This window comes from Periplaneta americana, chromosome 1, assembly GCF_040183065.1.
Source record: "Periplaneta americana isolate PAMFEO1 chromosome 1, P.americana_PAMFEO1_priV1, whole genome shotgun sequence".
Classification (NCBI taxonomy): Eukaryota; Metazoa; Arthropoda; class Insecta; order Blattodea; family Blattidae; genus Periplaneta; species Periplaneta americana.
This window is the reverse complement of record NC_091117.1, coordinates 163,397,418-163,685,775: the sequence shown is the minus strand read 5'-3', so window position 1 is coordinate 163,685,775 and position 288,358 is coordinate 163,397,418. Positions and strand designations below refer to the sequence as shown.

General features: G+C 35.1%; 4 protein-coding genes across 12 annotated transcripts in view; 1 reads left to right on the top strand and 3 right to left on the bottom strand.

Annotated features, from left to right (window-relative positions):
• jus (julius seizure) overlaps positions 1-95,519 on the top strand; it is a 469,463-nt gene extending 373,944 nt beyond the window's left edge. Inside the window, exons 3-6 of one of the 2 annotated variants that reach the window (XM_069830648.1) lie at positions 75,480-75,620; positions 89,555-89,669; positions 91,432-91,616; positions 94,562-95,519. In XM_069830648.1, the coding sequence (XP_069686749.1) occupies positions 75,480-75,620; positions 89,555-89,669; positions 91,432-91,616; positions 94,562-94,713 (593 nt within the window). In that variant the 3' untranslated portion in view covers positions 94,714-95,519. Of the gene's footprint in view, positions 1-75,479; positions 75,621-89,554; positions 89,670-91,431; positions 91,617-94,530 lie in introns of both variants that reach the window. The other variant, XM_069830658.1, reaches the window with a different exon arrangement.
• A 12,449-nt stretch (positions 95,520-107,968) lies between these two features.
• LOC138703072 (zinc finger protein 830) lies at positions 107,969-116,513 on the bottom strand. Its single transcript, XM_069830634.1, has 5 exons — positions 116,334-116,513; positions 114,984-115,210; positions 111,886-112,127; positions 110,559-110,728; positions 107,969-108,268 (listed from the first exon to the last, which is right to left on the bottom strand). The coding sequence occupies exons 1-5, from the start codon at positions 116,453-116,455 to the stop codon at positions 108,118-108,120; spliced, it is 912 nt and encodes a 303-aa protein (XP_069686735.1). The 5' UTR covers positions 116,456-116,513; the 3' UTR covers positions 107,969-108,117.
• A 7,751-nt stretch (positions 116,514-124,264) lies between these two features.
• On the bottom strand, positions 124,265-195,632 carry Cyfip (Cytoplasmic FMR1-interacting protein Sra-1). Of its 3 annotated transcripts, XM_069830611.1 has the most exons (24): positions 195,496-195,611; positions 193,916-194,025; positions 191,273-191,497; positions 186,464-186,643; positions 186,167-186,348; positions 183,822-184,152; positions 179,905-180,108; positions 177,781-177,972; positions 173,197-173,411; positions 171,722-171,852; positions 168,755-168,925; positions 164,880-164,962; positions 163,193-163,261; positions 149,409-149,482; positions 146,737-146,910; positions 142,248-142,479; positions 141,457-141,656; positions 138,756-138,889; positions 135,966-136,157; positions 133,830-134,033; positions 131,565-131,659; positions 129,742-129,980; positions 126,581-126,728; positions 124,265-125,659 (listed from the first exon to the last, which is right to left on the bottom strand). In XM_069830611.1, exons 3-24 carry the CDS (start codon positions 191,480-191,482, stop codon positions 125,444-125,446), a joined length of 3,876 nt encoding a protein of 1,291 aa, XP_069686712.1. In that variant the 5' UTR covers positions 191,483-191,497; positions 193,916-194,025; positions 195,496-195,611; the 3' UTR covers positions 124,265-125,443. The 3 variants fall into 3 exon arrangements, with proteins under 3 accessions (XP_069686712.1, XP_069686706.1, XP_069686722.1); XM_069830605.1 differs by lacking the exon at positions 193,916-194,025 and having other exon boundaries at positions 195,496-195,632; XM_069830621.1 differs by lacking the exons at positions 163,193-163,261; positions 193,916-194,025 and having other exon boundaries at positions 195,496-195,632.
• A 17,116-nt stretch (positions 195,633-212,748) lies between these two features.
• On the bottom strand, positions 212,749-287,834 carry Cpsf6 (cleavage and polyadenylation specificity factor subunit 6). 6 transcript variants are annotated; one of them, XM_069830554.1, is made up of 15 exons: positions 287,700-287,834; positions 271,548-271,784; positions 269,341-269,568; positions 268,979-269,243; positions 258,111-258,146; positions 251,749-251,822; positions 247,467-247,538; positions 239,768-239,885; positions 238,642-238,761; positions 238,225-238,418; positions 237,711-237,852; positions 234,816-234,971; positions 234,502-234,718; positions 229,953-230,051; positions 212,749-228,448 (listed from the first exon to the last, which is right to left on the bottom strand). In XM_069830554.1, the coding sequence occupies exons 1-15, from the start codon at positions 287,757-287,759 to the stop codon at positions 228,298-228,300; spliced, it is 2,169 nt and encodes a 722-aa protein (XP_069686655.1). In that variant the 5' UTR covers positions 287,760-287,834; the 3' UTR covers positions 212,749-228,297. The 6 variants fall into 6 exon arrangements, with proteins under 6 accessions (XP_069686655.1, XP_069686671.1, XP_069686661.1 ...); XM_069830570.1 differs by having other exon boundaries at positions 229,953-230,033; XM_069830560.1 differs by having other exon boundaries at positions 237,711-237,846.
• Positions 287,835-288,358: the final 524 nt, after the last annotated feature.

Here is a 288,358-nt window from a genome sequence, read left to right as displayed (position 1 = left end):
TTCACATCCATTATCTGATTTCAAATTTAAATAAAAGTTGTGATGAATTGGAGGTATGAACTTTAATATGGACGATATGTCAGGACGCTAAGCAGCTTTGATGGGCATTCCATTGGGGTTCTTTGGTTCCATAACTGTGCCTGCTATACAGGGTGTTAAAAATATCCAATATTTTAGGAGGTGCTAGTATGCATCAAAAGAAGTAAATAATGTCTAATAAATATGGGTCCTACAACACATAGCCTACTTTCAGAGATCTGAACACTTCTTCATAGGAGGTGCTTAATCTGACATCCATTCATGGCAATGCATTCCTCTGCCCTTTGGCGTAAGGAATCACACACTCTTGAAATTGACCTGGTTCCCTCATGTGTCCCCATAACCAAAAGTCCAGGGGATTTAGGTTTGGGGAACGAGCAGGCCAAAGTGTGGGGCTTCCCCGACCATTGCAGTGGTCCTGAAATGTCAATGTCAGGTGTTCACACACATTGCGGAGAAAATGTGCTGGTGCGCCATCGTGTATGAACCACATCTGTGTCCCCATAACCAAAAGTCTAGGGGATTTAGGTTTGGGGAACGAGCAGGCCAAGGTGTGGGGCTTCCCCGACCATTGCAGTGGTCCTGAAATGTCAACGTCAGGTGTTCACGCACATTGCGGAGAAAATGTGCTGGTGCGCCATCATATATGAACCACATCTGTGTACCCATAACCAAAAGTCTAGGGGATTTAGGTTTGGGGAACGAGTAGGCCAAAGTGTGGGGCTTCCCCGACCATTGCAGTGGTCCTGAAATGTCAACGTCAGGTGTTCACGCACATTGTGGAGAAAATGTGTTGGTGCGCCATCGTGTATGAACCACATCTGTAGTCCTGCTGACATGACACATTCTCCAGCAAGGCTGGCAATAAGTTAATAAGAAAGTCCTAAAAGTCTCTGTGGTAGCACGTATGGCCCTATTAATCTTTCACCAAGAACGCCTGCCCATACTTTGATTGTAAATCGGTGCTGATGCCTCGTTTCTTCAACTGCGTGGGGATTTTCATCAGCCCACACATGCTGATTGCAAAAATGCACAACAGCATCTCTGCTGAACCCCGCTCATATCCGCAACCAGACTTTTGTTTTCAGTATTCCTTGCGACATATCATTATTCCGTGCCAAAGGTGTCAACTACGGTGTGATTTTCTGGTAGTCTGCTGTATTGTAGGACAGAGAAATGCATTGCCATGAATGGACGTCACATTGAGCACATATTATGAACAAGTGTTCAGATCTCAGAACGTATGTGTTGTAGGACCCATGTTTAGACATTATTTTCTTATTTTGATGCATACTATCACCTCCTAAAATATTAGACACTTTTTAACACCCTGTATTTGGTGGTTTTTCTTTCCCTGTTGTATGTTAGTGAATACTTTAGCAGACATTACTTTGTTTGTGCGTGTAATATATTCTTGTCCATTGTTTCGCGCCTTCTTTCTGCTGTTGTCTTTCCATTTTTTGGATTTCTTTTCCTCTTTTTGCTATTATTTGTCTTATTTTCACTATTTCGTCACTTACAAAAGCATTAGTACGGTCAACATCCGCCATGCTGCTTGGAAACTTATTGTATCAAAGCAGTTCTCCCATTGGTCAGTTAGGTAAACAGCTTGCCATTCAGAACCAAGGTTTCAAAGAACTGTGGGATACCTCCTTATTCCATTCAGAATTCTGATACAACTTACAAAGCCCTTTCATATGTTCATATTTATTTTAAAATGGGGCTTTCCCTTACTTAAATAGCACACTAAACTAACAGTAGATGAACTCAGCTTTCATAATATGGATTTAGTTCATTTTTTACCAAACTGTGGGATACCCCCTTATTCCACTAACCCCTTCAATTCTCACCAGCGCCGGGACTCTAACCCGGGTTTTCAGCTCTACGTGCTGACGCTTTATCCACTAAGCCACACCGGATTCTAGTTCTGATGCCGGATTGAATCCTTCTCAGTTTAATATAATATAATGTATTAATATTAATATATACCATGTTTAACAACCCTATTTTAAACAGTTCCTATAAGTTCATGTGTGTCAAAATCCTTCTGGTGTTGAAGATCTAAGTGCCGTCTGATATAATATTTTATATAAATCGCAACTGAACAATTGAGGCATTGAACTTAATTTTATTCATAATAACAAAATAGTTTTGTTCCCATGTTCCTTGGAAAGTAAAACGAAACCTACGCCATACTCCACCAATTTGCACACCACTGATTAGAACTCTATTTTATCGAATTCAACCTCTGCTTACTGTACGTACACATAGACAGGTAGAATATTTTTGGAGGCAGAAATGAAGTGCCTGCGGGGGAACTTATTGCCAATGCCTGGTCTAACGATTAGCCCCTTCATATTTCATTTTAATCTCGCACGTCAGCTGTGACGTAATATAAGATAATTGATAGGAAATATGTGAATGCAATTTCTTCAACTGCTTCTGTAGCTCCGTGGTTGGGGGCTTTTCGGATTTTAAGCAATGTCGCTGGTTCAAATCCTACCACTTCCAATGGTAAGTAGGTTTACAACGTAATAATAAAATTGTGTGTGATACTGGATGTACAGCTGAGATGCATAACATAAGACAGGAGACACACGAGAGACAAGAAAAAAGAGAACAATCTTTTAATCAAGCATCAAATATTTTGTCTTGTACCCGTATATAGTACGTCGCTGTATTCGCCCAACAACTGCTCAGATGGGCGAATCCAGAAATTCATATAGAGTGTTAGTTGGGAGGCCGGAGAGAAAAAGACCTTTGGGGAGGCCGAGACGTAGATGGGAGGATAATATTAAAATGGATTTGAGGGAGGTGGGGTATGATAATAGAGTGTGGATTAATCTTGTACAGGATAGGGACCGATGGTGGGCTTATGTGAGGGCGGCAATGAACCTGTGGGTTCCTTAAAAACCATTTGTAAGTAAGTACTGCTCAAGTCGAGTTCTACATATTCTAGATTTTTACTCTCACACATAGTGAGTACTGGTATTCACACGAAAAGGTCCCATGCAAGAAAGACTCATGATATGCCTGTGTAAAGGAAAGGATGGCCGAATTACCTACTTTAACAACAGTTTAGGTTTTTTATATTACTTTTTCCTAAAATGTTCTTTCAGAACGTCATTAGTAGGCTGTAGTCTGAGTTTTTCATTTGTTTGACAATAATAAAATAAACATATTTCCCGTCCAAGGCGAGTGAGGGCCCGGCGGTTCTACGAACTAAACTGTTTATCTGCTTCAGCTGTGAGTACACTGACGTTCAAAGGTATCTGACCCTATTAATCGATTGTGATCGATAATTTGTTGGTGTAATTGTGGTTTCTTGAGTTATTACCAGTGGCGTAGCGTCAATGTAAGCTAAAAAGCTTAGCTTCCCCAGTTAATAATAATTTCATAATAAACCGGCAGTTTATGGAGAAAATTATTTATTAATTTTAATAGCATTTTTATTTACGCGTTAAATATTGTGATGCGGCAGCTCAGGATGATTTGTGATGCAGCAGTAAACAAGAAGTCTGCACACACCAGCTTCCAAGCAAACTGGTTTCTTCTGTGTAATGCACCCCGCAGATTTTTCATCCCTTTCTAACTAAACTACCCTAGTCGCAAGGCAACAAGAAGCTAGCTTTAACATTTAAAATAAGTAGTTTCCGAGTTATCCCTTTTCGTGTTCAGTTGAAGTGTTAGTGTGCATTGTGGCTGATGTAATAAATAATGAGCGAAATAACAGTTCCTGACACTAATTTACTTGAATTTTTTTAGGACAATTTTATTATCAAGACTGACTTACGAACAAAAGTGTGATTTAAAAAACAAATGACCGACTCCCTTGCTGTCAATGAAGGACACAACCAAAAGACAGACGCATACTTACGTAATGATACTAATATTGTGATTTCTCTAAGTATGACAGGGAGTGAGCTAATGGTATACGTATACGTGTCTAATTGTTAAGAGATATGTGTAAACCGTGAAATCATATTTTACTACGTATCATTTGAGATCATGCCTTATTGGTGTTACTTACGATGTTCCAACCAATCTTCGACTGCTGGCTTGAAATTGACTACTATTTATTTTAAGACTGTATTTTTGTAATACGTTTTCTCATATTGCATGAAAGACAACTTGAGTTAGCTTCCCCTGCTCAAAATTTCATGCTACGCCACTGGTTATTACTTCCCTGAATAGATGGCGAAAATAATAGTCCGTGTTACCAATCGTACATAAATATACCCACATTATAGAATCATTTTCTTCATCCCACTCTACTGATTGAAAAACAACACTGGGTTTAGCTGGAAACCGATGATGTTGTCTATGAGAATAATTTATGCTTACACTTTTCCCGACATATTTTTAACCGCCTCAATAATGGTGCCACCTTTTGAGAAATAGCGGAACTCTTCCAGAGTTTATCAGATTTTTATATATCTTTGGTTCTGACTTATCCCATGGTTGGAAAGTTCGTTTACACGATCATAAAATCGTAGGTCAGATATCTTGTAATGTCAGTGTACATTCGCGTGTAGCTAAGTATATCACCACAGTCTACTATATACAGTCACGAAGCTTGAGTTTTGAGGGTGCTAGAAACAATAGACTGTGACGGTACTATTTTGCATTGCCTGTAATGAGGCGATATTAGCGATCCTAGTGGTGAGCAACTACCTAATGTTTGCATATTTACTATGTATTGAGCTTCGCGACTGTATATACTAGACTGTGATATCACTATAGCCGCGACGCTGTTATTCCCGGCATGATTCCTCCTCTTTGCTTACGTCCCTAGATCATATATACCCCAGATAGATCGGCCTTATAGGCTCCGACGTTAACAACTTTTGTCAGGTTTACTACGCTGCCATTTAGTTGTTACATAAGGAGTCACGTCATAATTCCCATTTGAATTGCATTAGCGACTATACTGCCATCTCGTGTTCGTTTACAGCAGACGGTTGGCGATCCTGGCGGTTGTTCTCTTCAAATTGCAAACGATTTTAACATAGCGATGACCTCTTACGTCTTAGGAAGTGAAGGCTCTATAAAGTCTAGGTAGGTAGTATCGTTCGCTATTTTTGTTCTTTTGTTGCCGAGCTACCAGACGAGGAATCTATTTGCCACACCGTTAAACATTATCATGTCGTAGCTCATATAATAATAAATCAAACGCACTGTAATTCAGCAAATAATTGAGCTGCAAATAACGTACTCGTGTGCTTTCTGCGAACGCCAACGAAAGAGCCAAAATGGCGGGCGATTATATTAAGTATTTATCCAGCCTTAGGAAATGCATAACGTCTTCATCAGCTAATCACAAGACGCACACGTTTAAATGTAGCCGACCTGCAACGTGATTGGCTGCCAGAAATTAGAGCGACGGGACTATAATAATTATTAACCTTCAAATTTTATTTAGGCTATTAATATAATGATACAAGATATTTTTCTTATGCCCAAATTAAATATGATGCCATGAAATCTAGATAAATACGTTGCGATGTCGCATCATATGACGTTGCATTAGTATCTGGTGCTTCAGTTGCCTCCACTGTCTGACTGTATCGACTGCAGTATAATGATAATAATAATAATAATAATAATATTAATAATAATAAAAATAATAATCATCATAATCATAATAATAATAATAATAATAATGTTTTATTTTCGCTGGCAGAGTTAATAAATACAATACATATTTAAATTACGAATATTTACACTACACTTAAAAGGTTCTCCAGCAATAGTCTTCAGTTAAGTTTTAACGACTGGTAGACTACATATTTATTTAAATTTAGATAAACCTATAAGGTAAAGTAGTAACTTAATTTGAGCTAATTTCATTCAATCAATTATAATTAATTTGAGTTTTGAGATAGCTAGTAAAATGATGAAAATTAATTTAATATAAGCTTACTAGAACTATGTTACAGGGAGAAAAAAATATATGAATCTAAAATATATTTCTATAATGAGAATATTAATGTAATTGCCGTTAGAGGTTTTGTAAATCTATTTAGAGAAATTAATGATAAATAAGAATGGACAGATGTTAGTTTCATTATAAGTAATAAATATTAATCAGCAATTAATTTGTTAAGTAAGAATTTATGTAATTTTGACCTAAAATGAAGTTATTGTCCAACAACCCCTTACATCACTCGGTAGCGAGTTCCAATTTCTAGCAACTGAAACTGTATAAGATGATGAATATAAAGATGTCTTGTGGTAAGGTATAATGAGTAAATTGTTATGATGAGATCTTGTACTTAGCTGATGATATGCGGATAAATTTTGAAAACGAGAAGCCAAATAGATTGGGGTAGCGGTGCGCAGAATTTGAAATAAGAGAACAAGAGAATGCAGGGCTCGTCGATCGCTTAGCCTTAACCAAGACAGAGTTTGGAAAGACTGGGAAACATGATCATACTTACGAATATTACAAATATTTCGGACGCACGCATTATGAACACGTTGTAGCCTGCTGCTCAAATTTGCATTTAGGTTACTTAATATAATATCGCAGTAGTCGAAGTGTGGCATCACGAGTGTTTGTACAAGGATTAATTTTAATTTGTCAGGAAGAAAGTGCTTCAGTCGCTTTAATGAGTGAATAATAGAAACTATTTTTTAGAAGTGTGATTCACTTGTATATTCCATTCCAGGTGACAATCCATATAAATGCCAAGGTTCTTCACAGTCGAGCTGTATGGAATAGTAGTATTATTTACAATTATCGGTGGCAAATTTTGTTTGTCACACTTCGATCTTCGATGTTCTATTAAGATTGCCTGCGATTTACTTGCATTTAAATTAAGTCCGTGCGTTTTCGACCATATGGATATTGAATTCAAGTCATCATTAACTTTAGTTATAGCGTCATTTATGTAGTTAGGTCGGTTATGCAGATAGATTTGTATGTCGTCAGCATAAATATGGTGTCGGCAGCATGTTAGATTAGAAGAAATAATATGGTTAGTTCGTAAACAGAACAAGTGGCGCTCTCATCTGCCAGGCTCTCACTCGCCTTGGACGGGTAATACATAAGAAAAACAATAGCACAAAATGCATTTCCACTCGGATTATACATATTTTTGTGTTTCAGACAGAGAATTGACAACTTCCGTGTCCCGTGCAAGCAACCTTTCTTTATACGGCGTCCACTTGTCTCAGAATGTTGTCACATTAATTACTACAATTGCGACTCATGTCACCGTCCAGCGTCACTTGCCCTGTGATATCCGTTCACCGCCTGCGTCATTCGTTCTGCTGCTTTAAAATATTTACTAAGCCTGACGGACATACACAAATACTTTCATCACGCAATTATTCCCTTCAGCAGAACTTTTCCACTACGATCGCTACCGTGAGATTATGCAACAAAAACATATACTACGTACGATGAATTCTGTGCCTAATGACATTAGTTTTTCAACTTTACCGTTTAGTTATCTTCTGGGTTCAGCAACGAAATTGTCTGTTGGAATAACTCATTTATATCTGAAAAAGTTGCTGCATCAGAAAAAGTATGGAAGTTTAACACTGTAAGTGTTTAGTCTTTCCAATGTCGACGGCATTTGAACGTAAAAACAGATTTACAATGTACTAATAGCCTATATTTCTACAGGGACATTATTTTATTTTTACTTCAATTTTTATTGTACCCGAGTTTTTTAATGTACTTCACTCCCACCCCTTCTACCAATGAAGTTCAACCGTCCTCCACACAGATCGAAGACCGCATATACAGTCATAGTAACCTTACGGTCATAGTAAACAGTACGTTCCAAAAATATGTTCGTGTTTTCCAGTGACGAAACTGCTTTCAATATTCAATCATTTTCGCACAGGTACTGTCGTCCATTTGCCTACGTCGCATCCCGGTTTCCCCCACCTGCTTCTATTCCCCTCTCTGAAAAGGCTAGTGGCTGGGCTGTCTTAGCTCTTTTCTGAGAACATTAATTTCTGTTAGGAATTGGACGTCTACGTAATATTATACAACTGTTTAAAATAACTGAAATAAAAGGGCCTCGTTAAGTAAGTAACTGTCACTTGATTTCCTCCCTTTCTACGAACCTGCGACATAACCACTTGGACGGACAGTAGATAGCATGTGTGAGTAATTTTATCTTTTCGGATCGGGCAGAAGTGAAGATTGAATTTATAGAGTAGGTACAGAATTATTTCAACATGAGTTACTGATACGAAGTACGAACCTGGTAATTGGAATTAGGTACAATAATCTATAGTGCGATAATATGCACATTAGAACTGAAGCCTGTATCGAATGAATGGCTACCATTTTAAAAAATGTGTTTAAATATCCATATTATGATCATTTTTCAATTTAACTTCATTTTCTATAGTGTACGCTAATGTGCTGTAGACAGTACAATATACACTGCATAATGAATACGTCCGCATGGATAACTCAGTTAGTGAGTAAAAACACTAATAATGTACTGTATTTTGATTAAACAAACTTACTTACTTACTTACAAATGGCTTTTAAGGAACCCGAAGGTTCACTGCCGCCCTCACATAAGCCCGCCATTGGTCCCGATCCTGTGCAAGATTAATCCAGTCTCTATCATCATATCCCAACCTCCCTCAAATCCATTTTAATATTATCCTCCCATCTACGTCTCGGCCTCCCCAAAGGTCTTTTTCCCTCCGGTCTCCCAACTAACACTCTATATGCATTTCTGGATTCGCCCATAGGTGCTACATGCCCTGCCCATCGCAAATGTCTGGATTTAATGTTCCTAATTATATCAGGTGAAGAATACAATGCGTGCAGTTCTGTGTTGTGTAACTTTCTCCATTTAAACATCTAATGAAAATTATCAAACTCAAAATCGTGATATTTCGTAGTTTACGTAAATGGATGAACTACTTCTCTGCCCTCCTATACCTAGTAAAGTGATCTATTTGTATATTACGTCAGTATCATCGAACTCCAGTCGTGGAAGGGGGTAGCAAACGGTGTTTCCGGTTCTTAATCGTTAATCCAAAGGTTCAGCCAGGTTAATATTGGAAATGTTAGTAAAAATAAAATGATGTCCCTGTATAAAATAGGTAAATACTATAATTAATGCTATATACATTTATGAAATAGAAATAGTTTATCATCAGTTATTTTAGTATCGCAAAGAAATAAAAACAAATCTAGGATAGAGAACTTATAGGCGCTATCTGATACATGTTTATGAGAACCAAATACAGTACGTACGAACATAATATGGGATGGGCAAAATAAAACTAGCCCGCGGTAAATATATATGAAATACATGAATTTATATTTATAAGACTGACGCGGAAATGATCCTGACAATGCAGGAAACCGTGATTTCGATGGAACAATGGGTTGCTGTCACATGTCCGCGCATGCATATCTCCCGCATGCTCTGTCCCGAGCTTTTTTTTTTTATTATTATTTTCAAGAAATTGCTTACAACCCGTGTTTTTCGCTGTGTCATTACGTTTGAGTGTGTGAGTGAGAGGAGCAGACGTGTTTAGTGGCCAGTTGAATGCAACACAAAATGGTGCTCACGATAAAACAACGCGTGTTCATTGTCGAGTGTTAAGCGAAGCACAATTCATGGAAAAGGTGTGCGGAACTGTTTGTGCAAGAGTTTCAGACTGGACGTGTTTTGGCAAAACCTCCAGCAAAAGTTGCAATGCAAAGCTTAGTGGCAAAATGGCATGAAACGGGCTCTGTAGCGAATAAAAACCGTAACTATCCGAAAAGAGTCGTACACCAAAAAAAGATTGCTCGGGCCAGTTTTATTTTGCCCATTCTTATATCTTGAAAGCTTCTGAACGCTGAACGCTAGTGACCTGTTTGGTAACAGCGGAAGTGCGCGACCCAAGGAAAGAGTAGAAGGTACAATCAAGAAAACAAACATATAACACAAAATGAGAGAATTGAGATTCTCATGGAATGGTGATAGGATTTGCTGACAGGAGAGGTATGCACACTTTTTAAAGAAACTCGTTCAAATGGGCCACCTATTTCTCAGTCAACGTGTAGAAAGAAGTGAAATTCAGAGACCATGGACATATTTGATACATACAGTAGACTTTCCACTGACAACTTATGGTCACAGAGAAACCACATTCTGCTCTCCGTGAAGCATTAGATATCTCGGAAGCAACTGCCTGGAGAATATAATGCTAGATACTGTATATTCATTCGCGAAAAGCACATATACATACTACACTGATTTAGTCAAGAACGTTTTATTCGGGCTACATGAGGGTCACTGAACATCATGTTTTGGGAATCGTGTTTACGTAACATTGAATTGTGTTCACTGCGCGGCAAAGGGAAAAAACCATTTAGGAAACAGGTCGTTGCTTACGTTTATTGTAAATCAGTTTGTGGTTAAATTACACAACTACCAACTTTCATGCATAATGCGCGAGTCACTTGCAATTAACTCACGCAATTAACTTCCTCTACCGCATTGACACGGCAATCTCCGGGATTTACAGTAGAGATGTTCGAATACCGGTAACCTTCGTGTTTAATGTTATTTTTCCGTATAATAATAATATTATTATTATTATTATTATTATTATTATTATTATTATTATTACTGTATCTGTTATTTTACTCGTATTATTAAAATGAATATCCCCAACTAAATTCCTATCTCCGGCATTTCATCTCTCGTGGGTTGGCAAGTCTGGCATTACATGCAATGAGATGGTCAAAAATGACTTGTTTAGTTCCGTATTTCGCGAATATGGCTAAACGCTTGATTGCACTGTAACAGGGCAGCACAGCTGACGAACTTCCATAAAGTTCTGGAATTCGTATTCCGCAATATTAAATAGGAAAGCACATACGAATAATATCGATCTACAAATTCACTTGGGTAATAGCACTTTGTATATTCTATATATTAATAATTAAAATGCGTTTAAGGTACGTACACGTTGGAGAGACGATAAACGATAAAAGAAGCAGCGATGCTATATCAGAGAGAATTGAAGCATGCATTGTCATTGAGGTGTGCATATTGGAGTAACGATAAAAGCGACGAAAAAGAAAAATTCCATTTTCTTCGCTCTTGTCGTTCATATGATCTCTGAATAAGGTAATATTAATCTGTATAATGACCGGTGGTTATCAATATATCCGAATATTAATCTATTTATTATTATTTCGGCATATTAAATTAATTATCATAGATATTGACAAATTGATCAGTTGTGTATTTATTCGTGATACGTTATGTGATCACAAGAACCAATCACAACACAATGAATTTATACTATCTTTGGGATGAGAAACGGGTTCAATTTTGTACGTATTTAAGTTATATTAACCTTGAACTTAACAGCTGATATTTCCTATATATCTTCTTTCATTAAGTGGATGTATAGAATATCTTCTACTGATAAATCAAAATGTTCGCTTCCCGCGTCCTCGTTGCTCCGATATGAACACTCGATTCTTTAGTAATACCAAAGCATCTTTTATCGTTTATCGTTGCTCCAACGTATATGCACCCTTGGACAGGTTTACAAATGAGATTATCTCCCTGACTTTGGGAATGATTTTCACATACCTGATATATAACGATCTTATATCCCCTGGCAGTTAAGTTCCACAACTTTGATGCTATGATGTTGGGTTCAAATTCCGTCTAAGCGTAGATCAGGGGTCGTGATGAACCGACGTCTTCGAAATTCCACCGTATGTGTATTTGTCTAGTTAGTCTAGCGTGTTAGGTTACCAAAAGTCCTAAAATAGGCAGTGTCCACACTTGGCTGTCGAGCTGATGATACAATTTGATTGATACATGATTGTATAAGCTTAATCGGTTGACATTACCTACTCGTGTTAGGCTACAGATACTGATATACGACGTCCAACACATCTTCACTTAATAAACAGTATGTAGCCTATTTAACTTAAAATGTAATGGATCGCTCAAAATGTTAGTTCCTGCAATACAACACTTCGCACTGATTCACAGCACAAACGTATTCATTTGACGAGCATTCAAGAACCTCGGCACTGTCTCCGGCCCCCCACTGAGTTGTACTGTAGCAAAGTTTCGAAATGGACGAATGAATGTAACGATAGCATTACAAGACGATCTTAAAGATATGTTACTCGTCCGATCAACTAGCAAAGCACGTATTGCTTCAACTGTTCTAATAGTTATATATTTTTGTTAACTCATCCTTTCTTTATGGTAGCACTTCATATGCCTGTTTATATAAATTCCAGGTTTCTTATGCAGCCTTGCCTTTCGCAGTTGTAATAAAATACGTAATATATACTGTACGTATTATTAAAATGAGAGTGACATTTATCATCTTCCTTTGTTCTTCATCAGTTGAAGTTAGGTGAACTGTCTCATCTTTCTGTAGATTAATATGTTGTTTTTCATTAGACTATCGATAGATGGAGTAAAGGTAGCTAAACCATCGTTTCCCAAACTGTCGCAGAATTTTTACCTTTAATCAGTACTACCTTGGGTTAACGATAGTGTTGAAGTAAATAAATTAAATACCGATATATTAATATTGCAATATATTGCACACCTAATTTCAATAAACGATATATCTATGGCTGAGAACCAGACTGTTCTAAGTCCAAGTTTTTATAAGAAAGAAATCTGTGTTTCATTGTGTTCCAATTCTTCTCTGCATATATGAATCGAACAAAATTATAAATATTGCTCTCCATAAGGTTGTTATGAAGCTATTCCAAATTGTTTCACGAAGCTTTGAACGTCAGGAGCTTAAAATAGCTCTTCTGAAAAAAAAATTGTAAAATGGACTTGGAACAGTCTGGTTCTGGGCCATCGATATATCACAGAAAACATATCGATATATCGAACAATTATCGATATATCGCTATTCCGTAAGCAAATTTCATTTTCAGGCGTACATTTACTGTATTACAATAATATTACTTAAATTTTAATATTCCTTTTTACCATTGAAATTAACATCATAACAGTCAAAAGCATAAATAATGTAAAATTGTAACAATAAACAATACATGTTCAATATCATATGATGTAGGTCCTAATCTAAAACAAAATTATGGTGGAGGCAAGGGAGCTTAAATGATATAGTGGGAAAGAGTTAAGTGAACTCTACATGGTTGAGTATTTGATATTGGAACACGATTCAATTATTCTAATGTTATATAGGATTCAATCCAGGACACAGATATAATGCTCTTTTCTACCTAACAACGTAATTATTTTTAAATGTAAGTAAACAGAACTTGTAATTATTTTTAAATGGACGTAAAAAGTACTTACAGTGTTGCAATTTTTAACAAACTTCACAGTTATAGTCCCGTCGCTCTAATTTTCGGCAGCCAATCGCGTTGCAGATAGGCTACATTTAAACGTGTGCGTCTTGTGATTCGCTTATGAAGACGTTATTCATTTCTTAAGGCTCGATAAATACTTAATATAATCGCCCGCCATTTTGGCTCTTTCGTTGGCGTTCGCAGAAAGCACACGAAGACGTTATTTGCCGCTCAATTATTTGCTCAATTACAGTGCGTTTGATTTATTATCATAGGAGCTACGACATGATAATGTTTAACGATGTGGCAAATAGATTCCTCGTATGGTAGCTCGGGAACGAAAGAAAAAAAATGGCGAACGATACTACCTACCTAGACTTTATAGAACCTTCACTTCCTAAGACGTAAGCAAAGAGGCGGAGTCACGCCGGGAATAACAGCGTCGCGACTATAATTTGATACAATCCTTCTATAGTAAGTTCCCATTGCAAATCATTGTTACAATCCAACATTCCAAACGACAATGGTGATGATTATAGGGATAGAATTTTTATGCACTAAAAGATGTAATAAGAAAACAATGTCAGCACTAGGTTGTGCATAGATATCATAGACGTAAACAAATGTCACATCGGTAATAAATTCTTGTTTCTCTTTCCACTCAGAATATAGAAATAAAAGTTTTGATACCCGTTTTGAAGTTAGACGGTTCCCTTTCAGGGTGGGAGTTGCTCTCCTGCCTTGAAGAACATTAATAACAATATTAAAACAGTCGTAGATAAACCTCCTGTCTGTCTCACGTTCGCGCACGCTGCATTTTGAATTTAGTGCTGCATATTAAACAGTTTGAATTCGAATTCCAGTCCAGCCAATTAGAACAAGGTATTGAGTGAGGTTTCACAATTATGTAACTGTCCACCTTCAGTAGCGCCATCTCTTGAGAATTATCGGAGTTGTCTAGTATGGATTTTGTTATTGTTGATATGGTAATAATTCAACAAAAAATCGATAAAATTAAGAGAAAACAGATATATTATACGATATATTGAATCAAAATTTCGATATCGATATATCGCTATATCGAAACGAAAATATCGATATTTCGTAAAAACCGATATATCGTTCCCATCTCTAGTTAACGATGACCGTTACACTATCTTCGACCAATCTTCGATTTCGCCCCACACCAAACATGGGACTGACGTCTGATTTAAGTTTCATTATGGGTTAGATAGTTTAAATGAAGGTATAGCTAAATGACATTAAGCCGAGGTATGTGACAAGGTTAGTGGGTTAATTGAGAGGATTATTATTTAAGTGTTATGAGGCCGAGGGTCTGTGTAGTTTGGGGAGATACCGAAGTTTCACTCTATCTTCTTCTAGACAATTAATTCAACTGTACAGGAACCAGTTTTTAAATATACGGGCTGCCATTTCCTCATATAAATCGAAAGTTACATTGGACGTCAGTTTCTAAATTTCCATTACATTGTGATGGAAAGTCTATTTTTGCATATTCTGAGAAAGAATAACGATAACGTTATTCCATTCGCTCATACTGCATATTTTATTATACACATACGTGTTCTGCCCCAGGGTAAGTCTTTCACTGCAAACCCAGCTTTCTCCAATCTTTCCTATTTTCTGCTTCCCTCTTAGTCTCCGCATATGATTCATGTATCTTAATGTCGTCTATCATCTGATATATTCTTCTTCTCCCGTTCACCATTCCTTCCCGTGCATCCTTCAGTAGGCAGTTTCTTCTCAGCCAGTGACCCAGCCTCTTCCTGATCAGTTTCAGTATCATTCTTTCTTCACCCACTCTTTCCAAAACAGCTTCATTTCTTATTCTATCTCTCCATTTCACACGCTTCAGTCTTCTTGATATCCACATTTCAAATGCTTCTAGTCGCTTCTCTTCACTTCGTCGTAACGTCCAAGTTTCTGCTCCCATACAATGCCACACTCCACACAAAGTACTTCACTACTCGAGGACAATATATTAGTTAACTGTAGAATTTTTCTGAATATAATAATAATGTAGTTAATCTAAATATTAATGTAGTTAAATTAAATTTTTCTTTGACCTTACGATGGCAAGGTCGTATTGGTGGTAGTTAAGGTCAACATTCCTTAGGCTTTTACTTGGAATTCTCCTGTTTCCTTCTACCATTCCATCACACTATCTCAATATTTATATAATTTCAATAACATTCATCCAACCTCTGATTGAGGTTCTGATGATATGTATATCTATTAAAGGTCGTAGCTACATCTCACTTGACGATATGTGTCAGAGGAAGAAGAATTGCTTATATAATCTCAAGTCTGATTAGTGTAATAGCCTATGTTACTAGACACCGATGTATGCAATGGAGGAGGAAAGGTACAGGCTACGCTACCATTATCTCCTGGTTTAGTTGTCTCATGAGTAATATCGTATTGGTGTCACTTATGAGGTTCAAACCTGTCTTATGAGGCTAGGTTTCGAGACTTCGGACCCAATAGAGTAGTTCAGTGGGAAATCCGCATAACGGCGTACTGAGTATAGTGGTAAAGCGTACAGTAGATGGGGGTACTGTAGGATGAATGCCAACAAATACGCAAAGGAAAACGCCCTGGATTTGAAGGTTCTGACGAATAATTTGATTTTCATACAAACCTATTTTCAAACTGTGTCCGAAACTATTACACAGTTAGAAAAGTCAGAGCAAGAGATACCGGAAGCCCTCAAATTAATTCAGGAAATGACACAGAGAATTAGTGAGACACCAGGTACACCGGTTACTGAACGTGTAAAACGGAAGTGAAAATCAATTTTATGTAAAAACAACGGATATGGAGCATTGTGTAATATAAACAGCAAATTAGTGGACATAGAGTTATCCGAGAATGAAGGACTTCTCTTAGAGACTGCAATGATGTTAGGTTTTTCCGTTTTGATCCTATTACGTCATGCTTTTCCTTTTCACAGTACAAACTGTATTTGGCAGATAACCGAAAAAGATTTACTTTTGAGACATTGAGAATGTATATTGTAGTACATTGCAATTCGGTACTGTAACTGCATTTCCTAAAGACGACCAAAAGTATAAATGAAGAATTTAAAATTGCTACATGTTTATTTCCACCATTAACACCATGTATAATTAAACACAAATGCTTATAAAAGACAGGAGAATTGTCATTGTGTAATGTATATTTTTACTTTCAGAATGTACCTATGTGTGTGTTTCCCCATACTACCGCACTCTACTCTAAATAGCAACGTTGTTACCTCAACACATCTCTACCTTTCACTACCTGCAGCGAGTCAACAACCTATAGTACATGCACAGTAAAGTTATTGTATCGGGTCCCAAGTCTCGAAGTCTACATGACAGTTGACTAAACAACAACAACATTATTCGTTCAAAATGGTGCGGGATGATGTAATATTGTGACTGACATACAGTGAGGAGTAGTATTACGCTTTCGGGGGAGGAGAGGATGAAGAAAACTCTAATGATACTTAATCGGAATCTTAAGAGCTGCAGGCTGCATCGAAGATTTTAAATCTTAATACACAGCTGAAAATCTTAACTTCTTCTCCAGAAGCCGATCACAGCGAAAAAAATAATCCTTATATCAATAGTAATCTCACTAGAGGTTTTGATTTATCTAGAGAAAATCAAAACTCGAGTGGGATTTAATTGACTATTACACGATTAGAAGAAAGTATATGAAGATTAGAAGTAACGAAGTACTCCAATACAATAAAATATTAATTGACTTACGAAAATACAACTATCTTCAAATGTATTATTGTATCATCTCTAAATTACAAATATTACGCTAGATGGCAGTAGTGTGTTATGTTTAGCTGTTTTCTTGTTATCAGTTGTGCCAACTATGAAATCTTCATTGAACTCTGTGGACGGTTACTAGTCAAGAAGGCTTTGTTGATTCAGTTTAATTTTTATTAAAACAGTTATTATTATCCGGATCCCAGTAATCAACGTCACTTGACAGATGATTTTCAATAAATCTTAGTATTAAACAATCTCTGATACGTGACTATTCATAATATCATATAGCAGAAGCTATAACATAACCTATTATAAACAAGTGTTACAAAAGTTTTAATTAGGGATGATGAAATAAACCAGAAAAGTTTTAATTAACGATGTTGAAATAAAAAATAAACATTAATAATTTTAAAAGGAACAATTATTGAAAGTACAATTTTCAAATTTGAATATTTTATTGCTTGGTGATTCAGTTCATGTTATATTAGACGTGTGCGTAAAAGAAGTGGAACTCGTTGATGCACATGGTGTATTCCTCAACTTATTCAGGATTTCCGAATGGTGCTCTTCATTTATTTCTAAATAGGGTTTCAGGGAAGATGCATAGCTATGACCAGTGATCTTTATTAATTCTTGTTCTTGAATGCCAATGCGAATCATATTTGAAACTGCTGTGTATCGACTGGAGTGGTTTGTAATTTTCTGTTTTTTTATTTTTTTTTTTTTGACGTCCATACCAGTGCAGTTTGAAATGTTGGCAAACAAAGAAACAAATGCTAGGGTAGTGTTAAAAATAAACAAATTCTAGGGACGTGATAAAATTAAACAAATGCTAGGGACGCGATAAAATTATGCGATAAGCAGCCATGATTGGTTGAAAGACGTCCTTTCGTACCGTTTTATTGGTCGAAAGTAGTATGACGTAGTAAAAGTGTAATAGTCCCAATAAAATATTTCTAAGCAACTTCTTTCACAACAGATCAAACCCAGTTTTCCCAGCATATTAAGTCCTCCGACTAAACTGTCTGGAACCTACATTATTAGCTGCGAGTGACTACTTCCTTTGGCCACTTAATTGCTATGTCGACGAATTTAAGAATAGAACTTCTGTTCGAAAACATTTTCGGTTGGAACCCAGACGTAATGTCACATTGTTCGCTAGGCGCTTTCCATGCCAGCTATTACAGAGATCAATAATTCATGCTGTGCCTATTCCTTGACGTGACGTCACGCAATGGCCACGCAGTCAACCAGGACAGACGACAGCTTCTTTGGGGGCGAGAACAAACGCACCTCGGGCCAGGTGCCCTGTCTTGCTTGTGGAACTAAAAGGTTTAAAGCTAAGTGACGCTGTGAGAACGAAGTAGATATCAACTTATGCGGCTGTTATAATGGTGCAGGGCACAGACTTTCTCTTTGTTCGATCCAAGGAGAAGCTTTAAAGTGAGGAAGTTAAATTCTTCAACACGTTTTTCTGAAACAAGGAATTTTCTACATTACGTTATTTAATTTTTCACTGTTTTACTTAATTCCTTAGCACTTATTTATTTACCACATTATGAACTTACATTCTTTGTCTTATTTTACCGCCGCATTTCTTTACTACCACCATTTCGATTGTCTTTTTTTTTTTTTCACACGGCTCAGTACGGCCCGATGACTAATGGCCAGCATAGTCGGCGTTGCTCTACCGTGCGCATTATCCAGTTGTTCCATATACACAGTAAACCTTAAATTGTATTGGTTCGGATCAAATTTCTGCATATTTAAAGGACAAAACTAAAATTCTTTCAGCCATTTATTATCATAATACAATCCTCTCTTAAATTGACTGAGCATACTGGGAATTAAATCAATGACCTTCTGAACAAAAAATGTCATATAAACATGTGTCCTAATCTCAATATCTTCAAAGTTACACTAACTTGAAGTTGTTAATAAAATACCTTTTTTTTCTTTAGTTTTAAGGGTAAAAGAATAGGCCTATTACAAATAGAGAATGAACTATTAATAAGTACCATTTATTTAATGGGCTAATGTTCTGAAACTAAAAGGTGTTGTTAATTGTTTTGTACAGATTTTTTTTTTCAATTTTTAACTAAAAACTACATTATTTTTACGCACTTATCACAACAATTGTTACAAATCATACGACTTTAGGAACTTGATTCTTTACAATTTAATTATACATCCTAATGCACAGTCTTAAATAATTTACAAGAGTGGCATAAATAATAATTGCGATAAATGCGTAAGAAAAATGTATTTTGTAGTTAAAAATAGAAAAAATGTACGCAACAACTATGAAATTTACAATGCATTTCTAGCTTCAGAATACTAGCTAATTAAAGAAATGATATTCCTTAATATTTCATTCTTTATCTGTAATATTCTTTTTCCCTTAAAACTAAAGAATAATGGTATTTACAAACAACTTCAAATTAGTGTAACTCTGAAAATATTGAGATTAGGACACATGTTTATATGACATCTTTTGTTCAAAATATCTTTGGAAATAAGTGACGGTAAATCCTCGTGAATCAGGGTGGAAGTGAAATAGCCTTGAATATTTTCAGAGCGAATAGCTCATATTGTATATAATAAAAACTATAATATGGAAAATTCAGTTTTTTTTTTCAAATGTTTAACAACCTCTTATTCGGTAATTATTGCGAGTAGGATCGTGATTTTTGCCCATATCGATAGGAAAACTAATAAATTCTTGTTTTTTTTTTCTGAACCGACGCACGTCCGCACAAATCTGGACAACACGAGAGATATATAGTGAATGGTTTCTGTAACTGCGAGAAGCGAGGTCTGCGCACCTCGCAACTATAGAAACCACTCACTATCTCTCGTGTAGTCCGGATTTGTGGGAGGCGGGCCTCGCATCTCGCACATCTCTTGCGTCGGTTCCGAAAAACCAAGGCTTTACATCTGTATCACGAGAATTATTAATAAGATTATTACTTGGTATTTAAATCCCACTACTGATAATTTTAAAATCGTATTACTACACTTTACACACAGCGAGTTGTTATAAAAGAGAGTAAAACGCACAAACAAAACACAATGATCTTATTATCTTATTCATTTATTCCAATTGGAAGGAAATCAATCCCAATAATGTGACAAAGAAACACGAAAACACGGACCCCTCCTCCAAAATAAATCAGTTCTGAATCAGTCACGTCTCTGGTAGACACGACAAATCTATTAGGGACTATTGCGTTATTATGCAACAGCCCTGCAGACGTACGTAACCCTCTCTCTTCTCCACCGCTACATCAAAGGAATGTCAACTGAAGTTTGTCATGCACGGAATCGATCAAACACTATAATGCGACTCGCTGTGAAACTGTGCAGACAGGCGGCTTTGTTCTGTCTGAGAGCACTGACTCACTGCATCTCTGGATGACTTTGTAACACTCATAGTACGTTCAGATTATTTCTCTTGTGATACCAGTGGTTACGGTTATCCATATAAGATGCAAACTATGCGGAGGGCAATGAACTTTCGTGCGTCGATTTTCGTTGCATCCTTCTGGCTGTCGTCGAGGTGGAGAGAGGGCAAACTGGATGACGGACAAGAGGGGCCGAAGCTTTATGTAATGTGATATAAAGGGAAAACTTTTATGAGGTAATAATTAGTTTATTAATAACAAGAAAATAGTGTACATATTTTTCCCTGGGTCTCGGGCAGTCATGTCAACTGATGCCCATATGGGCAAGCGCGCGCTTTAGAGCTCAGGAGAGCCTGAGTGCTTTACAGCGGAAAAGAAAGAGACAGACGGGAGAGTTAGTATATACCGCTTGATCGAACTATATATTTATTTTTTTTTATTTTAGTAGGTTATTTTACGACGCTTTATCAACAGCTTAGGTTATTTAGCGTCTGAATGAGATGAAGGTGATAATGCCGGTGAAATGAGTCCGGGGTCCAACACCGAAAGTTACCCAACATTTGCTCATATTGGGTTGAGGGAACACCCCAGAAAAAACCTCAACCAAGTAACTTGCCCCGACCGGGAATCAAACCCGGGCCACCTGGTTTCGCGGCTAGACGTGCTAACCGTTACTCCACAGGTGTGGACTCGAGCTGTATACAGGGATGGCCACACTGATTCAATGGATAAAAGGAAGAGAACTCATTAAAACTACGTATATCCATGTTAATTTTTAGATTTGTCTGAGAAGTATAAGTGTATTATAAGAATTTAAGTTTCAATTTTAATGCTCATTTTCCACGAGTTTCCATTTTATTCAAAAACAGTATTTTCTCACGTTTTTCAGAATGTTGAAATTTTCAGATATGTTTATTTAGTAGCCTTACAGGTACTGAAACAATGTTTTCGTAAATCTAATATATTGTAAATATGTATTACTGAAGATACTGTACGTGTTGAAAATTTTGAAAATAATCGCATGAAAAATGATTGTAAGAAAATGAATTAAAAAAGCAACTACTGTTACATCATAAACAAAGATATGTGCCCATGTGTTGTAAAAACGTCAGTTCTATAGCTTCAACAGATTTCGAGAAAATAATTTAATATTTTGATGATAGGAAGCTGCGCACCATTATCACTTTAAAAGCATAATGCGATAAGGGTTTTGTTACGTAATATTAGTTACAGTTGAAACATATACCTAGGTAACTTTGCTTTGTACTGTAATATTGTTTTGATTAGTTTATTGATTACTTTTATAAGGTTAAAGATACCATCAATATCAATTCCAACTTACCATGTCATAGTCTACTTAATCTCTTTCTTTGGGATATCACTTTCTTTATAAATGATGTTTCAGTCACTTAATATAATATAGTTTTACTACTATGAAATTTATGTAAATATCACTTCTTAACTCTTTATTGTGTTATTAACTGCAATATTAAGAAACTGGTGTTAGTACTTTATTTTACAGACAATATAGATAATATCAAACAGCAAATAGCCATATAAAATAACGACATAAAATGTCATGTTCTGTTTGATGTTTGTACACCACTGTTTTCTTAATCCAACAGGCTCCTTATTCATACACATAATCCTTGCTCCATACCTAGCGCTTGATGCCCGCGCACGACGTCAAGGTCAGAAAAATGTGCTTGCTTTGACATCACTGATTTATGTAATGTGATATAAAGGAAAGACTTTTATGAGGTAATAATTGGTTTATTAATAACAAGAAAATAGTGTAGATATTTTCCCTGGGTCTCGGTGCAGAGGTAGGAGAATAGGATTGCCAGGTAGAAACTAGTCAATTGTCATTGTTACCATAACAGATCAATTCTGTAAGACTAAAAATTAATCTTTATGTAGATTCTTTGCCCAACAGTGCATAATACTGTGGACCGAGTCACTCAATTGGGTGCGCTCCTTGTATAATGGCAGTTGACTTAATATATGTCAACATATATGTCGAACATGGAGTAAGGTCACAAAGGGAAAAATACTAGAGGAGGGGGATTCGATCCGGTGCTGTGGATTGAACTTTGGCGCAGCTCAGTGATTAGAGCGCTTGGTACGTAGAACCAAGGACCCGGGCTCGATCCCCGGCGCCGGAGCGAATTTTTCTCCTCTAATAACCATTAGTTCCGGTGTTGTGTTTATTTGAGGGGGGATTACGAACACCAAATTCTCTCTGATATGCCCTTTGAGTAGCTGTAATTGAATTCGTAATGTGCACTGCATTTTCAGTGACTAAAACAAAATGTCGAAAACAGCTGCCAACAATAAGGAATAAAGAATAATCATCTGCGCATCTCGTGACAGGGAATCAAACCTCTTACTTAATTTGACGTTAAAAACTGGTCATTAAGTTAATTTCCAGCCGAATAAATAAAGCATTTTCAACATTTGCTAGTATAGAGGTTAGTAATCTCCCAAAGATACTCTACATTTGAGGTATAAGAAATTGTGGCTAGCATCATTCGTTTTGAAATAAAGAAAGAAATGTGTTAGTTCTATTTAAATTACTGTGTATAATAAAGAAAGTTCAAAATTTTTTCGACTGCTTGTTCATCCACAATATTGAAATATTCCTTAACTGTGGCATCTTCCCCCGACTTACCTTAATATATAACTACTGACATTAATTTCACGTTGCATACATGTAAACTAGGCAATAAAGGATGGTAATAATGAACATTATCTATTTTTACCGATTAAATGAGCCATAACAACTTCTGGTTACAGTCTATGGCAAGTGGAGGGCTCTCGAATGATTATTTAGTAAATGGGACAATTTTACAAAAATTCTAAAAATTCAAGGCCATTGCGCTTTGACAAGAAATGTTTTTATAAAAATGAAATTTTTTGTGCTTAAATACTGGGACGTATTACAACTTTTCTTCTCTAAGAAGTTTTAATTAAAAAAAATGTTTAGCCCATTTTCTATCCACCCTACTCTGATAAATTTTTGCTTATAATTTACAGTAAGATCCTAAAGAAAATGGCTACTAACGGTAAAAAGTAGCTGAAATCTAACATTTCAAGGATAAGAATGATGATGATGATGATGATGATGATGATGATGATGATGATGATCTATTACATACTGTATTGTCTCCTGTATGTCATGTCTGTCGTCTAACCTCTTACCTTTAATCTACATTTTGCCTTATCTATTATCTACCTCTTGCAATATTTCTTGAATTCCATCTAACCTCCTTTCACCGTTTAACCTCATATCTCTGATCTGACCTCTCATTATTCTTCCTGCATAAACGCATTCTCCTCATCATATCTCATCTTTCTCCACATGTTACCTTATCTCATCGCTTACTGAACTCTTGCCTTATTACATTATCTCTAATTTCCACTCTTATCACTACTTATCTTAGGTCTATCATCTTCCAGAACTGAATGGGGTGGCTTGACTAATCTGAATACGAGGTGGAAAACCTTGAAAATGTTAAATGTAACAACAATACATGCCGTTCCTTCCAACCGGGATTGTACTGTACAATGAGAGTATTTCAAACTGTTGGATTTTCTGGTTGTTGCCCACATTTCACTTCATCCGATATAAACAAATGAAACGAGTGCACTCGCGTGAAACTGATAGAGAAACAAAACAAAATCGTGGCTTGCTGCTGACGTTTACAAAGAGATCGATAGTTCAGATTTTATCAGAATATGGATATGTTCATAATCGTTAACGAGTACAGTTGGAGCATTTAATCCCAGAGGAAGTGAAGAAAAATAACACCATCAACTGAAACGTCAGAACGCTGGCAGCTGGGAAATAGCTTGCAGCGTGGTGTTGCTGACTTCTGTACTAAATTATCTTTGTTGTAGAGACTCTTTTAAATTGCTGGTTAAGCTATATTCAACCTCCATTAGAGTCACCGCGCAATGAACGTGCAAAAATATACCCACACTCCGCGCGATGTGAGTTGGAACAATGGTCCGCAATTACGGCGACACCAGGGGGCTGGAAACGCGGCGAATAAAATCTAATGCATGAAATGTTACATGGCCAGCCTATGACGCACACACTTACGCCTAAATAGTTAAGGCACTAAATTCGTACCGGCACTGTGAAGTAAACTTCGTAGAAAATATTATTACAACTTTTAAATTTCACCCATAGACGAACCACATATTCCGATAAGTAGACAGTGGATGTGGGATGACTTATCGTTGAATATAGGTGCACATTTACTATACTGGGTGTTCATTTCAAAGTGTGTCATGACGTCACTGTTGTGAGTCAGCGATTTGAAGCGAGTGTCAGCTTTTATGTCAGAGAAGTTGCCTATTAATCAAGGCGTTCAATCCGAACTTGAGAACGTGTACGGTATAACTTGAACGTCGTAGCAACAGATGGCGGTCTGTACGGTCTGTGTGCTACCATAACCTCTTTCGAACTGTGTTTTGCGCGGCCAAGTCGTACGCAGGGTACTTGTTATCGGTTGCGTGTGGCAACATTCCACAACACAAATCAAATGCTCCGTGTCCATGTTGACCATCCATGTTAATGTCAACAAATACGTAAGAAATCGTCTTAACCCTCTCCCCATATCCTGACAGTAAGAAAAAAAAACCCCACCTCAGTACATGTTTTCAAACAGTTCACATTTCTGCCACTACCGGCGTTGCCGTACATATCAGTAAGTACTCTTCAGAATGAACGCCGTACTCGCTATGCAACTTCTCTGACTCATAGATAATACACCTCTGCGGAAGTGTAGGAAGATTGAATTCTCTAGGCTCATCGACTAGCCATATGACGGCATACAGCGAACCATGACACACTTTGAACTGAACACCCAGTATGTTACATTTTTTTTATTCAAACCATTCGCTGAACAGGTTTTAAACGTAAACAGACGACGTCAACATGCTACTATATCTCCGTACAGTCAGAAGGAAAAGAAAAATGACATACTGTAGCACATACCTTGCAAGGTTCAGTCCTCGTCATCATTGAAGGAATTACCAGCGTTGCAGTAAACGACGATATATTCTCGTAAGTTGTCGAAGCTGAATCGTCTTCGCCTATAGTTTAAACAGTTTTTGTAACGACAGAATTTCTGAAGAAAGCCTCTAAAATGAGGATCACTCAATTTCTTTAGAGGAATATTTGCACTGAGCATCATATTGCACATGTCTTTGCAAAACGTTTCCCGCACAACTGAATGATGATGATGATGATGATGATGATGATGATGATGATGATGATGATGATGATGATGATGGTTCCTCAGATTTTATTTCAACGCATTTCCTCTGCGATGTACTGTTGCAATGTTTCTCTATAGCCTGAGTTGTTCTGGTTTTTATTTCAATTTTACATACATTACACAGGGACATAATTTTATTTTTACTTGCATTTTTATTGTACCTGCATTTCTGAATGTACTTCACTCTCACCCCTTCACTAATATCCTTGCTCCCGTCAGACGCACAAACTTACGGCAGCTGTTGCATTCGAAGTCTTCAAGCAGTGAAGTAAACACTGCAGTGTATAGTGTGTTTCATAAATATGATTGCGTTTTCTGTAGAAGAAAGAACCTATATTAATAATATCGTACTAAAAATTATATTCAAGAAACGATAAATTCAGAGAATATGCTTCAAAATGTTTTTAATAATATGCGTAAAGAATTGAAGCCTGCATTGTAATGAACGGCAACCATTTTCAGCAACTTGTTTAAAAATTCAGATTAGCTTATTTTGAATTGACGTGGCTATAAGCAAAGGAATGCTAGTGACATTTGTAATAACATGAGTTAAGTGCATCCAGTGTAAGCTAAAGTATCTAAAATTTTAGTGGCAAAGGGATATTTTAATCGCATCACACATTAAAATTTTAATAAAAATTTCACCGGTTTTACGAAAGCTTAAATATGTAAACCCCATTTTCTCAAAAGTAACTTAAGTGCACTTACAGCCCTTTACTTATGAGCCCCTCAATTTAAATGCACTCTCTATATTGTATGTTAACATCAATAATTAATATGCTAAATAAAGTAGACATTACATAACGAACATAGCCGCCTAAAAAGTTGAGTTTTTGAAAAAAAATGTTACTACTCTACTGTATTTTGATAAATTCCGTAAAAGTGATGATCAAACTGAAAATCGTAATATCGTATTTCCCTACAACATAAATGGATACACTACTTTTCTCTCCTCCTATAGGCTACCTAGTAAAATGATTTGTTTACATATTGCACTAGTAACATCAAACTCCTGTAATGGAAGGGGGCAACAGTGTTTCCGAGTATAGCCAGGTTAATGTTAAAAATGTTGGTAAAAATAAAGTGATGTCCCTGTACATGATATTGTCTTCGTTAATATAAAATGTCACTCCCATACTTCTTAATTGCACTTCGTATCTCTGACCGAATTGAACGTTTTGCCTTCGACATTATGAATGGATCAGCACAACACTATTTAACGCGTACTAAATACTTGAGCAGGATAACACAACTGCACACATTGCGTTGCAATATGACTATGAACGGACCGGGGTTCCTTCGTTCTGTACGTTTCTGTACTCGCCAGGTACACAAAAGACGAACGACGCGGCACGTGCCATATACTCTGATACGAAACAACTTCACTTTTCCTTAAGTCATCCCGCATACACTGTCTGCCGATAACACAGCAAATGCTTCTTTCTTGGCTTCGCTTTCCTGTATATCTGATTTCTGATTCCGTATCCTACCGATATGACAACTCATGCAGTTTTTTTTCCTATTCTCTTTACATGTGATTTTCAGTTACAGCTGGTTAATTTAAAAATGTAATTATATATTCCAAAATGATATGGTGTTGTTAGCAGAAGAGGAGATGATAGTAAGGAATATGCTACTGGAGCTAAATGACAGCTGTGTGCAGTATGGAATGAAGATAAATGCAAACAAGACCATGATTGTCGCAAGAAAAATAAAGAATTCTAAATGAGGCAGTAGAGTAAGTGAACAGCTTGTCCACCGTTGTGGCTGAGGTGTTAACTCAGCGAGTCTAACTAACAACACTGTCGTCCGTGCGTTCTGAACTTCATGCGTTTCTGTGCCCAGAAGCGAAGTCTGCTAATAAGTAGACCTACTTGGTACTCAATTTGACAGGAGTCTGAGTGGACACCGTGGTCGTTCTGGAAGATTTGTTAACGAGACAAAATCCTGTCACCATTCGGGATTATACCCGGTACCTTCCAGTCCATAGCCAGTTACCCTATCAACTGAGCTATACGGTCACTCAAACAGTCCATATGGAAGCCATAAATATATACATATCGCGAGTGGCGAGTCTAACTCCGAACCCAGCGGTCCCGGGTTCGGTTCCCGGTCAGGACGAGTTGCCTGGGTGAGGTTTTTCGGGGTTTTCCCCTCACTCCTATAGATAAATATCAGATAACTTTATCAGGCGATTGGAACTTCCTTTCGCCACTTCCTTTCCTCCCCCATCATCCTTGCCTCATCATCCCGTTTCTGGTTTTTCAGATTACTCTACAGGCGGCCTCCCAAAGCTGCTGGTTCTCTCGACCGGCCTCCGTGGAATGTAGTTAAGCGACGTTGGATGACTTCCGTAACGAGGCGGACTTACTCGGGGGAGGAGTTTCGCCTCGGACTGACAGGGGGCCTTGGGGAAAGTTGCCGAAGCAGGAATGGTATATGGAAATTCTGTTGGTTGTAGGGACCGGTCGTTAAGGGAGTCATGTGGTTAGGGCGGTGCGCGTAGGGGATCTGAGGCACGCAACTCATTTCATATCGAGGGTTAGCGCAATAGATCTCAACAACAGTTCGCAGTGCTGGACCATCCGTGCCCCCCTCAGTTAAATTCCATTCCAAGTGGACAGCTTCAAATATTTGGGGTATACTATAAGCATTAACATGAGCTACGGCCAGGAAGTCAAAAGGAGGATAGCAATGGCCAAGGAAACTTTTAATGGAAAAATGAGCATCTTCTGCGGACCTCTGAAAAAAGAACTAAGGAAGAGACTAAATGAAGTGATTTGTGTGGAGTGTGGCATTGTATGGAGCAGAAACATGGGCATTACGACGAAGTGAAGAGAAGCGAATAGAAGCATTTGAAATGTGGATATGGAGAAGAATGGAATTTGTGAAGTGGAAAGACAGAATAAGAAATGAAGCTGTATTGGAAAGAGTGGATGAAGAAAGAATGATGCTAAAACTGAACAGGAAGAGGAAAAGGAATTGGCTTGGTCACTGGCTGAGAAGAAACTGCCTGCTGAAGGATGCACTGGAAGGAATGGTGAACGGGAGAAGAGTTCGGGGTAGAAGAAAATACCAGATGACACACGACATTAAGATATACATGGATCATATGAGGAGATACAGAGGAAGGCAGAAAATAGGAAAGATTGGAGAAATCTGGATTTGCAGTGAAAAATCTGCCCTTGGGCAGAACACTAAACGAAATGAATGGATCTAAGTAAAAGAGCACCCATCTCAGTATTTTTACGAGGAAGATTAAAACAAGGTAAGACCAGAAAGATGTGTAAGAAATTGAATTCCGTCACGTTGTTACAATCCAAAATAAGGCGCAGTGAATCATTACATTACACTTGTATTAAGTTTTCATCTGCCAAAAGTTTTACTCGAGCTTTTTCTGAGGTTAATGATACATTACGGTCCCCTCTCACCCTCTGTTCACATTTTCAAAGTTTTTATGACGCATTTGACATAGTTTAATGGAGATGCCAGGCATTAACAGCAACGGCTGCGACTCCTAGGCAGATGACACAGTTTACCCGAGCTCTGGGATACGATTATCCTCGGGTCGTGAAATTAATGACGTGTAACTGCAGTGGAATTGGCATTACAAAAACCGTATCATAGCATCATGATCGATTTTTCACTTAAGAGCAGTTTATTTAAAATATAAATGCTTTCAGCTAGATAACATACGTATTTATCTGACGTTTCATCAGATCAGGAAGCCGACATCGTAAAGAAAAAAAACCGTCGCCTGCGAAACTCAACTTCCTTATTACGAAAATATGTTCGTGCTTATGGATGCTTTCAATGTGTGGATAGATAAGAATTGAATACTATTGAAATAAAAAATAGCACAGCTTAGGAACCTCGTTACTTCAGCTTATAGAAAAAGATTGCAAGAAAGAGCTTACGATCTCAGATAAAGATGTAGGTTCTTCGTCATAGAAACCAAACCAACTTCGGGTTACTATGAGAATTTGGGTCCGGAAACAAAAGAGCCAAGCGTAATACTGAACACTTTCTCTTACTATACTTACCGCAATGAAAGTATAGAATGGAATGGAATTTACGGAAGGAAGGCACTATGGCCCAGCACTGCGATCTGTTACGATCTATTGTGCTAGCCCTCAAACTAGGCACATTCCCAAACCCACACGGCTGACTACACAAAGGTTTTTCCACCGTTGTGGCTGAGGGGTTAACGAGTCCCGGGTCCCGGGTTCGATTCCGTCAGGACGAGTTGCCTGGGTAAGGTTTTTTCGGGGTTTTTCCCTCACTCCTATGGATGAATATCAGGTAACTTTATCAGGCGATTGGAACCTCACTCATCTTCGCCACTTCCTTCCCTCCCCCCATCATCCTTTCCTCATCATCCCGTTTCTGGTTTTTCAGATCATTCTACAGGCGGCCTCCCGGGACTACTGGCTCTCTCGATCGGCCTCTGTGGAATGTAGCTAAATGACGTTGGATGGCTTCTGCAACAAGCACCCGAGGCGGACCTACTCGGAGGAGGAGTTTCGCCTCGAACCGAAAGAGGGGTCTTGGGGGAAGTTACCGAAGCAGGAATGCTATATGGATTTCTGTTGGCTGGAGGGACGGGTCGTTAGGGAGTCATATGGTTGGGTTGGTGCGCGTAGGGGATCTATGACACGCAACTCATTCCATATCGAGGGTTAGCGCAATAGATCTCAACAGGTCGCAGTGCAGGGCCATTCGTGCCCCCCTAACTTAAATTCCATTCCATTCCACACCAAGGTTTGCTACGTACCCAGGTTTCGAGCAGGCAACACCCCCTCGGCCCTTGACTAGCCCTCTCGACGATCGGGGAACGCTTTGGAATGATGACGAAATGTATTTTTTTTATTTTAGTAGGTTATTTTACGACGCTTTATCAATATCTAAGGATATTTAGCGTCTGAATGAGATGAAGGTGATAATGCCGGTGAAATGAGTCCGGGGTCCAGCACCGAAATTTACCCAGCATTTTCTTATATTGGGTTGAGGGAAAATCCCGGAAAAAACCTCAACCAGGTAACTTGCCCCTACCGGGAATCGAACCCGGGCCACCTGGCTTCGCGGCCAGACGCACTAACCGTTACGCCACAGATGTGGACTAAATATACTATTTAATAACGAATTTTCTATCATATAACTATTCAATTTATGTTGGCTTAACTTGCACTTACGTCTAGTTTTAGTGCAAGTTTTAACCAATCGCGTTTATTTTAAACATTAAAACTTATTTACTTGCTAAATTTGAAATTCTGTTTTTAACTCTACAATAAACAAGTGTATATTATTCGTCCATGCTATTACAATAGACATATTTATATTTAATTTTAGGTCCTCTTTTACATAATAATTATTTAATATAATAAATATCGCATTGAGGTTAGCAGATGTTGACATTAAGTCAACAAACTGAATAGCTGAATCGGTACATTCTATATGTAGGATAGTGTCTACTAGGTGGAGTTTAAGATGATGCATCAGTAGAAGTGGGGGAGAAGAAGTAACGAGAAAATAAGTGAAGGAAGACAAGAAGAAAATACAAACACTTACAATTCTTCGTTTTAACCTTAAATATTATTATTATTATTATTATTATTATTATTATTATTATTATTACTATTTATTTATTTATTCATTTATTCATTCATTCATTCATTTATTTATTTATTTATTTATTTATTTATTTATTTATTTATTTATTTATTTATTTATTTATTTATTTAGTTAGTTATTTAATCTGGCGAAGTTAAGACCATCAGGCCTTCTCTACCACACTGCCAGAATATGAGATGTCTTTAAACAAATATTGAACATACTTGAATTATTTCGTTCAATTAACTGGAGAATTGGAAAGATCTGACACATACTCAGTAGGCCTATTGCATTAATTGCCGTAATGGGTTCTGTTAAAGCTGATAAATCGCCTAAAATTGGGTTTTGTTTTCAATTGGACCTTCTTCGTAGCGTTGTCGTCCGGACTTACTTCCTCATTTACGAGAGTCACCTGTCAGGTTAAATGTGTGAGTCTGCCTGCAACGCCCACATCCAGAGGCACGTAACTCGATTTTCGCCGAGAAGTGTTTCTCTCGCCCGCTGAAATGTTTTCCCTCAGCTGTAATTCCCCCGAGAAGTAACAAAACTTTGTTGGAACGTGTAATTCAAATCCCCACATTAATCCCTCGGCCTTCATGCCGTATTTTATAGCCAGTTCTCCACAACAGAAGTCTTTATCTCTCTGTGTTTACATTTTAGCCCATAAAGATGCTATGTAACCGATTTTAAAAGGTTTCCACCTGTAAAAGCAGCGTGGGTTAAATTTTCTAATGATTTTTTAGACAAAAATAGCATAATATATACATTTTAAACAGAATATAAATGACATTTTTACGGGTTTGAAGAAGCATAATTTACTGAAGAATTTAAAAATACAAAAATGTTTCAAAATATTGTCCTGAGAATTATCAAAAACAAAATGAGTAAAATAATATTACATAGCAAATCTATACATTACGGCAGAAAGAAAGACACTAGAAATGAGTATTTGATAAGGTCTAAACAGATTTATTAAGCCCAAATCGTAATTAATGATGATAGTAACTTCGCTCTAGAATATTCCATTAGGAAAGTTCAGGATAACAGACAGGGTTTGGAATTGAACGGGTTACATCAGCTGCTTGTCTATGCGGATGACGTGAATATGTTAGGAGAAAATCCACAAACGATTAGGGAAAACACAGAAATTTTACTTGAAGCAAGTAAAGCGATAAGTTTGAAAGTAAATTCCGAAAAGACAAAGTACATGATTATGTCTCGTGACCAGAATATTGTACGAAATAGAAACATAAAAATTGGAGATTTATCTTTCGAAGAGATGGATAAATTCAAATATCTTGGAGCAACAGTAACAAATATAAATGACACTCGGGAGGAAATTAAACACAGAATAAATATGGGAAATGCCTGTTAGTATTCGGTTGAGAAGCTTCTGTCATCTAGTCTGCTGTCAAAAAATTTGAAAGCTAGAATTTATAAAACAGTTAGTTATATTACCGGTTGTTCTCTATGGTTGTGAAACTTGGACTCTCACTTTGAGAGCGGAACAGAGATTAAGGGTGTTTGAGAATAAGTTTCTTAGGAAAATATTTGGGGCTAAGAGGGATGAAGTTACAGGAGAATGGAGAACGTTACACAACGCAGAACTGCACGCATTGTATTCTTCACCAGACATAATTAGGAACATTAAATCCAGACGTTTGAGATGGGCAGGGCATGTAGCACGTATGGGCGAACCCAAAAATGCATATAGAGTGTTAGTTGGGAGGCCGGAAGGAAAAAGACCTTTAGGGAAGCTGAGACGTAGATGGGAGGATAATATTAAAATGGATTTGAGGAAGGTGGGATATGATGGTAGAGATTGGATTAATCTTGCACAGGATAGGGACCGATGGCGGGCGTATGTGAGGGCAGCAATGAACCTGAGGGTTCCTTAAAAGCCATTTGTAAGTAAGTTGTAAGTAAGTAATGGTAGTGGTGGTGTTGGTAGTGGGGGGAGGCGGCAGCGGCAGCGGCGGCGGTAGTGGTAACGTCTGTCTGTTCGGAAATGTGAAATAAATTGAGCAAGAAAACTTAACAATAAGTAAATTTAGTATTTAATAAGAAAACGGAATTTATGTATTATGTTCCAGCATGATTTTAAATTGAGTCAGACGACATAATTTGTTATACTCATGTCACATTTATTTTAAATTAATTATCCTAGCCACCAGCGTAGCTCAGGCGAAAAGACGTTTGTCCACTGTTCCGGAGTTGCGCTCAAGCAAAGGTTCGATTCCCGCTTGGGTTCATTATCTTTTTCGAGATTTTCCCCAAACTGTAAGCGAATATCATATAATCTTATGTGAATCCTTGGCCTCATCTCGCCAAATACCATCTCGCTATCACCAATTCCATTGACGCTAAATAACCTAGTTATTTATACAGCGTCGTTAAATAACCAACTAAAAATTATCCTGACACTGACGACAAATAGGTGGGCCTACATTCTTTTCTTCCCTGACCGGTTGACGTAAAATTGTGTAACTCACATCGGTAAATAATTTCACTTATGACAATGAAATGTCCATATCTCTCCATAACAGCAACATTTGCATTTTTAATCAGGTACAATATCTATCTGAAGAACAAAATTCGACATTCTACGTCTGTGGCTGAAACGGTAGCGCACTGAACTGAAGACAATAGGTGATAATCTAGGCGATCCGGATTCCAGTCCCTGCCAGGTCGTGATGAAAATTGTAGACATATCAGACATTGCTGAGGGTTGTTTCTCAGAGTACTCCCGTTTTCGTCTGTAATTCCGCCAATATTCTCCATCTTTCCCTTACTTCATCTATCATCTGCAATAGTTAAAAATAGGCTGGGATGAATGTTTGAAATAGTACGTCTTTCTTATAACGATATAGAAAGGGCTTGGGCTAATCGGGCTACTCGTCTAAGAATGGGCCCTAACTCTATTATGGCTGAGGCAGAATGGCCTACCTGTCAGCATCGGATTCACGAATGGCACCCGGGTCACCTCTAGGACTTGAGACAATGATCGCATTTATATGTCTTCTTCTTCTTCCCTTCAAGTATTAGGCCAAATGGCCTGTTACGATCTCACAGTTGAATTTTCAATCCAGCGCTTTTTTGGACGACCGAGAGATCTCTTCCCGTTTGGACGATAGTGGAGCATGACTTTTGGGATTCTATCTCTATGCATGCGATGCCGATGATTTATCCAGTTGTTCTTATAATGTTTTACGTGATTAATTACAGGTTCTAGTTGTAATTCTTCCATTACATCTTCATTGCGTTTGTGATCCCATTTCGTATATCCCGCTGAATATCTCATAAATTTCATTTCATTAGCTGTTATTCTGCTTTCGTCTTTCTTCCTCAATGTCCATGCCTCACTGCCTTAACAAAGTACAGGTCTCGCCAAGGTCTTGTAAAGGTGAATTCGAGTATGCCTTTGTACTAGGGAAGGTTTCATAATGGTGTTAATTATTCCCATTGTTTTGGTGTATTTAGAAATTTTCTGTGAAATGTCTACTTCATCGAAAAAAGATAATGTGTATCCGAAATATGTAAAATAATTTATCCTTTCTAGTATTTTTGAATCTAAACATATTTTGCTGGGCACAGGGTATTTTCCGCAGAAGGTCATAATTTTAGTTTTTCCTTTATTGATTTTCATATCATATTTAATTCCAATTTTGTTAAAATTAAAATTGAACGTTGTAATTCATCTTCTGAGGATGCCACCAGAGCTAAATCGTCTGCAAAAAGTAATGAATCTAGTTGTAAATGTCTATTGAGTTGTATCTATCCTTGAGGCAATTGTTTCCATTCTCTAATTATTACTTGATTCATAACTGAGATATGTAAGTAAGCTTAATGAAAACAGTTGAATGATTGTGCAACAGGATTGAACGGAACCTGAGGAATTTATTTCAAGATTTTCAGCCAAGCGTTACAATTTTCTCAAATTTGGGAAAGTAAAGAACACTAAGCATTAAAAGTAAAGAAATATTCCAATCAATTTCTATGTTTACTCGGGAAATCTATACATCTATCAATAGAATCTTAGAATTGTAGTGTGCCTGTGTAAGAAGTGTAACTGGTATTGGAAATTCTTTACTGCAATAACATGACCATTGTCATATAAGAAGCAGAAGAAGTGAAATGTGTAGCCTAAATAACAGGCATTAGGTAAGACAATGAGAACTAATGAAAGAAAACAATATACGAAGCAGTAGGATGAGAAGAAAGTACAGTTATAGGAGGAGGAAGTAAAAATAATAAATTTGCAGAAAGCGGAAGTAGGAAATAAGAGGAAAAATAACAATTACGAAAGAGAAGGAAGAATAAGAATGCATACATCTTGTAGGAATAGATTAAGGGTGCAGAAGAGATGAGCATAAGTACAAAGAAAAATGTAATGAGGAGAAGGAGTGCTGAAATATGAAAAGAACAGGGAAGACAAAAGAAGGAGGAACTTAAAAAGAACAGAAAGAGGAAAAGAGTGACTAGAATTAAAAATAAAATATACGAGTAAATGTACCTGTATAAAATTGAAACTGTATGCAGAAATAGTTTATGGGTAAAGCAAGGAAGTGGAAAGATGAAACGGAACTGGGTCAAGAAGAAAACGAAGTGAGATATGAACAACAGAACAGAAGATGGGCACGAGACAAATAACAGAAAAGAGAAACTTCGAGAAAAGTTGAAAAAATGGGAAATAATATAAAGATGTAGAAACAAAAGGAAAGGAGAGAAAAGTGAGAGGGAAAGCATGATGTGAGTGTAATAAGAATGTAGGAATGATTAAGAGAAAACAGGGCAAAGGGAATAAGGTGTGACGTAACAGTATTAAAAACTGTCTGAAAGGCGCCAAAGATATTTTGATTCATGAGTAAAGCGTAATGGTATCACCTGTGAAGGCATGCTACTTCGACACTGTCCCAGGTATTCGCACGAGCAAGTCGTACCAGTTCGGCTGCTACAGATGAGCATCGGAACTTTGTCCGGAATTGATTTCTAGCTTTGTTTTGGTGGTAGGGCGACCTCCAGTACTTCGCTTCTAGGACAGACGGCGCCACTTGCAAAGGTCAGTGGCCTCAAAAACATGGCGTTCGTACACACTAGATGGAATACAAAAAGAATATCCACAAACTTTTCTCATTGCTAGTTCTTAATTTAGCGTAGCTTTTAAAGTAAATTCATTATTTAGGAAAAATAAGATATCCATAACGATGTAGTGTATCTCTAATCGGGTTTCTGACTGATATGTACATCTATTATCAGGCAGTACATCTCACTTGGGAATATGTGTCAGAGAAAGAATAATAAAATTGTTCGTACACAAGTCAAGTTTGATCTGATTAATGTTATACACTATGTAGCTAGTCAGTTATTTATAGAATGGAGGGGGGGAAGGAACAGGCAATCCTACCCCATTATCTCCTGGCCTAGTTGCCTCATGAGTCATGCCTTATGGTGTCAATTTTGAGGTTGAGATCTGTCTTCGGACAGCTGACTAAACAACAGTGGCGGCTCGTGATATTTTTTGTATGTAGGATATGAGTTTGATGACTGATGACCAAGACAGAAAATAATAATAATAATAATAATAATAATAATAATAATACTTACTTACAAATGGCTTTTAAGGAACCCGAAGTTTCATTGCCGCCCTCACATAAGCCCGCCAGCGGTCCCTATCCTGTGCAAGATTAATCCAGTCTCTATCATCATATCCCACCTCCCTCAAATCCATTTTAGTATTATCCTCCCATCTACGTCTCGGCCTCCCTAAAGGTCTTTTTCCCTCCGGTCTCCCAACTAACACTCTATATGCATTTCTGGATTCACCCATACGTGCTACATGCCCTGCCCATCTCAAACGTCTGGATTTAATGTTCCTAATTATGTCAGGTGAAGAATACAATGCGTGCAGTTCTGTGTTGTGTAACTTTCTCCATTCTCCTGTAACTTCATCCCGCTTAGCCCCAAATATTTTCCTTAGCACCTTATTCTCAAACACCCTGAACCTATGTTCCTCTCTCAGAGTGAGAGTCCAAGTTTCACAACCATACAGAAGAACCGGTAATATAACTGTTTTATAAATTCTAACTTTCAGATTTTTCGACAGCAGACTGGATGATAAGAGCTTCTCAACCGAATAATAACAGGCATTTCCCATATTTATTCTGCGTTTAATTTCCTCCCGAGTGTCATTTATATTTGTTACTGTTGCTCCAAGATATTTGAATTTTTCCACCTCTTCGAAGGATAAATCTCCAATTTTTATATTTCCATTTCGTACAATATTCTGGTCACGAGACATAATCATATACTTTGTCTTTTCGGGATTTACTTCCAAACCGATCGCTCTACTTGCTTCAAGTAAAATTTCCGTGTTTTCCCTAATCGTTTGTGTATTTTCTCCTAACATATTCACGTCATCCGCATAGACAAGAAGCTGATGTAACCCGTTCAATTCCAAACCCTGCCTGTTATCCTGAACTTTCCTAATGGCATATTCTAGCGCGAAGTTAAAAAGTAAAGGTGATAGTGCATCTCCCTGCTTTAGCCCGCAGTGAATTGGAAAAGCATCAGATAGAAACTGACCTATACGGACTCTGCTGTATGTTTCACTGAGAAACAAATAATAATAATAATAATAATAATAATAATAATAATAATAATAATAATAATAATAATAATAATAATAACAATAATAATAATAATAGAGTATACGCAATTAATTTCTTGCTACAATTAAATTCTACCAAATGATCAAATACAACTTCAGATATTCTTTCGGCAGTCCTGTCATCTGAAAGTCTTGTTAATTCTTTTGTTTTATTATAGCTTATTTTATTTATTTTCATGTAATTTTGGTTTTTATTCACTTTATTTTTTATATTATATCACTTTAAATTATTTATTATTTCATTTATTCTCATCTTTCAAAATTACAAATGAACTGCATTTAAGGAGGCTGCAAGGGCACTTGAAAATTCTTATTGTAGTCTTTGACAATGTGTCCACCACTCAGGAAGAAGGGTCGTAGTATTAGGATACGCGGTCACATCCTCAAACGCGGTTAAAGTTAAGCCATACTCTGCCCTCCGCACCTTCCCCTGTCCATAACTTCACTGCTAGAAAAAAACCGTTTGCTGTAAGATATTTGGATGTTCTTCGGAGAGTATTTCTAAGGTCTGAGATGTGCAGTGGCGACAACTCACGACAGAAAGTGGAAGTTTGAAGGAAATTATTAAGTCGGGACGCATTAAAAATCAAAATCTGTAATTAAAATGTTTTCTATCCTGAGAGACACGAAATTAAACTGTAGGATCATCCTCATATCCTTCATGGAGGAATCGCCTCTGCTAAACAATACGGTGCAGCGCTGAAAGAGAAGGCTGTGGAAACCGAAGTGTTTACAGAAAACCAATCTCATAATCGTTTCCTTCATAATATTTCTTCATCCGGACTTCAACTCCGATCTCCTATGGTGTGAAGTCTTCTGATATGGTTAAGTCTATTGTACGTTTCTAACTGAAATGTTGATCATATCTGATATTATAGCTAATATGATACGATACAAACGATATTTATGATATGACATCATTATGTATGCCATAATGTATTACTATTATGAGTCATCAGCGTGGCTCAGAGGGTAGCGCGTTTGCCTGCTGTTTCGGAGCTGCTCTTGGGCGTGGTTTCGGTTTCCGCTTGGGCTGATTATCTGGTTAGGTTTTCCCCTACTGTAAGGAGAATGTCAGGTAACCTTAAAGTTGCCAACCCTCCCGTATTTCCCGGGATCACCCTATTTGCCCCTAATTTTTTACAGTCTCCCTGCTCCCGCATTATTCTTCTCTTGGAGTATTTTTCTCTTATTTTTGCATAAGGTAAAAATTTTTATTCTATACATGTGATTTTGCCGTGAATGATGATTGATTATATGGGAATTTTGTTGTTCAAGAAATGCGTCAAAAGTGCTGCCTTTATAGAAAGTATTGCTTGCCAGAAATGGGGCTTTAGTGCTCACCCGTAAATAAAAAATCAAACCGTGTTAATGTTATAAATTTGGAAAAACTGGCTAGTTTTGTTCTAAGCATGCCAAGTGTAATGCTCATACAATGAGGATGTTTCATCTCATGAACAATAATTGGACAGATGTTCGAAACATAACCACGACATATTTCATCAAATCAGAGCTGAAAACTGCATTCGACTTCAACTATTACGCGAGACAAAATCTATCTCAAAATACCCTTAATTTAAGACTAGCTGCCGAAACGTAGAATAAAGTTGTTCTTTAACGACTGAACCGAATAATTTGTCTATTTTCTATGTAAAATTTTGTCGATTCCTTATTCTCTCGTCCTTTCTTCAAAACAAAGTTGGCAACCCTAGATCCTATGGCGAATTCTTGACTTCATCTCGCCAAATACCATCTCGCAATCACCAATTCCATCGACGTTAAAATATGATTTAGTAGCTGATATAGTGTCGTTAAATAATCGACTTAAAATTATGTAGGGTAAAGTTGCCTAATTCCGTGATACATTTTTTTCACTGAATGTCACAGGGTTGGGTATCTCGCTAGGAAGTTCACCGATGTCTCAAAAGTAGACGAAAGATACAATCTTTCGAGAAAGATGCCTGGCGCTATGCTCGAGTGGCAAAGCTTTGATTGACATACGATTTAAAAAAGTATCAAGGGTTAGGGGTATCACGGAAATAGGCAACTTTACCCTATGAATTTAACATGATTATATAAATTATGCATGCCATGGCATCATGAGATAAAATATGATATGATGCAGTGAGAAGTGGAGGCAAAACCTACTCGTAAGCATTAATTACTCTAAAAAGGGAAGTCTATCTGCGACTCTTTGTGCACAACAAACCGTGACCTTGGTTTGACAAGGTTCTAACTGCTTTTTCCATACTTTTGAGATACAATGCTTCAAAGTTTCAATTTATTGTAACATGAACATTTAGTTTCTCATACTTATGAAATGTTAAATATGGCATCTTAAAGCACTGAACTTATAATTACATACTTTCATAGCCTAATTAGACCACTTTATTCATTTCATTTACAATATAATTTTGCAGTTAGAACTATGTCCTTCCATAATGAATTATCAGGGAGAGACAAGGTTCTAAGTGATAATAGAACTTTGACGAACTATATTTCTATTCATTACTTAAAACATTATTATTCGTTACATAAAACATTTAAACTTTGAAAAAATTGTTCTCTTTTAATTTATAATTGGATAACAATTGACATTAAATAAATTAAAATTGTGAAAACAATCAGATCTCTGTTATATTACTCTTTATGAAGGCCAATCTCACTTAACATTACATGTGGAGGATGTCTATTTCGAATATTGCATTTCCATGACTGCGGATTAAACACTACTTTCCGTACCTTCTTTTTTCGTGTATTTTCTTGATTATTTCTGAAATTAATAGTTACATATGTATTTTTTGTTTTTAGTAGGCCTATTATAATTTAAATGTCGCTTGCATTATTTAAACGTATTTTATTTGTTTATATTATATTATATTTTTAATTTAAAAAACAATTACACAATTAAAAATATTGGTTTCAGAAAAGTAGTCATCAAATTTATTATTGCCGAATAAAAAATGTATATGTTAAGTAATGGGGATGTGTAAATGGTATGAACACGTGAAAAAAAATGGCTAAGTGGAAAACGAAGGGAATGAACATAAAAATCATCTTACGTAATGTTTGGCTGTCCTATATACTCAAAACGTTCTTCATTGTGTAAATCTTTGTCTATCGAAATGCTATTGTTGGCATTAAAACTATGTGAAACAGTACGTCACCTAATTCTTGAGGTTTCTTCATAATCTTCATTATCAGATGAAGTATGAGGAATCTAATCATCAGGTAGTCATCACGGAATATATCGTCAGAACTTTGATATCTCACTTTCAATATGCTGATTGCTGTTTCTTATGGGGAAAAAAGTACCGTTATACTGATACTTGTTTTCAATTAATTATCAATAATCTGAACACATTACTCATATATTTATCAATACGTCATGAAAATTATAAGTAAAATATGATATCATGCTTAGCTGTGCATAATACAAATTAAATTCCTGTATCTTTGCGAGAGAATAGTAGCAGCTTGCAGTTACAACTTTGTCAAAATAAATATTTTCAAAATTGTTCATTTTTCAACAAATGGTGCTGAAATGTATTTATATGCTAGACAGTATTATGAAGAGTGATTACAAATGAAAAACACATTTTTGCCAATTTTGTTAGTTAGAACCTTGTCAAACCAAGGCAAGGCCACGAAATCTCAAAGGCTACTTCACTGCAGACCGAACTTCGTTCCTTTGTTGAGAAACTAAGAAAAGAGCTACGGATCTAATTCAGGCGCCTCGCCACGCTTTTGAATGAGAGTGTTATTGTCCCACCAAATTGGGGAAGAAATATCTCATTTATTTTATAATCACGGGATTATTTTTCACAATAGAAAGCTGACTCAAGAATTCAATTTATATGTAAATAAGTCACACACTTCACTCAATTGCAACACATCCATTCAGACAAACAAGAAGAAACCACAGAAAATAATAGTGGCGAGTATTCTGTCGGGAATAAACATTGTCTGAGGTACTGGGCCAATGAAAGATCAAGATTATTCCACAACCAGATCTAAATCCTCGACTTTGGAATTCCCTACCGAGTAATGTCAGGGACTGTCAGACTTCAAACCAATTTAAGAACAGACTAAGGAAATATTTTTCAAACAATTCTTGTTAACAATAATAGCTGCTTCAAGTTTCTCAATGTTTAATAGTTATATATATATCACAGAATAAATATTTAAATTATCTCATTATTATTACTATTATTATTATTATTATTATTATTATTATTATTATTATTATTATTATTATTATTTCTATTTATATAAATGAAATTATTTTAAAATGGAACCAAATCTACACATCAGGAATCAAAATAACCAGTGCTCTAATATTAAATACCTTACTCTATGCCGATGATCAAGTCATAATTTCCAATTCAGAGGATAATTTACAAAGAGGATTATAGACATTAAATAAAATACACTCAGGGACAAAAAAACCGGACACTTCTATATTTGCTTGTATTTTGTTGCCAATTATTTCAAAATGAAACAAAACCCATTTAAACAAAATAATGTTTCATTTAGCACCTTATACGACAACATTTGAAAAAAAAAATCTCTGATGAGAAAATTTACAAAAAAATTACAAAGGGCGTATAACTATGGCATCGTTTGGTGTAACTGTTTTTTTTCATTTTATGGTACCTTAAACATTAAAAACTCTTTTTAGTAACGGGTATTACCCTCTCTGGCTTGAATAACTGCATCCATACGTCTTGGCATGCTCTCAATTTGGTTAGCAATGTCTTCTTGAGGAATAAGTTCCCATTCTTCGCCAAGTGCTCGCCTCAACTCTTGTAACGATTCTGGTATCGGTCGTCTATTCTTAACACGCTGTCCCAGCATGTCCCACACGTGTTCAATTGGATTCATGTCTGGACTCCTTGCTGGCCATGGAAGAACATGGATTCCCACTTCTTGGAAATAATCTCTGACCGCACAGGCAATATGCGGCCGTGCATTATCATGCATTAAAACAAAATTATCGCCTACAAATTGGCCAAATGGCACAACATGATCAGCCAAACATTCATTTATATACCTATCAGCTGTTAGTCTTCCATTTTCAACAAAAACCAACTCTGTACGAGCATCCGTACACACTCCTGCCCAAACCATCACTCCACCACCTCCATACGGCACATTTTCGGAAATGCAACACTGTGAAAATCGTTCTCCCCTCCTTCTCCAAACTCTTTCACGTCCATCAGGTGAGCACAGATTGAAACGGGACTCATCGGTGAACAGAACATAGCTCCACTGTCCATTTCTCCAATCCCTGTGATCATTTGCAAAACGCAGTCGTTCAACTCGATGCATCCTGAGAAGTCTGGGACCAGTTGCAGGTCTGCTTGATATCAGTCCACTTGCTTTCAACCTCCTTCTAACTGTTTTGGCCGAAATTGGGCGTCCATGCATGTTAACAAATTGCTGGGCTACACTAGTAGCTGGCAGGTTGCGCTCCCTAAGAACTCTCAACACCATATACCTGTCTTCATTTGGATTTGTAGCTCTTGGACGACCCGAACCTGGTCTTCTGGTATATTCTAGGGTCTCTCTATACCGTTTTATGGCATCATGGGTTGTGCTTCTAGCCATATTCATAACATTTGCAATGTAACGTACATTGCGTCCATCATCGTAAAGGGCTACAGCTCGAGCCACATCTTCAGGTCGCATCTTGTTTTAAGACAAATGTTACAACCCCACTTAAACTCAGAAAATGTAAAAATAAAGAAATAACGAATGATAACGATAATGAAGCACAAAATGATTGAGACAAAATTGTTATAGCTGAGACTCCGAAAGCAAATTGGAATATTTGGTTGTAATGGCTTGTTTATAAAACAAAAAACAATCAACAATGTATACACGTCTCCATAACAACAGATGGCTACCATAATATTGTATGAGAAGATAATGCTTTGCAAAATACCAGCAAATATTAAAGTGTCCGGGTTTTTTTTGTCCCTGAGTGTATTAAAAGATTTTGGGATGGAAATTTCATAAAAATCAAAGGTAATGGCATTTTTAGGACAAGACCCAGTCAGAAGTAAGATAATACACAATAACCAATGCCTCGAACAAGTACAAAATTTCAATTATCTGGGTTGTGAAATATCTTATCAAAATGAAAAAGATGTGAACAAGAAAATTACCTAATTTACACAAATTCTAGGAATAATAAACAATACATTAAAAGTTAAATTAGTACAAAAATCTACAAGAATACACTAGCATTACCCTCCCTTTTATACGGAAGCGAGATTTGGACATTAAAGAAAAAAGACATGAACAGAATCAAAGCAACGGAAATGAAATTTTTAAGGAGGACAGCAGGATATACTCTTTTAGACCGAAAAAGGAATGAAGAAATTTTAGAACAATTTAGTAGAGTCAGTAGAAGAAAAAAATCAACAGATACAAATTAAATTGGCTAGATCATGTAAGATGAATGGAAAATTCAAGAATCTCAAAATTTATGATGCAGTATAAACCTAGAGGACATCGTCGACCAGGAAGACCTTTTAGAAGACTGCTAGATGGGGCCGAAAGAGGTCTACAGAGGCCTAATTCGTGAAGGATGATGATGATGATTATTATTATTCCTTAACAATGATTATTATTATTATTATTATCTCACTAACATTACTTATTCAACTTTCATTATTTACTTTCATGTTATTTTATGGTCTAGATATTAATGTAATAACTATTGTAAGCCAACTGTATTCAATTAGAATTAGAGTCTGGCTGGGCGGAAGAGAAGGCCTACTGGCCTTAGCTCTGCCAGATTAAATAAATAAATTATTAAATCAGCAAGTAAAAAGTATTCGCTATGGCAAAATGTAATATTAAATTATTCAAGAAAGTTGTGACAAAATAATGTTCACACATTTTCCACTACTAACAACTCTTAGCATTATTCTGAATAGAGACCACAGAGTGAAAAACAATATTACAGTATTTATATATAGGAAACTTCTAAGTAAACTCAAAAGAATTTTCAGTATTTCACTAAAATGTAATATCATCCCACTACGGAACGAGCATACAAAATAAATTAACTCATTTTGAAAGGAAATTTATACGAGTGTAATTTACAGTTTTGCCACGGAATGTAACATAAACAAAACTTTCTGAAATAAATAAGGTAGCATTATAGAAATGTTTTAGATAGTACGCAGATAGTGACAAACAAATACGTTTAAATATCACGCTGGGTTAATCTTTACATACTCGTATTTTAAATCTTACTAAATTGGTTTCGGATTTTAATGTTGAATATATAGCCTTCATTCTTTTTGGCTGAGTATGCCAGTATTTTATTTATAAGTATATTATTTTGTGCTATTTTTTGGGTAGTGATATTAATCTGTACTTTTTTATTCTAAACTTCCTTTTATTTCATTAATATATGTATACATAAAATAATTACTAGTACATAATTACATTTTACATATAAAAAAGAAGCATTTTACCAGATTCTGTCAATTTCAAACGAGTAAAAGCTTTCGTAAAGTTTAAAACGTGCAACTGGCACTTACCAAATTGTAACAAATTAAAAAACACAATACAATTTTCATAAAAGATTCTCCAAATAACTATTCACAAACAAAGTCCTAATAGTTGACAAAAAATTTATATAATACAAGATAAATATTGTAAACGAGTTTTACAACTTCCCAACAGCAATGTTGGATTATGGTAGATGTAGCAGTAGGGGAGAAATTATGGTAAGAACAGCAACATTTTGCATTAAATTTAAAAAATGGAAGAAAATGACATTTCGAAGATTTCTTACAGATATGTGGTAATAAATGGCAATAAAATAAATTGGACTAGCACTTTAAAAAATAACTTTACAAGATTGGTCTGCGGCAACTGTGGAGAGAAAATCATGAAAGTGAAAATAATGTTTTGAAAATATTATAAGACAAAGGTGTAACGATGTAGAAAAATAACAATGTTTAGTTATACGAATGACAAAACATCATTACAAAATTACAGGAAAGATAAAACTGTATGGAGTCAAGAACCATATATAACGATATGTGACAGAAATTCTAGAATTGATTTTGCATGGATTAGGTTGGGAGTGTGAAAATTGAAAGGTTTTAAGGGTAATATAGAAAATGACAGATGTATATTATGTGGCGAAATAGAAACTATAAAGCATATATTCCCAAGATCTGTCAAGACAGATTAGAGTGAACGCAGTTTTATGAAAAGGGAATGGCTAAATTTTAGTAATGAAATTGTTTTAGCCAAAACATCAAGAATTACAAATGAACATAATATGTTATATTATATTATAATAAAATCCTTAGAAACATATTTTTGGAAAGCAAGAGAAAAACGAATGAGGGAAATAAATAAGTTAAAAGACATGTAAAATAAATTTTAAAATGTATGCATGGCGGGCTTTTGTGAGGGTGGCAATGAACCTCCGGGTTCCTTAAAAGCCATAAAGAAGTAAGTAAGTATGTGTGCATATTATAATGTAAGAAAGTCTACCTATGTACATACATATGGACTATTCCATATGAAATCGATCAGTAAAAAACCTCGCATTTTTTTAATACTCTAATTTTTCCCTATTTATACAAGGTGCAAAGGACAGTGCATTTTCAAAAATATACTGTCGAAAGTCAAACGGTTTTCGTACTATTGAGCGACAAATTTAGCGTATATTATAAAAACAAGCCTATTTTAGCGCGCAGAACTCTGAAACCATTTACTGCAGAACATTGAACGGGAGCTCATTTTAAAACTGACAATTGGTAGGTTATGTTAAGAAGTAAGCCTTATTTTTTTTGTATACAGAGAGACAGATAATCTGATTTTACTTACTTTTAGGCTTTTTGCCAATTTGTAAAAATGTAAAAAATATTGAGAAAAAACCTTGCATTATTAAGAGGGATTCGGCATTGTTTGCTTAGTGGCTCGGCAATAAGTTTCGAGGGTATTAAATAAATTATTTTCACACGCCTAGACTTGAACGGCGCAGTACCGCACGCACTGGCCGAGCGCTGAAGATAAGCGAGCGTTGGGCGTCATTTTACTCCTGTGTTTATGAAAACTTGTGATAAAGCTAGCCCAGCTATGCGCTACTAGACGAAACATCACGTGTTTGTCTCCTGGCCTTGCTTGTCTCGGCTAGCTCCCACCTCACAGTCAGCTGGTTACTTCATGCGCGTACTATTTATTTTCTTTATTTGATATTTTCAACACTGTCTTATTAACGGTGCACCAGTAAAAATATGTGTTTATTTGTACTTTCAATGCGAAATCTAACCATATATTTTAAAAATATTTTTTCGTGGTCAAAGGCGTCTTAATGAAGAAAAATTTAAATTTCTCCATTTCCATAAAAATAAGAAAAACTGTTTACATGTCAATATAAAGTTTAATTTCTCAGCATCAAAATAAACCATCATTTTGATCATTGTGTGAAAGGCTTTCGGAGCCACAACAGTTTAAAGTTGCTAATTTTATGAAAATACGATACATTTAAATATTTTTAATTTAAACACTATGAAGTTCTGATGCCTCAAATTTTGCACAAAGCATTGTATCACAGTTGTCAACGGACAGAAAAAGTTTCATTGTATTTAAAAATTGCAAGTTCAATTTTCTCTTTAATTCGGTCGATTTGAGATGGAATAACCCATATACAAATTGTATGTTGATAAGTGATAAGCTATATGACCGTCATTCAACATTGTAACGCACTGCAGCCACATAAACAAATATAAAACGAAACAAAGTTCTAGTTTGTCATGAAATTGTTCATTGTCCTTGTCACGATCACAGGATTTCTCTGTTGCTTCTTATCTCTCATTATTACCTGCAGACCTTTAACATTTTCATTCGCTTATCTCAATACGTCTGGACTTCAAGTGGTCCAGTGGAATAAATTTAGAGGATTAAGGTCAAGTAATCTTGCCGGCCACTGAATGTGTTTCTTTCTTCCGATCCATTTACCAGGGAACATTTCGTTCAGGAAATCCGTTACTTCTCCCCAAAATGCGCAATATCACCATCTTGCTGAAAGTAGATGTTCTCCTGAAGGATACCGGGTGGGAAATAACTTACTGTCTGCAAGCTGATGTAACACATTCATACGAAAGTTGTACATATTTATCAGAATTTAAATTTTATATCATGAAAAATGGACCAACTTTGCTGTTTCAGCTAAACCAGTGTATAGGTAACTAAGTATGGGCACTTCGCGTCGGTACCTTTGATGTAGCCGGACTGATTTCAATGACCTTCAAGCCAGCTAGAGCGTGAGATTCTGCTTTCTCCCTAGAGATGGCGCTGACATCACACCAGATAGCAGTCGACACAGCGGGAATATAACACATATAATTAATATGTCTAGGTACATTATGTACTCAAAATAAATTGGATCCATAAAATAATAAATCCGTCACTAACTGTAATGTCTAGACTCTAGAGTTCCTTTATAATGAGAGTTGAGACGTTGACCCCCATCAACAATTAAAATATGTAATGATTTGATAGCACTGAAAATGGAAAAACAAAACTCTTACGAGAAGTAAAACCATATACCTATATTATATTATATACAAATATTTAACGGATTCGATACCTAATTTTATAATGTATTATATTATTCTATAATATAATTTATTATATCTGAAATATAAAAAAATATTATTACAACTATTTGCCACTGAGAAATAAGGAAAAGCTGTTAACTTGAATTTATTTGAAGCAAAGCGTTACTGGATTATGCAATAAGGTAGGCGATGTTTGGATCCTGTGTCTCAACTCTATACTTAATTATTATCTCAGCGTATGCTCCATTACACTAACCTCTAGCGCTTGAAAGTGGAACTAAACGGCGGCGCACAGAGAAACAAAACACAGGAAATTTCGCTCAGTTTCCATTCTTTATAATCCCTATTCGCTGGCTAAACCTTCCCACCCACACATTGACTTTTTGACGATGATGTTATGTGTGAGCTTGTGCGATGTACAGTCCAATTAGAATTATCATTCGGATTTTATCGACAATTTTGACGATTGACGCTGTTACGTCATTTGAAAATGCGATATCCCTCGCAAGATCTGGAATTTAATTTATTGTCTCAATCAAAGTTCCGCTGAACTCATTCCTTCAGTCGCAATTTTCTACGGCTGCTTACTATTTCTCATTTCAACAACTTCCATACTAATCCAGGAGTGACGTTGTATTCAAGTACCATTTGTCTTGTAGATAACCTAAATGTACGGTGCCACAACTGTAGCTCTTAATCACAGTAGCAACTCCGGTCCAAGACTCTATAACAAGATGGCATCTACTGTATATGACTAAACATTTAATTTGCTAATGCTCCTTGTTAAAAAAAATCAATTAAAATTAATGTTTAAGGAGGCAACATAAAGTTTCAAATACTGTAATATCTGTGTTTTTCTTTTTCTCCTTTTACTTTTTATTTTTGTTAATTAATTAAATAGTTGTTTCAAAATGTTGTGGAATATCCCCTAAGGACGACTATGTACTCTTTCTGGAAATGCTTTACCGATTTTTATACAGGGACATCATTTTATTTTTACTAACATTTTTAATATTAACCTGTCTATACCTTTAGAGAACCGGAAACACCGCTTGCTTCCCCCTCCAAGACTGGAGTTTGATGATACTGGCGTAAAACACAAATCACTCTACTAGGTATAGGAAGGAAGAAAAGTAGTTCATCCATTTACGTAAACTAGGAAATATCGCGATTTTGAGTTTGATAATTTTCATTAGGTTTTTCTTTAATCAAAGTACAGTACTGTATTAAGAATAAGTGTTTTTACTCACGAAGTGAGTTATCCATGCGAACGTATTCATTATGCAGTGTATATTACACTGTCTACAGCACATTAGCGTACAATATAGAGAAAGAAGTTAAATTGAAAAATAATCATAATATGAATATTTAAACACAATTTTGAAAATGGTGGCTGTTCGTTTCGATACAGGCTTCAGTTCTTTTGTGCATATTATCGCACTATAGACTATTGCATCTAATTCCAATTGCCAGTTTCGTCCTTCATACTAGTAACTCATGTTGAAATAATTCTGTACCTACTCTACGTACTGTAAATTCAATCTTCACTTCTGCCCGACCCGAAAATATAAAATTACTCGGACATGCTATCTACTGTCCGTCCAAGTGGTTATGCCGCAGGATTGTAGAAAGGGAGGAAATTACGTGACAGTTAATTACTTAACGAGGCCCTTTCATTTAAGTTAAATTAAACAGCTGTATAATATTACGTAAACGTCCAATTTCTAAGAGAAATTAATGTTTTCAGAAAAGAGCTAAGACAGCCCAGTTTTTACAGAGGGGCGAGCAGAAGCAGGTGGGGGAAATCGGGATGCGACGTAGGCAAACGGACAGTACCTGTGCGAAAATATGATTCAATATTGAAAGCTCTTTCGTCACTGGAAAACGCGAACATATTTCTGGAACGTACTATACTCAGTAACTCAGTACTGCTTACTATCTGTGGTCTTGGTTCTGTGTGGAGTTGGAACTTCCTTAGTAGAAGGGGTGGGAGTGAAGTACATTCAAAAACTCAGGTACAATAAAAATTGAAGTAAAAATAAAATGATGTCCCTCTATAAGTATAAAAACAATATGTATCTTTATTCTAGAAATAAATAATAATAATTATTATTATCATCAATCAATCAAATCAAACTCCTGTATCTCCTCATGAGGAGCATAGGACATTCACAAAGTGTCTCCATCGGACTCTATTTGTAGCCAACTTCTTCACTTCGCTCCATGTTTTCCCCTCCCTAGCAATTTCCTCCAAAACTGTTCTCTCCCATGTCTCTTTTGGCCTTCCTCTTGTTCTACTACCCTGGGGGTTCCAATCCAAAGCCATTCTTTCTATCGCTCCATCTTCTTTCCTGACTATGCGCCCTATCCAATTCCACTTTCGTCTTTTGATTTCTATTGTGATTTCTTTCTGATTTGTTATCTTCCATAGTTCTGAGTTTGTGATTATATCTGGTCATCTAATTTTTAAGATTCTTCGTAAACATCTATTAACAAATGTTTGCAGTTTATTTTGTATAATTTTACTTGTTTTCCATATCTCACAGCCATATAATAAGACTGACTTCACATTACTGTTAAAGATTTTAATTTTTGTAGATCTAGATATAATATAAGATTTCCATATTGGGTACAACTGGACAAATGCACTATTTGCATTTTTCATTCGGTTCTTTACATCCTCAAAGGCTCCACCATCCTTGTCAATTATACTACCCAAATATTTAAATTCTTGAACAGTATCAATGTTATTATTATTTATTAGGTCTATAACTTTATCTGTCTTTTTACTATTTAATCTCGCTTCTTTAGTTTTCTTTACGTTTATTTTCATATGAGCCCCTTTTATTACTTCTAATAAAGTATTAACTTTATTCTGCATATCACCAAAAATATGGGAGAGCAAACAGATATCATCAGCGAAATCCAGATCTTCCAAGGTATCGTTTAATCCCCATCTTATACCTCTTCTAACATGCCAACAGACCTTTCCATAATATCATTCATAATTATCAGAAATATGATCGGAGAGAGAATACAACCCTGTTTCACTCCGCATGTAGTTGTTATATTTTCTGACAGCAGACCTTTATGTATGACATTACATTATTATCATCATGTTATTATTATTATTATTATTATTATTATTATTATTATTATTCTAGAAATAAATAGTAATTATTATTATATTATTATGTTGTTATTGTTATTATTATTATTATTATTATTATTATTATTATTATTATTATTATTATTCGGCTTCTAGTCGTCATGAAGAGCAGTCGACTTTTTGTGTAGCTCCGCTGTTTTCACAGTGTTCACAGTTATTACAACATTCGTCTGTGTACTCATTTAACGTGCTTATAGTTAACGCCGTAAAATGCCGGCTAGCAAAGATACATGTTCAAAATGTAACGCTGCTTTCTTCGGCATACAAAAGTTCTTGAAGTGTGCAGGGCCTTGTGGCCTAAGATTTCATTTTGACTGTTTGAACTTGAGTGAAGTGGAATATGATTTTTTCATGGAAGGAGACATTTCTTCCTTTAAGTGTGCAAAGTGTGTCAGTGCTGCGAAGGCGGTTCATGGTGATAACTAAGGAGCGGATTCCTATGTAATTAAATATTCTTTTTGCGTGTGATAAAACACAATTAACAAAGTTAAAAATTTCGAACATGAATTTTCAAGTTTAAAAACCCGAATTTTATTTCACATAAAAACACATATTTTCACAAAAAAAAATATGTAAATAGGACTACATATTTTCAGGAAATCTATTATAAACACATAAATCTTGGAGTTTTTTTACTTAAATTATTTTACAATAACTTTTAAATATTTTAAAACTAAATCAATTTTATCACTCAGAAGTACGTTATCTTTTTTAAGAATTCTTGGTTGCTTCGTGTTCCTAAGCGCTGTGTGATGTATCCGTGATCCATATTTTTTGTAATAGTATCGCCTCAAGTTCTGAGAACTGCTAGGCAGCATATCAGTGTTATTATTAGAGAATAAATTAACGTGGACAAGGAGGAGAGATCTTGCAACACATAATTAGGAATGTTTATTGTTGCTGAGGATGATTTCATTCCACGCTTTGTTTGTGAAACACAACAGATAAGAGCTCGGGTATGAACATTATTTAATTTAAACAAATCTCTCGCCTCTCGCTCATGTCTATCAAGTAAGGCAATACGTCTTGTTGTGATTCCCTGCTATCGGGCTTCGTCAATCGATATCCTTCAAGATATACTGAAAGATAGTTATTTGAAAAACGATTTGGCTTTCCTATTAGCAAATCTAAGCTTTTCGTGTGACACCATAAAAAAAACTCGAAACATCCAAAAATCTGTTGTCTGAAACAGGGAGGTGCGTGCCGTGGAAATTAAACTAGACTCGCTACCAGGTTCAGAAGAACAATTACCAAGGGACAAATTCCAGAATGAGTTTGGGAAAAACAGTGGATATAAAAAAATGTGTAAAGTTGATCAAGTATTGGAGGGTGTGCCTGTAGGTGAAATTGACGGTGTTTATGTTTGTGACATTCCTCTCTTTAAATATGCACGTCTGACGTCCTGTGATGTGTAAAGATCGTTTTCACAGTATAAGTCGTTGTTCAGACTTAATCGGCATGCATTTGTGATGGAGAATTTGGAGATGACCTTTGTTGTTCACTACAATTCCCGGCCAACTACTAGCACTCAAGTGTGGTTGGTGAGTACCTAGTAACATTTTTTTTTTTCAAGCTAAGTAAGGTATTTTTGTCATATTTTAAATATATATATATATATATATTTTTTTTTTATTTTTAGCAAATATTTTCGTACTTTTAGCACATAAAAAAAAATATATATATATATTTAAAATTTTTAGCACATAAAAATCCGCTCCCTAATGATAACACTCCTGTGAAACCCAACAATAAGGCTGATAAGAAGATCATTTCGTCACTAGACAACTTGATCTACCTAATCTACAATGTGCGGAGTCTCTTTCTGTTCAAGTGAGGCTGAACAGTGTGACTATTCTAGATACTTTTACTGTTATTCTCGAAAAAAACCTGGAAAAAGAAATGGGTGAGTGAGAATACTGCCCTCGAAATTCAAATCGCTGAAATTATGGTCAAAAAATCCTGTCCCTCTAAGCCTGATCATAGTGTCTCTAAATTGGGTCAACAGTCGACTGTTAACCCTGTTACTAAATCTTACAGTAGTGTTTTGTCTGACAATGTAAAATCTCGCAATCATGCCAAGTCAGCACCAAGTAGGCTACTTCATTTCCTCTTACTCAACATAACAGTAACGAAGTAATCTCTGCTGTCGTGCGCTCAGATGATATCACTGTTGCATTATCAAATAACGTTGACTCTGATGGTTTTCAAACTGTAACTCTTAAAAAATTTAAGAAACGTGATCCTAAAGTTGGCACTCTATCTACTAGCAAATTAGAAATGGCTCCAGAGAGAATCAGAACCAAATCCCTTTCTGTTTCTAGATTTAGTCCTAATGTCAACACGAATAATATTAAGGATTCACTCTTTAATCAACTTAAATTAAGGTTTCTTGAAATAACGAAATTGAAAACCAAATAGTATTCCTCTTTTCACATATCAGTTGATGAGAGAGATTTCGAGTTAATTAATAATTCTGATGTTTGGCCTGCTGGATGCCTCATTGCATTAAATCTGAGCAGCATTTTGCTCCACCAGGTACTTCTGTTGATGCCTCTTAATATTATTCTCTAACTCTCAATGCACAGTTCTAGTAATCAACTTGAGATATTTTACCAAAATGTTCGTGGTCTTAATACAAAAATAATTGATGATTTTTTCAACATGTAGCAAGTAATAATGATATCATTATCTGCCTTACTAAAACATGGTTATCTGAATCAGTATTAAATACAAATTTATTCCCTAACAATTATACTGTGTTTCGTGCGGACAGAACCTATGAGGACACCAATAAAAAAAGAGATGGGGGTGTCCTAACAGCGATTAACAACCAGTTACCTTTTACGTGTCGGCGATATGATTTAGAGATTATTAACGAATGTGTTTGGATAGAAATTAAAATGGCTGATGGTATTAATTTGTTAATTGGAAATCATTACTTCCCACCTGATTTAGGACATAATCACCTAAAATATTGCCTTAATTGTCTTGAAAAAAAATATATCTAAAAGCTACCTAAAATCTAAATGCAGATTTGAAAATTTTTCGTTTACTTCCGTATTTCACTCGCAATATGCATAGATTCACTCTTGAACTGTTGGCGTGGCAAGGGCTTGAAAATGTGAAATGAGGGAAATTGTTGCATGTTTCCAGTAGTTCTGTAACGATGTGTAGAATATTCATTATGGAATAAATTAAATTACTGTACATATAAAAGTGTCTTTATTTACTCAATTACTTATAGGTTTATATTGTCAATGTGCCGCTGAACTAAATCACGTTTATTCTAACAAGAATTTGTAAATAAACATACGGCGAGACCGGTATGGCATAGTTGCGCCCCGCGGTCAATCGGGAGGCCTAGGCATGGCATAGTTGCGCCCCGAAGAAATCAGGTAGTAGAATGGACATGGAATAGTTGCGCCCCGAAGAAATCAGGTAGCGCCCCGATGGACATAGTACACAGAATAAATAAATTACTTGAAAATATTATAATGGTAGCTGCATTGAAATCAGGTAGGCCTAGCATGTGATCAATTATGCTATTTAAAATAACACATTTTTTTATCGCTCACACAATAAATGAACTGCATTTTTTGTTTGTACACCGATATCTTAACCCTACGGTACAGGGTTTCGAAAATTGAAACTTGAAATAATTGTGTATTGTTAACTCTTTACCCTTGTAACTAAACTTAACATTCATTTTAAATTAACTTCACTATACACTATACACCACAGATGGTGTGAAAATCACTAATAAAATGTCAAGACTGCTAAGGCCCCATATTCCAACGGCTCACTCATTTGAATATGTCAGTTAGTAAAGTACTGCCAACTTCATGGTGTTCATTTTTACGGTAGGCTATCGATAATCACTGCATGAACCACAGTCTAATACTTATAGTCGCGCAACTCATACGTATAAAATATGCCAACATTTGACAGCTCGCGCGACAGTAGCGCTCTAGCGGCAGGCAAGTTAAAAGTGTGCACACGACATATGATAACACATCAGAAAACGGGTTTTGTGTAATTTATTTTGTATTTTTATGCTATACAGTAAGTGTATATGGTCCTTATTAATTTTACTTTAGAATCCTAAAAGAATTTCACACGCAATTAATCTACAAGTTTCAGAAGCTAGGAATAAATGTAATTCTTTCTGCTCCTTAGAACTGAATCATAGCCCTGATTACGTATCATGGTTTGAAATAATATAATTGTTCGTACGTGGACGGTTAATTCATTTCATTCCTAAATATATTTATGAATCATTGGAACTCTATATTATTTTCCTGTGAGAAGAGTCAAAATTAGTAGCTTCAAAATTGTAGGGCATATCCCGTAGGGTACATCGCGTTGTGAACTCCTCTCCCTATTTCCTGAGAAATTAACTATTTTCCATACCGAAAATTGGGGTAAACTCGGGCGCTGAGGTAAACTTGAAAATAAAAAAGGGTAGGATTTAAACCTTAATATGATAGACATTGATTTATGAAGTTCATTATTTTTCCATTTTTTTAAGAACCGGTATTTCCTTTAGTATTTGAGTCACAAATAGTACTGATATTATGGTTTAAATTTTTATGGCAAGTTTACCACATTTTACATTACATTTCCAGTTTTCACACATAAGCTTAATTTTAACTTATCCTACCTATATAATACGTAATTTACATGCACTTACTGTTAATATGACGTAGGTGAGAACAAATAAATGAACACACAATTTTGTTGAAAAAATTGTAACTTCAATTAACTCAGAAAATGTAGGCCTAATTTTATTTTCCGAGCAGAAGTGGTGTAAGTTAAAAATGGGTAATGAAGGTTAAAGTAAACATTCTGTAAAATACAGCGCAAAGTAGCAGTTAATATTAAATTTATTTAAACTATTAGTAGTCAGTGAATAGCAAGAAGGATATATTAATTGCTATTTTGTGCTGTATTTTACAGAATTTTTACTTTAAACCTCATTACCTAATTTTGACTTACACCACTTCTGCTATGAGCGGCTCAAATAATCACTGGGAATGTAAAATCAACACCAATAACAGCCATGCAAATTATTATAGAAAATATTGCTTTTTATATTAAATTTTAAAAGGGTCTTTTACTTCTTGAGAACTTAATACGTCTACCACATGAATCCACACCAACACATCAGAAATTTATCGACACAGTCTGGATTTATTCAAGAAGTGAATATTTTGCAAAATGATTACAATACTCCATGAATTACTGAAAAATTAACACCATGATCCCTATTTCAATGCAATATAACATTCAACTTTTGAAAAATACAAAGAAAAAAACACGAATACAAAAATTATGGAATTATTTGCATTAAAAACTGTAGATACATTATCCAAAATCGGAATGGTTACACATTTATACATATGATCTCTGCAAAAAATAATATACTGTAATAGGTATTTACTTTGTTTTTATTTAAACTCTCCTTCCTGACATACAAATAGGTACCTGATAATTATAAATGTTTTATAGAACACAATACGTAGGATACCTACAACGTGGATTATTGGTTATGACTGAGTTATGCTTTTCTCTTGGTCTTTAGGGAATCTGAAGAACGACAAATTCGGAGATTTAAACTTATTGTTACTGCAATTTTCGTCATTGCATGCATTGCCTTTATTCCGACGCATGATTAAAACGTTTATAACATCTCCATCCCTTTAAAGCACGTGCTGGCTGAACGAGACTGTATCAACCCTATGACCAGTGCCTTGCCTGCCGCTTGGGCGCTAGTGTCGCGAATGTTGGCAAAAAAAGTGTTGAAGTTGCGCGACTGTAAGTATTAGACTGTGGCATGAACAGTAGAAAAACAGTTAATAAAGTACTGCCAACTTCATGATGTTCATGTTTACGGTAGGCTATCGATAATCACTGCATGAACAGTAGAAAAACAGTTAATAAAGTACTGCCAAACTCATGATGTTCATTTTTACGATAGGCTATCGATAATCACTGCATGAACAGTAGAAAAACAGTTAATAAAGTACTGCCAACTTCATGATGTTCATTTTTACGGTAGGCTATCGATATTCACTGCATGAACAGTAGAAAAACAGTTAATAAAGTACTGCCAACTTCATGATGTTCATTTTTACGGTAGGCTATAGATAATCACTGCATGAACAGTAGAAAAACAGTTAATAAAGTACTGCCAAACTCATGATGTTCATTTTTACGGTAGGCTATCGATAGTCGTGCATAAACAGTAGAAAAACAGTTAATAAAGTACTGCCAACTTCATGGTGTTCATTTTAATAAATATTAAATCAAATAAGAAATCAATAAGGTTGGTTGATTACGAGGCTCGAGTTTCCGTAGTGTCTTTTTCTCTACCTATTTCATCGGGGCGCAACTATGCCCACAAAACAGGGACCCTTTTTTATCTGCTGCATCTTACCTGACCGTGGGGCGCAACTATGCCCTATGCGAGACAATGTTGAATTGAAATGTTTTCAAAATGTGAAGAATTTTCAATGTCCACTAATCTAAAACACGATTACTACAGTATATAAAGGATCCGTACATTTGAATATAAATGAAGACTTTGCTATAGTGAAGGATTCTGGATTGAAAAGTCTGCCCTGCCACGGATTTCCAGTGTGTTACAGGATTACTCTAACAAAGGATTCATAAACGTAAATGAACAATTCTCTATAACGAAGCAATGCTGAGCGGGAAAGTCGCCCTAACGTTACATTTTGTGCCGTGTCGCTTATTAGGTGAAAAGAGGTCCAAGCGGTCGATAAGAGCTTCAAAATCATGCGACTTGTGGGGCCTGCAGTAGCATTTACAGTTCGGAGTCTTGCATAGTCGGGTCGGGCGTCGACAGCGATCACGCGACGCCGTTGCCATCGTCACATAACCTCACTCAGAACTAAAACCATTCAAGTCCATTAGCTGCCCCCAGCTGCGACTATAAAACACACAGGAGAAGTTGCTGTGAGTGGATTTCCACCGACAGCGGGCGGCCTTACTGTAATACGAACAACACCGTGAACTACATTACGCGCTTTTAACACGCGTTCTAAGCCACAGGCGAGGGGTCGATCCTCGGCTAGGTTGTGGTGGAATTTATTATGTACAAAGCAGACGTTTCAGAGGGTTTTTCTCGGGATACTCCCGTTTCCCTCTATCATTCCACCAACACTCTCCACCTACATACACGAACTTTATTGAATAAATAATAAGAAATAATCGTACATTAAGGCTTCAGCTTTATAAAAATAACACAAAATAAGAATTTTTAGCCCATAAGCCCGTACATTTTTATGGATATATACTGGGGAAACAAAACAATATTTGTTTTAAATTTCTAATAAGAAAAATAAAAGATGTATTAAAAAAATAATATCTGAAACTATGCTACAGATGAAAACTCCTCTACTATAGTGTCAAATATTCTTATTCATGTTCACTGACTTCACTTTCAGCACTAGTTCAGAACTCAAAATATTTTGAAGAGGACATCCTTTTCTGGTTTTAAGAATTCCAATAATGAAATAATGATGAGTGGAAAAGAAGGCCTTACGGTCTTAACTCTGCCAGCTAAAATGTATTATTATTATTATTATTATTATTATTATTATTATTATTATTATTATTATTATTATTACGTGTTACTAATATTGAAAGTATCGACTAAGCTAGCGTACAATCAGAGAAATTGAAATAATAGGAAGAGAGGAAGTATTTCAATGTAAGTTTACAAATGAAGGTTGAGTTGACTTACAAAAATAGTGCCAAACGGAAAATTTATCGGGGTAAAAGTGAACAAATAAACATGTGATTCAGTGACTAATGGAGAAATAGGGGATAAGAGTGATGATAGAAGTGAGGAGAGATAGAAGTGATTGTAAATTAGAGATGAAAGTGAATGATTATGACTAAGTAGGTTTAGTAAAAGCTAGTTTAAAATTAGGGAAATTTTATATGATATGAAGTACTTCAATGTAAGTAAACCATAGAAGTGGTGAGGTGATCACTAGATAGAAGGGAAAATTTTAAGGTGAGCGGTTAGAGAGGAAATTAAGGGTATGTATTATAGTGATAGGGGTAGCAAAGGTAAAATAAGATGACTGCACACGTCATGAAAGTTTTTATATGTTATTGTAATTAGAAGGCGATGGGGAGCACGAATACACAGAGATGTGGTGGCGACCCATTACTAAATAAGATATGTAGAAATAACTAAATCATATCATATCATATATTATTATTATTATTATTATTATTATTATTATTATTATTATTAACATAATTTTTCTTTGACTATTACACTTTTACTACGTCACACTACTTTCGACCAATAAAATGATACGAAAGGACGTCTTTCAACCAATCATGGCCGCTTATCGCACAATTTTATCGCGTCCCTAGCATTTGTTTAATTTTATCGCGTCCCTAGCATTTATTTATTTTTATCACTACCCTAGCATTTGTTACTTTGTTTGCCAACATTTCAAACTGCACTGGTCTGGCCGTCAAAAAACAGAAAATTACAAACCACTCCAGTCGACGCACATCACTTTCAAATATGACTCGCATTTTGGCATTCAAGAACAAGAATTAATAAAGATCACTGGTCATATATGAAGAGCACCATTCGGAAATCCTGAATGAGTTGAGGGATACACCATTGTACACCAACGAGTTCACTTCTTTTACGCACACGTCCAAAATAACATCAACTGAACCACCAAAACATTCTAATTTGAAAATTGTACTTTCAATAATTGTTTCTTTTAAAATTATCCATGTTTATTTTTTATTTCATCATCGTTAATTAAAACGTTTCTTTTTTATTTCATCATCCCTAATTGAAACTTTTCTAACACTTGTTTATATTATTTAGGTTATGTTTGTTATAGCTTCTGCTATATATTATGGATAGTCACGTAACAGAGATTGTTTAATACTAAGATTTATTGAAAATCATCTGTCAAGTGACGTTGATTACTGGGATCCGGATGATTGAAATGGAATGCAAATGTTTTAATAAAAATGAAACTGAATCAACAAAGCCTTCTTGACTAGTAACAGTCCATAGAGTTCAATGATGATTCCATAGTTGGCACAACTGATACCGGTAACAAGAAAACATCATCATAAAACACTACTGCCATCTAGCGTAATGTTGAGATGGTACAATAATACATTTGAAGACAGTTGTATTTTCGTAAGCCAATTAATATTTTATTGTACACTTTGTTACTTCTAATCTTTATATAGCCTACTTTCTTCTAATCGTGTAATAGTCAATTAAATCCCACTCGAGTTTTGATTTTCTCTAGATAAATCTGCTCGTGTTCCACTCGCAGATTTATCGATAAAATCAAAACCTCTAGTGAGATTACTGTTGATAATTTTAAGCGAGGATGAGGGGACTTTTTATATTAAGCTCTTCCTTTGGTGGTATATTATGTCCTGAAAACTGAATGGCCGAAAAACGATATTGTAAGTACATGATACTGCTATAAAGACTCTGATGTATAAAACATGAGTGCAACATATTTTTGTATTGCGAATTTTGAAGCTTTTGAGTTAGCACTGCAATTCACATAATGAACTCCCCTGCCATTTAGGGCCAATGAAATGAAATATAACTTTTACAGTCGATAGAGAAGACATGTAAGATTATGAAAATGCCATCGTCAGCATAACGACTTAAGTAGATTTAAGCTGTTATTGCACCCAGAGCCTCAATTACAAACTGTGCTGACTGGATCTATACTTATTATATCCAACAAAAAGGCCTATAATAAATGTAGTAATCCTGCAGAATGCTTATTTTTAATTGGTTAGTACGTAAATAAGTTAATGAATTTTGACGTTACTTACAACTGTTGACTAATAACAAATAACGTATTGGAGGGCAATTTACGAGACATATCATTTCATGAAACAAAAATACAATTCCATTCTTTACAAGATCTTTTATTTGTAAGTTGAGAATTATTGCTCATAAGATACGACTGGCTGAGAAAACCCAAAGCCTTAAAGGGCATAAGAGAAAGTTAAAGAAAAAGAATAATTCAATACTTTTGTGCAATAAGCCCCAGAGAGATAGACATTTACTCTGAAATTTAACATGGAACGCTTACTTTATATTATTTATATTTATTGTAAATTGCATGAAATAGTTTATTGCGATACAAGTGAGGTAAATGAGATTCAAGGAAACGAGGAGAAGTTTGAAAAGACGAGATGAAGTCCAGTCTTTTCAATATCCGAGTTTCTGTAATACTCGTACACTCAACACACAAGTATTGCACACTATTTTTGGCCGATCTTAATAAAAAATTAATTATTATTAATAATTTTAATTTTAATAAATAGTTTGTTTTCACATATATAATCGCCGTTTATTTGTCGATAGGTGTCATTCATTTGTACTGGGGTTCTGTAAGAAGGGAGAGCTACTGCGTAACAACAGACACCATCGTGCCCGTACAGCAATTGCCAACCTGCTAAGAAACAGAGGATGGGAAGTACATGAGGAAATCCATTGTGTATCTGAAGATGATTCTCATAGACGGGTGGATATAATTGCCATCAATAGAAGAACCCAGAAAGCGATGGTCTTAGACCCTACGATTTGCTTTGAACGAACAACGAATCAGGCACTGCAGATAAATGATGACAAGCGAGCTAAATATGTACCGTAATTTCCCATAACTATGGTCCAGGCACCCAACTATGGTCCAAAGCGCATTATGTACTACTTAGTCCCCCAAGAGTTCGGTGTTTGCCATTTAAGACGCCACTGTGATGGAATTATGTTCCCCATAGATGCTTCTATCTACCATTACACGTGGCAATGATATGGATGCTTAACGTCAGTGTGCATCGTTCTATTGAATGTGTGAAGACACGAAATCATTCAGTTTGTGTTTGTCTGTTTCATTAAGCTCTCCTCTGTAGAACTGGTAAATTATAGATATATGATTGTTTGTACAATTAAACCTGGCTATATAGTGTTTACTTTCACGTAATAATTAGACTGGCAGAGGTTAAGGACTCTGCGTGAAAAATGTTCAACCTCAAGGCTAGAAGTCAGTCCTCAACTATGTACCACAGTTTTTCGTGGACCATAGTTGTATTTCATTTTGAAATATTTGTTTTAATGAAATGTGAACAATTTGATTATTTACTTCTGCAAATACGGTATCTCAGTATATTCTAAAACACCATTTAACATTATAGTCCAGTAAATAAAGAATCAGGCTATTCCAGCATCAATGGTACTAGCACGAATAATGGTCCGGTAAAACGAAAACTTCAGGGTAGAAGGGTCACAACCGTCCCTGTAAGTGACTATGAGAGCTATGAAATTGAATTGGATACAGATTATGATGTTTCCGGTGTACTCTCCATATTTACAGACAGTGAGTCAGATGTGGAAAAGAAGACGAAATCTGTTAAAATAATGCTAAAGGCACAGAGTTATATGGTAGTTACCTATGAGGAGGAATTGTGGCCAGGGAAAGTTTTGGAAGTGAAGAACAATGGAGCTGTTGTTTCATGTACTGTATAGTAAGAAGCGGCAATTACTGAAGTGGCGCGAAATGGAAGACATTTTATTCCTTAGAAAGGAAAACATAATAAAACAAATTGAAGACCCCATATGCGTCTCAAAAAAGAGAGATCTATTTTCAATTTCCGAATTACAAGAGAAGTGGAGATTCAAAGGATAGAAATAAGCGGTAGTGAATATAGTTCTCAGTATGGTAAATAAACATTATGAGTGAATTTATTTGCATAATATTTTGCTAAGAATGTGTTAGTTTATTTTGATACCGTACTTTTGTTCTTTAATATACACTCACCGGCAAAGAAACCGGGCCAACTACATTTTATTTAAAATTTCTGAAAGTTGTAGAATTTTTTTCATAATTTTAGGTGTGCTGAGGTTCATATAGTTATTCATTTATTTTGTGATACGAAACAATGTAATACTGAATACGTAATAGCCAACAATGATCTGAAAAGGAGATTCGTTCTTCTTGCAAATCCACTCCTGTGGAGTAACGGTTAGCACGTCTAGCCGCGAAACCAGGTGGCCCGGGTTCGATTCCCGGTTGGGACAAGTTACCTGGTTGAGGTTTTTTCCGGGGTTTTCCCTCAACCCAATATGAGCAAATGCTGGGTAACTTATGGTGTTGGACCCTGGACTCATTTCACTGGCATTATCACCTTCATCTCATTCAGACGCTAAATAACCAAAGCTGTTGATAAAGCGTCGTAAAATAACCTACTGAAATAAATAAAAAAAAATCTTCTTGCAATATTGTGTCTAAACTTCTTGGACTCATTTCAAGCTATGCTGAAGAAGTCTACAGACTGGTAAGCTCTCTTGAGTTAGCATTGGAGTACTTCATTGTATACAAATGTCCTAAGTCCTACCGATTCAGCAAAATGGTTGCATTGATAGAAGATGGGAATAGTCAGCGTTATGTGGCTGCAGTTCTTGAGACCAGAAGAGCCTTCCAGGAAATAAGACAAGTTAACGTGAGTGAGAGAACTGTAAGCAGACGTCTGGATGAATGTGGGCTGAATTCCAGAAGATCAGCTAAAGGCCCAGAATTGCTCCAGCAACATCGTGTTGAACGATTACGTTTTGCTCACAATCATGCTAATTGGAACCTGGGGCTGTGGCGACGAGTGCGCTTCACAGATGAATCGAGATTTAGTTTACAGATGGACGTGAAAGAGTGTGGAGAAGAGAAGGAGAACGTTTTTCTTCATGTACCTTCAGTTCACGTGTGAGTTTCCAAGCTGGATCAGTAATGGTATGGGATGGCATTTCGTATGAAGCTCACACGAACTTGTTTTCATTAATGGAGGTGCTTTGACTGCTCCAAGATACATCGAAGAAGGTCTAATTTATCATGTGGTACCATATGCCCCACTTATTGGTGGAAAGTTCCTGTCAATGCATGACAATGCTTGCCTTCATGCTACAAGAATCGTGGATGAGTTCCTTCACGACGTTGGATTGAATAGGATGACATGGCCAGGAAGAAGTCCTGATATAAACCCTATTGAACATGTGTGGGTCTTTCACGACGTTGGATGAATAGGATGGTATGGCCAGCAAGAAGTCCTGATATAAACCCTATTGAACATGTGTGAGAAATGCTAGGGAAGCGAGTTAACTAACTCCTCACAGTAACTTACAGCAGCTCCGAAATGTTCTAAGTAAACAATGGAATAGTACCGACCAGATTGACATCCAGAATCTGATCGAAAGGTTGAATCGGCGAATGGTAACAGTCATACAGTCACGGGGAGACAATATCCGCTATTAATAACATCTGGGTGGCCACAAAAACAGTTGAACATTTGGAAGAAAATTGAAACAATTTGCAAGTTTTTACACCTTTTAATTATATCCATTGTTTGGCGTTGAAAATAATAGCGCAAGTGATAATAAAAAAGAATTGTTTTTTTCTGGGAAGCAATGTTTTCTTCATTTCATAATGGACTTTCTGATTCTCACTTCATAAAAAAATTGAGAAACTTTAGGTGGCTCGGTATTTTTGACGGTGAGTGTAGTTGTTCATTATTGCAGGAAAATGACTTTCAGATTTCACTTGTTTATTGTGTGTTTATGCAATGTGTACTAATAAAAAGAATCCATGAAGTTTTCATTTATTTTTAATATTTCTGTGCTAGATTATGTTTCCACCCTTAAATTAGAAACTCAATTTATTGATTTACGAATAATTACAGATCCAGCTATAGCCAATTCATGCTTTCAGGCATGAATATATGAGTGGACCATAGTTGGGCAACTCAGAATACGACTATGTACCAATTCTTATTATTTTTTCAACACTTGTAATTAAATAATTTCAAACACATATGTCAATATTTATTTAATATACTTACAAGAGTCCGAAGCCAAAATTTCACTTAATCTTGATTAATAGTATTGAATATACAAAGAAAAATGTGACAAATTTGGACCATAGTTAGGGGAAACTACGGTACCTTGTCTTCCATACCTCAGTGAAAAATACGGCATTTCGCTTTACAACTGGGATGTTACAGGCTTACTATTTGAAGCGAGGGGTTGTTTACCAAAATGTATATGTAATATCCTTAAATCCTTTAAAATTCCCTTTTATGAGGTTCAGAAGATTGTGATGGAAATTCTGAAGGCCTCTCTTCAAATTCTACACTATCATCTATATGTTAATACGTAAATTTTTGTTTTAATGTACAAATCGAATCATTATTTTGCTCGTTTCATTTCCCTTTATCTTTTATGTCTGTGAATTCCGGATCCCAGTGGTCAACCTCACTTGAGGACGGATGATTTTAAATAAATCTTAGCAGTTTGTATTTGTCGATAGGTGTTATTCATTTGTTATTTATTTATCGCACATGTATTGTAAGTTTAACTTACAAGGCCTACCAAGAAGTCGGTAAAGTTGTTAAAAAAACACGATCGGCCAAAAAATATATTTAGGCCTACATTTTCCTTCAATTAATATAGGTGTGTTTGCACAGGTTTAAAAAATGCTGGACGCACTTTTCAACTTCGTCATATCCGCCTGTGCATGATATGAAACAAATCAGCTACCACTGCACAGATTTTTACTAAACTCGATGTTTATTAGATTCGTAACAATACATTTACACAATCATTCGTATACGTGACAATGTAATTCATATTAAATTAACCACTTTTGATTACAATGGGAGAATGTAATAAAATGGGGTTCCTGCCTTACGTAATGCCAGGTAAATAATGACTACAACATATTGAAATAAATAGACATATGGATGTAAAAATGTCCTTTCATGATTGATATAGTAGTGCAGTGATGGTTGTTGGATTAATGAAGCTGTGAGAGTGCCTATCCCAGGACAATCTGATGGCTGAAATGTTGTATCATTAGGCAACCCTCACTTTCATCCAATCCCCGTGATTTACTGTCCAGCCGATGAATTGCCACCACAAGGGGATCGACATGATTAGTATGTTGCGTCCGGGTTTGTCACGGCAACGGTTCATTTCCTCTGCAAGTCTGCTTACTCCCGTGTCAGTCTGATTCCGGCACGTGTACGCTCCCCACCAAAGTCATTACATGAGATTCTTTTACTTGGGTTTCGAAATCTGATTGGATTTTGTTTCGGTCCGATTACCAGGATTATATTATGGTAACGAAACCAACTTTAAGTATATCCATCTACATAGACGATTAGGTGAAAATTTCAATACATCCTTTTACCTTTACGAGTTCGAATTGTCCTCCTTCAGTGCTTTTACGAATAAAATAGACAATATGCATATGCATTGAGAAGATATCGATCGTTACATGGGTTGAGAAATGGACCCTGCTCTATAAAATCATTTCGTAAGTTGATGAACAAATTTGAAGAAACTGATTCAGCTGCCGATAGAAAGCGATTGGGTAGACCAAAATTAGTAGAAAACGAGGTAAGTGCAGTTGTTACTGCCTGGTATGGTTTCACGTCACGTTTCATAATAGGACCGTATTTCTATGAAGAAATTTAAAATGGACAAACAAAACCAGTGACGGTAACCGGGCAGTGATATTTTCAAATGTTGCAAGACTTTGCAATACCAGCGTTACAGAATCATGAAATCGAAAATATTGTTTTCATGCAAGACGCTGCTTCACCTCACATACTCAATAATGTAAAAACACTATTACGCAACACATTTGGTGATCGTGTAATTAGTAGTCATTTTCCGAACAGTTGGCCTTCTAAGTCACCAGACATAAATCCAGCTGACTACTGGTTATGGGGTTATCTAAACGAAAAGGTATTTCTCAGTAGACCTACTATACGTGAGGAACTGAAACAGTCAATATCGCATGTCATTGAAAACATCTCTAGGAATGTGCTACTAATGCCGTTTGTAGCATAGAAGAAAGACTATTTCTTATTAAACAACACGGTGGTGGTCATATTTAATCTTTTCGTGTTTTATAAAATTCCATTTCTTTACGAATAAATTAGTATCAAATATGAATGAGGTCTCGCCCTCCTCATTATATTTTTCTCGACTAGTATGACTAGTCAGTTTGTTTTTATACCATTAAGTACGGCATAGCTCAGTTGGTTAGAGAGCGCTCAGCGCGCACAGCTGAGAGGTCCTGGGTTCGATTCCCGGTGCCGGTACGAATTTTTCTCGTACTTAATGGTATAAAAGAATAAATTAGTGTTTTTATTTTTGTGGAATCAAAAAATCTGGCAAACTTATTACCATTACAAAATGGGAACTTACTTTTGAACAACCTTATATTTCTGTTATTCTTTTGTTCTTGAAGAAGCAATAAAATTTGCAAGTTCTGAACATTGGAGGTAGGCTATTCATTCCGTCCAAACAACACAATTAATTGAATTTATTTTCTATTCCCTTGTTACTCTTAATTTTAAAAATCTCATTGTCACGAAAACCCAATTCTTATGGGTTCCGTTACGACGAGATGTGTATCAATGACATGGCTCTGCTGTATTTCATGTAATTAGGGCAATGGATCCAAAATTCATTAAGAAGATTAGCAGTTACCCAAGCGATATACTGGCTTATTACTCTATCTTGTTTCTTCCTTCATTAGGTAACTGTGCTGAAACATTTTATTTGTTCTTTGTCTCGTTCTAGTTTCATACTTCAAAATATTATTTATTCTCTTATTTTCGTACAATAAGGTTTTTACATTTTCGTCTGCTAGTTTCTTAACCTTTAAGTAGTCGCGCGGTGTGTTGTGAACACCCCAGTCAGATATTACGGAGCTCGTAACTATATATTCAGTGAGTCTGTACTTCTGAAACTTTCAGTACATTTATTGGAATTGGTAAGGTAACAATAACCGTAAACATTTTTGAAATCGGAATTCGCATACTCGAGATAATAATGCAAATTAAGCTTTCAGGAATAACTCCCTGTAAAGTTAATTTGAATAATTTTTCCCTCGAAATTATTCAAATTAACTTTACAGGGAGTTATTCCTGAAAGCTTAATTTGCATAATACACGTCACTGTACGTAACAGAAAACCACAATTTAAAGTCACACAGAGTTAGTGTGCACTCAAATGTTGGTTGCTTGACGGTTGTCAGCCCACTTTGAGGTCTGTGGATATAGAGGGAAAAATTGGATCGGTGTCGGGTAGAGTTCCCGGGTAGCTCAGTGGGAGAGCGTTAGTACGTTTAACCAAAGGTCCCGGGTTCGATACCCGGCCCCGGAACAATTTCTTCCTCGAAATTATTCGAGATAATAATGGTTTAATGGGTGGTTAAGCGCGACTGCTTAAGGGTTTATTCTAACCCATTAGTTAATTATTTCTCTTACAGTACTCGTATTTTATTTTCTTTATTTGTCTTTTAGTTTCGTCTTTTTCTTTCGTAGGTTTAGAAGTTAGATTCTGAGTTTTGATTTGTTTTTATTCCATTCTTTTATCTTTTTCTTTATATATATTTTTTTATTTTCTTAGGTTTTGGTCTTACCTTCTTAGTTTAGTTCCTCAGTTATAGTGTTTTAGTGTTTCTGTCTTTTTTCTTCTTTTTAGTTATTCCTTTTCCTACTTTTAGTCTTTTAGTTTATTATATTTCGTGTTTTTGTTTTTTATTTTTTCTTCTTTAATTTGTTGATGTAGTCTTTTAGTTGTTGTTGTTGTTGTTTTTGTTGTTGTTGTTGTTGTTGTTGTTGTTGAAGTAGGTTATTTTACGATGCTTTGTCAACATCTCAAGTTATTTAGCGTCTGAATGAGATGAAGATGATAATGCCGGTGAAATGAGTCCGGGGTCCAGCACCGAAAGTTACCCAGCAATTGCTCATATTGGGTTGAGGGAAAACCCCGGAAAAAACCTCAACCAGGTAACTTTCCCCGACCGGGAATCGAACCCGGGCGACCTGGTTTCGCGGCCAGACGCACTGACCGTTACTCCACAGTTGTGGACTGTAGTCTTTTAGTTTCTTGGTTTTCGTTTCTTAGTTTTATTTTTTCAATTTCAATATTTCAATATTTTGGAGCGTGCGATAGCGTTACGATGAAGGCGTTACGCTGCAAGCCAGAAAGTCTCAAGTTCGATACCAGATGGAGTCATGGATTTTCTCCATTGATCTAATCAAACGTTGTCAAGAATGCATATACGTAGCTACCCTGATCACATATAACAAATTGATAGCTTAAAGCGCTTTCAAGACAATAACTTTTATCAATTTCACTATTCTGTCATCTAGCGACTGCAAAAGAACTCATGTTATAACCAGTAGCGGCCCGCGGTTACAAAGATTGGCAGTTCTGCATGAAAAATTGTGTATTTAGCAAACGCAAACTGTTTATTGCATTTAAATCGGATAACGCGTGTAATTACAGCCCCTTCTCGAAGTTGACAGTGCACCCGAAATTGTACTCCAACCATCCGTGCGCTACACCTCTCCCACCTGGTACAACTAGTCACGTAGTGGAGATGTGCCCCACATGCGTTTCTAGTTTTTTAAGTCAAATTAACTAAACCCTTCACTCCGGTGTTTGTCCATGTAAACAGAATACACTGCGTTTTCATGAGCGCAGAAAAAACCAATCGTTTCCATTACACATTTCGGTATTAAAATGACTAGTAGGCTACATGATTTCCTCGACTTTTTCCAGAAATTTCAATATTTAAACTTTGTGTAGGACGTCCTAATTTCTTAAGTTAACATGTAATTTCTCTTTTAATTTCGAAAATGGTTGGTTGATTAAGTTTTCATTTAATTCATTTTTAATATAAAATATTTCCTTAGACACACTGACTAATCACATCACACCACCCACAGTACTATAACACACTGGAAATGTAATGACATACAGTAGTCCAGAAGCCTATGTCTCCTAACGCAGGTCATAAAGAGATGAGGGTGTTGGCGGTTCTTTTGTATATTCGGAGAGAGCTGGTTCGGTTGCAGCACTATTGCAGTCTTATGGGACGGTGAAAAAAAAACAGTTTTCTTCTGCCGACTACCCTACGTTGAGCTTCAGGAACTGCCGATCACAGATCCGAAAAGTACATTACAGCTAAAATTCTCGAGCAGTTCAAGGCTCCTACAGACAGTAAAATCTCGAATCGAAGGAGAATGAATTGGAAAAATAAATGAAACAATGAACTAGATTAGGTCTACATAAAAGCATTTTTAATTTTTTAATAATAATAATAATAATAATAATAATAATAATAATAATAATAATACGAAATGCGCACAATTGTGCGCATTTCAGGTCCAATTAAATGGTGGTTCTGCAGCTCTGCAGTTCTTATTGTAGAGCCGCCTCTGGTTATAACCCTGATAGAATTTCATTGAGCAATAGCTTGCAACTGTACTTCCATCTCATTTGTTCTAAATATTTGCAGTTTACGCCTCAGTAAAATATTAAACGACATTTCGAAAGGCATCATCATTGTGACTACAGACAACACGTTCTTTCAGATATTACAGTTGACGATATTGAAATAGCACTGGAAACATTAATTTGTATTGCATTTGTATAATTCTATCATTTTTATTTGTAGGTGAAGCTAGATTACAAAGACTAAAGAATGTGAAAGAATCTATTTGTCGAGTTTCAGACACTGAGAATGTCGTAAGGGCTTCATATCGAATTGCAGAAAAAATAGGAAAAATATGAAACTATTAAATAAAAGAATGTACGATTTCGGCGGCTGAAGAAGTTTTCCCTAATTCAATAAATACTGTAGTTTTCAGTCGTTAAGAAAAGTCCCTAAGAGAAGTGTGAAGTACAGGGACATCATTTTATTTTTACTAACATTTTCAATATTAACCTGACTATATCTTTGGAATAACGATTGAGAACCGGAAACACTGTTTGCTACCCCCTTCCACGACCGAAGTTTGACGACATTAGTGTAAAATACAATTCAAATAACTTTACTAGGTATAGGAGGGAAGAAAAGCAGTGCATCCATTTACGTAAACTAGGAAATGTTACGATTTTGAGTTGAATCATTTTCGTCGGGTTTTTATTTAATCAAAATACAGTACAGTATTAACAGTAAGTATTTTTATTGTGCAATCGGACGTATTTATTGTGCAATGTATAATATACTGTCTACAGCACATTAGCATATAATATTTGCAATGCATTTAAATTTTAAAAATAATCAAAATATGGATATTTAAACAAATTATTGAAAATGGTGGTCGTTCATTTCGATACACGCTTCAAATCTTTTGTGCATATTATCAAAAACGTTTTCAAGCATATCTTCTGAAATTGAATGTATGGTTTCTTGAATGTAATTATTTAATTCTTCTATTGTTGTAGGATGTTTAGCAAACACAACTGTTTCACAGTAACCCAAAGAAATAATGCAAAGCATTCAAATCAGGCGACATGGGGGAGCCATAATCCTACGCCTGTTGAAATAATTCTGTACCTACTCTATAACAATGTTCCTTACGTACTGTCAATTCAATCTTCACTTCTGCCCGATCCGCATAGATAAATTTACTCAGATATGCTATCTACTGCCCGTCCATGTGGTTATGTAGAAAGGTTTTAGAAGGGGGGGGGATCACGTGACAATTCCTTACTTAACGACGCCCTTTTATTTAAATTAGTTTAAATAGTTGTATAATATTAGGTAGAAGTCCAATTTCTAACAGCAAATGTTTTCAGAAAAGAGCTAAGATAGCTCAGCCACTAACCTTTACAGAGGGGCCAGCAGAAACGGGTGGGGGAAACCGGAATGCGATGTAACTAAAAGGACGCACAGTACCTGTGCGAAAATATGATTCAATAGTGAATGAATGCTCTTTCTTCACTGAAAAATGTGATCATATTTCTGAAACATACTATACTCACTCACTCTGTACTGTTTATTTTGGCCGTAAGTCGATTTTGCGGCTTTGGTTGTATGTGGAAGTTTGCTACTAGAAGGGGTGGGAGTGAAGTACATTAAAAAACTCAGGTACAATAAAAATTGAAGTAAAAATAAAATGATGTCCCTGTAAAAACGACACGAAATCTACAATGTTCAGCGTTGATATTGAGATAATTGCATTAAACTTCGTTAAAGAATATCACAGTGCATTCAAGCCACCACAGAAAGCCAGCAGACATAGTCCATGCTTGTAAACACAGAGTAGGCTACACGATTACAACAGAACGTCGCAGCTGTTGGAAAGAGGTAAACTCACCTCCTCTCTCCAACTGCGGTTGCGCATCCCTGATCTACGTAATATTACACAACAGTTTGAAATAATTTAAAGAAAAGGTCCCGTTTAGTAAGTAACTGTCACGTCATTTCTCCCATTTTGACGATCTTGCGACATAATCACTCGGACGGACAATAGCATTGTGAAACCTGATAAATAGGGCCTACGAGTAAATAAACATTTTACTGCAGACTTTCAATTACTAGAATTATATATCTTGAGAAAGAAAATATGCTCGTGCCAACTGGTGCTTAAAATAATTTGTAATTTGATATTAAAACTCCATCATGGAATTTAAAACAAAGGGAACATTGAAAGTTTGAAATATATTATGCGACAGCCTATATCGAATCTTAAAGGTAAATTTAACTTATACATCTTGATTACACAACTTTTAACACTATCACTTCGGAATACTGTATATACAGGGACATAATTTTATCTTTACTTCAGTTTTTATTGTACCTGAGTTTTTGAATGTACTTCACTTCCACCCCTTCTACTGATGAAGTTCCAACTGTCCTCCAGACAGAATCAAGTCTGCACATAGTAAACAGCACTGAGTTAGTGAGTATATTACGTTCCAGAAATATGTTCGCGTTTTCCAGTGACGAAAGAGCTTTCAATATTGAATCATATTTTCGCACAGGTACTGTCAGTTTGCCTACGTCGCATCCCGATTTCCCCCACCTGCTTCTGCACGCACCTCTGTAAAAGCTGGGCTGTCTTATCTCTTTTCTGAAAAGATAATTTCTGTTAGGAATTGGACGTTTACGTAATATTATACAACTGTTTAAAATAACTTAAATAAAAGGGCCTCGTTAAGTAATTAACTGTCACGTGATTTCCCCCCTTTCTACGATCCTGTGGCATAACCACTTGGACGGACAGTAGATAGCATGTCTGAGTAATTTTATCTGTGCAGGTCGGGCAGAAGTGAAGATTGAATTTACAGTACGTAAGGTACTCTTTTATAGAGTAGGTACAGAATTATTTCAACATGAGTTACTAGTACGAAGGACGAAACTGGCAATTAGAATTAGCTGCAATAGTCTATAGTGCGATAATATGCACAAAAGAACTGAAGCCTGTATCGAAATGAACGGCCACTATTTTCAAAAATGTGTTTAAATATCCATATTATGATTATTTTTCAATTTAACTTCATTCTCTATAATCTAAGCTAATGTGCTGTAGACAGTGTAATATACACTGCATAATGAATACGTTCGCATGGTTAACTCAGTTCGTGAGTAAAAACACTTATTCTTAATACAGTACTGCATCTTGATTAAACAAAAACCTAATGAAAATTATCGAACTCAAAATTGCGATATTTCCTAGTTTACGTAAATGGACGAACTACTTTTCTTCCCTCCTATACCTAGTAAAGTGATGTGTGTGTTTTACGCCAGTATCATCGAACTCCAGTCGTGGAAGGGAGTAGCGAACGGTGTTTCCGGTTCTCTAAAGGTATAGACAGGTTAATATTAAAAATGTTAGTAAAAATAAAATGATGGCCCTGTACTATATTTCTTTCAGTGTTAAAATTTAGGTTACGTTTCAGCTTAATACAAAAGGTTATATGATTTCAGTCAGCAATTTATCGAAGTGTAAGTACAGAATGAATTCTGTCACATCACATTAAATTATATATTTCACACACCACATTATATTATATTTCACGAATATTTTCGACTTATGCAAAAGTCATCTTCAGGTGACACAATAAAAGCAAACAAAATTGAACACAGGTGATGGCTATGCAATAAGTGAACACATATATGCATTACAAGAACCTGCGTGCTCATTTTGAAAATGCATGTTCTTGTAATGCATATATGTGTTCACATATTGTATAGCCATCACCTGTGTTCAATTTTGTTTGCTTTTATTGTGTCACCTGAAGGTGACTTTTGTATAAGTCGAAAATATTCGTGAAATATAACATAATGTGGTGTGTGAAATAGCCTATACAATTTAATATGGTGTGACAGAAATCATTCTGCACTTACACTTCGATAAGTTGCTGACTGAAATCATATAACCTTTTATATTATAATTCCAACTTATCTAAAACTAAACATGACCAGCCTGTTGCAGGCTATCTTCAGAACTGGGTGGTTCTGAAGATAGTCTACAACAGACTGAAACTAGTCAACAAGGTAACCTAATTTAAATACGTGAAAGAAATATAGTATATTTTCCGAAGTAAATTTAGCGTTGTTTTATTCCCTTTTGAAAACTTTTCGTCTCAACAATGAAAATTACTCATTTAATAATTTCGTAACATTTTCAGCAGTATAACATTTTTATTTGTAAATCTAAAAAGTGTTTCTATTCACATGGAGAAAGAAACTGATTCCAGTTCCTGTGTTACAGCCGCCACTGTCAACGAGTCCTGCTTCTTCAACGAGCAGTGCGAGATGAACAACTACCAGACGGAGTGTCGCGACGGCCACTGCATGTGTCGCTTCGAGATGACGCCCGTCACCAAGAAGGATGGCACAATAGAATGCACTGGTCAGTACACTTGGCTCAAGTATTTGTTAATAAATTTGTCAAGGCTTTGTCTTTCAGTTTATTACTACTATTTATCGACTTACAGTATTTATGTATTTACTTATCGCCTTCATTATTATCCATTTTTACTTAATATAATATCATTATTACGTCATAATTATTCATTTTTATGTTACGCCTCCATGTATTTTCTTTTCTTTTACACCACATAAGGATTAGGCCTTCAGGTCCGTTCTGAAACTCAGAATTTATCTGAATACCGCTCCTCTCCTCTTAGATGTGTAATAATTACACCGAGGATTTATAAGCATTAAAAACTGCACGCAAATATTCACTAAAAACCTAAAACATATGCACTATAAAGTTCAAAATAAGCTAACAAGGAACCCTTTAGTGCACTTTTAATGATTCAGATAACTTCTAGCTATACTTTTACTCTAAGAAAAAAAATTCAAATGACAAATATCAAATAATTTCGCTTGTGTTATGCAACTCATTCTACCGTTGTATAAATGGAAATAAACGATCAGAGTGTTTTTTTAAGGAACGCCTTGTTTCAGTTAATACATGTCCATATTCTGAAAATGGACGTTCACCATCACAGGATGTAACTGGGGCAAACTTAAAAGAGGAACCCTTGTAAGATTCTCGGTACTTAGCCCAGAGTTCATCTGCCCCTTCAAAAAAAAGACTTACACTACTAGTTTTGACACATTGTTATAGATAAATTTGAGAGGATTTCTCTATACTCCTTTCAACATATTCAACTACCGCGAAGGATTAATGATTATTAGAGGAGAAAAATTCGCTCCGGCGCCGGGGACCGAACCCGGGTCCTTGGTTCTACGTACCAAGTGCTCTAACCACTGAGCTATGCCGAAGTTCAATCCACAGCACCGGATCGAATTCCTCTCCTCTATCCGATGCTGTGGATTGAACTTCGGCGTAGCTCAGTGGTTAGAGCACTTGATACGTAGAACCCGGCGCCGAAGCGAATTTTTCTCCGCTAATAATTAATGTTACCATAACAGATATATTCTGTAGGACCAAAAATTAATCTTTACGTAGATTCTTCGCCCAACAGTGCATACTACTGTGGAATTCCGGCCACCAAGACACTCAGATGAGTGCGCTCCTTGTATAAAGGCAGTTGACTTAATATACGTCAACATATAATATATCGAACTTGAAGTCAGGCCACAAAGAAAAAAACACTAGTGGAGAAGGATTCTATCCGGTGCTGTGAATTGAACTTCGGCGTGCCTTATGGTTAGAGCACTTGGTACGTAGAACCAAAAACCCGGGTTCGATCCCCGACGCAGGAGCGAATTTTTCTCCTTTAATAATCGTTGTTACCATAACAGATATATTCTATAGGACCAAAAATTTATCTTTACGCGCCGCGAAGGAACCAAGGAGAGGTAGACCCCTGGTTTCCAGTTTTTCAATAGTCTTAGGCAGGAATGAGTAGTGAAGTAGTGTGCTACTAGGAATTCCAGGCTCTTGACACTAGTGACAATCATCCCTCTCATCTCAAGGAACTTTTTAAAGTTTGATCATAATAATGTGTAGAAAATGTGAAAAAATTGTGAAATAGGCAATTATATGCAATAGACTATTAGAATCTGTATTTTTTACCGAATCTGTTGTGACATGCGCAATATGCTAAATAAAATTGGTCTTATTCGATCATTTTTCGTTCTTAACGCAAAATTATATGAATACATTTTAAATATTATTTATAAAAAAACGTGCATTTTCATGCAAATCTTCGGTCTAATAATAACTCATTCTAATTAACAAGTAAACTTTCCATTTTTGTTCATACTGTCTTATATCGTCTGTAACATTACTTATTACTATGTTCTGCATATGACTCGTAACAGTGACTTATAAATTTAATTTATTTTAACCGTACAGCTTTTCTCGTCCTTCATTCTTAGTGTAGGCCTACCCTACTGAACCTGCTATAAGAATACATGAGTTTTGTTTGGACATATCCTAACGTGCTGTCTTGATTTTATTACATTTATTTATTTCATACTTCAAATTGCTTTTGCCAGCTACAAATACAGTGTTTCCAAGGCACTTCTACATTCCGAATTGTATTACTTGGTTGAACTGCGCACCTTAACTGTTGCGTACACCGCGGCCGACTTTATTTAATACATTTCAAATTATTTTCGTCCTTCACTGTAGGTATATCAGAGACCTGCACAACGGCCCAACCCACGGGCTGCTTCCGCACATATTCTGTGACACAATGCATGAGGGTTGGCCACTAAAGGGAAACTAAGAGGTGGAACTTAAACTGAAAGGATTCGACCCGGAATCGGAACTGGAATCCGGTGTGGCTTAGTGGATAAGGCGTGAGCACGTAGAGCTGAAAACCCGGGTTCGAGTCCTGGTGCCGGAGAATTTTTCTCTGTTCTATCCATCCTTCATCATATGGTAATGCAGAATTTCTGCACGGAAATATCATATGTACTTCGGTACACCACAATAATATGTTATGCGTAAATAATCACTTAGTGATTTAAGACGGCGCTCATTCCGTCGAATCCCGGCCACTTAATCACTCGTAATGAGTGCACCTCTGCACATAATGTGTTGGACATTGTGCCACTGTCACACATCTACGACACAATGCATGAGGGTTGGCCACTAAAGGGAAACTAAGAGGTGGAACTTAAACTGAGAGGATTCAATCCGGCATCGGAACTGGAATCCGGTATGGCTTAGTGGATAAAGCGTCAGCACGTAGTGCTGAAAACCCGGGTTCGAGTCCCGGTGCCAGAGAGAATTTTTCTCCGCCCCACCCATTCTTCATGAGAGAGTACTAGCCAATTGGCTCTTAGGTGAGGTGAATGTAGGCTATTGTGTTATTACTTAATGAGCTTTATGAATTGTTTCAATTCAGGAGACTAGCTAATCGGCTCTTTAGAAAGATAAATTATTGTTCTAAAAAATATTGTCACTAAACAATGGCTTCTTTGAAAACCGGCCCTTTGAAGAATTCTTATAACCTTAACACTCAGGTACATACACAGTAAAGTAAGAAGTGGTGGTGGTGATGGTGGTGGTGGTGGTGGTGGTGATAAGATATAAAAAAATTGTCCTAATTTCCATGGTACTAAATTGGTGTATACATTTGTTTTCACCACGTTCATTTGTGGCTGCATTCGTTTTCGTTAAATTAATCAATTTTGGACCACAAAACTCGCTTGCATTGCTTATTTCATTCAATTAATTTTTATGCCTCATTCTGCGTTTTGTTTCCCCCCTTAATTAATATAATCATCTGTATTTCCTTGTTTCATTTAATAATTTTAACTGTACTTCTTTTGACAAATTAATTTAGGGTAATTTTCAGTGGATTCATTTGTTTATCCATTTACATCTCCTTCAGTAGACATTCCCATATTTTCCATTTCTTGTGCTATATTTAATATAATTATCCTGTCTTCCTGCTCTCTTTCTAGAGGGAATAAATTTGATTTCCGGCATATCCAGTGAGATATTTAATGAAGTAAATGTGTGATGAATAAGATTTTATTTTAATAATTCGATTTTTCTCTCGACTTGTACGGCTTTCATTATCCCATCAGCTAACCGACTTTGAATACCATCTACATTTAGAATATGTCACTAGATAACATTTCTTTATATCTAATGGATGTCTGTGATCTCCTTCTCTAAAGATTTACAGAATTTCAATATCCATTATCATTATTATAATAGCATTCATCAAAAAATTATCGACATGGTGTAATATTCTGACTTGCGTATAGATGGCATCAGTGTTAGAAAGCGTAGTACGCTTTCGGGAGTGGGGAGTGAAAGGACTCTAGTGTATACCTGCACAAACAGCGCTCAACGAGCGCGCGCGCTCCTTCTGAGCGGGAGATCTGTGTTTACCGCTCGCCGAAACGGAGAGGAAGATACGTCAGAATGACATAGACTTGCTTTAGGTAGAGGAGAGGGAAACGACCACTCAGTTATCTAGTGGAGTGCAGTAGTGTAGGCCTATTCTCAGTAACTGTTTCATGTTGCTTACCTACTGCTACAGTACAGTATGGAGGAATCTAAAAGACGGAACATAACATTTAACATTTAACGATTTACAGCTCGAACTTATTGATCTTCAATCTGACCTAAGGGCTAAAGATCATTTGAATAATACTACTAGCCTGGTTGAGTTTTACAAGACTAAACATTAGCAATAATATCCACGACTACACAGGATGGCTATGAAAATGATTGCTATGTTTGGCTCAACATTTATATTTGTGAGCAACTGTTTTTTATAATCAACTTTAATAAAGGCAGACATCGAACATCTGTAACTGATGTTTCATTACGATCAGTAGGCTACTATTCCTTTTAGCTGCCAACAGCATAAAACCTCGTTTTTATGTACTGATAAAAATGTAACAAAATGATATTGTACATTTAAGTAGCTATAGATTTTCTATTATTTCTGTAAAATAAATATTTCTTTATTAATTAATAACAGTCCAAGATAGTTTTGCAAACACTGAACAGGAATTCATTTTATAAACACTCGTAGTAGTACTTTCTTTTGTGTATATTTTGTACGAGATCACCCCTTCTTCTAGTCCACCCTTATACAGAACGCAGCTAATATCTGCATTCCGCTCATGAGCTGTGAGCCGGCTCGGAGAGCGCAAACCTTGTGCAGAACTGCTCTAGTGGGACTTCACTGGAACCTTAAACTTACATGGATAAATCGACAAATGAAACCATATAGCTAAGTCACGATATCTACAAAAAAGCCGTTCAGACTTAACGTCCCTAAATAAAGAAGTGGTAAGACACAATAAACCCATTCGAAGCTGCGGTACTCCTCCGAACAAGAAAAAAAAAACTTAATTTATACAATGGAAGTTATCTTCCTATAATCTAAGTACATTAGGCCCGTCGTCTCAAATTGAAGCAATACAATGGTAAATTCTAAATATGACTCCTGGCTAGGTACATGGTAATGATTTCCATTTGTTTCTGTCCTAGAAACAATAACTTTCAGAAAAATGTTTATAACTCTGACAATAGAATTTCACTACGATGGACAAATGTAGAACATACTTACTTTACTGAAAGCATTAACAATAATTTATTGTCTGAATTGCTTAGGCGAATTCGTTAATTTTGTCTGTCGCTTCATATTTCATCATCCTTCCAAGCCAATACAGATATTTTTAGCTTCACACACGATAGTTAATTTGTCTATTGTTAACATTTGCAGAGTGATTGACGACATAACGTGAAAAGACAATTCAGAAATGATTGTGTTAGGTTAAGTTGCTAAAAATAACACGCAAGTGCTTATGTCCGACCTTTCTTAACCTTGTAATAATTTTAAAATGTCCAGCTCAAGCAACAGTAAAGTGGTCTACATTTCTTCTGTATCTATATATAATTTGAAATGGTAATGGAAATTACGGGATAACGGCTGAACAGATTTTAATGAATGACCCGTCATTTTGAAGCTTGGCATCCAAGGATTTTCAGAAAAATAGTAATTTTCAGTGAAGGCTTAGTTTTCCTACATAATTTTCCTATTTTCCAAAATTCATCTTTCGTCAGTTTTGAGAACTAACTGCATTTCAGTATCAAACAAAACACACACTACAATAAGCAATAGCCTATTACACGAAGGCCATGACCTGCAGGCTTGCTGACATATTTAGAGCTCAAATTCAATTGGTTATATTAAAAACTTCAAAATTTATTAAAAATAATTTACAGGTCTGATTCTGCGGTGTGTAATTTTCTGAGTACAGCTGTGTATTGGATATTAAAATCTACAAAACTTGAAGTCGTTTGATGACATTATTACCATTAGAAATGAAATATTATTATAGTTAATGCCATGATGTGACTATTTTTCATTAATTATACATATTAATGCTATATTGATGATATGAAAGTGGAACGTTTTGGGGTTATGTAAGTAGATGTAGAGAATATCTTAAATTAGATCTTCATTTCTATAATTTACTGAGTGGCGGCTATATATACGTATATATATATATATATATTTATTTATTTATTTATTTATTTATATTTATATTTATATATATAAAACTACTAAACTTATGTAAGATAATAATAGTGTTATTCAAAATCAAATATTTTTATAGTTATTAATCAAGTGGGGTTGGGTCTTTTTCATATACTTAATGGCGGTGTGGTGTAGATATTTATATGCGTCATTCTCTTCAGTATTGGCTCGAGAGAGCGCAAAAATTAGAGTTCCTAAGGAAAGACCAAAAGGTATTACTTACTAACAAAATAAGAACCCTACAAAATTATGTAGTCACCCTACCATTTCAGCAAGATCTCTTAGCAAGATAAAATGATTTTACCCTCTACATTTCAAGCTCTACATGCAGCAGCTATATCAAGATGCTATGTCTATTGTTCGAAAGCATAGCAAACCTGACATTTTTTTTTAACTTTCACCTAAAATCCGCAATGACCTGAATTAGCTATTGCTTTACTCCCACATGAAAAACCCACTGATCGTCCTGACATTGTTACTTGCGTTTTCGCGTTCAAACTCAAAAACTGAAGGTGGATAGGTTCAAGAAAAAGTATTTGATATAAAAAAATCATTCAAAGGGAGTATGTTTCATTATTACGAAAGCAAATAACTTTCAAATTTTCTGATATTTTTCGTTGAAAATAAATGTGAAAAAGTTTTATTTGAATGTCTAATGAACTTAGTTTGCAGCATTTGCTGCACAAGCCACTAGTTTAATTATAATGTAATCTTATTATACCTCGGTAAATCAGTTCCGCAGAAAATGTACTCTATTTTTCATTTCCAAGAATGACATTAAAATTCAGCTTGTAACTATCTCTCTCTTGAACCGATAATCCTATTTTCTTTCTGATTACACAAGGGCACAAAGAAAAAATACTGTTATCTTGTAAGATTATTTGAACATTTTCACGGAAATACTACGCCTTTTCAACATCCTTAATACAAAAAAAAATTATTTTAGGTACGTCGTTTGCCACTTCGTCTGCCTGTCTTGTCTGTCTACCAGTCTGTCTGTGAACAACGATGTTCTCTAACTGTTGGGCAGATTTAAAATCTAGAAGTAAATTTATCCTGGAATTTATTATGCACATGAAATATAATCACAATGAGGAAAATAATTTGGCTTTATTTGAAAAATCGGCACAACGTAGGAACGTTGGAAATGGACAGACAGAATAAGAAATGAAGTTGTGTTGGAAAGAGTGGGTGAATAAAGAATGATCTGAAACTGATGAGGAAGAAAAAAAGAAATTGGTTGGGTCACTGGCTGAGAAGAAACTGCCTACTGAAGGATGGCTGGTAGAAAGAGTTCGGGACAGAAGATGATATCAGATGATAGACGACATTAAGGTATATGGATCATATGCAGGAACTAAGATGAAGGCAGAAAATAGGAAAGATTGGAGAATACTGGGTTTGAAGTGTCCTTGGGCAGAAAACTATGAATAATAATAATAATAATAATAATAATAATAATAATAATAATAGTAATAATAATAATAGCCTAATAATAATAATAATAACAATCGTCATCATCATCGTCATCTCCTTCAAGGTTTAGGCTTTTCGAACTGTTCCCCCTGCATCAAAATTGGTCTCGCCATCTTTTAACTGGTCTTCCTTGTGACCTCCTTCCTCTTGGATTATAATCCATGGCTGCTCTAGCAAAACGTGTTGTTGGCATTCTATGAATGTGTTCTTTCCAGTCCTGTTGTTTTGTTCTAATTATTTCTATTATACTTTGTATATTTAGTTCTTTTCTTATATCTTCATTCCTCTTTCTATCTAATAAAGTATAGCCAGCTACGTATTTCAAAAACTTAATTTCTTCTGCTTCGATTTTCTTTGGAAGATTGGAGGATTAATAATAATAATAATAATAATAATAATAATAATAATAATAATAATAATAATAATAATAATAAAAGTAACCGTACTGTATTTTGAATATTGTTAAGCATTCTTATAAGTTTTTCAAAAGTAAGGCGGTAACTTTTATTAATTGGTCACATTTTCTTCATCTTCTACACAGTCTTAAAAATTCTGGCACTGGATTATTACACAAAAAATGTGATTTTTTGCATCATGACAATGAGTTTGTATGTTTCTAATTTTTCTGGTGGTCGTGTTATTAATAGGCACCTTCCTGTAACTTGGCCTGCAAGATCGCCAGATATTAAACCAGTAGCTTGTGGGGGCTATCTGGAGAAAAGAGTGTTCTTCAGCACACCTACGACAATATTGATGAGTTGAAGGACTCCATCGCACACACTGTGGCAAATATTCCAAAACACGAACTCAGAGCTGCTGTGTACAGCACCGAAGAGAGGCTGTTCCTTGTACAAAATAACAAAATGGTGAACACATACAACATCTACGATGGTAATGCAAAAAAATCCTATTTCTTGTGTAATATGCCAGTGCCAGAATTTTTAAGATTGTGTAGAGAATGAAAACATATGAGCAATTAAAATTACCTCTTACTTTTGAAAAAATCTAGACTGTAAAGCTATTTTAGTCCTCCATTCATAGGCGGAGAGAGAGCCATTTCCTTGGGGGGTGGGGCAAAGCAAAACCATAGAATCCCCATATAACGGGGTTATGGGGGACATCATTTACCTCCTCTCCCCGTGAACAGCTTGACTGTGGTACAGTACAGTACCAATACATCGGAATATGATCATTTAATATACTGTAGGTATTTTCGGGGGGCATGTTTCTTACAGTATTACATCTATATCTGCGATGTTTCGGAACTTGAACTGTAGATCTACTACAAATTATAATAGGGCATAATTTAAAACAATCCCTCTCTTTTTCTCTCTCATACAAAAACACATAGGAATACATCGATAAAATTACGTAACAGTGCTAACAGAAACTTTCCTAAAGATATCATATGAAATTTAAACTCTAATTATTTTATGTCTCGTCTTTATGTTTACACACTATACCGGTATCACTTTTCTTTTTTCTGCATTGTTGTGCAGTATGTTATTCATATTTCTCCAAGTGGCGGCCTGAACACCTGCAGACTTCTAACACACGAGTACAGGCTGTTACAAAAGAAGCATCAATGCTTCCATTCCTCAAATGAAGTATAGAAATTCTTATACGTTAAAAAATTTAAAACAAGTATTATAGTCGAGACATATGATTTGAAGACATTAATTCGTCAATTTAACCACAGAAATTTAATCATAAACAAAAGAAAAAAGTTCTTTTGAATTCAATATTTTCTAACTTTAATAAAGTAAAAGAGTTCAGACAAGTTTGGGGGGCAGTGCCCCCTCATGCCCCCCATAACTCCGCCTATGCCTACATTCTTACGTCATATTTCTTTAAGTTTATTATTATTATTATTATTATTATTAGGCCTATTATTATTAACAGCATCACCACCATCATCACATTTTTCGAATTTCTAGGCGTATCAAAGTAGAATATTAGTAGGCTATTTAAATATTCAGTTTGTGAGTGATATCTGACACCCTACAATATTCTCGTTCTGAATAGGTCAGGTCTTTGTGAGAATTGTGAACTAGTGTCGCTAAAGCAAATCAATAGCAACAGAACGTACATTGAGAAGTTGAATCACCTTTCTGTTTGGAAATACAGCTCGAAGCTAGACGTTCTTTGTCAGAGTTAATTAACCTTATCGCGTCACGTATGTTCATTATCGGATTGAGTCGTTTGAGGTGTTAACGGACAATCCAGTGTCGATGCTCGCTAATACCCCTCCCTCTCTACCTGTCGTGTAATCACGCGTCCGTCATCCATCACAAATCTGCAACACTTGCATCTGTAATGGAGTGGGTCGGCAGAACTGTTCAGGGATCACCTCCAATCGATTGACGGGAATTCCACACACAAATTTTACTGCAAAAAGCATGTAAGCAACATCATACCAAGTACACAAAAAATAGTGCAATATCGGGAAACGTTGTGATTCAGGATTTCTATTCATTCATTCATTCATTCATTCACTCATTCATTCATTCATTCATTCATTCTTTCATTCACCCATCTATCTATCTATCTATCTATCTATCTATCTATCTATCTATCTATCTATCTATCTATCTATCTACCTACCTACCTACTTACCTACCTACCTACCTATCTATCTATCTATCTATCTATCTATCTATCTATCTATCTATCTATCTATCTATCTATCTATCTATCTATCTATCTATCTATCTATCTATCTACCTACCTACGTACGTACTTATTTATTTATTTATTTATTTATTTATTTATTTATTTATTTATTTATTTATTTATTTATTTATTTATTTATTTATTTATTTATTTATTTATTCCTTCATAGAATAAATATGGGAAATGCCTGTTATTATTCGGTTGAGAAGCTTTTATCATCCAGTCTGCTGTCAAAAAATCTGAAAGTTAGAATTTATGAAACAGTTAGGCCTATATTACCGGTTGTTATGGTTGTGAAACTTGGACTCTCACTTTGAGAGAGGAACATAGGTTAAGGGTGTTTGAGAATAAGGTTCTTAGGAAAATATTTGGGGCTAAGAGGGTTAAGTTACAGGAGAATGGAGAAAGTTACATAACACAGAACTGTACGCATTGTATTCTTCACATGACATAATTAGGAACATTAAATCCAGACGTTTGAGATGGGCAGGGCATGTAGCACTTATGGGCGAATCCAGAAATGCATATAGAGTGTTAGTTGGGAGGCCTGAGGGGAAAAAGACCTTTGGGGAGGCCGAGACGTAGATGGGAAGATAATATTAAAATGGATTTGAGGGAGGTGAGATATGATGATAGAGACTGGATTAATCTTGCTCAGAATAGGGACCAATTGCGGGCTTATGTGGGGCGGCAATGAACCTCCGGGTTCCTTAAAAGCCAGTAAGTAAGTATGTTTCTTCATTTGTTCGTTCATATGTTCATGAGTAGAGCCCGGAAGTTAGGCAAAATGCCTTTGTTTTAACTGGGTAGATACAGGGGCGAAGCATAAAACGCAGCGTCTGAGACTGAATGCTGTTTTTGACGGTTTAGTCTTTAACTACTGTACCTGCTCTCTTGAAGTGATAATGAGGGTGGGAAACGGTCGGCTGAATACGCCAATATCCCTCACTCACTGACCAAGTTTCAACTGTTAAATAAATATTCCGATTCTAATTGTTTTGGAAGTATGGACGGTTCTATTGATTTGGTTGATATTGATTAAAAACGCAGTTTTCGACACTGTCTTACGAAAGAAAGTGCGAATTAAAAAGTAAAAGACCAACCCCTAAACTTGACATTATCTTGCATTAGAAGAGGCAAAAGCGAACGTTTCAAACATCGTGATATGACAAATGTAATTGGTTAACCGGCAGTCATACTCAAAATAAATTGTATTGGTTTGTATGTTTATTGTTTGGGGGCGAAATAGAGTGGAGTGAAGAAGGAATATCAAGCGTAAAGGAAGAAAAGGAAAGCTTGCAAATATGAAACGTCTAAAAGACATAGCTACTCATAATAGGAAATCGTTTCAACTACTGGGTAGGGTGACACGAACTGAACATGTTTTATCTGAAGCTGCACGTTTGTCTGCCATTAAACACAACGAAAAAGTGTCTGCTAATCGCAAAATATTAGGTCGTCTTGTTCAAGCTGTAACTTTCTTAGGAAAACGTGAACTAGCTTTCAGTGGAAACAGAGAAGGGTTGGAGTCAAAGAATAAGGGTAATATTTTAGAATTGTTAGACCAGGAGTCGTCAGCACAGAGCACGTTGGGGCTAGTCTCTCTTACCCGCGGAAAACGCAGTGCACTAGGGTGCATTCCGTAGCTGCTAGCGGGTATGCTTTCTATCTCTCCCTGTTGCACGACGGTGCACACGGGACAGCACCGCGTACCCTTTGCACATTTCAGCGAGTGCTGACGACCACTGTGTTAGACTATACTGCACAAGAAGAACAATTTATGAAGGACCACTTATCTTCTTCTTCTTGTTTCAAAGGCATTTCCAGAACGAACTGATTAAGATTATCACGTCAGTTCTAAATGAACATATTCAGAGATAAATTAAAGAAGCTTACATGAGATATCCAATGTTTTGTCCACTTGTACAGATACAATTTTGTTACCTTGACGCTTAATAACTTGGCATTTGAAATTTGAACTGACTAGTTGTAAATCTAATCATCATCATCATCGTCATCATCATCATCATCATCATCATCACTATCAAGTGATCTAAGATTTTAAAGTAGAATATTAATAGGATTGGGTATATCATGATTTTAAAAAATGATTAATTTGTTTGAAATTAATAGAATGTGGTAGGTACTCACTTACATTGTATATATTGCTTCTAGTTTGTACTGTAAATCAAACAAAAATTGAGTGTCGACAACTTTTTAATTTAGTCTACCACCATATTGCCACGCTACGCCACTGCACCTAAGTACTTAAAGTCTTCACTTGTTCTAAATTTTTACCCTCCATAGCTATTATACAAACTTTATTCTCTCTCCCTATTCTCATGACTTCAGTCTTCTCTTTATTTATTACCATGCCTCTACTAATTAAGCTACAATTTATTGTTTCTAGATTTCTCTGTAAATTTACTCGTGAATTAGTAAACAGTACTACGTCATCTGCATAAAGCAGTTCAGATATTTTAATAAGTTTTAATTTCCAATTGCCTAATTGATATTTCCTCATTTTAGTAAACAAAAAACAATCCTCAAAATTAATCAACCAATCGCATTAGGCAGAGGAAAATTAATGATAGATTCCCTAGAATTTGCAGAGGACTTAGCAATTTTACCTCATGACGTCATAACAGCTGAAAAATAGATTGAACTGTTAAAAGAAAAAGAAAAGAAAAAAGACAAAGAAAACGCCAAAAAAAAAAAATCACGGAGAAAATCAGTCTCCAGATATTCTTCGAAAAAAACAGAATAGTTACCTGGAAGCACCAAAGTATAGGTATGGAAACCAAATATGGTAAAATTAAACGAGTCCCACAATGTAAATACCTCGGCGAAATGATTAGGAAAACGGAGTTGAAACAAAAGCGAACAAAATTAGATGCCAAAAAAATGGAGACAACATTTCGGCTCACTGAAAATATTTACAATAAAAAGTGCATAACCAAACATACAAAATTGGGAATTTATAAACACGTCATTAAACCAAAATGTCTCTTGAATCGTTAATTTTGAATAGAAAAGCAGATGTCGAAAACATTGAGAAAAAAATGCAAAATCTTAAGGAAAATTTTAGGCTCAAAAGTAATTGGTGAGCAATACAGACTGAAAAGTAAACAAGAAAAAGAAACACAGACATTCATAGTGACATTAGAAAAAAAAAAGGTTAAAATTTTACGGACACATCAAAAGAATGAACCCTGACAGATTCACAAAACAAATAGTTGAATTTTATGTAAATAAGAGTAAAGTACGGATAGATACTATAAAATGGATTGCCGAAATAAAAAATGACGTATTACCTACATTTAAGATAGTGGTATGGAAAACGTTTAACTGTTGCATCCATTACAAAAGAATGGATGTGAATTACAGTTCAAGAAAATACTAGCAACAGAAATATTTTCGCTAACATGACAAAAAATAAAATTATTGTCGAAAAACGCGTAAAATATATAACGTATGTGTTTTCTTCATGGCAGTTATATATAACTTATGTGTTTCCTTCGTGGCAGTGGCATTTGTTATAAGAGTTGAAGTACACATGTAAGACCAATTCCCAGCACACGAAAACACTAGGTAATGTTTAGCCAGTAACTTAAATGTGTTATAAATTTGCTGTTATTTGGTAATTTACAGGAAACAACTCCTGCCTTGAGGTGTTGATTTGTGTATTATGTGTTCACAGTAAAGAACGAGGACACTACACCTCCGAGATATGTGGACCCTACTATGATCGGCGTTCTGGTGGGCATGGCCCTTATGTTCATCATTCTGTGCGTTGTGCTTCGTCTCTTTAGCAAGTAAGTTAAGAATAAACATTTTAAATATTTTAAATATTTAAATATTTTATTTATTTATTTAATACTTTACACTTGAGCTACATTAGGCATTGCAGTCCGAAAGAGCAGAAGCTCGTGCTCGGACGCAGTTCAGATCAGTTATACAAAATATATGACAAAATTAAGAGAGTTCATTGAGCACAATAACATTAATAAACGGTAAAATAATATATATACATATATATATATATATATATATATATATATATATATATATATATATAAGATTCATTACTTTCATTTCATGCACAATGCAACATAGGTATAAGAGTTAAACTGACATAAAATGCTTCTAGAGAATGACGATGCTTCTGCAATTGTGAGAACTTGACTTTTATATAAAGAAATGCAGGCTATTTGAAAATAATGGTAGGCCCTAACGTTGATGTTATTTTGTGTTCATTGACTGAGAGTATCGGTATAAAATAAATATAGCCGTAGGTCTACTCTTTCTACATAAAGTGACAGTTTATCTACTCTTTTGTATCAAGATTTATTTGTACTACTACTGCTACTACTAATTATTATTATTATTATTATTATTATTATTATTCAATATTGTCCGTAAAGTCAGTTCATTTGAATCTACGAATTTTATGATGCTAATTTTCCAGTAAAAACATCCTGTTAGACTTGACGGGAACACAAGGGCCCAAACGAGTAGAATAGACCTACCATCAGTGGCGGTTCCTCGGGGGAGGGAAGGGAGGAACGTCCTCCTCACATTTTTCTTCTTCTGAAAGTAAATACCAAATAAAATATGTGCCTTGAAATTCGAGGAAGATTCGATAATTTTTAAGTTCACAGCTATAAGATAAATCTTGGTTGATCGAGTTTTAAACGACGCGCGCTTATGTGCTGTAGAAAACTGTGAGAAGGATGCGAGATTGTTTGTGTGGAGGAAAGCCAATCCTTTCCTTCTTTACTGCAGTTAAGACACATAGGCAACAGCGCACTAGCGGCCAGAGAAAGAAGCAGAGTTTTAAAGCAAGTAAATAAATGGATTGGGAGGATATCCTCCTCTGACTCAACGCATGGGCGGGAAATAATGTAGCAGACAGAAACTACTGTATAAATAACTATAACGTCACTGACAGAAACCGACTGGTCGTGCAGCAAGCTTGCTACCGCTGCCATCTAAAGCATGTTTAATTCAAGAAGGTGTCATATTGAGCTGTTAACTTCTTTCCACCTCTTAAGAAATATGCGGGAGCCACCACTGCTTACCATCCACACTAAGGAGAAATATAGATTTAACTATCTATGATTTAATGACTCTTTGGTCGTCCCTTGATAATACTGTCTTCTCTGTGCAATCATATAGAGAACACAAAATACGTAACTCATATCGTACTGTACCTTATGAGTAATTATTCTTCATTAAATGCAAATAGCCTACGTACTGTCTCAGATCACATAAAGATTGCTCATTCCTGTGTTAAAATCGGTTGCACTTTGAAGAGAACAACCACCAGGATTGCCACCCAACCGCCGTAAACGAACACGAGATGGCAGTACAGTCGCTAATGCAATTCAAATGGGAGTTATGACGTGACTCCTTATGAAACAACTAGATGGCAGCATAGTAAATCTGACAAAAGTTGTTACTGTCAAAACCTATAACGCCAACTAATCTGGGTATATATGATCTAGGGTACTGTATACTACTATTTCTTTTACATTAGTAAAATAACGAATCTTATCAACAATTACTCAATTTCAGAGCCCGCTGGCGAGAGAACAGAACAATATTCAATACCCCAAACCCCAGGCTGATGAACGTGTCACTGCTGAGAGACAGCAAACTGCTGCATGGTCCTGAACGTCGAGGAAGTCGTGCGAGTGTCAGAGGCCCAAGCCGGCAGCCCAGCATGGCGTCACTGCGACCAACGTCACCTCAGTCAATAGGTAAGATATTTACTCTAGGTACAAACAATATCTCAACAATGCTAATAAATTTTAAATATGTGCCTATGCTAAAGTAACCCTACTCCTTGTTTCTTATGTGGAAGGGAAATGGAAACTATAGATTATTAAAATGCTACTGGTACTATACTTTTACTTATTAATGATATTCAGAAACAATACATTAACATACAAATCTGGCTTTTCAGGTAGTAGCACCCTGTAAAGCAGGTTTGAATAATTTCAAGGAAAAATTGTTCCGGAGCTGGGTATCGATCCTGGGACCCTTCGCTTACGCGCGAACGCTCTACCGACTGAGCTACCCCAGGAACTGGTGTAGCTGGGGTAGCTCAATCGGAAGAGCGTTCGCGCGCTAAGCGAAGGGTCCCGGGATCGATACCTGGCCCTGGAGCAATTTTTCCTTGAAATTATTCAATACATTAACAGTTTTGTTACGGTATATGAAAGAACAAGTAAAATTAAAATTTCTGAGAAGTTTAAAGTAACGTATATTGAAGAACATATCTTCCTTATTTAAAAGCAAATAAATCACTTTATCACAGATACTTATATTCATTTTCTGATAATGCAATTAAGTTCTGTTTAAATACCAACAGTGAACTATATTAACGTAGATTTTAATGGAATTTTATTTAACTTTTATTCTATTTTCATAATGCTTATCTTATATTTGTCTTTAGAAGGAAGGTTCACAAATCATAGGTATTTTATAAAAATTTAGTAACTTGATTTCTAATTTATTCTTTAAAATAAATATTGTATATTACAGTATGCTGGTCTGCTTTTTACTATTTTACATCAAAGAAGTACCGGTACTAAATCATATTGCTATGAGAACATGTATCTCAAGCATTTAATAAGGATCTGTTAATAAATGTTACAAAGAGCATTGAATTTGACAAATAAAGCCCTCTAACAATCATTTACTGCAAGGAGATAAACTGAGTTACAGTCTCTCCCTCCTCCTATCTACAAAAAATATTTCATACTTTGATGTTACATTTTTGTAACTGATGTCAGGAAGACAGCTGTATGTTGTATTCCGAGCAGCATTTTATTTTTTATTTTTTTAGTTTTCTATGTTCATCGCAACATTTCATTTTTTAGTTTCTCAAAAAAATTGCAATTTACCATTTCATTCTACTTTTTAAAACAAGTTTGGTAACTTAACCCATTATAACTCAATTAATAAAAAGATAAATTATTGATATTTCATCATTTAAATCTTAAAAAAATAAGAATTTTCATTAGTTTATATTAGCTGTATCAGAAGCAAAGCTTGACTTCCTTTCAGCTCAGCAAAGATTCAGCTCGACAGCTCCTTAACCTTCAAATATTGCATACACATACACATAACAATAGGCTGCTTTGCTATTGGTGTGCTTTATTCAGCAACTGGGACATTTGCCTTGTCTTGTCAGCCCCTTACTCACTTCATGTTACACTTAAAAGACCCCTGAAGAGCCAGAGCATCGTCTTCCCACGCTTGTAACCCAGGTTCGAATCCCAGTGGGTTCAAGTGGAATTTGTGGTGAACAAAAATATGTTTCGTAGTATTTTTCGCGGGTGCTCGCATTTTTCTTACCAGCATTCTCCATTGCTCTATTAAGCATCATTATCATTGTTTGGTGCTATATAGAGCACCTTCCTGGTGCATCGATGGTAACAGTACAGTGGCTATAATATGAGCCGTTCAGAGCAGAAGTGGTGTAAGTCAATGAGGTCAAGTAATGAGGTTTAAAGTAAAAATTCTGTAAAATACAGCACAAAGTAGCAATTAATATGTCCTTCGTGCTATCCACAGACTACTAATAGTTTAAATAAATTGAATATTAATTGCTACTTTGCACTATATTTTACAGAATGTTTACTTTAACCCTCATTACCCATTTATGACTTACACCACTTCTGCTCTGAACGGTTCATATGATGTATAATTACAGTGCGTCACTACTAGAGGGACATTTGGGTGAATTATGTGAAGCCAAGTACTCGCCATTGGATAAAAATACTGTATGTTTGAAAAGTCCTGAACAGATTCAGGGATCATATTTTAAAATCTATATCGCCTCTTCTGGCTGCCATTTTCAAGCCTCTCTAGAGATGAAATTGGTTTTCGTATTAAGTATTTTGCATTTTAAAATGTCAATATTGTTTCAATGACATACTTAGATGGCAAGTCAATATAGCACAAATATACCGGCGAAGGCTAAAGAGGAGGGTAGGAAGTGTAGAAAAGAAAGACTCTAACGAGATTTGAACATGGAGTACATTTAGTACCATAGTCAATTTCACAGCCAGACCATTGAAAATGGAGATTGAAATTCAAGGAAAATGAGGGTATTCAGACAAAACCTAAAAAACCTGACCCATAACAATTTTTGCCCAAACATATCATTAGCTATTAATGCATCAATGCCATAAAGAGTACAATAAATTCTATCCTATTATGAACAAATAAAATAAACAAATGGGATTATGAATTAAGATTTTCTTATAATTGAGTTAAGAATAACTGTGTAAAGATGGCAAGTTTCTTTTGCTTCAATAAAATTCAGAATTATCATTAACAGCACATTTAAAACTCTTGCAATAAATAACTAATTGTCTGACTAATATACTGTACTTAATCTTATTCATTTATTTTACTTAAACCTTGTATAAATACAATTAATCATAACTAAAACAAACACTATGTATAACTCAATTGTACTTGAGATCTTGTAGAAAGCATGCTTTGGTACAAAGAGTCCAGAATTCTTCGGTATTATTTATTCAAATAAAAAGGTAAGAAATTTCCAGAAAACTTACACATCATCTGCATCTTAAAAGAACTGGCCATCATTACATAAAAATGTAGAAAGATAATGCAACTAACAATTGAACATTCACATAGACAGTTGTGACCAATCAACTCTTTCATCAAGGTTCACGACGGGGGAGCCACGCCAGCAGTAATGCATCTGTAACCTCCAACAAGTCCCAGAAATCTCCCACCAAGGCAACGAGTCCCAACAGCACTGCAGTACCCAACCACACGGAGAGCGTCACTGTCGAGATACAAGAGCCTAAGATGTAAATTGATGTCCGACAACTACAGCGAATACCGGTACCATGGAAACATGGCCAACTCTAATCCTAACTCTCACCTATTTCATACTACAAGGAATTTTGTCATTCTACTCTGAGATATTTAATATTGGCTAAAAAAATATATGTATATATGTCTTTATACAGTTCTATATCTTCAGTCCAGCTTCTAATTGAAAAGAGTTAGGAAAAAACTCTAATGTGATTCTATTAGGGAAAAACAAAATCTACTACAAAAGTCCCTAACAAAGTAACTAGCCGTCAAATTAGCTAATAATTTTAAGTAAGTTTGCCATTATCGAGTATATAGTCTCTGATTTTATTTCTATAGTAAACTGTATTACATATTGTCAATTCTGAACAAGGTAGATTGATGCCAAAACCTGTAGTATAAACAGTTTAGTGAAAAGTTGGTTAGATATTCATCATGTATGCATATGTGGGTGGTTGAAATCATTAGAGTGATTCTTACTAGGGACCAGCCAGTTTATCCTTATTTCTCTATTAAATGAAGTGATAAATCATAAAAAATAAAATAAAAAGCCTTACAAGCATTACAAACAGAATTTACTAACACAGAAGTACCAGATGACTTCGAGAAATATAAAATTAAAGTTTACTGTTTGGTGTAACATCATGCTTTGGTCAAAGTCGTCAGAATTTATGTGCTAAGCTGAATATCTGTGTTATTTGTGTGGATGATCTGGTGCCAACGCTTAAACATTTTAGGGCGCTTTTGAAACATTTCATAATCAGAAAAGCGAAAAAAAAAAAAGGAAAAAAAAAAAGAGGAAATTCCAAGATGACACCAACCATATAATAACTACAGAGACAGAAAACATCTAAGAAATACATATTTAAATTTACGAACAGGCATAGTATAACTTTAACAGAAGAATATTTCTCTCTGTTCATTTCGGGACAAATATTCTTTAACATTTTTATAGCTCTGAAAATCAAAGTTAAAAAATCAGTGCTAGTAATAGTAGAAAATATCACCTACATCGATTGTTCCATTTCTTAGGACGTGCTTAAGAAGTAGATCTCTAAATATTTACAAGATTTAGGTACGTACTGTACTTGTGCAACTTTGAAGTGATGCTTTTAGTCCTCTGTATATAAATTTCTTTATAAACATTGCTTATGTGAAATTTTAAAACAAAGAATATCTTAACCTGTGTTATATGTTACATTAACGTTATTTTTTTAAACAAGACTTTTTTTTTCTTCAAGTGACTTGCACAATATTTTTCTTACAACGCACGCATAAACTAACTCTACATCCGTGCCTGTTCTTATTACCTGATATTAATTACAAATGCTACAATGCAACATTCATCGATATGATCATTACTTATATCGCACAAGTGTAAAAGTAGTTTAGAGCAAACCATGCACTCATATTACTGAGCTTGTAACTTTAAAATCAAATGCAGTGATATATAGGACTATCGAAGTTTAAAATACTGTGTAGTTAAAGAAATATTTCAAATGATATTATTCCTACCCATTTCATGAGGTCAATTTTTACGGCCTGAATATCTTAATAGAAATCTATACAATAGTAGTTTGTAGCTTGTGTCTCACTGAAAAATCATGGTGCACAGTTTTTATATAGCATCCCTCCTATTCTATCTTAATGAATATGGCGTCTGCTATCAGAAAATTTGGGGAAGGTTTTCTGATCAGCATTTGCCAAACCTTATGACAACAAGGCACAAGTTTGACGGTAACTTAGAACAGATGGGCATGCATGATCTACTATATAAGTAATTTTTTTATATATATATTTGGTGTGTGCATTCATTCCACTAGTTTAAATAACATATTGAAAGTAGTGATACTTTGAGAGAAAGTGAAACTAAAAGAATTTTTACTATTTAAATACTATTTCCCATTGCTGCTCAAACATAAAACAAGCTATACTGTGAATACTTATTATAAATATATACATATATACATAAAAGTACTCTATAAACATGTCTCATACATATAGCTTCGGCAACTTTGTAAATTGTAGAGAAATGACTTAGAGGTGATATTCTTTAACTATAAACATACATCTTAGTATGAACTGCACTTTCTATAAGTTTCTTAAATGTTATCATTCTAAAGCTCGTATTAGTTTTAATGTTTGAACTTGGGTCATTGGGGAAGAGACTCAAGTACCTCTCATTAAAACAGCAATTAATGCAGCACTCATATTGTGACTTATCACAGAACATGCTCCTATCAAGACTTTTTTATCATTACAATATATCGATATTCCAAGAGTAAGTGTGCTTGTACTTATTTTCCATTTTTTATCTGGTATGCTGCAATGGAAGAAGTAAACTTATGAGAAGCAGGAGAACTCTTTTTCTACGATTTCTGTCTGTAGAGTAGTAAACAACATAGAGGAAGAATGGGGAAAAAAGATGACATTTAAAAAAATACACAAGTTAATCGGAAAGGATAAAGTTAAATGAACTATTCTGAAATGCCAACTGAACCCACACTGTATTCCTGTCTTTCAGAACAATATGTAAACTGTAGCCTGTAGCATTTATTATATTTCCACATACAAAATACTTACTGCTGTTATTCAATACAGTATGTACAATGTATCACTTAATTTACTTTTAATAAAAATCCTGTCTTATGAAGTATCGAGTGTTTTATTTGCTGTCAATGGAAATTAACCCAACTAACTTTCCTTCTAATTTCTTAAGCAATTACTGTCTTATGAGGTACCGTACCCTAATTTTATGAAATTAACTCAACTAACCAACCTTCCATTTTCCTCAGCAATAATTGTCTTATGAAACACCCAGCTTTTATTTGTTATCACTAGAAATTAATCAAACCTTCTCCTGTTCTCTCAAACAATTACTGACAGAGAATACCGGTACATTCTACCTTCTTAAGTCCTCTAATTTTCATCAGACATGGTATTAGCTATACAAATAATCCTACAAACCTCAAATTATGTCCATGTTGAATCTTTCGTACACTACTTTTAACACTTGAAATTAACACGAGTAAGATCGCCATTTAATCAAATTATGTATCTTGATTACAAACTTTCAACACTATATCACTGAGGAATATAAAGTATAGCCTATATATACTTCATTAATGAATGAATGAAACCGCAGACACACTTGCCAAGAAAGGCACAACAATAAAACAAAAGTCCAAATTTAATTTCTCATATTCCTCAATAAAACGCTTGATCACTACAAAATTTTCCCGCTAAAGACAAAAAATGGATTACACTACTTTCCAACCCAGATATAATCCCCCAGAGACCAAGGAAAACAGCAGTTGCAGCCTTCAGACTATTGACAAATCATGACTATCTAGCAAGTCATCTCTACAGAATAGGTATCTCAGCTTCACCAATATGTGTCCTGTGTAACGATCCAGCAGAAATGAATGAAGATCACTTGAAGACCTGTGAAGCATTAAGATCAGAAGAAACTACAGTTCAAAAGTATTGGAAAGCACGACTGCTAATGGCTTCATTGCCAGATGCAAGGCACTAGACAACAACAACAACATATTCCTCAAATTGTGTGTCCGTTTTCAGCTCCAAAATCATTCACACTCTCTCCTAACAATCATACTGCTGGGTACCTAGATTTTGTAATCAAACATTTCCTTACAAATAATGTTTGGACAACTCAAAGGAGTAAGAAATACATAGGAGTGGTAAGCACAATAAGCCTCAGGCTGTAGTGCAAGCCTTCGGGTCCCTCTTTCTTACAAGAGAAAAAAAAAGTAAAATGTATATATGGACTCTAATTCAGTGTACTGAAAAAACTGACGCACCATTATCATTTTTTTTCTCTTATTAGCTTTCATTGCTTCTTTACTTGTAACTTTTTTTTTTATTCTGTAAACTGCCATTGTTTGTTTGTTTGTTTGTTTGTGTACGGTACTTGTTTACTTTTTTTCTTACTCTGTTATCTTTCATCATCTATTTGTTCTCGTATTGTTTTGTATGCTTTGTCTAATGGCAGCCTCTAATTTGTGGAAGCTTTAGTAAATAAATATATGTTGTTACAATTTTACTTTATTTTACAATACCTTTATTAAATGATCATATTCTATGTACTGTACCATGGTCAAGCTATAATGGAGGGAGAAGATAAATGATGTCCCCCATAATCTCGTTATATCAGGATTCTGTGGTTCTGCTTCCCCCTCCCCCCCCCCCCAAGGAAACGGTTCTCTCTCCGCCTATGTGTTGCATTCAAATATAAAACTATTTCTTTTTTTTCAATGAAGCGTTTTTATGAGCATCCCTTAATATTATTCGAATTAGTCTTTAAGATATTAAAATATGGCTGTTCAGGTTTACAATAGATCTCTTTAGTTTTGATGACACTTCATATAGAGTGTCTAGAATATTTCAAATTATGGATATCATGTAACTGCCACCCATTTGTCAGTCATCTGTATGACTAAAACATTAATGATATGGCGGTCATAGTTGGCAGTTTAATTTATTTTTATAATAACATTATTATATTAAGAATTCATGACTTCACTGGCATATTCTTAAAATTTTCTATGGAATGACGCATCTTTGAGTTATCAAAATGTTCTAAAATGTAAACTTATCATATACCAGAATACAACTATCAAAACCAATACCCTATCAAGAGTCAAACACAGGTAGGTTATTTTCTCCAGAACATACAGGAGTATTTGTACTGGGTGTTCATTTCAAAGTGTGTCATGACGTCACTGTTGTGAGTCAGCGATTTGTTGCGAGTTTCAGCTTTTATGTCAGAGAAGTTGCCTATTAATCAAGGCGTTCAATCTGAACTTGAGAACGTGTACAGTATAACTTGAACGTCGTAGCAACAGATGGCGGTCTGTACTGTCTGTGTGCTACCATAACCTCTTTCGAACTGTGTTTTGCGCGGCCAAGTCGTATGCAGGGTATTTGTTATTGGTTGCGTACGGTAACATTCCACAGTACAAATCAAATGCTCCGTGTTCATGTTGTCCGTCGAAGTTAATGTCAACAAACACGTAAGTAATCGTCTTAACCCTCTCCCCATATCCCGACAGCAAGGAAAAAACCCACCTCAGTACATGTTTCCAAACAGTTCACATTCCTGCCACTGCCGGTGTTACTGTACGTATCGGTAAGTACTCTTCAGAATGAACGCCGTACTTGCTAGGCAACTTCTCTGACACATAGGTTATACACCTCTGCAGAAGTGTAGGAAGATTGAATTCTCTAGGCTCATCGACTAGCCATATGATGGCATACAGCGAGCCATGACACACTTTGAACTGAACACCCAGTAGTAGTAGTGATAGCAATGGTAGTCTTAGTGGTAGTAGCAACAGTAGCCTAGTAATTAGATTATTTGTAGTAAAATATTTATTGTTGCTTTTGTCAGTGACGAAGCTAAGGTGTAAATACTGGGCAGGCTGAAAAAATCTGTTTATCTTACATCTTTTTATAAAGAAGATGTTTCTCGGCTTTTCTATCAAAATATTTTTTGTGACACAGACCCCACAAGAAGATGACGAACACTCATTTTCACCCTCAAACAGAATACAGATATAACATTATAACTTATTTGTCTCAGAGCACCTTGTCAGCCAATGATATTTCTTACATCACGAAAATTGAAAATTTCTATGTTGTCTTCCTCCATCCGCTATTTTGATATGTAAATCGTATCTCCTATCTTTGTAAGCACATTTTGTTTCATACGTCCAACTAAACAGTTTCTCTTTCAATTCTACAAATAAATAATAATGACCTCAATGTTCTCTCAGTATGAGCCATTTTACACAAAATTAATATGTAACACACACGTGCATGCACTTTTGATTAAACTAAAGCTTAACAACACAGCTCATTCATAGAACACCAATATTGACATATTGACATATTGATTTATTGATATAGTTCACAAGTACAAAACTTAATAATATAACAAAAGATCTATAAACAAATGTAGTTCTACATACTAAATATACAATATCCTAGACTCCTTATTTTATTGCAAATCTCAATAATTTATTGGTTCAAACTTGCACTTACGTCTGGTTTTAGTGCATGTTTAAACCAATCGTGATAACCATTAAGACATTAAACCTTATTTTATCTGCTCCTTTTCACAATTTAATTGTAATTATTTAGGTCTTACTTTAATAATAACTTATTATTCCAATTAGGTGATCAGATGTCGACATACTGTAAGTCATGAACCTGAATTAGCTGACTCGATACATTCTATATGTAGGTTGCCTTTATTTCTTACAATATTTCCTTGTCCAGAAATGTTTGCGTAACTTCAATGAAGACTACCGCATACCTGCTTAAAAACAAACTTGACAAGTTGCTTACATAATCAACCTCAATTTAGTTTCATTATTGTGTCGCATGTACTCATTATCAATTCATTACTATTATAATGCCTACTAAATTTATTATAAATGCATTATTATTGAAATTAAGACATATTAGTAAAGCAATTTATAAAGTCAAAATTATCTTCTGAACCTTTACTAAATAATATAGCTATCTGAATACATTAATAACTGCCTTAATTCTCTATTTTCAATTTTTATTATTTTAAAACCTTGACGTAATTCTATCTTATTTTCAAAACCTGTCTGCTTATCTAATATATTTAATAATAAGTGTTTCTAATTTTAGGAAAATTTAGTCTTTGCTGATGCCTATCTCTTAGTAGGTAGTTTCGTTCAGTATCTATAGTTTTGATTGAATCTACTTTATTTCTGATAGAGTTTCTATTTGTCAATTTACCTCTTAATAACTGTTCGTCACCTTCTCCTACTCCATCGGTCGGTAAAGAACACCAATAAAGCATGACGTATTATTGTGACAATAGGCTACAAGGCTAGCCTCATTTAGCACAGAGATGTAGTGAATTGATATCCCCTCCCCAGTCCCCCCTTAAGCTTATGAACCAAGGTAGCAGCCATGCCTTCAGAAGCTTGTGGTCACAAGCACCACCTCACAATGAACTCTCAGATGCTGGAATGACTGTCAATTTTTTTATTGGGTTATTTTACGACGCTGTATCAACATCTAGGTTATTTAGCGTCTGAATGATATGAAGGTGATAATGCCAGTGAAATGAGTTCGGGGTCCAGCACCGAAAGTTACCCAGCATTTGCTCATATTGGGTTGAGGGAAAACCCCGGAAAAAACCTCAACCAGGTAACTTGCCCCGACCGGGAGAATGGCTGTCAACAATGAACTTAATATGTGGAAGGATCGGAGTTAAACAAAGTGTTACGATACATCGTTATTACGAACTTATAGGCCTAATGTTACTAGGATGTTTTTGGGTAGGCTAAGGTTCAAAAGCTTTTTAAGAGTTTCTCCACTGGCTTTTGCAAATAAATACAATAATATGCTGTAGACATATCTAATTGTTCATTTATTTAATTCTAAAAGCAAAGCATATCAGTACCTATCACTTACAAAGGAACACAATTCAGATAGTTTTATTTAGCACAAAAATTTAATTCACTGTACATATTACAAAAATGTCCTTTGCTGAATATGAGCTTGATTTTTTTTTATTGTAAATAAAACGTGCAATCTAACAATCACACCAAAGCCTCTGCTAATAAGCCGAAGCACTTGCTTTGCCTTCTTGCTTCTGAAAAAGTTTCTGCTTTCCAGGGTAGCCTATTATTATCATCAACATAACAAATAGTTCGCCTTCATGTCCCAGCAGAACTACCTCAATATGTAAAACAACTACTGGTACTACACGAATTTCATGGGAAACAATATCTATGATACAAGAATTGTTTTAACGAGGTTCCTTGTTAGACATTTAGAATGATAACTGGATATGTTAAATAGTTGTTTAGATTACAAAATAGGAAACATAATTGATCTTTTACACACGCAAGGGACAACAGTTGCGCATATTTGATTGAAGAGCTGAAGACAGGCCTTCTTAGCTTCCATTTTAAGGTCTTGGAGAAATTCAGTTAAAATTTTATCTTGGCCTGGTTGTTTCTTCAGTTTTAAAACTGAAATTGCCTGTTCTAATTCTTACATACTAAATTCGGAATTAAATTCTTCTATGCTGTTCATTACAGTTCATCTTTTGAGTTATATTGCACGAATATGACACTCGTAATAGAGTAGACTATTCTGTTCTCTTGTCCACTACTAGCTCTATATTAAAGAGAATAAAATATTCTTTCAGTAATGCATTATGAACTGGAATCACATATAAGAACTGAACCAGTTTAAGTAGTTTTGAGTAAACTTCGCTACTCACAGAATTGCTAAATACCTTAACTAAATATGATGAGATAGTGTGTCCTTTGTTCTTAATGTACCCTTACTCTTTTTATTCTTAACATACTTTTTCAGACTGCAAACTAATTAATCAAAACCCTTCATATATTCACTGCATTTCAGTAACACCAACTTCTCCATCTGTAAAAATACAGTTTCTGTCCTTGTATTGGCTATAATTATTTTCGAAATTGTCTAAATGAGTTTTTAAAGTGCAAAATGTTATAAAAAAACCATGCCTGGCGATTTAGTAAAATCCCTCTGGACATACCCAGACAGGTGAAAAACTAGAGCATGTCTGGGATAACCCGGACACCTGGTAGCCTATCTATTATCAGGCAGTATATCTCACTTGATGATATGTGTCAGAGGAAGAACAATTATTTGTATGCATCTGAAGTCTGATTAGTGGAATATGTAGCTAATCGTTATGTATGCATTGGTGGGGGAAAGGAACTGGCCAGCCTATCACATTATCTCCTGGCCTAGTTGCCTCATGAGTAATGCCTTATTGGTGTTACTTACGAGGTTTAAATCTGTCTTCGGACAGTTGACTAAACAACAACAAAACAAGTGTTCAACTTTACACTGTTTAAAATCGATCAAAATTCGATTAATCGATTAAAGGCATCTGGTTAACTGATCAAATTTTTAATCAATTGACAGCTCTAATTAGAAACCAATGCCTAATGTTTTAAAAATGTTTGAATAGTATCAGAAGAAAAGAAAATTAAAACAATCACAGGAGTCTCGATTTCCCAGTTACCGTTGAATAATATTATTTAATATTCTTATATGTCTGTTTTGAATTTCATTAAATATTACACTATATTCGCGCATGTACTCTGCACATTTGCTTCACGCTAATATATCTTATCTGTAGAGTAGATGATGTCACAGCAGACAACTTCACAGTCTGTTTCAATATAACAAAGAGTTATCAACAATTACAGTTTGTAATTTATTTTTTTATTGTAGTAGGTTATTTTAAGATGCTTTATCAACATCTTAGGTTATTTAGCGTCTGAATGAGATGAAGGTGATAATGCCGGTAAAATGAATCTGGGGTCCAACACCTAAAGTTACCCAGCATTTGCTCATATTGGGTTGAGGGAAGACCCTGAAAAAAACCTCAACCAGGTAACTTACCCCAACTGGGAATCGAACCCGGGCCACCTGGTTTCGCGGCCAGACGCGCTAGCCGTTACTCCACAGGTGTGGACTACAGTTTGTAATACTACATGTTCTGCTTTACATCAATATTGCTTGGAATGCATATTACTCCTGTTGAATTTCAGTTTTCTTATGTTGATGATCGATTAGCTATACCTGATTTTTTACTATTTGCAATATATGCAAGTTTTATATCGCTATTTGTTTGGAATACCTAAGATGTGACATATACAGACATGCACACACATATCTTAGGTATTCCAAACAAATAGCGATATAACATTTGTATGTATATGTATATTATATCCAATTCTTTTACTTCAGGCATGACAAGCGATTGAAGATGGAAAATGAACGAAAATTGTTACATGTTTCCAATAATTCTGTAACAATGTACAAAATATTCATTGTGGAATAAAATTAATTACCTAGATAGAAAGCTATTCATTCTTTAATTTACATATAGGTTTGACGATCAATAATGACCTGTGCCAGTGTAACTTTTGTGCCTAATACAGGCTCACAGATTAATGTTATTCAATGTCAAAAAAGCTACTATAAAAAGCTCATATCTGGGTCACCCTCAGTAACAGCATTAATAATTATAGTAATAAGTAAGGAGAGAAATTTTTAAATTATGCTTTATTTAGCAATGCTCACAACTGCAGAGGCTATACAGTAGCGTGCAAATTAATCCGAACACGACATATTTTTACATTTTCTGTCATTGTTGGCCTCATAGCTGCTCATACCGCTTTAATTGACATCTGTAGTATGTGTAATTCCATTGTTGAAGGTCTGTCGTTATTATTTTTTTTATAATATGTGACATTTTGCCTGTCGTTTTGTACTTATAAGCATTTCAGTTGTGTTGAAGACTTAATACTGCAATCCTGTGTACATTCTGTCGTCTTCACAAATGGATACAACTCCACGAAAACGGTCTAAAATTATAACATTAACAGAACATTCTTCTATGACACAGAGGCAAATTGCTGCAGAGTGTCACATCGGTTTGGCTACTGTTAATTCGATCATAAAACGATACAGGGAGACTGGATCCATCACACCCCAGAAAAAAGGAAACTGTGGCCGGAAGACTTCACCTGCAGATGATCGTTTAATTGCCAGGAAAAGTAAATTAAATCCTAGACTAACTGCTGTTGACTTAACCCGCGAGTTAATGGCTACCACTGGGACGAATATTCACGTCACAACAGTGTGGCGTAGCCTTTTGGAAGCTGGACGAAGGGCTCGTAAGCCTATTAAGAAGCAACTGCTAACCCTTGTTATGTGCAAAAAACGCTTTATGTGGGCAAAATTACATCAACACTGGACAGTGAATGACTGGAAGAATGTACTTTTTTCTAATGAGTCTCATTTCGAGGTCCACGGCCACCGTGTTTCTTATGTACAGAATGGATCCGAAAAAGTAACAGCAGCTCATCTCCAATAAGCACCCAAATAACCCCCTAAAGTAATGTTTTGGGGTTGTTTTACACATGAAGGGCCTGGAGCATTAATACCTATCAAGGGAATGATGAATTCTGACAAATATATTCACTTATTGGAAACCAGAATCGTACCCCAGCTGCAAAAATCATTTCCGGATGGCAGAGGTGTGTTCCAACAAGACCTGGCACCATGCCATACGTCTCGAAAAACTACAGAATTCTTCAACAAGAAGAATATTCAGGTACTCCCCTGGCCAGGCAACTAACCCGACATCAACCCCATTGAGAACTTGTGGTCAATTTGCAAAAGAAGAATGCAAAAAATGGATTGTTCTACAATGGAGAAGATGATTTCTGCCCTCATTGGTGTATGATTTCGCGATGAAGAAATGAAGAATATTTGTAGGAAATTAGTGGAATCCATGCCAAATCGTCTCAGAGCTGTTATTAGGAACAAGGGAGGCCACATAGATTACTGAGGTATGCCTTAGATCCTTTTTTTATCCCGTTTGAGTGTTTTTGCATAAGTAATTACGTTGTTCGGATTAATTTGCACACTACTGTATCACCATCACCGGTGTGCCGGAATTTTGTCCCTCAGGAGTTCTTTTACATGAGCCTGTCGCATTTAAACACATTTAAATGCCATCGACCTCGGCCGGCAACGAACCCACAACCTCGAGCATAGAAGGCCAGCGCTATACCAACTACGCTACCAAGAGCAACAGTAAAGAGAGAAGATATGACCTGGAAGATACACAGACAGGTAGGTAGCCAGTGGCAGCTATTGAATGGTGTCTCTAGGGCATCATCCTCTTTGCAAAAAATAGCAAACACACTCTATATGCACTTGCTCAACAACTAATTTAGTAATTTCAGTATCCAAGTTGTGCTTCTCCATGTTCAGCATATGTAGAGGAGATTAGGCAGTAACACATTAACATTTGGACTCAAACATTTTTCAACGTGTGACATCACGTTGCCATGACTATAAGTGCAATGCTACCCTTCACCCCATAACCATGTCAGCAAACAGACTCAATTCAAATGAGTCCATCATGTCGAATATTTTGGAATAGCAATATAAAATTATGGCTTCTTTCTTTAAGAGAGTTACCCGAGTATATTTTTTGCCCAAATTCCTTTCAATCAGAAAATAAAATACTGAATGCTCTGTACATCTTAAAAAGAGAAAAATTATCTCTATTCGAATACACCTATAACAACTAAGATATTAAAACATAAGGACACCAAAGCCACCAAATCATAAATACCGGTATTGCCACTCCATAACTTCCATGTAATTTAAACTGCGTCCACTCAGCAGTGTAGCAAAACTGCTGGTAAAAACCAACGAATAGGAAGTATGAAGAATGGACACTGAGCGAATTTCTGTGGTCTATTTTTCTGCGTGCATGTGCTCCGTTAGCGTATAATTCCACTTTCAAATGCTAGAGGTCAGAGTATCCACGAATGGTGGAACAGCAATCCTGAATTGCTAGAAAGTCTGCTGAAAAGTATTTCTGCTGTCGACTGCTGGAGCGATATCAGCACCAACTCTAGGGAGAATGGCAGAACCTCCCACTGATGCAGATAGAGCTGGTTTGAAGGTTACGAAGTATGACAGTACTATGTCAAAAGTACCGACGCACAGTTTTCTATATACTGGAAAAACACTTTAAAATAATAGTCCTGATCATCAGGGATGTTACATTGCCAATATCCAGTTCAAAAACTGAGAGGTGTTTCTAAACCTTAAAAGTGATAATTACATTATTTAAGGAATCATATGGGGGAGGATGGAGGACACATTAAATGCACTCGAAATGTTGTCAATAGAAAACACAGTGGTAGCTGAAATTCCCGACTTCAATGAACTAGTCATTGACAAGCTTTATAAGATGAAATGCTATATTGAATTCCATTTCGAATAAGTAAGGTAAGTAAAGCGCGTTCTAATTGTTTTTCACTCGGAAATTTAATATTTAAATTGACTTTAACTTTTATAACTGAGTCTCACCATGACTAATATCCAGGAGCCTTCACTGCAAATAACTATTTATATAAAGACATTTTTAAATTACTCAATTTTGTGAATCATCGACATAATGGTCTGACAATAATAAAGGAGTAATGGAAGAATGGCATAAGAAATAGCACTAACAGAAAATATATCACACAGTTACTCAATCCACTATATTCCACATCTCTCAGGAACTAAATCTTAATCTCTCTGGCAAGAATTTATCTGAGAGTTATGTGTGGGCTGTAAGTGTATAGAAGGTTATGGGATAGATAACAAAAATAACAAGTTTGTTTCAAAAACAATTATTTATCACTTTTTTATAACAACTGTACAATATGAACATCAAAATATATTATATAAGAATTACAGTTCAGCATTTAAAGCACAAAATGGAAAAGTTTCGACAAGAAAATGATTTACACTGTACGGCGAAGTTCATTTGTATGACTTCTTGGCTCTCCAGTCCAGATATTCATCAAACTCAATTTCATCTGCACTGGAGGCATCATCATCAACATCACCAGCTGTGCTCTTGTCTCCTACAGCTTTCACCACTGCCTCCTTCTTAAGCTCCAGATCCAGCACCCTAATCAAGTAACATAAAAATAATGAATTCATCAGTACAAGTATATTAATCACATCATGACAAATAGCTAGTAATATGTACAGTGAAACCTCTCCTTAAGGACACTCCTCATATACGGACAGATTTTTATGTCCCAACTGAAATAATATAGAAATAATGATAAATTTAACTCTCGTTTACATTTATGGACACTCTCAGTCCTAAAGCTTGCTTTACCTCCTGACTGCGGACAGAACTTGGATTTCAAGACCTATGTTACAAAAATAGGAAATGTAGTGCAGAAATTCCTTAACATGAAAGAAGACAATAAGGGTCTCGTAGGCTACAACTAGCCCAGCCGGCTACCCCTTGTTAGCTGGAAGTGGATGGATAAACAAAATCATAAAATTTAACCTGTCTGATGGGTCCAAGGTTTCCGCGATCGTGAAATTGTATTCGACACATGATAGGGTCAGTAGGATTATTCTCTTCACTTCAATCAGTTGTTCGGTTTCAAGAGGCATCGCACCTGAACATAAAGATTTATTTGAAAACCGTAAATTACAGTACTGCATAACTGTAGACCTAGAATAAAATTGCATGGCACAGTATTGTACTTTCCTTTTTCGATCTTATCTACTGTAGTTAAAGATGCAAAGTATTTACTGTAGTATACTGTATTTAGAATTAAACTACAGTAATACATTTCATTTAAAGCGTGAAGGGATACATAATGCATATTATAAATTTACTTTTAGACTGGGGAGCCTCCCTCCCAATAAAGGACACCTCCCAGATGCGGACAGATTGTTACGTCCCTTCGATGTCCGTAAATGAGAGGTTTCACTGTATACGGGTTAGAGGGAAGTTTCACTATGTCCTGTTCTAAAAGCAACAGTTCAAGTGCCACCAATGAAGTAATATTGACTTACTTACAAATGGTTTTTAGAGAACACAGAGGTTCATTGCCACCCTTAAGATTAATCCAGTCCCTACCATCAAATCCCAACTCCCTCAAATCCATTTTAATATTATTCTCCTATCTACGTCTTGGCCTCCCCAAAGGTCTTTTTCTCTTCGGCCTCATTGGTTGACAGTCAGAATGATTTTTTATAGCTAGGGTATCATCTACAAAGAGTTTGTGCCTCCACGCCAAGGGGTTAATTATTAACACTTTTACTGTGAGGTCCTTGAAAGACTTCGCAAAAAGATCATGCGTGTGAGACCAAACATAAAAAACAACTAGGTGTTGCATCGCGACAATGCGCCTTGTCACACAGCAATTTCAGTAAACTGTTTTTTGGCCAGTGACTCCTCAGCTTCCTTATTCCCCCGACTTGAGTCCTTGTGACTCTTTCCTCTTCCCGAGACCTCAAGGGACGTCGTTTTGGGGCCTCTGGACAACTTTCAAATGGCTGTAACCAACCAGCTGAAGGCTATTCCAGTATCCGAGTTCCAGCACAGCTATGAGGAGTGGAAGAACTGTCTCCAGTGCTGTGTGGCATTACAAGGCAATTACTTAAAGGGGACAATGTTCAATTGTAATGTTGTTGGAATAAAACAGGTGAAGAAAAAAATCAGTCTCATTACTTTACTTACACACCTTGTAGGTACTAAAATTTAATAAAATTTGTCCAGTAGTTTAGGAGAAATTAGTGCACACAGACAGACAAAAGTACAGACCCCAAAGCCAAAACCACTTCTTTACTTAGGACATAGTCATCTACTGACGCACCTGGACATAGATGGCTCATTGTGCGCCCCATAACCTAGAAATCAACCCGGAGACTGTAGCATTTGGTCAATTTGATGATAATACTAGGTTTGGTTTCCTGAATGTCCTCGGGAGACAGTATGTGTCTCCCAAGACATCTATATCTAATCTCGCTTAAATCTGAACAATACAGTAGAATATGATATGATGATTCATCATCAAACCTATTGTATATTCTATTTTTATATCAGTGATGCTGCAAACGTATATTCCTATGAAATCTCAAATGTTTTTTCTTTTTTTAGTAGGTTATTTTACGACACTTTATCAACATCTTAGGTTATTTAGCGTCTGAATGAGATGAAGGTGATAATGCCGGTGAAATGAGTCCGGGGTCCAGCACCGAAAGTTACCCAGCATTTGCTCGTATTGGGTTGAGGGAAAACCCCGGAAAAAACCTCAACCAGATAACTTGCCCCGACCGGGAATCGAACCCGGGCCAACTGGTTTCGCGGCCAGACACGCTAGCCATTACTCCACAGGTGTGGACAATCTCAAATGTTAGATCTTACATATGACTGGACAGATTTTCTTTACCTGGACCAATTCCGCATCTGCTCATCAATCTCGTCAATTTGCCGCTCTGCTGTTGCTTCCTCCTGATCCTCAGCAATGATTTGTGCAGAGACTGTATTTTCTTCCTTCATTTCCTTTTGGAATTTCTCCCATTCCTCTTCAATTGGATCTTTATACTCAACATTGCGAGCCTGTACATAATTTAGCAAACATGAATCTTAACTACATGAAACAGAAATTCTTACAATGACTTGTAAATTATGTTAGAAGTTGCAATTTAAGGGTAGAGAGAACAATAACTTCCAGAGAGAGAATATGAAAAAAAAATTGCACTCAAAAATGACTTTCATATAACTTATAAATCAAGAGCAAGGAAAGATGTTGAAAGATTTAAAGTGAGATAAATAGTACGTCATGAGAAGACAGAACTAATCACAGAGTGCAAACGAAGACGAGGATATTTACCTTTCTAATTGCCTTTAATTTCTTGTTTTATGTATTTATAATGTTTAAGGAGGAGGAGGATGATGCGTAGAAGAAGATCATGATAATGATAATGATGAAGAAGAAATTAATTGTAAGGACAAGGAGGAGGAAAATTTACCGTTTCAATTGCCCTTTTTTGTGGAAGAAATGAAGAAGATAAGAGGATGAAGAAAAAGGAATAGGAGGGGGGAGAGGAAAATTTACCGTTTCAATTCCTTTCTTGGAAAGACCAGGAGAAAAGGAAGAATAGGATGACAGGCAAAGGTGGCAGAGGCAACAGAAGCAAGTGGTGATGGTGAAAACATGGAGAAAAGTTTATCTTTCCAGTTGTCTTTTAATAATGTATTACCTTTGGAAAAAAAGAGGAGAAGGTGGTGGCAGTGGTTATGCTGATAAAGAGTGGAAGAAGAAAACGAAGAATTATGTTTTTGTTGTTGTTTGCTAACGTCCTTGGTTTTGAATGTCCTCCATTTATCGTCTTACATTTCAATAATATTTCTCTAGCTGAGAATTTTCATCGGCATCAGCTTTTGTAATGACTTGACACTTGAGATGGCCCATATTCTTTACTTCATTGGTTTTACATTATAGTGATGGGTAGAGAGACATTGTATAGAGATAAGCTGCCAAACAATCATGACCTGTGTACAGATGGTCATTGTCCTTTGTATTTCGAGCTTTACTGCTTCAATGGGTAGTTGTTTACGTAAACCAGTGCCTTTTTTAGCAAGAAAATCTACAATCTCTGGCTAGAGCAACTTTAGGCAAAAAAAAAGCTCAAGATTCTGCAATGGAATGCTGGTGACCTGACACAATCCAAAAAATTGAAATGAAGAATTATTAGTATATGTGTGAAACTTACCTTGGCATCCAGTAAAGGGTCGTCAAAGAAGCCTTCAGGCAGTGTCTCCTCTTGACTGGAGACAACAGTTTTAGGTATTTGTGATGGTGGAGAAGGTGCAGAATCATCACTGTCTGTGTTCGTGTTTTTTGTATCTTCAGGTTCGACAATCTCGTGTTGACTAATTTCTTTTATTGCCACGTGATTACCCGAATCAAAGAAGTCATCTGGCACTTTAGCAGGCGGAGCATTCTTTAGAATTCCTGACAATACAATTTAAAAGAATGTCATTGAAATATTTACACTAATATCATACATTTAAAATAATATTTGAAGCAAAGTAAATAGATTCATAGTTTTAACACCACACATACGAATTAAAATGTAATTACCTTTGATATGCATATCAGATTCAATTGAAAAGAACTGACACAAGACCAAACATATATCAAAACAAATACTTGTACTTTATGAAAAAAAAAAAAAAAACCACGCACACACACAGTGATTTCATACGATCTTTTTTTGTAAAAAAGAAAATACAGACAGTAAAAAAGCACAAGTTTCGTTTATGTATTGCATTTCGCACCTCATATCTTACCCACATTTCAATAGTCCAATGTGTCTAGCAGAAAGTGTGGTTATTATCAATAAAGACAATTTTTAATAAATCCACTAATGCAGAGGAAAATCCTTATTTACTTACTCAAATTCCTTAACACACCATGCAGAAGAAAATAAAAATATATACGAGCTCTGTCTTCCTTTCTTGGCAGCTTGTTACAACATCCCCATTTCGAATTGGGCTGTTTAAGAAGTGCTTTTTGGAGCTCGAGATTCTGTTTCCAAGTTTACCCTTGATTTGATGAAACCATTAAAAATTCCTAGTTTCGACATACATAAAATTCTAAAGCAGATACTCAAGGATTCTGTACAAGACTACAGTATCATTTACATATTGTATGTAATTAATTTCACATTCTTTTATTTGTTTGCTTTTGTTATTTGTTCTATTATTATTATTATTATTATTATTATTATTATTATTATTAATTTTATTATTTACTACTCTTTTCATGTTCTACTTATGTTTTTCTGTATTTAAAATACTTTGTTCTAATTTCTTAAACACCTTGGTCAACCTCACTTGAGAACAGAGGATTTCAATAAATCAGTATATTCTCATGTTTCCTGTATGAACATTTGTACCAATATCCCTTGCTCATTCAATAAAATTATTTGAAACCCAAATTTACTTATTAAAAAACAGGGACTTGTTAATTGAAAAAGAACAGAAAATGAAACAATACTATGAATAGCAATGACAGCAATGTTGACCTTATCAGTAGCCTATAGAAGAATTAGAATCAGTAATAATTAACAAATGTAAAAGCCGAAAAGTGCCTGGCTCTGACGGAATTAATACAGGATTATTCAAGCATGCTCCTAAAAGCTTTTTACATAAATTTCTAGATTTTCTTAACATATGCTAGACATCTGGACAAATACCAGATGAGTGAACGGAATCAATGGTAGTACCAATCCACAAAAAAGGAAACCGCAAAGACTGCAATAATTACAGAGGCATCAGTCTTTTAAATTCCAGATACAAAATATATGCAAAATTAATTAAAAACAGATTAAATAAAATCACAGAGACATTAATTAGAGAAGAACAAAATGGATTCAGACAAAATCGATCCTGCATAGAAGGCGTCTTCACATTAGCACAAATTATTGAGAAACATAAAGAATTTAATATAACAACGCACTTGGCATTCATTGAATACCATAAGGCATTCGATACAGTTGACAGAACAAAACTTTGGGATGCTTTAGTTGAAATGGGAATACCCCAACATTTAATTTACACAATCAAGAATATGTACAAAAACACAAAAATCAAATTAAAAGTAAATAACACTTTAAGCAAGGAAGCAAGAACAATAAATCAAGTAGTAAAACAAGGCTGCACAATGTCATCCACCTTATTTAATATTTATATAAATAACATTACCAAAAATTGGGAAGACGAATTGCTCACAAATTTTATGATTGACAACTTCCCACTTAACACATTACTTTACACAGATGATCAGATAATTTTAGCAAATTCTGAAGACAATTTACAAAGAGCAATACACACGATACAAGATAGCAAAAAATTATAATTTGGAAATCTCTATAAATAAAACCAGAATCATGGCCTTCCAAGGAAAGAACCACATAAGATCCAAAATTGCAATCAATAATTATATAGAACAAGTCAACACATTCAACTATCTTGGCTGCAATCTTTCTTATATAAACTCCAGGGACGTAGATATTAAACTAGCCAAATTTCAGCAACTGTTAAGAACAATCAAATCAACTCTATTAAAGAAAGTTCGACCAGAAACAATTTTGAAATTCTTTAAAGTTATGGCAGTTTATATTCTATAAAGTTATTATATGGATCAGAGACATGGTCATTAACGAAAGGGCAACTTCGAAGAATAGAACCTGCTGAAATGCGATTGCTAAGACCATAAAAGGAATGCTGACATCCGAACAGAATTGAATATCACCACCATTACGGAGACTACAGAGTCTTACCGCAACAACTGGTACAAACATGTATTAAGAATGCCCAACAATAGGTTACCCAAGAGACTATTGGACTATACACCTCATGGAAAACGAGACATCGGAAGACCAAGAAAGAAATGGAAAGACCAACTTTCTTCTGAAAGCAGAACAGGCCAGGAGGCCTAATCCAAGACTGTTATTGATGATGATGATGATGATGATGATGATGACTATGAATAGCAGCTCATCAAAGATCCTCATTCAGTAATTGGTCAGTAAATTATTTTGTTTTATGGGTAATTTACCAGACTGCATCTCTCCAATAAGCCATTTCTGGGCTAAGCAGCACAAATTCAAGATATAACTTGTCTTAATTACATTCAAATAAATTGTCCTGAATTTAATGTTTACCAGGTATTACCAGAAATTTACTTTCACTATCAATTAGTTTTAAGAATTAAAAAGTGACATACCGGTAATATAAAAATACAAGAAATATCTGTCACGCATAAAAATAAATCCAACATATAAGCTAGGAATAGAAAAAAAACCTTTAAGTTTTTTTGGAGGTAAAGGAACTTCAGTCTGTGCTGGCCTTTTAACAGGCAGTGCTGTAGGTAAAGGTGGACGAACAAATTGCACTGCTTCTTCTTTCTTCCTTTTTACATTTGTAATATTTTCACGATGTTTCTTGCTATTAATATGAATGTTCCATATTGTCTCACTACGTACTATTGACTCACATAAAATGCAGAGCAGTTGTCCGCTATCAGTGTACGTAGTTTGTGTTAAGGAAAATCAATATGACCAACTGGGTAGTTTCACAGAAGCGGTGTACTGAGTACAAAGGCAAACCACGAAGAACATCTTACTAACATCATGCTTAAGATACTACGATCTATGCTAAGAATACAAAAAAAAAACTTTAAATTATTTTTCAAAATATTATTAATAATTAAGGGGTAATTACCCAGAATGTATCGCTGATTAGATTAGGTGTATATTATATGACAGGTTAGGTTAGGTTTGGTATAATTAATACTAGAAAGACTGAACATCACTTACACTCTAGAATGACGAACGGGACAAAAATGTCCCATGGCAATATAAGAAATATTTGTATATGTACTGTTGCATGTAGTAGGGATATATTACACAAATAATAATTGATTATAAATTATATTTATATTTTATTAATATACAGCATCACATAAATTTAGGCTAACAGATTTTATTGGCAAATATATATTTTTTAAGCTACTTTTTTTTTAATGTGCGAGGAGCACTAGTTAAAGTATGATTTACAGTTAACACATGTGACAATTTTTTTTACTCTTTTTCAATGCATTTATTGCATACATCCATTTTGAAGGTATGACATATGATTGCACTTTTTCCTTCTTTATAGGCTAATTTTCCTTTTTTTGGCAGCATTTCCTTTTATTGTTTTTAGAAAGTTCAGTATCATTGTCACTTATGCATCCATAAGTCTGTTCATTCCTCTTCAAAACATTTACCTCAGCAAGTTCCTCAGGTCGGCTTCAGCAAAAAGTTACAAAGTGAAATCTATTATTGCTTACTTCTTTGTATAGAACCCAAGCATTGATTACAACTACACAAACAATGTTCCTGAATGTGTGCAAGGGCCACCTATGTGCTGCTGGCTTTATTGAGTACTTACGAGCCATTTGAGCGTTACCAGTTGCGACGTGTCAACCCCACAAAACCACCCGTTTATACGCTTATCCAAAACAGTTGAAATTTAGTATACTGTTTCTATGAAATGACCAAAATCTTGTCATAAAATGTCATAAATTAACATAAAATACATACATTAATATGTAAAATCCTCAAAATAACAATCAATGCTTAACCTAAAAGCACTGCAATTGAAAGGATATTTCGCTAGAGGTGAATCTATTTTCTTCACTGATTCTGAAAATTTACGTTTCTGTTCATTCATAATTCGCCGCAAGTCATTCTGAGTTAGCTTCTTCTTTCCCGCTGCATATGAACCTGCCATATTATCTTCTAAAAAATCCGTAAGACAAACAAATACAATATTCTACCACCATCTTCTACACAATGTAGCCAATACAGCAGAATTGCCAACTCATCAAATAAAATGTCACCAAGTAATATAAATAAAACCACCAGAATATCACTAAAATACACGCGGGGCATTTGCGTCACAAACAAATAAAAGATTTATGTCCCATTATTAAGATATTATACTCTTACCATATGGTTTGGAACATTTCCTCTTCTCCCTCCTCTTCAAAGACGATATCCTCCTCACTATCAAGATAACGCTGTGTGCATAGGTCTATAGGCCTACAAGTGTCTTCTGGTAAACAGCAGTAGAAGCTCTTAAAAGTCTTTTGAACCCTAGCCTACCCAAAATATTTGAGTTATTATATCTAGTAACAGTATAAGTTCGTAATAACGATGTAAGCTCAGGCGTAGCTCAGTCGGCTGAGGGAAAGGCAATTGTCTGCCGATCAGGAGTTGTGCTCAGGCACAGGTTCAATTCCCACTTGGATTTTTCCCGAGGTTTTCCCCAACCGTAAGGCAAATGTGAGGTAATCTATGGCAAGTCCTCGGCCTCATCTTGCTATCATCAATTCCATCGACGCTAAATAATTTCGTAGTTAGTACAGCACCGTTACATAACCAATTAAAAAAAATGCTGTATCGTAAAACTTGGTTTTACTTCGATCCTTCCATACATTAAATTCACTGTTGGCAGTCATTTCACTGCTAGAGGCTTTGGGAAAAGCCTCGCAGGACATACGACGGCCTCACTCATAGGCAGCAGCAATTGCAACACTCGCAAGCTTGAGGGAAGGCTGGGGAGGAGATTCACTATGACTCAGTAGCAGGATTTGGGGCTAGCCTCAACTGTGATACAATACGCCGTGCTAAGTTGATGTTCTGTGAATGTGCTGCATTGTTGAGTGTTAGCACACTTGGACACGTGCTTGGACAATGCCCTAAAGGCGAGCTGCTGATCAATGCTACACATCATCGTGTACGACATGCTTTGGCGACGTCGTTAAAACTTTAAATTGGGAGATTCATGGGGAAGTACATTGTGTATCATCAGATGGTTCTTTCAGACGGGCAGACATTATTGCTATTAATGGACGCTTAAAATGGGCTCTTGTTCTTGACCCTACTATCCGTTTCGAAAGAAACCTAAATCAGGCCACTGAAGTTGATATTGAGAAGTCCATATATGAACCTTGTCTGCCTTATCTTTCTCAAAAGTGCAACGTCCCTCTTAAACAATGGTCTGTCATTGGTTTGTTGTTTGGCAATAGAGGTTCTATTTCCAAATTCACATGGAATTATCTTAAGGAACTTCACATTCCTTTTGATTATGTAATGTCTGTCCTTATAACTATTATCAAGGATTCTCTTCAAATATTACATCATCATCTCTATTTCAATTAATCCACTTATATTTGCCTTCAACAATTAACTTTCTTTTTTCTTTAATGTATCACATCACATTATATTGTACATGTCTATTGTATTCAGGACCCTTGTGGTCACTCAAATTCTTTGAGCTGATGTCTATAATTTAGAAAATATATACAGTAAGGAAACATCGCTACTTTTTCTGCAAGACAGACATGCATGCACATACAGTGGCTAATGATCCAAATGGCAAGTAACTAACACTACTGGGAAACTCAGCTGTTTATTATGTTATGGTGATAATACGGAAGCAAAAAATTTATTAAAAGAATGAGAATATTTTCGAAGGTATCGTACTGTTCAGGCTTTAAATTGCAGCTACAACAAAGGACGTAACCCTGAATTGCATTTTTTGCCTTCTCCAAAGATAAAAAAAAATCCATACATATTTTAGTGTAGGCCTATTGGCTTACACTTTGCATGTGTTCTTAATGTGGTTAAGTTTCAGATTTTTATCTTTGTATTTCGTTTAATTGTTAAGTTTAATTCTGAATTGTTGTACATCTTCTCCTTACATGAGCTTTATGCATAAAAGTCAGACTGTTCAACATGAATTTTTGTCCTTCTGGACTAAAAAATCCATGTTTTAAAACTGTTTTGCTGCATTCTTCAGTTTTTTCTTTTCTGAAATTCAACAACAATCAAACTTTCGTAGTTTTTATGTTCCATAATATCAAAGTAAATTCCACATGTTCTCTATGGCATTTATTGTAATACTGATTTCTCATGAATCATGATCGTCAATGTTAACTCATTCCTCTTGAGTTATGATCATCAGTGTGTCTCCAGGTATAACAGTTACATTGGCATACTTCAGTAATATCAATAAATAAAGAACATGCAATATACTCTCAAATTTTATTAATTTCATATTTTAAAAAATGTTTGTTAAAGCTTATAAAGATAAGTAATATACGGTCACTGCTTATAAATAATAAATTACTGAATACATTCGAGTCCTAGACTACGTACAAGTTCAGCACTGTTAGCAATACATTATATCAACACTTTTCACCAAGTATACAAAAGTGACTCCATTTTATCAGCAAAGTGTCACAGATTAACAAATTAATAAAACATATTTTATTTTACTTTCATCTTAGAGTGCTGTTTATATGCCTTTATTTTAATTGCAAGTTCAATTATTAAACATAAGACAAGAATGACGATGACAAACACGATGATGATGATGATGATGATGATGATGATGATGATGATGATGATGACGACGACGACGACGACGACGACGACGACGACGACGACGACGACGACGATGACGACTGGTGATGGTGATTTTCTGGGCAATTTATTTTCGTTAAGAATATATCAATTACCAGTTTATAAAAAAGAAACAAGTTACCCACAATTTCTTACTTACAAACAATAATAAGTCACAAGTTAATCTACAGTTGCTTTTATTTTCATTGAAAGAATGAACCTCTCTTATAAAGGCTGCTCGTTCATTTGATAACCAGGCAGATTCGTTTGTATTATTATTCAAGTTTCCTAAAGGTTAACATCGGAGATAAAAGAGGAGCGGGTTTTCTTTCAATAATAGAGATGAAGTTTCCAGTTATGCACTGTTGTCACGTCCTTCTCCTTCATTGTTACACAATTGAATTGTATGTGCCTAATATATTATATAAACAGAGTGCCAACAAATAGTTAGGACACAATTTGGCAACATGAAAATGACTCCATATTCATTTAACAGGTGCCACAAATAATAACAGAATCTGATTGGCAACATGTTGAGTGGCGCAGCATGACAAAGGAACGCTCAGCAGTATTTTCAAAAGTAAAATTATTAATGAAAACAATGAAAGGCATGCCGAATGTTAACGCTTACAGAATTAATTAGTTATTGTTGCGATAGCATGCTTCAAAGACTTTCTGATCACTTTGATGTTGCCTGGGTATCAAATGAGCGAGCCGACTTCACCATCAAATGGAATCACTAAATAAATAAGCATAAAGCAGGCAAGTTACATTTCGCAACTAAATATTGGAAATATTGTGGCTATTATATCTGCAGTGCTCGGGAAAAGCGACATAAGTCAGTTTCCACAAACCTTTTTTGATAATTTATTGACAACTTACACTGGTTTATGTCGATTTGATTTTTTTCTGTATTAATTATTGTAATGGGAGGAATACTTACGTATTTTTTTTCCAAGCGAGCAAATGTTCCGTAAGTTGTCAATAAATTATCAAAAAAGGTTTGTGGAAACTGACTTGTGTCACTTTTCCCAAGCACTGCAGATATATATATTTTATTATTTTACCAAAAAAATCTAAATATTCCTTAAATAAACTGGAGCAATATTTCAGCATAGGAAGACTTGGAAAATGCCCAACTGCAAACAACTCCAATGCAGAAAGACTTCCAATTATCTAAACTCGTCAGTAAATATACAGCATGGCTAATGAGGAAGACAAGCTGGTGTGACGTCACATTCTTAGTCATAACATGGCCAACACTGAACAAGTTAATATAAATGCACATTTAACATGAATTTAATATAGCAATTCCTTTGTGTTTTAGAACTTTGAATATGTATTTATATTAGGCGATTGTCACGATGGCCATGACTAGACCAAGATAACCACGTGACTCCAATTCGCACTGTAGCCTGCCTTTCTTGTTAGCCACGATATACAATACATGATGCAATATTTTGGAATGTCTGTGTTTGTAGAACTCTTTGCAACTATTAGTCTGTTGTACAGGGTTTTATGATGAATATGAGTTGACTATGACTTACTTCATCACTGAACTACTTCCTTTCAATAATGTTCAACACATTGACTCAAAGTAATATGATAATCAGCACTCTATTTTATAGCTATTCTGTAGCTCATACAAAAGTTAACTAGACAAAATGACAATTCAGTACGACTTAAGACTTTCATGGCATCCAACATGGTGCGAAATTTTTAGTTTTTGTATCATGTCACAGATGTAGAACAGTCACTTCTAACTGGCCAACCTGTGACGTCGGAGCACATTTCTCCTTTCAGAACAGATCTAGTAGAGCACGTGAGGGAGGGCAATGTTGTGTCTCCACTATTTAAACATCTCCATCCTTTCCATTGCCATTCCTCCTACTTTGCTCTTATAGCTATGCTTCCCTTCACAAGGAGCTCAAGAGCAGAGATGTGTGACGTCACAAAGCCAGCAATTAGAAATGCCTGATGTAGAAACATTCAACATTTCTGAGCTACGCACTGGTGCCACTATCACGGAAAACAAGAAAAGGGGAACAAATACAATACAAAGAGCTATTGTCTAGGACTGATAAGAGATCCAACAGAGGGGTTCCTCTTCCTAATCTTCCTGGGAGATTAGAATCATGATGTAACTTTGAGATGTTAGATGATTCTTAAACAGTGACATTTTAATGGCTATAACAACGCATGGAGGCATTGAGGTAGAGCTCCATGCTTTCAAGATGTCGGCATTAAAATGAGAGGAGGCTGAGTGGGCATCTGAGGCATTCTGGAAGCCTGCCGACGAGAAAAGTCCTGCTACCATCTGGATTGAACACGAGACCCTATCATCCGTATCCAGTTGCTCTATCAACTAAGCTATCAATGATATGGTACAAAAACAGAATATTTCGCACTACCATATTTATTCAATTCATTACTTTCAAGACTTTCTACAGTACCTTAAAGTTAGTCATAATAATTGAATATCCGAGAGTCTTTACAAATTAAAACTTGTGTGTTTCACCTCATTGTTGCAGACTATAAAATGTCAAACATGAAAGCTTCATTACAGGACTATGCTATATAAACATGTCACTCACACTGAACGGAATTTTGGTATACAAAACTGGTACCGATGGAAAAAGAAATTCACAAAGTGTATGCTGGTCTACCTCGCAGCCAATTAACTCGACTACAGGCTGGATGTGTACCGAGTTGCCAGGGCTCACAATGAACTCCTGTGATGTACTGGTGAAACGAAAACTTTCAGAATTTCTCTTTTTATCTGTACCAATTTTATGCATTTGAATTCCATTTAACGTGAGTAACATATATTCATAATTTGGAAGAGCAGTTAGCCTAGCTTTATAATTAAATTCAACAGCTATCTACTAGACTTGGTTGTTAAATTTGACTCAAAACAAAAAAATCTCACTAATTTCATATTTGCTGTTTTAGAAAGTTCTGTTCACTGCAGGATTTGCAGAGAGAATGAACAGATAACAGACATCTACTAGAGATACGTGTAGATAAATTTACACAGATTTTCCAGCTCCTTGAAAGAGTAATGTTTTCGCACATATACGAGATTATTAAAAAAATCATTTAATACTTTAAATCACCGAAACTTTGATTACAAATAAGTTTCGCATAAAATAAAAACACCGTTCATTCACAATGGAATGAGTTTATTTATGTAAAAGTCGATTAATGTAACATTCAAATATGACTGCCATCTTATTTCAAATTCTCCAGCAATGAAGAGAGGTTACAGACAGCATTTAGATACCAACACATTGTCAGAGTGATGGCAAATTCTATATTGCAATTTAGAGATGAGCTTAAACGATATTTCCAAGTATCTGTGACAACTGTGACTGTGACAATTAAATAGCTGTGACTTTTATCTGTGATTTTGTCACACCGATATTTTATATCGATAAGTAAGTACGATATGCATGAATTACACCGATATTTTGTCACACCGATAAAAATTAACAGGAAATATTGAAGAGCAGTGCAATGTGAATACGATTTCTCTATACGCGCCACACATCAGTGGTGTATATGGGAAAATCCAACAAATAAGTTATGTACATGTACCATTAACAAATAAATACTGATCTAACTCAACAGAAACATGTAAAAAGTTAACCTCATATACCAAGAGGTTATATCGTAGTTGATTTTAGATATGGAATCAGTTGGTAATTTTTTAATGTAGTTGGGTATGGAGAAATTGAGGTTATGTGATTATCCCAATCGTTTTAAAAATTGATCCTTTTTATTGTATGTAATATAATGGATAAATAATTATTTTAAGTCGTGCATTAACATTATAATATTGAGTCAGAATAAAAATTAACGAAACATCAGTATTCGGAAAAACAATGGAAAATAATTACAAAACAAAACTCTTGTTCAGACAGGATTTTACACAAGATAAAGTATTGGTAACCAATGGTGTTGTTATTATTATTTAAATCGTGTAATCACTATATCATTTATAATAAGATGGTGAAACTAGCGCTGAAGTAGTTTCGGCGAATTCGGATGTGAAAATCGTTGAATTTGATTTTTTGTGGAGATCCAGTTGATCGTATATGTCTAGGCATAACAAAGCCTAAACTAACCAAACCTAACCTGTCGCAGATTCGTATATGCAAGGTGTATATGCGGAGTACGAAGGGAACTACCTCAACGCTAGTTTAGTCGTTGATCCTATATGTCTAGGCATAATAAAAGCTTCAACCAACCAAACCTGACCTGTCACAGATTCGTATATGCAAGGTGTATAAGGGGAATACGAAGGAAACTACCTCAAGGTTAGTTTAGCGAAATAAGTTGCCCATCATATTAGCCAGTTTTGACTCGTTCGGTTTTAATTGAGTGGAAAATACTTACACATTAATATAAATTGACAATAAGCCTAATATGAAAATGTGAAGATCTCGGGGGAATACATAAATAATTATAAAACATATATACAGACTAAAATATGAAAACAAAATGATTATATTATTATAATGCCGCTAATAACTCTGCAACATATCATCACTTTGAAAAAAATAATATTGAACAAAATATCACGAAAAAATAATCAAATATCACCGCCCGATTGCTGTTATTGTATCATGCGCATGTGCAAACCCACAATGTAGAGGAGAAAATATCAGTCACAGGCGTTGCAACGGTGACAGAGTACTGAATACGGAGCAGATTTCGATAGCGATATTTTGTCACAGATATTTCGCGTCTTCAGTCACAGGTTTATCTGTGACAAAATATCGGTTTGTGAAATATCGGCCATCTCTATATTGCATTTGTTAACAGCACTGAGTAAGACCAAATTCGAATCTGTAGGGAAAAAGTAATTATTTTGAGCAAAGAATATGTATAAAAAAAAGAAAGAAAGAATCAACACAACAGCTTAAATAGCTCTGATTTGTTAGTCACTATTTGAAATAAATGGTAACAAAGTAACCGAAATTAAACAACTGAAAACAAGTTTTTGAAGTTAAATCTTATTCTCTTATGAATGAAATGGTGTTTTAATTTCATGTAAATTCTTGTTTTAATAAAGTTTTAGAGATTTCAAAAATGCCCTAAATAATCACATATATATATATATATATATATATATATATATATATATATTCATCCATTTCTATTTCAGGTTGCGAATCCAACCCATGTTTACAAGACTTTTAATTCCAAATGACTTCAGGAGTAAGATTTTTAAATGCGGGTCAAAGTTCGTAAATCATCTGTAGCTTCGATTTTAGATAATTACTTAGAATAGCCCCATATTTCATTATATCAGTTTCACTGGTATCTAGTTAACTTTTATGTGCACGACATAGCAAAATTAAGCTTCTTCAAAATATATATCATACATATATACACTTGCAATCGCACCCTATGTATGATTTTAATATTACTGGTGCACATAGCTTTACACACAGGTACTATTACAAATCTTTCCATACATTTACATTTACATTAGTGATAAAGTTGGCTAGAGGAAATGAAATGGTTGATACATATCATTCATATACTGTATATGAAATTCCCTTATCATATATACTGTAATTAAATATGCAAATATAATGCCAATATGCCCCACACATCCATGCTTCAAATGTAAACAGCAATGGTTGTACTCTTTTATAATAAATCTTTGTTAATTTATAGAATACTGTTAATCTTATACGAGTACTTTTCGTCGAAAAAGTTACTCTAGTTAAAAACATAAGAAAACAAGCTTGTATAAATGAATACCAGTATATATTTACTTTGCATTCCTAATGTAAATATTTGTGCCTTAATGCAACTTATAATTTTAAATAAATGTCACATTCCTCAACATAACAGGAAGACTATTATTACATAACTGGTTTCTTGATTCTAGTTCAATACAGGTGCATAGTATTTAAATTATCACATTAGTATTTAGTCTTTGGATTTATATCACCAGTGATAAACTGTAAAGATTCAAATCACTAATTTTATTTTAATGACAAATCTATACTTCTGTTATACAGTGTTTCATGAATAATGAATTTCTAATTTCCTAGTAACTTTACCAAAATAATTACCAGTTGTTCCATAAAATATGTGAACTAAAGTAATAGATGAAAAAAATGCATTTCACTGCGAATTTTTGGCAACCATTTCAGATAAAATGTTCATTTATTTTTAAAGATATTGGCATACACACACCCAAACTTTCATCCAAAAAATAATTCGACAATCAGAACATGAGCTCTTGCAGCGATATGGAATAGCTTCATGAGATAGTGCAACAAAATCCCCATCAGTGCTGGACTGTCTGTGTTTGGCGGAGATGTTCTGGCCGATAGTAGTGTGCCTGGGCTGCCAGAGTCGGGTGCAAGGGTGGAGGAAAGCATCGCACATGCTCCACTGCCATGACATCAGAGTCACTGGATTTGAGGAACTTGTTCAGCACTGCAAATATCTGTGAGTTCAGCACTTGAAAGCGGCGAATCCGATCCACCATTCGTTTCAGAGCCTGCAAATGAAGGATTCCATCAAGCAGAGCCAAGGTGTCCAAGACTGGAAATGTATGCATAGTTTGTGTGTGTTCTTATTCTGCACCTATATTATTTTATAAGAAAGAACTTCAATACTTAATTTTTCAGATAAATATGTTTCACCACACTTAAGTTTTTTTAGTGAAGTACCACACTGCAATTTCCTAAGTAATTAAGTGCCTTTTATCACATTTCAATTTTATAGAAAAATGTTTTATCCCTTTTCTTTCTGCTCCAAAGAAAGCCATGGTGAGGATTTTTACTGCTCTTAAAAATTCATTACTGTCAGCCAGACATGAACGCAGGAATGTCAGGTCCAATGAGAAGCATGACAACTATTAGCATACATGTGTTCTATCACATTTCAATTTTTCAAGAGAAATTGTCTTTATGGCACTGAATTTTATACGAGTTTGTTTCACAATACATTTTCTATGGTGGCATTGGACTTATAAACCAGGAAGTCCGGGTTCAAATCCCGCAATATTCTGAATCTATAACTTGTGTTGGGCTAACCCATGGCTCCAGACAACATAGGGGTTTTCTTCAGGTACTCCATTTCCCCTGTGACATTCCAACAATTCTCCATCATCATCATTTATTAAAGTGTAATATGGACCCACTGCTTGTGGTGTTTTCTGGATAGTCTCTGACGAACTAAATGGTCTATGCTTCTCAACACTAGCAACATCTGCCAGCCCACTCAAGGCCGGGGAGGCGACATATCAAAATTCCCCCCACCCTCCTCACTTCCTAATTTTACAAGAAACTGAATCAAAGATAATAATGTAATGACCAATATCTCTCCAGGAAATTACAGAAATTAAATTGTTCTAGAGTGCAGAAGAAAGGTAAGCCTACTAGTGGACTACAATAACAACAGCTGTAACTGTACTCACAATTCCTTTAACATTTTCATCCTTTCCATCAACTCGCTGTACGCGCAAGATATGATAGCAGAAATCAAGTGCTTCAAAGCGCCTTTGCTGCCCCAGCAAGACGATCATTGTGCAACCTGCCCAATTCAGCCCTTCTCCAAACAATTCTCTAAAAGCATAGGAAGTGGAAACACATTAAATACAATTAAAATGTATCACTAGGAACTTGCAGTGTCAATCAATGTGGATATGCACGCACACACGCACGCGCACACACACATGCACGCACACACACATACACACACAAATTACCAATATACTGCATACAATTACACTGCATACTACTGTTCAGCTCTTCAAATCTTTAGGAATGCTAAGAGGTTCCAGGTAGAACTACTGTGATGGCTGATTTATCATTCACGAATATACGAACAACTTTAAATATAAAGAATAATATTTCATATTTATTTATTTATTTAGTTCCTTATTTTTATGAATAACTGTCTTCTTACTTCTCAGTAATATTTTGTGTATTGTTTTTTGATTTCTGCAACTGTAGTAAACATATACATAGAATTTCTAAAATATGAGGCTTACCCAAAAAAAATAAGTGCTGATTGGTTGTTAAGATAAATCAATTTGTTGTAACTTTATAATATTCGACAAATCTAAGTCTACTTTCAACCTAGTCACAATCCAAACTGTCATAATAGAACACAAGGTTTTTATATATTCCATTCACACAATTTGGCTGTCTGCAATAGCTTGAAGGTAGATTTTGGCTGTAGAGGGGCTAAATCCACCAGTTTTTCCAGTCACACGAGTCAAGCAAATGCTGTGTCTTTGAATCTTATTTTTCACATTATAGTATCTAATCTCATCCATAGTAGTTACCATATTTGTAATTGGATCTCAGATTTGAGTGTTCAAATCTGATAAAGGACAATGGATTTTTAATGGCAAATAAAACTCCTTAGCTTGGCTGCTGCCTTTGAAAGGAAAGTGAAGCTGGAAGACACGTCGTAAATTTACAACATGTAAAAAAATTCTCATATCACAAAACTGTGTCCTATGTAAAAATAAAAAGATCTACTAACAGATGGAAATCACTTCTGAACTCGAAATTCTTTCTAATAACAAGAGTTTAATATAGTGCTATTGAAATGCAAAATGGCAGATGACTTCACTCGCAAATACCAAAACATTGGATAAAGACTGACCAACACGTAAAAAAATATATAGTATGTCCCTAAATTAAAATTTACTAACCATTCATTGCTTCAGTAAAATTCAACTGAAGTAGTTAAATGGACTTGTATGAGTGGTCTATGTGAGAGTATGTATGTTCCATCCTGCATCTGTCATCTGTTCCAATTTCACTCCATCCTATATCATGTATCACCTTTTGTCTGAACATTTAATATCACACGAACATCTCACGTGTTCAAAAGTTTAATTTTATTTAATTATACTGTATAAACTGCACAGCTATCTAATGTTGGTGGAACTAGTGGCAGAGAGATGGTAGTTGACAAGATGAGTTCAAGGATTCAGAAGGAATTGTCTGATATTTGCCTTAAGAATTAGGAAAAACCTAGGAACAGAACAAAAGAGATTTAAACCTATGTCTGAAAACAGCCTTGGAATCTAAACTTTATTACGATTATAATTTATGTACTATGTCAGGCCGAGAAATTGCTTTAAATATGGTTCATATGACAACTCACCTCAAAGTAAACAACTCACCAAACAGTGTGTGCAATTTTTCTATGAATGGAAGAAAATTAGCACAAATGTGCATCTTGAATATCGTCATATACAACAGATATTTGTGCTGAATGGGCTTCGTGAAATGCATATTCTTATATAGCATTCTTCATTCTATTTTCAGGAATTGCATAACGTCATCAGCAGCAAATGAAAAGATGCACACGTTTAAATGTAGCCGACCTGCAACGTGAATGGCTGCCGGAAATAAGAGCAACGGAACTATAGTATTCTTTTATTTCCTTAACAATGTTTTTGCTTTTTTTTTTTTTTTTTTTTTTTTTTACTAATTTATTCTAATATTTTCATTTCTTTTCCTACCTAAACGAGTGAAATCTAGCAGAGATCCAAGAAAGACATTTGTGCCCCTTCCAACTGCTTTTGTTTGTTTTGTGTAAAATCCAAGTTTTGCATCTAAATGTTAAGGTGGCCTTTGAAATTACACTGTGTAATCTTAATTTTGTGTTGTTTGTCATCTGCTGACCGAAGTTTTTATTTTTTTATTTTTATCATTCCAAACAATTACAATCAACAAATCAATTTCAAGATCTTACTAACCACGTCGAGTACATTAAAAAAATTCACGAAATTTCATTTTGGGAAAATCTAGTGACATTCATTTCCAGAGATAACTTTTTTCTAATCTAATCACGAGGCTGTTAATGTTGGGGACCAATAGGGTGTGTTATGGTGGTTTCAAGTTTACTATCCATTCAACCAGTCACTACTGTAGCATGTTGAATAATAATGTCGAAGGTTAAAGGTTCTCAGGCACATATTTTTGCAGCGGAATTTGGTGAGGCACTGAAGATGTGAGTAGTTGTACAATGTAATTGTACAGATCCTGAAGGAAAGGAGGAAACTCAAACCCACGAATAACTCTAAGAAAATTCTTCTGCACATAACGAAAGGTACGTAAAAATATATCTTTGTAATGCTATGTGGCTTATATTTACTTTTAGAGCTGTCCAGATTTGTTTATGTTCACCTTGTTATTCCTGTAATTGATAGCAGAACCAAGTCAATATCCTTGTACTAGCTCAAGTTATCAGCCTATGTACCATGCTGCAGTCAACATTTGTAATCGGTCCCCAACATTACAAGCCTACTGATCACATTCTTTACCAGATGTATGATGTGCATTAACACTAACATTAAAACACAATTCTAAGAAGTAATTTTATGTTTTCTGACTGACATAAAAGTACACTGAGTGAGATAAATATGGTACCAACAATTCATATATATACAGTACATACTATAGAAATAGTGAATGTCATCACTTCAATAGGCATTAAATTTCCACTCAAGAGGGTTCTGTACTAGAAATGTATTGTGTGGCACCTTTATACTTTTATATATCCTATTATTTTATAAGCTTGCTAAAACTGCACTCATTAACAGAAGCTACTTACTCGACTGTAAACTCTGTGTCACCCACTGGAATGCAGTACACGAACTGCAGTGCTGACCACAGACGATGAAATTCTGTGCACTCATCAACATTGAGAACACCATTGGCAGGAGGAGGACCCACCCAGATGGGATCATCCAGGAAGCTGCGCAGCCGACTCAGGACCACTTCAAATATCGAGAGTCCACAGCACAGACGCTCCCTTGTTAGCAAATCACCTTCACGTGCAATCATTGCTTGCTGAAATCATTCAAGAAGTCCCTCTGAGTATGACGTTACTTATCCAAAACTATACAGAGTTTTATTTTTAAACATGTGCTGCTACAACAGGTTCACAATGGCCTTTAGCTGGAAAGATCAACTACGAATGTGCTATCATATGAGAAAGACTGTTTTACTTTGTTATCCAAAATTTTATAGTGTTTGAAGACACTTTGACTTACTGTACTAAGTTTATATTACATCTTTGCACTGTACAAGTTTCTTGTTGAACAGTGAACCCATGGATTCAATTTCTCTGTTAAGTTTTAAATTTTACATCGTGATGGAGCCCTAATGACAGGAGAGTGTTTAGTGAATTCCTTTTAAGATTGACGAGCACAATTGTGTATTAAGTACACTTTTCAAAAAAAAAGCTCTATGTGCTGAAGTTAGTTATTTAACAATTATGGCTGCCGAAAGTAAATTAATCTCAACCCTCAGTGCGTGAGAAATAGAACAAGTATTGTGTATAGTGACAAGCCAATATTTTTCGTCACAAAGAACATGGTAAGTGTGCATGGTGATGCCATTATTTTTCATCTTATCAATCTTTTTTTTTTCAGTTAGTGATTACATAGCTCTTGTTTTTCCACTAGGTATCACATTTTCACTTCTGAACAGTTTAAATCATCTATGTCATACACTGATCTGTTGTAAGATTTTCATACTGTTTCTAGTTTTAGATACGAAAATCATATTTTTTTAGGGTTAATTGGCAGTGCAATCTGCATCTGAAAATAAGTACTAACTATTGGAAGATGATACTCGTACAATGACCAACTTGAAAAATTTGTTTAAGACATGTTCAAATGTTGCAAGTCTATTTCATGCCACAAACTTAGTGTGACATAGACCTTCCTTGAAAAAGCGAACTTCATATTTTTTTTTTCACCCTAAAAATCTATTACTTTGGATTTGAGCCTATGACACCTAGATTCAGAAACAAGAAGAGAAACACTATATCACTAGCACATGGACGCCTTATAAATGTTTTTACAACTAGATTTATAAGTAGATTACTTTCCAGAACTAATTAGAATTAAATAATATCGTGATTTTCTTTATATGGAAGGAAGAGACTGTTAAGTTCATATTTACGTCACTAGCTCTATGTCACATTATTTTTCAGTTTCAGTTAGGGATGATACAGCAAGAAAGAAGCAGTGGCCAAGGAAACTGAAGTATACAGACAACTGACTGAGCAATGGTTGTTCTATACACAACAAATTGGTATGATATGTGTGGAATGAAGGTAGAAGATGGGACAAATCCAAATGCATGTGGGCCCATTGAGCTGCCTCCAAACTGTTTTACACGTCTGAGAAATGCCAGGTAAGTTTTGTCTGGAGTCTTGTCATTCAGAAACAGGCTTCTTTTATGTGCCATAAACCTACAACACAGGATCACCTGAATTTACTTCCCTTCGAAAGGGAGCTATGTAAAGGGTTTTTATTGACCTTAAAAATTCATCACCTCAGGTGATTTGAACCAGTGAACCTCGAATCTAATGGAAAGCATGGTAACAACTCGAGCATCAAGGATAACACAAAAACGTATACTTACCTTCGGTGTGCCCAGTTTCTCAATATTGGGAACAATCTGCAATGCTGAATATTTTGATTCCAAGCGTTTCTGTTTTGTCTCAGGTTTTTCACCATCTGCATAAAAACAAGAAGTTATTTCATTCACTGAACAAATTGTATTTGACTGTGTAGTAACCCACATGTAAAAACGAAAACACAGCAAACAATCATTTAGACTACCTGTTTTGTAGCTAATTTTCTACTGGATTTCTACTGATTATCATATGAACTAATTTTCAGTAATAAGATAATGTCCTATATGCAATTGTAAATTTTAGTTTATTATAAGTACTGGTGACTGTAAAGTTAATAAAGTACTGTACTGCTGGGTAACTTTCGGTGCTGGACCCCGGACTCATTTCACTGGTATTATCACCTTCATTTCATTCAGACGCTAAATAACCTAAGATATTGATAATGTGTCGTAAAATAACCTACTAAAAAAAAAAGTGTTGTACCTAACATAAAATGGATATAACTAACTTTTACTGTAACTATATTTAGAACTGGGTTTTCGTTGTGGTTAGTGATAAACACGAAATGTGACTGAGAGATGCACCAAATGTGCAGGTTTTATCACAAATGTGACTGGTTTATGATGTAAATTTGTCGTGAATTTTCGCGAAAGCTGGCTGTTTCTGCGAAAAATCTTCATTTCTGCAGTAAAAACGAAAAAAGAACATTTCCTTTTAAATTATTTTTATGAAATATAGTATATTAATTTTTAAGATGTCCACTGCAAATGAACAGAGAGACAAATTATTTGGGAATTGTATTATTCTCGTTAATGGTCTAGGACAACTGATGACTGAGCTTTCGTTAAAACTACAAAAATAAGGCTGTTTCATAAAGAGTACAAATTGTTAGGCCTATTTACAACTGTATTTCGTCATGAATGTTGCAAATATAATGTCGTGTATAAGGTTACAACTAATTAAGATTGTATTGTGTATGACATTACAAAATAAAAAAAATCAGTCAATCACTCTTCTTAATGTATCCAGCTGTTTGCTGACAACATAAAGTCCGCTATAGTCCACTGTAGTCTATTCAGTTGTTGTTGATGGCTGGGCTTTTGTATAAAACTGAGTTAAACAAAAATAAGGTTGTTTTATAAAGGGTACAAATTGTTGTTATTTACAGTTGTATTACGTCACGAATGTTGCAAATATAATGTCGTGTATAAGATTACAACTAATTAAGATTGTATTGAGTGTATGACATTACAAAATAAAGAAATAATAATCATGAAATTACTGTCATATTCTTTTTAGTTGGTTATTTAACGACACTGTATCAACTACGAGGTTATTTAGCATCGATGAGATTGGTGATAGCGAGATGGTATTTGGCAAGATGAGGCCGAGGATTCGCCATAGATTACCTGGCATTCACCTTACGATTGGGAAAAACCTCGGAAAAAAACCCAACCAGTTAATAAGCTCAAGCGCCTGAGCGCAACTTCAGACCGGTAGGCAAGCGCCTTAACCGACTAAGCCACGCCAGTGGCTCTGTCATCTGTTATATTTTTAACCATAAGTACATTTCAACTTTATTTTTCATGAAGAATTCGAAACATTTTCACCAAAAAATCTAGCCCTGGCTATATCATAAATGGTATGTTTTCTACACAAAAATTTTTATTGAATGTAAGGAATCCAGTATATCATATTCAAAAGTTATTTGCTGAATAGAAAATTGAACATAGAAAGTAAGCAAAATAACTAACTGATCAAGCTTGGATTTAGTCCATAAACTTTTGCAAAACAATTAAACATTATATTCCATCAAAATCTGTACAGTAGTAACATCTATTGGAAACAACAGACATTAATGAAGGGGAATTTTTTTTAATTAACTGTAATCCACTGGACTTATTTGCTTTAAAGTGGTAAAAAAATGAGAGTTTAATAAACTTTGGTCCTGACTGATAAATATGATAACTGTATCTATTTAACATCCTTTCACAAACACAGAAGCTACTCACTCACAAATGATTATATGAGGATTATGAAACAATGGTGAACTTATTTAGCTAAGAAATTTTCATCAGATAACAAGTGGAAGTGTTATGTTGTTGTTGTTATTGTTTTCTAATGTCAGGCGTTTGACAATAAAGTCATTTGACCTCTTACACTCCAATATTTTTCAAAGATATTGTCATGATTAGCCACTGAAGAACAGATTTTGAGGTGTTCCGAATCCATTTCTAGTGGAAGTGGTATAATTTAATTTAAAAACATACCTTTGCAGTAGGGTCTGGGCAAAATGTTCTGGAATGGGGCTGCATGTAACAAGTCACACACTTCTTCCTGTGACAAAGCTTGCTCCATCAGCAAGCAGAATAAGATTGTATTCCCAAACTCACGGAAGCTATGGAACAATTCAGTTCGTGCATCTGGGTACTGGACAATGTCATTCAATTGAGCATGGTAATATCCAAGCACACCTGAAAAATTACAGTATGCACTTTAAGAAAAATGGCTTCTGGTGACCTAAAAAGAATTGAAATTACTACATAGAAATCAAAACAAGCAACACAAGACAGAATACTGAAAGATCTCAAGAAAGAAACAATCACACGAAGACAAAACAAGATAAAGAAACTGTAAAAGGGGACAAGAAAACATACAATACTATGTCATCTCAATAGAGAATCCTTTTCATGTATGTTAGATGTGGACTAATAAGATAACTAATTGACTGATTGATTGATCGACTGATTTAGGTTTTTATGGGGTCTAAAGAAGAAACAAATAAGCAAGAAAAACGTATAGTTGAAATGACATTTAATAACATCTGAAATAGTATTATTTTAATAACATGTTTATTTTACAAAAAAGTCAGTTACTTTTGACTCCTTGCTCCTAAGGATAAACCATACCCTCAAATTGCTATAACTGTTCCATAATTTCTTCAGTTACATCATGATGTGTTACGAAACGTTTTACTGTTTCTAAATCAGTAACAACGTCATTAAAGGATGCAAGATTGTTGGAGACAAGCATTGGCAGCTTCGAATTTTCACAAAATTCAAAGTGAGCGCCATCTTAACAAGGCACACGTATTGTATTTTCTTACATTTTCATAGCAAACGTAATTTCGAGGAACACTGATTTAGAATGTATAAATATGAGATTTCGTATACAATCGTATAAGTGTAGAAAACGAATAAACGAAAAATAAATTAACATGAAAAGTATAGGAATTTTGCTAGGACCTCAGAAAGAAATGAATAAGTGTGAAATGTATAAAAGAAGTTTTACTGTATATATATATATATATATATATATATATACACATATATATACACACACACACACACACATATATGGACTTTTTTTTTAACTAATGGCACGTACTTGGCTCTTCGTCATTCACCCATATAAAGCCAGTTGTGTAGACCAATTTACCAACAGTGTCATTGCCCATGGTGTGCCATAGGAGGCTAGTTTACACTACACATGAGATGGGATGGGATCAATTTACCAACAGTGTCATTGCCCATGGTGTGCCATAGGAGGCTAGTTTACACTACACATGAGATGGGATGGGATGGGATGGGATGGGATGGGATGGGATGGGATGGGATGGGATGGGATGGGATGGGATGGGATGGGATGGGATGGGATGGGATGAGATGAGATGAGATGAGATGAGATGAGATGAGATGAGATGAGATGAGATGAGATGAGATGAGATGAGATGAGATGAGATGAGATGAGATGAGATGAGATGAGATGAGATGAGATGAGATGAGATGAGATGAGATGAGATGAGATGTTGATGGAGAAGTGGTAGGATACCACAAGGGAACAGGAGTTCATGGCGAAAAACCCTGTTATGTAGACCATGTGTTTGCACAACACAAGTCATAAACCAAGGATACACTACGGATTGAATCGAAGTCTACAGGACTATGATGAATCCAACACACTGGCCATTGGACTACTATGGTGGCATATAACGATTTTAATTTAAATTGACATAAATTAAGATCCTATGAATAGTAATTATCCATAATGACGACATTAAAGTTTTTGGACAAAACATTTTTTATTTCGAAAACTATAAACTTTTCACTAATATGGTATTAGACTTTTTTGTCGTACTCAATATAACAAAATCGTTCAGTAAAGTTGCAGGGTTATTTCACTTCCACCCTGTATATATTTGCGATGTATTTGACCTCAAATGATGGATCTTAGCACCCCTAGTTTCCAGGTCCGCCATGACAATGAGAAAACGTGAAGTGCGTACATTATTACTTCTATTCATCCTAGTACTACTGTAGAATTTACACGAGTTTTTAAATTAATATATATATATATATATATATATATATATATATATATATATATATATATAAAATGAAGCTTACCTGGAGAACCATAGTCATATCGAGGCAACTTGCAAAGTTTTGGCATTGCTTCCATCAAGGTCTTTGTGAACTGCAATAAATTACCTTGCACCAAACTTTTGACTATTTTCAATAGCTCTTCCATGACGACTGCAATGCCTTGGTATCCCAAAAGACGACACATGGTTCGGAAGTGGGTAGCACCCACAAAACCTATCAGAACAATAATTATATATTACTGTAACACTTGAATGACACTAAACTGAGATCTTTCTTTGCAATGTAACTTGGAATAAAGTATGTGTAGAAAGAAATGGTAGCTTATCAGTGATAACAGGTTTTGATTGGACTTGATCTTTCTTAGCACCAATCCTGTTTCTCTAAAGGGTCAAATCTACAGTCACAAATAAGAGGGAGGGGACATATAGGACTGAAAATATTTTCGGTTGAAATGTGATTCAGAAGAATAGAGAATTCAGTTACAGTACTTTCCTGCCTTCTTCTTCTTCTTTTTTTTTTAAGTAAGTTATTTTACGATGTTTTATCAACATCTTAGGTTATTTAGCATCTGAATGAGATGAAGGTGGTAATGCCGGTGAAATGAGTTCGGGGTCCAGCACCGAAAGTTACCCAGCATTTGCTCATATTGGGTTGAGGGAAAACCCTGGAAAAAACCTCAACCAGATAACTTGTCCCGACCGGGAATCGAACCCGGGCCACCTGGTTTTGTGGCCAGACGCGCTGTCACTCCACAGGTGTGGACTTCTGCCTTCTTAGCTAGGCATACACTTATCTAGCAAAACTGCTTTAAGCAGAAACGTATTGCGAAGAAAACATTTATAAAACTAATATATACAGTATAGCTGGCTAAAAACTGTTACAGCTTTAGAAGAAGAATCCGCAAAAATATGCAATATCTCTCAAACAAACTTACAACTAAATATCCCTTTGCTGTTGAATGCTATATAAAGACAAGGACATTCTGAAAACATCAAACACGGCATTGGAAAATTAAAAGTGCCGTAAGTGATGAAAGAGATGCAGATGCCTACAGCTCAAGAAGAAAGAGAACAAAAAAAGACTGCTTGATATTCAAATAATGTACTTGCATAGAATAAACTTAATTTGTTTTGTTTAATGATCTAAAGGATCACTATCACAGAATTTAAAAACACTATGTATAAAGATCCACTGCAAGTGTTGCAGAAAACTGCATGGATAGCTAACACTTATGTGTGAAATAAATAAAACACTTTCTCTTGACATGTCAGGGTTAACTGAAAGTAAATATAGAGGGTTTAAAGTCATAAATGGTTCTATTTCTCTCACTTTTCCTTAGGAGATTCTATTCTTGACCTCTGGTTCAAGGATTAAAATATTTCCAATCTATTTGTTTCCATCTTCATGATCGCTCTTTGTTCTGTACTACAGTGTCTTTTATTTACTGATATGTTTGTGTGAAAGAAACATAAGCAAAAAATTAATGTGCATACACGTTATTATGCAGTGACTAGCTCTTAGCTGCAGATCCCAGTGACGTCACGAGAAGAAAAGCGGGCTGGGGAGATCTGTACGTTAGCAATACCATCTATTCTAAATACTGTGAGCCCCACTATGCTGTTTTTCCGGTTTCTAAAGAGCTCTGCACGACCTCAGGTCAAGTCCATGGGCCTAGACCATGGACCAGGCCAGACTCAAGTTGAAATTTACTTATGCTTGTCGGCTTCGGGCCAAAGAAACGAAAATATATATTTTTTTTTTCGCGAATTATATACTGATTAAAAAGCAATACGAAGGTTTTAATGCATTCACCTGGCACTCATCCACAACAGTTAACTATTAGTACAGTAAGTTTTTGTTTAGTTCGACTTCATATTCTTAATGGCATTCGTCTCTTCTGCACTCTGTCATAGATACAGAGCATTGATTATTTCTTTACCTGGAAGACTGGGAGATTACTCTTTTTCAAGATCCTACCGGAGCAATAATTTCTAGTAGCTGTACCTGAGCCTGTGGCCCCTGGCTTCTGCTTTATCTCCTAGTCTGCTGACAGTTGCAAAATAAATTTAAGTAGCTCATATTGCTTCTATACCCTGCAAGCGTATGCATACAACCAAATGTTTTGCCTTCAAACCATGGTCAGTGTTTGTGTTACGAGCAGTCCCAGCTCTGCTCAAATTTGCTGTATCATGCTGTACAACATTTTTGCTCTTTGCTCAATTATGCTTAAATTTGCTTAAACAAACTGTACAGAATTTTTGTAATTGTGCTAGACAAATGTGTGGCATTCCTATATTAATCATTAAAAAACATACATATTTAAGCATATTTAAGCAAGAACATTTTCGCTTAAAGCAGTTTTGCTAGATAAGTGTGTGCCCAACCTTATTAGACAAGATTACCTGGTCAAACACTTCGCTTGAAAATGAGCAGTATGTTGTATCTAGAACTTGGAAAATTCAGGTGCTCCAAATTTTGTTTCTGGGTCTGTACTACAAATTAACTGGTTTTCGCACGAGCATAGCAACATTATTGCAATATATTTGAAACACATCATGTCATCCAACAACCAGTTTTCCAACAAATAAAATAATGCTTCCTGCGGACTAGCAAAAACAGAACAGAAAATAAATATATGTGATATTTTTCTGTTGTCTGTCTATGAAGATAGAACCATTAACTAGTTGTGAAATAAGGAAAACTATTTACTACACGACATTACAAACCAGCTACCGAAAGCTTCAAATTTCATATAGGAATGAAGTTCACGATACTGTAAAGAAGAAGACAACAATGAGAGAGAATACATGCCTGTGTATTGTCCGTAGATGGTGCTGTAGGCCAAGTTGAGCTGTTTGCTGCCCCACAAGTAGTGGTGGCCCATCTGTGGAGGTTTATCTCGATGAACTGGTTGTGTGAAAGTGATTCCTCGGCATTTAACAAACCTCAAAGAAAAAAAACACACGAGTAAGGATGTGTTTTTAATTTCATTACACAGTAGTGTGCAAATTAATGCGAACACAATTAGAAATACAAGTTACTTGAATAGGTAGTTTATTATTACCCTCTGGAAACAAACTTTAGTATCGAATATGTCCTTCTTTTGCTTTAATAAGTTCTTTTACATGGTTTGACATAGATCTGACAAGTTTTTCACACATTTCCTTCACTTCACTGTCTTTGAACCAAACATATATTAAACTTGAAATCATGCGTTCCTTCAATGTACAGATTAGTTTTCTCATTTTTCCCTTCAAAATTTCCTAGAAATTTTCGATAGGATTGATGCCACGTGTATTACCTGGCAGTCAAGACAATTTATATATATATATATATATATATTTACATTCCATGGTTATTTTTTATTTGTGGCAAGGTGCAAAGTACTGTTGAAAAATTCCATTACCATTTGGGAAAAGAGATTTCAGAGTTGGTACAATTATTTTTTCCAAAATATCAATGCTTTTAGTTGAATTCACCATTCCATTTATTGGTACAAGTGGTCCTGGCTCACGAATCAAAAATCAATCCCAAAATATTTTTTTCACAGTATATTTTACATGCTAATCAATGTGCTTCAGAGATAAACGCTCACTTTCTGATTTTCGAACATGACGAGGATGTCATCTCTGCATCACAAAATGTGTCTCATCTGTAAAAATAACACTTTTCCATTAATCTTCTGACCAATTTTCAATGCCAGTCTTTTTTTCATTATAACGTCTGTCAAAAGTTGTTTCTTTTGGGGCTGGATTGCTTTTCGACCAGATTCAAGATGTCTACAATGAACCTTAGAATAATGTACATGAACGGCTTCATGGACTACTTCTGCTTCATTTACTACTTCTGCTTCTAAGTCGAAACTAATTAGTCTTGGAGCTACCTTCTATTTTCTCAGTTAAACTGAGTCAACCCTCTTTGTTGTTTTTCTCTTTCTACCACATCTGCCTTTATGCTGAGGTGAAATACTGCCGGATTCGTTATATCTTTTAAGAATTTTGTTGACACAGCCTAAACTGACTCTGTGGCTCGGTATATCCTCTGAGTCATAGAAGTATGCTTACTGAGAGTTACAGTCTTACTTATCTTTTTCCGAGTAATATCCATGATGCATACCAATGAAAATTATGGATATAACTTCCTTCAAATATCCACTACACTGAAAAATAGGTATTTGAAACTTTCTACAATAACATAAGTTAAAATGTAACATGACTGATTAATCAAAGCAGCTGTGCTAACTAGAAGGAATCATTGTTATGATAAGCAGTGTTAGCAAACGTAAAAAATAAAAAGTCTTCAAAAAGAAATGTGTGTGTTTCCAATGCCTACCCACTTCACTTGTGTGCTTAGGGTTCCGCATACTGCACATAGATGGCAGAACTGTGACCCATTTTCAAGTTGCACACCACTTCAGTGCGCCACATTGTGCATGATGTGTATCTGTGCGAAGAGTTATTTCGTGTACTAGGGTGCGTGTATGTTAAGTGTTCGTGTAAATGTAGTGTAGGGAATGAGTGAGAATGATGATGATGAGGAAGGGAGAAGGGGAAACCCGGTGCTGGCATGTAGCCTACTCCTGTCGAATAGCACCAAGCGCCAGGCTTAACATGTTCATATTAATTTTCACACTACTGTATATTAATATACTGATGTGTAAATGACATTTTGTATGTCTGATTGATCAGAAATACGTAACAATCTTCAGAAAGGAATCAACTCACAGAATACCGAAGTGAAGAAAACGTCGTTAATTTTTAATCTCATTAAAATTAACAAATCATTCTTCACAGTTACTCTTCATATCAAATATACAGAGTTCAATTTTGTGAGGAAAAGTAACTTCAAAATATAACATGAACACAGAAAAGTTGTATGGTTGGGTTAGCTTCTCCACCCCTCCTTCCTTCCAATTTTCTTTTTTTCTGTGTATCTGTCTTCAAATTCTACATTAGACGAAACTGTTGAGTTTCACTGATGTATGAGAGCTAATTTCACTTTTGTTCGCACAATGAAGATTTTTACAAAAATTTTACTGTAATGATAAGAGATAAATAAAACTACATCTCCAAACTAAAATAAAGCAAGATTTTTAATAATAATGGAAATAGGCTATATATACAGAACCAAATCTATCACATTTATGCAACTAGAATGGTAGAACTTCCTAATCAATAAAATGTTATTTTATCATTATTGCTGTTTCTGTTACTGATGCTGCTGTTGATGATAATAATAAAACAGCTATTACTATAATGGTAACGAACAAAATTAAGAAAAACAGAATACCTAGAATAGCAGAAATACATACCAAATGATAACAAACGTAGAAAGAAAGACTATTTGAAGAAGTCAAACCAGACATAATAAGAGCTAAATCGTGACTGATTGATTGGATGATTGTTTGATTGATGATAATGGTGAAGAAGGGCACTGAGTGACAAGAGAAGTCATGAGACTGACAGAAAATTACAAATAATGTCAGTAAAATATAAGCACACAATTATTATACCTGTTTGTTGCTGCATTGTAGCAGTAGTTCGGCAGAAAATCGTAATTGAGTTCCCAAAAAACATGCAGAGTGATGCGGCCATATGGAGCCAGCACATTGTGGTTAGCTTCTCTGAACATGGCATCATAGTCATCCAAGGCAAGATGCTTTGACAGTAACTTGTGACACAAGCGATTGACCTGGAGTAGCCCATCTAATTCCTGGAATGGAAATTATGAGAGCTAAAAAAATCTAATGACATCTCTATTCCATTATCCTAGTTATTTCTGAAATATGACGGATATTCACATTCCTAAAACACAGAACCTATTGCATATGAGACACCTACAGGACATTCTTGACCAAAGAAAATAATTAACGCCTAACAATGATAGCTTGCTTCTTTTTCTGGTGAAAAGAAACTTTGTTCTTGTGGTCAAATATTCCATAATGAAATTACAGTCTCCTATATAAGGTGACAGCAACAATCAAAGTAATTTCTTTGTATTACGTTTCAAAGGAATGATTCTGGTAACCCAAACAACTAGACCTATTTTTATATGATAAAAACACCAAAAATACTCATCAAAACTCATAAAAACTTCAAATGTCAAACTACGCAGGTATTTGCAGGTCAGTAATTATTATTTTGAGTGTACTAAATTTAGTCAAAATCAGTTTTTGTCATTAAAGGAAACAAACACTCCATGACCTCACAAAGACACAAGAATCTCGTTATGGTTAGATTTCTCTACTAAAAGCAGTACAATGAAATTAAAAACTTTAACATGAAATGGCATAAATGACCATACCACTATTCCTGTGATATCACCAGCTTCAAACTTGCTGACTGCCAGATCCAATGACTTTTGCATATCAGCATTGATGCGCTGTGTGATCAGCTTGTTGAGGTCAATGGACCGACCCAGCAGCTGGACATGTCTCTGCTTCAAAAGTGTCTCATATCTGTTTGCCCGTGGATAAGGTAATAGGTATGTCCCCAAGGCAACACACTCCACCCGGAAACGTTTATCAAGCAAAATACTGTAAAGAAAAAATGACAGTGCTACTATTCAACTTTGTCATTAATTCCTCAGCTTCAATTAAAAAAACTGCCGTGATACAGGCTGACTAGGATTAAAGTACCATAACTGTAATATATCGAAAAGTACTGTTGAAGATTTCATATTTGACAGATTTACTTCTAAACATAACACAATACATTTTGGTACATCTGGATAATAAATGACAGCCATTGTGCAACGAAAACAGGTTGGAATGGGGACAAAGTCGACATTATTTATCATGTATTATATTTTTAGTATTTTTTAAATTGGTTATTTTACGATGCTTGAGGGAACCAGTTGCAGAAGACACAGCCCTGCAGTATATATTGACTACACACCAACTCTTGTTACTAGCAACAGGCATCTATAATGAATACTGGTCAAAATACCCCTCATTTCTCGTGAAAAAACAACAACTGAATAGACTTCAGTGGACTATAGTGGACTTTATGTTGTCAGGAAACAGCTGGATATATTACGAAGATTGATTGATTTATTTATTTTACGATGCTTTATCAACTGCTGTGGTTATCTACCATCTGAATGAAATGAAGATGATAATGCCAGCGAAATAAGTCAGGGGTCCAGCACCTCCTACAGTGCACCAAGGGCAATGCCTATGGACAGCTAAAAGAGCTACAGCTTCGATGCATTGCCCACAGATGGAGACACTTGGGTCAATGACAGAAGGCAAATTCCCGCCATTAAATAAAATGTAAAAAAATTAATAGACAGACACATTATGCGGAAGGTTTTTCTATACTACACTATACATTATTCTAGAAGGAGAATTCTTCTAGATTTGTAATCTTCATCTTACAATGTTTGGTGACGTATACACGTCCGTTGATGTGACATATTAATGAATTTAAATACTATTATATGTCACCAAACATCGTAAGATGAAGATTACATTTGTATAGTTTCTTTCAACCCATAAGCAGTGCTGACTAGATCAGACGCTATGGACAGTACTCTATAACAGAGTCGCCAGTATGAAAGGATAATTCCAAGCCTTTGGCGTGAGACGAACTCGATAGCTCAGTGGTAGAGCGCCTGACCGGAGAACAGGAAGTCGCAGGTTCGATTCCCGCTCGAGGTTGTGAAATTTTTCTTTCATACCATGGCATGATTGTGACTATAATAGTATTTAAATTCATCTTCTAGATTTGTATCACATCTGAAAAATCAATCTTGTTAATGGTAGAGCTAAGCATTTCAAATGGGTTTGAAGCAGGTAGTAATTTTTAAATTGCTATTAAATTCTTATTTCATTGGAGCTCCTTTATTGTATAAGTTTCACTTACAATACACTGTGTATGTGCAGTAAACAAGACCCCCTGTATATATACTACTTGTGGACAGTCATGTGAAATTGTTGCCTACATGCAGATAATACCAGTAATGTATTTAGTATAACAAAACTGATATTAAAATATTCTCCCATAACAATGAGAAAAATGTAAATGCTTCATATATACTGTGTCCTGTTTTGAGGGATCGAGAAATAAATGCTAATTTAAAATATAAATAATGGTTTTATAACATAACTTTTTGTACAACTTGATGTAAAAACTCTTCGAGTTTTGGATAATGGTCAGTGAAACTCGATGTGTGCGCCTCGAGCTACCCTGAAGACATCTAAAAGGTACTCACCTTCTGCCTAGTATTCCATAACATTTGTGGAGTGATTAGCGCAGCTGCATTTATAATGCGTTGTCTCAGTTTTTCCAAAGTGCCAACTGTACCACGTTGGTACACAACATTCGTCATAAAGCCCCAGAAAGAGGTCAATGGGTGTCAAGTCGGTTGACCTAGGTGATCAGGCAAGGGTTCTTCTCTTCTGATCAACCTATTGTGAAAGTTTTCATTCAAGAAGCCACACACTGCTCCATAGGAATGGGGTGGAGCCCCTTGTTGCTGAAAACCGATCCTGGGGGAGTTCATCAACAACAAAAGTTCTGCACATATCCAGATACACATTCCCTTTTATTGTCGCCTCGATGAAGGAGAATGGTCCAATGACGGAATGTTCTACTGAATGGTGCCAGGCTTGTTTTCACGATAAATGTTAGTGTGCATGCGCATTAACATGCAACTGTTTTTAAACCATTGGTGCATAAACTTGGACAGTTTCGGTATCTTGTCAGATGTAAATCAAAACAATATCTTCATCTGATTTTAAATGGTTAGCATTTATTTCTCGACCCCTCTAAGCGGCACACGGCATATTAGTTAATGTACACAAAAAGAGCCCTCATATGAGATTTTATAATAATTATTGTTGTGACTCTACGCATATTTATGCACTGCTGAATGTGTTAATGCATCAAATCAGAATCACACTAATATCACAGTCTACTATACAGGGTGTTTAAAAAATATGGGGCATAATTTCAGGTATGTATTTCCCACATGAAGACAAAATAGTTCATTACAACATGTGTCCGGAAATGCTTCATTTCCGAGTTATGGCCTTCACAACATTTAAATTCACCGGAACGTTTTTCTTTCCACAGGTCGTTGTCATTACAGAAGATGTTCAAAATGTCCACCTCCTGCTTGACTACAGACCTCACATCGATGTATCATTGACCTGCGAACACGATCCCAAACTCCAGGAGTATTGCGTATGTCCTCAGAACATGCCACAATTCGATTCCGAAGGGATTCCAAATCAGACACCGGAGACGAATAAACCAATGATTTTAAATGGCCCCACAAGTAGAAATCGAGAGGGTTCAGATCAGGTGAGCGTGGAGGCCAAGCAATTGGGCCACCTCTACCTATCCATCGATCAGGAAACCTTCGATCCACGTACCGGCGAGCCGTACGACTGAAGTGTGCAGGAGCGCCATCATGCAAGAAGTGAATGTGTTGACGATTGATAAATGGAGTGTCTTCTAAAACATGAGGTATGGTGTTTTCCAGGAAGTTTGTGTTCGCCTGCCCCGTAAGTCTGTTTACAAGTACATGGGGTCCAACTAATCGATCACCAATGATACCGGCCCACATGTTGAGGGAGAACCGCACCTGGTGATGAGATGGAACAGTTGCACGTGGGTTTTCATATGCCCATACATGCTGATTGTGGAAATTTGTTATGCCATCTCATCTGTAAATAATACTAACGCAGGAAAGTTCGGACTTACACCACACTGCTGCAAGAACCATTGACAGAACCTAACTCGTGCAGGGTAATCTGCTGGTGACAAGGCCTGTACACGTTGCAAATGATAAGGATACAATTGATACTCTTTCAACAGTCTCCAGACAGTCGTATGTGGAACATTGACTTGCAATGCTACCCTTCGTGTGCTGATAGAAGGAGTCATGTTCACAGCCTCCAGAAGCTCCTCCTGTACTTCTGGAGTTGTAGATCTTGGTCGTCCCCTTCCCAAACCAGGAGAGTTAAATTTTTCATACTCGCACAGACGGTAATGGAGACGTACAAATGTCTTCCGATCTGGACAATGTCGCTGTGGGTACCTCTCCTGGTACAAACGACGAGCCAGCGCAGCATTGCCGTCCGCCTTACCGTACATGACGTGTATCTCTACCAGCTCTTGATTTGAATACATGTCACACAGTCTAACGCCTACACAACACTGAATGTAACCTTTGCCTCGGAATGAACTGTCAGAGTGCCTTCTTAATGTCTCCTTTGACGGCAACGACCTGCGAAAAGAAAAACGTTCCGGTGAATTTCAATGTTGTGAAGGCCATAACTCGGAAATAAAGCATTTCCGGACACATGTTGTAATGAACTATTTTGATTGTCTACATGTGGGAAATACATACCTGAAATTATGCCCCGTATTTTTTAAACACTCTGTATACAGTCACGAAACTTGAGTTTTGAGGGTGCGAGAAACAATAGACTGTGACGGTACTATTTTGCAGTGCCTGTAATGAGGCGATATTAGCGATCCTAGTGGTGAGCAACTATCTAATGTTTGCATATTTACTACGTATTGAGCTTTGTGACTGTATATACTAGACTGTGCTAATATCATCAGCAATATTCAGCCTCATAAAGAGAAAATGTTAAGCAAGGTATCAAACAAACTTTGAACACCTATTTTCTCAAACCAGCATATTTTGAGATAGGCTCCATTTGCATAGAACTCAATTACAGTAGTTTTTAAGAGATATCCAAATGTTCTCTAATTTTATGAATTGCCGAATATTCATATTATCATGTGTATACGAGTGCACACACACACAACATTACCTTGCAGCTAATTGCTTATAATGAGCGAAGATCTGTTCACTGAGCTTGTAGACGAACTGGTCGAAGCAAAGGTTCACTTCAGCTTCCACCTCATCATAGAGGAACTGCTTACGGAACACAGTGAGAGCATATACTGCACTGTCATTGTATAGGTCCAAGGGGTACAGCACATATCTGTAACATTAAGTACTCACATTCAAACCTGTACTAACGTGAGTTAAAAACAAATTATTTTTTGGATTAAAGTGCACCATTTGAAATTGTCAATGGGCAGAAGATTACCAATCCTTCAGGATGCAGTTGGCCAACTCTTCACTCATCATACACAGAATGTATATGTACCATTGCAGTCCCTCCCGGAAATCCAAATGGGAGACTATTACTCCAGAATTTTTATTTCAACAGCAGTTTACAACCATTTATTAACAGACACCACAGTTTTGTAAGTTGGTGGTTGTATCATTTTTCCTCAATCCCCATATGGTATGGTGAGTTGGTCAATGGGCCCATTAGCTCTAGTTGGAAGGATTGTTATGGCAAGTCCACCAACAATATTCCCATCTGCCACATAAGGAACGTTCCACTGCCATAGCAGGTCAGCAATGAACATTTTTACTACAACATTTCCTCTGTAGTATATGAAATGCTTACGTCACCATGACTTGGTCCCCATAGTCTTATTAGTAGAAACAGGTTGCATCACGAGAAGGTGAGGGTGAGATATGAACAGGATAAGGAACATCTGAAACATTTATATTTTGATGTACCGAAGTACATATGATATTTCCACGCAGATATTCTGCGTCATCACATGATGAAAGAGAGATGGAACGGAGAAAAATTCTCTCCGGCGCCGGGATTTGAACCCGGGTTTTCAGCTCTACGTGCTGACGCTTTATCCACTAAGCCACGCCGGATACAATCCCGACGCCGTTTAGAATCGTCTCAGATTAAGCTCCATCTCTTGGGTTCCCTCTAGTGGCCGCCCTCTGCACTACGTCATAGATGTCTATGAACGCAGGACCGAAGTCCATACATGTGTTGAGGTGCACTCAGATGAGTGACTGTTTGGCCGGGATCCGACGGTATGGGCGCCGTCTTTAAATCACAAAGTGATTTATTACGCATATCATATATATTTTGATGTACCGAAGTACATATGATATTTCCACGCAGATATTCTGCGTCATCACATGATGAAAGAGAGATGGAACGGAGAAAAATTCTCTCCGGCGCCGGGATTTGAACCCGGGTTTTCAGCTCTACGTGCTGACGCTTTATCCACTAAGCCACGCCGGATACAATCCCGACGCCATTTAGAATCGTCTCAGATTAAGCTCCATCTCTTGGGTTCCCTCTAGTGGCCGCCCTCTGCACTTCTCCGTTCCATCTCTCTTTCATCATCTGAAACATTGCCCAAACACTCCAGAATTTTCAGGATATTACCTTCAAATATTGGGAAGCAAGAAAGAGAATAACTTCACTTTCAACTCTTCAGCATTAGATACATACATTATTCATCATACAGTAATAGTCGAAAGGGGTGTTTTTTTTTTAATTGAGTTGAGTGTTCAGGATATGATGTTGGTGCGTTTTTGTATGTTTATAAATTTCATATTGTTCTAGGGTGTCAAGTTTCTTTTCGAACAATCATGAACAAACCCCACCACAACAGGAAACCAGAAGATAGCGCCCAATCTCCACTAGGCTTTGGACAATGAAGCACAAGACTTCGAAACTAGTCAGCCAAATTGGAAATTTAATCAGTGATATACAAGTTTTAAAAGTGTATATATAAAAATAAAAAACATAAATATTATTAAAGAAAATGACCACGGCTTCATAATAACTATGTATTTTCCGTGAAATCCGCAAATCACACTTTTATGGTTATTAGTGTTATAAAGGAGAATATATAAAATAAAATGAATCCTATATTAATGTAAATGTTGTACATAATAAATTTTCAAATGTCCCAAGGACTAAGGAACACACGGACTCAGAACAGATTAAAATTTCAAAAATGAAATATTCCTAAATGGAAGACGAATCTGGGTGAAACTTAAAATGGAAAGAATTAAGGGAAAGAAGGAGGGTAGGGGAGGGGAAAAAATATAAATGAAAAGCCGAAAAGGAAACTCAAATGATTAACAATAAAATACCTTTGCAATGTAGTTTCCTTTAGTTCTTCATGCTGTTCTTTATTTATCTAACAGCATCAGTGTCGTAGAAGATTGGATGTGCAATATTGGTAAATATAAAGGAGTAATTTAACTTCTACTGAACATAAATAATATAAAGTGTTCACATTTATGATAATATGAGCGCAATTTTCACACTTACATATAGTTCAATATTTTCTTTGTGGCATTTTAAATATACGTCAACTTTTTACTTGATTCCAAATTTATAAGTACACATTATTCTGAACTATTGCAATGCCATTATTTCATCCCAGTTCAAGAATAATTTCATTATTGATGTGAGTAGGTTTAAACAGTAGTGTTATAAACTATTTATTCTCCCACAAAGTATGTACTTCATGCTACCAGACACGTCAGTTAAACAAAGATAAAGAAAAATGTAAATATATCTATCCCTTTTAATTACAGTTCAGAAGCTAGGACTGTTTGCTCATAAAGATTGCTGACAATTGCTATACTGCTACTTACTCCATCATGGATGGCTCCTTTGTTCGAAGAATATGATCAGTCAGAATCCAAGGCATTGACATCTCAATTGGAAACTGGAATGAAAAATTTATATACAGTAAATAATAAAATATTTGTTTCGCTACAGAGAAATTATTTCGTAATTCAACATTCAAGTTAAATACATTCATTACAGCTACGTCAATGTGTAAGCCCGAGATTGTATAAAAATACTGCCAATAATATTCTATACCACAAACGAACAAAACCCACAAATCTAATGCTATAAAAACAACAGTTTACATCGCATCTATATCATCTCTGGACTTTCCAACCTTTCCAATAATGTGGTGTGCATAAGTAAAAATAATATAAAAATTACTTTTCATTAACAAAAATTTAACTAGGCAACAGATTGTATTTTTTATGCAGAGGATTCCCATTATCTGGCTTATAATGTTTAAGAGACTTGAAAGCAAAAGGAAACATAGCAAATGGTACGATTGTTCCCTTGAAGCTTAAAGAAGTCCTTACAGTTTGACTAAAGAGTTAAAGTGTAAATCAACTTCTTTCTTGTTAATAACAAACATTTTCATTCTACACAATTAAATAATTTTATAATACGATAAAGAAACTAGTTTGAAATTTGAACTGCAATATGACAAGATGATTTATGAACGTAGACATTATGTGATTAACCTTGTAGCATGAGTCTCAAAAATCACTGCAAATATTATTCCAAATGTGTGTACGGAATTGGTACAGTATTACTTGAATCTCTAGTATTTGTAAAGCTGTATTTTCCATTGGTGTTCAGAGTTTCATTTGCTTCCTTGTTTATGGGATTGAAAATCATTAAATATATGAAAATGTTACATTAGTATCTGTTCTAAAATGCTTCCAATATACGTTTGCTCAACACAGATAAACAAAAGAATGCTATATATACATGCCTTAAACTAGGGCTAGGCAAACTATGGCACATGGGCCACAACTACCCATCCAGAAGCGAAAACCCCAATGATACTTTTTAAAGCATGGGCATAATCCAATAACTTGCTGAACTATCAACTCAAAAATACTCCACAGTTGATCATATTTTCTACTAATTCAACTACGGAACAATGAAATGATGAACTTTAATAATTTATTAGAATGTTTGCCCATCCCTGCACAAAGCACTTAAGTTTTAAATGGCACACACATGAAGCAGTGCAAGAACTTGCAAACAAATGGGATAATGACTGTTGCTATAGTGATCATGCCTCACCCAAATTACCTGAGCCAAACAAAGCAATGAATTTGTCCGTCTTAACTAAACCAACAAAACAATTCACTAATCTTGAGCTCATATACAATAAATGACTTCAAGTTATGGCAGTGTCCAAGAACATCAAGATAGCAAAAATCTGAGCATTAAAATTTAGGTGAAACGAGCGTTGAGCGGATTCCGCCGATTTTGGAATAGACACCGACGTACTTGAACTGCCAACATAGAAAACAAAAAATCACACTCAATCGCTTTTACCTTCATCTTGACGGGATAATAAAAGCCTAAACTAACCTAACCTAAGTGCGTCGGTGTCTATTCCAAAATCGGCGGAATCCGCTCAACGCTTGTTTAACCAAAATTTATTTCACTACAAGAAAACATTTTGAAGTCACTTTCTGCACGCACATACACACTATGATGTAAGAGTTTTCATTCATAAATTTTGTATTAAGCACTACCAGTATTCTACGAAGTAAAAACATTACAACATTTTGACAATAAAATTATGTTTCTGTGAAAACGAAGTACCTTAAAAAGTAGCAGCATACATAGGAATCAGCACAATCAGTGATTAACAGCAAAGTTATAGTTAATGAGGTTCAATAGCAATGGGTAAAAAATAAACGATTTCTGAAACACTGAAATTCATGGCTTTAACTACTACTCCACTGAAAAACAAAATGACAGAAAAAAACCAATATAGTTTCTTGAAAATTAAAACAAGTCCAAAGGCTGAGATCATAAGTCATACACTTACTGAACGTCATATTATTAGAAATTATGGATTGAGTCACTTTAAACATATAAAAAATACATGTACTATTACAAAAATATATTTATTTATACATATCAGAAGTCAAACCATTAAGATGGTCCAGAATTTTGTGAGATACGCTCTATTTGTCAAAATTAGGACACATACTCTATTTACATCCTATGCATATATGTAAGACTATGTACGAAAATGCTCAGGCGTAAGTGCATGTCTGTCTGAATAATATGTATGTTTATATGTCTTTAGGGAAATGAAGAATGAGAAAGCAACAGGAGTTGATGGAATCCCCAATGAATTAGTGGAATGTTTGGGTGAAGACAAGAAAGAAATTGTATCATTATGCAACGAAATAATAAGAAAGGTGAATGGCCTGAAGATTTTACGGAGACAGTGTTGCTGCCAATTCCGAAGAAGAATAATGCCAAGAAATGTAACAAATTCAGGGCTATCAGCCGGATATCGCACTCAGCGAAGATCCTCCTGCGAATACTGAATCAACATTTATATTCTAAGATGGAAGGACAGTTGGAAGAAGAGCAGTTTGGCTTCAGGAAGAGAAAAGGTACGAGGGATGCAATTGGACTGCTACAATCGGCAAAAGATACCTGGAGAAGATAAAGAAATGTATATAGCATTTGTAAACCTAGTACAGGTGTTCGACATAGTGGATTCAAACAAACTGATGGAGATCCTGAAGAAAACAGGTGTGGATTGGAAAGAGAGAAGGTTATTCTGTAACCTTTATATGAAATGAGTCAAAGTCAGAATAGGAGAAGAAATGTAAAAAGGAAGTGAAATTGGGAGAGGAGTATGACAAGGATGCCCTTTATCACCTACCCTGTTCAACATCTACTTGGATCATTTAGTCAAGAACTGTTTTCAGAACATGGGAGATGTGATAGTAGGAGGAAGAAGAATAAAGTGCATAAGATTTTCTAATGATATGGCGTTGTTAGCAAAAGAGACAATGCTAAGAGATATGCTTGCTTACTTACTTATAACTTTTAAGGAACCTGGAGTTTCATTGCCACCCTCATATAAGCCCTAACCTATTCAAGATTAATCCAATCTCTAACATCATAACCCGCTTGTCTCACATCCATTTTTATATTATCCCACCATCAAAATCTCGGCCTCCCCGAAGGTGTCTTTTTCCCTCCAGTCTCCCAACTAACACTCTATATGCGTTTCTGGATTCGCCCATATGTGTTACATGTCCTGCCAAACTCAAACATCTGAATTTAATGTTCCTAATTATATCAGGTGAAGAATACAATGCGTGTAGTTCTGTGTTGTGTAACTTTCTCCATTCTCCTGTAACTTCATCCCTCTTAGCCCCAAATGTTTTCCTAAGAACCTTATTCTCGAACACCCTTAATTTCTGTTCCGCTCTCAAAGCCAGAGTCCAAGTTTCACAACCATACAGAACAACCGGTAATATAACTTTTTTATCAATTCTAACTTTAAGATTTTTTGACAGCAAACTGGATGACAAAAGCTTCTCAACTGAATAATAACAGGCATTTCCCATATTTATTCTGCGTTTAATTTCCTCCCGAGTGTCATTTATATCTGTTACCATTGCTCCAAGATATTTGAATTTTTCCACCTCTTCGAAGGATAAATTTCCAATTTTTATATTTCCATTTTGTACAATATTCTGGTCACGAGACACAATCATATACTTTGCCTTTTCGGAATTTACTTCCAAACCTATCGCTTAATTTGCTTCAAGTAAAATTTCCATGTTTTCCCTAATCATTTGTGGATTTTCTCCTAACATATTCATGACATCCGCATAGACAAGAAGCTGATGTAACCTGTTCAATTCCAAACCTCCTCTGTTATCCTGAACTTTCCTAATGACATAATCTAGGGCGAAGTTAAAAAGTAAGAGATATGCTACTGGAGCTAAATGACAGCTGTGAGCAGTATGGAATGAAGATAAATGCAAACAAGATGAAGACCATGGTTGTCGGAAGAAATATAAAGATAAATGTGCAAATACTAAATGAGGCAGTAGAGTAGGTGGACAGCTTTAAATACTTCGGTGTACTATAAGCAGAACATGAGCTGCTGCTAGAGGATAGCAATGGCAAAGGAAGTTTTTAATAGAAATAGAGCATCTTCTGCGGACCTCTGAAGAAAGAACTAAAAAAGAGACTAGTGAAGTGCTTTGTGGTGGAGTATGACATTGTATGAATCAGAAACATAGACATTACAATGAAGTGAAGAGAAGCAACCAGAAGCATTTGAAATGTGGATATGGAGAAGAATTGAGCATGTGAAACGGACAGACAGAACAAGAAATGAAGCTGTGTTAGAAAGAGTGGGTGAAGAAAGAAAGATGCTGAAACTGATCAGGAAGAGAAAAAGAAATTGATTTCAATAGAAATAGCTGTACACGTTTTGAGAAGAGAAAGACAACATGATGTAAAATTATGACAAATGAGAATTTATTAAAGCAGAGAATGTATATTTATCATAACAGCATATTGTTTCCATTGATAATGGAAACATTTTACGGTGAATGAAATTATAAAAATTAATATTATACAATACAATAAAGTAATTAAAGATGAATGACACTTTGATAATGATGATCATACAGATAGCCGGAAATAAAATACATGGTACCAAAAGTTAGTAACTCTGTGCTGGGAAGAGGACTTGAGGTAGCTGTAATGCGACCTTGGTGCTGGAAGAGAACAGTCACATTGCATGGTGATATACAATGGCTCTAAGAATTCGTAAGAAGGGTTTGGATGAGGAGCATTATTTTCGGTCACACGAGACCAGCCAGTCAGGAGACCCAGTGTGAAAGGTAGGTTTCAATTTTTTGAAGGATTCCATAAAACTCCACCAGCAAAGTGAACAGTGCTGTTGTTTGCAAAAAAAAATTAAACAAATTGCATCAGTTCTTTGTCAACGAAAATATCGTTCTGGAAGAATACATATATCCACAGACAATGAGCATGCAAGTATAGTGCTTGATAAGATTCTTCAATCACCAATTTCTTTTTTATTTTTTTAGTAAACTTTATTATACAATTATGTATAATACAATTGTGCTTAAAAATTATAAATACTGTGCTATAAAAGCACACAAGAAACATGTATGGAGGTTGCAGTCCTATGACTGTCCTCTGGCAATATGTGAAATAAAACAAAAATATTAATCTTCAAACAACAGATCTGAGTGTCTTTTTCAATCACCAATGAGAAGTATTGTGAAACGCGCACATCTGTACAAGCACTTACTTGTTCCTGAATTGGGAGCATATTGTATATATGTCGCCCATCAGTTACAAGAGATGGACAAGTTGCAAAGGCTTACGTTCTGTGTTCGCATTCTGGCAAAAATATATGAAGATGCACTTTTTTCGTCAATATTTGGATTTCTGATGAATCCCATGCTATGTTGGAAGGTTACATGAATAGATGTTTTCTCTATTTTGAACAACCTATTGAAATTATTGCACGTCCCCTACATCCTGAAAAAATTATTGTCTGGTGTGTCTCACAGTTTTTAAGTAAACATTTTCACGTGCATAGTACCTAGATGAAATGACTCTTAGATATGAAAATCTGTGCAGTTGCTTATGTAAAAAACGATTGGAAACAGGCAAATAGATAAACATGTTCGCGTAGGCTTCCGCGGCTGGTGTACATGGTCTGTGGATAAGCTTCGGGGCTTCTACCGCGTTGTCTTGGTGTTGGTGGCTGACGTTTCGACCACTGTGTTGTGGTCATCTTCAGAGCAGTTGGATAACTGCTGGATATCCAACTGGTCTGAAGATGAAAACAACACAGCGGTCGAAACGTCAGCCACCAACACCAAGACAACATGGTAGAAACCCCGAAGCTTATCCACAGGCCAAATAGATAAACAGCATGCCAAAAACTTTCAGTGTCAGGGATGCTGAAAACGTGTACAGCTCATGCATTTTGTCAAGACACTCGCGATGTGCAGTACATGAACATTGTTTCTGTAGAGGGGGTAGGAGTAGAAGGGAAGGTCGGGCGTGTGTATACCGAGTTCAAGGCAAAGAGTAACCCATTCCCCTATAATTCGTAAGTAGACTCATCTGATCTCATGCACAGCTCTGTAGGAAGAGTGACAAAATGCATGAGCTCTATTTTCGTAAGTACAGGATAATCTATTTTTGTAGCATCAAAATATTTTTCTATATTTCGTATAATGAGAAAGTAATGAAAACAATTACATGATAAAACTAGTAAGTAGATTGTAACATTCTGAAAACAATTTGTATTACTTATTTTCATTGTAATCTAAAATAAACATATTATGTAAAGCTCTCTATTCACAATTCAACCTTTTATAAGATTTACAACACAGTATCATGTTACTAAACTACGCACTCCAATGTTAAATCTCTCTCAAATACTAGAGAGCAGCAAGCTAGGCTACTATAAATCTTTTTAAACAACATGTAGCAGTAATTAAGCCAAAATTAGTCACTATATCTAAAATCGTAACAATTAATGATAATCGTGAAATTATGAGTTAGTATTCAAGAATGGCTCCTAGTGGATAATGACTATAAAAAAATGCTACACTTCTACTAAATTCGAAAAAATTCAATAATCAAGTTGCACAGTAATAAGCAATATTAAACAGAAGTACTCAGATAATTGATAAAGAAAAAAATGCATATTAATCTCAATGCAATGGTTAGTAATTTGGACCATGTTAGAACCAAAAAGATAATATTTTGCTGTTATCTTAATCTCTCATTAAACCAACTTCTACACAAATATGTAACTCTGTTGCAAAAACAAAAAGTACGCCTAATTTAGAAAATTATGAACTGTTATAATACATGTAACATGCAACAAGAAAAATACGTAAGCAGAAAACCATTTCATTGGATAGTATCAAAATTATCTTGCAGTCTACTACGTAGAATATGTTAGTCAACCACCATTACTTAAAACAAAACATTTACGAAGTCATAAGAAGTGCATTTATAATTTATTTGTCTTTATTCACTACTAGATTACTGAATTACCTACAAACCTTAAGAATACGTAGATTCTCGAATGTGATACAGAATTAGTAAGATTTGGAGGACAGGAAAAGATGTATGGATTTTTAAAATACACCCAAAATATGTGTTGTATTTATTGTTAGTACTGTTTGGGAATATTTGACTGTTGTACCTAGATTAGTGCTACCTCTAAAACAGAGTTCTTCTCATACTTGAGCAAATATTGTCTGAAATAAATATGCTCAAGGAACTGCATGTCATTTTAGACTCATAAAAGGTAATCTTATTAATTTTAAAGAACACTAAGTTCTAAGTTCATTGTTGAGAAGTACTAGCAACATTTTATGGTCTGCTTCAATATAGGGGACAACCTGTTGAACACATTGGGGACAAGTTGTACCTGAAGACACATCTTTCTTTAATCAGTGCGGGAAAATTTAAAAGTAACATTGTAGCAATGCTTTATCAGCAGCTGTTTTAAACAAAGTTTGAGCACTGTGTTTTCTCAAGTTAATTTTTATGTGAAAAAGTTGATTTTGTGGCTTTACTGGGCAAGTTATTAAAATGTTTTACCTAAATAATTAAAATAGATCTACAATTGAAAATATCATGTGCTATCTTTGTAAATTACCACAGTATTCAAATTGAATTATTCTTAAATGTATTCAAGTGACCTGACGATGACTTACCAAGTCGAAAACGTTTGTCACTGTTGATATAATTCAAAATATTCTTATAATTAGATATATTTGTATCTGATAAGTTATAGATGGTTCTAATTAAAAGTTCATTACCTTTAAGTTATTAACTGTTGAGAATATTTTTATCTGATTTAAGTATTTAATAAATATTACGAATTTATAGATAAATTGCGTATATCAGTTTAATTTCATATGATTGTGAATCCTCAATTCCTAACCTATCCTGTTTTTCGATATTAATTATTTTTATCGTGTTCTATTTAAGAACAGTGTACCTGTGAACATAAAATTATTTTTATCAGGTTGTATCCAAGAACAGTGTATCTTGGAACATATATTCAGATTCACAAAGTGTTCTTCGGTACCTCATACTCTTACAACAATTAAGTTTTGTTTCAGATTTTCAACATAACAAGGAGTACTTGTTAAGGTAGACATTTTCGTACAAAATCGAAATATATAAGTGTAAATATAAAAGTGTACTTCGATCTCTATCTTGAACATCATCTTCTGTGGCACTAATATTCCTCATAGAGTGCTGTATATTCTGTTTTCAGGAAGTCTGTGGTCGTCCTCTTCTTCTTCTTCCTCCCTCCAACTTCCCTTCATACACATCTTAGGAATATGTGTCTCATCCATTCTGCATAAATGTCCATACCACTTCTATCTTCTTTCAATTTCCTCAATTACGTCCTCTTCAACTTCCGTAATTAATTCTTCTTATCTCAGTGTTCCTCATCTTTTCTAGCCGTGAATTCCTATCTGATCTTCTCCAGAAGTCCATTTCAACCGCAGTCAATAAAAATATTTGCTAAGAAATTATATTTGACTAATTTTCACTTTCTTTGAGTTTTACTCCTCATTCGCTTCCTATTTTCCTATACACACAATGTTTCATTTCAAAATCAACATTTGTCTATCAAATTTTAGTTTCGTCCCTAGATACACTTAACCAATCCAACATATAGGTACTGTCACTAGGTACAACATCTCTTATACATGGGGACACTGCATTTTATTAACAATTTGAAAAACATTATCAAAGAATGAACCAAGAAAAGTGACAATTTTCTCCATCAAGGGTTACTGTACATAATTAATGGGAAATCATAAGACATTCTGAGACTTTAACCTAAGAAACTGTGAAAATTAAAATGAAAAACATATTTTTAGCTACATCACGTCTTCCTACTGTTTTAAATATTTAGAATTTAATATTTTACAAATGATATGTAACAATATATTAGTAAATTACAAAATATGATACTGAATATGTTCTAATATCTAGCAGAGTGTAAAAAAAAATTGTACACCTGCAAAATTATTCTAAATTGAAAAAGACCGCACCCACAAGAAGACAATGAATAAAATACTTTTAAATTATATTCAAACTTATAGCATGTGCACAATGTGATACTGTGTCTATTTCGATACATGAATAAATCAACAACATTAGCAGTAAAATCACAGTTAAGAAAACATATAACATGACATCTCGTCTGCAAATTAAACCGTGTTAGTACAGTATGTGTACCACCAATAGTATTTAAAAAAAAAATTTTTTTTTAAACTCCGCATACATAAAAACAATTCCCCAAAACTTATATTAGCTCAATAATGGCAGTCTAGTCATGCATTACAACAAAATATTTATTAAAAGTTTACCCCAAAATATAACATTTTTGTAAAGTAAGATTGTGGTAACATGTCACAGGCCCATCATATTTCCTACATAGGATTACTATGTTTTCAGAATGCCAATAGGGGACATGATGAGGTCGAGCCTCGAGGAGTGCTGGGTTACATAGTCATCCAGTATAATTGGAACTACCATACTTAAGAATGTCTAAATGTTTTTTGCACCAACACAATATAAGGACACAGAAATTACTGTAAATGTGATACATAGCGTGAAAATTACTGAAAAGTGTGAAATACATTAAATGCAGCTCATATCGACAGTTTGGCAGTGCAAGAGCCATCTTTATGGCGAAGTATGGTGGACAGTGCAACCAGAGTACTACATGATTCAAAGGCTGTTATATTCTAGCACCCACCCATCGACTAAAATGCATATATGCATGACATACCAAAAGCATTTAACTGCTAATTCACACAATATTCAAAGTCTATGTCTATATTTGTATTTTACATTGCTTAAAGTTCAATAATGTCGTAAGGAATATGTGCAGTATACAACACTTTCGGCAATGAGCTTATAATCATAAATAAAGGCTTGCCATTCCGTCCATAGAGCACAGTCTTGTTCTCCTAATTGGAATCCCAATACATCTAACCTATATTGCGGATACAGAGCAAATGTTTTTTCTACTCCAGTACTAACTATTGTAGAATGCAGTCAACACATCTTGCTTATCACGATTACGTCATAATCTGGACTTTGGAGTCCAGCTTGCTACTAAACGCAGCCCTACAGTACTTGCAACAACTCCTTTGAAAGGATGCCAAAGTTTCATTCGTCTCTGTAATGCCTGCATTGACGATGGAGGACGCCACTTCGAACATTTTCTGTAGGTTTTTGTTAAAAAGATTCAGTCGTCATAAAGATACAAGTTCTGTTGTTAATTAAAATCTGTTAAACATCAATGAAAAAATAATCCTGTTAAATTATTTTAGAGCAATTTCATCGTATATAAACCTACTGATGACTGTGATGTCTTAACTCTCCTAAACAACAAGCAGACAGACAAACTTTTCAAGGTCCTGTAATGTCATAAGATGGCTGCAGTGGATATTTGTTTCTTTTAAAAAGTCGTTCTATGGAATCCCCTCGATATACTCATGTGATGTATGTGTATATAAAGATTTCCGAAATTAATTGACTTATATACTGAATTTAAAAATTCCCCCATAATAAATACGGAGAAATCACTGTATATATAGTGAAAGCTACTTTTTCAATATCAGGGATGCAGAAAATGATATTTCATTAAAATCTCAACTTGATTCTTTGCTGCTTCACAATATCTTATTTTGTACTTCATATAATGAGAAAGTAAAAAGAAAATCTTTGAACAAAATATGCTTCCTTTCTCTATCCTCGTGAACATACAAATTTCTAGATTCAATTATGAAAAGTTCCCGACTACAACCATTTCATAAATTCTTTAATATAGATGTATGGCAATTCCAAACTATCAGCCTTCTTGTATAAGCTAAGAAGTCCTAGCTAATTTTCGACCTTTACTCATTAACTACATAAAACACAACTCTTTATAACAGAATGATGAAATAATTAGAAATTTTAACTAAATTCGTGTTTTATTAATATGCTAAAATAATGCTTTCTGAAAATCCAAACAGAATGATTAACAGACTTGCATATACAGTGCAAACATACCTACAATTATTATAATTAATATTATAGCTACATAAACTCTCTCTCATTATTTCTGTAAGTTTTACAAACTTTTAGGTGGTATGCATGTAACACAAATAGGCTCCAGTGAATATTTCAATTTTTTTAACTAATGGCAGGTACTTGACTTTTCATATGAAGCCAGTTGTGTAGATCAATTAACCGATAGTGTGTGCCAGGGTGTACCACAGGAGGCTGGTCTATACTACACCCATGAGATGAGATAATGGACATTTTCTGGGATGCCACAGGGAAACCAGAGCTCCTGTGTTACCTGGACCACAGGCTTGCCCAACAGAAGTTATATATTGAGGGTATGCCAGGGATCGAACAGGAGTCCGTAGGATTTTAAGTCCAGCGCTCTAGCCATTAAGACTATCGTGGTGGCATATTTCAAGATATAGATCAAGTTTTCTGCACCTAACAACTATGTTTTACTATTCAAACCTATAAGTCATAAAAATTTAAGCATGTTATTACAACATATAACAAATATTTGAATGTACTTCACAAAAGAAAGTTAAATGTTTGCCAGTAATCATGTGAAGGGTGCAGTCTTTATAAAGAGTGTTAGTTGTGTGCAACCAATGTTCAACATAGGAGAGAAGGAGAAGGAACTACGATACATATCTGGTACCAAAATTAACTGCCATTACTGATTTCACAATAAACACAATACAACACAACACATAATTCAGCACAGCAGAGAACAAAATCCAGACCAGCCGTGCAGCTGTGAAAGCTGCGATGCAGTCACCAAGCAACCAGCCAGCCAGCCAATCAGACTCAGCAAACATGCCAACTAACAACAACAAAACACAACTTGAGAAACCAGGAGTGTGAAACAGTAATCCTGTGTCAACCAATAAATAAAACAATATGCACTTACGAACTTCAGTGCACAAGGATAACTAACACTTTTCCATTTATTTTTTATATGGCAGCAACTTATTCATATCATCCCAAAGGAGCTCAGGAAGGTATTAAGCCACTCTGTGCTATGCTGAGAGTGCATAATTATAAAATCTAGTGTCACTAATGCCCGGTTTCTGGAAAGACAGTTACCTATACAAACAGAGTTATCTATGATTTAACATGCTTATATGTTTAAAATGAGTTTCCGAAACAGTTATCTTTATCTTTACAGTTATCTGTGCTTCAACTGGTAACTATACCTCAGCCTGTACAGTAGTTACCTAGCTGTTAGTACTGATTCGAACAAATACCGACATGCGGCACATTACTGTTTCGTAAACTATAATAACTAATATTATATAATAATATAGACTGCAATAAATTAATTTACTATATTATCTGTATAGTTTTAAAATTTTGGTGTTTTTATTTACGTAGCTTATGGTAAATGTTTTACTTTCTATGACATATTACGATAATAATGTGTGTTTATAAAGACAATTTCGAACATCTCAAGCTTAATTTTCGTCATCAACTTCAAGTTGTATGTCGTCAGTCAAGGAATATTTTATTTTTGGGTGTTCTACCAATGCTAATGGCATTTCGGGCTCTGAGAAGTTCATTTGAATACATGAAAGCATTCTTATGGACGAATGTAAAATATTTTAATATGTTTATCAATATGACTACCATAGCCACCACAGCTGAATACGGCTGCAGTTTTGAAGCAGAAGTTACATCTAGCTCTCTCTCCACTAGTATTATTTACCTCGATAATCACGCCAAATACCAACAATTATTGTTTTTTTAATCATATTACGATTGAGTTGGAAGTGTATACATGTACACTATCATTTATCACACAGTTCTTTAATTAAGAAAGTCTACTAGTGCAGAGCTCATTGTGTACCTATCAGCCATATTACTACTGAAAACTTATGCAAACAAAAGTAACTATAAATAACTAAAAAATCACTAACAAAATAGTAGTGGAGACATCTATGGACGACAATAGATCTGAACTTGAAGTTACCTCAACTGTTAGTTGTTACAAGAGATGATAAATCTACATTTACCTTTCCGGAAACTCATGAAAGTTATCAGTGCAGTTAAATTTATAAGAGCAGTTAAGTAACTGAGAATTAACTGAAGTGTACCAGAAACTGGCCAACAGCCACAAAGAGCATTCTGAATTTAACTACATGAACCAATATAATGGATCAAATTCTATGAGCTTGACAGAGGCTTGATGCCATCTGATGATACATGAAAGTCACAGTTTATAATCATAAATTTTTAGTGAATTCAACATGGCGGGCAGAAATGACTAAGTATAAACATAATTTCCAAATATTAAACACAAACTAGAAACACCAAGAGTAATTACATAGGTGATATCTTTTTATTTTGTTGCTGTTCATCATATTACTATTTTCTTTAATCCAAGACTAATTTAAATCATGCTCCGATGTGTAGCAATAAAAATCAAAGCAAGAGTCTCAAATTTTTATACAATAGAAAATCAAATTATAAACTGCTTTAAGAATACAAATTTTTTTAAACAAAAAGTAACAAGGCAGTCATGCAAAACTTCATCTGTGCTTCTGGTGATAAAATAAGGTTGCTATTAGGTGTTGTCACCACCTTCATTTGCAGCATTCATTTTCTTTCTAAGCTCCTTAACCATATCACAACAAATTGCTGTCATAACACAGGATTACCATATGCAAGGGACAGATGGATGGTCTACCTGGATACGTTTCTCCATGGTGATGAGGTCGCTGCATTCTTCATTATGCTGATGCCTCACAGTGCACTTCTATACCGCGCCAACAACAGAACAAGACCAGCACCATTATACACCCTAATTCTATCTGGATGTCGACGTATACCATCTTCACTCCAAACTTCTCCTTTTAAATGTTCACAAAATTACAGAGCGAGAGAGAGATTTCCTGCTGCTACACACAACTGACAGTGTTACATTCTTATTACACTTAACAAACAAATATATACAAGTAAACACATATAAACACCTGATCACAACGTCCTATGTTATACGCAACAAGCTCATGTATGTCACCCACTGCTGGTTCTCAAAATATGATCCACACTCACTGCAAGACAGAGGCACAAAATGAGAAGTAGTTTAGTTTTTTATCTGTTATAAAGTCTTCAAATCTTGAGTTCGTCTTTTCTAGTAATATAGCAGTGGCATTCAGTCATCATTGGTAACCCACTGGTTATTATGCTCGCCATTACATCCAAAGCCTGAGCACATACTGTTCTCCAACCAGGAGATCAACCGTGAAAGGAATGTGCTTACTATTGCGTCATCTATTGGAGCGAAGTAGATAGATAATATTATCGTTGTAACGTCAGTTTAAAAACCATGCACTCTCCTGCATATGTTATTTCCTGTATGGAAAGACTAAAGACCAGGAGATTAACAGTGATCTAATTTTGTAACTAGGGTAGTATCAATATGTGTGTGTGTATCAATGTTATTGCTTGTGCTGTGAGAGCTAGCCAATACTGATACGAGTACCCACGTGTATGACCTTATGACATCAACATTCATTCACAGCATTACCCCGCTTCGTCTCAGTCCCCAAAGACTTTCTCGTGGTTGGAGTACAATACCTGACAAAGAGCAATATGTTTTAAAGGTTATCAGAAACTCTCTACATTCACTCCTTCAGATGGGTAATAGAGACAGGAAGAAGGTCTGTGTCACAGATTTACAAGAGGGTTCAGTCAGAATTCAGTGGCTAGCTGTATTTTGCCCTCAAAGATCTCTGCTTTGTGCAATGATACCTCTGAAAGCCAGCATCTGTTTTACTGTGTCTTGTGAGAATGCAGAGACCTCTGATGGATAAAGTAAGAAATATAAGTGTGAGCACAATAACCCAACAGGCTACTGCAAAACAGGGCTGAATAGCAGACAGGCCCTCAAAATAAATACAGCCACTTCTCTATGGTCCCTCAGTCTCGAAGTGATCTGCAGAGCTACATTATTCCAATACCAATTACCAACAAAGGTGCAGCTACCCTTGTACCTGAGCACCTTACCACGAAGATAAAAAAATCACAGAGATAAAGCATCACATAATGTTAAACCCGAGTGGCTGTCAGCTTCTTTCTCTCTGAACACTGTGCTTAAGTTAAATTTTTCATTATTTATCCTAAATCCGTCATTTAAAATAAAACTGAATATTTAGCAATACAGGAATTACAAGCATTCACAAAATAACATATATAATACACCGAAATAAATAACAAAGACAAAGACAAATTTACAAAATTACCGCACAATTTATGAACCACACCAAAAGCCCATATATTCCTTACAATCATCAATCTGCATAAGATTATATTCACACAATGCCATAAAATCTTAGCTTCTTAACAAACTATACGCTATGTATTTCAATTACCTGTATTCTACGTCCCATTGTCATCTCAAGGTAGAACTCACGATACCAAAGCTGAGACAAGTCACAACAATCCTGTAGAGACGCTGGAAAGAAAAATATGATTCATTACCTATGTGTTTGAAAACACTATGTGCTATGCAGTTCTCATCAGTACACCAGTTTGAGAAGGAAGGGTGTATTTAGGAAAGGAAAAGCAGAGGGAACATATGCCCCAACCTTAACAAAAAAATGAGAAAACTGAATTATATTTCATAATCTTGATCTTTTCTTTGTGATTTTTTTAACGTTCTCTGTAAACTTTGGTAGATTATTTTAGGGAGTATATGAACTTACATTATTTAGCTTCTTATTTTATTTTTAAATAATTATTTATGTAGGGGAGACTGTTGTACCTTGAAACACTTTTCATATTTTTTTTTTTTTTTTTAATTTTGGAAAATGAAATGTTTTAAATGAAAAAATGCTTGAAATAATTATTGAAGATTCCTTTACATCATCATGCATGTATTTTCCCGTTTTACAGATTTATTAAGCATGGAAAAAATAAAATGAAGGGATATGTAATGTGTTCCAAGGTAAAACAGATTCATGTTGGAACATACCCTCTTGTAAGTTGGAACACATGGAATATAGGTGGGAATATAGCTGTAAAAACTGACAATCATATTTAAAATATGTTGTTGTTTTCTAATGCCAGGCGTTTGACAATAAAGTCATTTGACCTCTTGCACTCCAATATTTTTCAAAGATATTATCATGACCAGCCGACGGCATTAGAGCTTTCGAGGCCTAGGAGTCTATTTCCCTTTCCTTCCTCCTCTTTCTACTTTTCTGTTCCTAGTGCTGACCTGCTATGGCACTAAAATCGTCCTCCAGTGGCTTAAGGAGGGAAAGCTGGTGATCAACAAGATCTCAACGGCAGGTGTGGTCCTCCAGACATTCTGGGGGTTGTGTATGAATGAAGTAGCCACCAAAACGTTAAAATATGGTGTTCACTTAAATCGGCTACAACTTGCCATTTAACCGCTCCAATATTTAAAATATATTTGCCATCATAAACCAGAGCAGGCTTTTCTGATTGAGATTTTATTCCCTGGAGGAGCAATAACTGCTTCAACAGCTTTCTTCAAGACATCTGGATCAAATGGGGGGCCTCTTAACTCCAGACTTACTTTTTGACATCTTAAAATATAAAAAAAAAAAAAAAGAACCGATAGTATTGTGTACCTTGGAACATGTTCCATGGTACAAGATGTTTTGTGTTCCAAGGTACAAGAGGATGCAGTTTAAACAAATATGGCTCCCAAAACTACAGATTCGAATAAATCTGTAAATTAAAATATGATATTACTCACCAGATGATAGGGAACATACTGTACTTGATTGATAGTCACATATACAATTTGATTTTGTGTTAGAAAACAGATATCAATGAACGAAATGTTTATTTTTGGTACTAAAAAAATTGTTTTGTCCACAGAACTCACACTTTGCAATAAATCAAACCGAAACTATGACCTGAGCTACTTAGCGGCTTTTTCTACACTCTACTTCAGTTTGAGTCCTCTAGGTAGCAGCAAAAATAAAAAAATAAATAAATAAAAAATGTTCAAAGGTACACTATGCTGAAGGTACAACAGTCTCCCCTACAATTTTAGTAATACATGTACAGTACTTCTGTTATTGTTCTTTAGCATTATAAATAATATTCAATACATTTACCATCAAAATGCAATGCTCAGTTTTCAAAGTAGTGTTTTCTTCATTACTTGTTTAAGTTTAATAGCTTCTTTAATAGTGCCAAAGTGCTATTACTTGCTTATAATACTTATATACAATTTTAGAAAATTTGTGTTGGGCGTGACTTTTTAATAACTAAACACAATTAAAAGCTTTCTCATTATTTTTTTAGCAAAAGTTCGATTTATGATACAGGAAATCAATAATTTTACAAAAAGTCATAACCCTAGTGAACAACTATTTCGCTACTTAGAAATGAAATCTTCTGCTGGACCTGTCAGTGTGATTTAAGCAAGCTGTTTATTGTGAGTACTGTGTTGAGGTGAACACTGTACATCGTTGGGCCAACAGGTATAAAGATGGTGACACAGGAACACTGGACATTTGTAACAAAGAGTTAAATGACATGTGACACCAACTGATGAGTTTCACAGGGAATGGGTTGACGAAATGAATAAAGGCAAAGTATCACTCAGAGAAAAACTGCTTATAGAAATGGCATTTCACAAAGTCATATTCTTGATATTTTTAATGCGGAAGATGTATAAGCAATGGTATCTTTAGTTTAGATAGCATGGTATGAATTAAGAGATGGAGAGGGGGACCAGACCTAGTAGACTCAGGTTACTCAATTTCTTTTCGTTACAATATCAATGCAGGAAGGTGGTAACCTGTTTTTTTTTTTCAATTCTGAAAGGAAGTGATCGCCTTCATCCTCCAGCTGTTCCACCTGTGCAAAGCATTTGATAGGGGATTGAATGCACACTATTGACTGGGGATTAAGTAAATATCTCCGTTAAGTTTTATGTCTAATATTTGTGAGAAATATTCAATTCTTCTCTTCATGAACAGGAAACCATACCTCATTAAGGATGACACCAAAGCTTTGACTTCCTCACACTTAATTATAAACATACAACGTTTCAGTCCTCAATAGTCAATTGGTTATCATCAGAGACCGAAAGTTTAGGCATTATGAATCATTAAAATAGACAGGCAAAAAGGCATCATGAATAGCTAAAATAGGCAGGCAAAAAGACATCATAAATAGCTAAAATACGCAATAAAAGGCAATTACAAAAACCCTGCACTAGACCCACAACCTTGCACTTTCCACAAAGGGATTTTGGCAACAAGAAAAGCTTTACATAAGTCGAATGCAAATTGAGATTTTCGACTCGATGTTGCAATTACTGTTGGAAGCAAAGAAATCTTCTTCCCAGTAGCCTTGGAAAGTGCATTTTTGTGTTTGGTTGTACTGATATGTTGTGATATGAAATATTCAGCTAGCTACAACAACGTCGCAATGAAAACTGAAAGAAAAATAACCGTTAAAAATAACATTAGACCCGCACTCATTGTTGCCTTGTCAAATAAACATAAGCGATAATTAAAATGCTTACTGTTATACATTTTTGCACAGTAGCACTCATTGTTGCAAAGAGAATATGAACTGACTGAAAGACAATAATATACATTCAGTGAAGTCACTTTCATTGTAGCAGTTATAGAAATAAATTAAAATATACCTCTAGGCAATTTTTAATAATAAATTAATAAATAATCAAATAAAGGCAAAAAAAGCATTTATTTTGTAAATTAGCCATTTATATTTTAAAAAAAGGCAGAAAAGGGTAACATAAAACTGAGACGTTTCAATCACAAAGGTACAATTCGTACAGATTTACTTTCAAAATGAAGATAGATTTAACACATTTAAAAAGCCATTCTGCCAAAGTTCCGGTCTCTGATTATCATACTCGCCTTTATACATAAAGTTTATAGGTTCAAACATGGCTGAAGGCTGTAAAAATATTTAGCATGGCTTTCTTTGGAAAGAAAGTGAAGTTGGAGGTATCATGTCATAGATTTAATTGCTCTGTTCTAGAAAGAGAAAGTTCCAGAAAAACTTCACCAGCCATTTCTAGTACACAAAAAATTACACTTTATTAGTCATTATCTTTACCTATCATCCTACCGAAAAATTCTACCTCGAAAGTAAACTCTCACCAGAAATGGAATTCTTCACACTATCCAGCTAGCAAAGATCAGAAAGATCTTAGCTGACTATATCTGAAGCACTAGAAATCAAACAAAATAAACTTCCCGTAGAACTCAAAATAGCTACAACTCACCACTGAAGGCCAGCATGTAATTCCAGTAAAATGATGTCTTGTGAAACTGGTCGATCTGAACCAAGTACTGGCCATCAATATCCTTACGCAATGTACGTTTTCCACCAGATTTGTCTGCAATCAGTGATTCTAACATGGTTCGTACCATGTATAACTGGGTAGAAGAAGGACCTTAAAAATAAGTCAAATACACACATATGTGAGAAAATGTATTTTTTTTTTTCAGATTAAACATTAAGAACTCTTAAATCTTTCACAAATCATTACATACAGATTCTTATATCCAGCCAAAATGTGGCCTCTTGTGCAGAAAAGAAATGCCGAGAATATAATTTTTAACTAAATTTAAAATCAAACAGAATACAATAGTCATCCGAAAATGTTACTTACTATACTGTGTGACACAAAAGCCACTTGCCACATGGAATGTATTATTCTATTTAGAAATGACTGCTATCTTTCGTTTATGTTTTGTATTTAACTGCGAAGTAGGCCATGGTAAAAACCAATGCTACAGTTAGTGTTTTGTTTCGTTTATTGTTTCAAATTACTGAGAGCTGACAGAGAGATCATTATTATTTTAAGTTGTACGTAACTGATAATCACAGAGTTGAAGAACAGATCATGTTGACTCCTGAACAGTGAATGGAGCTAGTGTTGCCCTGTGGGGATAATCAGTTCACAGAACAACAAGGGAAGTTGCAGACGACTTTTATGGTTGTCATTTAAACATTTTAAACAATCAGAAAAAAAAATCATAAATTACAAAAATAATGGCATATTTCTGTAGAAACTGCGTAGCCAAGTTGCTGTTTCTGTATTATGTTATATTTGATTTGCTTGGCCCTCATACTGGGGAATTTTGCTTCCTGACCACAAAAAAGCTCTGTTTCCATTGTCGTTTAATAACAGTTTCCTCTTTTTCCTCCAGTCTCTGAAGCAAATTTCACTTGCATCAAATTTAAAAGCTCTAACACAATTTCCATGTTCCTCCAAATCTTTCATAATGTTAAGTTTTTCACTGTGAATAAAGGATCGCAATCTCACATCTTCAGTGGTACTCATTTTCATTAAAGCATTCGTGGCCTAGGGGTTCATTTCACTTTCCTTCCTCCTCTTTCTACTTTTCTGTTCCTAGTGCTGACCTGCTATGGCACTAAAATCGTCCTCCAGTGGCTTAAGAAGGGAAAGCTGGTGATCAACAAGATCTCCCAGCTAGGTCTAATGGACCCGTCGACCAAAAGCAGGTGTGGTCCTCCAGACATTCTGGGGGTTGTGTGTGAAGTAGCCACCAAAACGTTAAAATATAGTGTTCACTTAAATCGGCTACAACTTGCCATTTAACCTGGCCAAGCACCTGCATAGAATTGGAATATATCAGTCCCCTAACTGCCTGTTGTGCAACTCAAACCAAGAAATGGATTCGGAACACCTCAAAATCTGTGCTTCAGTGGCTGACCATGATAATATCTTTGAAAAATATTGGAGGTCAAATGACTTTATTGTCAAATGCCTGGCATTAGAAAACAACAACAACAGAATTGAAAATATAAGAGAGACAAACTATACACTTATCACACTTGAACTTGATTCTGATACATGTACTGCTAATCCAAACGCCATTTAACAATGTTAAAAATTGAAATACCCACACAAGAAAATAATGGCATGTATTACCATCTTAGGAGGTACACAGGAGGAAAATCTGGCAATGTTGCCAACTTTATTTCAAATAAGCTGCGCACCTGTATTTTTTACTTGTGTATTTCTGAAGGAAAAAAAAAAAGGAATAGAAATAGTAGTAGTTTTATTTTGCATGGCAGAGTTAAGACTATAAGGCCTCCTCTTCCACTCAACCAAGTCAGAACAATATACATGAAATACAAAAACAACACAAAAGAAGATACCTTAGAGATCACATAAAATAAAGTAGGAAATTCAAAATTATGGACAGAATTGGAAATCTCATATACTCAGGATGCCTAGAGCACGGGTACCACGCCAAGCAGCTGTCAATCAATCCACAAACTTTTTGGACCTTCAAATTTTTATAAAAAATTCTCGTTTTAACTTTGATATACACAAAAAACCAATTTCCACTAATCATTCAATTCATAACTCTTCCACCTTGTCCAATTACGTAACTGCTTCTCGTCAAAGAGCCTAGATTGGCAGATTCTGTGAGAGATGTGGTGAATGAAAGAAGAGATGGAGGAAGTTTTCTCACAATACTGTCATTTCCTTTCCATTCTTATTCGATCAATGCTCAGTTCTCGCTATATCACCATTGCATATCCCATATAGGCCTAGCATTCATGCTTTTAGAAGACTCATTAAATAAATTGCTATATCACCATCATATTAGATCCTATAATGAAGAAGTATATCCACATGCCTTTTTCGTCTTCCCTCGGAATTAATTAATTTTATATTTATATAGCAGAATCACAATCAGCCATTGTAAGTTTTGTTTATTTTAAGTTATGTGTCATAATTTATATACAGGTAATTGTACAAACATATAGTTTTAATGGTATAGTGTCTTGCAGTTTTTTCTGAGAATTCCTTTACATTAAAAATACCAGAGAGAAGGAAGGAAGAAACAACACAAACATAAAGAAATATATCTGCAGTGCTCGGGAAAAGTGACATAAGTCAGTTTCCGCAAACCTCTTTTGATAATTTGACAACTTACGGAACATCTGCTCGCTTGGAAAAAGAGACATAAGTATTTCTCCCATTACAATAATTATACAGAAAAAAAATCAAATCGACATAAACCAGTGTAAGTTGTCAATAAATTATCAAAAAAGGTTTGTGGAAACTGACTTATGTCACTTTTCCCAAGCACTGCAGATATATAATGGTAAATTAAAAATATGCAAAGAAACTGAGCTCTAAAAATTCATATTACAATGATACGTAATGCAATCATAATTACATAAGTGGATAAGACAAGAAGCCTACCAACATTTCTGCGTGGTACTTTGATTCCAAAACCATTGTCTGGATCTTTCTTGCCCTTCAATGCAGGATCTGCCTGTGGTTCAACTCCTCGCTGCCAATCTGCACATGTTTCCCGCACAGACACAATGATACTGTAACATAAGTCAGAAAGCACACTGTAATCACTGATTTTATGGAGAAATATGTATGTCAGATGAAGAATCGGTAGAACGGAGAAAAATTCTCTCAGACACCGGGACTCGAACCGGGGTTTCCAGCTTTATCCACTAAGCCACACCGGATTCTAGTTCCGATGTTGGATTGAATCCCTCTCATTTTTCAAGTTCTACCTACTGGGTTCCCCTTTGTTGGCCTGCCCTCATATAACGTGTCACAGTATATGTGACAGTAGACACAATGTCCAACCACAAGTACAGAAGTGCACTCATTACAAGTGACTGAATGGCCGGGATCCGATGGAATATGGCACCATCTTGAATCATAAAGTGATTACTTATGCTTTACCATATTATACTATGATTTACCAAAGTACATATGGAGTTTTAGTGCAATAATTCTGTGTTTCCATATGGTGAAGAATCAGTAGAAAGGAGAAAAATTCCATTACATCATAGTAATATGTATGTTAGACTTAAGAGCTGTGAAAAACAAATCAATTTTCTAAATCCAAGACAAATTATCAGTATTAATCTTCATATATGCAATAGCATACACCATGTCCAAGAGATAAAGGGGTCTACTGAAAATCAGCAGAAGTCAGAATCAGTTTCTCTCTTTTTCCTTCTAAATTTAATTCACATAGTTTTACTATTTTTCTGTGGCATTTATTTCGGTAAAAATATTTTGAAAAATGAGTTCTTGAACTTTTTATTGTTTTCTTTATTTTATAATAACTTCATTAACAATTATTATAATATTAGCTACAATGTCTCCAAAAACAATTGCGTAAAGATCAAACTACAGTAGAACCCCTGTTGAACATTTTTCTGAGGACACAGAATAATTAACCTTAAATGTGGGTTGACACTAAATAGGAGTTCGCTAATTTTCCCTCTGGTTCCCCTCTAGCATCCCAAAAAATCTCTAGCATCGTACTCATTGCGGGTGTAACGTAAAACAGCTGCCTATGGCACATCCTGGGCAACGATATTGTCGGTAAATTGCTCTACACAATTGGCTTCATATGGGTGAATGATCAACAGTCAAGTACACGCCATTAGTAAAATATGAATGTATTTGTGTACTGCTACTGAGTCTTTTTCTAAAGATATCAAAACAGCCTTTTGTCAGATGTATACTGCATGTCACAAAAATAAAAGAACATGTCAGAATCGAGTATGGCTATGAAGAAGTATGATTTAAATTTAAAAATCCCTTATGACCTTATTGAAGGTTTTTCAATTGGATGTAGAAGGCTAGTAAGATATTAAATTAATGGACTATTATTACTGTCACTTCACAATAAATTAACTAACCTTCTGATAAGATCTTTCTTGTTTTTGATAGCTTTGCGTAGAGGCTCACGCAGTACCAATTGTACAAAGTCTTGCAATTCTGCATAGATATTTCGTCGAATGGCATCAGTAAACACAGTTTCCATACGTGCCATCAGAACTTGCAAGCCTTTAATCATAGCTATTACCTCAATCAAGGCAAACTTCTCTTCATCTGTGTAATTGTATCTGGTTGCCTGTAATAAAACAAAATAAAACAGGACTTTAAAGCAGACGTAAGTAAGCATGAAAACTTTAAAAACTATACATATCAAAATCAAATAATTAATATTTTGAAGATTATTAGTTTTCAAAATCAGTACATTCAGAGGCATCAAAATCAAATCGAAAAACCTTGTATTACGTACTACTAAACATTATTTTTACAACTGCACTTGACACAAAATTACACCATCTTATTTTTCTGTATATACTGTTAATGATACAAACTTTAATACTTCACTTGATTAAATATATCGAATATATTTCTAAGTATAATTTCTCTAAAATGCGAGCTTTATTGAAAATACGTGAAATGCTCTATGGAGCAGAAATTAGTATATAAATGTTTCGTGAGTTTAACTTGCATGATGAAAGAAGTTCTGAACTAAAAAAAAAAAAAAGAAGTATATGGGAATGAAACTATGTAACCTACAACAACTGTCTAAAAAAAGTATGGACTCAATTTATTCCTCAGAAGCAGAGGTTAATGCCAACATGGCGACTTTTCTTTTTCGAAGTAGCTTCCACAGAAAGCAACACAATTCTTACAATACTCTACCCACTTCTGAAACACGTGGTATCAATCGTTTTTCGCTAATGTCAACAGGATAGAAGAGCAGACAGTTTTTGTCTCTTGATCACTTCGAAATCTGTCTCGCAACTCTTTTCTTCACATTTAGAGACGTCCAAAAATAGAAATATAGTGGGTGTTCTAAGGATATTTCCAGATTTTGGTGACTGCTTTCATTTTCACTCTGTCCTTTGTGTTCTTACATTATCTTTAAGCAGAAACGACTTTTTTTTTCGCCAAAGGCTCTTCTAAGGAGAGTAACATACCATAATATTGGCCATTGACATTTTGTTTCTGGGGTACTCAGGTACAGAATAATACTTCTGACATCAATAAATAAAATCAGAGAGATTTTAGCAGGAGAACGATTGCTATGATTTTTTTAATGGAAGAAAATCAGTGTGCTTCCATTCTTAAGACTGCTGTCTCAGTTCGAGATCAAAAGTCTCATCCAACTCTCATTATGAGTAAAAAGACCTTTGGGGAGGCCGAGACGTTGATGGGAGGATAATATTAAAATGGATTTGATGAAGGTGGGATATGATGATAGAGACTGGATTAATCTTGCACAGGATAGGCACCGATGGCAGGCTTATGTGAGGGCGGCAATGAACCTGCGGGTTCCTTAAAAGCCATTTGTAAGTAAGTATTATTACATTATTCTGAAGTCTGATTAGTGTAACAAGTAGCTAATCGGTGATGTATGCAATGGAGGGGGAAAGGAACTGGCCACCCTATCCCATTATCTCCTGGCCTTTTGGTATCACTTGTGAGGTTCAGACCTGTCTTTGGACAGTTAACTAACAACAACTACCGTATTGGCCCGAGTGTAAGCCGCACCCGAGTATAAGCCGCACCCTTAATTTTAGGGGGAAAGGAGAAAAAAAAGAAAAATTGAGTGCAGAATGAGAAAAAAAGGAAAATTGAGTGCAGTGAAATTTACCTGTCACATTATACAGTTACAAAACTGTTTACACTATTTAAACACTTTTTCTTCAATTACGGTATTACGTGGGTAAATCACCAAAAATACCGGTACAACTAATCACCGTCTTCTCCAATGTCACTGCTGACTTCACTACTACCGGTACCGGTATTTGTTTCATCACTGTCACTTTGTTCATCACTCTCCGCCCAAAGTGCGTCGTCCTCACTGCCATCCAGAGCATTAGACACGCAGCATTTCTTGAAGCCTTTGATGATTGAATCTGGTGATATCGTGTGCCATGAAGAGAGAATCCACTCACACATAAGGCTGACAGATGGCTTCTTGATCTTCCCAGATGGAGTGAATGCATGACCCCCTTCTAGAAGCCAATCCGAATACTGTTTTCGGAGATGGTCTTTAAAAGGCTTGTTCACGACGACATCAAGCACCTGCAATTTTGATGTCATACCTCCAGGTATGACGACTAGGTCTGTCTTCAATGCAGTAATTTTCTTCTTTACTTCGGGTGTGAGGTGACCTTTAAAGGCATCCAATACTAACATAGCCCTCTTACAGAGCAGCGCACCTGGTCTGCGATTCCAAACCGTAGCTAGCCAGTCCACCATTAGTTCGGTTGTCATCCATCCTTTCTCTTGGCAACGAATCACTAATCCCTTAGGTAAATTCTCCTTGGGCATAGTTTTACGCTTCAGAATAACGTACGGAGGCAGTTTTCCTCCATCTGCCGTAACCGCCAGCATCACAGTGATTCTTTGTTTTTCATTTCCAGTTGTTCTCAATGATATGCTTTTCGCCCCTTTATTGTCAACTGTCATATTGCTCGGCATGTCCCAAAATACAGGCGTCTCGTCGGCATTGCCGATCTGGTGTAATGGGTAAGAGTGGCGCTGACGCAATTCAATGACGTGCCTCTGGAAGTTGATGAGTTTTTCAGTAAAATCCTCTGGCAGTCTCTGTGCTAATGAAGTGCTTCGTCGGAGAACAAGGCCACTTCTACGCATAAACCTGCGGCACCAACCTATACTCCCATGGAATTCTGTCAGTGGAATGTTTAGGGTCTTCGCTATTTCCAATGATTTTACCTGGATTACTTGTCGAGAGATAGGCATCCCTTCTTTCCTTTTGTCTTGTACAAAGGAAAGGACCCTACGTTCTAGTTCAGGGTATTTCCCAGCCTTGGGTCCTATGAAAGATTTTCTGGTTGTATTGGCATTTTGCAGTTTATCCTCCGAGGCGATCCAGCGCCGCACATTAGACTCATCCACACTACACTTTTTGCCGGCTTCTCTATTAGACGTACTCCTAGCATGACGAATAACTGCAAGTTTGAAACTAGCGTCATAACTGCGCCGAATTCCCAAGCTTGTTGAAGCTTTTCTTTCTACGTTTCCGCTCATGGCTGAACCCGTAGCTACGTACAAACTGTTTTAATCTGTCCTATCATACACAAGAGTACGATCACTGTAATATGAAGATTGGTACATTGTTGCGTCATATACCATACGACTGCTGACAATTTCAAACACGAGCGCGTGGCATTGTTGCTCCATTTCAAAATGATAAAATTACCGGTAGCAACATGCGCCACATTTCAAGTTTAAATTTATCGGCCGCGCAAATAAGCCGCACCCCAACTTTTCGAGTTTGAAATTTGAATAAAAAGTGCGGCTTATATTCGGACCAATACGGTATCCTGTAACACAATAAAATGAAAAGGAGTGTCGAGGATTTGAACCTGAGACGTTGACAGTTCTTCCAACTGAGCTATGGAGGCACAAGTAAAGAAGGATATGCGAAAAAATTGGTCTAATCCCCCGCCAAGATGTCCTGATGATTTGTGGAAGCTCGTCCAGGATGCCTGGGATTCCATTGCTGAGAACTGAAAAGACTAGTCGATTTCATGCCCACTCGACTGCAAGATGTAATCGAGATGGGAGGAAGATGGACTAAATATTGAATCGTGCCTTTTGTTTTGTTTTTTGAAATTTTAATTGTTTGAATTTTCTAAGGTAAACGCCAGTAAGTTTGTTTTGTTTATGCCACGAAAGATATTTTTGTTGAGAATATAATCTTTCTTTCTTTCCATTTGCAGCCATAATGTCATAATAAATAATGATAAAGTCATGGCATAATACATTCATGAACCTGATGTTAATTACTAAAACAGTCATAAAGGAGACAGGAGCAATTATATTTTCTCTCTCTCTCTTTTTAAAAACAAAAAAAAAAAAAAAAAAAAAAAAAACACATAAAAAGCATTAGGTTGTGTTTGAATGCACGACCTCACGAATACCAGCCCGAAATGCTACCATTACGCTACAACAGTAACACGCAAACACTTTAATTACAACTGCAGATATCAGGAAATGTGGTCCAACAACATGTAACACCGCCTGTCTACAAATTGTGACGGAGATACCTGATGGGAACTTGGTCTCTAGAGAGCGGCCACTTTTCTTTTGACAGCTGTACATTGCATGGGAGTGTGGGAATTTAGAGAGAGAGCGAATATGTGTGTCTGTACGTGAGTGCAAGTAAAAGAGAGCATGTACAGTCTTAGAATAAAGTTTTGTCGCACAAATACTTTATAAGTCCCAGAAAGGAGGCAGTGCACATGATCAGAGGATGAGCAACCTGGTTCATAAAAGAGCGACTTGTTAAGGTAATAAAATTTGTTTTGTTTTGTTTTATGTCTGATCATGCGCAATGCCTTCTTTCTGGGACAGAACTTTTTTCTAAGACTGTACATTGCGTTTACAGCGATACAGTACATTTTCTCCACTAAATCACTGTCAACATAAATATCAATTTACAGGTTACTCACTCTCTCATACTCTTCAGCTTCCTGAGGACATTCTTTATTTTGATGGTGATCAGTGGGATGAAGCAGTTTCCACGAATACAATTCTGTGACAACACTGGTCCATTCAGAAAGTAATTGCAGACCACGAAGTGCTAGATCTGCAGTTTCTTTATTTTCAGCATCACTTCGAGTCTCCTTGTATGTTGTAGTCACCTTTACAAAGAAGAACAGAATTATTTTCTACATCATATAAAAGATAAAAATTCCACGTTTCTGTTTAAAACCTCAAAGTAATGCAGCAAGTAAAAGAGTCACAAGTACATACATGTAGATGTTAATAATTATTTTTTTTGTTCTCCTTAAAAATTCGGTACTAAGAGTGAATTGAAATGACTCATTCGCATTGGCGTTTTATAAAATCTACACCCAATCAGGAGTGAGTGACTGTTTGTATAGATGGGTTATATAATCTACAAACAATTTCGTGGACGTCACAACATCTCTGAGAAGTAGTCGTGTACTATTTGTGAGTTTGTGTTTATTTTACAAGTCCTGATCACAGAATGTAGGGACGACTATTTTATTCTTATGCTAATTATTAAACTTTCCTGTAAAACTGAAATGTATTGTTTATAACATTTATTATTAGCTTATTTATATGTACTGAATTTAATACAATTTAATTAAAAGACGCTGTACTCCTATTCTACTCCTTCAACCTTCTGACAGATGGCTTGAATGCACCGGAATGCTATTCGAATTTAAAATTTTCATTGCTGGTTGCCGACATGGAGGGGTTGAACTCCAAAGTAACTGGCAGCAGTGTTTCCAACTGGACGGAAATTCCGTCAGTTCCGTCAAAACTGACGGAATTTCAATGTAGCGGACAGGAAAAGAATGGTTTTGATGGGTGTCGGATTTTCTGGCGGAAATTACAATTTACATTGTCTTTTGACATTTTTAACTGTTGTAATTTTAAATTGTTTAATTTGTTAGGGAACGTAGTCCAACCCAGTACATCAACTGCAGAACTAGAGGCAGTTAATGTGGATGAATTATTATTTTAATTAAGATTGGTAAGAAAGTTGCGTTAATATTTGCTTTCATTTTTATAATGGATAAAGTGGTCTTTTTTTTTTTTTAAACGGATTCTGACAGATATCCAGGTGTTAGACTGACAGGGATATAATTTATGTGTTGGGAACACTGATTGACAGATTCTGCAGCATGAACTTCATACTGCTCCACTAGTGAGTAGATCAACCAAATTTTAACGACTTTTTTAAAGTAAATTTCCCATATTGTAGCACACTCTCATTTTCAGCCACGAGCTGCCACTGGAAGAATTCGACAGTCTTAAAAGTCGATCTCGTAACAAAGCGTTTAGAATAGTGTGGTAATTCTATTCTAAGAGTCTAATGGGACTTTTAAACCCCCTGGTATCACCACGGCAACTGAGCAAAACATTGGCGTGATGATCATTTTAAGACTGGTTTTCCTCTTCATACTGTGGACAGAACAGGTAGAACTAGCTCTACTATGCAATTAAGGAGATATTTCTTGTGATGTTCAGGTGATTTTTATTGTGCCGTTTATGGGCGCAAGTAGTAACATGTCTAATTGTTTTGTTCTTAGCGCATGCATGCACACACAAGAGATATCTATCATAGGAGACAGTAATTAAACAATGCCACAGAGATCTGTCATTGACTGCTGCTGTCATATGCAGGAAATCTGCAGTGGAGAATAGTACATAATTCTTATTACATTACACAGGCCATGGAAGTCTACAGGATGGCAGGAGGTTAAGGTTCCCATTTTTACAAGCAATTTTCTGTTCTATTAATTTTTCCTGAAATGTAAAATAAGGATTTTCTGCTTAAAACTTTAGTTTTATTTATAGAGGAAAGCACCTGTGCTCGAATGAACATGGCTTCTATAAATGGAATTATTTTCTTTTCTCTTTAAGAATAACTGGCTTAATAACAAAACAATGAAGTCTAAATCCATGCCAGCACATCAATATATGACTATTACAGTACCTTAGTAATGTTACATACAGTTCATTGATCTTAAATAGGTAGTCGCATAAAAAAAGATCAAAGCTTTACTTACTACTAAAAAAAAAAAGATTACAGGACTTACCTCATTACTGTAGCGAGCAAGTTCACTAATGTATTTCACATGGTCTTCCCGAATCTGTGGTAAATGTACCATGAGGTCTGCTTGAGGACTAATACTGTTAGAGCTAGAAAGAGGCCATTTTGATGGGTCAAAGTGTTTACTTCTCTTTATGTAATTGAACGGCGCAATTTGCATATCACCAAACAAAGGAACCACTTCCAAATTCTGTGAAAAGAAAAATTATTACATTATCTCATGGTTTCGTATTTCCAGACAACAGTAATGCCTATGTAAATAAATGTAAGATTATTTATGTCTCCTTTTAAATGTAGATACTGAAACATGTAGAACAATATTACAACATGCCAATAATAAAAAAAATTACTGTTTTCGGTCACGAAATTCCATCTGATTAATTATTTCTTGTAAACATAAATATGATTAAATTATTGTTTTCATTCTGTGGGAAAAGAAAAACGTCATCTTTTAAATTCTGAAAGAGAAGACCCTTAAGTAAAATTTACGGATCATTCATTGACCACAACAAAATTCAATTTTGCTAGTTTTCAACCTCACATACAAACCTATCATTGGGAGTAATGAATTTCGCCTTGATTTTTCACATCAGAAATTGAATCTGACATTGCTAGACTAAGAATCCAACATCAAAGTGACCCTATACAGAAGAATTATTAATAAATGAGCCAACATTCAATCTTTCTTATAAATTTGTCAGATGTATATTTTTGTAGGTAGGCGTAGGCAAAACAAAGAAACTTTAACTTCCTTAGTAAATAAAGGCAATGGTCAAAGTGTCTCTGGAGATAAAGAAAGGGCTGACTTACTAAATACATTTTATATCAGTTTTCAATCAAAAGGAAGATGGTGCAGGAAATCATAATATAGGGAGGAGATACAAACTAGACGATGCTTTGAAATTACGAGAAATAGTATGAGAAAGAGGTTAATTAAATTACGACACCGGAAATCGCAATGGCTTGGATGACATACCAGTGGAAATATTGAAGTTAGGTGGTGAGGCCATGATTCTATACTTAATGCCCTAATTTTTTTTTGTCTAATGTCACCAGGTTGTCATTTAACATTTCTGCTCTCTCCTGGCTGAGGTTGGGGCACCTGGAAGGCAGAGTTACACTACCCCAATGATATTATGATAAGATGATTATGAAGTGCCAGGAGAGGTCTTAAACCTAAGCCTAACCTAATTTCCAGTCCATGGACGAACACAGGAACATTCCCCTTTAAGGAAAAATTCCTGTGTTCTAATAGAGAATCGAACCTGGGACCTCATGAACTGTAATCAGAAGCTCCGACCACTAGCCCATGAGGCTGGTCAAATGCACTTATTTAATATCTCATTAAATAACTCGAATCTTCCCAGTGACTGGAAGACTGCTATAATAGTACCAATCCATAAAAGGAGAAATTAAAGCGATGTAAATAACTACTGGCCGATTACTTTATTATCAAGTGTGTGTAAAGTGATGCAACATTTAGTAGCTCAATATTCAGAAAGTATTGCTTGTTGTTTAGTCAACTATCTGAAGACAGATCTGAACCTCATAAGTGATACCAATGAGGAATCACTCATGAGGCAACTAGGCCAGAAGATGATGGGGTAGGGTGGCCAGTTCCTTTCCCTCTCCATTGCATACATCAGCAATTAGTTACATCCTAGATCATATATGTAACAGATAACGCCTCGCTACGTTAAAATCGGCAGCACTTTGAAGAGAACAACCGCCAGGATCACCACCCATCCGTCGTAAACGAACACGAGATGGCAGCACAGTCGCTAATGCAATTCAAATGGGTATTATGACGTGACTCCTTATGTAACAACTAGATGGCAGCGTAGTAAACCTGACAAAAGTTGTTAACCTCAAAGCCTATAACCCCGACATATCTGTTACATATATGATCTAGGATTAAATATTACACAAATCTGACTTCAGATGTATACAAACAATTGTTCTTCCACTGACACATATCGTCAAGTGAGATGTGCTGCCAGATAATTAACAGAACCTCAATCAGAGGAAAAATTGGAGCTTATTGTTGTTATTTAGCCAACTGTCCAAGCATAGATTTGAACTTCATACGTAATACCAATAAGACATTACTCATGAGGCAACTAGGCCAGGAGATAATGGGTAGGGTGGCCAGTTCCTTTCCCCCTCGCTGATTAGCTACATATTCCAGTAATCAGACTTCAGATGCATAACAAATACAAACAATTGTTCTTCCTCTGACACATATTGTCAAGTGAGAAGTACTGCCTGATAAGAGATATACATAACAGCCAGAACCTCAATCAGAGGTCAATGGAGCTTAGTGAATGGTTTTTCAAAGGACAACAAGGATTCAGAAAGGGGTTCTCATGTGAAAGTCAGACTGTATCTTTACTTCAGGATTTATCGTTCCTCACGAGAATCTACTTAAAAAAAAAAAAAAAACAGGAATTCCCACAAGGGCAAAATCAATGAGTTAAAGTTGGAGACCCAATGTTTGAATTGGGTTAGGTAACACTGGGAGTTCCCCAAGAATCAGTAATCGGACTTTTACTATTTCTAATCTACATACACAACTTAACAAATAATTTGATGTCTCAGATAAAACTTATGCCGATGACTGTATATTATATAGAAAAATAAGCGACGAAACTGATGTAGAAATATTACAAAGGGATTTCGATGAAGTCAGTAAATGGATCAGGGTAAACAAAATGAAAGTAAACAAGGTTAAGAGTAAAGCTGTAGCCTTTAGTAAAAACATACAATCTTAATTACAGGAGTGAAGGAATAATAATTCATCATGAAAAAAAATTGTAAATACTAAATGCTTAGAAATCTTTACACTTTATCATAAGAATACTTAGGAAGGCAAGCGACAGAGCCAAAGAGTTATCTGTCCGATTGTGAAATATGGAGTGATTTGCTAGGACCATTATAGAGACTCAAATAGAAGCTCTGAAGAGAGTGCAAAGAGAGCAGCAAAATTCGTTAGAAGGGACAAGGGATGGGTTCGAAAAGGTAAGTGACCTGGGATGGGACACCCTAGCAGCTAGGTGTAAAAAAGAGAGACTTTGTGCACTTTTTAAGGCACATTCAGAGCACAGGACCTGAGGAGAAATGCACTGTTTTCTCCACCCATATATACTCCAACACATGACGTCAGCAAAATGGATGACTTAATAACATTTTTTTTTTTCTTTTACTGTGAGATTTTATGAATACAGCTCTCAACAATTTTGCGTTTTTAATTAAACCGAAAGAATTTACCAATAATAATTACTGATGAAAGAGTAGCATGACGTTAGCCATTGTCAATCAATGTTTTGACATCAACCCAAACCTGTTGACCGAAGTTCCAATTCTGATACTGCAAATGAGGATGAATGTGATGTATAGCTAGAGGTAACGGAGTGCCTTTATAACCTGTCTTGATAATATAATTTTAATCTTGAGTGGTTTTTAGTACAAGTGTGTATTATAGGCTATTCATTTTTTTTAGAATTAAAAAGTGGTATATTATATTCAATGGCATAAATATAATATTTTCGCGTTCTTACATTTTTCCAGTAAACCTGATTTCGAGTAAAATTTCATTAGAAAGTATAAATGAAATTTTGTACCTCTCGGGGTTTAAAATAAGATTGTGTATGTGTGAAAAACGTAAAACTGAAATAAATTAACATGGAAAGTATAACAATTTTGCCGAAACTTCAGAAGGAAAAAAATGTATAAATGGGAAACATATAAATGAATATGTCCCACAGTAAGTTAATTTTGTGCAATACAATCCTCACAAAATGAGCTACTGCTGGACCACTAAGATTTAGGCCAATATCAAATTATCATAGTAAGATAATCCCATGAACTTTCCGATAAATGGTACATTATAATTAATTTCAATACCTTAAATATACGATCAATCTTCTCAAGTTTCAACTTCTTCTTCTGATCAAGCTTGTTTATGTTACAAAGCTCACTGTCCATAAGGAAGAGGCCGAAACCCATCACTTTGACTAACATGTGCTTCTCAGTAGGAGTCAAGTACATTTTTGTCTCAAACATGTGAACACAAATGTTTACAACATCTGCCAGCAACTCTTCGTATCCTGGTATCTTTTCCAAATTTTCCTTCACAGTGTCTCGAATCTTATTCTGTGTTGCTAAGAACATGGAAAGATTCTGGGACTCTTGAAGAGTCTGTGAATCTGCCATCACTTTCAAAAATTGTGCTGCCCTGCAACAAAGACACCACTAAAATCAAGTTACTTACTTACTGGCTTTTAAGGAACCCGGAGGTTCATTGCCGCCTTCACATAAGCCCGCCATCGGTCCCTATCCTGAGATAGATTAATCCATTCTCTATCATCATATCCCACCTCCCTCAAATCCATTTTTATATTATCTTCCCATCTACGTCTCGGCCTCCCTAAGGGTCTTTTTCCCACTGGCCTCCCAACTAACACTCTATATGCATTTCTGGATTCGCCCATACGTGCTACATGCCCTGCCCATCTCAAACGTCTGGATTTAATGTTCCTAATTATGTCAGGTGAAGAATACAATCCGTGCAGTTCTGTGTTGTGCAACTTTCTCCATTCTCCTGTAACTTCATCCCTCTTAGCGCCAAATATTTTCCTAAGCACCTTATTCTCAAACATCCTTAACCTATGTTCCTCTCTCAAAGTGAGAGTCCAAGTTTCACAACTATAAAGAACAACTGGTAACATAACTGTTTTATAAATTCTAACTTTCAGATTTTTTGACAGCAGACTGGATTATAAAAGCTTCTCAACCGAATAATAACAGGCATTTCCCGTATTTATTCTGTGTTTAATTTCCTCCCGAGTATCATTTATATTTATTACTGTTGCTCCAAGATATTTGAACTTCTCCACCTTTTCAAAAGATAAATTTCCAATTTTTATATTTCCATTTCGTACAATATTCTCGTCACGAGACATAATCATATACTTTATCTTTTCGGGATTTACTTCCAAACCTATCTCTTTACTTGCTTCCAGTAAAATTCCCGTGTTTTCCCTAATCGTTTGTGGATTTTCTCCTAACATATTCACGTCATCCGCTTAGACAAGCAGCTGATGTAACCCGTTCAATTCCAAACCCTCTCTGTTATCTTGGACTTTCCTAATGGCATACTCTAGAGCAAAGTTAAAAAGTAAAGGTGATAGTGCATCTCCTTGCTTTACCCCACAGTGAATTGGAAACGCATCTGACAGAAACTGACCTATACGAACTCTGCTGTAAGTTTCACTGAGACACATTTTAATTACTAAAATCAAGTTAGCTCTCATAAAATGCAACAAATGAGTAGTGCAATAAAATGTAACATACAGCAAGACTGTACAGAACCTCACTCACTTGGGGGTGTATATCTCATCTGGAACTATGTCTTTTAAATGGACTCCCTCCCTCCCTCCCCCTCCCTCCCCCCATCTTTAAATTTTAAACTATTCACTAATTACGTAAAAGTCAGATGAAGAGATTAAGGTAAATAAATAAATAGTTACATAAACACATAATAAATAGCACCACACACACCAAAACCACCAAGACCATTCACACACTACACATCATCATCGTCCTCAACGTTATTGTCCACCATTCACTACCAACCACTGCAATCAATCTGCACAGCTGTCCACTGCTGTGAAGTAACAGCATGTCTGACCATGAAACGAGCAGGCCGCAAATGCTGGGTAACTTTTGGTGCTGGACCCATTTCGCTGGCATTATCACCATCCCATTCAGATGCTAGATGATCATAGTAGTTGATAAAGCATCGTAAGAGAAACCAATTTTAAAAAATCAGCACTTCTCAAAGCATTCAGCATGTTCCTATTATATACATATGCAGTGATGACTTCAGACTACAGTACATATTCCTAGTAAATTCTTAAAATCATACTGATTAAAATCACTAGTTAAAGGCACTGATTTAAAATATTAGACATTATTTAAACTCTCTGTGTTATTATTTAAAATTCAAATCTTCATTCAGAATCTCGTCACTAATTTAAAAAGAATTAAGCCCTAGTTAGACTTCCTTGCAATGATAACTTCAGTTGAACAAAAGTAATCGCGAAAGAAGTAGAATAAAAAACTAACTTAATTCTCAAATAAGTACAGTAATTTAAATTAAAACCACCAAATTCACTATGATATATTCAAGGTCATCATAAATTTTATTTACCATTCAAATTCTATCACGCAGTATGCTGCAAACCTACCGTCTGTAAGTTGAGTAATCATTTTTAACACTAGACTTCATATTCTTGAGCTCATCCAATACAGCAAACATGTTGATGAATTTTCCGAGGGTTAAGAGATATGCTTCTGAAACAAAATCTTTCCTCTTTTCTTGATGACATAATCTTTTAACTTCTGCAGAAAATCTTTCAATAGCTTTCCTCTGCAATACAAAAATAATTTCGTAAGGTTTATTTTAGTTTTTAATAGGTTTTTATGAGCAGGATATTTAATTTGGCAATTTGTCGAAATACAAAAACATAAAATAAATAATTTACCTGAAAGTACATGAAATTAAGAAGTTTGTTTACTTCAGGTGCCAGCACCTCCACCGTCTTTTCATATATTTCAACACGATTTGGCTGTTCATTTGACTTTGGCTGAGGAATGGCACGTGAGCAGCACCGCCATGTATACAGCATAACAGCATGCACTAAGCCTTCTTCAAGCAACTCATTCTGAAAAACATTTAATCGTATATCTATGATTAGAATTATGTGAACACCAACATGAGTTAAGGCAGATTAGTCTTTCACCAGTTTTATTTAGTTTACATATAAATTAAAAAGAAGAATGAAATGAGAAACTTTTATTTGAAAATAACTGTATATTGATAAACAAGATAACTACTTCAAATCAAGGTGAATTATGCGAAATATTTGTAAATGAAATAAGCTATGTATACGATTTGTAGAACATGTGAATATCAACTATGTATTTTGGATGCCATTCTCGATTATCAAAATAATACAAACATCAATAGACTTAGGGTCGAATTCATAGTCGTCACTTATAAAATGAGGAAACACTTAAGTAATAAGCATTTCCTTAGCACTTATTTTAGATCGTATTGTAGAGACGCTACTCTTTCATATGCACTGAGCATTTCCTTGACATCGAAAGAAATATGACAACATGGCTAGACGTGAGAGCTTTCGTACATTCAATTGTTTTCCAGCGCCTTCAAATTGTAAATCGGTATTATTAATTGTACACAAAATACGAAAGTAAATATTATAGAGCTAAAAATTATAGAAAATGTGGAGAAAGCATTTTATAGAAGAAGAATGAAGTGAGCTAAGAGAACTAGTTATGAAATATAGAAATATCGTCGAAAGGAAAAAAATATGATAACTGTTCTCTCCAAAAGAAAAAATTGACATGGGATAAAATTGCAGTTGAGTTTAATGCAAATATTCTTATACGTAAATCATTTAAATTTATTTTTCAGTAATTTTATGGTAAACAAAGTGGAAGTGGTATAATTACGCAAATTTTAACAGCTTATTCTTTGGGTTGAATACAAACAAAAATGCAAATAACACTTTGTTGGGACGTGAATACTTTTAGAAAAAATACCACTTAAACGTACCTGAAATGATACTGTAGCATAAAATCTCAAAGCAACCAGTATTTTCAGTAGTGGTGAAATCGGTAAGCCTCATGGTTGTAGTAGTGTATTATGAATTTCAATGAGAGACACCAGAATATCCACAACAGTGTTTTTATCGGAACTGTATCTCCTCTTAAATTGTTCGTCATTATATATCTCTAAAGGCATTTCCATATCTCTGATATATTTTTTGTTTTGCGGAAACACATTTTCATTTTCATCATAGAACTCAATAAATTCAATAAAATCACAATCATCATCCACTGTATACTGAATCAGCTGATTACAATGCATATGAGGAAACACTTGAGGTCCACACCTGTGGAGTAACGGTCAGCGCGTCTGGCTGTGAAATCAGGTGGCCCGGGTTCGAATCCTGGTTGGAGCAAGTTACCTGGTTGAGGTTCTTTCCGGGGTTTTCCCTCAACCCAATACGAGCAAATGCTGGGTAACTTTCGGTGCTGGACTCCGGACTCATTTCACCGGCATTACCACCTTCATATCATTCAGATGCTAAATAACCTAGATGTTGATACAGCGTCGTAAAATAACCCAATAAAATAAAAAAAACACTTGAGTAAGCTCACAAGCTACCTTATTTGAATAAGTGTTCACTTATGTGGGATTTATGAATTGGAAATGATTATAAGCAACTGCTTAAGAGTTTCCTTACGATAAGTGTTGACTATGAATTCGGCCCTTAGCCAAATTTCTGTGTAACTTAAGAAAAACGAGAGTGAATAAAACACACTGCACAATTTAGTACTAAATCTATTCCACAGCAGCAAAGAGCAATTCAGATATTCCAGACAGAATATGAACAAAAAATGTAATAGCGGAATTATAACAAGACACATCAATTCTTGCTTCAACAACATAACACCAAACGACCAAATCTGATATCTTAAAATTGGGGACAGAAGTAAACAAAGTAAAATACTTTAACAAACTATTACATTAAAGGAAACAGATAACTGCAGAACATCTGACAACAAATAAAAAACCATCAAAAGGAATTATTCTGTTTTGCTGCCAATGAACTCTTTTCTACTCAACAAGCAATTAAGTAAACTATCACACATAGTACAGTAGCGTCCAAATTAATCCAAACAACGTAATTACTTATGCAAAAACACTCAAACAGGATAAAAAAAGGATCTAAGACATACCTCAGTAATCTATGTGGCCTCCCTTGTTCCTAATAACAGCTCTGAGACGATTTGGCATGGATTCCACTAATTTCCCACAAATATTCTTCATTTCTTCATCGCGAAACCATACATCAATGAGGGCAGAAATCATCTTCTCCTTTGTAGAACAATCCATTTTTTGCATTCTTCTTTTGCAAATTGGCCACAAGTTCTCAATGGGGTTGATGTCGGGTGAGTTGCCTGGCCAGGGGAGTACCTGAATATTCTTCTTGTTGAAGAATTCTGTAGTTTTTCGAGACGTATGGCATGGTGCCAGGTCTTGTTGGAACACACCTCTGCTATCCGGAAATGATTTTTGCAGCTGGGGTACGATTCTGGTTTCCAATAAGTGAATATATTTGTTAGAATTCATCATTCCCTTGATAGGTATTAATGCTCCAGGCCCTTCATGTGTAAAACAACCCCAAAACATTACTTTAGGGGATATTTGGGTGCTTGTTGGAGATGAGCTGCTGTTACTTTTTCGGATCCTTTCCGTACGTAAGAAACACAGTGGCCGTGGACCTCGAAATGAGACTCATCGGAAAAAAGTACATTCTTCCAGTCATTCACTGTCCAGTGTTGATGTAATTTTGCCCACATTAAGCGTTTTTTGCACATAACAGGGGTTAGCAGTTGCTTCTTAATAGGCTTACGAGCCCTTCGTCCAGCTTCCAAATGCCTACGCCACACTGTTGTGACGTGAATATTCGCCCCAGTGGTAGCCATTAACTCGCGAGTTAAGTCGACAGCAGTTAGTCTAGGATTTAATTTACTTTTCCTGACAATTAAACGATCATCTGCAGGTGAAGTCTTCCTTTTCCGGCCACAGTTTCTTTTTTTCTGGGGTGTGATGGATCCAGTCTCCCTGTATCGTTTTATGATCGAATTAACAGTAGCCAAGCCGATGTGACATTCTGCAGCAATTTGCCTCTGTGTCATAGAAGAATGCTCTGCTAATGTTATAATTTTAGACCGTTTTCGTGGAGTTGTATCCATTTGTGAAGATGACAGAATGTACACAGGATTGCAGTATTAAGTCTTCAACACAACTGAAATGCTTATAAGTACAAAACGACAGGCAAAATGTCACATATTATAAAAAAAATAATAACGACAGACCTTCAACAATGGAATTACACGTACTACAGATGTCAATTAAAGCAGTATGAGCAGCAGTGAGGCCAACAATGACAGAAAATGTAAAAATATGTCGTGTTCGGATTAATTTGCACGCTACTGTATATGAAGTCAAAATGATTTTTAAGAACGTCCACTTTCACTTTGAAAGAAACCAATATATAAGCTAAGTCAAAAAGAAGATAGCACTAGAAATTTAGCAGCAGAAACAGCAGATCAAATATGCAAGACAACATGTAAAACGTCAATCTTGTCTCCTTCCTCGTCACTGCTGCTACTATCCCTAATGTCCAACGAAAATATCAGTCCATCTACTATTTCTTTCATCACACCTTACGTTTCCATGTCTCTTTCAAAATGTGGCAAGTTTGATTCACGATATTATTCCATTTACGTGGTGCTACATATTCTATAGCCTGGTGAATTGGCTGTAAATACGATGTTTTTGTCAGCTACATAGCCTGTAACTTGAGCCCAAATAAGATCTATATTATTAAAATGGCAATGTAAAAGAGGAAAATGGCGTACTTTGTGTCCATATTTATTTCCTATTTTATCTACTTCATAAGGAAGAAATTCTGATGTCTATATTTTTTAATAATTTCTGGTTTTTTGCACTTCCCCTATCTAACATGTTGGTTGAATCAAATAGTGCAATGCATTATCCATGGCAATTACCCAATTACTATTAATGGCTGCATTCAGCCGGGACAGCGCTGGGGTAGCGATTCATTTTTGCTGAGTTACAGCAGCTGTTAGTGGCTGAACGACCAGACTGCAAAATGTCCGCTGTGTTTACAAAGAAACACGCCATTGTTCTGTCTATTCCGGCACCATTGACTGATGTCTACCCCCTCCACTTTCGCTGGTTAGCAGCAGGCTTGCAGCAAAAAAAATTTTGCTACGAAAAATGACGGCCGCTATTTCAGCACTGTCGGCCAGCAAGGCGTTCAGTGCTGTCACTATTTCAGCGCTGTCCCAGCTGAACGCAGCCAATTTTTGGAACCAGTGAACATAGGAACCACTCTTTAAACTTGAGTGATGTTATTTCTTCATGGAAATCCCCACTTTTCTTTGACGAGACAATCAGTAAGGAGTTAGGCACAAAACTATAAACTGTCCCAACACGAAGAAATATGAGAAGACTAGCCTACCCCTCTCTAATCAGCATTTCCATTATTACTTGAACTCTCTCAGGGAGAAGTACATAAGCAACTTTTCACTGTGTCTGTGTCTGTGTGTGTGTCGCTGCAACTTATAATTTGGATAAATGTACCTACTGTATATTTATAGATTAAATGCACATTACAGTTTAAATAAACAAGTCATAATAAAATACGAAACTATGCGAAAAAGTTACTCACCAGGCTTGCATGAACAGTAGCTTCTTCAATATATTTTGCAATTCCTGTGACAAAACCATTTCTGTCTTCAAAGTTTGTATCAAAATTTGCCTGATACACTACAGAACATGGTTGAGCTTCAATACAAGGTTGTTCATCTGGTAATGTAAGCTCATCCAAAACATCTACATTTGACAATGCATCTGTGAGTGTAACCTTTTCTGTAGCCATTCTTGATATTTGTATCTGGTAAGAAAGTTAAAATATTAGTAACAATGTTGTTATATAAAAGTAAGTCGTGATTTAATTTTTATAGCAATGATAAAAAATTAATCTCAAAATATACAATAACACATATAGGGTATTTGAACAATTAGTATTACCAAGATGAAATACACTTTTCAACTGTCAAATTTATCGAGCACTCAAGTTCAAGTAATCATAGGCTAAATTAATTGAACTAAATGTGTCCAGCACTTACTCCTCCATCATGGGTTTCGACATTCATAACATTACATTTGGCGATGCACTGTAGGTTACAGTAAACCTATAGCAGTATGAAGTGAAATTCTCAAATGTGCATAACTCAGTTCCAGAATGCACTGTAATCTGGAAATACTGTTACACAGTTCTGTGATATAGTCTTATAGGCTAATCTAATGTAAATACAAAAGAGAAAAATTTTTACATTGCAGGCCTATATTAATGTATTCAATCACCTAGTAGTTACCCATTTCTGATAGATCCAAGGTCTACCAAGTGCGACGACTTGTCATTTAGCTACTTTGCACCAGTTCCCAAAACTGCTTGTTAAATTTGCCGCAGATAGCAGAGCTAGTTGATAAATTTAAGTAAAAAATTAGCTTTTTACAAAACTAAAAGAACATTAATTGAACACAAAATTCTCCAGCTTTTAATACAGTAGAAAACATATGCAAAAGTAAACGACAATACAGCTTAAAGCTATCATATTTATTGTGACAGCCACGTCGAGAGTCGATCACGCGTCCCGCAATAGGGAGGGCACAAGTGGAAGGAACGAGGCGCGCAGAGAGAGAGGAAGGCCAGCGTTGGTAAGCACTGGAGGGGACGGACGTAAGGGGAACGTCTGCCTACCTGAGAGGGTGGACGACGGCACACTGGGCTGCGGCAGAGAGGGGGAAGTAAAGCAATTGCGACTGAGGGGAGAAATCCAGAGAAGTCTCGAGAAGTGCCATCCTCTCGGCATCTGTAGAAATTTCGAGCATCGTAGTTTCTGGAAAGTGTGGTTTAACTAATAAAAAGCAAGCAGCCTTCGAAGAGAGCCAGTTGTTAGTATTGGACAGTGAGTTCAGCTGCGCCCAGGAGTCTAGGGTTTGACACGCGAGTGAACTTGAGCAGTGTCCAGGCGGAAGCAACGCAGTTGAAAGTCTTGAGTTCGAGTGCAGTGGACTGTCTCCAGAAGTCTTGAGTTCGAAGTTCAGTGGACTGTATCTGCAAGTCTTGGGTTCGATATACTGTGAACTTGTGTGAATGAGCTAGAAGAACTAGCTAAGGCAAACGAACTGTGAACTGAGAACTGACAGTTTTGTGTTGTAAATAGTGCTTTGTGAACATTAGTTGAGATTAGGAGTACACTGTTGTTTTCAATAATCCAAGTGAATTGTCATTGTCGTCTGTGGAGTGCAATAACGAATACTGTGTTGATGTGTGGAGTGAAATACCCACTGTTGACAGGAGTGTTTAAATTCAGAAATATAGAAAGCCATTATTGTTGTAAATAAAAGCAACATTATTCTGTTGAATTAAAAGTTACATTATTATTACATTTTTGCTTCTCATCCAAGTGTGAAGGCAGTCAGGAGAAGAATATGACAAGCCTGCAACCCTGAAACTCAGCTGCAAATCACTTTGGTAGTCATCTACTACTTTCTCTTCCAATGCTAATAATGCATGTACACAATAATAAAATTTAGTATTCAAAAACATATTTTTAAGAAATAAACATACTCTCAACTACAAAATATACCACTTAGCACATTAATAACATACTTCGCTTTCCTCTTTTATTCCATTTCAATGAACTATTTGATAAATCTTCAAACAAGTGAACCAACGAAATACGTTCCCCCACCGCAAGAGGAATTCAGGAGACAGGAAAAAGGAGGACTTAAGTTGTCACCACGAGAGGTCCAGGAGAAATCAATGGAAAGAGTAATGTTATCAATAGGGAACAGATTTCTAGTCCTGTACCTATTTTGTTTGCTATGTTCTAGAAGCATATTATTCAGATATCTTTATTTTCCATGTACACAGAATCCACCTATTAATATTCTATACAACTTAACGCACCTAAATTAACCACGAACTCCTATAAATGCCTAAAAACTATGTTTGTGCCTGAAAAGTCAGTTTTTAATACTTTGCATTTAAAATAAAAATATCGGTACTAAAAATGCCCCAAAAAGCTACAAAAATGCTGCTACAAAAATGCTATTAAAAAATCCTGTAGACAAACACTAGTCTGACAAGTTTGTTCCATATTGGTCTTAGAAAGAAAGGGAAGATTTTATTCAATTTGCTGGAACAGAAGTTCGTTTGGAAAAGTCCATCCTAGCATAAAAGGGATGGTAGGTTGTTCACGTTAGGCAAGAGCTTACAAATTAGTTTTCCCATCCATAGTACCTCATTTCAGGAATGGAAGCACTGTAATGTTTCTTTTGTAACAGCCTGCACTCATGTATTAGAAGTTTGCAGGTGTTCAGGCCGCCACTTGGAGAAATATGAATAACATACTGCAAAACAATGCAGAAAAATGAAAAGTGATCCCAGTATAATGTGTAAACTTAAAGACGAGATTAAATAAAATAATTAGAGTTTGCATTTTATAATTATGATATCTTCAGGAAGGTAAAATCTATATAAAAAAAAAGTTTCTGTTAGCACTGTTACGTAGTTTTATTAATGTATGCATGTGTTTCTGTACGAGAGAGAAAAAGAGGGAGATTGTTTTAAGTTATGCTAAGTTATATTATAATTTGTAGTAGACCTACAGTTCAAGTCTTACACAACTCGACCCAAAACATCGTGGATGTGGTTGCAACACTGTAAGAAACATGCCCTCGAAAATACCTTTATTAAATGAAATTCCGATATACTGTACCACGGTCAAGCTATAATGAGGAGGAAGTAGGTAAATGATGTCCCCCATAACCCCGTTTTATGGAGATTCTATGGTTTTGCTTTGCCGCCTCCCCCACCCCCAAGGAAACTGTTCTCTCTCCACCTATGGTAAGGGAGATAAAAATCCTCAGCATGACTTCCTTCCGAGGAGTATAACAGAATTCGGCTAGGGCTAGAAGCAAAATTAACTCATAATTTCTGCTCATATCAAAATTTTGTGATAGCGCAATGGGCTCAAAGGGTTTGTGTTGTCACTCACTCATCCACAATCCAATCCAAGATAATCCAAATAAACAGTAATTGATTGGCCTACAATAGAGTACAGGTTCCAAAATTGTAAGTTTTCAGTATGAAATTTAAAAATAGTTACATCATCATTTAACTACATATTTGTTGGTTTTTTTTTTTCTTTTTTGTGAAACTTCTGTATCAGTGTACGACTGACGACTGTGTTAGCTAACATGCGAATCAATTACAAAGCACATTCTTAAAGCTTGCTATCGTTCAAAATAAAATTTAAAATGCAATACAAAGAATCATATCGCAAGTTCTGAGTTTGAAAGAACTCCAAAGATAGTTAGGCTAACAAACGTACTGCATAAGCCTACCTAATCTCATGCTTGAATTACGAGAATCTGTATATTAATTTAACCAACATCCTTTACATAGGAAAAAATTGATAATTCGGTAGAAAACATTTGTCTCTATGGTGGTCATCAACGGAATCATCGAGAACCAATGACAGGTTAGTTTTGGTTTGTTGTGATTCTTGGTATTCCTTGCAAATTATACGCTTTTTTGGTAGGCATACCAAAAACCTGAAAAAAAAACCTAACCTGTCACTGATCCTCGATGATGTCCACCACATTGACCAATGTTTCCTACCGAAATATCGTAAAATTGGGATTAACTGCGTAAGGTAAATCAGTGCAATAAAATAAATATGAATACTTTTAATAATAAATTACATGTCCAAATAATAAAATTCACACTTTTATGCCTCCAACTACTTTTTCATATACGTAGAGTAAAAATCATTCCATCGTTCACCTTCATTACTGTAAGTGATACAAAATACTTACGATTTAAACTCTCATTCAACCATAAAAACATAACACATTACTCATGTCATGCAACAAGGCGTTCCCATTTTCCAAATTTCCACCCCGTCAAAATAACACCATTAGTACCAACATTATAAAAATTAATTCATATTCATTAGAGTACACAATTCTCTGTCAAACGTATATCCATTGGAAATGAGGTAATAAGTTTTTGAGAAAGTTAATCATAATTTCTCTTTACAATGGGATAAATATTATTTTGTGCAATTTCAACTTCATGTTGCATAGAATTGGCATAAAAATACGTAATAACACTTTAAACTTCTCCCATTGATACAGCCAATAATACACTATAAAATGTATTTGCTGAAGGGTTATTATGCAGAGCACAGAGTCGCCCAAAGAGTACACAATAGAATAAGCGAACAAGTGCGCATCACAGTCTAGTGTGTACAATACAGTGCATAAAGTCACTAAGGAAACATTAGGCGATAGTAGCTATATTTGTTTTTTTTTTTTAGATGGGACATGACAATTAAGCGGCCGAGCTTGGAACTACAGTGCTATGTTGCCAATATGGACTACCACTCTGCCAGCTGATGGAAGCTAGCACTTGACGTTAAAACCTTGACAGTTGACGCAAAGGTAAGAAAAATTACAAAAATCGACAGAGAATCAAAGACGAGACGTACCAATGCTAACATTGTATGCACAATAAATGTCGCCAAGAGAGCTATTTAGTACTCGCCTCGTGGGAACAATAAGTTTGGCAACTCAACCGCTGTTACCATAGCAACAGGCCTACCACGCTGTGACATTCAATTGTCTTTTCGATCGCAACGCTCCTGTCATGTCCTCCCTTCCCCCCCCCCTTTTTTTTTTTTTAAGTATAGCTACTAGCACTTTGTCAACAGACCTGTTCCGTAACGAATAAAATACAGTACCGGTATAAATATTATACTTTCGTTATTGTTCTTCTGGAAAAATTAACACCATTATTGAAATATTAGATTCCACCATAAACTCGAATGTACGCTCAAATACCTTACTATAGTACACCGACATTCAAAGGTACCTGAACCCACTAATCTATATTCTATAACTTGTTCGTGTATGTGTTGCTTCTTTACCAATTATTTATTTCATCCCCCTCTGACTGTGAAAAAACCTGCTGAGGTCAATTATGAGAATAATTTATACTTATCTAAATCAGCATTCTCCCAAATACTTTACCTGTCTCAAGAAGTCACCTATTGAGAACTAGCAGAACTACTTCAAACTTTGTCAATTTCTTATATATCTCTGGTTCTGACTTTCGCGTGGTTAAAAAGTTCGCTTACACGATCAAGAAATTGGAGGTCAGATACATTTGAACAGCATTGTGCTTACCATTCCTATTCTGTGAATGACTGGGTAGCCGAACGGCAACACTCTTGTACAACTACAGCATGCTACTCCATGAACTTAACCCGGACTACAGTATGATCATGATAGTGAATTAATGATGGCGAAAGAAGTTCGAGGTCCAACGCCGAAAGTTGCCCAACAATTGTACTTCAATCAAGAGGAGTGACTCCTCTTGACTTCAATTGGTTGAGGGAAAACCTCAGCAAAACCCCCAACTAGGATTTGAACCTGGGTCCGCTCACTTCATGGTCTGACGTGCTAACCATTACCCCATAGGTAGACTAGCTGTATGAAATATGGATGACTTTATAAGTACAAACTGCATCACTGAGATGTGATTGCCTGCATGGAGCTGCCAGACACGATCCAAATAAGTTACGTAACTTCTAACATTATCGGAAATTCAAGCTTTTAAAAAATATGTTGTAGAAAGCCCATTCACACACAGGCCTGTTAAAAAATTGATGTTTCAAAGATCACACACATTCCACAATAGATACTGATGCGTATACCGGGGACAGAACAACTAGAGGCTTCAGTGACATCACTACAGAAGAACTCACACACAGCAGAATTGTTCGTTGCACTACAAACTGAAAACTTTGACCATCTACGCTCTCACAATACAATAACGTCTGTTCAGAAAATGTTTTGCAACTGAATGGTACCGTATACCTGCTAGTGCGGGAGGAGGGGGTGGTCGGACAGTAAAAGTAACAGTCTCCAAGCTTCTAGATGTTCTGTCCTCAGTATAAATGCATTACATTTTCTCCTTGTTTCTCCCTTTCTTTTGTTTGTTTTGGGGGGGGGGGGGGGGGAGGCGAGCCATTAGTAATACTAGTGTCCGTTTTCAGCTTCAGAAATTCTGGTCATATTAATAAAACAGGCTTTCAAAGGTGCTTTTGCTATATATCTAACTCAGTAATACAGAATTCTAGGCCCAATTTTGAGTTATCTAAAATAATTATAAACAAAGCATTTCGTATCGCCAAATTAATATCAGCTAATTTAGGAATTTCATTTGGCATAATATTGTCTTAGTAGTTTTCTGCGTTTGTTAGTACTTTTAGGTCGTCGCAAATAAAAATGGACACTAATCTATAAATCTTTGTATTCATATTCTGTAAATGAACACATATTTGTCACATCCGGGATAGAATAGAATGCAATGATCTAAAATACGAAATTTACACGTTGTTTAAATCTACGTAGTTTAACTTGAACCAACTGTTCTCTAATAGCACTGAAGAGACTATCTGCAACTTTTCTACTGAAATAAGCCTAAAAAAAATGTTGCCCTTAAAAAATGTCATATCATAATGCACGAGATACTTGTTGTAGACAAATTATTCTCATCAGTTATCACTAAGTAAGTAAAAATGTGACGAGATCAAGACATTTTGGAACTAAACATGTCTGGAATTAATTTAAACGATTTCAAATGTAGATGAATTCGGCAATAAAAATATTTAATTCGAGTTCAGAATTTTATTTTTCTGTTTTAATTAGACGTAATTTGCAAAACATTTCTCTCAAATTTCACATTTCGCTCATGTTTTATACTTTTTCCACTATGACATACTAGACTATGAACACCTGAAACAATAAGATATTTAGAGGGTAACATTACCTTTTAATGAAATAAACATACCTTTCGCAAATGAATCTTGATCCACGTGTTTAGTACCTATGACAATACTGGATATTTACAAACATTGTAGTGCAGTCACAACTTGTCAATTAATGCAATTAGTAATGATACTGTAACTGTTTATAAAAATGGACAAACATTAAAATATTCATTTCACTTACGGTAACACAAAATAACAAATATACACTCAATAAAAGAGTTTCTTTTTCATGTTGTAAGTGTAAAAAAGCCTCCATTTTCACCAGTTTCTTCTCTGAGTTAAAAAACACCCTGAATATTTCCAATCCCTAAACTAACCCCCCTCCCCTCCCCTCCCCTCCCCAACTATACAATACCGTTGTCATGTTATAAATTATGTATTCCATTGAATCATTTCAAGGAAAAATTGTTCCGGGGCCGGGTATCGATCAAACCTGTTTTACAGGGAGCTACTACCTGAAAGCCAGATTTGCATAATATGTATTCCATTCCTTAATTTTGTTCCTATAGTTTTTCATTATAAAAGCTCTTGTTGTTCCTCGAAGTTCATCAGACATTGTTGATCTATCAAAAATGAAATCTTAATCTGTAATGAAGAAAAATGTTTTGCTAGCCTGTGACCAACGTTTACAAAAGTAGTTTTGGCTAAATTAATCGTCATCGAGACTACTATCTACTTAAAAATCAAACATGATGTTCCCGAAGATCTGAAAAATCACTCTTTTTCCGTGACAACTTCATATTGCAAAGTTGTTTACCAAGCAAAATTGTAACAGGAATTTCTATATTTGTTATTAAGTTTCATATAATAAGCAACATGAATTTTCGTAACCATTTTATTAAAATGTAAACCAATTGATACAGAGAATATGATAAAAAATTAATACAATTTTGAGTAATAAATAACATTTGATATATTGCAGTAACTTAGTAAAAGAAAATTAAAAGAGAAACCTCTCTCATACTTACAAGATTAACTTACCTTCCTCATTCATTACATTACACTACTTCTTTAGTAACAGGAGGATGTTTCCACAGCAGGCACAGAAGGCTAGGAAAAAATGTCTGTTCCACGGTCATAAGTCATGTGATGAACTAGAAAAAAAATATATATTAGTAAAAAAAATATATATATAGATCTATATATTAGTCACTAAAATCTCCCACTCATATGCACTCAAGATTTAACTATGTAGGTACGCAAAAAGTATTATCGTAAATATTCAAAAAAACCTACTCATCTACAAATCTGGAGCGTAAGTGTTCAGGGCACTCATTTCAAAACAAATATCAGAAATTCAAAGAAACGCTGATAATACAGTACAGTCTCACTTATCTGACCTATATGCTGACTCGTGATGAATGGAAACGAACAGCTCATTCTTAATTAAGTTCTAACATTTACACAAAGCAAAATGTCTACATACTTCCGATTAATTTAATATATTACTTTATTTCTCTTTAATATCTTGTCAGCATTTCAATATGAAATATATGAACCTATGTACATCAAAGCATGTCAAATAACGAGACTTTACTGTACAATATAGTGTTGTAAGCAACACTGTCATATTCTATGCATAATATAGTATAACATTTTAGCAGTTTTATCAATAATGAAATAAGTTTGATATTATTCAATTTCTATTCTCTTTCAGCTACCTTCAATACCTCCAAGTTTGAATTGCTCAAAAGGAACTGAAAAAGCAAGGTAAGAAATGCAGTGATTGTGGTAGCACAAACCCACAGTGAAGTTTGCAAGTTAGAAAAGTTAATTTTTGTATGTATCTCTTTTTAGCTCATATATAATATACATTAATTCCAGCCCATTTTGAGCAGTTATCCCTGTCAACATTTATTTATAAAGGCACAAATACTAATAATTGGTATTAACTTCATTTTATCCTTTAACATATGCACGCTCCAAGATTTTCCTGATAGAACTCAATCAGCATATTTTACCAATTTATAAATCTGCTTACAGATTTCCCATTTATAATAGAAAGTTATCACAAATCACTTTAACAATACGAATTACTCCTAATTCTTTTCAACACAAATCTCTGACATGAGAAAGTATCTACGAAGTGACAGTTTTAACTTCTAACTATCCTGACTTTCCACACACAAGAAAGAAAAAAATGTGTGCTATAACAAAATTTTTCTCTCAAAACTTTAGTCAAGAGCTTTATATACACATTCCTTGATTGCGTTGTGCTAATTTCACGCCAATGATTTAATAATTCACAGTACCAATCAAAAATATCTTTCACATAAAATGTCCATCTTCTAATGAAACATAAACAAGCAAGAAGCATTTTTATTCTTACACTATTCATGTTTCAAATGAAGATTTCATTTTTGTTTCGGAGGTATAAGCATAGCATGTACTAAACAGTATAAGATATACTCTAAGTACATATAAACATATTATAGTCTTACTGATCTTGTAACAATGATATTTCTTAATATTGTATTTTGGTTAACTGTACAAAGTGTAAAAGAAAAGGATCTAAAGAAATATCAAAATGAACACTGTACTTCTATAACATGCACCAATTGCCAATTGAGCAAATGTCTGGCATCAGTGTTCTCTTTGATAATCTGGATAGGATAGGACAAGAAGTAAATAAAAATTAAGTCATGTAACATACAGTGTGTTAATTAAGTATGAAATATTGCTAATACTTACTTACAAATGGCTTTAAGGAACCAGCAGGTTCATTGCCGCCCTCACATGAGCCCGCCATTGATCCCTATCCTGTGCAAGATTAATCCACTCTCTATCATAATATCCCACCTCCCTCAAATCCATTTTAATATTATCCTCCCATCTATGTCTCGGCCTCCCCAAAGGTCTATTTCTCTCCAGTCTCCCAACTAACACTCTATATGCAATTCTGGATTCGCCCATACATGCTACATGCCCTGCCCATCTCAAACGTCTGGATTTAATGTTTCTAATTATGTCAGGTGAAGAATACAATGCGTGCAGTTCTGCACTGTGTAACTTTCTCCATTCTCCTGTAACTTTATCCCTTTTATTCCCAAATATTTTCCTAAGAACCTTATTCTCAAACACCTTAATCTCTGTTCCTCTCTCAAAGTGAGAGTCCAAGTTTCACAACCATACAGAACAACCAATAATATAACTGTTTTATAAATTCTAACTTTCAGATTTTTTGACAGCAGACTAGCTTCTTAACCGAATAATAACACGCATTTCCCATATTTATTCTGTGTTTAACTTCCCCCTGAGTGTCATTTATATTTGTTACTGTTGCTCCAAGATATTTGAATTTTTCCACCTCTTCGAAGGATAAATCTCCAATTTTTATATTTCCATTTCGTACAATATTCTGCTCATGAGACATAATCATATACTTCGTAATATTGCTAATAACTCTTTATATATTTATTTTATGAAAAAATACCAAAAACAAAAGTTGTTGGAGATATCTAACTAAAACTTATGGCTGTGGTTTCACAAAAGTATTGATTCATGTACATGGTGTGGCAAAAAAAGTAACACTTTTTTTTTAATGGAATACTATATTAATGTTACATATTTGAAATCTCCATTCAATGTTACATACAAATATTAGTTTGACACAGCATAAATGATGAATACTCTCTTGTAAATGTTATGTTTTTTTTTTCAAATGCTTTGATAATGTAACACAAAATAAATGTGTGTATTCATATGGGGTAGGCCATGAAACAAATAAAACAATAACATAACTGTTTCAGAGAATGTTTAAAATAACAAATGTTCAAAATGAGAACCATTCACGGCCAAACAATGCCCCAGTCTATCACGAAAGCAATCCATTGACTTTCTCACAGTTTCAGGAGTGATCAGTTCCATCTCATTACTAATCCTTAATTTCATGTCTTCAACACTGTTCGGTCTCTCACGATACACCCTGGACTTCAAGTAATCCCACAGGAAGAAATCCAATGGGTTGAGTCAGGTGACCTAGCTGGCCATTCAATGTGTACTCTTCTTCCCTTGACACACACCAGGAAACAACTGTCTGAAAACTGGGATAACATCATCATGCAGAAGCTGTTGATGCTTGTAAGAGTTCAAATTTCCATCTATGAAAAATGGACCAATTTTGCTGCTTCCCACTAAACCTGCTCAGACACTGACTTTTTGTGGATACTGTGTATGTGCTTCTGCCATCCAATGGGGGTTGTGAGGAGACCAATACCGACAGTTATGGCAATTGACGGTGCCATGTACACAGAAAGTTGTTTCATCTGAAAATATGATACACTTCTCAAAATGTGGATTCTGATCTATCATCCCAAACATTGTTTCACAGAATTCATTCTTTTATCAAAATCATCCTCATTTAACTCTTGCACATGATGAATTTTATATGGATGCCATTTCTGTCATTTCAACAATTTCCATACTGATATACATGACATCATATTCAAGTGCCACCTGTCTAGTTGATTTACCAGGATCTTCTTCAATGCATAACATCATATCAAGGGCATTTTCATCACCTGTAATTATTTTTGGTCTTCCAGCTTTTGGTTTATTCTTGACACTTCCTGTTTCATTAAATTCTTTTACTATTTTTGAAATTGTTGACAGTGTATGTTCTTATTTGGGCATACCTCATTAAAAAAAATAAATTACATAGCTCTTGTTGATTTCTCTTTCTGTCACCATAACCAACCATCATTAGGATTTCTATCCTTTCTCTTTTGGAAAGCATTGCCATGATGAACAGTTTTAAACTCAGGAATGAAAAGGAGTCACTACTGATTTATGTTATTGTTTTGTTTGTTTCATGGTCTACTCCATATGAATACACACATTTATTTTGTGTTACATATCAAAGCATTTGAAAGAACCATAACATTTACAAAAGAATATTAATCATTTATGCCGAGTCAAACTTCTATTTGTATGTAAAATTGAATGGAGATTTCAAATATGTTAAATTTAATATAGGGTGCCATTTAAAAAAGTGTTCTTTTTTTGCCACACCCTGTACATGAATCAATACTTTTGTAAGACCATAGCCATAAGTTTTAGTTAGATATCTCCAACAACTTTTATTTTTGGTATTTTTTCATAAAATGAATATATAGTTATTAGCAATATTCCATACTTAATTAACACACTGGTATAAAGCAAAATAATGTCTCAAATGACATAAGACTAGAAAGATAACTCAAATTACATGCTAGCACAGTACTGTTCTTATAGGCTACCTAAACACAGTTATGACAATTAAAAAAATATAATTTTATATATATCTACAATGTGCTAATGATAGTACCATGCTATCATAGCATTCTTTCAATCCCACCTCAAAATTAAGAGTTTAAAATATTCTTAATAACATAAAATCGATATTATCTTCATTTCATGCACGGATTGTTTCTTTTTAATTATGTATGTAAATATTATTTATATATATATACCAGCATGCTCAGATAGTTTAATGCTACTGTTCACTACAAACATATTTCAAAGATAAGCTTTTCATTATTCACTTTACGATATTATACGCAATCTTGAACGACTCTCTTATATAAAATGATGTAGGGAGGAGTCAGTAGAAGTAATATATAGACAAATAAATGATGTCGTGTAAGTCGCACATCCTTCCTCATTATACAATAATGAATCTATTAGATAATAACCTTATGGTAATTTGTACTGTATGAATTGAGCAAATATTGGTGAAGGAATACCTAATTAGCAATAATCACAAAATACTATACCATTAGAGAGATTTTCAAAAGACGTGGACCCAAACCCAGGCACGTAAAGAGTAAGACTCTGAGAGATATACTTATGGGAAGAAAAGACAGATATAGAAGAAAGGTCGAGTGGCTTGCTAGTTTCGTATTCATTACAAAAACAAAGTCTTCCTGTGCAAGTACCTAGTTCTGGTAACTTTAGCAACTTATTTTCACACTTTCTCAAGCTTAGGACTAGCAGTAATAATATATTGCCAGCATGTTTAGAAAGTCTCATCTCCAGTTTATAAAAATTGCACAGAATGGAGGGTAAAAGAAATCTAAGAATACTATTTTATGAAACTATGATCATTCTAGCAAGGAATGAATGAATAATTTTTTTAAATGAAAATGTAACCAGTCACTGACAAAATTGAAAAATACAAAATCTCCAAAGTACCATAATAAGACTGTAAATCAAAATATTGTAAGTGAAAGAAAAAACTGCTGTGTGATCCAGAATCATTAACTAAGCAAATTTTATAAACCCAAAAGCATTTTTACGGAAAAACAGAAAAAAAAAGCTATTTCGTTGAATAGTCATGATAATTCTCACAAAGTCTTGACATCGTGATTGTTCATAATCATTCCAGCAGTTCTATTCCCAATTATTCACTGTCATTCCCATCACTGGAACATGATTAAAAAAGCTGAATCTAAATCGGAATTTAAAATTATAACGAAAGTTTTAGGAACTTCTAGAATATACCTACTAGTAATGTAAACACAGAAATTACTTATTGATCACATGCTTAAATAATGGGGGAAAATCAGTCATATTCATGTTTTAAAATTGATTTTCTACAAGACATTTAACTTCTCGTTTTGACATACTGTACATCCCACCACACTGCTCCAGAATCTACAAACTTGAGACTGGATTAAGATCAGGGTGATAAAGCAGTAATATACTATCCTTATGTCCATGTTGGGTAGGAAGAAATCAAGTGACTGTCAACTCAAAATATAGGGGTATTTTTTATTTACTTCGAAACTTGGCATTCATTCAATCTTCTCTTAATGAAGGGCAAACCAACTTCAGTGAGTGTCATTACTTTCTCAGTAGTTCTCTTGTACTGAAAATCTTCTTTCATAACACATACGTATAAAATGCACAATTTCCCTGGATTGACTGTGTATCATCTTCACACTCCCTTTTTACTGTGTTTATGAAATGTCGAAACCGAAGAAAAGCATATTCTTACAAACAGTGCTACAATAAAATGATTCATAAGTGAACATCACAATGAAAATAGGAATAATAGAAAAACCACTGCATGTTAAGATTTATACTACTTTTTGTTGCACAAGCAAGGCCTGAGTTCACGTCTTTTGAAATTCTCTCAACCTGGTTATGTGGTCTACAAAGACTTGTTGAAACCCTACAAACTGCTGTTTCTTGAACTTTCTCTTAAACTGTTAATTTGACACTAATGTCTTGAGTAATTTATCGACATTTTATGCCATAACTTTTTTTTCATTTGAACCATGCTTCTTTAAAAATTATTGTTGCTCTGAACAAACAATACTGCTTTATTGTTAGCAGTAACATCACAATAGCTGTCACAGCAGGCTGACTTCCATTAGATAGGTTCCAAAAATTTCCACTATTTCTTCATTAATTTTAATTTCTCGTTTCTTTTATATACGTACTCTGAAACTATATTCATCTACTTGTTATAAGGAACAAGCGACCTGTATATACATATCTACTTGTTAATGAATCGAGGGTCCCAAAAAAATTCATTTGAGTAAATTAATTATGATACACCACATGCATACTTTTTCGGCAAATGACTCACAAACTCGTCCAGAAGTGTAAGAGAAAAGGAAGCATACAAGCATAAAGGTGACATGCCGAAAACTACTGAAAATGTTCTTTTACGTCAATACATCTCTCAATTGGTCTTTTTAACACTTCAATACTTTCTCCACATGTAGGATAACGAGAAAAAAAACCAAAACAATGTAACAATTATACCAACATAAAAAAATAAAATATTCAACTTAGTGTTACTATGAGACTGGCCAGGGAACAGTACAATTTTGTCAATTCAGTCACAAGGACAGACCAAAACTATTTGCTAGTGCATACTAAGGAATATTTATCTGCACTATTTTAGATGTGAAACTCAAAAGATTTCCAAGATAAGTGAAGATATAAATTCCTGAACTGACAACATTAAGATTTACTGTGTGCAATTTATATGTAATTTTTCAATTACACTATGTTTAATATAAGATCTGGTTTGTAGTGTGCACAATAACAACAAATGCATCTTTTTAAAACTGTCTGTGCCAATGTTCCTGTCAGACAATTACTACCAGTAACATACTTAACGAAGTTCTTGTACAACCAGAAAAATTCCACATCTAGAAGTTGAATGAGTCCAATACATTTTGGAGTTAATGATCAATTTTCAATCCAAGATGATGTCACTTGAAATTATATTGCTGACAAAATTGCTTTTGTTTGAAGACCAGGAGTCCACAAGAAGCACGTCTTACTTGTTGTTTGGCCAAAAGATTTCTGTGAAAAATACAGGGCCTACTTTCAACATATCTTCCAGTTTTAGAGCAAAAGATCTAAAGTTAGGTGGACCATCAGGATTATCCTGGGGAAATTTGCTAGTTGCTCAGTGACAACAGCTCTCTGTCCACTAAAACAATAACATCGTCATAATAACTATGGATAACTGCAGTTGATGAACCAAATTTCGTATAAACTTTCTCACATCCTTTTTGTGCAAATATACCCATATGTCCAGAGTGATTTCATCATTAAATCTGCTTTGAATGACACTGAAAATCTTATGTAGTGAAAGGTGATGGACACAATAAATTTTCTTCCTTCCAAAACGAAGCTGTCATTCATTTTGTAAATCCTTTCCTGTTCACTATGAGAATGTCTTAGTAATTTATCTACACTGGTTAGCAAAGAAAGTGGATCTCTTAATTTTTATGATAATTTTATAGTTTCTGCATTATTTTTCCTACGTGTTCATAAAGGGTTATTGTAAAATGAAGTTAACATGCATCCTGTGCACTTCACTCCTACTATCAAAATGTTTTTTGTTTGCAGTTTATTTTTAAGTTCTAAAATGTTTCAATGTATGACAAATTTCAAGTAATGCATTTCATGGAGTTATTAAGACAATGACTTATATCAATATATGATTATGCCACTGTATACTTGTCCTAATAGCAGATGTTACCACTCCTGGCAACAGTGACGGTCTCCATTCATCACAGTATGCCAACCACCAGATCCAGCAACATTTCAGGAGAGATAAGGTTCTACTTTTTCTGTGTACTGGCCAGTCCAGGGTTGGTATTCTGACATTGCGAAGGTAGTCTGTCATGCAAAGAGTAGCATGGGGGCCAAGAGTTGTCATGTATAATGATGAAATTATCACCAACGAAGGGGATTATATAGTCTGCAAACTTTCCATTATGTCAGTGCGCATTCAGAGCTCCTACATTGACAAAAACAAGCACCGTTTAAACCCCAAAGCTGATGGCATTCATAATATGACAGAGCCACTTCCAAATGATGTTCTCTTGGAGAAGTTGCAAAATGGCTATCACTCCCAAAGCCTTTTCCATACTTTCCCTCTAGCATCAGATGACTGGAGGCAAAATCACGATTCATTCTTGAACAGCACTACTGACACACGAACTGTAATCACTGGCCCATAGAGTGGCATTTTATGACTTCTTAACATCATATTCATCTCCAGAAATGTTCAATACATTTTTCCATAGTTATAAAATTTCCTTAATTTAATAATGCTCCCCTTCTTCACCCATTATGATGTCTTGAATGGACAATTATCATCAATTCTTTCGGCAAAAAGAATAGGCCAACAATTTATAAATTCCAGATACATAACATTGCACAGGCTCGTCTCGTCAAACCATAGTTCACACAGTGACACATAATTAAACCATTTAAATTTGCTGTATTTTATTTAAGAGTCTGACATCATTACGTTAAAAAATCGAAGGGAGGGTTCATTCTAGACACATCAAGACTTCTAAAAAGTGAAGTAATAATAAAATGGATAAATACAAAATCAACTGAAGCAAATATGAACAAAAAAACCACGTATGTCGATCTGGTACTACCAGTTTCAGTAGTGTGGATCATTAAAGCACAGTTCTACAAAACAAGTGAATATTACAGTTCAAGGTTCAAGTCTTCGATAATAATTTTTTTAATTACAAATTTCACATCATGTCTCGCAGAGCTAATTTATATGGCGACATCTCTTACAATAAATGCCAAAATTCCAGTATAAATAACAAATCCCTCTCCCAAGTAATTGACCTCCTCTTTTTTTTTTTTTACAATCAACTCATAAGGTTACCATATATGCTAGAATCCAGGGACCAGATTTAATAGGTTTTTACCTTTTTTTCCCCTTACCTCTAAACTCATTATTTTTTAGATAATTTTCCGAATTATGGTCACAGAGTGACATATGTAAATTCTGTTGAAGCTAAAAAATCTAAATTGGACCTTAAGAACTAAAAAAAAAAACCTAAATCATATTTAATATGTATTTTTCTGTATTTGGTGCGTTTTATATAAATATATTTAGAAATTTCAATAAACCTTAGAATTTGTATTCTCTTCTGCACTGGAAAAAGCGACCCATTTACAGTCTTTACCCCTCCAGTCTTTTGTTGTTTTGGATAAAGTAGTTAACAGGGGATTCCATCTTTCCTTGCATAGCGGGCCATTCCTTCACCCTCCCAAGGACACTGATCAGGACTGTATGTATTTTGGAATTTCCACTGATCGCAGATGTAACACGCCAGCAGAAGAAAGTACTGCAGAGGAACCCAGGGTTTGAAAATATGAAATATGTGTGCTCCAATCTTCAGGGAGAAAGTGTTAATTGTCAGTTACCTTGGGGATCTGCAGTGGTAACAATGAATTTTGCACCTATGACATCATGTGGAGTCAAAAGAACATTTTCGTCCTTCAAATGTGTTTAGAGAGACAATAGGAAAAACTTCACTATTGAGAATCTTGAAAATACTTGGTAGCATACTGTAATCAAGAAGGGTACTAGTGAAACTTTGTTTTTTTCTCCCTTCTTTTTTTAATTTTCTTTCTTAAAATTTATTGGTAAATTTTTTATATAATTTCTTACCCAAGTTTGGAGATGTTTAGTATGTATATATATACTGCACCTTTATATACTCAAAACTGAAATTTCTGTAGTTACTGTATCTAAATGCAAATTGAAATTATATTATATAAAATGTTAGGTTTAGTAACAGTTAAATTTATTTGAACCACACATGTTAAACGAGAAGGAACAAAAGTTGAGAATTTGTGAATAGTAAAAAAATATTCGTTTTGTGGCACATTTTGCCTCAAACATATTTCGCCTATTCAAATGGGGGGAATTAAAAACATAAAGTTTAAAATCCACGCATTTTTGAAGAGCTGGAGAATGAAATCAGGGTAGGGCTGAGTAAAATTACAAATACAGAGATGCAGAAGGTGTTTCAGAATTTTCTACACCAATATGATTCTTGCATCCAGAAAGATTGATATCAATTTCAACATATGCTTTGATAAAAGGCAAGATCAACGTAATGTTTTCTCATTACTTCTTACTGATGCATTATCCTATAGGACTACAAGCCTAAATCAATGCCATTCACTGACGATTCATTTTCTCCAGTGTGAGAGAGCGGTTACATCTCCCCACTAAACACATTTGCTACAACCGCTGATAATGTCAGTAAGTTGCATATGCCACACATTGTACTTCTGCATTGTCTGGAAGCACAACTCTGGTTTACTTTTCTTTCTAGCTCCCCCCCCCCCCCCCGTCCTCATTACTGAACTCTTATTCTTGTAGGTTTATTAGCCTATTTATTTTTATAGATAGTAAGTCGGACCATTGTTTCTGGGGTCTTCCAGGGCTCCTCTTTCCATTAGGACGATTGTCTTCGACAATTCTAAGAATTATATTTTCGTTCATTCTGGGGGTACATGATTATTCCAGTCTATCCATTCGTCCATTGGCATGGTGTTGCATTATTATATAGAACTCGGATTCAACATGGCCAATTCTTGTCTATTATTTTCCTCAATATACCATTTCAATTGATTTTAAATTTGCTTTCTTTTATTTGCATTAGTTCTTTGTGCAGCATAAGTTACAACAAGTCGTACTATTCTCTTGTATGTTCTGACTTTAGGTTCCATTTTAAAGTATTTATTATACAAAGCACGTCCATAAAGTAACTTTCCCACTCATCCCACAGCTAGCAAACCATATGTTGCACACAGCGACTGCATGTACGTGATAGAGTAATGTCTTGGCATGGCACATGTGCTAGCGGAACTTCCTGAGTGCTCTTAGTAGCTTCATGGCATTGGTCGAAGATGGACGCTTCTATTCCAGCTCCCACCGCGTGTGAAGTGCGATCAGTGATAAAGTTTCTGAATGCACAGGGAATAGTGCCAATTGAAATTTATTGTCAGCTGTGCCAGGTCTATGGGCCTAACATCATGAGCACGCAGATGGTGCGTTGCTCCACAAGGTCGTCTGTGCTCCTCGTCATGCACATTTTGGCATCCTGCTGAAAATTTTCTACAGCAGCAATGCACCATCTGCTTGCTCATGATGTTAGGTCCATAGACCTGGCACAGCTGACGATCAATTTCAATCGGCGCTATGCTCTGTGCATTCATAAACTTTATCACTGATCGCACTTCACACGCAGCAGGAGCTGGAATAGGAGCGTCCATCTTCAACCAATGCCACGAAGCTACTGAGAGCACTCGGGAAGTTCCGTTAGCGCATGCGCCATGCCAGGACATTACTCTATCACGTACACGCAGTCGCTTCGCGCAACATATGGTTTGCTAGCTGTGGGACGAGTGGGAAAATTACTTTATGGACGTGCCTCGTACCATACAAAGGGTTGGGCAGCTAAATACAAAAAGTGGTTGGAAGTCCGTCTAATCTTAGTGAGCGTTCTAACTTGCCTCCACCCCCTACCTTCTTACACTTTATAACCCTGGGGCAACTACTGGTACCAACATACTTAGGGGATATGAATGACAGCTTCTTATCTGGACAGTGCACTATGACTTTTTAACACATCCGGACTTTCTGAAGCTTTTATTTACTTGATCTTTTACTTCAGTTTGTATCTCACTGAACTCCACACTTTTAAGATATGCTCTAGCCAATAGTGTCAGTCTCTTTCTGTAACTCTGTAATTTAACTGACATAATTGTACTGCTACCTTGTAAGTGTGCAGAACTGCAAAGTTTACCTCTCAAATTTGCATACATTTTAGCAGAATAATCAGACTGAAAGGTACTTCCATCAACTTTGTACGCAATGCAGTTTTTTCAGTATTCAATTTACAATATGTAAATTAACAGTTAGCACACAGACTGTTAAGCAGTTTTAAAGTAACGATGTTCTCACAACATTTCTTCCTAATAGAAACAAAATTTCTCAGACTATGCAAAAACAACTGACTCACCAATCATTCCTGTTTATAACAAATATTCCATGAATGGTGCGAAACTTCAACAAATCCGTTATTATAACTGAAAACTACATACAGCACATAGTGTTTTTGAGTTTTTGCCATATAACATGCATTCTCATCGTACCTATACATCTTATTACAAAGTCCTAACCAGAAATAATTTACATTGCTGCACGACTTTGTAAGACTCAGTTGTAAATATACAAGTCCCAGCCCAAGAGCATGGGTATGTGTAATGATAAAGCAGAAATTCTTGTCTTTGTTCCTAGTAAAAAACTGGAAACTTTTCGTACAATTGCGGTGGTTAAGGCCTCATGAGTTGCATCAGGCAACAGTATACATTATTCTGTTACCAACCCATAGGAAGCATACTATATTAGTACTTTTTAAAGATCATTATCAAGAGTAACCTTTCCAAGTTCACTTATAATTTCTCTTCTCCCTCCCATATCAGTGGTCAAATGCAGCAGATCTTAACTTTCCCCACCATAACAGAATTTAAGAAATGTTACATTTAAAATGTCACTTAACTGTACTAGTAAGATACAAAGCAGAAAAATGTATAATGAAAACATTCATATATAATCACACAACAATGTTCTTGACTAGGAGATATATTTGCGATTGTTTAAATTTAATTTGTCCAAAAAGTTGGGTAAGATTACGAATTTTTATGTGCTACAGCCTTGGTGGCTAACCCTTTTCTTTTCAAATATACTGGATAAATCTTGGCCTGAATACAGATATTTCATAAAAAAAAAGTTTATGAATCCAGACAATACTGGAATACATTTGAAGAGGAAACACTATTGAAATTTTTAACAACAGTTCTCATTTCCTGTATACACAGTAACATATTCCTACACAATTTTTACAATAAAATGTCGCACAACTTAACTTTAATTTATCATTCAAATCTATAAGAGTACAATTTTAATATATATTTAAATAAAACAGATCAATGCTAGAAAATTATATCTGCAGCTACATTACAGGAAATATTTTTTTCAAATATCACTTAAAGAAGATTTGATTAGATGACGTTTTGTTACACACCACATTTACCATCTGTATTACAATGATCCACATTCAACCAATTTTCAATCAATACTTTTCCCTTATCTAAGTGTTAATCTTGAAATTTAAAAGCAAATTAAATACTACTTGATTTACTGGTGAATCACAATTAAAAATTTCCCAAAAACAGAAATATAATCATACAGTACTTATGCATAAAAGGAAAGATTTAATTAAATATTGTACTAAATACCGCTTCAAAATATTAAGTGTATAATCCGCCACTCGACACAAACTGTGTGTCATAATGCTTAGTATCTAGTTTGACAGGAAGCATGCAGTCAATTATATGAAGGAACGCAGGGAACACTTACCAGATAAATGATTCCAAAAGATCATATATTACAATAAATTATATATATATATATATATATATATATATATATATATATATATATCAACTGCAAGATTCTCCAGCATCAATGGAATTGGTTATAGCAAGATGAGACTGAGGATTTGCCATGACAACACCTGATATTTGTTATATGTTATCAGCCAAGTGAGATTCGAACTCATGCACAAGTCCGACTTAATAACCACTAAACCACACCAATAGCTTATTATGCATTTATTAAAGAAGAAAAAGTTTTAAATCTTCTGGCACCGGAGTCCACACTTCCAGATTGCTTTCATTATTCTCTTAGAAGAAAGGTTATTATTTTGTTTCTTTCTTCTCTTTCCCTTGGTCGTATGGATAAAAATTAATATTTTGGAAAAATTTCATTGTTTAAATAATCAAGGAAATAAAAATCACTCGTCCAACCACATTATTTGCGAACATATCAGAGCAGATTCTGAATATGCATAAAAGACAAATTTTAACGAAAGTATTTTCTGTGTTAATTGCACAATAACACATAGCTGAAAAAACTATGTCATAAAAGAGCGTACATGTAATGAATGAAAGTATTTTATCTACCTTCATCATGCAAATACAGTAGCGTGCAAATTAATCTGAACACGACATATTTTTACATTTTCAGTCATTGTTGGCCTCACAGCTGCTCATACCGCTTTAATTGACATCTGTAGTACGTGTAATTCCATTGTTGAAGGTCTGTCATTATTTTTTTTATAATATGTGACATTTTGCCTGTTGTTTTGTACTTATAAGCATTTCAGTTGTGTTGAAGACTTAATACTGCAATCCTGTGTACATTCTGTCGTCTTCACAAATGGATACAACTCCACGAAAACGGTCTAAAATTATAACATTAGCAGAGCATTCTTCTATGACACAGAGGCAAATTGCTGCAGAATGTTACATGGGCTTGGCTACTGTTAATTCGATCATAAAACGATACAGGGAGACTGGATCCATCACACCCCAGAAAAAAGGAAACTGTGGCAGGAAAAGGAAGACTTCACCTGCAGATGATCGTTTGTCAGGAAAAGTAAATTAAATCCTAGACTAACTGCTGTCAACTTAACTCGCGAGTTAATGGCTACCACTGGGGCGAATATTCACGTCACAACAGTGTGGCGTAGGCTTTTGGAAGCTGGACGAAGGGCTCGTAAGCCTATTAAGAAGCAACTGCTAACTCCTGTTATGTGCAAAAAACGCTTAATGTGGGCAAAATTACATCAACACTGGACAGTGAATGATTGGAAGAATGTACTTTTTTCCGATGAGTCTCATTTCGAGGTCCACGGCTACCATGTTTCTTACGTACGGAAAGGATCCGAAAAAGTAACAGCAGCTCATCTCCAACAAGCACCCAAATACCCCCCTAAAGTAATGTTTTGGGGTTGTTCTACACATGAAGGGCTTGGAGCATTAATACCTATCAAGGGAATGATGAATTCTGACAAATATATTCACTTATTGGAAACCAGAATTGTACCCCAGCTGCAAAAATCATTTTCGGATGGCAGAGGTGTGTTCCAACAAGACCTGGCACCATGCCATACGTCTCGAAAAACTACAGAATTCTTCAACAAGAAGAATATTCCCCTGGCCAGGCAACTCACCCGACATCAATCCCACTGAGAACTTGTGGCCAATTTGCAAAAGAAGAATGCAAAAAATGGATTGTTCTACAAAGGAGAAGATGATTTCTGCCCTCATTGGTGTATGGTTTCGCGATGAAGAAATGAAGAATATTTGTGGGAAATTAGTGGAATCCATGCCAAATCGTCTCAGAGCTGTTATTAGGAACAAGGGAGGCCACATAGATTACTGAGGTATGTCTTAGATCCTTTTTTTATCCCGTTTGAGTGTTTTTGCATAAGTAATTACATTGTTCGGATTAATTTGCACGCTACTGTAAGTTGTATTCACATTCAACTAGCTGTTCAAATTTCAAGATTTTTAACAATATTTCACATAAAAGTTTCCCTGTTCGTTTAGTTAAAAACTAATACTCCAGAATGTAGCAAACTGAGTTTTCATGAATTTAAATTACGCATAACATTTAATAGATTAGAATATCCTACACTCAAAAGTTTCAATGTGTGATTTTCTTTACAAATTGGATACTGTAATCTTCAATATTCAATAATATAAAAAACAAAGAGGAGAAAAGGGGAATCAGTGAGTTATCTTATTTACTATTCATTCAGAGCCTCTTATTTACTATTCATTCAATCTCCCTAGGTCATAATTTTTCTCCTGTGTATACAATATAAGAATTCTGCTTTATTAAATATTTTAACATCCAAATAATGGAACAAAAATTATACTTTCATTTTCAAGAAAAATTCCCCATTTTTCTTTCCTCCCACACTAGTCTGCTGTATGATTCGCTATTTTACTTGGAAAGCCTACTCTGATAAAGACACATAAGAGTATTCCGTTAAATGAGTTTCCATGTTTAAAATTATCATATGAATTATTACCATTCTACTATTTCTGACGCCAGAAAATGGGCACTATGTACACTGCCAATCTGATTTTTACATTGTTTTTTTGTTACATTAAGTTACAGTACAAGAATGTGACTCAAAGTAAACTTCAAATAAAAGTCACCGCTGCAAAATGAAATACAGAAATCACAGATGTTTGACATGTGAAGTGCTTATTTAGGTATTTTTAGGTTCTTATTTTTTTATTTTCATGTACGCAAATAAAATTAAATCACGCGAATTATCATGTTTAAACTGTAATTTTTTTTTAAATATTACTGATAAATTATCAATAGAATTATTCTCTTCTGAAGCAGGTGTTCAGACATGAAATGTCCATAATGAAATGACGTATAATCAAAAACAACACAGAATTCGCAATGATTGTGTGTGTATGTGTGTGTGTATGTATGTATATATATACTAGGGATGTGTAAGTCAGCAAAAATGGATCCTTTGAAAACAGCTAAAATACAAAAAAAATTATATATGACCTATATCTTAAGAATTCATTGAAAGAATTAAATCCCTACATGGATGTTCTGAAATTTAAACATATTATATGTACAGTCTTAGAAAAAGGTTTTGTCGCACAGATGCTTTATAAGTTCCAGAAATGAGGCAGTGCACATGATCAGACATACAACGAAACAAAACTAATTTTATCACCTCAACTAGTCGTTCTCTTGCGAACCAGGTCGCTTGTCCTTCCTTCCTTTCTTTCTGAGACTTATAAGTATCTGTACGACAAAACATTTTTCTAAGAGTGTATATATATATCAGATTTAAAGCTATTTACATCGTAACCCAAGCAAAATGCAACTGTAAAATAAAAATAGCAAATCATGCATATTTCTTGAAGTGCGAACAAATAAACATGTAAGAATATTCAGAACAAATCATATTTACAAGTAATAAAACTAGACCAAATAATTATTTTAAAAAATTAATTATTTTGTAACATAAGTCATGAATGTAAGTTCAGTGATGTTCAAAGAATCATCTAAACAAAGCAAAGATGTTTTTAAAAATAAATTTTGCAATGCATGGTGAACAATGTCAAAGAATCTAACCAAGTAACTATAATAGAATATAACTTAAAATCATAGAAATACTTTCGGTATCATCAGCAGTCGTTTTCAGTTAATTTCCCTGCAATGAAACCGTAGGTTTTAACTGCAAATACGTACTATAAAGTATTTCTTTCAATTAAAAAGAAAAATAAAAGCCATGATTACATTCAAAGTAAATATGAAAACATTTTACAGTTTTGTTATTAATATTAGACATATTTTGCAGAATTCTTTCTGTAAATATCTATTTCCACATGCAATGGGTGTTCTACTTTTTTTAAAATGCACGTAAAGTGCAGCTATATATATGTAACATTAGAAATAAAGATGAACGCAATATTACAATATATAAACAATTATACTGTAGAACATCAAAGATACTGGGAGACAAGGGGTCGGTCTACTAGTACATGATTTTATCATTTTACCTACCATTTGAATAACAAACAAATTACACTGTTATGTATTTCATAATACAAATTATTTAGTCAAAATATAAAAATGTTTAAATTAAATTAGGTTAATTAAAAATATGGTAAACTATAATGCAACACTAAACTTACAAGCTACACATTTTTAAATTTCAAAGCTAATTGCTCCACAGAGAAGCAGGCATTGCATCAAGATCACATGAAGAGAGAACCTCAACACAAAAAATACAGTGGTGGTGGAAATTGGAATTTTTTCCATTCCTGGTAATGAAAAATGAAATCACGATGTTTCGATTCTAACTATCCACACAGGTCAAGAGTGAAATCACACGCATTTTTCATAACAGAGCTACTACCATCTGCAATAATCAAGCCGATCTTCTTTATGAAAAACAATACCTTCATACTCAATAGTCAAGATAAATTAATTGAAAAAAACCAATAAATGAACACAAAATGACAGAGACAAGTCCTTCCTTCCCTAAATACCTTATTCAGTATGTCAAGAGCATACTCGTATTTGAAAAATTCAAGGAAATTTCTTAAAAAAAAAAAATAAATAGAAGAACTACAGCATCAGAACTGTTTTTAAATCAGGTAACATACTTCATAAACAGCAATGAACAAACTCACAAACCATTCTCGTAAGGATGGTTCTACTTCTATTTTCCAATAGAATGCTGGCAGTCTCTTCCAGAAAAAGAAGATTGAATAAATATGACATGAATCTTTTTACCATAAAAAACATCTTATCACAAATATTCCCCTTGCTACAAAACACACATTTTTTAAAAGCAAAGACAGAGTAGGGTGCTAGTGGAATCCTAAATATACTTCTTTCAAGAGGAAACACAAATGACATTAAAATTAAAGTACGGAAGAACAGATCATATTTCAGAATATTTTCCACACTAGATCTAGATTTAACCATCCTTATTGGGGACTTCAATGAGCACTCCAAACTCTGGGGTTACAGAGATTGAAACGCTATTGGAGATGCAGTACACAAACTTCTCAACACAACTAACATGGTGCTCATTTTTAAGAAAACCAATAAACCAACCCATCTGCAAACCCTGATCTTTTGATAGTCTCGTGGTTAATGACACATCAATGCAAGTTTGGGAGGATCCTGGCAGTGGACATCAGTAACTATAGCCAGAATCATCTTACCAAAATGTCACAAAACAGACATTACACCAAAAATATCATGGAACATGTGTAAAGCGAAAAGACTGCCTTCACCAAAGCCTTAGCAAATGAGCTCGACTTAGCCAAAATAAACTTTTATAAACATCCTAGACAAAATCTTAAATATAAACAATATAATTTCAAGTTTTGCAGAAGAACATATGCCAAAAGAAAAACAACATTGTTATAAACATTTCTGGTAAAAATTTAGAATTAAAATTCTTGTAAAAAAAAAGTAGAGTAGTCTAAATCCGAACGTCATCACAGAATGGAGATGTGTTACTGCCAACCAAGCTACACTTCACGCAAAACAATCAAGTTTCAATAAATCTATATATCGAATCAAGTATAAGAAAACCATAAAAAAACTTAGATTCTTAAGAAAAGTACAGAACATACTCCTCCTACAAAACGTCCATTTACAGTCAATAAGACAAGTACAGAACAAACATACTGCTCCTACAAAACGTCCATTTACTGTCAATAAGACAATACTCAAATCTGATGATCAGAACGACCACAAATGCATTTCCTCCTAATACTCTACACACCAGAATAAATCTCCAAATGTCATAATGTATATAAAGTGAATGAAACTTTAATGTAGAATTTACAATTGCCTTATTAGATATAACAATCAGACATCTTAAGGCAAAGAAATCTACAGACGAAGGTAACATTTTTGCATCACACAGGTATAAAAGCCAGGAAAGCTATGTTGTCATTATTCAACAAAGTACGAAATTCTGATGTACCATCACAATGGGGAAATGCCACAAAATCCTTCTGACTTTACACATTAAAGATCAATATCGCTCATAAATATGAATGCTAAAACTACGGAAAGAATGATTAATAATGGACTCAAGTAAGTCTTAAAATACAATAAGTGGGCTTCAGACAACAACATTCTTTAGAACAATAAGTGGTTCCCAAACTTTTTAAAGTAGTGACTCACTTTTGGGCGAGACATTTGTTTGTGACCCACCACTACTGTATCAGCACTTAACCACACTCGAAAAATACATATCCCTGTAAAATGGAAAACAACGGTAATTTTACTCAAAACCTAATGTCCCAGTAACTGCAAGACGAGATATCAGAATATGCAAACCTATTGCAAAATTCTCGTTGGCTTCTTAGACAAGCCTACCTTGCTTTTATATATATATATTTGGAACACATAACAGCCAAAGATAAAATCGATGAATTTACAAGGCAACTTGATTCTGGTCGACATCACTCGACAAAAATAAATTTTATTCATTCCAGTGTATTCAATCAATCTCTAAGCTTGAAAGAGTTCAGAATCAAGGCTTGCACCTTCCTTATCATTGGAACAGTGAAAGCCACATCTGTAGACACCATGCTATACTCCACTTCAAAGACAGAAAACATTGTTAAGAGTTCGTGATTTAGTGCACTCTGACCATCGACTAACAGAGAGATGGCTATTGATCTAAATTTGATATTTTATACAGAGTGTAACTAAATTCAATACCCAAACTTTTAGGGATGATAGAAGAGACCAAAACAAACGTTTTTTGTTAAATGACCATGGGTGTGAAACTGATTATTGAATGACAAAACCAGAAACTCTACTATACTGTAAAGAATAAATATACTACCATTGTAAAGTTACTTATGACAGTCATGCTTGAAAACCATTTCAATTTGTAATCCTTTACAAAAACTGTTCAAAAGTGCGGCCTCCTGCTTCAATACAACTCTGCAAGAATGTGTCATTGCCTGTCGTACATGTTCAAAGACTCAGACATGTGCTGTAGAGAGTCAGCAACTGCAAGACCCGAGCGATGAACTCTTCCTCCGATTCAATTGGAGTCTTGTACACCAGGCTCTTCAAGTGCCCCCACACACATGGTCTCTTCTATCATTCCTATAAGTTTGGGTATTGAATTTAGTTACACCCTGTTTAGTTCAGACTACTTTAACGGAGGAATTGCAAATGAGTCATGTGTCTTTCAAATTCATTCCAAAATTGTTAATGGACGAATAGAAGCAAGAACAATTAAAAGTATCCTAAGAACTAATGACTTGGGTTAAAATGACCCAGACGTTAAATACAGTAATTATAGGTATGATCCAGAAACTAAAGAGCAGTCTGCCCAGGATTTCCACAACCAAAGAAAATGAGCCAAGGTCACTCGAAGGTGAAGACAATATTGTTTTCTTCCACATTTCTGGTATTGTGCATCATGAATATACCCAAAGGGGACAATCAACCACAATTACTACAAAAGTGTTTTGAGCCGAAGTGTGTATTCTGTCAATTAAAAAAACTGAAAATAACACCAAATAACACTAGTCTCGGAAAAATTTCCTTTTGAAGGTAAATAACTCCACTTTGTCCCTAAAATCCCTACCCTAAAAAAAAAAAAAAAACACGCCTAATGTAGGCTCTATTCCTGTCACAAAATACTTCCATCTAACAGTGTATCCAGTCCAAACCTTCCAGATTATGGCTACTCATCATTAGGGTTGCCAGATTTTCAGAATGTGAATAAGTGACAGTTCAACATTTAATACAGCAAAATATGAGGAATTTGTAAGAGAGCACAAGAGAAATCTGTAAGAGTCATTTCAGAGCATACACTAGAATGTTAAAACACAGTTTATAGGAAAAAGTTACCTTAGTCTTACACTATTAAAGCTGTCATTTCTATTATAAAATTTAGAAGGTACATTAATGTCTGGGATTCAAATTGGGAAGATGCAATTGTAAAGCTTGTATTCATACAAATACTAAATAAATGTTCCATGTTTCTAGTACCAACATGTCCTCTTTGTTTCATGGAGAAAAACTCACTCATTTTGGTTTGAAACACTTTTCGCGTCTTTACACATACTACATACAACCCAACTACTATTATATCAATAATCATGCATAGCTATTGCTTGGGAATAAAATTACTTTTAAATGAAATAGACACAGCTCGAGGTTTACATTTATATGCTTTTTTGTCATGTTTCTAAAGGCACTGGTGTTAATTAAAAAGTAAATGTTTATCATAATTCTACAATATCTGTACAAACAGTAAGGGAAAATAAAAAAGGGAAAAATGGAGAGGGGTAGGAAACCATTGCCCATCTATGACATAATGTCCGTAAATACGAAACTTCAGGTACCTCTATGGATTTTATAAAGAACAAGTTTTTCATGCCTCAAATACAGGACACCCCATACAATATGGGACACCTGGCAACCCTAATCATTATTCAGGACGAAGTTTGCACACTTAAAGCTCTCTTAATAGATTATTTTACGATGCTTTATCAATATCTTAGGTTATTTAGCGTCTGAATGAGATGTGCTCATATTGGGTTGAGGGAAAACCCCCGGAAAAAACCTCAACCAGGTAACTTGCCCTGACTAGGAATCGAACCCAGGCCACATGATTTCGCGGCCAGACACGCTAACCATTACTCCACAAGTGTGGACCATAATAAAAACAGAAAAAGTACAAACTCTCACCAAGTCTTCAGTTTTCTTGATTCCATCTTTCACTGTAAATGGCAACACTAGTCAGAGTACTTTCTCATACACTTTTAAACTGATGTAGGTTGAGGGTTTTTCCAGGGTTTTTCCTCAACCCAATTTGAGCAAATGCTGGGTAACTTTCGGTACTGGACCCCGGACTCATTTCACCAGCATTATCACCTTCAGCTCATTCAGATGCTAAATAACCAGAGATGTTGATACGGCGTCGTAAAATAACCTACTAAAAAAAAAACTAATGTATTATCCTACTTGATTTTACTAATGATAAACATTGACATTTCCACTATACTGTCTTTTCATACTCCAAATATACCTTGGAACCCACATGATCTCTGTTCTTTTATCTAATAAACCTGCTTTCTCTTGGCTATCTGTGGTCAGCATGAGCCAAGCAGATTAGCCCTTTGTATCGACCCCAACAGTAGGAACCACCCCAGGTTTCTTCATCTGAAGACGAAAACAAAGTCAATCTTTGAAATGTCGCGATCTCATTTTTCAACACCAGCATTCCTAAACTATCCACTATTGCTTTCTCTCCACTTACGAAAAACTACAGCAGATTGTACACACATGGCAATTACACGAGAAAACGAGGTAATTACTCAATTAACTATATAATCAGATCAGTGACATATTTTGGAACTGCAATATATCCATACTGAACTTAAAATAAAGGGAATAAAAATACTGCATTTAATTGTATTTTGTAATATCACCTAGACGATTTCGGTTAAATTCTTTATAATTACTTTTTCACTTGTTCACAAGCTGTTTGGGGAAGGGGGGAAGATAAATTAAAATGTAGAGAGAGAACTTTTTCTGCAAATCTTTAGTAAAAGAATGCCAACATATGCTATTATGTGAACACATCCCTTTTATATATATACTTCTCACTGTCAAAATTATTTTAAAATTATTCCTGCAGCAATACATCCTATGTGATTCCAGTATAACTGCCCTTCCACACTTCATGTATAAACATAACATGCAACTTATGTTCTATTCTTTCAATGATAATATCTCTAATGCTGGAAATCTGCTACAGCTAATTCCACAGCTATTTATATTATATTAGCTGCTCTGTATTCCTAACAGAACAAAAGAATTGCGTGTTACAGCTGTCAATATGTATATATCTGTTGATGAAGCTTAGTTTTCTTTGATTAGGACGATTTTCTTTTCGAAAACACAAGGTTCATCATCATAATGCCAAACAGAACAAAAATCATATACTTTCCAATTACATGTGATATTTTCTCTGCTCTTATGTAACACATTCTTAATTACTACTGAAAGATCTGTTCTAGTGCTTCTTTTGTTACTTTAGAATTTTTATGTGTCGACATTTGCATTTCCTTTGGTAATAGTATTACAAAATACTGTATTTACTCGTGTAATTTTATTAATTTTAAATATCTGGAATGAGTAGAATTATTGTATAAATGTTGTGATAATAGTGAAAGACGACATTCAACTTCCAATATAAAATGTATTCTTATTGTGGCAAGAAAAACATATGATTATTCAATTTTAAAACCTATGTTGTTACATTAGAAATCTGGCTGATTTTCAATGCAGAGCAATGGCTCTTTTCAAGAGATTTCAGTTTCACTGCAACAAATTTCAACAGAATCTACCTTGATGGTTATATAGATATTATAAAATCACGACACCTACAAATAAATTCATTTTGTATTATGTCAAGAGTACCACAAAATGACCACTAAATTGACAAGCCATTTAAAATCTGATAATGAGAATAATAATAATAAAAGTAACGAAGATATAAAGTTAACATTTATATTGAGAATGTTCTTTTTTTCATATATAATGGAGAGAGATCACTATGTGAAATTTCAATATTTTTCTGCTCATATCTGTTGCCTAATTCGTAATAAACTTTAACATTTGTATTTGAAAAACCACACGGAATAATAACAAAGAAACTACTTTTAAAGATAAAAATTACATGAGCAAGCACAGTATATGTAAGGTACAGAACATACAACATGTTACAAGCCTAATGTACCCATGAAATATGTTCTATGAAGTAAATATGATTTCATAAATGCTCATATCTCTAAAATGGTAAACCAATATCAATTACTGAAATACTAGTTACTGTATGAATATATGGGTAACAAGGTTATATAAACAGTGCCAGGACTTAGAAAAAGCATGATTAATTCTGAGTCAAGAGTAATCACTCTGAAAGTGCGAAATATTTCTGTAGACAGAAAGAGAATTAAGTAGATATAAATTAATGATTTTCAACATGTTATTCATCACCTCTTTTGCCATTTAAATTGTGTAAAGGTTTCAATGCGAATTATAATCCGATCTGACCTGAGACAAGATCTACGGTAATTATACATTTTGTTTTAGCAAAGAATAATAATTTTTGTAAATTATAATGCTAAACTAAAAATAGAGATCCTATAAAATATTAAACAAACAAGAATCATGAACTACTAATATTTTCTAGGAACACTTTCTTACTCTGGAAAAATGATCAAACTATGTATAACCAATTTGAAGATTTAGTACAATGATTGGCGAGAAAATCACTGAAATTGTAAGAATGTACAAACTGTAAATTTACATGAAAAATACAGAATTAGCGAGTACATTATCAATACTGAATTGACGTCAAATGTATGGCACATAACAGTGCCTTATAAATTATTCACTCTTTTGATTCAGAGAGAAATACTGAACATGCAAACCCATACTATGGATTCCTAAAGCACTACAAATAATTAGGAGAGAGAGTGAAAAAAAAACTACTCCCAAAAGCAAATGCAGGAGAGTGACACATTAAAACAATTTGTAGAGAATGCTACGAGTGATAGTGACTATCATTCACAGTAAAATATTGACCATCTTTAAGAGCATCTGCATTATTTTCACAAGTTAAATGTACAACTAAAAGCATTTTTATCGTACTGGAAAAGTTGTGTCCGGAAGCATGTTAAAAATGCTTGTGATGAAATCATGGTCGTAAATGACAGGAAAATATACAACAGCAGCTCCTAACATAAGATACGTAATATTTTACTTAAGAATTCACAATTAGTAAATTCTTCTCAAACCTTAAACTCTTTGTCAGTTTAAATCTACTTCAGTCTTGCCCTGAACTCTATTACAAATCTTTCGACCCAGGACAAGTAATAAATTAAATGAAATAAAATAAATAAAATACTCTATGTATATAATAGCTATGAATACAAACCTTATTTTGTAGTTAGAAAGATTATCATGTTTGAACATTCAATTAAAAATATGATGTTCTTTCAAGACGTTCACAATCATTATAAAATAATACCAAATAATGTAACATTATTTAATGAATACTGCTTTTTATGAGATTTTTATGCCACATTTTTATAATTTCATATCTGAGTAATGTGTTTTTTCAGCTTTATGCGTATAAAAATACAACTGGGAAGTTCTAGTTATTGTAAGCTGTTTATATAAAAGATTTTGTCATCAAAGTGACTATGTTTTGTAAACCTATCTAATGCAGCCCCTCGCGGTGGGGTAATGGAATGTAAGTTTAATTTTCATGTAGTCACTATATAAAATACTCAATGCTTACAGCCTTTCTAGACCAGGAAGAACAATGACCACAAGGAATTCAGTTTGTCTTTTTAAGGTACCATAAAATGTAAAATAAAAAGGACGTCTACAAAAATTATACATCCATAAACAAAAGTAATAACAATTACGAACTAACTCATAGGGTATGACACTAGGTGTTTATATTTTAATAAGTACAATGGTGTAAATACAAGCAAACACATTATTGATGCACTGAATTTATTAAGTGTCATTATATGAGAACTGTCCTGTGTAAAGACACTTTATTAGCAACAAAATTTGACATGAGAATTCCTATTTGTGTGGTCAAAAGCAGAATAGAGGAACTAAAATCCACCACATACTCTCACACACAACTTCGATAAATATGTACCCAATAACACAATAGAGAATGAACAATTAGAAAATGATTTCCCACAAATACTGATCATAACCTTCAATCTTCCAGTCTGTAGCATACTTTTACATTGCTGCCATTAGCATTGTCATTAATTCTGTGAATTTTATGGTTAAAATCCTATTTCATTCACAAGCTTTCCCTAACTGGAGGACTGATAAAATGTTCAGTTTCAAGGCTACACTGTAGAAAATTGTACTTTGATTATGCTGCCCACACAGGTCTATTGTATAGTTGTGAAATATGATGAATGGAGGGAAAAGGCATGGCTAACACTGTTTTGTGTAACAGACCAATAGTACTCACAGCATAATTCAAATCCCTCTGCAGAAAACGAAATAGGTCTTTGTAAAACAAATGTTCACAAATGTTATAATTCTGATGTGAAACCATTTTCACACTAAACAAGAAATATTTGCATAGAAGTACCTGTAGTATGCCCATTATGTTCAAGCATTTCGATTCACATTTAGAATCAGTCTCAAACATCAAATTCCTAGACATATGTCCAATTCATTCTCGTGCAGAAGACAGAAAATGTGGGAAAAGCTGGATTCATGAAGACAAAACTTAAAGGAATTTTGAGAGCAGCATCTAGTGAATGTACACAATGTCATATTTGAGAACAACCATTCTTCGTCTTGTACTTGCACATTAATATTTAATTTCAAATCATGTCAAATCCACACAAAATAGAAATGGGTACATTTAAACTAAACCAAACAATAGAACTTCAATCCACCAAACATCATTCTCTGAAAACTGTACTATGTGAAGAACATAAACAAATGAAGATGGGGAGATTAATTTGTTCAATAAAGCATATAGCAGCTAACAGATATAAAGAAGACAGTAAGATAAAAAATCCATTAAATCTTACAAGAATGCTGCCTTTATCCTATGTTTACTCTTTCTACGTACAACATTCTTGCTTGGCTGCAATCTGCCCATCCCCTTAATACATGATAAAAATGCAGTGGCTACATATTATATTGTGAATACATTTAGCAAAAAAATTACTCTGCATTACACTTAAAATTATAATGTAGATTTTCTTCAATACAATCTTCTCTTGTTTCATATCTTGATGAATCCAATCCTCTTGCTTTACAATCTTCCCTGATAATCTTCAGTGCTGACTTCATCACAAGCAGTTTTGGTGTAACTTAATATCTAGTAAGTTCTATTTCTCTCAACATATGTATTCCACATTTCACTACCTGACATTTATACCTAACAAATAACACATCTCGTCACAATGTGTTTTTTAGTCAAGATTAATTTCAATGGTACATTCATTTGCTTTTCATGTTTTATATTTCATGTTACCCCTTTTCGTTAGAAGAAGCCAGTTATTTGACTTGAATCAAGGATAAAATACACTCAGATTACTCAAGTTATAACTATCACAACAGAATAAAAAAGTAGAAATCTCGAAAGCAAACTGTGGGCAATGACAAATTTTCCAATATTCCTGTAAGATGTATTACTCAATTTTGCAGGAACTGAATTAAAAGATGAACATGATGGTAAACATCAGTATTCATCAATACTGTAACACATTCAGTGGTTGATCACATTAAGTTTGCTTTTACAGTACTTGCCGAAAAATGGACGAGGGAAGGAGAAAAGGCAGTAAATTTTCATTTGTCAGTTCATATAAAAGTGTCACAAATTGCATAATTTATCAAGATTAAGTATAATCTTGTTCTTTGTATACTATATCTTTATGCCAACTTAACACAGCCCAAATGAATGCACCACTGTACTGTGAACTGTAATAACAAAAAATCGATCAATATGAAATGAGTATCATGGTAGACCACTCATTTTTTTTTTTTTTTTTTTTGCACAATCCACTGCAGAAAACTGAATGAAAATTTTCAAGTTCAATGCATTCTGCTAACTTCGCAAAATCCAAACATTTCCTTGTTGTGGGGGAAATTACTTCAGACTGAGATGGAAGAATCAGGGAAGCCATTAACAGAAAGAGAAAGAGACACATACAACAAATACACGATCACTGAATGTTCTTCTTACTTCAGAGGGATATTTAGTGATAAAAGAGAAAAGAATGGAGAATGACTTGTGTAATTCGAAACACTGTCAAATTATATCTTAAATTTTCATACTCACTTAATCTATACCTGTAAAATACCATAAGATGGTCAAAGAAATGATTACATTCAAATTCACACATCTGAAGATACAATTCCAGGATGGAACAATGTGTGAACACAAATTTGAATAACCTGTCAGACTGAGATGAGGACATCTTGCACACATACATGTTGCCTGCCTCTCTTTCTCTGTTTCCCTTCATTAGCAAGCAATGAATGCAATTAGTGACGTGAACTGCGGTGAGAGGACTCCCTTTCCTCTCTGCGTTCCCGCTCCCTGTCTCTTTCACGCTCCCGCTCAGGGTCCCGTCTACTGGTCTCTCGTTCTCGGTCTCTCTCACGTTCCCGTTCTCGATACCTGTCATCATAATACCTGGAACAATGAAAAAATAATATTTAGCAGTAATATACTACACATGTACATCAGCTAACTAAATGTGTTCAAGTGACATATTCTGTGAATGTGAAACCTCAAACAGAATAATGAAGGCAAATGTCATGATGGGTAGATTGTAACCTATATTAGCATATCTGTAGAATTACTATGAAGTACTGAAGTACATAAGGAGTTTCAGTGCAATAATTCTGCATTTCCATATAGTGAAGAATCAGTAGAACGGAGAAAATTTCTCTATGGCACCAGAACTCGAACCCAGGTTTCCAGCTTTACATGCTGGTGCTTTATTCACTAAGACACACAGAATTCAAGTTTCAATTCCGGATTGAATCCCTCTCAGTTTAAGTTCTACCTACTGTGTTCCCCTATGTTGGCTTACCCTCATGTACCATGTCACAGTATGTGTGACAATAGACACAATGTCCAACCACAAGTACAGAGGTGCACTCAATATGAGTGACTAAGTGGCCGGAGTCCGATGGAATATGGCGCCGTCTTGAATCACAAAGTGATTACTTATGCTTATCATATTACTATGATGTACAAACAAAGGGAAACACAGTAGATAGAACTTAAACTCAGAGGGTTTCAATCCGGCATCAGAACTTGAATCTGGTATGGCTTAGTGGATAAAGTGTCAGCATGTAAAGCTGGAAACCTGGGTTAAAGTCCCGGTGCCGGAGAGAATTTTTCTCTGTTCTACTGATTCTTCACTATATGGAACCGCAGAATTACTGCACTGAAGCTCCGTATGTACTTCTGTACATCAAAGTAATATGATAAGTTGACTTCAGCATCTCATTGACTTAAGTGACAAAATATTCCATAGAACTTCAGTTTTCAACTACCATAAAAATATGGCATCATTAAATTTTAACTCTTAGCATACACTTATTTTACGTTTACATTCTAGTAATTATTAACAATTCAAAGGATATACATACATATGCATCACTTCTTGAATACATGACATCACTGAATTCTTATAAGTTGTTTTTAATGTTTTGACATATGATAGTGTTTCCTATACTGTTTTATTCATTATGTATGCATTGTATATTTTGAGTTTCACTTGTGTTCAACTTGTCTAATATATTGCTTCCACCTGATGATTTCTTGTAAAATCGAAAATATTCGTACCAAGAATTATAATGTGATCATTGTAACAAAACTTGTTTTTGTACCAATCTGATAAGTTGTTGACTGAAATTGTAATGTAATAATTCTTCTTATACATTGAAACTTTTTGATCAGATCTCGTATTTAGAACACAGTCTGTTTGTTGCTCTTGAAGGGAATTCAGATGTTTCACAGTAATAATGAAACAGATTTTCATAGACCTAACAAAGAAAAATGATCATGACTGGTTTTAATAAGATCCAGTTGAAACTCGTGTAGCTCTAAATTCAGAAGTTACAATATTTGAAGACGGAACATAAAAAAGCTCTTACAAAAAGCTGACTGAATCGCTGGTTCATACCTGGACTTCGAACTCATCACAGCAGCTGTATCAGGCGGCTCTGGAGACTTTGCTCGAGGTCGAACAGCCTGCCGTGTGGAACTGGAATAGACACTGGAACTGGATCAATGAGATAATAGTGAGACATGTAATAAAAGACTGTTATTGCTCCTCACTCTGCTGCTGCCTGCCTGAAGATAAAGATTTGATGAATACATCTGTTCTATGCACACAATGGTCTCTCAGTGTCATTTATTTGTATCTTTAAAATGACATAAAAAAGACACAAAAGACGGAAAAATAAGTGTTACATCCTATATTAGAATAGCTTAAGCCCGTTACTGCCAGCTGCTGATCTATTTGGTTATATGCAACAGGCAATAATTGCAACAGATAACTGGCTAATATTAAAGTACTACAATGTCTATAATGTCAGTTCCATTTCTTACTCCATGTTAAAGTCAATTCCCCCGAGTAGGGAAACAAGTCTCTTCATTCCGACAATTTTTAATTTATATTCTTTTCTACCACTTTAAGCAAACTGGTCTGAGAATCCTCGAAAGACAAATATTGAAGTACCACAATGAACATCTTTGTGTTACTACGAATTTGTATAACACTCTGGTCTGTATAATTGTCAACTACTCCAAATGGTAGGATTTGGTCAACTCTGTAATGTCAATACATTAACATATGCTAGTCTGAGAATGTCCCAAAGGTTATGGAACATTCTATATACTAATAGGCAAGACAACTTATATCTCTGCATAACTTTCTGCATGAAAGGAAATGTTATTTTTACGTAAACTTAATATGATTGCCAATAACACTAAAAACACTTAACTGTCTGGTATTGTATTGTATTTATTAACATTTCATGGTATTCATACATTGCTTCACAGCTAGAATATAGAACAAGTCAAAAAAACTTAATACTATTATAAAGTCTTAATTTATAGCAAATACTCTATAACAATAATACTCGAAAGCTTGCTGGTTTAGCATTGCAAGCGGCGGCGAAAAGTGACTGTGCTGCTATCTAGCAGCTTGGATTGTTTATACACTCCTTGCGGCGAGCTAGGTTATGTGAGGAAAAACGGAGAGGTGTTCATTTGATGTCAATAAAAAAAATGCAAATCAATAGTTTTATTTAGAGTCACAAGGTTCACAACATTTTAAATTAATAAGAAATTACAAAGTCATTGGAATAGAAATGAAATGAAACAATTCTAGTATTTTGAAATGTAATTATGATTTAGTTGTGCATGATTTTAGAAACTTTCATACATCGCGTATTTCGTTCCTTGGCTAATGGTTATCCATTTTATTTTTGATGTAACAATTTATTACCACATTGAAATATTTGCCAGTGAAGATACTAGCACAGTCGCTGCTTTAGGGATGAAACCTGTATCTTGTATTTTATCTTTTACATCGAACAGATGTGATTTTAAAATCTCAGCAGACCTGTATCTTTTGATAGAAAATAACTTATAGTTTGTTTTAAAAATCTGCACATTCCTCGAATAATGAAATCATTGCTTGGTTTGCAAATGGCACTTCTGAAATTTTTACGTCAGTTGAAGTTTGTTGATTAGGCCTGCCTACACATAATTCAACGAATCCCTCAAAGTGTCTGTTTTAGCATTATAAGTTATATTTTCCTTCAAAGATATTTTATCTTCAACAACAATAGTTACAACCTTTTCATTCAATGGTACAATATCGGATTTTATTTTTAATAATTAATTGTAGAATGGTGCGATTTATACTGAGCCTATACCAAATTCATGAAATCAATTTTTTAGAGATCTAACTGTTGGTAAACATAATTTTCTTCTTAGAAATCTTTCGTCTTGAGGTGAACATTAATGGAATGTTGCGGCAAAACTTTTACCATAACTGGAATATCGTTTCCCCATTTCCTTCTTTTTAAGCACACTTGTGACTAATGAATTCATCATCTTGAACAATTTTAATTAAATCGGCATTTGGACTTACTGTTTTTAGAGCTGTCATTTCTGCTTGAGCCAGTTTTTATCTTTAAGGATTTCTTGAATTGTAAAAAAATGATCTTAATTTAATGAAATATTAATAATGCCTTTAAAATATAGGACTAGGCAAATTATTTGTCCAAATAATATCTGAATCACTTATTATGAAAAAACATGTGCCCACTTTCTTCACAAACTCAATTTTTTTATGTTACGCATCACAAGACCCACTATTTGGATAAAAAAAAAAAGTAAAGACTTTCAATTTTTTATACGGATAAACTAGGCTATAAAGAAATTGTGTTTTATATGAACAATGTAAAGTAGATTTATGCAGTTTTAGTAACTGTTTCAGTTAATATGTCATTGTTAATGCACTATCTAATTACACGATGGAGGAGTATGGTCTGTCGTTTCTGTCTAATATCAGAAAACCCGCAGCTTCCTCGATGCAAGACCTAATATGTTTATTTGAGACCTTTGCGATTCTTTCATTGTGCTTTGATTTTGATTCATATTTTCGGAAGAAGGAGCTGTTAAATTCAGTGAATGAATAATTATTATCTTCAGTCTGTTATTAAAAACAGAGTAGCTTCTTAAAAGTTAACAGTCCTACGACTGATTTGAAACTTCGGTATACTTTTGCAATTTATTACACTCTATTTTTACTTGTCCCTAATGTTTCGAATTATGGTTACTGAAGTCCGAAAATCAAAAGTGATCTGAATATATTTTGTGATTTTTGTACATATTTATATTCTATCCCTCTAATTTTAAACGTTTCGTCTAGAACTGTTGACAGCGTTTTAGTTAGTGCTCGCATTTTGGTTAGGATATTTTTTGTGTTTTGTTTTTTAAAGAAGTTTAGATAAGGACGCAAACAGCGATAGTAGCTGACGCGCCCTATTAAACCTCATTAATTAAAGTCTGTCTGCGTTTAATTACCTATATGAGCATGGCACATCTAAAAGACAAAAGCAGATAACTGTAGTACCGGTAGTAGAAGCAGTATTAATATAATATTGATAATAATAATAATAATAATAATCGTCATCACCATCATCATCTTGTAACAGAAAAGTAATATTCTACTGGTGTTTACATGACTACTCCCAATCTCTATCTTTCGGAAATCTGAAGAAAGATCTGGGATATTTTGCTAGGCATAGTTTTTACAAAACATAGAACATACATTTCCACATTTAACTGACATTGTGTAGGCTACAACTATAATGAGAAGAATCCTTACGACATTATGTGTTTGTTGAAGAATAAGTTATCACAGTTCAATGCACTATTCGCCACATCATCCTCGCTGCCTACAATCCCTGCCGCTAGAAAGCACTGGCGAGCCGTTCGCCACTTTTTCCGTGAACTTTCCGGTATTATCATTGTAGAGTATTTGTTTATGGTCACAATCTAGATGAAATATATACAGACGAGGTTTACAATAGTCTACTAGTACAACACAAAGTTTTAGTATCAATTTCATGAAGCGTTATTGAATGTCGTGAATTCACCTACAGAATAGAAGGCATGAGAAATTAGGTACTTCTTTAATTTGGCCCTAAATAATCTTATGTCTTGAGTTTCATTTTTTATATCGACAGGGAGGCTATTAAAAATTTTTACTGCCATATAACACACTCCTTTTTGATAGCACGACAGATTTGCCAATGGAGTATGAAAGTCATTTTTTTGACGTGTATTTATGCTATGAACTGTTGAATTAGTTAAAAAGTTTTCACATACAAGGAAGATTATTAATGAAAAAATATATTGACAAGCCATGGGCATTATTTGTAGCTAGAATTACACGTGCACACACTACATACATACTGCTATACATCCCTCTTCTTCTCCCTCTCTTTCATTTTCACTTCCCTATTCATCTACATAGAAGACTATCACAGTGCTTCATGATTTTTTTAAGATATTCTGGCAAGGACACTAAAACATTGCAGGATTATGTTTTTTTAAGATATTCTGGCAAGGACACTGAAACATTGCAGGATTATGTTGGACACTTAAAAAAAATGGAAACATAACACTGCCTTCCATTATAATTAACAATATGGTTTCCCCTTTCTGAAAAGTAAATTCATTTATATTATCTCTGAAGACAAATAAAGATGGGCACCATAACTAACCTGGAATCTAGGTGATTCTGAAGTAATAATAAAAGCAATTTTAATTATTAAATACACAATATTTACCATATTACATTGGGTACAATGCAAAATAACTATTTACACTGAACAAAAACAATTTATTATGAAATGTAAGGAAGCGCAGAGAGGGCTGTAGGACTTAGAAATGTGTAGTAAAGAACTTACTGTTATTAGAGAGGCAGTCCCATATTGACAAAAGAAATTAAATATATCCTTCTGTAAAAGTAATAAGTATCCATAATTTCAAATCCAGTTAATGTTTCTCATTGAAGCTAAAGTCAATACAGTGTGAAAATTACCATAAATTAATATAAAATGTGGGAATATTTGCACAAGATATAACATGGCAATATACATTTGCAGAACTGCTAGTATAATTTTAATAGATTAAGCACAAATCATTACCTGTCTTCACGGCTGCGTTCACGATAATCTCTCTCCCGTTCTCTTTCTCTGCTGCGAGACCGGTCCCTGGGATAACTATCTGCATAATAACGGTCTCGATCTCGTTCTCTGTCTCTTTCTCTCTCTCGACTTCTTTCCCTGTATTCTCGATCTCTGCTGCGAGATCGTTCCCTACGACGACGATGCGACCGATCACGTTCCCGAGAACGAGACCGTTCTGCAACAAAAAAAATAAAGGTAATGAAATAATAATGATGTAACAAAATACAAAGAAAGAATTATATATACACAAAAACATTTTGATGTATACTTGCCCCTTCGTGCAGATCCATAGCTCTTTGTCTCAACTCCATGAAGTGTATCTTGAAGAGAACTGATCAAGATTTTGCACCGATCATCATTTGCAACCTTGGACTGTTTTATTAGAGAGATTGCAGTTACCAGTGTCTCTATAGCACTTGCATATTCACCTAAAATCACATATTTTATAATAAAGAACAAGCCAATTTCAGAGTAGCAGTACTTATCTTCAAAATATTGAACATATTCAATACACACGTAGTCTGAGCTCACAAAATATCACTTGCCTACGTGAATAGTTTATAAGTAACATTCAAAAATGACATTCCATTTTCAGTGCTGTCCAACATTCAATGCCATACAGGGGAGATGGTACAGCTATCACTTAGTAAAATTTGACAATTTTTTCCATTCTACATTTACTATTGGTATGCAATGTGTACTTCATTGTTTCACATAAATAATTTTCGATTTGTTTCGAAAATTTACATTTCTATTTTCTCCAACATGACAGCTCAAGTAACTGAAATTCAGTATGTCAATTGGGTTGTTTATTAAAATTTTTCCTTTAAGGAGCAGAATTTTGTTTTACTTGAAGAAAATATCAATTATATATAAAAATTTTGGACAATTGGTGCAACATTTTTGGAATGAATCTTCTGAGACTGTTATGATGACTTTATTATCTACAAATAAAAGTGTTGTCAATAATGTACTACCTAGAACAGTAAAACTATTATTTATTTTACCTACTATACATACAGACAGTATGTCCACAGCAATGCAAGCAGGATAATTCGCCTAGCAAGAACAGATACAAGTTAGCTCGTTGGTACCACATTCAATCAGAGCCATTAACACAGTCTTCGGACAGAGGGATGAAAGGTGACAATGTAAGTTTCCGTTTAGTGTGAAATTTAGCTCTGTGGCGATTGGATTTTACTTTGTGATGACAATGCTATTGAAAAACGACTATTTTTAGTGGAACACGTTTCTATAGAAAGCATAAATTTCAAACAGTGATACTGTGCAGAATTTGATTAAGAAATTTAGAGAAACTGGTTCAGTCGACAATGTACCAAGAAATGGTAGGCTTACAATTTTATCCAAGGTAAAACTTGACAAAATTTTGGATGTGATGCAGCATAGTCCTACAAAAGCCATGACGAAATTAAAGTAGCCTAAGCTTAAGAGACAAATGTCTTTGTGGACAGCACATAAGGCTATAATAAGAATACTTAACTCACACCCTTTATAAGTTTACAGTGCTTCACCAATTCAAAGAGTCTATCATGAAAAGAAGCTGCAATATTGCCAGTGTTTCAGAGATTCATTAACTGACATTGATTTGAAGTTTTAAACAACTTTCTTCACTGATGAAGCATGGTTTCATTTCTCTGACTATATGAATTCTCAAAATTCACGTATTTGGTCATCAGACAATGCTCATACAATATGACAAACAACAATGTATCCACAGAAAATCAGAATATGGATTGTCATATCAATCATATGGCCGATCTTCATCAATTTAGTTCATTCAAATGTGTACTGTTCCGAGATAGGCTGGAGGAAATGCAACTGGAAATCAGAAAACATGGAACTGACGAAGCTTCAGCTTTAAAATGACACCTTAACTATTTTTGTAAGTATGTGGATAAATTTCTATAAGCTTATTAATTTGTAGAGTCCTTTTTGATACATGGTGTATAACACCTACCTTCATTTACTTGTCAAATAAATAATTTTAATGAGCATTATGCCACATTTCTCCATTTTAAATATGTGTACTATTATTTCAAGCATATATTTTGCTTCTTATGCACACCAATAAATAAATACATATTATTTTTATTAGAAAATACTAAAAACTTGCCCCAAACAGTCCCTCTCCCTACAAAAATTCCATCTGGACTCATTACAACTTGCACCTGTCTTTCCTGTTTGAAAACTGACACCTCAGCTATATTAAAACCAGGATTTTACATACCTTGATTTTATGAATTCCTTGTTTTCGCATCCAATTTTAGAATTCCAATCAAATTAACGTAAGAACAACGTTAAATTTTCCTCAATTTTACATTAAGACTAAGCCTTTAATGGCCAATAATTATTGTTTTTTCTACAATGATCAAAGTATAATCATATAATTTAAACATAATTACTGTAAGAATCTTGTGAGAAAAACAATATGCCCAATTGACAATTGATTCATGATGCAACTCTAATTAAGGTAAATGTTCTGGAAACAATCACAATCTGTTTTCTTGAAGTGAATTTATTGTGAACGGAAGTGAGTCTCTCAAGGCAACAATTAAACATGTCAGAAGACGAATGGAATCAATTAGAGGCTGGTGTGTTATATTAAGAAAATGTAACATGTGAAGTCCAGACAATAAAACATATATTATAAGAAAAGCTGGCATTCGATACATTTGAAGAAGAAGAGAACAGTGACTCCCCAACAACTTTTCCTATCAGCACTGCAAGGCATCAGTAATGCTAGGAAATATCTGATGAGATTTGATTATCATAATGTGACGATTGTCCCCAGCAGTGAGGGGGGAGGAGGAGGGGAGGAAACAACTACCTTAATGGACATATGGAAGAAGTAAATTAGATTGTAGCTAATATTATTTACCTTAATGATTTTATTATTATTCTTTATAACCTTAGTTTTCTCTTTCATTCACCTACAACTATTAGCAAACCAATATTTTGCTTAGTTAACATGTTTATATTTCTATAATGTGTTAATATATTACTTGAATGTGTATAGCATCAAAATCTATGTAAAGTTAAATTTTCTTGACTTTACTGGTTCCTTCATTTTGCAGTCAATTTAACAAGGGAAAACTGATAAAGTATGAAATTATGGAAGAGCAACAATATATTAATAAAAAATTTACCTGCAGCAGCATCTGAAACTGCTCGAGCAATGGCTGAGCTTGAAACTGTACGATTCCGACCCATAATCTCCTCAAATTCAGCTTCACTCAGTGGTGGTGGCCCTTCAGGACGGTGTTCTGGTGGTGGTGCTCCATACTGCGGCTTCAACATAACACATGATTAATCACTCCAATATTTGATATAGCAACAATAGTAACTTTTCTGCAAGGACATTATGAGCCAGCAGTCTTCTTCAAATACTATGTAATCATAAATTACATATTACAAATCTTCAAAACCTTAGTAACAAGATCAGGTCCGCAGAAATACATCTTGATGAAGTAGGAATCTTGGAGGAGAAATATTTTGTCTGGAACTCTTGCATTCAGAAAGGTTGAATTTTTTTCTACCCCAGTTGCATGCACAATGCGGCATATTTAAATTCCTGTGTTGATCTGGCTGCAGAAATATCTTGCAAGGTTCTATGGAAAGGGTTAAAGAAAGACACCAAAACCAAAATCCTCTCAACCTCACCTGAGAAGCTGGAGGTGGACCATAGCCATGAGGTGGACCATGAGGAGGAGGTGGGCCTTGATGTGGTGGACCCTGATGAGGTGGACCTCCTCCTTGCTGAAAAAAGGCTGGATTAACATGAGGTGCAGGTGGTCCTTGTGGGGGACCTCCATGAACAGGCGGACCTCCATGTCCTGGAGGTGGACCTCCTGGACCTAAAACAAACAATTTGTCTAAAAACACGCAGTTTCAAATCACATTATCAGTAATTTATGGTTGAGGCCCATTGTTTATAATCTACATGTCTCCAGCTATATAATAAAAATATATGAACAAGCACAAGTCATTAATAGATCAGTATTACATTCTGAAATATAATCATTACACTTGAAGAGTTACTTCTGTGTGCCTCAGCACGGAGACGTGCAGATAACATACCTCCCATTTGTCCAGGCGGTGGGCCTCTAGGCGGGGGTCCCTGGCCAGGTGGGGGTCCCTGCATAGGCGGTGGCTGGTTGTGGGGTGGGAAGCCTGGGCCAGGATGGTGGTGTGGCATGCCTAGAGGTAACATAAAAAACAAGGTAACATGTCAAATACTAGGCAACTTATCCAAAACCATGGCACACAAGCTAGTTATACTAGTACCAAAATTACTGTACTTCAGTATTAAGACAAGCAAGACCAATATCACTAAACAGCACCATATTTAGCCAGGGAGAAACAAAGAACACTTCACTTCTATAATAAGAATAGATGAACACTGACCAGGGAGAGATAACTTGGCCTCAATGTGAGTCAAATTGTGAAGCAAATAAACAGCTGTTTATCTCCCCACCAAAAAAACTATACAGTAATGCTGAATACTATCCTGGCAACAAAAAATCGTGTTGAGACAGTATACTTTTTTCCTCTTATGACTTAATCACTCTATTATCAATATCAAAATCAAAATACTTTTAAGAACTGTATAATTAATCAATGAAGTAATCATTTGCACATAATTTACTGCCTGGATCCACTGAACTAGAATGACAAAAATTTCATGTTTACAGTGCTCGTCTCTAGACTAAAGATACCTACCTATACATGTTTAATTCTAGTAAAATGTGAAAGGTTTTTATATAGAAAACAATCTAAATGTATTGCTTTCATCAGAACAGAAAGTAAAACTGTTGGTCCTCTGTATGAAAAAGATCCTTCTGTTCATGAATTAGAAATGAATAGAAGCAAAATTTAAACCATCATTCCATTCTTGACTCTTACCACAATACATTGTTGGGTATTTTTACACACAAAATATTGTGGACAAGCGACATTTTGCATTGGTTTGTTCCCATTATTTTGTACCATAATGACTGTGGAAGCCTCTGGTACAAAAGGGTAGGGACAAACCAATGCAAAATGTCACTTCACTACTTTTTGTGTGTAAAAATACCCAACAACGTACACAAACAAAACATACAGATTATAAAATGTGCACAAAATGAGCCAAGACCAATCAAGAATATGGAACTGGAAACCAATCAGCCAGTTCTTTTAACTTTTTATATAATTATTAATTTACCTGGACCAGGTGGTCTGTTCCAATCTGGTCGAGGTGGTGGTCCTCTAGGATCAGGTGGCATACTTCCAGGTGGGGGACCTCTTGGTGGTCCTTGTCCTGGTGGTGGCCCTTGGAATGGCTGCAAACATAGAGAACATTTATTATGTGTATGATTCAAGCAAGACACTCAATATGATATAGGCAATATATGTAATTAATACAGGCATTATATTGTGTAACACAGAGGTCAGTCGACAAATGGGAAACATTACTCTAATTGGAAATACAATTGTTTACAGTATGTTCACTATTGTAAATGTTCAAAATGCTCCATTTACTTGAAGACAGTACCTCACTCGATCCTGACATTCTTCTTTCATGCTTAAAAGTATTGCAGGTGGGATGTGCCCTATGTTCCCTATAGATGTAGGCTCTGTCTGAAAAACGTGCTGTTTCACAAATCCCCATAGAAAGAAATCAAGGAGTGTAAGGTCTGGTGACCGTGGAGGCTATGATTGAGGTTCACCTTGTTCAACCCAGTGCACACTGAACATCTCATTTAGTTTCTGGCGAACTGCTAAAGGATAATGTGCCATAGTCTCATCTTGTTGAAACCACATTCTTATCCATTTGTTCAGTGGCAAATCTTACAGGGATTCCAGCTGTCCAGCAATTCTCCATGTGTGTGTTGGTTTACATTTTTCATCAAAGAAATATGGTCCCAAAACCGTATCACCTAGCATTCCACACCATATCATAACTTTTGGAGTATCAGGGTTGTTAGCTTCACACATCCATCTTGGGTTTTCTTTGCACCATTTTGTGTATGAGTGTGTCCATCCAGAGAAAATAAGCATTCATCACTGAAAAGGATATGCTGAAGGAAGGATCGATCAGTATGCAAACGCTGTGTGATCCAGTTGCAATATGTTTGCCTCTTGAGTGGATCCTCTTTTTGTGTAAATGCTGTAATTTGTAGGGATGAAAATGTGCATATTTCAATATTCTGTGAAGAAATTCTCTACTGATACCACTTTCTCAAGCCGTATAGCACAATGACCTTTTAGGGCTGGCTGTCATCTTCACAATCACATCTATTGAATGCTGTCCATCAGTAGCAGATTTGGGACGACCAATTTGTTTCTTGTTGAGTACACTGAAAGTTGTTTTAAATTTATGCAATAATTTGGCTACATTTTGGTACTATAGTTTTTGAATGTCAGGAGGATGATTATGAAACTCGTCTGTAGCTTCTCTTGTCCTGTGATTGTCCCCACAGAGTAATACTAGCTGTTCAGGAGTAAATATTATCTCTTTAACTTTCAATGAATACCAATATCACAACTGAAAATAATAAACAATAATATTCGCGTAGGCTTCCGCGGCTGGTGTAACTTCCATGGTCTGTGGAGAAACTTCAGGGCTTATACTGTGTTGTCTTGGTGTTGGTGGCTGACGTTTCGACAGCTGTGTTGTGGTCATCCTCAGAGCAGTAAGACAATGCAGTATAAGCTCCGAAGTTTCTCCTCAGACCAATAAACAATAATGTTATCTTCAACTCTTACTCAGTTCAAAATAATAACTCAACAGCTTCAAACAATAAACTAAACAAAACATAAACTAACTGCAGCACTGTTGTTTACCGTACCATGGTCTACTTCAATTTATGTATTGTATTCATTTTACGTATTTCACAGAAAATAATTCAGGAGAACTCTAGTGGTATAGAAGGGGAATATGTACTGCCAACCTAACAGTACAAATGAAAAGGTACTCAAGTTACGGTCATTTTGGAGGGAACACGTCATTATGTTACTTTGTACAATAATTATTTCAGTTTAACAATTAGTAGTGTTTCCCATTTGTCAACTGACTTGTGTCTTACACATTTATATACAGGGTGAACCATAAGTAATGTCATTAATTTCAAGGGGTTATTCCTTGAGTTATTTAAAACAAAAAAGTTTAATACAATTGTGCTTCCTTTACAAGAAAAAAATTATTTTATATGAAATATTTCATAATGTATTTTGGGAAAGCTATTGAATGAATTCGCAGTCAGTTTAAAAGGGGAGTGTATTATGATAACAAATGAAGGGTACACGGGAATAACGATCAAGGTCCATTTTAGAAAATTTCGAGAAAAACGAATTTTAAAGTTTAAGCACTTAATACTTTGTTATGTGTGTATTTAATAGAAATTAATGTAGTGGAATGTCAAGAGCGATTATTTCTTATTACTAGCTAGACCACATGATAGTACTTCCTTTCCACTATAAGATAGCATTATTAACTCAATTTCGATTTTTGGTGGACCTTGATCGTTTATCCCGTGTACCCTTCAAATGGTTGAAAAAGTTTTAGTTTTGTCCTTTAATGTGCAGAAATTTGATCCAAACCAATGGAAGTTTTCGTTCCCCATTTAAAAGAATAGTTTAAACAAAAAATAAATAAATATATAAATAAAATTAATTCTGGTGATTACTACAAGCACAAAAGTAGTCTCATTAAGATGATACTTTTGTTTTGTGCATAATGATGTGTATGTCAAGTCAACTAAAGTGACCAGATTTTCAAGTCCCAAAATGAGGACACCTCGCAAAGTGTGATAGCAACTGAACGGTGAACTTTTTATATAAATTTACATGATAAATATAAATACCTACGCAATAAAAATAAACAGAATCACGATAAAAACAACACATTTCAATACATTGATACAATAACTAAAAGCACAAAAATAATATACTATACATATTAAAATCGACTGCATGTGTAGAATAGATCGGTCCAGAAGGGAGTCAACTGATCTGCTGCGTCCTTGAAATCTTAATTACAAATTCCATTTGGTCCAGTTGCTTTCTTGTCTTTCGCTTGAGGATGACTGCTCTTACTTCCGCTATGCTTATCAACTCTGTGTCATACGACTCTCACTATGGTTAGATACATCTGTTGAGCAGAAGGGAGAGTTATTTTCCCCAAAGATTCAACTGGGATCTCCGTGACAGTGCTGGCTAATATTTTTCTAATGGCAAGAAGTGTTCTTGAACTTTGAGCTTTCCTTACCCTTCTATGATATTAGTTTCCTTGGTCTTTAACTGTTTTTTATATGCATTTCTTTTCCCTGCATAGAGATTTAGATTTGCCTCAGCAATGTCTGTTCGTGCTCTGTGCAGGAATTTTATCATATCTTTTGTCTGTTCATAGCACTCACAATCAAACCAAAGACTGGCTGTCCTTTGCCTCTGGGGGATGAGTGATATTTGTACATAACTTTCTATTCTTTTCAAAGCGGGATTTAGTTGGCCCTTTTTCAGCAGGGTTGTAACTTCGTCAATTGCGTGTTTTCCAGTTTTCAGTTGTGTTCCCTCCAGCTTTGCTGAGACTGTGAGGAACTTTATTGCTTAGTCAGTGTAATAGTTGACTCTACCAGTATATGTTTTCTTAGAACGGCAACTGATGAGAAGAGTACCTGTCATATGAGTTATATGAAAATGAAATCTTGTAGCATCAGACTATTACACCACATTTAATGAAAATGTAAGTCACTTAGCCAAACAGGGACTGCCAGCTCCTCTTATTGGCTATCACCCATATTCAATTCAATTTTGAAGCAAATGAGATATACGATAGCATGGCAACATACATTTCATAATGCGCAGAAACCAAATGCTCCTACCAGTCAGACTGGAGTGGGGATAAGCATTGAACTCTATGCTAGAACAATGACGTCATGCACGAGTCGACAATGGAAGCACTATGTTTTGAATGTTGCTGGCTAAAGCAACACCAGTAGTGGCAAATGACTGACTACTCGTATACTGCCAACTACACAGTTTACATACCTTGAAAACATTACTATGAATATAGAAAAATCTAACGGTGATGAATCGTAACATCTTGACAAAATTCGGAACAAATTGAAATCCAGAAATACCTCCAGAAAAATCCGAGACAGGAGGTCTAAATTTGGGAGTCACAGAAAAATCAGAATGGAAGGTCACCTTAAGTCAACAGTATATTATTTTTTTTTTTTTTTTTTCGTCTTTCATCGTATTAAGTCAACAGTCCAAAGACTAATTGAAACCTCATAAATAAAGTTCGGATTTCTAAGACCTAAAACTTCTGGAAATATGCTTGCAATTAGGCCCTAAAAATACAAAATATCACATAAAAATTTGAAAATATGACACAAAAGAAATTAAATATTGTCCAAAAATTACTTAGAAAACTTTTTTTTATTCACCACATAACAACGTTGTTGACTCCCTTAATGTGGACTATAGGAGTAGGATGAATTCTGTATTTTTCTAAGAACTTCGGGAAAGTATGAATATTTACTTTTGTAAGGAATCTTTGATGAAACCATCATCTTACAAAGAGTCTTAGAAAATTCATATGCACAGTCCTAGAGATGAACAGCCAGCAGATTTCTCAAACAGCAAGCACTGTGTGGTTTCTGCAGTGAATTGCCTTATTTAGATAGTTCTGTGTTTAGCAGTACTGCAATGTTGAATTATACGAGTCTGAGCCATAACTTTCACTTCACAAATTTTGTAAAATAAAGTTTTCCCATCAGTACTAAAATATTTTTTACCAACTCTTTAACAGACCCACGCAATCACACACAATCAGAGGCATCTTAAAACTAGACTCAGTGCACAAATGAATTCACACTTCACAATAGAGAATACGAAATGATTCTGAGAAAATGGGGGAAAGAGGGGGCAAAAAATGTCCAAGCATTTTACTAGAGAAAATGGTATGAAAGTGGAACTATTATGACTTGCTTCTTTGCCAAATCAAAAAGCTGATACAATTGCAGAACTCTGCACTGAAACATTGACAGCATCGGAATTAAAACTGAACCATTGTGTTGTTTTTTGTGGTGAAAACTGCAACACAAATCTTGGAGGAAAGCTTCGCAAAAGGGTTAATAAGATGTACCTAACTCTTAAAATAGTTCAAAAGTAATGATGAAATGGAAGGCACTGGTACCCAGTCTATTTACTACATAACACAATGTAAGTAGGTATCTAATGTTCTTGATTTAACAATTGAGTTATTTTTTATCTTGCTTCCTGTATTTACATAACATAATGTAGACTGTTTCTGGTGCGTTGTCAACTGATATTGAAATCGTAGTTGCAGTATGAAAATATATTCACATTTTAAGATACCTATATAGTATCAAGTAGGGCTATTATGATACAAAAAATCAATCTTTTGCTGTAATTTTTCTATCAAAGCATATAAAAATTTGAAAAAATTAAGACGTGCTACTTTAGACATAATATATGAAAGATTCTTTTTTTATTTGTAATAATGGAAAAAATTAAAACAAAACAGGTGTATCATAATAGCCTTCTGCATGGGCTAATTTGATACAGTGCTATAAATCCGACCATATAATACAGATCAATGAAGTACGGTTATTGTGATACACACAGATGTTTAATGTATCTCCTGTAAAAGTTTGGCTGAAATCATTTTAAAATTGACTAAGATTTAGCAACTTTTGTAATGACCTCTTTTTCCCATGAAAATTTACTGATAAACAATTTACTGAAACTTTAACACCTTACTGTCAATGCTAGAAAATTGCTGTCCAAATAATTTTTGTATGTGTAAGGCAATATATTGAGAAAATTAAGATAACAGTTTGTATTGCTAAAATAAATTAAAATGAGTTTTTAAATAATGATGAATATATTTTCCGAAGTTGTGTTAAATTTTAGCAGTACAAAGAAAGACTATTAAGCTAAAATTGTTAGGTAAATAAGTAAAAATAAGTATATATGTGAAATTTGTTAACTTATTCTGTATTGTAGGTTACAATAAGTCAATTCAATCATCCTTAAAGAGCTGAGAAATTATGAAATAACCCTCAAGAGGTAATAAATTACTTTATGCTCGACCACGCCGAAATGTAGTAATTATACACCTGGTAGAAGCCCTTTAATGGACCTCATTAAAGTACACCTATTCATTAAAGTTCAGGTGTTCCACCCATCAGAAAATACCATTGTAGCAATATGAAAGCGCAAGTATCAATTATTCTCGGATATGCAATCGAAAGACAACTAGTTCTGGTACTATAATAATTAGCGTTAATTGTAAATAATATTCAAATAAATTTAATTTGTCTCCTCGTTTTTCAATGTCTAAATCAATTTCAAGGTTATATCAAGATTAATGTCTATTTTACTCTCTAGATTATATCAAGGTCAATGTCGACATTTGTTTCTCGGAAAAAATCAATACTTTTGCATCTGCGCACATCTCACAATTTACGAGGTATTGCACAAGGTCAGTTCCGCTCCTCAGTCAGATAAGAATAACATGAATACTTATGAATAATTTCAAGTTAGAAATATGGTCGAGCATAAAAAGTCGTATGAAACTTGACTATAATGGTAATTAAGATGCTCGTATGAAAATTATGAAACTCGCTTGTGCTCATTTCATAAACATACTCGCGTCTTAATTACTACTATTATAGGCTCGTTGCATAATGTACTATTATGTTAGAAAATTGATCAATTTGGTCAATTTCTTTCATTGTAAATATAATATCTTAATAGCCCTTCTCATTCATACACCAATTACTGCTAGGCTGCTCAATATTCACAGCTTTTCTTTAAAGAAGAATGAAGCCGACATTATTCTGAATAAAAGGAAAACTTAAAAATTATTCTATCTTTATTCATTCAAGAGCAGTAACAAAAGTAACCAGTATCACATCAAAGTTTTTTTCAAGAAACAAAACTGCCTTTTCTTTTAATACATTTATGAGGCAAATAATTATTTTTTTAAACTTTGTTCAATATTGCTCCTTAAGGAGTATAAAGTGTACTTCCATAATAGCAGTTTAAAAAATTTTCAAATTGAGCCTTTGGTACATTTTGAAGTCTGTATCAAATTAGTCCGACTTTTTTTTTAATGTATCATATCAGCCCTACTTCATCCTACTGTAAGAAAAGAGAATTCAAAGAGTTTTCCGATTTTGTAGAAGTACAATACCAACCTGTTCTTTCTCATTCCAAAACATTATAGATATCTTTAGTTACTGCAGTAGAAAGAATTTTGAAGTTGTCTGAAACCTTTAATTCTTATTTCATGTCACAGGAAAATTTCCCTGAAGTGCTCAAATATTTCCTTTCTGATCCTCTTAGTGAAGCTTATTTGTACTTAATGCATAACCTTTTACATGCATTAAGTATAAAGATCCTATATATTGTTGGGAAGACAGAAGCATAATTTTGAACTATACGCTTAAGGTAACAGTGAACATCTTGGAGGAAAAACCAGAAGTGAAATTTGTTCCTTTACGTGTTAAGATGATCTTGTGAAGAAATGAGATGTCACCGTGATGCAGTGATGGCTGAACAGTTTCTAGCCGAGGCTCAAAGTTGTTATCAAGAATGACATAATTACCTACCCCTCTGGACGAGTGAAATGAAAATGTATAAACTATTTTCATGAATACTTCTAAAGGAGCCACCAACTTCGGACCATCTTGAAGAAACCTGTATTTATTTAAGCAACAAAGGTGTAATCATTGATGACAACGTACTTTTCACCCAGTGGAATAATCTTCTTGGCTTTCTTGGATTATGTTCTTCAGTCAGAAAAGAATGACTGCCAGGAGATAACATGCCAAGAAAGTGGAAAACATTTCTACAATCATATGAATTAAATTCAAAGTAATCTGACTTACTTTTGATTTGTCAATATCTCTCCAGCATTCCGGCTCATAATGTCTATGTCGAGAGAATTTTTTTCTTGATGTCTGTGCAGTGGACAAAAAAAGAAGAAGTAATCCCTTCGATATAACAACAATGGAGAACATATTTTAGTGCTTAACGAACGTGAAAAAAATCTTATTCTGAGTTTTATAATTATGTTTTGAAAAACAAGGAGCTATTAAAATATGAAAAAAAGCATAAAGAAAATTCTTAGAGCCCACTTCAAGAGAGCCAACAAGACACACAAATGTATGCTACCGTGTTAATATTTTATTCTAAACAGTAGGTAATAATTACAGTATTTAGGTTAGTGATCCAGTTTCGCACCCATAATCAATTACTATACAAGAGTATGCCCAATTTAAATGTGGATATTTTGAAAATTAAGGTGAGAAGATACAAAGTAGTAGAACACAATATAGAAGTAAATACCTTCTTTCTATGGTGCAAAATAGTTGGTAATGGACTGAGCCATTGGTATAATTACGAAACCATATAATTATTAATATTAATGTTTTTGTATTAAATCTTGTCTGAAGATAATTCACTTATCGAGACAGTAAAGTGGCCTACTTCTTTTAAACACTGTATATCTAGTAGTACACATAATTAATTAATTAATTAAGAGTCGCATATTTTATTTTTGAAAATCTGGCAAACCTATTTATTGTTGATCTAAATGAGGGGTTGGAAAGCAATGGTGGACTGTTAATGTTTAGGTGAGGGGTTTGGACTTCTTTCATTGCTGATTGTCACAATCAAAAATTAAGACACAACGTTTCGAAGGGTGGTTCTCCCTTCGTCTTCAGGTGGAAGGAAGGAGGGAAGAGAAAAAACCTACTGTTGGGATCGTTACGTACAGCTATTCTGTATGACATACAGCAATGGAAAAAGTCCAAACCCCTCACCTAAACATTAAACCTATTTATGTTATAATTTATTTCTTTAGTTACTGAACGACCCATGTATTTATAAAGCTCTGTATTCAATGGAATACAAATACTAAAAGACATAAGTGATATATTTTGTTGTTTGGTTTTTGGTTATTGCTCGACACTATAGTAGATGTTCTCCATTCATTATAGTATCTGGTTGTTTGCAGATGGCATTAGTAGTTTATAACGAGATTCTATGCACACTGCTTTCTGAACAAATAACCAGTAACACTATGAAATCAGATTGATGAAAAGAAAGTTATATAACTTTCTGAACATTCGTCCAAGAGTAACATGTACAGATATAAATGAACAAGAATCAACATCATTGTTTGGTGCTACAACCCTGAGTGGTTTTGGTCTCTTTAACAATGGCCTTCCATCTTACTCTGTCGTCCATCATACTGTACTCCAACCACGAGAAAGTCTTCGCCGGATGAGACAAAGGGGGGGGGGGGTAATGCTGTGAATGAATGTTGATGTCATAAGATGTTATAAGGTCACACACGTAGGTACTCTTATCTCTATTGGCTAGCTCTCACAGCACAAACCATAACATTGATACAGACATATTGATACTACCCTCATTACAAAATTAGATCACAGTTAATCTCCTGGTCTTTTAATCTCTTCATACAGGAAATAACATATGCAGGAGAGCGCACGGTTTTTAAACTGGCGTTATAACGGTAATATTATTTATCTACTTCATTCCAATAGATGAGGCAATAGTAAGCACATTCCTTTCACGGTGATCTCCTGGTTGGAGAACAGTATTTGTCCAGCCTCTCACTTCCATAGTCTCAAGGTCTTTAGTTACACCATCCATCCATCCATCCATCCATCCATCTCACCTTTGGTCTACCCTTTCTCCTCCTATTAGATATAAATATATATATATATATATATATATATATATATATTTATCCAATGCCACCAGGTTGTCTTTTCGACATTTCTGGTCTTCTCTCCTGGCTGTGGCTTAGTTGTAACCCACTTCTGAGGTTGGGGCGCCTGGAAGGTGGGGTTACATTACCCCGATGATGTGATAGGATGATTATGATAATGTAGTGCCAGGAGAGGTCTTAAATCTAAACTTAACCTAAATTCCAGACCATGGACGAACACAGGAATAATCCCCTTTAAGGAAAAATTCCTGTGCTCTACCCGGGAATCGAACCCGGGACCTCATGAACTATAGCCAGAAGCTCTGACCACTAGACCATGAGGCTGGTCCCTCCTATTATATAGTCTCCCCTTTAACATTCTTATTATTATTCATGTTTCTGGCACTCTGTTTAGATGTCGCAGCCATCTTATCCTTTGAGCTATAAAAAATTTTACAATATCCTGCCTTTCAATCAGGTTACATAGTTTTCGTTATTACAGCACGTCCTCCATACCTGTTCTCTAACAGGAACAAATATTCTACACAAGATGTTGCATTCGAAGCAATGAACAAGAATCAGAAGCAGCAATAATATCCTACATTGCTTATAAAATATCTAAATATTATGTGAAATGTTTTTAATTAGACGTTTACCAACACATTATAAAATACAGTTGTCTACTGTTGATAGAATTGGTGATACGAAACTGAGTCCAACCATGGGATTATCTAACATTTGCCTTACAGTGGGAGAGAGAGGGGGAGTTAAAAAAAATCCCAAATAATCAGTCCAAGCAGAACTAAAATCCATAACAGAGTGTAGCCTCGAAGCACACGTCATGCCTGCTAACCTATGTCAAATGAGTGACCACATAATATTAATATGTTTTATAGGGTTGTTTGGGGTAATTTGGGTAAAAAAACAGCCTTTTTTTTTTTAAGTTTAAAGACCCATAGCCTACTACCATGATAAAATTTTCCAGTCAGTTTTTTTATATGCACAGGGCAAGAGGGATTTCAGACCAAGAGAGTCTCCCTTCGGAGATCAAACACTTATGCAAGATGTTCCAACAGAACTTCGACAACAGGGAAATCAGTTTGGCACTCAAAAGAGTCTTCTCTGACAAACCACCCACCGAGGAACAAGAGGAGACAAAGGGCATGGCATACATTTCGTTTTATGGCCCCACTTCAAACAAGATTGACAGGCTGCTAAGGAAACAAGGGATTAAGACTATTCATAAGCTGCCCATAAAGATTCAGAACTGGGAGACTTTGGAGCATACACCATACAGCCCTGATATCGCACCAAGTGATTATCATCTTTTCCCGGCCTTGAAAGAACATCTTGAAGGGCACAGATTTTAAAGTGACAGAGACATCAAAACAGAGGTGAAACGCTGGCTCAAAAAAAAAAAACACATTTTACGAGAGTGGCATCAACAAGCTCGTCCAACGGTTAGACAAATGCCTTAATCGCCATGGAGACTATGTCGAAAAATAAAGTGCTGAGCATAGAGCACAACGTGCAATGTGTTTTATGTATAAAATAAAACATGAATATAAAAAAATATGCCTTGTAAACTTACTTTCAGGACACCCCTCGTAACATACCTAATTTACTCCATTATACCCAAATTACCCCAACCCCCTTGCCTGAAATTTTAGGCATTACTTACTTACTGGCTTTTAAGGAACCTGGAGATTCATTGCCGCCCTCACATAAGCCCACCATTGGTCCCTATCCTGAGCAAGATTAATCCAGTCTCTATCATCATATCCCACCTCCCTCAAATCCATTTTAATATTATCTTCCCATCTACGTCTTGGTCTCTCCAAAGGTCTTTTTTCCCTCTGGCATCCCAACTAACACACTATATGCATTTCTGGATTTGCCCATACGTGCTACATGTCCTACCCATCTCAAACGTCTGGATTTAATGTTCCTAATTATGTCAGGTTAAGAATACAATGCGTGCAGTTCTGTGTTGTGTAACTTTCTCCATTCTCCTGTAACTTCAACCCTCTTAGCCCCAAATATTTTCCTAAGCACCTTATTCTCAAACATCCTTAATCTATGTTCCTCTCTCAAAGTGAGAGTCCAAGTTTCACAACCATAAAGAAGAACCGGTAATATAACTGTTTTATAAATTCTAACTTTCAGATTTTTTGACAGCAGACTGGATGATAAAAGCTTCTCAACCGAATAATAACACGCATTTCCCAAATTTATTCTGTGTTTAATTTCTTCCCGAGTATCATTTATATTTGTTACTGTTGCTCCCATGTATTTGAATTTTTTTACCTCTTCAAAGGATAAATTTCCAATTTTTTTAAATTTTAGGCATTATCTAAAATAACTAGTTATTATAAATAACACTCAATTTCATACATTCTTAATATATAATCTACAGTTAAATGCTTTCTTACCATTCCAGGTGGTGGTCTTTGCTGAGGTCCTTGAGGATGAGGACCTTGAGGTGGGGGGCCAGGACGAGGTGGACCTGCAACAAAACAGCATTTAATTAAAAAATATATATATATTTAAAATGTTACTTCAATAGTTTAAATGTAATCCTTTATCAATATTCTTATTTCATCACATTCACATATGCCGAGTGATAATGATTTCAATTTGTTACCTTTTTGTTATTTCACAAGTAGAAAAAAACTATTACAGAAGTGGTAACATTTCTACAACAGATACTCTACAGAAATATTATTATGTATTCTTGAAAATCAAGACATGTGCAATGTCTAATCAAATGTGCTACCTATGTGCTTCAGTAGCAAGGACCCTTTAGTGCAGAATATAGGCCACGTCCTTCTAAGATTTTTAGCAAACAATCTGAAGTAAAGGATTTTATTTGATATTCTCCCACTTTTTTAATTTTTCTAAAATATCACTGTTTAGCATTTCGAAACTGCTTACAACTAAACATTTCATTTGAATATTAAATTTAATATCTCTTAACCATAAACAATTACATTATTATACTATATCGTATAATATACAGGGTGGAAGTGATATAACCCTGCAGATTTTCAGAACGAATAGCTCATGTCGTATGTAACAAAAAAGTATAATACCATTTTGATGGAAAGTTCATAGTTTTCTCTCCTAATGTTGAACACCCTCTTATTCAGTAACTATTTCGAGTATTTGTTTTTTATTTTATGAGGTTATTTTATGATGCTGTATCAACATCTAGGTTATTTAGCGTCTGAATGAAATGAAGGTGATAATGCCGGTGAAATGAGTCTGGGGTCCAGCACCGAAAGTTACCCAGCATTTGCTCGTATTGGGTTGCAGAAAAACCCCGGAAAAAACCTCAACCAGGTAACTTGCCCTGAACGGGATTCGAACCCGGGCCACCTGGTCTCGTGGCCAGACACGCTGACCGTTACTCCACAGGTGTGGACTATTGCGAGTAGGATCATGAATTTTGTCCATATGGATAGAAAATGTAATAAAGAATCATTTATCCCTCAGGCATATTTCAATAGCAGTTTTTGTGTAAATTTAATTAAAGAAAAACACTAATTTCAAGCCAGTGAACGATGCAACCAGATTGTATTTTTTTTTATTTTATTGGGTTATTTTACGATGCTGTATCAACATCTAGGTTATTTAGCGTCTGAATGATATGAAGGTGATGACTGTGAAATGAGTCCGGGGTCCAACACCGAAAGTTACCCAGCATTTGCTCATATTGGGTTGAGGGAAAACCCCAGAAAAAACCTCAACGAGGTAACTTGCCCCGACCGGGATTCGAACCTGGGCCACCTGGTTTCGCAGCCAGACGCGCTGACCGTTACTCCACAGGTGTGGACACCAGATTGTAACATTGTAGTCAAGACGGAGGTGCAAGGTAGTTCACAAATGGAGACATGAGAAGAAAGAGGACTGTGTTGGCGGTAATGTTGCCAGACTGCTGAAACTTCCAACTTCATTTTTTAATTAACCTTGCATTTAATCACAAAACGTAATATAGGTTTCTAGTCATTGAAGTATACACTATTGCCCCTTTCAATCTACAGGATTATTTCACTTCCACCCTGTATATATACACAGAGCGACCTATGACATTTTCTATGACACTCAGCGGCAAGCAGAACCGAAATCAGAGCTTGTCATTCCCAGTGAAAAAGGTCTGCTTCAGTCGCTAGAGTCAGCTATTAAAATTACAGTATTCATATTGTATATTAATCTTGAATACAGAAGGTGTTGAAAATGATGTCCCTTTGCTGCAACACATTCCTGACATCTCCGATGGAAACTGGCATTTATACGTGCAAGTTCGTCTTCTGTAATTTTCTCGATTTCTCGCACAATACTGTCTTTGTATACCTTGTTTTTGAAATTGTCTTTGTATACCTTGTTTTTTAAATTTTCCCATGAATAAAAATCGCAGACTAACAAATCGGGGACCTAGAGGGCCACAATCTTCTACTAATAACCCTGTCCTCGAATATTTCGCTTATCAAATTCAATGTTTCGGCTGCTGTATGGGAAGTTACTGAATCCTGCTGGATATAAGCACTCTGACACTCCATATCGGTTAACTGTTCAAAAAATGGGTTGAGTATTTGTGCTGCCACCATTGATTGTATCGTCAAAAAATATAGGGCCTATAATTCTATATGCAGTTATAGTGCACCATATGCCTATCTTGTATTGTATTGTATTTATTAACATTCCATGGTATTCATACATGCTTACAGCTAGAATATGGAACAAGTCAAAAAACTTAATATTATAAAACCTTAATTTATAGTCACAGTCTAGATGAAATATATACAGACGAGATTTACAATATAGTCTACTAGTACAACACAAAGATTTAGTATCAATTTCATGAAGTATTATTGAATGTCATGAATTCACCTACAGAATAGAAGGCGTGAGAAATTAGATACTTCTTTAATTTGGCCCTAAATAATTTTATGTTTTGAGTTTCATTTTTTATATCGAGTTTCATGAATGAGATGAGGATTTTCTGTACTCCAGTATTTGTTTTGCGTTATAACATGGTCATGTAAATGAAACCATGATTCATCTGTGAAAATAATTACTGTAGGATCCAAAATGCTATCAGCAACACTTTGTAAAATCCAATTACAAAAATTCACATGACTCACATTATCTCTAGGCTGTAATTCATGCACTATTGTCACTTTGTAGGGATTAAATTTAAGAGTTTTATTGGCTCTAAATGCTGTTGTTTTCGAAACACTCGTTTCTTGTGAGAGAGCGGAAAAATTTTCGAGGAGAACGTTCTAACCTTTCTCATATCTCATCGAATTTTTGTTCAGTAAGTACACTTGGGTTTGTCTTTCCACGTTTATTCAGAACTGACCCCGTTTCTCTAAACTTTTTTACTAGGTTTAATATAGTCGTCCTATGTGGAACGGGAACACCAGGAAATTGCGTTGCAAAACATCGCCGCACTGTTCCACAATTCTTCGTTATCAAGTAAAACTGGACAAGGTAAAACCTTTGTTGTAATGTAAATTTTTGTGGTGTCATATTAACCCAAATCTTCAATCTTCAACTAAGACATTACATACATCAACACAAACGTCAACAGAGCTCATAGGTAACTGAACAGCAGCTATCAATTGCAATGTGACAATGTACTGTGTTCTTGAAAGCAGGGACAGAGAGAGAAAGACTGTAGCAAACCCTTTCACCAGGAATGACGAGAGCTGATACCGGGCCGCTTGCCGCAGAGTGCCACAGAGAATGTCATAAACTGTGTGTGTATATACATATATATACACACACACACACACACACACACACACACACACACACATACACACACTGCTATGCACTTTATGACATACATTACACAGTATTTATTTAATTTTACACGAACACTACTTAAATAATTTTATATTTATATCCAATGGTGATATAACATACCTACCTCAGAAATTTAATTACCTCACAACGAAGAAGAAGAATTTTTTGTATATAACAAATTGTATCTGAAATGGGACCTGTAAAATTTTTCATAATAATCGTCTACTTTACTGAGAGAGTTTATTAGTTAAAATGCAAAATATTTTCACAAGAAAACAAAATTGACCGATTTTAACCAAACTTTGTTTTTGTTTATATATTTTCGTGTTAGGTTGAACATGAAATTTCATCCAATAAAAGTTCTCAGAAAAAGGAAGCAAGGAATTTCGAAGCAATGTAACAGAGAATAGTTTTCTTTGGAAAATGTTCTTGCCACTATAGTCAGGGTTGGCCATGTAAATTACACGTAATTTACATCATGTAAAAAAATTAATAATTTACATGATTTTCTATGCAGCATAATAAATTATTTTCATGAAAGTAAATTAATAAGTTACATACTGCACTCTACTATGTGCTTGAAGATGCTGTGTTGCTGTGATTTTAATTATTGAGCCACAAAATGTACATTTTGCGCAATTTCTATTTTCAAGTTTGTGAGAATAAAACCCAGTTCGTCATAGTTGGTATGCAAAGGTCTTTTTTTTTCTGCGTACATGTCGTCTTAACTTTTATTAATACAGGATCTTACCAACTTCAAAATCACTGATAATAAACTCTTACTGAATGCTTCGAAACTCTGCTGTGAATTGAAGTTGATTATACATTCCATCCTTTTACAATTTCTAGACTATCAAAACACAATATGATCACGAACAATCTCGAAGTGTGTAGTAGAAGTGGGAAAAACAATGACAAAATGCACATGATGAAAACAATCAGCAGTCTTTGGTGACTAGTAAACTCTGGGATCTGTATTGGAGCGGCAAGTATTAAAGGGATTTTTTTTTATTATGCATGCTCCCTTTAATTGAGCAAAATGAATTATATTGTACGAATAGCAATCCACTCTCGCAGTAGACATCTCACGAGGATTTATTTGAGGAGGTTTTGCTCCTGAAAATCTGTCAAAAATATTTCATTGCTTGGTGTGATGTTAGCAGCACTAATGAAATGACTGGTTTGCAGGTGTAATAATTTAATAAAGTGTTGCAAACATAATATAGTATTAATATTGGTAAGTAATTCCATAAAACATTTTATCATCACCACGTGAATCATCAGGCTGTTTTTTAGAATTATGTTATATCAACAGATACTTTAATGTAAGTCTAATAGTATAGCAATATATATCAATAGTATGTTGCTTATTTTTAATTTTTTCCATAAAAACCTATAAATTCCTAAATCGAAAATTGAAAAAAAAAAAAATTGTTAAACCATAATTTTAGATCTTTAAAACCTAACAATCCAGGGCTTAATTATGAAATGGCATTCTTCTTCAAAAGCTCTTTCAGTGCATGATTGGGTTCCAATGGTGAACAGAGATAATGTCCATTACAGAAAGGTCAACATACGAAACTCTCCATATGCTTTTAATGTCCAGGGTGCAAAAAGGTCCAACGTACTAAAGTCTGTTACATAATGTCCAACATAAAAATATCCATGCAGTAATTAAGCCCAATGGCTAATTATTAACGAAAATGTCTATGTGATTGTAATGTCCAAGGTACGAAAAAGTCCAATCTAATTATAAGAACACAATTACTCACACAACAATCTCTGTAATACAACTATATTTGATAGTATAGGCCTAATAGATATAACAGAAACCTTATAAACAAATTTTTATGGACTTCGGTTATGCAAGGTAAAATAATTTAGTCTTCGTCAACATTTTCAGGCTCATCTGGGTTACTGTATAATTTGAGATAATATGAAATTATACTTAAATAGCAAGGTATGTGATTTTCAGCACTATATTGCTGGTAGTTATTTACTAGAACAGCAATTCTTTGTTGGTTCTCTATATACTTTTTATTTAGGGGCTGTTTTATATTAGTGTGACCTGCAAGTAATTGTAAGACCACGGTTTCTGTTTGGCTTTGTTGCTGTTTGAGATGTTCAATGAAACGCCATACATTTACATAATATATTATTGCATATTGAACCTTTTTGTATACCAGACCTATTGTGTATATTGGACTATTACATTTTAGACCTTTTTGCTTTATGGACATTTACTGTTTGGACTAAATTCCTTGGACGATTTTTACTCTGACATTTTTCACTGGACTTCTGTCTGTGGACATTTTAAATTGAACGAAATTACCCGTAATCCTTCCAATACGGAGCTTGAGAGCTCAAACTTTTACATATATAAGCAGACTTCCTTATTTGATACAACTGTCTCGTTTTTTCACTTTATAAATTCCATATTTTGAAGCAATATTGATGTAAAATACTTTAGAATGTATAACCAAATGATACAGTATTTTTCTCTTATATATACATTCCAATGCCTATAACAAGGTTATGGAAATTCCACCAAATATAAAAATTCTGTAACCATTTTCGGTGATGTAATGTAGATCAATAAATATATTTTATCTTGCCTCCTTAACTTAAGAGAGAGAGAGAGAGAGAGAGAGAGAGAGAACAAACAAAAAATAGTCTGAGTTATATATATATGCTGAGTGAAATTTTTTCCATCTCCTCACAAATGTTCATTTTCAGCCTTTTATTACATTTCACATACATGTTTAAAGAAAATTGTACTTTCACTGGCATAAAGTTTCGTTAAAATCGGCCCATTGGTTTAAGTTACTCACACATGCACGCACACACAAATGAGCTCTTAAGGAAAGTAGACAAAAGAAATAAAAATAAAGTAAAAAAAATGAAAATGCAAAAGACAGTTTTTGAATTTAATTTTTTTTTTTTTTTTTTTTTTGGAAAGGGTGACAAGCAAAAATTAATTTACCTGCATCTCCTTCCTTGCCAGTGGGGCTTAGTATTCCTGAAATAGAATATTAAAGATTCTGTTGTTTCTAGTGGTCATATACACGCAGTGTACAGTTAACTAGTGTAAACATGATTTCATGGCTAGTGGTCAGTATTAGGGATTTCTACACCACAGGTTTGTATTCAATTCATGATGTGGGTTTTGAAAATTTTAATAGCAGGATATATATTATGTATTTCAAATGACTTGAACTTTGATTTAATCATTACTGTTTAATGTACCTGCCATGAAAACAAATTTTCCAACATGAACATCTAGGAAAACTCTCGACTTAAGATATAAATACACATACTTTATTATGAGAACTGATGGAAAGTAAACTATAAAACATAAGTTTCCTTTGTAATAGCATTAAGGCACACAATTTACATGAAGTGCAAACCTTGAAGACTACGTATTATTCAAAGTATGTATATTTGTACAAAAAGAGCTTTGTGTAACACTATCACGTTCAAATAATGTAGCATCCCAAAAAATATTAATTTAAACTCGAGATATTTAATGATAATGATAATGACTGAAATGATTATGATAGCAATATCTGAAAATATACATATTTAACTCCCAATTATTTCTATCATCAACCAACATGTTCATGTCCCCAACAGTTCAATCATTTGTTGCATATATGCACAAGCATGGCAATTTTTCAATTCCATTCTCCAGATATCTACAATCACTATAAAGTAAATAGCTCAGTGTGCTACCATATTACTCCATTCTTTCAATAGTAGCTATGGCATCTAGGAAATTCTCTGCTACTTTTATCTTCGTTCTAATTCAAGTTTCTTCCTATGCTTCTTACACTTATTCTGTACCAGGACTTTCTCAAAATCACTCAATGCATGATTTAAATTTCTGTGTTAGCATCCAACGACCTGAATTACTCCCTCCCCCTTAAAACTTGTATTATGTAACAGGTTTCACAGCACAGAAATCCCAAATACTAACCTCTGACCCACAAACACTTGTTTGTATTAGCACACTGCACATAGTCTAAACACAACCAATAGAACTGACGATCTGAAAGCTTCCCACTTTCCCCCATGAAAAGAAAGACCCACTGACTTCGAAGGCCAAAACTGCACTTCGGTAAATTAATCTGTACTTTTTTCACTATACGAAATACAGAGAAAATTCATTCATACTGAAAATAAAATAGATCGAAAAAGTTTAGCTGAAATAAATTTTTATACAGTAGCATAAGAAAGATTTTCAAACTATGTTTACATCCTTTCTAGTGAACTATCTATCTCATTTATTCAAATTTAGTATTTAAAAGTACATTTACTACAAAAATATGTGCTTCAACTTTTAGAATTTTCACTCAAATAGTAAATGTATTTTTTTTTTTGTGCACAATTTGTTCAGAAGAGGCTCTAAAGAGCTTATAAATACTTAACAAAAAATTGTGCGAAATAATACATCTTCAAATTCCTAAATATTTCCAATGTAAAGAAATAGCTATATAGGGTATATAATTTGAACTCATAATAGAAATTATGGAAAAACGGATGAACAATTTTAATGAATGACTCCTCATTTTGAAGTTTAGCATCCAAGGATATGGGGAAAAATAAGTAGTTTTCAGTAAAACGTCAATTTTCCTATTATTCAAAAGAGCATCTATAAATGATTATGACTAATGCGAAATTTGACTATGAATTGGTACAATTTGTATATATTTATTTGAGATGAAAAGCCATAATAAAAATTTATCAAATAATATTAACCAATAGTTGTTGTTGTTTGTTGTTTTCTAATGCCAGGCGTTTGACAATAAAGTCATTTGACCTCTTGCACTCCAATATTTTTCAAAGATATTATCATGACCAGCCAATGAAGCACAGATTTTGAGGTGTTCCGAATCCATTTCTTGGTTTGAGTTGCACAATGGACAGTTAGGGGACTGATATATTCCAATTCTATGCAGGTGTTTGGCCAAACAATCATGGCCTGTTGCCAATCTAAATGCAGCTAGAGACGATTTTCGTGGTAAATCGGGAATTAACTGTGGATTTTGATGCAGATAGTTCCATTTTTTCCCTTGGGATTGTGTTATCAAATTTTGTTTGTTGAAGTCTATGTAGATTTAATAAATCTTTTCACAGAGTAATACGTAGATTTAGTAACAGGTCTGTAAGTAGCAGTGCTACCCTTCTTTGCTAAAGCACCCGCATTCTCATTTCCCAGGATTCCACAATGGGATGGTATCCATTGGAATACAATTCTTTTATTGAGTGATATTAATTGAGAGAGCATTTTAGTTATTTAAATTGGATAAAGATGCAGTTGAAGTAACTTATTTTTAAAATACTTTTGAAACGCCTAACAAGTGCATCAGAGAGTCAATGATACTGTTTCATCTACTAAGGATTCTCTGTTCCCTGAAATCACTCCAGATTAGGTATTTCGAATGATGAAAAAATAGCTATTGACATTAGTCTAGGCCTGGAAAATGTACTTTCAAAAGCTATTAAAATCAGCTAGCTGCAAAAATAATTTCAGCCACCGGCGTGGCTCAGTTGGCTAAGGCGCTTGACTGCCAATCCGGGATTGCTCTGGAGCTCGGGTTCAATGGATATGTTTTGTCTAGGGAGATAGAGACTTTGGAATTTGTTATTCAGATGTGATAATATGGGGAAAAGGTCGCATAGTTTAGGAGGCCCAGTGTAACTGTTCTTACAGTTGTCAGCAAAATGAAGGAATTTACATAATATTAGTTCGAATCTGTCTCTGGAAATAATGTCGTCAAACCCTGGAGTAGACATTATTGTGTTTGTGGACAAATATCTTATTGTCAGCATAAGTAATGCAATCACAATGTACAGTACATTTTATTCATAGTCACACGACCCAAAAGGGAATCAAACCCATGTCACCACAGTGGAAGGCAGAGAGGCTAACCACTCAGCCATGGGTAAAAAGTTAATTTGCAATAAAATAAAGCCACTGAAAATACTTCAGAAAGGTGATGCCAGGAAACAGGACAGAGTCCTTTGACAGGGAAAAAATCAGATATAAGTCAAATGCAAAAGAAGTGACAAGGAACTACAGTATGTCTTCTCAATTTAAAAATTCACTTGTTTTTCACACATTTGAAAATATATCACTACATCCTACATCACCACTAATGCCTCTGATTGAGCTTCTGGCTGATACATCTATTATCAGACAGTACATCTTACTTGACGATATGTGTCAGAGGAAGAACAATTGTTTGTATGCATCTGAAGTCTGATTAGAGTAATATGTAGCTAATAGGCGATGTATGCAATGGAGGGGGAAAGGAACTGGCCACCCGAATCCATTATCTCCTAGCCTAGTTGCCTCATAAGTGGTGGTGTCTTGTTGACTAAACAACCACGACTATACTGTTTTCGTTGTAAGAAAAATCCTAATGTAAACATAAGCACGTTGTCGTCATACCCCTGATTGGCTCTCAGTCGAAACACTCACATGACGCAGGAAAATATAATTCGTATTTGGAAACCATAATCTTGTATTATTTGAAAATAAAAAATTGAATTCTAGTTGTTAAATACGATGAAACATGTAACTTTACTCATATGTAAAACGCTATGTAAAAGAAATGTTACTTTAAAATTTTGTTATGTACTATGAACGCGGATGAATACCAACAGTAATACCGAGGTAGTCTGTTCTTGTAACAAGCTGGCGTCACTTGAGGTCGTAGTTGTTCACGTAAGCACGTGGTATTGAACTATGGCTTCTGCATCCTCGGTGTGTGTGGTTATTAAACATGAGTGGAAACCCTCTCAAAAGCAGAGAAAAACAAATAGTCTTAAATGTATATAAAAGTTAAGTGAGTTGAATCCAATGATATCTATTCAGAACAAGTCAATCAGACCTGCAGCTGGAAGGGATAACTGACGCTGTTGTGGACCGTCTCGTCATAAATCCTACCGACGATCTTTGTCCAGCAGCGATTGACCTTACACCTAAGATTAAAATAATTTAATTACAGTAATTATAAAGTATATGTTTCCTAAGCAAACGAATGTATAGTAGTGAGGTTAGGCCTACTTCATGAGTAACGGGAAATGTTTAACATGAAACAGAATGTACAACAGTAGGCGGGAACACATACTGAGAATCTATGGCGCCAAACAGCGGCCAATGAAGCCTGACTTCAGTCACGTGCTATTGTTTACATTAGGATTTTTCTACAGAGAAAAGATTATAAAGAAACATTTGTCCTCCTTTCCCTCCCCGCCAACAAATTCGTGTTAACATCTCATTTTAACGTGTTTTAATAAAAGTGGAACAGAAATCACATGTTTATCCACGAATATTAATCTTACCTTTATTGTTAACATAGCAGCCAAATAAAAGAAATACAGAATTTTATCAAAATGATAATTTTTTCTCTTTTATACATGCCGACTTCTGCATGTATTAGAGGAAGCACAAGGAGAGCTTGCCATGGAAAGCAGCGCAGACTTTCGAAAATGTTCAAATGGACTTGGCTCCACTTCGTTCGGCTCACTGCCAACTGTCCTGCTGGCTGGGCTCAGAACTGTGACAAACGCTTCGAGTGAGATTTATCAAATTATCACAGCACGTATAATATATTGTAACATAAAGCTTGTCGCAGAGTAACCAATAACATAACATTTTTGAAAATGAAAAAGCACATATAATAATAAAAAGAAATGTGACATTCTAATAAAACACTAATTTACATTTTTACTGTGTAATTTTATTTAAATATTCTGATGACTAGGGTAATATAGTCTATTATTTTAATCTACTGTATGAAATTATTCTTGTTCTTTGATACAGATTTTGTTCGACATAATTTTATGCAACTAACACCAGTTTAGTACTAAACTTATAATAACATGACATACACTCAATGTAGTTCCCAACTATAAATTGCAACCATGGAAATGTGAAAAGATGTAGAGTAACGACAATGAGATCGATTTCTAGTTACAAATTACATTACATATATGTCATATATGCTGGAAGTTTAGTGCTAAATTGGTGTTAGTTGCATAAAATTATGCTGATGAATGATATCAGTATCAAATAATGTTTTCATACGACAGAATTCCAGGAATGCTGCAAGGTTCACTCAGCTTCTCTCAAATTGAATACCCAGTTGATCCCAGGGGTAAAAGATGGTTGGAGCGGGGTGAACATCCCTGATATTTTTCATGACTTTATACATGTTATAAATAACTTCTCCAGTTCGACTGCATAAGGTTTCAGCACTTTCCAATTTAGGACGAAATGGGGACATTGTTAAGCTTATAGAATATTACACACAATTCTGAAGATTTTAGTTATCCAACAAACGCACTTTCAACTATGTAAAATACTTAAAAATATTAATACACATCCTGGTTGCTATCGGTTCTGCAAGGTATGCATACAGTTCACGACCTACTTTCGAATGCACCCTGTAATCAGCATTAGGTGATTCATAATGGTGGCACAAGGAATGAAAATCGTTCTCTGCGCATCAGTTAAAATGGACAAGCACGTTTTGTGCTTCCTCTATTTAGAAACGACCAGGAACTTAATTCAGTGAGTCAAATTTCACTGTTATTGACAAGAAGCTAACAAACAGTAAGTTAAACTGGGCAATTGTTTTAAGTTTAGAATACATTCAGCTCCCATATACTTTAACAACAATAAAGAAAACTTCCAGAATTTGGGCAAGCTAAATAATGATAAAATAACAAAAAAAAAATGTCCAAGAAATGCTCTTACATATGCAAAGAAAGGTAAAGGTGATACAGACGCAAATAAAATGAAATAAAAAATTCAAAATATGCAAAATAAACCTGTATGACACAATCACCAAAGATTCACATATTATTTAGATATATGCACATTCAATTAAACCTCCACAGTCTACTATTAACCTGCTTCTTCACTGACTATAATTTCGAAGAATGTGAGTCCCATTCTTCAAGTCATCAGACATAAACCTCTCCAGACTTTTTCTTTTGGGACTACCCATAGGACAGTGTACAGAAATCATCCAAGAACACTTACTTAGCTCCGAGGAAACATCACAGAATATGACAAAAGTACAATTCTGTTTAGATGAAGTTGGAGGACACTTCCAACCTTTTCTGTGGCATGGATGGAGTTTAAATAATTCTCCCATAATTGCTGTATGGTTCAGAAGTGAATGCATGGGTTTCGATTTCTTGTTCAAAAGATTTAACTGATTAAAATGGTTAGAGCTTACATGTTATATGGATCACACTTATATCATCATAATAGTCAATTCAGAGACAAGAGTAAGAAAGACAACTATTTTTATTAATAATCCATTTTCAATTCCATGTTGTAATTATTATTTGCATAAGTTTCATTTTTCGAGTTCCTGTAATAGTGATTCTCTAATTTCATTATTCTTGGATCATTTCCCTGTCAATTAGTATCATAAAATATTACAACACCCTATGTACCTGAATTTTTTCTCCTTCCTTGCAGCAAAGAACTATGGATGAGTCATTGTTTTCAACATAAGTACACATAAGAAATTTCCTAATTTGTTCAGATACTAAATGACGCGTTAATTTTCTGTTAATGTTGGCAGAGGCAATGGACTTTCTCCTTTCCACTACCGGCAAGCTGGTCTTCCTCACTCTTCAATGTTAGAGAATCACTGTTCTAAATTAGGAGAAAATTATGCAAACATACATAGGCTGCAGTGAAGCCAACCAACAAAGCATGAGTTCTGACAAAAAAGCATCTTTCAGTCAAACAACAAATATGACGAGAATCTTCAGTTGAGAAATTGTAAATGAAAAGATAAATTAAGGGGTGGGCAAGTAAATTATTGTTTAAAGTGTATAGTATGGAAAAATCAATAAGTTGTGCAACACTCAAATACACGTAAAAACTTTCAGAAATTGAATGAGAAGAAATATAAATTTAATTTTAAAAATGTACCGTTTTAATGGCAGGTCTCACAATCATAAGAGCTGAAGGTGATGAGAATAAGAAAAACAAACGACATTTACTCCAAAGAACCTATCCAATACATTTGCAAACATAATTTGAATGAATCTAGAACTGCAATATTAATATACATACAGAATGCAGTAATTATATATGTATTATTAAAGAAAACCTATATCGTACGTTCAATCTAACAGAAATTTCCACAAACACTTTTCAGTGTACAGTGCACACCACTTACCATAATCATGGATAATGTTATCACTTTTATTAAAAAATGCCGGATGGAGAGATATTAAAACACTGCAAAAAAAAAGTTGTTTATTGTAATCAACAGTTCGGTTCATGTTATCACTTTTTTTTGCCAATTTATGGATTTCGACCTTGAATACTGTACTGTTAAGACATGTCTCTGGTCAATGTTACAATAAGGACTATAGCTTCAGTTTATGATTTGTGATGGCTATATTGGTGCAATGAAACCTATGGCAAGTGTGAAAAATAAATGTACAGATTTAAACATTAAAGATAAACTTTCAATAATTACTGAACGAGCAACAAATGACCGAAAATAAGTCAACATAGTGTAGTCACATATTTCACATCCTCTTTTGTGCAACTTGTTAAAAACCGAGACAGTGTCCTAAGAGTGGCAAAGTAAAACGGAAATTTAAAATGTAAGCAGAAATGTGGTGGGAATGACAGTCTGGTGGAGTCAACTTTAAAATTATGGTTTATATCAATGTTCGTGAACAAGATGCTTATCTTGATAGACCCCTCATGTGACAAAAAAGGGAGGAACATGCTAAGAAATTGGGAACAGACAATTTTGTGGCAACAGAAGTATGGTTTCATGATGGAAGAAATGAGAAAATATTGTATACAAACAAATGAATGATGAGCAGATGCTGGCAATATAATTTATCCTTGCAGTGAAAACCTATATATTTTAGTGAAAGATTAACAACAATGAACGATTTATAATTGGTGACAGTATTGTCTTGTAGTTTTATATTACACGGGTTTGAGTATATGGCAACTATTTTTTTTCCAAAGGTAAGGATTGGTATTGCAAAATGTCGTATGTCGCACGGAAGTCGTACAGTCATATTAAGTGTCCACAACACAAGATGGCTGGCTCTGTGCTTGTCTGTAATAGAACAGAGAGTAATGTTAAATCAGTTGTCAATGTAGCGCCTTACAGGATGAATGTAACCTGTATTCAACAACGTTCGTATATCAAAATAGCCGTTCTCCATGGCAAGCAGTGGCGGTTTCTCGGGGGAGGGAAGGGAGGAATGTCCTCCTCACATTCTTCTTCTTTTGAAAGTAAATACCAAAGGAAATATATGCCTTGAAATTCGAGGAAGGTTCTATAATTTTTAAGTTCACAGCTATAAGAAAACCTCGGTTGATCGAGTTTTAAACGATGCGCACTCATGTGCTGCTAGAAAACTGTGAGAAAGATGCGAGATTGTTTGTGTGGAGGAAAGTCAATCCTTTCCTCCTTTACTGCAGTTAACATACATAGACAACAGCGCACTAGCGGCGAGAGACAGAAGGAGAGTTTTAAAGCAAGTAAATTAACGGAGAGGGAGGAGATCCTCCTCTGAATCAGCGCATGGGCGGGAAATATAGAAACCGACTAGTCGTGCAGCAAGCTCGCTACCGCTGCCCTCTAACGATGCTGCATTCAACCAGACTATAACACATCTAGGAGGAGGCACAATAAAAACAGTTTTGACGCAAATTATGAAAGACACCATATAAACCTTTTTTTAATTATAAAACAAAATATATTATTCATTGCACTTTATATACGCTACTATTCATGGTTTGAAACTTTCGAGAATATCTGAAAGTTGAAGTTAGACTTATATAAAACAAAGAGGAAGTAGTTCTATGTTAGTATCGCAGATCTTTTTGGCACCTGAAATTCACTTCCATTCATTGTCTGCTAGCAGGACAACAGCCAAGTTGTCAGTTTTGTACAAATACATTTGAAATTGAAAGTAATCCAAACTACATTATTTTTAACATAAAAAAATTAATCCGTCACCTGCAGCTTTGAACAATAATGACAGTATGACTTTACAAGAACTGACATTCTTCAAAAGCATGTAATACTGAACTTGTAAAATCTACATGTGACAACACAGACAACGTGAGTGGGTGCAGTATTCTCACTTTCCTAACAGATTATTTCCCATTCCCACTTCCGTAAAACGGTTCTGGTTATGTGTTAGTAGCTAGTCTCTTCCAACACGTGTGATGCTGTAGTGTGCGCGAAAAATGGTGCGAGTTTGTGAATTTCCTTGTAATTGTTAATTTGTGCAATTACCCAACAATGAATAGAAGTGAAAACATATTTTGGACAATTTAGGAAACTCAGTTTACAAGAACAGATTATTGCTATACAAAAGAGAAGGCCAACCCTAACACTACCTGGTCTTACATGTATGCATGTAGGCTAATTTGTAGCATGTTTCTCTCAAGAATGTGTCATTTTGCGCTGTTAACTTCTTTCCTCCTCTTAAGAAATATGCAGGAGCCGCCACTGATGGCAAGAATGCCAGAGAATGCCACAGAGAGTTGGTAGAAGCTGTCGGGAATAAAGCCTTTCCATACGGGACAGTTGTGAGGTTGGTAGCTAATTTGAGGGCCTTTAGAACGGGTATTTGAGCTGTAATGATTCTGGCACAGAAACCCTGTAATGTTATAGCAACGATCGTAATAAACATGAGGAGCAAAATGTTGGTGTGTTGTTAAATGTCCGTACATTTCGTCCATTCCTTGTCCTTTCATCTATATATTTCATATTTTCCATCCACGCTCGAATTCTCACAAAAAAAAATAGTTGCCATGACTTATGCCCCAACCCCCTTTTGTCATATTACAGTGTACTTTATTACAGTGAATAAGCTTGTTTGTATGGGTAAGTAAGTTGAAAACTCAAAACAACTTTTTTCGGTCTCAATCAGTTAATGTTATCAGATTAACAGTATTCCAAAGTGATCATAATAAGCGGCATACACTGTATCTAAAAAAAAAAAAAAAAATAATAATAATAATAATAATAATAATAATAATAATAATAATAAAAAATATATAAAAAATAAAGCAGTATGTTTTAATTGTAATAAATGCAGATAAGAAAAAGATCAATTAGAAGTATTTAGATTCAGATTCTTATCTTCAAATATTAGATTCAACTCTTGAAAATAGAAAATATTGCACTCAACTAATTCGAGTTGTAGGTAACAGATACCCAAGTGAAAGCCATTTTTTTTTACAAAAAAAATCGTCAGATATCATAACACACAAAATAATTGTATAAACGTAAAATAAAAAGCTATTACATACGATAAAATAAATTCTGAAATATTCCACAATTCGTAATTCGATATTGAAACAAATAATATCTTACTTCTCTATGAAATATTGTAGCTTATGTGACTTACAAATGCAAAAAACTGAAACAATAAAGCTATTAGTAATGAGCTCTTTGATATTTTGGACCAGACGGAACACTAACAGCAAATGTGACCCACTAGATCAGTTTGTCACTCCTGTTGTATGTACAATGCTAGCTAGATACTGTACTTATTATTTTAGATTAAACTTGGATGATTTAAAATAATATTATTTAGAACATCAAGCTAATACCATCAAGTTGTAAATACAAAAGGGAGAACTTCAATGTGCAATTACATATCAAGACATTTATTGTGCAGGAAAATTACAACACGCTACACAACTTTTGATTATTCCATATACTTCTACCAGAGAAAAACCTGTTTTTCTACTGCAGACTTCCAACAAGCTCTGTATAATTGGAATACACTGCATACCCTCACTCTGAGCACTCTTCCAATTACCGTGTTGAAATCCTGGTGGTGGGTGCCCTTGGTTTGGAGGACCAGGAGGATGCCCATGTCCTGGTGGACCACCGTGACCCATGGGTGGACCTGGCATTCGCGGTCCTGGACCTGGGGGTGGCATACCTGGTGGTGGCATCCTAGGTCTCATACCTTGTGGTGGCCCCATCATCATTCTTGGAGGATGAGCATGTGGATGAGGATGAGGATTTCGAGGACCTGGATTTGGAGGAGGTGCAGGCCGAGTTTTTGATTGTGCTTCAAACTGAAAAACAAAAGAAAATTATAAAATAATGTATTACAAAGTATATAGGCCTAGATTTACAAATGTGCGACACTGATGCACAATGCCAGCAACTTACCTGATTTAATGCTTGCTTTGTTGGAAATGTGACTATTGGACATTGACCATGCAGTTCTTTCTTTGGCAGTCTTTCCATACACATCCGCATGCTCGGTTCTGAACCCAATGTGATTACACAGAATCCCTTAGACTGGCCATTTGCACGGTTTTCAAAGAATTTTACTTCTACAAAGTCAGTTACTCCAATACCGAGCACTGCATCAGTAATGTCCTGATCTGTGGTCCACTGAAAAAAAAAAAACGATTAAAATACTGAGTTTTATATGTTGCTAAACATTGGGAAGTGCTACACTATGCTATATGATATCTTCATCATATGATATACACCAGTCTTTCCCATTTGGTGGTCCGCAGTCACAAGTCCAAAGAAAAGAGAAGCAGAGCATTTACGGTGGCAAAGAATGAAAGCAGATCCTGAAAAGCACGCTGCTTACTTAGCATAAGAGCATAAGAGATCAGCTGAGAGGAAGAAGCAAGGAAAAATTAAGACAATTTCGGCCATGACTAATAAAGAATTCAGAAAGCAAAGGAAAAATGAAGAGAACGGAAAAAAGAATACTGGGATGTTGATTATCAAAGATGATGATAACTGAGTAAAAAAAATATACAGGCCTACATATAATATAGTCTACAGTCTATAAAAAATAAGTGGTTCCGTGATAATGCCTTTAATTCAATTATTAAAACCATGCTTTAACTTCAAGTAATAATATTTTCAAAACCATTCTACATATTCAAAACTACATGTCCTGAATCCACAAAGTGCACGAATAACTGTGAGACTACTGCGATCATATTATTTCATCCTATTAAAAATTGCATTTGATCTTTCTCCATGTACAGAAATTCAAGGAACTCAAGACCAATGGCCTCTCTCCTATAAGATAAACATCATTGGTGGTTACATATCCTGTTTTTCGCACACAGCACATACAAATGATTAAAGAGGCAATATTCAATTCTAATAAAGTTATATTTTTTTTCTTTTCACTTGTGCATCTTGCTCTCGAAGTTTTTGTTTAGGTTTGTGAACCTTCATTTTATCTATATTCTGCATCTACCATGGGGAATCACTCAATATTATATACTTTTACACAGTTATTCTAAATTAAACTATGAGGTAAGAAAATACTAAATTATATTAAATTATAACAAGTTATATAAAATAATTATAAATATAATCTTGACATGCATAGAAATCATAATAAGCGAAAGTACTGTAGCAAATGACATTTAGCCCTACCACATGTTCTACTGCATGGAACACTCCTGCCATCTAGCAACAAAACTTCACATAAGATATCCCTAATGATGCTAATGATGCAATTTTTTATTAATTTGCTTTTCCTGTATTTTGAAAGTCATCGTGACTAATTTTATCGAATTTTAGCAGTTTTGAAAAAAAAAAAATAGTAGTTTGATTCACGCCTAATGATCCACACTTTAGAAATCAGTTCTACAGGCCATTTTGAGCATAAAATGTCAAATGAACAAGGGTCCGATTATCATTAGTTTGAAAGTTATTCGTAAAACTCCAAACATATTGTGAATCAGGCTTTGGAATTGCTTTGCATCGTAATACATACATTGGCACGTAAACTAAACGGAGGGTTGCACTGTGATGTGAAGTACGAAGGAGAAGGGAAAGATAGGTCTGGTGATTATCAGCTATGTTCATCAGGAACAGCTGTGCTGAGGTATGGAACATTATGCGTACCATTCACATCCGTGTGACAAAGTGCACTGGAGTGGAAGAAGGATATTTGAAAATGTGCTTCCAAACTAAGGTAACCTATGTTTATTTTATGATTATACAGTATTTTGAATTAATATTTCTGTGTGTTTTAAGTGAATCGTTCTTAGTTCTGCTCAAAATCACTGCTACTTTTGTAGGATTCAGTCAGCTGTAACTTCTTAATAGTTGATAATGAAACCCACATTCATATGGCACTTTATGCTCAAAATGGCTTGTAGAATTGATTCCTAAAGAGCTGGTCTTTAGCCGTCAATCGTCCTCTATAGACCTACTACTCTAGTGACGACCCAATTTAAAAAGTAATTTGATGAAAATGAATATTAAGACTACAACAAATGAAATTATTGATCCAAATGATACTACTTTTCAGATTACTACATATAATTAACATCAGGCAATATCATCTACTTCGAAGACTGAGCCCATGCCTTACTATTCACATTGCCTACCCATGTCAAGTTGCCAACATACAGCTGATGGCGACGACCCACTTGATTAGGCTGAATATTATTGCCCATTTGGTGATATGGTGGGTTGGCATTATTTGGCGAATGCCCATCTGAATTCTGTATTGGTGGACCAGGAGTATGTGGGGGTTGAGAATTCTCATCTCCACCCCCACCTGTACTTGGAGGTGCAGCTATTACATCATCATAAAGATCTACACCGTCTCCAGCAAATTCATCCTGCACATAGTAAAAATCATCAAGACCTTATAATTCTATCATTATAAAAGCTGTCACATATTATACATTAATAATAATAAAATAATAATGATATTATTAATTCTGTAAATATCGTTTAATATTTTTACCAATTTAGCTTCCATCTTTTGATGTATTAATTTATTTCAATAACAGATTTAGAAAAATAAACATGTCAGTTTCAAGCAGGGGTACATGGATGCGATGAAAGTATTGCTTCCCTTTTTATTTAAAAAAAAAAAAAAAGATTTTTTTTTGGTTTGTACAGATAAATTAATTATTGTTCATTTTTTCTTATATTTCGTTACTTTGTGTTTATACTGTATAATGTTTCAATCGGGATGAATTTGAATGAGCGAGTTTAAAGTGAGGTGTTAGCTTCTGACTATACCTGCTTGTGATGATATGTTGCTGGGAAGAAAAAGGGAGACAGAGACGGTAGCTAAATGCTTTCCTTCTCTTTAAACCTCTCACAGTATACAAGTTGTGAGTCGCATCCAATCTCATTTCTAACATTTCTCCGCTGTACTCCATATTGACAAGCATCAGCAAGCATTATATTGTATCTACTCTTCACAACATGATGTGTAGCGTTTCAACTATTAAATTACTATGCTGTTATTAGTAGTCACATTATGTTAATACTACAATGTAAAATATAACATTATCAGTAAATATAATAATAATAATAATAATAATAATAATAATAATAATAATAATATCATCATCATCATCATCATAAGTGGTTTTCGTGATTTTCGCCCATAGCACCAAAGTTATTCAACGACATTATTCATATTTATAAGTATGCTGTAAATATTTTAACTCTAAAAACAGCACGTTCACATACCTAAAATAAATTTCAAAATATTAAAATAGGCTCTTTTTTTTAGTACGTTATTTTACGACGCTTTAGCAACATCTTAGGTTATTTAGAGTCTGAATGAGATGGTGATAATCCCGGTGAAATGAGTCTGGGGTCCAGCATCGAAAGTTACCCAGCATTTGCTCATATTGGGTTAAGGGAAAACCCCGGAAAAAACCTCAACCAGGTAACTTGCCCCGACTGGGAATCGAACCCGGGCCACCTGGTTTCGCGGCCAGACGCACTAGCCGTACTCCACAGGTGTTGTAAAATATGCTCTAAAATACCCTTTTTAGGCATTTCATAGGCATATCAGAAGAGGACAGTGATGTTAGAATTAAGATATGGATAGCTAAACTTCTGTACCTAAAGATAATTGAAGACCTCCTCACAAGAAGGATGTACAGTACATCATATTCTTGAAATATGTGATGCAGGTGGAAAAAATTAATTTTAAAGTATTTATTTATAATAATAAATTATTGCATTCAGTACTTGAATAAACTTGTATCCTTGTTTAGTAAAATGGTTGTGATAGTAAATATACGCCTAATGAAATCTACCCCTGAAATTATTTTCCTTTCTCCCAAAACAAGAATTGCAATTTCGTTGGTTACATTCTTATTCAGGAAAGGTTTTCAATTATACAAATTTTATTTCATTACAGATACGTACCTTAGAAGGGGACAGTATTAGAATTAAAATATTAACAGCCAAAATGATTTACTTAATTTAATTATATAAATTTGATGTCTATATTAGGTATTTTAGAAGAGGACAGCAATCTTTGAATTAAAAGGGAAGGCAGGGGATTGTAGAATCCCTGTAATTACGAAGAATGTGGTTGCTCAAGCCAGTAGTAATATCCTGAATGTAATGCATAATATACGAAGATAAAGTTCAAACTTCATTTATTTTTACAATAATATGTTGTGGGTTGCATCAGCCCACTGCCACTAGGAGCAATAATATGTTGTAGGTGTATTGGCATGCTTCCACTAAGGAGCAAGAGTCATGTAAAGTGTTACAGAAATGGGAACGGGCTTTCTCCCCGAATAGGTGCCCACTTAAATGTTCCAAGTTAGAAAACTAGAAATATATATCCCACTTTAATTTAAATGTATCGATATTATAGCTTACTGCATTAAAGAATCTAGCAAGGAGCTACATATTATGTGACTATTATATTGTAAGTAAACTCATTTATGCATTTCGATGGATATTGTAATGACCATTTATGACATAATAATTAGAAAGAAAAGTAGGCCTACCTAACTTTCAAACAAAACATTTAAACATAATGCACTGCATTACAAACGATAAGGTAAGATTGTTAGCATAGTATTATCTTTACTTATTCATACATCTACGATTCTTGATTATTGGTGTGAAATTATATATTTATCTTCAATTAACTTTAAGACTAACTTAATCTTGATTGCTTCCCTTGTTTTGAAAGTCACTCTGTGCCACTATTTTAAAAAAATGTGTAACTTTAATTTTCTAAAAAAAAAAAAAAAAAAAAAAAAAATGTACAAGAATAAATTATTACCCTCATTTTCTCAGTTTGTAAAATGTTTCCTAGGGTAAATCTGTCAATAATATTGTTTAATATTGTTATCAGCTTACGGGTACTAAGTTCTCTCCTATTTCTGATATCTATTAACGACATAACAAACACCATACAACACTACAGACAGCACTTCTTCCCTGAAGATATATATATATATAAACACAAAGAGAGTCAACATTATGTCACCACTCAAATGGTAGAAATTTACCATTCATAAAATGTGATAAATAATTTACATGATGGTCTCAACCTGTTCAACACATAAAAACCAGCTATCAACAGCAGCATTTAAAGCCCGTACACACATTTTGCTGAGAATGGATGATATCACATCCCGTATCCAGTCCTTTAGTTCATTAATGTCGTTAACTCTCCTTCCATACACATGCTCCTTTACCATACCCAAGAACCAGAAATGACCATGTGTCAAGTCTGGGGATTACCAATCCATCGACCAGAATTTGTGTGGTTGAGATAGACACAACATTAAGGGCATAATGCAGTGGTGCATCATCTTGTTGGAAATACTATACATGTCGGATTTGTAGCAGTAGTTCATCAATGGTGTACTGCTGCAACATCATTAAGTACACATTTGAAGTCAGTGTTGGGGTATCAAAAAAAGTACGGCCTAATTACGCCAGCAGCGGTCACAACACACCATTCACCTTTGCGGAGTCACATTCATGTTCCCGAATGACTTGAGGCTTTTCAGTGCCCCAGAAAATTGTGTAACGTCGGTTGACAAGTCCACTTGTGTGAAAAGTGGCTTCATTGCTGAATGCCAATAGATTTGTAATGTCTTCCTGGATATTCATTTCAGAAAAAAATCTGACAGCATTTCACTCTTAACATGTTTTTGCACCATTGTCGAAGCTTGGACGACTTGAATGTGGTATGGTCGCATCCCAAGGTCCTGTTTCAAGATATGCCACACTGTTTTCTGGAGAATCCCTGTTTCAAAACTGCACTGTCTGGATGACTTTGAAGTACTCTGCAATAGGGCTTGTTGCACAACAGCAATGTTCAATTCACATCTTCCTGATCTTGGGCATTTCCTCGATAGTTGTTCGCTACCGATCCAGTATCCACACAAACTTTTTGTAAATGAGGTAAACTGTTGAGCCACTTGGGAAATAAACAATAGCTCATCGATGACAAAAGTTCGATATAATACATGTTTGGTGAATAAATGTAATCAATTTAAGAATAAATATTTATACCATTTGAGTTGGTAACATAATATTGACTCTCCCTATATATACAGTGAACTCTCCTAAGTTCAACAGAACAGAATTGAAAGTTCAGTCCAATAAGGGTAGGTGATGTGGCAGGTGAAATGAATACAAATTATTATTGGTTATCCATCAACGAATACAGTAGTGTACTTGCATTTCTAGCCCCCCCCCCCCCAAGACTGTGTATGCGCTTCTATTACCACAGTGGGTTTCGACAGTTCAGTCTCACAAATGGCACAATGCAGTCTGCCTCCTGTAGTGGAAGGAATAAATATTGTACATTAAAAGAAAAATCCTAAAATGTGTTGAAGGCGGAGAGTCTCTGTTTGAAATAGAAAAATACACTGGCAATCCACGTAACACAATTTGCGGCTGGAGGAAATCAAAACAAGAAATCGAACAGTTTTGCGATTCGTTAAATCAATGTTCTGAGCATCAGACCTTGAGACAACCTGTCATATTCATGTATGGCGAAGAACTGTTTCAGTGGTTCACTGAATAGCAAAATAAAGGTAGAAGCCCGTATGTATCTTTTATATTGATTAAGCCATTTTATTATTACTTAATTTTTAAACCGGTAAGAGGTTTAATTGCAGGAATGTTATAAATATCTTCAATATGAGTCCTATGGAATGTTATAATTATACAATTTTGATTACTCAATAAACCAATGTTTTCCTTCAGTAAATTATTTACAAAGGTGATCCGTAAATATTGATATTCCACAGGTTTTTTTTTTTCAGTGTTATAGTCTATTTTATTCCATTTTATTCTAGATGTTCCTATAAATGGGCCACTTATTAAAGAAAAGGCTCTAGAAATAAATGCTGCCCTTGGAGGTGACCTTGATTTTGTAGCAAGTAATGGGTGATTGACGAGTTGGAAAAAGAATCATGGAATGGGACAGCTCAGAATTTGTGGAGAGACACTTTCTTCCGATGTTACCCCATCTGAGGCATTCAAGATAGCATTTGCATGATATGGAGAACATTGCATCCTTATCTAGTGAGTAAATATATAATTGTGATGAGACATGTCTGAACTTTAAACAGCTCCCGAAAACAACATTAACTACTGGATGTGGAGCTTCTTGCTTCTGGATTCAAAGTATAGAAACATCATGTCACAGTTTTAGCGTGTTCAAATGCTAGTGGAACAAGTTACCACTACTTGTCACAGGGAAATCCAAAAATCCTAGGGCATTAAAAAATGTAGACACTAAATCTCTCCCAGTGTGTTATAAAGGCCAGGCGAAAGACTGGATGGTTTCAAGTATATTTAAGTAATGGTTCCATAATTGCTTTGTCCCTGCTGTTATAACCTATTCTAATATTAAAGGATTATCCCCTAAAGCTCTTCTGTTAATAAACAATGCTCCATCACATGTAAGTGAATCTGACTTAATATCGGGAGATATTAAGGTTGTTTTTCTCCCTCTGAAGGTCATGGCACTCATTCAACCCATGGATCAGGGAGTACTGAAAAAGTTAAAATCACTGTATTCTAAAAAGTTGTTAAAACATGTTTTGAACCCAAGGAATGGGTCACTGGCTACGAACTTGAAAAAGATCACGATAAAACATGTAATACACTGGGTAACAGAATCTTAGGACCTGATAACCTCAAGTAACATATCAAAATCGAAGTTGTTGCCACAGACTGGTGATTTTGAAGATAGTGATAAAGTTGAAAAACTCAGTTATACACAAGGATTGCAAGCAATAGAGAAAGCTATCCTATACATCCGTCAACAGAGATTTGTTAATGATGAACACAAGCAAGTGTTCGAATATTATCAGGATCAAGCAGCTACTGAATTTCAATGTGCCCTTTTGAATATTATTATTGTTGTTGTTATTGTTATAAGGTTATTTTATTATTATTATTTATTGTGAAAAAGTCAATCACATTTGTTTCTGGGTACTACAACAAGTACAGTATTTTCATTTATTATTTCGAAGAATTTTTTGTTTGATTTTGTTTTCTGTTTGTTTTGTTATAGCAGTTCATTAATTTAAAACCAGTGATTAAACATGGATGTCCTAATCATGTTTTCTTTTAACCAAAGTATCACTACAAGACACAGAACAAATTCCCTTTCAAATGGCAAACCCATTTCTTGGTGCCTGTACAGGCAGCGTGTCTAATTCTCTTACATAAGCAGTCGAACTATAGGATGTCAAACTTAAGAGCTTCCACTGTATATACATATACAGAGTGGAAATGAAATAGCCTTGCAGATTTTCAGAGCGAATAGCTCATGTTCTATAAAAAAAACTATAATATCATATTGGAGGAAGTTCATAGTTTTTTTTTTTTTTTCAGAAAAAAATGTTTTTCTCAGATGTTTAACAACCAAATGGGTAACTATTGCGAATAGGATCGTGATTTTTGTACACAGGCCTATCGATAGGAAAACTAATAAAGAATAATTTATGTCTGGCATATTTCAATAGTGTGGATGGTTTTCTTGTAAATTTAATTTTAAAAATCTCTTAATTCAAGCCACTGCACAGTGCAAGTTGGTTGCAACACAGCACCAGAGAACAGCTCATCTAGCAAGACACACCGTGTTTGTTGACCTTTTACATCCTGTATCACGAGAAGAGTGTGTGAGCGGTGATGTTGCTGGGCTGCAGAAACTTCAAACTTAATTTTCTAATCGTGAATTTAATCACAAAACGTAATGTAGATTTTCTATTCATTTCAGAGTACCATACTGCCTCTTTCAATCTGAAAGGTTACTTCACTTCCACCCTGTATAAAGAGACTGAACGGTAAGTAATGTCATTAATTTCTGAGGGCTATTCGAGATATGATATACAGTCCTGCTGACCCTTCATGTTTCTGTCTTCAAGATATTTAAAACAAAAAGTTAAATACAATTTTGCTTGTGGTTGAATGAGGATTGAGAGACTTCTCTTTCTGCACTTTCAGCCGTCTTACATGTCGTACCAACTATCAGATATTATGAATGTTTCACGCTAGTTTGCATCACGAACATTTCGCGTTAGTTTGCAATGTTCCAGCGGGATGTTTGAGTGGATTTTTTAAAGTATAATACAATCATAGCTATCAAAATGCCTGATGTAGGTACAGTTGTCTTAGGCTGGTATTCATAGTCAATACTTTCGATTAAAGTGTTCTTTGAAAGACGCAAATTATCACTTTTCCATTGCACAGTCGACACTTCGGTGCAAAGGATCACTTTGGATGAAAGTGTACTTCCGACCACACTTCGACCCGAAAGTGCCACTTTGTAGAAAAATGGCGGACGTCTTGGAAGTTATCGAATTATTTATTAGAACATGCGGGAGAGGTGGCACAATTAGTGGACAATGTAGGAAAGTGCTACATTAGGGATAGGCCTAAAGACAATCCCGTGGAATTTTATATTGATATAGAATTTTAAAAAAAGATTCCGATTTGATAAAAAAACTGTTATTGAGATTGCTAATCTTTTCGATGACCTGTTGACAAAAACGAATAATAGACGTTTGCCAGTGCCTCCAATAATACAGTTATTGACTGCATTAAAATTCTATGCTACAGATATGTATCATACATTAATATCTATAATATTTCTGTAGTAACGTTCGTATATTTATAACCTCAATTCGTTGAAGTGATATGTAGGTAGATATTCGTAGATATATATATATATATATATATATATATATATATATATATATATATATATATATATATATATAACCTAATTTTTATTACGGAAACGAATTTTTTAACTTAGATATTATTAAACTAACTTCAATCTAATGTAGGCGTAACTATCTTAAATTAGCATTGCGAGATCTCACGTGCCTGCTTTCTAAGCAGATTCGTAATTATATTAGGTTTAAAACGATTTTTATTTTCTTTGACTACCTGTATTTTGAGATAAGATTTATCTTGATGTTCATATAATCATTATTCTGATTTCACGCCGGTAAGCAATACATCTGATAGGCTGCTTTTGCTGAGATACTGTCTCTAGTTCTGTTATTTGTCTATGAGTTCATGTGCAGTCATAACCTCAACATGAAAAGAGATCTCATACCATTAGGCCTATTTTGTTTTGCATTGTAGAAAAATTTGGCATTAAAAATATTCCTGAATAATGGAAATGAGAGAGAGAGAAAACAATAATAATAATAATAATAATAATAATAATAATAATAATAATAGCAGCAATAGGCCTAATGTGTTTATTTCATTCTTTTGACCTCTATTCACTATTCACGAAAAAGACAAAAATAAAAATAAAGGGAATAAAACGATATATCAATGAAGCAGGTACATATAAAAACTACCTAACGATATAAATGAAATATATACACAAAACTTAACCTACCCAGTCCAACTTAACCTAACTACATAAACCAATAGAAGATATGTACAAAATCTAACCTAACTATATAAATCAGTGGAACTGATACATACAAAACCTAACTCAACGATATAAATCAATGAAAAAGATATGTACAAAACTTAATCTAACTATATAAATCAATGGATCAGCTATGTACTGTACAAAACCTAACCTAATTTCACCAGCAGTATCACTACCTATTTAATAAAATATTATATATCTGAACTGACTGAAATAATCTAAACTATCGGCAGCGAAAACTAGAAACTGAAATAAAATAATTTTAAATATATATTTTCTTTCTTGTGCGATAAATTAGGCTCCCAACTCAAATCACAAGCATTATAATCTGTGGGTTACACATTAATTTGTTATTGTTTGTTTACTTGTTTTGCAAGGCATTGTGGGACTTCTGTTACCAACCAAATTGAAACTCTAGACTTTGCTGGCATAAAGTGACACTTTGTAAAGTGCACTTCTTCAATCGTCTATGAATAGCACTAATATGAAAGAGCCACTTTCGTCAGAAATGTCACTTTGCAAAGTGGTGATATAAAGTGTCGACTATGAATACCAGCCTTAATCTTACTAAGCTGAGCATTGTTAATACTGAAAATGAAGCGCAACTGTGATGCCGAGAGAAAGGTCTGGTTCCCGCAAATATGGAGTGTCCACTTTGTGGGGAATTGCTGTAACTCAATTTCGCTGGAGTCAAATACAGTTTATTTATTTGTCAAAAAAAAATAATAATAATAATAAAAGTGTGGCCATGAGGTTTAGGGAACATTTAAGTTGTCTGCTGCAAATAACACATTTTTCAGTCGTTCGAGATTGTCAACCAAGAGAATTCTTATAATGTATGGTTTTGCAATTAAGTTTTCCTACTACCAAACAACAAGGGAGTGTGATGAGAAGAATGTAGCAGATATAGCAGAATCAATGATCGCGGATTGGTTTTCATACCTGAGAGAAGTGTGCAGAGGTAAGATGGAGTGTTATGACAGATTGGATTAGTTGAGACTTTTATTATGTCTTACGTAATTAACAGAGACAGGTTAGATTACGTTTAGGATTTGTGACATTTAGGTTAGGTTAGTTTAGGATTTCAGTGACAGGTTAGGTAAGGTTAGTTTAGAATTTTAGTGAGATTAGGTTAGGTTAGATTAGTTTAGGATTTTAGTGACAGGTTAGGATAGTTTAGGATTTTAGTGACAGTTTAGGTTAGTTTAGTTTAGGATTTTAGTGACAGGTTAGGTTAGGTTCGTTTAGGATTTTAGTGACAGATAAGGTTAGTTTAGAATTTTAGTGAGATTAGGTTAGGTTAGATTAGTTTAGGATTTTAGTGACAGGTTAGTTTAGAATTTTAGTGACATACTAGGTTAGTTTATTATTATTATGACAGGTTAGTTTATGATTTTAGTGACAGGTTAGGTTAGTTTAGGATTTTAGTGACAGGTTAGGTTATGTTAGTTTAGAATTTTAGTTACGGGTTAGGTTAGGTTACTTTAAGTTTTTAATCAGAGATTAGGTTAGTTTAGTACTTTAGTAACAGGTTAGGTTAGTTTAGGATTTTAGTGACAGGTTAGGTTAGTTTCGGGTTTTAGTGACAGGTTATGTTAGTTTAGGATTTCAGTGACACATTAGGTTAGGAGCTTAGTGACAGGTTAGGTTAGTTTAGTTTAGGATTTTAGTGAGAGGTTAGGTTAGGATTCTATCGGCAGATTAAGCAGGGAATACACGGACACGCTGTGGCAGTAATGCAACAAGGGTCGAACAGAATTCGAGGCTTTGTTCGTTCGTTTGTACGCGATTTCAAGCACACGCTGCAGCAAGAACGCGCACCCCTCAAATGCCACGCAGTGATCCGTCCCCTGTCGGTTTTTTTCGCGAACACAAAGGGATTCGTTGCCGCAGTGTGGACGGGTTCGTTGCCGTTTGTCTCGTGAAGCTCGCACACCTCAAGAATGGAGTGGTCTGAAGTAGATTGGACCTCATAAATTATGTCCTGTCTTGTGGAATCTTGGTGATATTGACTATTATAATAAAAACAACGGAACGTGTCAGTGAACACACAAAATGAGACAGGGCTCCAAAACGAGCGAAAAAGCAGCATGATAGTACAGAATTACTGGCAACCCCTGTTGAAATTATACAAGCCTCTGCTGGGACGTTAATTTTTTTAATTGGTTATTTTTACGACGCTCTATTAACTACTAGATTATTTAGCGTTGATGGAATTTGTGATAGCGAGTTGGCAATTGACGAGATGAGGCCGAGGATTCACCATAGATTACCTGACATTCGTCTTACGGTTGAGGAAAACCTCGGAAAAACACAATCAGATAATTAGCCCAAGCAGGAATTGAACCCATGCTTGCGCGCAATTCCAGATCAGCAGACAAAACGCTCTATCGCCTGAACCACGCCGATGGCTTTCGGGAGGTTAAAGATCACTGTTAAACAATGTGATGGCAAATCATTTTGCTTTCCTTTCATCGAAAATGACAGCATATTGTGCGAATACTTGGAAAGGGATTCAGCAAGATATTTATGACATTCTGGTGAAATTAAAACGAAATTTATTTGAAATGCCTACTTACTATTGACAAGAATGTTTTCATTCATCTGCACCTTTATTTGATGTCTTCTTCCCAAATGGGTTATCTTAGACAATGTACTCAACCAATTACTCCCTCAACTTTCTATGCTTCAGCTCCCAAACAATCACAATATCCTCCGACTCAAGAGTCTTCTCAAGCCGACCTTTCAATGACAAAATCTCCAATTTCATTCTTACTACACTACACTATGTCACTTCCGGATTTGAATCAAAGTCTCTTGGCTCTCTTCAACATCATCCAGTCAAAACTCCATCCCCAAAATGTTCATCACATAGGCTACTCCGATAATCAAAACCAGCACGTTTAATACCTTCTCTTTTTTCTTATTATTTTTAATGAATTGAATAACAATTTTTGTAGTAATTGTTGTATATATTTTGCAGTTCCTATGTTTTATTTTAAAATAATTTTCTTTGGCCGATTTAAAATACAAGTTTTGACTGTACACTTAAATTAAAAAACATCATTTGGCAATCAAATTTTGATTACTCGAAAAAGAAAGTGTTTGTAGTTTTATTGTATGTGTTTCTTTGTTACAATGCGACTTCGAAATATTATTGATTTTTCTTGGTGTGATATTTCGAATGTTTTAACTGTAATTCTCTCAATGTTTCATTATTTGCATTGCAATTAAAATATCCTCATTAAAGAAGCACATTATGTTGATACTATGATTTAACTCATCTTGATATTTTCCTTTAATGCACTGAAAATTGCGGGCAAACTTCTGGGATTATTTCTCCGATAGCCAATTTTGAAATTCGCAAAAGGTATTGAAGGCTTGTAAACGAATCCCTTGTCACTAAGAATCGTAAAGTCAGTGCGAACCTGGAATACTGACATATACAGACAATCAACCAAAAATAATGTTTTACATACTTTGTTAATTCCACAATAACATTCTTCAAAGGATGAAGTGAGTTTGGTACAAAAATATTGTCCTATCTTGACTTGAGATTGGTTCTCGCATGTTGGTTGCTGATTTTTTTAAAGTTTGGCCCAATTTTCATCAATAATTCTCCAGAATTGGTGGAAATCATTCAGGTAGTCCTAATCAGCCGCTGATTTCTTGAAAGTTTATAGCACTTAACAAATTACTCCCTAACCGCTTCTTGTACAGTCTGTAAGTCTATGTTTCTTTCTGTTGAAAATGTATCCTATTACTACCAAAGCGCAAATAGCAGTTAGCAAAGCTTCGTTTTCCATGGTCGGAAATCGCGCGAGATAGAATGGAACTAGAAAGATGTTCAAGGCTTGCGCGCTACTCAGATGGTTTGTATCGTGCGCACCGCTTGTTCGAGAGTGTACAATTTACTCTGTGCAATACTGCCGTGGCACGTCCGTGTATTCCCGACCTTAGGTTAGATTAGTGTAGGATTTTAGTGACAGGTTAGGTTAGTTTAGCTTTTATTGTGGTTTGCATATACGAAAGTGTGACAGAGTAGGTTAGGATAGTTTAGGCTTTTATTATGCCTTGTGTAGCAAATCTGTGGCAGGGTAAGTTGGGTTAGTTTAGGATTTTAGTGACAGGTTAGGTTAGGTTAGGTTAGGCTAGTTTAGGCTTTTATTGCGCTTTGCATGTATAGAACTGTGACAGGTTAAGTTAGGATAGTTTAGGCTTTTGTTATGCCTTGTATTGTCGAGTCTGTGACAAATTAGATTAGGTTAGGTTAGTTCCGGATTTTAATAATAGGTTAGGTTAGTTTACGCTTTTATTATCCTTTGCATATACGAAACTGTGGCAGGTTAGTTTAGGATACTTTAGGCTTTTGTTATACCTCGTACAGGCGAATCTGTGACAGATCAGGTTAGTTTAAGCTTTTACTATGCTTTGCATATATACGAAACTTTGACAGGTGAGAATAGAATAGTTTTGGCTTTTGTTATGTCTTGTATAGGGAAATCTGTGATAGGTTAGTTTAGGATCTTTGTGACACATATGGTTAGATTAGTTCAGGCTTTTATTATGACTAGCATAAAGGAAACTGTGACAGGTTAGGTTAGGCTGTTGTTATGCTTCTTGAAGGGCGAATCTGTGATAGTTTAGATTAGGTTAGTTAAAGTTTTTATTATGCGTTGCATACGCGAATATGTGACAGGTTAGGTTAGATTTTTCTAGTCTTTTTGTTTGCTATAAGTTTTATTTTTCTTTCAGACAGTCTGGATCGCCGTTATAAGAACGAACCTAGGATTGGAGGGCCGAATCATGTAGCGGAAATTGATGAATGCAAGACTGGGCGTAGGAAATTTGAGGCCAGTCGTTTTGTTGAGGGCTCTTGGGTTTTGGGCATGATAGATCGTGAGACGAAGGAAGTGCGATTGGAGATTTGTCCGAATAATAAGAGGGACAAAGATACTTTGCTTCATCTTATTTGGAAACATGTATAAAGGAGTGGATTTTTAATAATTTCCGTCATTTGACTGTCAATCACAGCCTTAACTTTGTTGGTCCGGTGAGCGGTGCATGCACGAACTTAATCGAGAACGCTTGGCATGGTCTTAGGGGACGTTTGTCTTATTGAGACGTGCGCAAGGAAGACATCAGTGATCACCTTTGTGAATACTTATGAAGGAAAAATTGTTCGGGACTGCTGCGAGATTCTTTGGAGGCTCTGATTAAAGATGTTAAGTCACTCAATCCCAGCAGTGTGCATTTTGAAGAAGGTGATAGCGATTGAGTGTGGCCGTCGTGAAGAGATAGTGATTTTTTGTTTTTTACATTGGCAGTTGAAGTATGTCGGTGTCTGTCATAATGGCAGGGTTAGAATGAAAGTTCCATTGTGATATTTGTGTCTTTATTCTAGTATTATGTGCTCTAGTTAAGTGTTTTTCAGTGAGTATTGAATTAATAACAGTTCTGCGTTCTTCACATTACATCGCATCGTGTGTTTCATATGACTACAATCGTTTCATTGATAGAAAGGAGAACGTTTGCACTCGTATTACATTGGACGTGTCATTTCACAGGTCATTTGCCACATAACTGTACAATGTTTTGTTGAAACAATTATCAATACAATGCTTTAAGTTTTAAAATGCATCTCCACAAAAAAATTGCTTAGAAATTCCGTCATTTTCTATTCCAAAATCAGCAGAAGTCAACTCTCGTTTCTCTCTTTTAATAGAAAAAGGAGCATCTTCTGTGGACCTCTGGAAAAAGAACTAAGGAAGATATTAATGAAGTGCTTTATGTGGAGAGTAGTATTGTATGAGAGAAAAATATGGACATTACGATGAAGTGAAGAGAAGCGACTAGAAGCATTTGAAAAGTGGATATGGAGAAGAATGGAGCGTGTGAAATGGATAGACAGAATAAGAAACGAAGCTGTGTTGGAAAGAGTGGCTGAAGAAAGAATAATGCTGAAACTGATCAGGAAGAGAAAAAGGAATTTGTTGGGTCACTGGATGAGAAGAAACTGCCTACTGCTACTATAGTATGTTATTTATGTGTTCCCTACACTTTTCCCCTATTTTTATTCCTCTAAAACACTATTCAAACCTCCAACTCCTCCCCTGTTGCATGAGTTTTTAGATTATCTGCATCACCAGGTTTCATGTAACATTTCAACACTTTCCGGTAAGTTTATCAATCTACAGACGTGGACAAATTATTAGAAAAATTGAAGATTTTTATGATATAATTTTACAAAATTTAACTTCTCAATTTAGACTACAGCTGCCATTTCTGCACATTTCTATTGCAAAAATGTCGACTGTAGTCTAAATTGAATATTCAAATTTTGTAAAAATATATCATAAAAATCTTCAATTTTGCCACTTTTTGACAATTTTGTCTCTCTCAAAATTGCGAGTTACACGTCCTTCACAGTCCCCTATATTTCTTCATTTTACATGATTTAATATCAGATCTGTTGATCAGCCTCATGGTATAATGGTCAGAGCTTCTGGCTACAGTTTATGAGATCCCAGTTAGAATATAGGAAGTTTTCCTTAAAGGAAATTGTTCCTGTGTTCGTCCTTGGTCTGGAAATTAGGTTAGGTTTATCCTGGCACTTCTTATTCATAATCACCCTATCCTAATATTATCGGGGCAGCATAACTCCGCCTTTCAGGCGCAGAAGAGGAGAGAATACCAGAAATGTCGAATGACACCCGAATATTATATCTCAGATCTCTTGGAAGGGTCGTCGAGTTTTCAGTATTCATTTATCTGTTGCTATGTTATTGTAGAATGAAACGTCACTTACTTTCCTAGAGGAACAATGTGACTTACGTCCCGTCGTCAATAGCAACCAAAACTATTACGGTAAAATCCAATAATTCCCTAAAAACAAGCTAATAACAAATTGTTATTTTGCACTCTAACAACAATGTTTCACTAAGCCTCAAGGCATTTAGGCCTACTCTATATTTATTGTATCATGGTACTCTTTGTCAACGGGAACTTGTAGTGGTTACAGGAAGAAATAAATAAATAAATAGCATAATTTCTTTCAGCAGTGGTAGTGGAAAAAAATTAAAATCCCACCTCAACAGGAATTGAACCCGAGCCTCCGACGTCGCAAACCAGCATGTTAATACTTCTCCACCGGGGGCGAACGATACAGAGACGCACGAAGAGAGGCTTACAGCCGCCCTCCTTGAACTTAAAGGAGACAGCACGCATACAAATTTACTGGTGTCAATCGCTCTTCAAGGTGCTTACTCAAAACCAAGAGTAGCGCCACCAATTGGTATTTAGACTAGTGTTTTCCATTAATATATTGCGACTAAATAAACATATAATAGGTACCAAATATGCACACAAAATTCTCACGACATAAGTTTTTGAATTAACATGACGTTTGATGGGTACAACTTAATGTTCATGACATATACATAAAATTATCTTTGGTCTTTGAACAATTTACAAACATGCAAACAAAATTGAAGCTTGACTATGGTTAAGCTGCAGTAATAGTTCATTTCATTAAGTTTTCATAATTTATGTATGTCATTACATAGTATAGTTTATAACCTAAGGAACTTCGGAGAAATAAAATAATATACATATTGGCATTAAAACAATTAATGAATAGTTAATTATTACATGTATATGGATTTCACGATAGCGCAATTCCCAAACCGGTCGGCCTAAACCAGACAAACCGCTTTGTACCAACTGCTTAGTAGTGTTACAATCAACAGTGCAATCATTTACTTAAAATATACACCTATACTGGTTATCGTAGTGCTAAACGCAGCAGATTATGTATATAAGTAGAAAATACCTGTGCAAAATCTTGCTCAATATCATCAGCATACAAATCTATATCTACGCCGTCCGCCATTTTCTCTTCTGGCGTCTTTCAAGCCAAGCCCTGCCCCAATCGTATCACAATACAAAGAGAAACGCTTGTGTGAACGTATTCCATTAGGAATAATCACAGTCTAGTATATACAGTCACGAAGGTCAATAGGTAGTAAATATGCATCCAAAGATAGTTGCTAACCACTAGGATCACTCATATCGCCTCATTACTGATAATGCGAAATAGTACCGGCACAGTCTATAGTTCCTAGCACCCTCACAACTTAAGCTTCGTAACTGTATATATTAGACTGTAGAATTAATGGTATAGAAATGGAAAATCACCGACCCAATCGAAAAGAAAAACAGGCATTTTTATTCATAACTGTATTTCACTTTTTCATGTTGTCTTTTTATTTTAAATTAACTTTTATGGCATAAGTATTTAAAATTTTCTTTTGTATATTGTAATTGTGACTTTGTCCAATAAAATAAATGAGCAGACTCTGCTTTATGTGTGATCTGTGCTGTTTACTCTCCCATAAGGTACATCTACACGGTTCAATTTTCCATGTGTTTACGCATACAGTCATGGAGAATATTGAAAGAATCAAGTTGAAACGAACGTTAAATTAAAAT

What these genes read in the sequence shown, in the direction of transcription:
- LOC138703072 (XM_069830634.1), bottom strand. Translation starts at nt 116,455, where the DNA reads ATGGCAGGTTCATATGCAGCGGGAAAGAAGAAGCTAACTCAGAATGAC. An exon ending in ATAGATTCACCTCTAGCGAA is followed by an intron (nt 115,211 to 116,333) that starts ATATCCTTTCAA and finishes AACACAAACTAC; the next exon opens with GTACACTGATAGCGGACAAC. An exon ending in ACCTCCAAAAAAACTTAAAG is followed by an intron (nt 112,128 to 114,983) that starts GTTTTTTTTCTA and finishes TTGTATTGTCAG; the next exon opens with GAATTCTAAAGAATGCTCCG.
- Cyfip (XM_069830605.1), bottom strand. Translation starts at nt 191,482, where the DNA reads ATGGCTACAGAAAAGGTTACACTCACAGATGCATTGTCAAATGTAGAT. An exon ending in TTACATGCTGGCCTTCAGTG is followed by an intron (nt 164,963 to 168,754) that starts GTGAGTTGTAGC and finishes TTTTCTTTCCAG; the next exon opens with CGTCTCTACAGGATTGTTGT. An exon ending in GCCCAGACCCTACTGCAAAG is followed by an intron (nt 131,660 to 133,829) that starts GTATGTTTTTAA and finishes GTTTTTATGCAG; the next exon opens with ATGGTGAAAAACCTGAGACA.
- Cpsf6 (XM_069830554.1), bottom strand. Translation starts at nt 287,759, where the DNA reads ATGGCGGACGGCGTAGATATAGATTTGTATGCTGATGATATTGAGCAA. An exon ending in ACCGCCTGGACAAATGGGAG is followed by an intron (nt 238,419 to 238,641) that starts GTATGTTATCTG and finishes TGTTTGTTTTAG; the next exon opens with GTCCAGGAGGTCCACCTCCA. An exon ending in GTGATGAGTTCGAAGTCCAG is followed by an intron (nt 228,449 to 229,952) that starts GTATGAACCAGC and finishes TCATTGTTCCAG; the next exon opens with GTATTATGATGACAGGTATC.